Source organism: Cryptotermes secundus, unplaced genomic scaffold, assembly GCF_002891405.2.
Source record: "Cryptotermes secundus unplaced genomic scaffold, Csec_1.0 scaffold575, whole genome shotgun sequence".
Taxonomy (NCBI): domain Eukaryota; kingdom Metazoa; phylum Arthropoda; class Insecta; order Blattodea; family Kalotermitidae; genus Cryptotermes; species Cryptotermes secundus.
This window is the reverse complement of record NW_019731225.1, coordinates 319,819-574,268: the sequence shown is the minus strand read 5'-3', so window position 1 is coordinate 574,268 and position 254,450 is coordinate 319,819. Positions and strand designations below refer to the sequence as shown.

The following is a 254,450-nucleotide window of genomic DNA, read 5'->3' as shown; positions in this document are numbered from 1 at the left end:
ATAGTCACTTTCCAAATACAGAAGATCGCATTAAGTGGAGAAACTGAAACTGTTTTGGAAGAGACTGTGGACTTGTCGTCTGACAGATTACTGATGATGATGATGATGATGGTTCTCACAGTAAACAGCGATTATGTCTCTAAACAGCATTAACCGGTTGGGCGTTGTCATGGAGACGGAGTGTGTTTCCTGTGAGGTACGAACTTCAAGATACTAAAACTCTGCATTCTGCCCACGCAGTGTATTTATGTGTTCCGTATGGTTCTCACAGTAAACAGCGATTAGTTCCCTATACAGCATTAAACGGTTGGGCGTTGCTATGGAAATGGAGTGTGTTTCCTGTGACGTAGGAACTGAATTTTTAAATATAATTTAAATGGACATGGAACTTAAAATGGTTATTCTGCACTCGAATGTAATATTTTGAGTGTTGCATAACATGAACCGGAAACTCAGTCAGTGCAGTGACTGAGCTACTGTCTGACGGCCGAAGAATCAGATTCGAATTTGCAGCGGTTGTGGAAAATGTTTATTTCCACCGCCGCGTTTGTACTGACTCCGGGACCCACTGGCCTCCTACCCAATGTGCATGACCCGTGGGATAAAGTAGCTGGGGCGTGAAACTGGCCATGAATTTCCACCTAGCCCCATTCCCACATACTTCTTCATGAGATAGTACCAAAAAATCAACCCAGTTTCAACCTTGCGAATATGAATTTAAATTATAACCTGCTTTGCAACAAAGCAACATGACAGACGCCGCCACGAGTAAAAGCAATACACAGAGCATACTCTCACGATTTAGGGGTATGTGACTATAGACGGGGTATGGGTTTGATATGGGATCTATTGGCGCCACTCATACACACGACCCGGAACTGCAACTAATTACAGCGTCACCGTTCAAAACAGCACCCCCTAAACTGTTTCTATCCTGCTGTGTCTTAACCAGTCGTTCCTTGGTAACGGCTCCTAGCAGTGGAGATTCTTCATCCTCCCGCGCTCAGGTCCACCTGTCACAGCCACCCATGCAGAACTCTTCTCAGTTCCTCAACTCAACAATAGCGCCAGCTCTTCTTAGGTTCCCCTGCGGAGCTCAGCTGCACTGCCAACCCTCAGCTCTCTCTCAGTTGTCCCCTGAGCCGGCCTGGAGTCTCAGGGTGGACCCAACAGAAAACACAGTTTACAACAATTCCTCTATTGTTGCTTGTATGTTCGGTTCTGCGGTAACTTGTTTACTGAGCCGTTTCTAGGAAACGGCCTTTGTATATTCGCCTATTGCATAGCAACGGCTGTACGTGCTACAGTAGGCTGCATTTGCATGAGCGCATTCTACTTCCGGGGCAGCTGCAGTTCAGTTGCCCTCAAAGTGTTTGGTTGTGAACAGTGCTCGAAGAAATGAGGTTAGAGCAGAGGAGAAGGAGGTATGAAGGGGGAGCAAGGTGAAGAGGAAGAGGAAGGACGTACGGTGGAATGAAGGAAACGAAAAAGACAGGGAGAGCTGCCTACAAATGACAAATGACAGTCGAGTTCGGTGTGCAAGCCAGCTCGACTAGCGCTCCAAGAGGCTGATGGAAAAGCCAGGTTCAAGAGTTAACTGAATTAGGTGACGATAATTATAGCGCCCCGACGCTCGATCTCCGACGGTCCAAGTAAATGAGAATAAATTATGCTTCATTGATACCGTTGCAAGATGAGATTAGGCCGCGTCATAGCTCAGGCCGTTAGTTGCCGGGTTCCCAGCGCAGCGGCCCGGGTTCGAGCCCGGGTCAGATCATGTGGGATTTGTGGTGGATAAAGTGGCACTGGGGCAGGTTTTCTCCGAGTGCTTCGGTTTCCCCTGCCAATTCGCATTCCACTGATTTCTCCACAATCATCACCTATCATCTGGGGCTGGTTCAGTAGGGCAGGAGTGCCAAGTGGACTCAGCCTCAGCCCATGAGAAAGGCGAGAGAGCAGAAGACGATGCCCTAATGGAACTGATAGGGTGTTGAATGTGTCCCTGTGCGCCCCTCCATGAAGACGAGAAGGAGGTGTATGTCCACGAATTCTTAACCTGGGTACCAGATTGAGGTGAATGTTCAGCTCTACGCCTCAGACATTTTATCCACGGGAAAAGAGACGCCGTACCCGATGGATAGAAAAAAAAATGCATTCAGAGAGAGAGAGAGAGAGAGAGCGAAGAAGAAGTGGGGGGTGGTAGAGAGAGACACTACATTGGGGGTAAGAAACTATATCTCCGATATTTTGAAGGTTCCCAGGCAGTGCCCGCTTGTCCTTCTGGTAAAGATAGAGCATATGATCGGATTTTTTTGTTTGTTTCTTTTTGCTAAGGTTGGGAGGGCTATATTAAAGCGAAATTTTGATGTTAACAATGGGAGGGCATTCCCTCCTCTGAATAACATATACAAATCCAGTCCGTACCTCACAGGGAACACTCTGTCTCCATGACAACGCCCAACCGGTTAATTCTGTTTAGGGAAATAATCGCTGCTTACTGTGAGAACCACCAGGAACATGTAAATACACTGTGTGGGCAGAATGCAGAGTTATCTGATGTAGAAACAGGCGGTGTATATAGTTACCACAGTACTGAAATAGGTTGCATTTCAGCGGCAACAGTTAGCTTTGTGTTAGCCGTATTGCTGCTGCAGTTTCAGTGCCATTTGGCTGGTATAAAAGCATGATCCGCGTTCTCCTCAGAAGTTGCTTTTATCTTGCAGTGACCACTCCTCTGCACCGCCGAGATTAAAGCTCCGACAACTCTGTTCCCTTCAAAAACTATTTCCTGTGATCTCTCATCTCCTTCAGGTCCTGTTTCCGCGAGACCGAGCCGCAACAGAGGTTCCCTGAGGCACTGTGCCAGAGCTTTACGCAATACGAAGCATGTATGCTGCTTATTCCATTGTTACATTAACGGCAACACTCAGATGATTGCACTTGAAACTGGACTTCGCGGTCCAGAGATAAACATTCGTCTTTCATATCAGTTTTCTGACATCTTTGCGGCTGTAATTTTTAAGTTTTATGGTATTTTGGGTTGTTACATGGGGCAGTGTTGAAGATGGAAGCAGCATATTCCTCCGAAACGTCGACATTCGTCAAAAAACTACATGATGTAGAAAACCAGAACACCACACTGACTGCTCAATTGCTGCTGGCCCTCGCCAGCACAGTGATTCTTGCTTCAGAGTCCTACGGCCCTCATGACTACATTTTACCTTCTGACTTCTCTGGAAGCCACACCAGAGCACCGCAAGAGTGGAGCAGTATTTCTTATGGGAAAATTTTAAGTTCCAGCTACCCAGACTAAGACTTTCCGTGGTTTTTGTCATACGCCACAGCGGTCATGTAGCTATTGGGCTAGGGGCTGCACATCCGGTCAATCGGATTTTGTTTCTCATCAGAGAGAAGTAATTTCCTTTTCTCAACAGCGTTGGCCCACATTGGGACCCCTGAGTAAATCGGCCGGAGCTTGAATGTGCACATCCCTCCCCACATATGTCCACAGCGCTTCATGCTTAAATAAACGCAGGGACAATTTTAGGTTTCATTTATTTTTCCGGCAAAAATTCTGGGATAGTACCACAAATTGGGCCACGGTCACTTCCGACGCTACATTCGGTTCTACTGACAGCGCCTCTGTGAACGGAACAGGAAGTGAGAGTGGCCACTGCTGGCCGGCCATCTTGTAGTCTTGCTGGTAATAGCTGCGGGTGAGTGTGCAGACGGGCAGGGGAAAGGCACTTCATCTTGGGATGGCTTCTCGCGTTCACCCTTCTGATAGGGGCGTTAGGGTTTAGACAGGAGCCGCGGGGCTCTGATTCTAGCAAAATAAGCCTACAGTGACAGACACTACTTTTGGGGAGTGGGTAAAAAGTAAAGCTATCCCTGTAACAGGCCGTGGAGGCCCATAGGGTTGTGAGACGTCGAGGCTCCCACGTTTTCTCTAGACAAACTGCTCACAGATGGCGGTGAGGTTGTCAGCCCTACTCGCCGGCCGCCCTTTACCCCCAAGGATATTCCAAGAATATTCCTGGTACTCCTTTCTGTTAGAGGCTGAGTTGACCCCAGGGCCATAGTGTGGCTGGAAGGATTAAGTAAGTTGAAAAAATCCAATCATCTCATTTGGAATCGAACACCCCGACCTTCCGGCTTGTAGCATAATGCCCTCACCAACTACGTCACAACATGCCCCTAATGAAGCAAAAGCTTATATAGAAAAATTACAGAGGGCTGAATTTGTTATAAAAACAGTTTGTTTCCTACGGCGGCCCTGACAGAGAACACCTAAAAGTCGTAACAATTCAAATGCTTCTTTGTTATACAAATTAAATTTAATGTCTTACTTTGAGGGACGTTCTCCTGTAATGGTTTAGCTACTTTAAACTGCGATATTGACAAGAGAAGAAACCCTATTCCGGGGGGGGGGGCAAGAACGGATACTCCTGCTTGTCAAAGGAATCATTGTCCTCTCTGGACTCCTGCCACCAGAGTGGATTGCACAGACTTCAAATCTGAAGCTGTAGGCAGCTTGTTCCTCCGAAACATGGATGCCCACCTACCTGTCTACACGGAGTCACATCCGAGAGGATAGTTCTCTTCATAATGACCCCTGTGATAACCACAGATTCAACACATTTATAACGTGCTTACGTAAAACACAGAGGGAATTTCAAATGCATGTATTCTTTTATCTCTATGGTCGCCTCGAGCTTGTTTGAAAATATTGTCGGACCGAATTAGACCCAGGGGACAGCTATTGTTCACCCCTGTTTTAGGCAATAANGTTAGAAGCAAAATTATTTCAATTACGTCGAGCTATTTTTGAAATGTCACCCCAAATACAGCTTACTGTTACTGAGGTCCGTCGTTTGATTCCCAATGTAGGGCATGGATAAATTAGTGCTCAGTTCCTGTGATCTCTGCAGTAACTCAGTGAGGCTGTCGTAGTTATTTGCAGTTACGTTCTGTAAGTGTTCGGTAAGTCCGGTTACCAGTCGAAACCCCGTCTGTAGCCACTGTGTCACGTGACGATACTTTAATTTGAAATTTACTTTTGTCTTGGTGAGTGTGTTTAGTGTTATCTCTAGCTCATTTTCGTGAGGGGGAAGTGGGGTGAGGATGCAGTCAGCCTGTCTGTGCCCACTCTGCTTGCCCTGATTTCGCAAATATCGTTACGGACGTCATAAAGCGCAGTTTCAGTTTCCTAGTCAGTCGCAACAACATGGCTGACTCGCGAATTTACGAGGTGGAAGCTACCTAAAGAAAATCAATCCTGTTTTCTAGCGTACTTTCAAGAAACTTGCTTTAAGATATTTTTCGTGTATAACGCAAAACCAGACTGCGGTTCTGTGGGTTTATATTTCGCTGTCTATTCGAGTGGCTGGCTGTGTGTCTCAAGGTCAAGTACTGAAATATACAAGTACAAAAGCTAGGAAAATGCTATCCCTGTAACAGGCCATGGAGGCCCATAGGGTTATGAGACGTCGAGGCTCCCACATTTTCTAGACAGTCGGCTCACAGATGGCGGTAAAGTTGTCAGCCTTACGTGCAGGCCGCCCTTTACCCCCAGGAAGATTCCTGGTAGTCATTTCTGTTAGAGGCTGAGTCCACCCCAGGGCCATAGTGCGTCTGGGAGGATTAGGTCAATTGAAAAGAATCCACCTGATCTGGACTCGAACCCGCGACCTTCCGGCTTGTAGCATAGTGTCTCAACCAGCTATGTTTCCGAGTGTCCCTAAATGACACATGACCAGCTGTATAACGCTTATAAACAGGGCCCCACGTTTCATCAGATTGTGTAGTGTGATAATTCAGATGATTAATGTTTAAGTGTGTATACCACCTGAAGATTGCCCAGAAAAATAGTCGAAACATGTAATGGGTAAGGATAAACTTTATTAATTTACAAAATTGTGTTGATTGTGTTGTAAGTATTGAACACGTACTAGCTTTTTATTAATACAAATGTATCACTATTTGACAAATATAGGGATATTCTGGGTTCGTTTCCCGGCGGGGCAATATTCTTCTCTTCTCTGGGGCACACCCAGCCTCCTGTCCAAAGGGTACCGGAGACCGTTTCCTCCGAGGAAAAGCGGCCAAAGCGTGAAGCTCACAACTCATCTCCATCTAGTTCCGATCTATACCTCCACTCCCCCATACATCTTCATGACGTAGTTACTAATTAATTAAGGACGCGGGTAAATTAAAAAGTACACTCTGATTGTGGTAATGAATTCAGTGCCACTTCATACATTTCCCAGGACACCCCGGGGGCTGGCGCACTGAAAGATAGGCCGAGGTCTCGCGTGTGCGGGTCCCGTACTGCGAAGGAGCGCGTCTGACACGTCACGACAACTGGGCTTGTGCTTAGCGGGTGGCCTATTGATTCTGCTTCACGAAAAGCAACTTGGAGAGATTAAGATCTCCAAGGGCGTAATTAAACATCAGGTCACGAAAACGGATGTGGGATTGGAGATATAGCTCCACCCATTCGTAACCTCGGCACTGTATGGAGGTGAGTGGCCACCTTCACGCCCCCCGGAAACCCATTGTACAGACGGCTGGGTGGGCCCCAGAGCCGGTGTGCACTTTGTGGAGGGGAGTAAAGTCGTTAGTGGCCTCCGGAGAGGAAGTGTTGGTCCCTCAGATCTGCCAACCCGTAGCCCAGTTTCGATACCGACCGAGCCATCCGGGCTCCTGTCAAATGTGTCGCAACTTGTGCTTCCATGAAAAGCTGTGAATTTCTTAGATAGATCCGCGACTATCAGCTGCACATAGTTAGTTTGATAAAATATGTTGAATCTGTGTGAAGGATTGGTAATCATTTAATGGTCTTCAAATACAGATGTTCCTCGCAAGGGTACAGGCCCTTACGCACCCCTGTACACTCCCTGTATATGTATGTCTACCCCTGGTACATGCGGACACATCTCCATATCAGATGCTCGTTCGAGATGCTAAAAGCGGAACCTGCCAGACACCGCTCTCCGCTCCTTTCCATTGAGTCCTCTAAGAACTTGCCGGCTTCTCGCTAGAGCAAGTCCCTAAGGCAGCAGAAATATCCTTGTTTCTGTTTTTATTTTAGCTCCTCCCCCACACCCTCATGTATCAGCGTATTTTGGTCCAGGAGCCATCTGTTGCCTCCGCGCAGGCGCGGCATGATCCGCGGTTATTTGTGTGAAGATAAGAGTCGAGATGAGCACTTCTTGCTGAAGCCCGTGTAAAGTGGAACAAACTGAGGCCACTTGTCGGCCTGCCGCAAAGCCCGGTACACACGTAGCAGTGTAATGTAGCACGTGTGTACGGTGTCACGGTGCCACTCGCACCTGTTCCGTTCGCGAGAGTCAAAGGATGCCACATTGCTCGTGCACTGTCCAAGGGACTGGAACAGCAAAAGCTCGTTAACATTCACAGAACTGCACGACTCGAAACGTCTGCCCTGGGACCCAACGCGTCCAGAGTATTACATAAAGACAAATTAAATAGGAAAAATTGACATCCTCTGATATATAGCGCCATATAGTCCGTATATGAATGGACGTTTCGGAGGAACGTAACACTTCCATCTTCAGGGTCGAAAATCAGCCGACCAAGAAACCAGCGAGAGCAAGTGGCTGGGCAGAATACAATTGTTATCTCGACTTACAGCTCAATGTGCATAACCATTGTTCTCACTGGCTTCTTGCTCCTCTCATATTCCATCCCGAAGATGGAGGTGATACATTCCTCCGAAACGTCGCTTCATATATGGACTACACGGCGCTATATCGCAGAAGATGGCGATTTTCATAACTACCGCTGTGAGAACCTCAAATCTTACGCATTAGATGCGATTTGGAAGAAATTGAGGAAGGGTTGCGTTTCTGAAACGTCCTGGATGATTTCTCATTTGGAAATTTCTCAAAAGGCATCTCAGGCTGATGTGCGGGTTGCCCGTACTGGAACAGCTGCTCTGCGTGTGGTATGCTTCTTGGCGGCTTTCGGATGGGGCGGAGTTCGTTTTGTATTGGCAACTAATTTCTTGGAACTTGGGGTCCGCAAAGAAACTCGCACGGCCATGCGCAGTTCTGCCCCTACGTAACTGCGTCTGCCACTCACGTTTCTTCTTCGTGTCTTTGTTTTTTGACAAAAAGTGACGCCCTAGCTCTCTGTAAAGGCGACACGTTCCAGCCAACAGCTGCGAACGTCTGATGGATCATGAACGTGCAACCTGTTCGTCCGAATGTTCGCCAAACCGTACACACCTGAACGCCGGAACACACAAGCCGAAGTCACGTTGTGTTACAGCAGAATGCGCATGTGCGTATCCGGTGTAAAGTGGTCTGGTCCGCAGATAAATACCAGCGATAAATACTTGGCTGGAAACTTTGGCTAAAGCAGGCTGCATGTAGGACAGCGGCTCGGTCAGTTGAGTAAACATTCCTGGTACCGTAGACGGTTTGGGTTTGAGATTGTGAGGTTCGGTATTCAGATTATGAGGCGTTCTTTACAAAGTTAGAAGAACGCCTGAAGTGGAGTAAGGTCTCTCCGTCTGTCACTTAGTATCAATGCTTGAACTTTTGGGACATACTTTTTTTAGCTTATTTTCCTTATGATAAAGAAGAGAGGAGGCTCATGAGATCTCCTTGCCGTCTGTATATCTATGTCAGGCCTCCAAACGCTGCTAGGCAACGGCTCGGTAAACACGTTCCCTCGACAACGAATACGCTCAGAACAGTAGAAAAAATTGTTGGACGCGGTGCTTTCTATGCGGCCCGTGTCGTGTCAATGGAAAGTATGAAATTATTTCTTCCAAGATTTTTTTTTTAATTCCATATGGGAGACTAGCACAGAATATTGTCTTTCGGTTCCGCAGTAACGTCCATCTTACATGCGGCCCATAAATAGTACAAATTGGACTCAGTCTCACCCCCCCTCAATAAATTAACAAAACAGATTTAGACATTTGAAGCGCACTGTCGCCATATTTTATCGAAAACGGTTTTGTTGTGCTATGATTTGTGGCAATTTGCGATGAAATGTTGCATAATTACGTCACGTCTGCCTGTCCGCATATAACAACTTGAGAGGGAACAGCTGAACTTATTTTCATGAAACTTCATGTCCTGCATTTTTACAAAAATGTCCTGTTGTATTCCAGTTTGGTTAAAATCAGGCGACAAATCCGGACACTTCACATGAAGACGTACGCGCATTGCTTGCGCGCGCATCTCAAGCATAACCCGCTAAATGTTGGCAGGAGCGAAACATATCTGAACAGAAATTGTAAAGAGAAATGAAACAGACATTTTGTGTTCAGTGAATCTTCCCCACAAGTCCTACAGCATGGATAGAAATGTCTCGAATTGTTACGCTGTGCGTAGATTTCGTAACTTGTTTCTGTTATTGTAGAACGGAACTTGGGTATGAAGCTCCCTTACACACGCGCACAGCAAGTAAGAGGTGCGACGGTAACTCACCAAGTCCGACTCAGTGTTGTTGTGGTCCTGCTCCGCCAGCAAAAGGCAGTGTGGGCGGGCTTGCCTCATAGTGACCCTTATCGATCCAACAGCCGAATTCTTGTGCAGCTGAATTTTTCATGGGATGGCAACACTGGTTCCTCAGTTTCATGTGCGAAATTCCGTCACGTGACGTAATGAAACCGAAGAAATTAAGCGACAAAGCCGGACATTAGTCAACGAAAGTTACTGAGAGATTACTTAAGCTCATTCATCTATTTAGATGCCTACCAAAGTGTACGGCGTCACATCCCTTAAAAAATATTAATCTTAATTTTTGTCGTCATGAAAGAACCCCAAACCTCATAAAAATCCGAAATGAATTACAGAGTCTTTCATATTAAAGAGTATATGTTCTGGGATGCGACGCGGTACAGTTCAGACGTTTCGGAGGAACGTGTTGCTTTTATCTGCAAGAAGCTGGCAACAGTAGGAGCCATGCAGCAACGGAACACCTCGCTTTACTTCCTTCACTTACGTTTCTCCCCTCCTGCTATTCGTGAGGTCCTGGGTTCAGATCTCAGCTTGGTGACCGATGTCCTGACTGAGGTCTTTCGTGGTTTTCCTGAGTTGTTGCAGCAAAATTTCGTAGTTGTATCTGAAATTGCTCTACGTCCGCTTCCTTCCTCAGGGTTTCTATCTGATAAAGACGCCATTCAATGTTCTATAGCGTCCTTCCATAGCCATAAATCTGCAAATAGCGTTTCGTTAAATGTAAAGTGAAAAGTTTTCCCGGCGTTTGATTTAGTATTACGCCGTGAAAACTTACTGTTATGGGGAAGTGGAGGTATAGCTCCACCCACATTTAACTCACTGTGTGCGAGGGTGGGTGGACCCCAGAGCAGGGCCGGACAGTGCCCTCGCTGGAAGTTGTAACCCCGACCCGCCGGTCTCTGGAACATGGCGATATATTGCGATAAGGGATTTGTAATCCGCCCAACCCCAGAGATGGAGGGACACCCCTTGTCTGCCGTCTGCATCCTGAAGTCGCGCCATGGCGGGGTGACGAGTTCTGCCCCCTGTACGTCACACCGGAAGTAGGCAACCTGTGCAACAGTACCGTAGCGATGTTGGCTCCCTTCAAGTGCTGCAAGATGTTGTCAGGCTCGAGACTGTAGCCTCGGATAATTGATTACTTGGAAAGGATTTACAGTGGTCATGGTATATTCGATGTATTATCCCGACATTTGCCTGGAGGAAATGAAAAAAGAAACAGACGAAAACCTCTGAAAGCATAGCCAGTGTCCCGTCCGAGATTCGAACCCAGCAGCTGCCGAGTATAGTCTACTAACTTTGTAGCGGTGACGTGACAGTCCGATAATAAGGCATCCTGTAAGATGCATCAGGTGCAATTCACTAAACTTATGCCGTTAATGACTGAACCGACGCCTTCTTCAGGAGGCGGCGCACCAGTGTCAAGCCAGCTCGCCGACGTTCGGCTAGACAAGAGCGTCGCGATCGGTGCAGGGAGGGCGTAGCGGCCAACTGGCTTTCAGACCGCAGCAACAAGTTCACTCGTGTGAGGGCTCGTGAGTGTGCCGCTGGCTTCACGAGCTTCACGTCATGTGAAGGCATAGTGAGGTGAGTGGTCAGCATCACGTCCCGTCCGCTTTACCACCGAGAAATAAATGCCGGTAACCATTGGATAGGAGGTGGTACGGATCCCAGAGTTGGTCTGGAGAAATCTCTTGTCCCCGATGGTAATCGAAACTCAGTCCCTCGGCCTTGCAGCCTGTGTCCTAGTGACTATACCGAATGAGCTACTGAAAAAATAAAATTATTTATTGTTTATGTTTAAAATTCTTGGTTATGACACCATTTAGTGTGGCTTGTGGGTTTTCCAGTGTTTCGGTGGGACACACTGTTTTCTCCAGAAACGTCTGCGTTGCAAATTGAGACAGTCTTCCTCCATTGTTACCCACATACCAGATTACACGGAGTCATAACCCATATTACCACATTATGAATCTTCACCACTGCGAAAACCTCAGATCTTATACTACCTTATTTTCCACTTACTCTCGCAGTCGTGTGAATGTCTGCAACGTGGCTCTGTTCTGGACAGTGACAAAGCAACGTCATTTCTGAAACAAGACACGAAGACTAGTTCAACGCTGTTTACTGTGAGAACCATACGGAACACATAAATACACTGTGTGGGCAGAATGCAGAGTTTTCTTAATGCTGAAAGCTGTGGTGCATATAGTTACCACTGTTTTAAAAATTTAAGTATGCAAGTATGTGGGGTGAACTCTGGTCCTGGAAGTGGAATTTATATGCGGGCTGCGTTCAGTTCAAACAAATAACGAACATTTTTCTTTATTTTGACCCCCGCACTTGCTTCTGAAAGGAAAGCAAAGTAAGCAAGAAATATGTACCGAGACAAACCCTCGGGAATACGTCGGTTCCTGGATGAAGCGACGCGCTGTTGTTGCAGCTGCGCCCTTGAATCCCAGACGTCATTACGTGTTGCTACTTGCTGTTTGTTTTGAACGTGCGACGGCGGGGCCAGACTGTCTCCGGAACAGTTCAGCGGCGAGATCATAATTCCTGCAAAACTCTCTGATGCACAGTTATTAAAATGCACCCTGTTATTTTTCTTTTTTTCGTGTATTCATAAGCCGCGACTTTCTTTGCGTGCTTGTTAATACGTTTTTGCGCGCATTCAATTCGTGATGGGTCTGTCACATATTCTTATTGCACTGAGGCTTCCTGCTGTATCTTCAGGGTTATAATATCGTGCTCAAAGCACTGAAATAAATTCATGTAAAGTAACATTTAAAAATTGACATCCAGTTCACAGTTTTGAGTCGTTGTTTGCTTTCCATGCAATACGGACAATTCTTCTTAATGACGAGGCAGTATTACACAATTCATTAATTGCAACGCCATGGGCCTCTCTTAAAATCTTCTATATAAAGTAATATCGAATTTCCCTATTGTCTATGGAAACGCACACAAAGTAAATCCAACGACTGAGTTGATGTTTTGTAAACATCATTAATATTTATCTTGTTATATAATACTTCCAATTTTTAATTTTTATATAATCTGAAATTTGTATTTTTACATAAGCAATTTTAAACTTCTGCGATTAATAGTGCTATATCCATTTTATGATTGCAGTTAAATGGTAGATTTTTGTTGATATGTATTTGCCTGATGATGGCCGATAGTGGCCGAAACACGTAGCAAAGCCACAGCTGTACGCTGACTTTGATGTTTTACTATTTGCTGTGTTGTGACGATTCATTAAAGAGCTGTATATTGTGGCACAGCAGGACGCATGAAATTAAGATTATAAAGTTATTTGCTTAGTTCCGTTCCGTATGAGTTCAGAAATCACAGTTACCAATTCAACCCCCGTCTGTAGTCACTTTGTCACGTGACAATATCAGACATGTATAAGTGTTGAATTTGAGTCTGCAATATATATGTACAGTAATAATGTTATTAATGCAAGAGTATATTTAAGTAAATTGTTATTAAGGTCTGCAGGGCCTGTGCTGTGCTCATTAGCCTGGGCATCCGAGAAAATAATTTGCCAATTAGCGTTTTTTTTTGCTAGTGGGGCGGGACTAAGTCCCTGTACTGCGGCCACTTCTGGCCTGTTGTACCAGCCCCAGATGATAGGTGAGGGTGATTGTGGAGCAATTGGTGGAATGAAGATTGGCAGGGGAAGCCGAAGTACTCGGAGAAAACCTGCCCCAGCGCCGCTTTGTCCACCACAAATCCCAAATTCCCGCGGTGGGAAGCCGGCGAGTAACCGCTTGAGCTATGGCGGGGCCAATAATTTGTGTTTGTATATAAGAATGTAACTTTCCGGTTTCCGGTTTACTGCCGCGGACCCCAACACAGAACACCCAGAGATATTACGAAATTCACTCTGTACATTTACCAATATGTACGGCAGCTATGGCAGTTAAATCAGTGTGAAAGCATAGAATTTTTGGGGCAATTCTAACCTCCGTTCGCAGTTCTCTTTAATTACATGAGTGAACTTTAATGGTTTAATTTGATTGTCATCACTCCGTTACAGATATTAGCTGCTGTATAATGCGATACTGACAGGGACAGCGACTATAGCCCGGACGAAGAACGAGTAGTCCCAGCTTATGTTCAATATACGTCAGTACAGAGGTGACAGGAAACTGTTTTTTTGTACAGCCGGTGATCTTTCCGGCGAAATTTTTATGGAGCGCCATCTATCTGTGGTTGCAACATGTTTCATGTCTTGTGACCGAAAGCATCTCTTCTGGAATTTCTAGTGACTTTAAAAATCAATCAATCATTTCTGTATATAAAAATCTTAGCCAGTTCGGATATCAATCATGGCCATAAATCATTTTATTTCTTTTTACTGCGAATAAAAATAGAAAGCAGTACATTACAGTGTGAGTTGTTTGTGAACGTCCGTGCCTATCCTTCATTCTGTCATTTACACGTATCAGAAATATCACTTTCGTTAATTAAATGATGGATTGGACATTAAGAAACTGCAAATAAAGTTTGTTTTCAGTAATACTTCTATGATGGCTCAGTGATTACTGAATAATAAGGCTAAATTGAACGCTTGTTCGTTGTATTTGCCAATTCATTGGCCTGGAATCGAACTCAGTTACGTGTAGGACATTACTGCTGCGTACGCAATTACTGGAAGGTGACACAAGTAGATTAAAAATTTACCTCCATGTTGTCCGCCACGTGAGCGCTGCCAACATTATAATTTTATTTATATTTTTAAGATCCGAAATGTGGCCTTACAATTTGCCTCCAATAGGAATTCACAGGGTCAGTTTCTTTGTTTTATTTTGAAAATGTTAGGCGTTTTGGATTTTGTTTTAAAAATAAATATCTAAAAGCATTCTAACGTTAGGATTTGTGTTTCGCTTTTACAAATAAACTTCTACGATTGGCAGCGCTGATGTGGGGGACAAGATGGCCGTAGCTGCTACAGTTTCCTGTACCACTCTCCAATAAACAAGTGCCCAATGCTGTAGCGAGCAAGCCGCCATGTATCTCGGAAACATGGTCATTATGTGAGGTCCGGATATGTTAGGACTGACTGTCCTTGCATGTGACGCCGTGTAGTGTGATAGATAACTAGCAACGTTTCGGAAGAACCGTCTTCCTCCATCTTCCCTTCTCCGATCGTCAGAGAGGGCAAATCGGACCGCAGCGGGACCGAGTTCGTACGAAGAACGTGTTCATGACCTCACAAAGGGGTTCGAAACCAAGACCCGTTGATTGTCAGTTGTTAAGTGACCTGAACTTCATACCCTGCCATCGAGCAGGCTAGCGTAGCGGTAACGGTCTAGATACGTATTCGGGAAGTGCTCGGTTCAAATCTTGGCCGAAACATTGGTCGTTTCAGTGGTTTTCTTTAGTCCCTCCGCCAAAATTATGGAATAGTACCTTTATTAGGCCAGGATAATTTCGTTTGAAGCCCTTTCAAAATCATGCTACCATTTGAGCTATGTATAGCTACTGACAGCGCAGTAAGGTAACCCGCCAGCTAAATTGAAACACCCCCTGGAAAGATTTCAGCAGTGGTGGTGCCCGGTACAATGTCCGCCGTGTCCTCTCCAGCTGGTATTCCTCCTTGGAAAGAAGTTTGAAGGCCCGCTCCATCCCCTCTCCTACTTCCTCTTGTGGCCTGACGGATAACTGACGATCTATCGCCCGAATTCATTCAATTAGTTGCAATCAAATGAACGGCGTTGGTTAACTTTTAGTTTCGTGCAGGAATGTTTCTGATAAAGGTGGAACATAAAGGTGACCGAATGTGGAATTATGTATCCTTTCATGTGCGTGATATAAAGTACTGTTATTTGAAGTGAATCCGGTGCTACATTACCGTGGTATTAAGCTCCTTGTCTGCCGTGGAACCATCACGTGATGTCGGCTTCAAAGCGGAGGGAAGCGTTGCGATACAGTGGTGAACACAGTGGGCTGATGTAAGTAGACAGACACATCATATCCCTTATCGGATGTCTGTGGTACATTAAAGCTGTCCAGAGTTGTCTTTGCTGCATAAAGGACATACTTCTTAGTCTGTAACCTAACCTATGTTTGTTTCATTTGAGGTTATAAATCGGTTAAATTACATGCATACATATATGTCCTTTCGGTATGTGACGTCGTGTAGTCTGATACAAGTTCTCGGATGTTTCGAATAAGGGTGCCTCAGGCGTCATCAGGACCAGAGGCATGCTAAGTAAAGTAAAACAAAGAAACCGCGACAATTCAGCTTTCAAATTCTTTCTCATCATATCTACGATCCTGAAGATGGAGGCAGTGAACTCCAACCGGACTACACGGTCTCACAATAGACACTACTCTTTCACCTGTATTTAATTGTATCTGAATATAAGAAAAGGAAACACGTCCCTGTGCTTATTTAAGCAACACGCCATGAAGATGTGTAGGAAAATGGAAGTATAGCTCCTTGCATTCATAACCTCGGCATTTGATTAGGACATGCAAGGCATGCAATTTCTACAGTAGGTGAGCAACTATTAGCTTCTCAAACTGCGCTCAGCGCCAATGAATTACTCAGAACTACTGGATTTTTGTACTTTTTCCATCAGCCGGTATTCCGGGAACTATAAAACAACGTTCCGGAAACTGGATCTGCTTCCGTTATAAATTTCTGCCCCCCTCTCTGTCATAGTTCCACGAATGTGCATGCTCTATCACAATTTTTATTGCATATTTTCCTGTTATCTTCCTCCTAATTAGCCTGGTCTCAGGTAGTAAATAGCTGCAGTGAATTTGACAGGGGTTGTCCAGTGATTGAGGTTAGCTCTTTCTGAGGGACCCAACAGAGCAGGTGCCCTCCCCCCTAACCTGATGACGGAAACATATCCATTTTCCGAATCGTCGTTTTTTCTGGCCCCTAGAATACTTAACGATGGATAAAGTTCGAAAACGCAGCAACTCTTGAGTGTTATACACCATCGTCAGAAACCCTTTGAAATCTGTCTTTGAATTAAGATGGTAGGTTTTGAATTTTTCACGGCGGGGACTATGAAGAATGTCGTCTTCTGGTATGTGGTGCTGTGTAGATCTTGTGTGGACCGACGTTTCGGATGAACGTATCGCCTCCATCTTCAGGATAGAAAAATATATCCTGAAGATGGAAGCGGTACATTCCTCCGAAACGTCGTCTACACGATATATACACGGCGCCACATCCCAGAAGACGGCATTCTTCATAGTTGAGATGGGTTCTTGTGATTACGGTAATGATTTTTCGGGTTTCATATAAGATGGAGGAGTTTCTTGACCAGGTGAGCAACTATTAGCTGCTTAACAAGGCCTTCTGTCCCCACAGCTATTTATGAAGCAAATACCTTTCTTGGAGTTCAGTATTTCCCTATGATCTGTGAGAGCAGACCCTACGCAACTCTGTCCTGCTGTGTACGTGCTAGTGACGTCATCTGCACGGACGCAAGAGGCGGAGCGGTGACGCAAGGCTTTGCGTGCCCGTTTCAACAGCAAGCAGGCAACCATGAACTTCCATCGGACTGAATTCAAATCCGTTAAAATGTTCACTTTTTTTATACTGAAAGAACAGCGGGGAAAAATTGAGGTCTAGGTTGTTGCTGAGGCCGTCTTAAGCCAAGTTTTTCATGTTACTATTCCGGAAGAATGGACTAAGTCGATTCTTTGCTTAGTCAGCTGATTGGAACGGCCGTCACCATAGCAACAGGAGCGGCAGATGCCTTTATGCCACGGAGCCGTCTACACGTGAAGCGATATGACGCTCTGAAAGAATAATCGATAATTTAAAACTCGAATAAATCGATATTAGGTTGAATTCTCGACTGATTTCCCTCATTGAACGTCATGCTAAAATAGAGTTCTACATTCTAAGCGTTATTTACTATGTGAAATAGAACGCCTTATGTGGAAGTTATGTCTGTCGGTCCGTCTGTCTGTGGCCTAGTGTCAGCGCCCGAAATCTTCGACAGATTTATATCAAATTCGGTATGGTGACTTGCACTAAAACTTTCCGGGCAGTTCCGGTGCTCAGCCATATTGACCCACCACAAAGCCCACTTTACTTACGGACAGAAACGGATACACAGGGAGCACGGTCTTGTGGCCTGTGACGCCGTGTCACTCGGAGAGCCCGACGTTTCGGAGGAATGTGGACAGAATGCAGAGTTTTAGTTTGTTGAAGCAGGTTGTACGTATGGTTACGATTTTGCTTCCAACAATTCATGAAGTAATAGCTTTTTACGAGGACCGATACATCACTCCCGAATTTACGGCCTGTGTAAACCAATTTGGATACCCCTGTCGATTGCATTTTGGTGTGACATGGAGATTATATTTTCTGCTGGGGTGGGGTGGGGGAGGCTCTGGTACATGCAGCTCGCCATCCATTTTACTCCGTATCTCATTCGAGCAGAAATAAAACTGTTTGCTCCCCTTCTGCGCAGACAAGTTATCTGGCGAAACTGTACAAGCACCTTTCGAGATGGGTGGGACACATAGTACGCAGTGGATGGAACAGAAACACGTACGAAGTTTCTCTTAGGAAAGATACCACTCGGAAATACAGTATATAATTTTATATTCGAGGATAATATTAAAATGAATCTTAGGGAACTGAAATAGTGAAATAGTGACGGGCTTCGAGCTGGCCGACTGACTTTCGATTCCCGGCAAGGGGCAAGAGATTTATTCAGACCGGGTCCGGGAACCACCCAGCCTCAACCACCTGGAATAAAGCGGCCAGGGCGTGAAGCTGACCAGTCACCTTCACCTACTGTAGGGATCAAGACTGGTGGAGCTGTACCTCCACTCCATACGTCTTCTTGGCGTGGTGCTTAATTAAGCATAGGGACAACTTAACCTTTACCTTTATCTTAAGGAAAGAGGATTGATGGGTATGAATTGGATTCATCTGGCTTAGAATGTGGAAATGGACGGGCTCTTGGCAACACGTTAGGGAACCTTCGTGTTTCATCAACTGCTGGGAATTACTTGACTGGCTGAGCAACTGTTAGCTTGTGAAGAGGAAATCTATCCGTGGAGTTAGTTAAGTTAGACCGAAAAGAAATTGGGACAGGCAACGCTTTTGAGTTCTGTTGAGCAGGTACTGGGTTCAGAGCTCGGCCAAAGGACCGGGTATCCTGATTGAGGCTCTTGTGGTTCCCGTCAGTCCTGCCAGGGAAATCCCCGGGCGAGAGCCTGAAATTACCCTAGAACCACTTCCTGCCAAATTCGGTCCGTTTCGTAATCTTTTTACACAGTCCGTAGGACTCCTTGGGCGGGGGATCAGCCCGTAACAAGCCCTCTACCTACACACAGAACAAATGCACACAGACATCCATGCCTTGAGTGGGAGTCAAACCCACAATCCCAGCGTCCGAGCAAGCGAAGGGAGTTCATGCCTTAACCCGCACGGCCGCTGTGATCGGCCATTGCGGTACATAATTTCCGTTATTCACAGGGTCGTTAAACAAACAAGAACAAAAAATGCAATTAGTTAGTTGGTTGCCTAGTTATTAACGTGCCTGAGGCTGCTAATGTGAAGGGCGGTGCTTATGGTTCAGTTTGTTTCTTCTGACGCCGCTGAAAAGAGAGTGGCCACATTTGTCACGCTAATGAAGCGCGCTTTCTGAAGACACAGCACCACGAATGTCCCAGCTGGCCGAGCAGTACTGCTCCCACGGTCGTCTCGCGTCCTCACCTTCCGTTCTGGCGTGTCCGCAAAGGAACGCTGCCAAAACCCTCTGTCTCAATGGATTGCTATGACACTTGATATCCGGAAGGATTACTGTAGCCCGATGTTCTGAGATATAACACGATATAGTCCTTAAAAGACAAACCGACGTTTCGGAGGAACATGTTGCCTCCATCTTGCAGGGCCGAAAGGAAGCCAAATAAGGAACCAGCATGAAGCAGGTAGCAAGCAGACTGGTATAGTGCCTGGCTTATTCTTCGACCCTGAAAATGGAGGCGACATGTTCCGCCGAAACGTCGGTTGACTATCAAAAAATTACACGGCTTATATTCCAGAAGATATAATTAGTCTTAACCACTGTTGTCTGGACCTCAGATCCTACATTAGTAAAGTTGTCTGCATATTCCAACTGCTGTTAAAAATCGGACAGTACCGGACACCTCACATGAAGGCATGCGCGCATCTCGAGCATAACTCGCGAAATGTTTATCGGAGTGGAAACATGTCTCGGACATACGTCTTGAGTTCGATGCTCCTCTTGTGAAAACCTTACGGTTCCCGAAACAGTTAGAAGCTGGCTAACCACACGTGTTATGCCAGGCGTACATTTTCCAACTTCTTGAATTCTAAAGGAGGTGGTACGTATAGTTACCATTATAGCTCCATAATATGTTGTAACGACCCGTTACTAAGCAAAAATCTCGAAAGAAACGAGAGAACAACCATTGCTATGCAACGACCGTGAGATGGGCGGTTATATTATACCCATTTCTGGGCAACGGCTCGGTAAACACGTTCCCGCTGCAACGGTTACGCGTGAGATGGGGGAAACGGGGCGTTGCCTACGCGGTCCGCGCCGAGGAATTGTAAGGGAGAGAAATAGGGCAACCAGTTAAGTTCAGAAAGTTGGCAGGCAGTTCTGTACTGGAATCTTGAAGGTTGGACCTTAGAGCGGAAAGCTGAAAAATGTCTGCTATTAACATCCTTTACAAGGAAACGGCTGTCGAAAACACTGCAGGCTAGAGAGGAATTTGCGTATAGTGATTTGTGTGAAAATCAGCGATAGCACTGTAATGACTTGTAGTTCAGAGTGGTGTGTATAAGTGGCCAATAAAGACATACCCCGTCTATAGCCACACACCTAATTCGTGACAGTAAGTTTAATACTTCCCATACACATTTATCGTGTGATGGTTTGGCACGAGGCCAAATTTACCGTTTATCTGAAGAAAAGCTGATGCAGCTCTCTATAGTGACTGAACGACGGGGTTGTGGATGACCGAAGGATCGGGGTTTGGTTTCCGGCACGAAGAGATATGTTTTCTGTCTTCCACAGCGTCCAAACACTTGCTGGAGCCCACCCTAGGTAAGGAAGGGGCAAATTCCTCGGGCTTAAAGCGGCCGGGCCGTGAAGCTAACCACTCACCTCCGTTTAGTTCCAGTGGTAAGAATTCATGGAGCTACACCTTCACTTCCCCATATGCCTTCATGACATGATGGCTACCGTTAGCTTCCAAGGTGTAAACTGTGAATTTATTTTGTTTGTGTTTATTTAACGATGCTCTCAGCACCGGAAACTTAGGATAATTGTTGAGCAGTGAGTTGAAAGAATGTGACAAAATGTGGTCTTGGCGTAAGTACAGGTACTGTCTCAGAAATCGGATCTAAGGATGGAGGAAAGTCACGAAACAGCCCTGACCGGAGAGTTGTGTCTCGCCCGGGATTGGAATCGAGTATCTCACGAGTTGAGGCCAGAAGCCGTACCGCTTGAGCTAACCTGCCCGGTCGCAGTGTGAGGGGCGCCCTGACAACAAATATGCACAAAAATATGCTTCTGTTGGCATGCTTGCGGGAGTTTCGACTGAATCAAATCACGTCTGGACGAGAAAGCCGCCAGGTGGCGTCGGTCCGTCGTCGGACAGTGGCGATGTTAATTGCAAGGGGCACACAGCTCTGTCAGCGCGGAAATGAACTGGACATGGTTTTGTGACGTCACTTTGATTCAGTGGGCGTGTTCTGGAATCGGTAACAGCGCTTGGCCCGTCACGCAGACACATTCATATTTGGATATGAAAACTTTCCGTCACGAAGTGCGCAGCAAATTATATTCCGTAATAAGCAGTACACAATGTACAGAGACATGCATTCATTTCCGGACACAGAAGCAAGTAAATTCATTAAATTTATGTCATTTTGTTCTCGCCTCTACGCTTTCAATCCGTGGTGATTGGGTGATTGGCTTGTCATGTGTTATTAACGGCCCCTAAACGGTCAGGCGGACGGACAGAAATATATCCACATACATTGTTCGTAAAATATTGTCAGCGTTTCTCGGCTAACGAAATGTCACAGCATAAACATAATTTGTATTTACATGTCTCGAAGACCGGGAGACATGCCATCAAAATGTGTCTCATTTATCTCTTGTATCTCAGCTGGTACCTGCTGCTTGCAGACGCACAGCACCACAACTACTGGGTCAGTCCTTGGGCATGTAGCACGCGTGACAGCTATAAGAATCGCCTGCAAAATTCTGATGTGAAAACCTCAAGGGAAAAGGTTATAGATTGGATTCATATGGCTTAGAATATGATCCCGTGGAAAGGTTTTGTGAGGAGCATTCGGGTTCCCTAAAAGGGGGGATTTCTTGAATAGATCAGCAACTATTAGCTTCTCACGAAGAAATAAATTAGTTAGTGAGAGTGTAACCCAGTGTTCGCCTGAAGGAACTGGAGAAAACCAAGGAAATGTGAGTCGGTATATTGGGACCAGAGAGGCTCGTAAAGTTGGCTCAGGTGGTAACCCTTCGGTCTCTAATTCGGGAGGTGCGCTGTTCGATTCTCGTTCGGAGTACCGACTGTCTTGACTGAGAGCCATCAGCACCTAGAGGTATATGCCGAGATACGCCTCGAGTCAGGCCACGACCGCTTCCTTGCAAATCCTTCCCAAGTTATTATTCACTGACCATCCTGCCATCCGACACTATGCCTTCTGAGCTAGCGAGAGCATCGTTAAATAGAATATAGATAAGTTGCCTTAATGGCAGTCTACTTCGTGAGCATGTTTGTATGAAGGAAGCCGACTTCATAATGACCACTGCCAGGTTTCTTTGGGCGCCCACCAGATGTCTCTGGGCTAGTCCTTGTGTTGACGACAAAGATCCGGGGCTTATTGATCCCCCACACACAATATGCACCCCCCCCCCCAATGCCGCTGGTACTAGGCCCGGGGGCGCCCGTGTTTATTAGAGGTCAATTGTAGTTTCGTCACAAAAAGGGCCGTGGCGCCTGAATGGCATTGTTTGACTTACAGCATCGCCTGATTTCTCGTTCATCCATTCAACAATGGCTCTACAGCCCTTTGTTGGGCCCTGGTCGCTTTTTCAGTGTCGTAATGCCGGTAGGGCTCCTTGGACGGGGGATCAGCCCGTCGCAAAGCCGCTACCTGCACACAGAACAGCACAAACACGTAATAAACGCACACAGACTTTCATTCCGCGAGTGGGATTCGAACCCGCGATCCCAGCGTTCGAGCGGGTGAAGAGAGCTGATGCCCTACACCGCGCGGCGAGCGTGACGCAACCAGCATTACAGAATTTCCCCACTGTGGAGTGCTTCCAAACCCAGTTACAGAATTGTAGGCTGATGTAACTGGGGAAATCTTGGGGCTGCGCCCCGAGACACACAAATCACATACTTACGCTGTTAGTGCCCTACCTCGTCCATACATCGCCGTGTTCCCGAGCGGCAGTTTCCGGGGAAGCATTTACGGCAGCGCCCCGAACAGTTGAGTCTGCGTGGTGGGACCAGCAAATTGTTATGCATGTACAGTACACTGATCCAATTCTGTGTATACATTCGTGTTTGTAAGTCATAAATAAACAAGTTCTGGGAAGAATTAATCGCCCGTTTTCCGTATCGCATTGGAAGCGAAATAGAAACTAGTGGACATACACAGACAGCAAGGTTATCGCATAAGCCTCGTAACAGAAATTAGAAGGTGATACACAGACTGAAGGACGGACATAAAGGTGATTTTTCAAAATAAGAGAACTAGGTTAGGATGTGTATAGGATATTGGTGGAGAAATCAGAAGGAAAGAGACCACTGAGAAGACCAAGGCGTAGGTGATTGGACAATATTACAATGGATCTTAGCGAGATGGGATGGGATGGCATGTATTGGATTGATCTGGCTCAGGATAGAGACCAGTTGAGGGCTCTTGTGAACACGGTAATGAACCCTCGGGTTCCATAAAATGCTGGGAACATCTTGAGAAGCTGCAGAATTGGCGGCTCCTCCAGAAGGGCTCAGTTGCACGAGTAAGTAAGTTCATTCTTTTTTTTTTTTTCATCAGTAATCTGTCATTCGGTCTCTTCCAAAACGAAGGTCATCCAGCATCTTCTTACGTCTTTTTCCTCGTCTTCTGGTCGCATACATGGTATCTCTGTTTTTGGAAAGAGACTATCCAGGAGATGTCGAGAAAGTTTATCGTAGACAGAATCTGTACTGAAGTAATGAATTATTAACAATAATAATAGTAGTAATATAGTGCAGTATACCGCCCGTACTGAGCGGTGTCGGGGCGAAGCTTCAGCGCGAAACTTTAAATGAAACTGGTATTCTTGTAATTTTGCAGCCCCTAATATCAAAAAAATACGTGCGTGTGTTTTAAGGTACCAGACTGTGGTTGGTCAGGTTGAAGGGATGCTCATTAAATTAATATTCTCAGGTTCAAAGGAACGAGAAACAATACAGCATATTCACAGCGGAGCGTGAACTTTGCCCTCTGCGCATGCGAACCGCCGTGGGGAATGACAGAAACGTGTAGCGGCTTTGGGCGACATGATCAAAGTCGCGGTATGACGAGGGCGTACTGTGATACCAGACTGTACGGCCAGATATCTGTACTGTCACATGTAGGGTGGTACGCGTGACGAAAATAGCGGGTTCTAGATCAGATGATTGGATTTACTGGCACTTCGGGTACAGTCCCTCCTAATTACAATTAATGCAGCGCTGTCGCTGATTTACACGATTTTCAATTCACCGTTGTACACGCACTAGGATTCTCCGTCTTCACTAGTCGTATCCTGGCAACGGATCTCAACACAAACTAGCAATTCATATCCCTGTGAAGACGTTTTCAATCACTCTGGAACCTCAAAACTAAAAATTCTTCTGGACTTACTCCTCCAGCTAACGCTTTACTTGTAACTGCCCTTGAACTAACTCTCAAAGTCAAAGTCAAAGTCAAAGTCACATTGCGACTGACGGTCAGTCAGTCAGTCTGTCTGTCTTGGTGTCGAGCCCCGAGACGAGATTTTTCTTTCTTTATATGAAAGTTACTGTCCTGTTCATTTTGGGCGCCCTCTCTGACGAGAGGTCGGGTCTGTCATTTGTCAGTCATAGTCTGTGTTAGTAAGTCCATTGTCAGTATTTACATATATTTACAATCTAAACTTAATTCATATTTCTGTGTACAATATATACAAGGCCTCTGTCAATCCTAACTCTGTCACTGTATTAACTTCGCTTATAAACATGCTGCACAGACCCCACAGAAAACACCGGCCCTGTTATTGATGACGTCACCGCTTTCGTAGCAAGGTTCGATACACGGAAGTGTGTTTATCGAGCTGTTGCCTAGAAGCGAGTTGCATAACCTCGTTCCACCGCTGCTCAGGGCGGACGCCACAGAAAACACTGCCGCATCTATTGTTGCGTTTTGGACCGTGTTTACAGAGCTGTTGCATGGCAACGCGTTGATCAAATCAATTAGCAATACAATAAGCAGAACAGCTGCTTCGTTTCAAGCACAATACGATGTCTGTACTTATGTTTCGTCACGCGAAATGAAATTCAATAAGCATTGTTATATGCACCTTCCAGTTGACATAATGTTTGCGCCTCCAGGTACTTGACTGCACAAGGCGGTCAATAAGTGGGCTCACGTACGCGTTCCACGAGAAATTGCACTGCATGCTACATTTAGATTAGGCAGTGCGATAAGACCGGACAAGTATTTACTGGCAAGTATCGTGCCAGTCTCCAGAGGGCGCTGGAGTCACGAACAGAGGTGATCAGACCCCTGATTCCACCCCCAGATTTCTGCCCCCAGCCCTCAAACGTCGATCTGGGCTTTCTTGCCTGGCATTTGAACCATTTTAAGTTCAGAAGTCTCGGGACTTTCTTCTGGCAGCCGATGCTCTTTTGCTTGCAACTGCGCAGAAGCAAGAGGAGTCGCGTGACAAGTGGGCACTGACGCTGAATCGAAACCCGCCCAGAATTAAGTAGCACCACAATTAAAATCCTTACAATGGGGCAGAGTCCTTGACAAGACGATTTTTTTATTGCTAGTGGGGTGGGACTAAGTCCCTTGTACTGCGGCCACTTCTGGCCTATTTAACCAGCCCCAGATGATAGGTGAGGGTGATTGTGGAGCAATTGTTGGAATGAAGATTGGCAGGGGAAACCGAAGTACTCGGAGAAAACCTGCCCCAGCGCCACTTTGTCCACCACAAATCCCACTTGACCAGACCCGAGATCTAACCCCGGCCGCTGCGGTGGGAAGCCAGCGACTAACCGCTTGAGCTATGGCGCTGCCTTGACAAGATGATAGTCGCACAGATAGGCTAGAAATTGTGAACATTTCATACAGAATGGAAGTTCATTATTGTTTTCACAAAATCTCACCACTTTTCCCTATCTGGAGCCATATTAGTCCACTCACCATCCTGCCACTCTGTTTCATTAACATACAAATTAATATTGTCGCGTGTTGCCTATTTAACGCGACAAGTAAATTCGCGCCGGTCTCGGATTTGGCTAAGACGTTTATTGGAGTCTCTTACACTCGCAACTTCACTATCACAGTTACTCGTACTTGCACCGCTGATCTCGGTGAAGTGTCTTGATCCCTTTGTCGGATGCGAGCTGGCTTCTGCTCTAGTCGGAGCTGCACTAAGAACTGACTGGTCTCGTCGGAGCTGGGCTCTTATAACGTGCACTCGGACTGAATAGTGAATATCGTGTTCAAGGGTTCCGTTTTATCCGCTGGCAGTGTTCGTTTCCATGGATATCCTTCCATTTCCCGGGAAACGTATCTGTTGTTTACGCTATTCGTATGCAACGGTGTACTGGTATTGCGTTTCCACTGAAGTGTACATATTTATTGCAGCCGTTGCCTATCAATGGACGTGTCTTCTGTCCTTTTTGTTGGCACGCCACAATATTATCCTCCCATTATGCCAAGGTCTTCCAAGTGGTATCTTCCCTTCGGGTTTTCCTGTCTGTCTTCTCTCCCGTGCGTGCCATATGCACAGCCCCTCTCATAATTCTTGATTTGATCTTCCTGTTTATGTTTGGCGAGAAGCCTCTCAAGGTGATGTGTGTCAATATTACAGTCTTCAGGCTTGTGACCAAGGACGAACTGGCAGTGCCTAGGAACCTCCAGAGCCGGAATTTATTCGCGTCAATTTCCACTGAGTCTCTCATTACTCCCCCTCTCCCTATATTGGTACCATTTGTTGCACCCTCAGCTTGGTCTTCTTTCTTGAAGACGGAGTCAACAGATTACTGCGAAACGTCGGTAACGATCAACCGTAGTAAATGGCGCCGTATCGCAGGAAATAGCACAACTCAGAGTGGCTCAATTGTCTGCGTTGAGCTGCGTCACCTGTGTGCCAAGCCACGCCACCCTCTCTCCATGGAACTCGTCGATATACCGGGTGTCTCAGAAGGAACGTCTCAATTCAAATTATGAGATAGCGAAGCAATTATTGGATTTGCGATGTTCCCGCCGGTGATTATGAACGTTATCATCATCTGGGACATGACTGCGGATGGTCTGGTAGAATTTTCCGACAATTCGGAGGAACGTATTGCCTCCATCTTCAGGATCGAAAATTAAACAGTGCAAGCAACAAGCAGGCAGAATTTGTTGATGTAATACTTGATTAAAAACGTTTCAGACATAGTGGTAAGTATATACACCACCCGTTTTAACATTTCATACTCCGCATCTTGCACAGTGTATTTGTGTGTTCCGTATGGTTATCACAATAAACAGCGGCTATTTCCTTAAACAGCATTAACCGATTGATTGTTGCTGTGGAGACGAAGTGTGTTCCCTGTGAGGTAAGGACTCCAAGATACTAAAACTCTGCATTCTGCCAACACAGTGTATTTATGTGTTCCGTATGGTTCTCACAGTAAACAGCGATTATTTCCCTAAACAGCATTAACCGGTTGGGCGTTGTTATGGAGACGGAGTGTGTTCCCTCTGAGGTACGGACTTCAAGATACTAAAACTCTGCATTCTGCCCACACAGTGTATTTATGTGTTCCGTATGGTTCTCACAGTAAACAGCGATTATTTCCCTAAACAGCATTAACCGGTTGGGCGTTGTTATGGAGACGGAGTGTGTTCCCTGTGAGGTAAAAGTAAAGCTATCCCTATAACAGGCCGTGGGGGCCCATAGGGTTGTGAGACGTCGAGGCTCCAATATTTTGTATAAAATCGGCTCATGGATGGCAGTGAGGTCAGCCTAACGCGCCGGCCGCCCTTTACCCCCAGGAAGATTCCTGGTACTCTTTTCTGTTAGAGGTAGAGTCGACCCCAGGATCATGGTGTGGCTGGAAGGAATAGGTCAATTGAACAATTCAACTGCGCTATTGCGCGCCTCCGTTTTCAGTGAGATACGGACTGAACTGTTATATAAAGGAGCTTCAAGTTTGAGGTCTGAAGGTTCCCAGAGCCGTGAGAGTGTAAAACATGATCACGAGTCTGCTGCTACTCGGAACCAAGAATCACTCTGCTGACGAGGACCATCGGCTATTTAACAGTCAGTCAAAGGGTAACGGATGAAACTTGAGGAAAGACAACTGAAGAACACAGCGGAGTATAAATTCTGAAAACGAATTGGATTCAGCTGCCTTGATATGAGATCCAGTTGGTGATTTACCTCAGAGTGACGAAGGCAAGTGTCTGTTTTGAGGCACCGGGTGGAAATATCGACAGTCGAGTAGACTCAACAGTACAAATGAAAAACTTCTATAGGGAACGCTACACACTGCCGTGTTTTTATAGCAGCCAATTCGATATAAATAGCGCGCCTATCTGATGAACCCAACAGGGAAGACAGCACCACTACGCGGCTGCCACGAGAACTTCGCTTTGTGGCTGTGCAGTATATGCTTCAGGGGCACTGAATACCTCGATGGACTGACTCTCGGATTGAAGTGTGTACTGCTGTCTTCTGAGATGCGACGCAGAGCTCCGGTGGCTGCTGGTTGTATGCTTGGCTTACTTTCTGACGCTGAAGATGGAGTCAGTATTTTCCTCCGAAACATCACGGCTTCCGCTGTGGGAACCTCAAATCCAGTCTGTAGTTTATTTAACGACGATGATTTATGTACGAAGGATATATTCGGCCTTTATCACGCGGTATTAATGTTTTTTTCAAGTGAAGTCGTTACATTGGATTTAAAATAATTTGCCTTTAGCCGCTATTATGAAAATCTGTTGAAATGCCAGTAGCAGATCCTTGCGACTTGCAGCATCATTGCCGATTTCTGCCACCTGCAGCGTTGTTGCCCCTAAAACTAAACTTCGACGACAATACCAACCTTACAGAAAGAAAACATAATTCTTTATTGGTATGGTCAGTTGTTTAGACTTTATGCGGACGCAGAGCATGGACAGATAATGAAATCGAAAGCAACTTTCAGCGGTCATGACTTGATCGAGGTATTTATCCGGTATTTACCTTAAGGGACTGAGGAAAATCAGAAAAATTCTCAGCCCGGCCCAGATTCGAACTAAGGACCTCCCGAATACAAGTTTATAACGTTACCGCTATGCCATCGTGCTCGGGGACACACTTTATATCAAGCAGGGTTTTCGTACGTTGTACGGTTCGAAGTAAATGTGACAAAATGGAGCGAAATTGCCGGAATTTTCAGGGAATGCGTGCATTTCCTAACTTGTTTATGACGACACACAAACACTGCAAAGCCTCATCATAGTCGTAAGATTTCCCAAACGTAACTACGTAACAAAGGACCCGTCGTTGAATGTTTTCTCGAACTGCAGTTAGTAAAAACAATTCGAGTTCGAAGTTTCCGGTTTTTCTGAGTGACAGCGGAGAACCAAACCAAGCAGGATTAAGAATTTTGCTCTTTTTGACACATTTATCACGGATCCCACGTGTAGGTGTGGCAGAAACACGGTGACAGATTACCCTTTCCTCTGTCCTAATGGTTGCCATGGTTTCCCACTGTTGTGGCGCAGGCTTTTGTTTTAAAAATAGTGCGTCACACTCCCACGCGGCGGCACTGAGCATTAACAAGAGAAGAGCGACGGCCACGGGGCGCTTTGTCACTCCCCTGCCACAATGCCCTCTACCCGACACGTTAGAAACTATTGTCTCTGAAATATCTTCGAGGTGTGTCATCAAAGGAGAATGACGTAGTTCGTTACGTCACGAGCAGAAAGTCAGTGGGGTCTGTTTGCAACACGCGATGGAGAGCATACCACAACACGGCGTATTATTCCGCTGAGACTCCAAGGAGTAATTATCTCACGTTACATATTTAACCTTATCCTTACTCACAGGCATAACCTCCCGTTGTAGTGTAGCTAGGGCGACACCTGCCGGTCGCGGTGGCCGCGCGGTCGAACGCTGGGATCGTGGGTTCGAATCCCACTCTAGGCATGGTTGTCTGTGTGCTATATTTTGTGTTTGGGTTATCCTGTGTGCAGATAGCGGCCTTGTGACGGGCTAATCCCCCGTCCAAGGAGTCCTACCGACTGTTTAAAAGATCCAGAAGCTGGAAAAACGGCCAAGATCCAACAGAGAGCGGGAGAGCCATAGACAGATAGATACCCGTGAAAATTCAACGGGAGACTAAACTTTCGTACTAGCAACTTCCCCTACTTTCTTCTTTATTCCTTTCCATTCCTACATGTTATCCAATTCGAGGCCGAAGTTCAACTCAATCGCCCACCACTAACACGCACAAACAGGCGGTCTGAACCGTATCCTCCGTGCAGTATCGTTCACTTCAAAATCGTGTTGGTACTCGTGTGGAGGGGAGACGTGCCGGAGCTTGACAGTTCGTTGCTGTGGTAACCAGAAATCGCGTCATTTCAGAGCTTCCGTCTCACCTTTGTACATGGTAATGATTTAAGTGGTGACTGTACACGGGCAGTGGATTTTATATGGGATTTACTGACCACCTATACACACGACTCGGAAGTACAAGCAGTTACACTGCCGCTAATCTCCCTGTTCAAAAATTACCACAGCACCCGCTAAAACTGTTCGCAGCCTACTGTCTCTTCGTCAGCCGTACCCTAGTAACGGCTTTAACAGTGGAGATCCTTCAGCTGTACTCGCTCAGGTTCTTTCTCCACAGCCTCCTGTGTAGAACTCAACTATCACCTGATAACTGTCAACTAACTGAGTCGCCCCACTTGTCTTCAAGAATAACTCCTTTGCACGGACCGAGCAGAAAACATCGTTTCCAACAGTAACGCTGTTGTTGTGTTGCATAAGACCGTTATTTATTCGTCTGTTGCATAGCAACGGCTGTACACGCTACAGTATATGCACATTCATACCTGTGCCATTAGGGTACGTGTGTTGCAGATTTGTATAACCCGACGAATGTGGACGTTGTTACAAGTGTTCTCTCCGCGGTCCGCAACATGTAGGGAGAAGTCAGTATCAATTAATTTTGCCTAATGTAGCCCTCCGAACGTTGATATCAAGATTATTTCCTGTCATAAATATTGAAGCTCCGTCTGGATATTTTCCTCCGTTCATAACAAAGTCCACATCCTAAAACTTTACCCTTTTCAATTTTCTACCCTTTACCCTCTTTCAGACATACCCTTACCGGAAGGACGAGTATGCGCTGCATGGGAACTTTCCAATAAAATGACGCATTTCTCAGCTTACCCGCCCCCCTCCAATAAAGTACATTTTACTGCTCACACGACTTCCCACTTCCACCGACTCTTCTGCTATACTTTCATACCTCCCTCTCTCCATGACAGAAACAGAACGTATCTGGATGAAATCAGGACCGCCACGCGCAGGCGCTAATGAGCACGCCAACTGTTATAAATTAAACAAGTTCATTAACACGACGCACACGTGACGTCACGCACTGTGGATTGCGATGTTGCTGCAGCCTGAACAAGTTGGGAGATAAAGTTCTGTTGCGTTCGCCCGCTTCCTCTTGGGTTAGAAGTGTATTTCCCATAAACTGTGCTTCATTTGTTTGTTCAGAATGCCCTTGTGTCGGTAAATATGCCCCAGAAACACGTGGAGGTCTTCATGTTAAGTGTCCGGTATTTTTGTCCCATTTCAACGAGAATTTACTTGTTTCGGCAGATTTGAGTGGAATTGCCCAGTGATGTGCCCTCGAGGTGCATGCAGACNCCAGATATCGGTGACCTAGCTTCTCAAAGCGCAACAGTTTCTCGAAATGCTGTACAAGAGTTACAAGAATACATGCGAGTGTATGGCCAGACGAATGTGAGGTACAAGTATAATGCTGTCTTGTGGAAAGTGGTCGCGTATTCTGATAAAGTCCACCGACGTACTGTCTCCTTCTTCAGGGCGAAAGACGGAATCGGCAGGTACCTATCTGCGAAACACCAATGACCCAGTCCACAGCCCCTCCCCTCACCCACGCATCCATGACGACCTATGCAGAAGCGCAAAAGAAGCGCGACCTGAAAATGTGATGGGTGTTCTTGGTGCGTTTTAAGACGCCCGAATTTACGACGCTGTGTTCCCGTCGTCTGCACAAAAATATTCATAAGCAAAGTGTGCGCTCCAGCGTCGTGACCGCCCTGACCTCGCAGCGAAGGGGCCGCGATACGATTTAGTGGGGCAGTCACATTTTGCGCTACAGACTTTCAGATTGAAAATGCTACTTGTGGAAACTGGGGGCATTGCATGGAACTGGGGGCATTACTTGGAAACTGGGAGTATTGCAAGGAAACTGAAGGCATTACACAGGAACTGAGTGGATTACAGAAACAGAACATTGTGGAAACTGAGTGAACTACATAGAAACTGAGGGCGTTGCATAGAAACCGAAGGCATTGCGTAGAAACTAGAAAATCACGTCTTCTCTTCAGTTTTCTTTTGCTTTTCTCTTGTTTTCCTTTTCTTGTTCTTCCCAGGCGCACTAAGCCGAAGCGGTAACGCTTCTGATTTCTATTCGGGAGGATGCAGGTTCGAATCTCTACCTGCTTCCCAGGTCTCTTGACAGGCGTTTCTGTGGATTCCGCAGGCAGATTCGTCCGAGACAGCTTCCTTCCATATTGTTTCCAATTCGTTGCTCACATATGGCCCTATAATTCGGCACTGCACTACGTGAGCTGCCGGCTGCCTCGCGCAGATACTCAAACTAATTCCTGTTTTCCCATCCTTGTCCCTTGCTTTGTTTCTTTCTCCTTCATCTCGTCGTGTTTGTAATTTGTCTTATTATTGTTTCTTTGTGTCCCCTGTATTCTTCTCGATTCCCCCCACTTGTTCCTCCTAGTTGTCACTTTTATCCCACCACTTCACATTATCATCAGACATTATTCTTCTTATTGCTGTTCTTTGTCTTCTGCCTTATCCCTCTTGCTTCTTCCATAATCCTGTCCTCCCAACATCCCCTGCTCTGCATTCTTCGAAGAATGAAACGCGAACTTTCTGAGTTGCTGTTCAGCCTCTTAACCAGACGCTCCGTTTTACTGCTACATACTCCACGAGGGGGTAATTTATTATTAAAATCTGAATATCTCCCCGTCGCAGCGCAGGGTTGATGCTCCTCGGGCATTGTAGACCTGGAAGCAGGAGATAAAGGCGGTGTCAGGCTATCGGGAAGGCTACAGCGGCTTGCTCTTTAACGCCTTGAAGCCTGACATTCATCTGAATAATATATATATAAATCCAGTTCGTACCTCACAGGGAACACACTCCGTCTCCATAACAACGCCCAACCGATTAATGCTGTTAGGGAAATAATCGCTGTTTACTGTGAGAACCATACGGAACACATAAATACACTGTGTGGGCAGAATGCAGAGTTTTAGTATCTTGAAGTCCGTACCTTACAGGGAACACACTTCGTCTCCATAACAACGCCCAACCGGTTAATGCTGTTTAGGGAAATAATCGCTGTTTACTGTGAGGACCGTGCGGAACACGTAAATACACTGTGTGGACAGAATGCAGAGTTTTGGTATCTTGAAGTCCGTACCTCACAGGAAACACACTCCGTCTCCATAACAACGCCCAACCGGTTAATACTGTTTAGGGAAATAATCGCTGCTTACCGTGAGGACCGTGCGGAACACGTAAATACAGTGCGTGTGCGCGCTTTGTGAATGTTAAAGCATTTGGTATATAGTAGTTACCACTGTGTTTAAAGGCTTACTGAATCACATGATAGCACTGCCTCGTGCCTTTACCGAGGGATGAGCCAGCAAGTATCTGTGAACCATCGTGCAGCGGCCGTTAGGAACACCGCGCCGATCTGTGTCAGGGGGAACACTGAAGCCCCCCCCCCCTGCTAGCAGATCATCGCTCTGTTTACAGTCCCATAAATATGACGGCATTATGCGATAAGCAGTCACGTTATCAACGAGATTTATAGATACCATAAATCTGAACCACATTCTTAGACACGGAATATTTCATGCCTTTGTTTTAGTAGCGGATAAACGTCTTTAGAGGCTGACGTCGCATTCCTTGACGCGCTCACAACAAAAATAAAATGCCACTCTCCACTTTGTCATGTCTGTACATCTTCAGCTTTTGTCTGTTATGGAGCCACACTGTTCATTACAGTATTCACAGAAGCCCTAACTTGCGTGTAAAATCCGTTCCACACCATCCCGCTTCCCTTTGCTCACACCGTTCTGTCCGGCGAATATCTCACAACTCAACTCTTCTCAGCCTTCCTTGCAGAACTCAACTCTCAACTAACTGGGTCCCCCCATTTATCTTCCTTATAACCCTTTTGCATGGACAGAGTAGAAAACTCCATTTCCAACAGTAACTCTACATTTCTTGCGTATTCATTGGCGTGGGAACGTGTTTAACGATCCGCTACCTAGCAGCGGGTTGAATGACACCGTTGTTTGTTCGCCTATCTCGCGGTCATTGCATAGCAACGGCTTTACACCCTACAATATGTACCACCTCCTTGAACATACAGAATTCTCTTACATTTTGCCGATGTAGTGTATGTGTTCCCTATGATTCTCACAATAAACAGCGATTATTTTCCTAAACGGCATTAACCGGTTGGGCGATGTTATGGAGACGGAGTGTGTTTCGTGTGAGGTACGGACTTCAGGATACTAAAACTCTGCATTCTGCCCACACAGTGTATTTGTGTGTTCCGTATGGTTCTCACAGTAAATAGCGATTATTTCCCTAAACAGCATTAACCGGTTGGGCGTTGTTATGGAGACGGAGTGTGTTCCCTGTGAGGTACGGACTTCAGGATACTAAAACTCTGCATTCTGCCCGCACAGTGTATTTGTGTGTTCCGTATGGTTCTCACAGTAAACAGCGATTATTTCCCTAAACAGCATTAACCGGTTGGGCGTTGCTATGGAGACGGAGTGTGTTCCCTGTGAGGTACGGACTTCAAGATACTAAAACTCTGCATTCTGCCCACACAGTGTATTTATGTGTTCCGTGTGGTTCTCACAGTAAATAGCGATTATTTTCCTAAACGGCATTAACCGGTTGGGCGATGTTATGGAGACGGAGTGTGTTTCCTGTGAGGTACGGACTGGATTTGTATATATAAACTTCATACTTCAGAGGATTGCATCCGTAGAGAAATCTAATCAGCTTCAAGACTCGTACCAGCGAAATTCCTCGGCACGAACCTCCCGAACAATTTACCTCAACTCTTTTTGTGATCCTCCAATTCTTTCGTCCCCCTGTAGGGTATCACTCCTACGCACTGCGGATACCCCATCCCCACCTTCACCCTTTCCCACCCCTTGTAGAGTCAGTGGCAGGGTTGATTCAGAGCGCATGCTTCGAGTCCCAGTCTGCTTCGACGTTACACTAGCTGTCCGGTAAGCAAGGAAGACAACCGGACGCGTTTGCGAGTGCAAGGATCAGAGAATGGCATCGGTGGGAATCTGTCACCGTGCAGTAGACGCCAGGCGTCACAACGCTTCGTGCGGTGGACGCACGCATCGCTCACGTGTCTAGGGGTGAAAACTCTAATTGAAAATATTGTTAGCATCACTATGGTCAATTTAAAAGTGCAGTACAGCGTATAGTGTTGTGTGGACAGCGAGGAATGGAGTTGTGAATAATTCATAAGAACTTTATATGTAATTGCAAGTTTGAGACGCACGTAACACTTTGGGCAGTTGTGTCGGGTATCCCCCGCAACCATAACCACTACTCACCCTCAACACTCCATTCAGTTTGAGTTAATAAAAACATTTGAAGTTGACATTTAACTTTGCGATCATGCACAGTGATTAGTGTCAAACATGGGCAAGAAAAACTCGAAGTTGAAACAAGAGACTATCGACCGCCTCACCAAGGATACATACTGTGAGTACTTGACCTCTGGTTCATGCCCCGGGCACGTTACACGCTCCATCCTTGCTACTTCATACGATTTGTATGTATCTGACGCCCCTAACTTTAGTTACGGCGGTGAGTATGGTATTCTGGGCCGTGTCTCTCCGTGTAGTCTGGTCCAAACTTTTCGGAGGAACATATTGCCTCGGGGTTCAGGGCAGAAAACTGAGGCAACAGATTTCTAACAACAAATTATTGTTCCTTAATACCAATCTACAGGGCGTCACATATACTAGAACTTTTTAATAATCACTGCCGAGAACAACTCAGACCTCATAAAGTTTTGCATCTTGCAAGCTCATGAACACGGAGATTGCCCCATCTCACGAATGTATATACAAATACGCTATCTGGATATTTTGGTCGATTTTCTTGTTTAGCCCATAAACTATAGTGGATACTATGTATACTACATGCTGTAACATTAAAGAACTCTGCATTCTGCCCACGCAGTGTATTTATGTGTTCTGTATGATTCTCACAGTAAACAGCGATTATTTCCCTAAACAGCATTAACCGGTTGGGCGTTGTTATGGAGACGGAGTGTGTTTCCTGTGAGGTACGGACTTCAGGATACTAAAACTCTGCATTCTGCCCACACAGTGTATTTATGTGTTCCGTATGGTTCTCACAGTAAACAGCATTAACCGGTTGGACGTTGTTATGGAGACGGAGTGTGTGCCCTGTGAGGTACGGACTTCAAGATACTAAATCTCTGCATTCTGCCAACTCAGTGTATTTGTGTGTTCCGTATGGCTCTCACAGTAAACAGCGATTATTTCCCTAAACAGCATTAACCGGTTGGGCGTTGTTATGGAGACGGAGTGTGTTTCCTGTGAGGTACGGACTTCAATATACTAAAACTCTGCATTCTGCCCACTCAGTGTATTTATGTGTTCCATATGGTTCTCAAGCTGAAAAGGCTTAGGTGTCCTCGTGCAGACGGGGTACATCGTTAGAGTTGGTTTGACGCGTTCTCAAGCCTGAGAAAGAGAGAGAATAGTGGAAACGTCAATGAAAGGGGAAAGTCGTGAGAGAAAATTTATTGTCGCTGTAGAAAGAGCAACGTGCTGACCCATTCTGCAAGATATGAGAAATTAGCGTGAATATGCAGGAAGCGCCAGGATGTGCCAGGCTGCACGGCGTCATCGAGCTTACTGGCTTAGAGATGACTCAATTCGTATTTCAGAGGTACTCGCTTCGTGACATCGGCTGTCCTGACAGGTTTATCGTGGTTTTGCTCAGTTCTTCCAGACAAATGTCGGGATAGTTATCCGTTAGACCACTACCGCTCCCTTCCAGATCCTTTCCAATTCATGGTTCATTTATCATCTCACCACTCGATGTTACGTATTATAGCTACTGGCAAAGTCGTGATATAATCCTCCAAATAAAATGACGCGGTGTCAGAACCAAGAAAGCAGGCATATTTTAAGAACGGAAATTCTGGTCTCAGTGCCACCAGCAGAAATATTTTTCCACCCCTTGGCCTATATATTTGACATATTCAAATTTCGGGCGTCTGCAGTCACAGCTGCCTAAGACAGGACAACATCTACCCTGAACCGCAGCTGAACGAGACATATTTACGCTACAGTCAGAGCGTTCCTTGTTGTTCCGATTTACCCTATAGAGCTGTACTCTCCGGGAGATGTTGTGTGGCTAGGGAACTTAAAAGTAAAGATTTGCGCTTGCTTTTCAGCTGGCATGATGTTGCCATGGCAACGAGGAAAATAAATAATATTCTGTAATCAGCGTTAAATTCGGAATTATAACCCAATTAATTGCTCTTTGGCCGGAACTTCCATGTGAATGAACTTCAGGCTTCATCAGTTCGCTTCAGTTGTCAGTGGAGCGCTGTCTCCTGGCCTTTCAGCTGGTGAACAGTGTAAACCGTGTAAACTGTCTTCAGGGTTCCGTCATCACATGGTGACGGATATTGTTACGTCATCATTAGCATATTTCTGGATGCATGATGGGAGCCACATTGCTCTACCGGGCATCTCTTGGAACACAAGGGGAATTTCCTTCCGTAACGTTGCCTACACAATGTATAACGCAACCTCGAAGAAGTTATCAACAAAGTTTAACATTTTAAAGACCAAGAGAGAGTTACTTTACGGCTGGCGGTTACCGCCAATCAGTTCGTCTTGGCGCCAAGCCCCTTAAGTCCCACTACCAGAGTTCCTTTTTCGCAACTGAACCATTGTGGTCATAAGTCTAGGAGGATGTGATGGGTAGGGCATGTAGCACAAATGGGGCGAAAAGGAATGCACATAGGATATTGTGGGAGAGCCAGAAGGAAATAGACCACTAGGAAGACCAAGATACCTGTGGGTGAACAATACTAAATTGGATCTTAGAGAAATAGAATGGGATGGTACATACTGGATTGATCTGACTCAGGATAGGGACCAGTGGAGGGCTCTTGTGATACGGTAATGAACCTGTGATGTTGATGATGATGACGATGACGATGACGACGACCCTTGCGGTCATACTCCCTGTGTTGCACCCTATCTGACGACAGGGTGGATTTGTCTCTTATGATTTGCCTTTTGTCAAGTGCACGTATCGCAGTTATAGCAAGTTATTGAACATTTTTCAAATTTTCTGTCAGTACAGGCTTTGCAAAGCAGATCATGTCAGTATTACGTATCTTATGCTACAACGGCGGGTTAGTAATTTGAACGGTCGTAAGCTTGACCGCCGCCAAATTTAATCCTCTTATAGTTTATAACTCTATGATGTACAGTGGTAAATATTATATACGCCTTCCATCTGCTAAACGTTGGGGAACGGGGTTCATATCTCGTCTGTGAGTGTGTTTGTCAGTGGAATTGCTCTATGCATTCATTGCGCACGTGGCAAGACAGCCATCCGTGTCATGGCCTGTTGCAGTTTCCTGCACTCGGGAGCAGTGCAACTGTTCCAGATGGGCTCCTGCTTTTACGACACAATTTGCAGTTGAATTGGCATCGCTTCATTTCCAGTACACACCGCCAAATATGTCTCTGTAACTGTGTGCCAGTCCGCCTGTTCCAGCCTCCACTTTGCTCCTGTTGCTTTCTTTCCAGTCAGTATCTTCAGAACGTAATGCAGTAGTCACACGATCATATCCCAAACTATGACCGACCCAACAGGGTGTGTCGGAATTCTACATCCCTCTCAAAATCGAAGTCTTATAAAAACATTACATGGTCGACAAGCGAGCTTTGAGACGTCGAGGCTCCAACATTTTCTTGACAATCGGCTCACAGATGGCGGTGAGGTTGTCAGCCCTAAGCACCGGCCGCCATTTCCCCCCAGGAAGATTCCTGGTACTCATTTCTGTTAGAGGCTGAGTCGATCTCGGGGCCACAATGTGGCTGGAAGGATTAGGGCAATTGAAAAAAATTCAGTTACCTCATCGGGAATCGAACCCACGACTACCGGCTTGTTACATACTGCCTCAACCAACTACGCTACCTCGTGCCTCTCCTAAAGGGTACGTCGTGGAAAAAATGTAAAAAGGGAAATGTTCTTCTTGCTGTTATTCGCATGGGTTCGAGTCAGTGCCAGCTTTTTCTCCAATTATTTCTTCCATATTAACAGCATTTGGTCATAATGCGATGGATAACCTAAGTATGATTTATGGTAACCATGGCAACGCGATGTGTTTACGCTAGATTATGGATCGGTGTATTTTCAGTTCTGTTTGCTTTAAAGTAATTTAGTTGTGTGTTCGTGTACTTACAAATAGTGCATTACAGTTGAGGGCATGTGGCTCGTAAAGACAGTTGAGCCCTTATGCAGCCTGCCACACAGGTATTGTGTTCTGCAGGCGGCGTGTGTATGTGGGGGTATGGGGTTCCAAGACAGTAATTAAGTAGCCACCACGAATGGCAAGAATGTTTCCTTAAACTTTAATGCAGAGTTTTCTGCACGGTTGATCGGCTATATTGGTGATGGCCCTCGTCAGTACAGTCATTCTTGGTTTCTGATCCCACGAAATCTATGATCATGTTTTTCCGTCCATGTGCACGGTAATTAATATTTGAAAGCCTCAGTCCGTCTCCATAGCAACGCCCAACCGGTTAATGCTGTTTAGGGAAATAATCGCTGTTTACTGTGAGAGCCATACGGAACACACAAATACACTGTGTGGGCAGAATGAAGAGTTTTAGTATCCTGAAGCCCGTACCTCACAGGGAACACACCCCGTCTCCATAACAACGGCCAGCCGGTTAATGCTGTTTAGGGAAATAAACGCTGTTTACTGTGAGAACCATACGGAACACATAAATACACTGCGTGGGCAGAATGTACAGGTTTTGTATGTTAAAAAAAGTTGATGGTACATATAGTTACCAATGTGCTGCTTAGTGTCAAGACGACAATCTTAGGTATGCGACTCACTAGAATTTGGTAGGTACGCACAGACATCTCGACTGAACCTGCTGTCGGTATCTTCAGTGTTGAAGATGGATGCAGTTCTCAGAAATGTTAGTACCTGCTTACCAAAAGTGACGGCATCACACGCCATAAAATCGCAATCTTAACTGAGTATTCGCTGTGACGGGTGGCCCCTGACCGCCCCTGAAAATCTATTGGGGATAATCGCCATTGCCTCAGTAGCCCTTGGAGGGAGATCGGCCACACGATTGCCAAAATTACCCCCCCTCCAATGGCTGCAACTGAAGTACGCGTTCACTTTATCCCAGTGCCGGCGCGCTACCTAAACAGAGAAATAGGATCCATAGCAGAATGTCCACTGGAATGGGAAACAAAATGAGAGCGGATTGAAACCGAATGGAACGGAACGTTGGGCTCCGTTACTGGCAAGACAGGGAGTTTAAAAATATAGTTCATATCCAGTAACACGCTGCGATGACGTAACTGAGACGCAGGTTCCACAAGTGTGGTCTGTCTTACCGCAACCTGGAAAGTGACCTTTCATTTATTCGCCACATTATCTGAGATGCTGACAGCCTCATTAAATAATAGATCTATCGAAGAACAGAAATCCAAAAACTAATCGCTCGCCTTCCTCTCACGACTTATTGAGTATTTGATACGATTCGGACCGTATAGAAAACACCGCGTCCATCACTTCTTCTGAGTGTATATTCGTTGCCGCGGGGAAGTGTTTCCTCAGTCGTTGCTTAGCAAAGGCTTTCTCTTCTGGCTCCAGTATCCCGGATTTCAGGCGTTATGGGCGGAATGCGCAGGCACAAGGACAGGAAGGTTATGTCTAATTCTCTTTTACTTTTAAAGAAGGATAGCAGGCTCAAAAATTTAAGTTCTGAATGGGGAAAAAAGAATAAAAAAGTTTTTACATAAATTTACATAAATAGGTAGAAATATGCACAAAACAGACTAAAAAGATGATGTAGCGGTAGAAGGAGCAGGGCGGGTCCAGTTGTCGGATGCTGTGAATGCTTAATGCATCAAAACAGGGCATTTCATGATGCCCGGGTTTTAGTGTAGCTCCCTACATGTGTAAATTCTAACTTAGGTGAACTTCATGTCAACTCTCCGGTCACGGTAGCCCAGCGGTCTGAGGCATGAACTGTCTTCCCTCGCTAGCAAGCCGGGATCGTGGGTTCGAATTCCACACAAGGCATGGATGTTTGGTGTGTGTATGCGTTCGTTCTGTGTTTGTGTTGTCTTGTGTTTAGGTAGCGGCCTTGCGACGAGCTGATCACCCGTCCAAGGAGTCCTACCGTCTGTACGTCAGTCAGTCAACCCTGCGCCCAAAACGGGGGGCAAGAAGAAAGAGAGAGCAAACCGCAAACGGAACTTACGATATGCGGGCTTTCTTACGGGCCGCCCTGCATAAATTGTTAATAACACTTCAACGTGCGTGACGTCAGAAACATCCACGGTAATTTGATAGTCGTTTGTTTATTTGTCCTGTCACGAAAATTCAGATTAATTCTGAATACGTAAGCGGGTACAGTTTATTCATGTGTAAATCCTGGCTCATGTCCCAGCCTGAAAATGTCAAGGGCTTTGAGGTCTTTGACCCATTTTCCCTTTGATGCCTGCAGTTTATCTAAAAAGCATTTACGGTTTCAGCTTTTTCCCCCTCACACAAAACACACTGAGTGTCTCTATTTCCAGGGTTCATGACATTTCACAAAGTTGGTGGAACTGTGCAGCTGGAGTTGGCCAGACTGCGCGAGATAAATTTGAACTGTACTTGAGGGCCGCTTGTCCATTTTTGTATTATCATATTTCAAGTTCGGCCTATCTATGTATATCTACCTATCTACCTACCTACCTACCTACCTGTCTATATACCTACCTACCTACCTACCTATCTATCTGCCTCTCTATCTACCTATATACATATCTGTCTACGTATCTATCTATCTATATCTCTACAGCCCTTTGTAGGGCCTTGGCCGCTTTTTCAATTTCTTGATCTTCTACAGTCGGTAGGACACCTTCGACGGGGATCAGCTTGTAACAAGGCCGTTACCTACACAGAGGACAATACAAACAGAATAAACACACGCAGACATCAGTGCCACAAGTGGGATTCGAACCCATGATCCTAGTGTTTTAGCGGGCGAAGACGGTTCATGGCTTAGACCGCGCGGCCACTGTGATCGGCCAAGATAACCCACTTTACCCTTCTATAGGATCCTGTTGTAACACCCGCTGCAATTAGACGGAAATTGTAATGATTTGTTGCATTCAATTTCTCACGTATCAGTGACCAAGCTAGTGTCACGGTGACAATGAAGTCGATTGTTGTTGGGTACAGCATTGTTTGCAGCCGAATACCGAACAGTAATGAAATTCTTCCGACTGGTAAAGCCCAGTTTCGAGAACATCGGAATTTCGCTCTTAGGCCCATAGTGCGCCTACCGTTATTTTCCTCATGACACCACCCTAGCAGCTTTACTTATTGAGATGGTTTTCACAAATTAATTAAATTTATTTTCAGAAAATGACAGTTTTTCGTCGCAAAGCCCATGTTTTGGGGCATGGAATGTCCAGATTCACCGACTTATGATGAACAAACCGCTAGATCCGTTGAGACGCTAGGGAGGCGCACATGCATGCAGAAATAGAGACAGGCGACGTACCAAAAAACTTGTTCATATTCATGGGGCCGGAAGACGTGTTTTCTCCCTGCCTCGCGACACATTACCATGTGTGCCGCGTGTGTGGGAAAGTGCAGATGATACTGGAATTCGTAACAAGTTCGGTTCCGCAACAGCGCGCCTTGACTGACGGCCGGAGGGACCAGAACTGTGAGCGAGCAGGAAACAAACCGACGAGACGAAGCAGCGAGAATCCTGAGACCGGTACAGGCTTTACTTAACGACGTTGCCAGTCTCTGGCTCCCAAAGCACGTGATCGGACATTTTGGTAACGCTCTACACTTTTATTTTGGAGGTGCTGGTTTCGAGTCTCGACCAGGATACAGATTATCCCAAGTTTTTCCATGGGTTTCCTCAGTCTCTATAAGTAACTGCCCTGATAATGCCTCAACTACGACACCACCGCTTCCTTCCAAATCCTCTATCGTTCATCACCCAACATCCCACCATTCAAGGCTATATAGTCTAGTTACTGGGAACGTCGTTAAACAACCCACAAAGAAGATGAATAAGGAAGAGGCGTGGCCTGATTTAAGGTACAGTCTTGGTATTTGGGTGAAGGAGCTGAAGAAAGCCACGTAAAGCCTGAGTCAGTATGGTAGCTTCCCAAATTACCGTCTGAGGCACAGAGATCGGTCATGAGGTGATAAGACGGGCGTGAAGATACAGGATGAGTGAGAGCGGAACGTGACTGCGTTAGTGCCGTCACGTTCCTAGTCGTGACGCCCTGTGACGCATTTGGCCGCGATTATTGATCCCGTGCTTTGTTTTGCCACTTGGTTTGAACTTGACGGACGCATCGTCACGTCACAGGGAAGCTTATAGTTGCTGTCGTTCAACTGGAATATTCTCTGCTGTGTTTACAAAGTCCCGCAACTGTCCAGTTCGTGCTGAACTCGCGTGGTCCTACTCGTGGGTCAGTTTGCTGGTTCCCCGAACCTGTCTGCATACGGAAACCTGCTGTTGACGTCTTCCGGTTGCAACTTTATGTAGACTTTTTGTTATAAATATGAGTTCTGTGTGTTCCGTCCACTTTATTCCCCTCCCATTTGATGTCCCCACTATGTAATTAAGCACCACGTGTTGAAGGTGCATGAGGAAGTCGGAGGTATACCTCCACGCATTCTTAACCTCCATACAGCACAGAGGGCAGCCATAAGCACGTGCACTAAATGTCAGATCTTGCATTTTGGCAGAAATCTAGGATTTTACTATGAGCTCAGTGCGAGACACTAAGGTAGGCCGCACACCGACATGCATCAAGACATATAACAGTCAAGACACGATATCTGCGACATGACGCAAAGAAAGGAGCATAGTTGAAACGAATGATATAATGAAAACTGCCGCACACCGGTCTCAGTCATGATGCTGACGTCAGCTTCATGTTGACGAATCACGAATGAAGGAAAATTGCGTCTTTTGTCTGATGTGTTGATGCTTGTCTTGACGCAGTTGGTGTGCGGCCGCCCTAACAGTTCTCTTTGTTAGCTGTGGGAGTGGCGCGGCCCTGCGAGCTCAGAGAGACCAGCCCCTGATGATAGATAAATACGGGACATTTATGGGATGATAATTGGTAGGGGAATGCCTTAGTACTGGAAGAAAACCTGGCACGGTGCCGCTGTGTGGCTGCTCTGGGAATTAACTGGGATATCCTTGGAGGGAAGCCGGCCTGAGCTGCTGCACGCCCTTCTCGACACTCCAGCAGAAAATTAAGAACTGATAACGCAGTGTTTTTTTAACAATTTGCAACCCCGTCACAACCGGATTGAATTTTCTCACGGGCCGAACACAGTCCACGGACCTTTGTTTACGTACCCGTGATGTACAGGAACTTTCTCCAAGTCTGCTCGTGACGGAAACTAATTACTCTTCTTACAGTACTCCACGTGTTGCGAAGGTTCTGCAGTGTGAATGGAACGCAGCGCCCGGGTGGCTTCAGAAAACCTCCGCTCACAAGTCACCGAGCGTAAACTTGGGAAGCGAGGCGCGAACGTCATGGCCACTATTAGAGCGATCTCTGTTTTTAAAGCACGATACCTCTTGGCAGTTTGGGCCTCCAATTTTTAAGAGTCTTCAAAATTTGGTGTTCTATTTTTGTATTTATTTGTCCGTTTTATGCCTTCCTTTCGTAGAAGAAATAGACGTCTCGGTTTTGATGGATTGAAGATCATGAGGCACCATGAATACGGAGACTGATTATCGCTTATGCTGGCTTTGTGTGTGTATGTGTCCGGACGGACCTGGGCCTCGCTAGCGCCTCACTTGTTGGGCGAAATGTATTGGTGGTCGGCATTCAGCAGTTCATTTTTCACAGGTCGATGTCCGATTAATATGAACATTCTAGCCCCCAAAATTGGGCCCTTCAAACAGGCTGTAAGAAACATAATGGCGATTTTCTTGAAAACGGCTCTTAACTTGATCAAATTTCACAAAATCATAGAGACAGCGTCCCTAAATATAATTACGTGAGCAGTATCTATCATGAAAACGGCGGTCCAAACGCGAGATTGTAGTGCTGTATCGGTCGGACGGACTTCGTTGTTGTTCGGTATTCAGCTGGCAACAATGGTGTACCGAACAAAATCGATTTTCCCCAAGGTAACGCAGTGAAAGTCAGTCATAAGCGTGTAACGTCTGTGTTCCATTTGCATTTGTAAATTTTAATTTATCAGTTCGATTGTTGTTCTGTCCTTGAAGCTTTGGCAAGAAAGCATATCGCGTACAATGAACATGTACTCATGCTTGTATAGAATATTGATTTATGATTTGAAATTTAACTTTCTGTGTAGCTTGCAGGGGAAGATAAACTGTTTCTTAGATTTCTTGTGTAGTTTTGGGTATGGGAGTGAATAAACATGTTCCTTTGTATCCCCTCCTGTTTCCGCTGTTCATGACGTTCGCGACTCTGTGTGCTCTTGTCTCGCCCTCGATTTATCATATCGTCACCGAATTACTGCGCATTGGCGCAGCACAACAGAACATCTCGCCTTTGTCTGAGGCGCCTATCAGCCGTTTCCGTTTATAGTATGCTACATGATGTATGTGAAGGGCGTCTGTTTCGTGGTGTAGACAGAGAATCAAGCCTGTTCCGACCTCACATGTACATTTCTTCTTCTCTAGTCTCTTCCTCGGTGTCGGCGTCCTTTTGCTCTGTGTTGCAGAACTCGCATCCATGTACTTCTATCAGGCATTCTTTGCAGATAAAAGGTGACGCTGTCCCTGTAACAGGCCGTGGTGGCCCATGGGGGTGTGAGACGTCGAGGTTCCCACATTTTCTAGAAAATCGACTCACAGATAGCGGTAAGGCTGTCAGCCTTACGCGCCGACCGCCCTTTACCCCACAGGAAGATTCCTGATACTCATTTCTGTCTGAGACTGAGTCGACCCCAGGGCCATAATGCGGCTAGAAAGATTAGGTCAATTAAGGAAGATCCACCTCATCGGGACTCGAACGCGCAACCTTCCGGCTTGTAGCATAGTGCCTCAACCAAGTACGCTATCGTTTGTCCCCCGTTCTTTGTAGGTGATTCATCTGAATGTGTCTGTGTTCTCACATCTTTGTTCTGAGTGCATTCACCCTCACTCGCAGTTCGGTGTAACCTAGCTCAGCCCTCAGCTCCTGTTACGTGTATCTTCAGTTCACTACCATACAGAGATGTCAGTGCTGCAGCTTCGTGCCTGTTTTAGTCTGCAGTGTTCGCCCTTAGGCACACACTTTGTGTCTACCGCGTGCGTTATGCCACGTCCTGACCTCGAACTCAACATGTGATGTAACATTACGGCGCTGCAAGTTTCACCCTTCAGATACACCCGTCCCCCCAAAGTCTTGCAATAGTATAAAATCCGTTGCCTTGGTTACCCCTATTGGCGCCATTATTACTCCTTACTTCCGCCGGTGTCGCTGCTGTCGCACGGCCCGACTGAAGCCCGAAAGATCGCGATAAGTTGTGAGGGCCGTGTACCGGAGCAAGTTAGCGCGGCGGTCACTGAATAATACAGATTTTGTGTCGGCACGGCGGCAGGACCGTGGTTCTCAATAAGTGGCCGGTGAAACATTCATGGAGCGACATAGCCTCTGCGTGCAGCTGTTTGCATCACGCCATGGAGGCGTATACGCGCCATGGAGGAACGGCTGCTCTCACTTCCACAGCGTCCAGACCGGCTCACCCAGCTGCACTCTTTCTCTGAGGTTAAAACGGCCTGGGCGTGAAACCAGTCACTCAACTTTATGTGGTGCCAATATTAAGGATGCCTGAAGCCATACCTCCGTTCCACCATACATGTTAATGGCGTAGTGCTTTTTGTCATTTTATCTGTAATTTCGACTTGTTTGACGTAAACTGAGCCATTATCAGACAGTAGCAGTGGGAGCAGTAAGAAGCCGTGGTCTTGTCTTCTGAATCCTGCCTTCCTAACATTGTTATTATTTGGTATTTCAAAAGTTTTTATTGTTTCTTTCTACGTATTCGTGCGAAGTTTTAATTGGCCTCTTGGCTGTTAAGTTTACACGCAAACAAACAAGACTTGAATTGAATTGTTACTAGGAGGAGATGTAAATAAGAAAGAAGTCTTCTGGGATTTGGCACCGTGTATATGTGGTGTTAACCGACGTTTCGGAGGAACGTATCGCCTCCATCTTCAGNTATATTTTTTCTTCTACCCTGAAGATGGAGGCGATACGTTCCTCCGAAACGTCGGTTAACACCACATATACACGGTGCCAAATCCCAGAAGACTGCTTTCTTCATAGTCACCGCCGTGAAAGCCACAAATCTTACAGATGTAAATAAGTTAGGAAACGTCCGCATTTCTGCCCCGTCTGAGGAGTTCAGTTCAGTTAGCTCGGAACTGTGTGCCGCGCGTGAGGTGTGTTTTGCTCGGAACGTTTCTGTCCCGCTTAAGGCGAGAGTCGGTGGAGCTGCGAGATAGTTGCGCGCCAGATGTCGCCCTGTACAGTGCCCGCGGTAACAGAATGTGGACAGGACAGTAGACAGGCAGACAATGCAGTGGATTCCTCTTGATGACGTGGCTCTGTTAGCCTCGGCTCAAGATGGAGCAGGGTGGTCAGTTTCACGCCGCGGCCGGGGAAGTAACCCCAAGCAGGTTGGCCTTGTGGCTACTCTGGAAGATGTGGAGAAGGGAAAATGTCTTGCCCCTGACAAGAATTGAACTCCGATTCCTAGATACTCCAGCAAGCAGTCTAGTCACTGTACCAACTGAGCTATCCCAACTTCTGGCTTGAGACTTAAAATATAGAGCAGAGAAGTAGTTTGCTGCTGACCCTCGCCAGCAGAGTCATTCTTTATTTCGGGCTTCGTTGTGACTCAACCATATTTTTGTTCGTTCGAAAATTTCCACGTGTCTCGAAAGTGGTCTCGTGGTCAATAGTTCCTGGCTACAGATCCAGAGATCCCGGGTACGATTCCGGGCGCTGCCAGATTTTCTGGGAAGTAGTGGGTCTGGAACGGGGTCCACTCAGCCTCGTGATGATGATTGAGGAGCTGTTTCAAGGGAATAGCGGCTCCGGTCTAGAAAACCGACGTTAACGGCCTTGGGGATTCGTTGCGCTGACCACGCGACAGCCTCTATCCGCTAAAGTTGGCACTAACTTCGCCGACAAGCGGCGGTTGCTCGGTCGGCATAGTTCGATTGCGGGCTACAGACTACGGAGTTTTTTTTTAAGTGTGGCCCACTCTTCGACAAGAGGAGGGGGTCCTGCTGCCTCTGTCGACCATCGCTTAAGTTATGCAGTGACTAAGCATATAACCCCCTCTCGACATCGGTCGAACGAATTTCTCACTTAATTTGAAACCGCTGGCCGTGATACGTGTAGGACATGATTTGGAAACACTGACCGACAGCGGGTCGTTAGAATTATGGGTTGACGTGAAGTATTTTGTTTAATGAACCGCGAAGAGAAAATTAAATGAAAGTTTAGGCGTGTGTAGGGGGTGGGGGGGGCGATTGGCACCTGTTCATGGCCCGCTCTTGTCTGATTGATTCGTCAGGTCGTGACGTCAATCAGTTAATTGCTATCCTACAGATAAGTTCGATATTGACAGGTAAACTCGTCACTCACGCCTCCAGCGAGTGAAACATCAACTAGGAAAATCCTTGCATTAATTCGTGGGCTCTTCAGTGATGGCCAACATGGCGCTAACAATTTTATTTTCAGCCATCTACTCTCTGTTAAACTCCATCTGCTCCCCGAACCCGGTTACGTCATACGTGGCATAGGAAACTTTACGCTTTTCCTGTTTAAGTCTGTCGTTGGATCTGAGACACTCATGGAGCCCACTGCGGAGAGGACGGCAAGGTTCGTAGGAAGGCCTAATTTTCCACCCTGAAGATGGAGGCGATATGTTCCTCCAGCACTCCGGGATATCTCTAATCTACGCGGTGTTAAACCCTGAAAACAGTTTCTTCAATTGGGGGTTGAGTTTTCCACCGGCGCAGCAGTGTCAGAACTGAGCTGGAAACGTGATCTAGTAACTTTATAGTTATGACATAACGGTCTGCGTCATTATCTGACGATGACGTCACCTCGTTCCTGCAGCAGATGGAGTATATACACGGCCTACTAACATCTCTGGTTCTGTCTGTTACAAGATTCTGAGGAAACCTTGTCCAATGTAAGTTACAGGAAACCTTCTGTTACTCGAAGCTCCATTACAGTGATATTCTGCCCTCTGTGTCTAGATCTTGTGAGTGGCTTCTTTCTTCCCTTGAAGTTTTCCAAACAAATGCCTCTATGTATTTCTCAATCTCTCTCATGCGTGCTACATGTCCTGCCGCTATCGTCCTTTTTTCGTTCAGCCTAATAATGCGCTGTGAAGAACGCCAGTTACGAAGTGCCTCGTGTAGTTCTCTCCCCCCTCTTAGATGCAGATGTCGCCACCAGCGCCGGGTTCTCAGTCTACTCTAATCCAAGTTTCACACACATACAAAACGACGGGTAAGATTATGGTCCGTATATTTTAAACTGTTAAGTCTTTCAAGGAGCAGAAGGGAATACGAGACATCCGGAAGTCAGTCGCAGCGCTCCCGGAAGTTACATCTCCTTTTAATGTCTTCGTGAATGTGGTTCTGTTTTGTTGGTGCCGTTCCCAAATATTTCAAGTTTCAATATTTCGGAACCCCTAAAACTCTCAACCCCGAACTCCTGCAGTCAGAAGTTCTGCTCTTCCTCTCCCTGTGCGCTCGGGACAAAGAAGCGGCAAATCTTATTTCTTGCGGAGGGAATTTATTTTCACACATGAAGTCACTTGCAGTAGATGTCTCCACAGAATTTCGGCGACCGTCAAGGGGACGCCATACCAAGACGAGGGGAGGGGGAGGTGACGTAAACAAAACTTTCCCTCGGAATCCCCCGGCGGAACTAACTCGTGTCGAAGTACCGAACTCTTGGACTTAAAGTGGATTGAGAGCAGCCGAGACGAAGCGCCAGGGAGGATCCAACTGGAGCTGAAGTGAACATTCTTTCTCTGAAACTTGGATTATACAGGGTGATTCGTTCGGAGGGGGTCCCGAAATAATGATTACAAATCGCTCAATAGTTTACCGACGGAAACGAAACTTGGCGAGGACATTTCTTTGTACATGTGGAGATAATTGTGTTACAGAAAATGTTGAAATTGGTTTTCCTCCGCCTGGAGACGCAGGCCGTCACGACGCTCCATGTTCGTACACATTATTCCGCCGCATAAGACGTGCAATCACAAACCGGAGGAAATGTCGCTAGCCGGGCAATGAACCTCGCTGTTCCAAGAGGCGAGGGGGTTCCTTGAATACCTATGCAACTGTCAGTTGCTCAAAAACGATTTCTTGACATTATAGAGTTCACAACATCCAGCTACCCTCAGCAGATTAATCCAGTCAATACCATTCCAATCGGGGTACGCAGTAGTGCAGTGGTTAAGGTACTATGCTACAAGCCGGAAGGTCGCGGGTTCAAATACCGATGAGGTCATTGGATTTTTTTTTTCAATTGACCTAATCCTTCCGGCCGCACTAGGCCCTGGGGTTTACTCAGCCTCTAACAGAAATGAGTACCAGGAAGTAATTAAATGATTTTCCTGGGGAGTGAAGCGCGGCCGGCGCGTAAGGCTGATAACCTTACCGCCATCTTTGAGCCGATTGTTAAGGTAATGTGGGACCCTTAACGTCTCACAATCCTATGGGCCTTCACGGCCTGTTACAGGGATAGGTTTACTTTTTTTTACTTGACATTCCAATCAATTTTAATATTATCCTCTGATTTACGTCTAATTTTCCAGGGGGTTCTTAATTCAGGTCTTCCTACTGAAACCATATGCGCATTTATCTTGCTTCCCTTGCCTGCTACCTGCTCCGCCTATCTCCTATGAATGATTATTCTAATACGCTAGGAACTGTATCCGGCATTGTTCGGGCAGAACATGCATTCGCAATGGGAGGGGGAGGAACATCTACAGAAGGCAGGACTGTTGCCCCTGCTGCGGGGCGGGGGCGAGGATATTTGTGCTCTTTGGAGCATCATTTGTCCAGTAATTGTTAATTCACCCGCTCCATTAATCTCTGTGTAACTGCAGGAACGCAGCGATCCCTTGATGTGTTTTTATTTGAACTCCGTTTCTACCACAGAACTGCAGACAGGCGCGAGATGGAAAATGGCGGTCCTGTTGAATGCGTCCCTGTTTTCGTATTGGGAGGGTACGGGGTTCAGACGTCTCAGCCACATCAGGGAAGTGGACAGAGAGTACCTCGAATAGACCACGACCGCTTCCTTCCAAACCTTTTCCACTCATTGATCAGTCATGTCGGAATTTGACTGGCAGTCGTTAAATAAATCGCGAAAAAATGCAGTGTCTGAAGTAACTGAAGTTTCTTCTGACTGTATTTTGTAGAATGGATCAAAAATTGATCTTGTAAGTGAATAAAAATAATATTCTGATGAGAATCCGCGACGAGAGAAAGAAGAGTGCAGTCTGCTGGGCCGTAGCGCTGTGTAGTTTCAGAGATAGGCAGAAATTTGAGACGAACACTTCGCTTCTTCCCTCAGGATGGGTGAGTGAGCCACGAGGGGAACCAGCAGAAGCATGACTCTGCTAGTTCACCGAAAATTTGCACCATCTACAGGGTGTTGCGATTCGGAAGGTAGGAATATTCAAAATCGCCGACGTGACAACATCAGAACCAACAAGTAAAGGGAAAGTTGGGCGGGGAAGAAAAGGGAGGGAAATATCCAAAGCCGGGGAGGAAGGTCACGAGACTCGAGCAGTGAAGGGCTCCTGTTGCAGATGACGCCGACGGAGCCTGTAGTGGCAAACTGAGGGCGTACGGTTACAGCTAATGGCCCGCGCGTGACGTGGCGTGATACAGTTCCCATTCTCATCCTGCGTTTATAAACCCTCTCGAAAGTGTGATTCATAAACGCGCTGCCTCGAAACTCTGTGTTCGTGCTCCGCAGTGTGTTCTCATTACAGGGGCTGGAGGTCGGAGCAGTGAGCAAGAAACTTGAGTTGCCACGCGTTGAGATGTGGCGGCAGGACGAGGGTTTGTAATATCGTAGCGTCCAGACAGGCCATGGGGCCCACCCACCCTCCTACGCAGTGGGTACCGGGGCTGTTTACGCGGACTTGAAACTGACCGCTCGCCTCCATCTAGTGCCCATGTTAAGAATGGTGGTCGTAGTGCTTAATGAATTAAGTAAAGAANTACAGGGGCTGGAGGTCGGAGCAGTGAGCAAGAAACTTGAGTTGCCACGCGTTGAGATGTTGCGGCAGGACGAGGGTTTGTAATTAGTCCTCTTTATATAGCCCCGGCACGGACCGCACAGAAAATCTATCAATTATTGCGTGTCCTCTCGTTTCCGACGAAGCAACGTGACCACAAAGCTGTTCCCTAGCAACAGCTCTTGTACTGTCACCTGTGTACACAGCTGTTACTTGGCTCCAATCATATGTATTCTTTCTATAAACCATTGCTCTTCGTTCTTGAGTCCTCTGACCTCCAACAAGTATTTATAATTTAGGCGGAACTGTCGTTGCAGTTATAGAAGGCAAGACGCCTCAAGGGGCTTGACGCCAAGACTAATTGGCGGTAAACCGCCACTCGTAAAGTGACTCTGACTTTGATTTTGAGTTGTTGGTTGTGTTAGTTGAAAGTCGCAGTTATGAGACGTAATAAGCTGGTAGCTGAGGCCAAGGACAGTTCGGGAACTCAGAGGATGCGGAACGGCCGCTGTTGGAAGCCTCTACCAAGCAACGGCTAGTGAGGACTGTAGTTATATTAATCTTTGGAGTGTGTAACTCTGTGAGACTCTCAGTTATTTGTGGTTACAAGTTGTGTAATGTCCAGTAAACCGGATTACCAATCCAAACCCCATCTCTAGTCACACTTATCACGTGACAACATGAACGGGGATATGACAGGATAGTAAGAAGTCAAGAGAGCGAAATACAAATTTAAAAGACCACTGTGCAGTGTGAGCATTGTCTGGATATGTGTAATTAAAAGGTAATCCAAGCGGGCTCTTAGAATGTAGGAGCGGGAAGTCGAACTCCGGACCCCTGATATAAACACTCCGACGCACATAATAAGGCATTCATTATAATGAATGATGATAATTATCATCATGCCATTTGGTACTGTACAGTGCAGATATTGGCAGACCCTTAAGCTAACCTGCCAGTGAAGGCAGGCTCTACCCAAACGTTAGCAAGAATCTACCAGTTCACACGACGTCATATTCGAATACGCAGTGGTCTTCAAGCGTTATATTCCTTTGTCTGTGTCAGTTGAGAATTATTCGTATTTTCCCCTCTTTTTTTCCCGTTGTTTTCAACTGTTTCCATTTCGTTTCATGCTGTGCAGTGAATTTGCAGCGGTTAAGTTATTGCAGTCTGCGCTTGCTTTTGTTTCTCACAGACAGTTCAGTGCCTACGTCATTCTAATTACAGCGCCGCGCTGTGGCTGCGAGCGGAACTCGCTTCCTCTCTCTTCTTGATTTCCTGACTCTGTCCCGTTGTTTCCCCCGCAACGGAAACTCTTCCTCGGAGACGCCGCTGTGAGTTCAGAATGGCTAACTCCATGGTAAGAAGCTAACAGTCGCTCAGCTACTCAAGAAGTTGCTCACATTTTATTGAACGAATGTTCATTTTCGTGTTCACAAGAGTCAGTCATTGGTATCTGTCCTGAGTCAGATATATCCACTCTGCATCATGGACTCTACTAAGATATATATTTTTTTCCTTACCAAGGGGGATATTAATAAAATTTGATCCCAAGTTTAGTTTTAAGCCGCTGAATAATTTCACGGATCGGCCTGGGGCTGTTACTCACCTTAATATAATGTCTAAGTTAAGAATGGGTGGAGCTGTACTGCACTTTTCCCTATGTCTCTTCGAGTGACATAACTGAAGAGATAGCCGTTACTAGGTTACGACACAGTAACCAACTCGTCAGCTTAACAACGATTGCACATGCAACAGAAAGTGAAGTCACGAGTTGTGTGTTTAAGATCCCAATAAAATCAGATTACCAATCCAAATCACGTCTATAGTCACTCCATCACGTGACAACTGGTGTCAGAGGTAGGATTCGAACCCACGCCTACATGATGGAGTGACTATAGACGTGATTTGATTGGTAATCGGATTTTATTGGGCTCTTAAGCACACAACTCGTGACTACACTTCACACGCAGAGCAGTGTTCTGGGCCACGGTCTTCACTGCGCGGCTTGGTAACGGCTTCCAACAGTGCACGTTCCTCTGCTCCCGGGCTCACGTCCTCGCAGGCTGGCGTCCATCTCACACCAACCTCATACTCTTCTAACTTCCGTCTCAAAACCATGTCGTAATGTCAGCTGAGCCTTATTATATAGCCTCCGCACGGACCACACAGAAAACACCGCTTCCAACACTTCTCTCGTTAGGTGAAGCCACTACCTAGACGGATACCATAGAAAAACAGATTGCTGTGCAATCGTCGTGACGCTGTTGTTTAATGTGCCGTAACCTAGCAACGGCTGTCTCTTCAGCTATAATACCACAATATTTTTCTTAATTGAACACAAAGAAAACTTTTAAGTCAGGAAATATTACATATCTAATGCCGATGTTAAGAATGCATGACGTATTTGTCTCCATTTCCCCTATACGTGATCATGTTGTGGTTCGTGGGTAGGCACCACTTTGCTTTCCTTTGTTGTCGTGTTTGCTCACACTTCTTGGCCTCATGAAGTGAGCTGACGAGATGTTTTCCGCTCCTCTGGTTCCGTTGAGCCCTTCGTTGCTTTTGGTCATGCGATCATCAGCAGACAATATAGTTAGCTGGGACAACATCATTAAATATACAATGGCCCTCGTTTCATGGACCAAATCTCAGAGGGATAAGTTCCGCCTCTGTGATGCTTTTCAGTGACATCTATTGGAAACGTGAGAAGCCTCACAACTAATTTCGCTTCCCATAGACGTCGCGGGAATCGCTTCTAATGAAGACCGCTGGTTCCTATAGCGGAGATCGTCACGGATTACGCGAACTTGCGTGACGGGAACTTTTCTCAGTTCAGCTAAATCCATTTCCTACGTTCCGTGGCTGTAAAGAAAGTAAGTTTCGAGCTGGTTTTGAAAGCCGCCATTGTTCACAATACGAGCTTCCGGATTGTGGCGCAGTGCAGCCTTGGAGGAACATGTTGCCTCTATGTAAGATTTGAGGTCTTCACGGCGGTGACTATGAAGGATACCGTCTTCTGGGGTGTGGCGCCGTGTACATACTGTGTTAACCGACGTTTCAGAGGAAAATATCGCCTCCATCTTCAGGGTATAAGAAATTCATGAGGTGATACGTTCCTCCGAAACGTCGGTTAACGCAATATCTACACGGCGCGACATCCCAGAATACGGCATTCTTCATGTTGCCTCCATCTTCAGGTACTAAGAATAATCCAAGCATGAAACCAGCGTGAGCACAGGTTTCAGGCGAAATGTTCCTCCTAACTACACGGCGATATATCCCACAAGGCAAAAACTTTTTCGCTGAATAGATCTTCATGAAATTTTATGTTATGGAGTTCTGATACGATTCGTCTTGAACGCTTGCGGTTAACAGCGGACAACAATGAGGACCAGGGACCCACAGGCGTTTCCGCACGCATCTCGAAGTGTAACTTGGACAAAAACAAAAATGTTGCGGACAAAATGTGTGGAGAAAACTGGGGCACCCGTTTAATGTTCCCTGCACTCGTTCCAAAGTCTTGCGGATTTCGAGGTCCATAAACAGAAGTGTGACTCCGCGCTCGCGTTGTCCAACTTGTCCACTCGCGTGATATTACTAAAGTGGTGTCCGGTGAAGTCTCTAGTTCATTTTGAATCTCCCAGTTGACAGGGCTAATGCATTCCCCCCCCCCCGTGAAACAGTACGTTCTGCCCGAGCGGGGCAGAGCCCCCCAAGAGGGCTCATCGCATGCTGGGCACCCAGACGAGGTTCACACCCCGAACAACACTTACTCTGCACCAGTCGGTCCATCAGAGCTTGTGTCCTGTCTCACATGCAGACGGCTGGCTGACCAACCGAGCAGTTATGTTTCGACTCCCGGCAGCGGCGACAGATGTTTCTCTTCTTCACAGTGTCCACACCGCATCTGGGTCCCACCCAACCTCCAGTCCAGCTGAAGGACAAAGCGGCCGGGGCGTGAAGCTCACCACTCACCTCCATAAATTAGTTTGTGGATTATTTTACGAGTCTGTCAGTACACACAGACTGTGACGCGTCGAGTGGTAGAATTATTGGCGACGATCTGGAAGGAGACGGTAGTAGCCTATTCGAAATATTGCCGCGATATTTGCCTGGAGGGGCCTCAGTTACTCCCGCGACCGAACCTCCGTCGAGTTGGGAATACATGGAACTATACTTCCACCCGCCCATGCGTCTTTATGGCAAAAAATGTATCCCTGTAACAGGCCGTGGTGGCCCATAGGGTTGTGAGACGTCGAGGCTCCCACATTTTCTCTAGACATTCGGCCCACAGATGGCGGTAAGGTTGTCAGCCTTACGCGCCGGCCGCCCTTTACGCCCCAGGAAGATTCGTGGTACTCATTTCTGTTAGAGGCTAAGTCGACTCAGGGCCATAGTGCGGTTGGAAGGCTGCACTGACCTCATCGGCAATCGAACCCGCGACCTTCCGGCTTGTAACATAGTGCCTCAACCAGCTACGCTACCGGGTGCCTGCCAAAGGTTAAGGTAAATAGGCCGTGGAGGCCCATAGGGTTGTGAGCCGTCGAGGCTCCCACATGGCATGGTGCTTGAGTAAGCAAAGGGACAGACAACTTGACAAGAACTGTGGGGAGGCTTGGCCGTAGAGATGTGTGGCTGTGGAGATATCGCTGTCATTAGAGCCCACTCAAATTGGGGGGNGGGTGAGTGCAGCAGCATGCAGTGGGGAGCAGTGCGTTACGTAGTCTGCCTGTAGAACTGCTGACGTCGAGAGGCTGAATTGTGAGTCAATAGACAGCAAATGAACCTCAGCCCGGGCGGATTGTGGGGAAGAGATATAGCCGGAGGGAGGGGTTGCCAGGGATGGTGTGTGGCGCCGTGTAGTCTTGTTCAAGTTCATCTTCATTTCGCAGAAACGTGCAGCCTCTCGCTTCAGGGTTATCACAGAGGTCTTTGTGAAAATTCCGTCTTATTGGCTATAATCTTGTAGTCTGTTGAAAATAAACCGACGTTTCGAAGGAATACTTCGCCTCCAATTTCAGGATCGAAGAATAAACCAAACAGAGCTTGCTGCGTGCTTCATGCCGGTTTGTTTCTTGGCTTATCAGTCGACTCTGAAGATGGAATCGACATATTCCTTCGAAATTAACCTACGTTTCGGAAGAAAATGTCATCTCCATCCTCAGGGCCGAAGAATAAACCAAATAGAGTTTGCTGATTTCTTGATGCCGGTTTTAATCTTGATTTATCCTTCGACCCTGAAGATGGAGGCCACATGTTACTCCAAAACGTCGATTGGTTTTCAACAAACTACACGGCGGTACATCCCAGAATACAGATCTCTGCAACTTCTTGTTACTTTTTCGGGTTTCCTCCTCGACACTGAAGATGGTGACGGTATGTTTCTCCGAAACTACTGTGTATTTGTACCAGGCTACACGGCGTCCCTTATCCGTACACCGCACTCCTCATAGTCACCGCCGCGAGAGCCTCAAATCCTGTCGTCGCCACGCTTACGGAGTCACGTCAGTGAATGCTCGTTTGTTGATACTGTGTTGGCTGAGCGGGTTAGTTTAGCGGTAACTCTCTGCACTTGTATTCGGGAAGTCCACTGTTCGAATATCATCCGGAACTTCGGCTAGCCAAACTTCAGTCGTGAGGGCCCGGGGGAAATAAAAATTTGGAGGCCCTTATCAGTAAATACAAATTTGGGTCGTGGCAGATCTTTGTTGTTTTTATTTCTTATAATAATTGAAAATACAGAACAACCTATCCTGATTTTAGACAAGCAAATGCCTCAATAAAATCTTTGGTTTCTCTTCTGTGGAAGCCTCGTTTTGAGGTTTCTAACCTCACCCTACCTGACTGATATCTCTCTTAATTTTCGTCTGTCAGTCCAGACAGATTCCATTACAGTACTCAGCTCCTTGCAAGTAATTTTGACATAACTATTCCCCTTTGTGTGGTTGTGTAGCGTCAGTTTCATCATAAATAGACGTGTGGGTTGTGATCGGGATACGTCTAGCAGCATCGCAACGCATATCTCTGTCTCTCTCTGACCCATTGGCACAGTTGCTCGTGATTCTTGTCGGCTGTGAAGGGGGAGGACACAGCCTTTGCATGTGGATCTGAGCGACAGGCACTGAGGGGTGACAAATGAGCAAAAGCGTCTCATCAGATCAATCTCACGATACAGACTGATGAGACATGAGCGTAATGAAGACACATTAATAGAGCGATAGAAGTTGTCAAGCGAAATAGCTAGAACATAAGGGAAGAAACCGACACTATACACTCTGAGCTACCGACGGCGTCATTACATGAACCACAAATAAAAATAAATGAATTCAGGAAAAGACACTCTTTTAGGAAAGTACTGTTTCCCTAACACTTCTTGATAAGACACGGGCAGCTCAATGCGGTAACTAGGCTGGATTATCAAGGAATGTGGGTTCGATTTCCGAAAGGGACGAACAATCTTAGCGTCTAAGGAGCCAGATAGCTCAGTCGGTATAGCGACTGGCTACGGGTCCGTTGCCGGAAATGCAAGTTCTGTCTTTTTCCCCCAATGTCCAGACCGGCTCTGGGGCCCACTCAGCCTCCTATCCACTGGGTACTGGGGGCTCTTACCCCGGGGGTAAAACGGACAGAGGGTGAAGCTGACAACTCACCAACTAGTGCAGAGATTAAGAATACATGGATCTGTACTTCCACTCGCCCATACGTCTTTATGGCGTAGTGTTTAACTAATTAAGCATAGGGACAAATTTATCATAGCGCCTAGACCGGCCTTAAGGGGTGAAGCAGATCGCCCAACTCCTCTAGAGGAGGTGTTGGAATATGTGGTACCATAGCTCCACTCCTCCATACTTCATGGCGTGGTGCTTACTTAAGTACAAGTAGCTGGCTTCCCACCGCGGCGGCCCGTGTTCGATCCCGGGTCTCGTCAAGTTGGATTTGTGGTGGACAAAGTGGCGCTGGGGCAGGTTTTCTCCCAGTACTTCGGTTTCCCCTGCCAATCTTCATTCCACCAATTGCTCCACAATCACCCTCACCTATCATCTGGGGCTGGTACAATAGGCCAGAAGTGGCCGCAGTACAAGGGACTTAGTCCCACCCCACTAGCAATAAAAAAAATAAGTACAAGTCGACTTTGCCACTGACCTCACCTTGAATGGCCCAGCTGATGGTGGAACACAGTGTGTTTACCGGACTGTATGGTAAGGCGGCGCGAGCTGTAGGTCAGGTCTCGCGGGAAATGGCGACTGTGTGAGCAAATTGAATTTATTTCAAAGCAAAGCTCCGTATGAAACTGACAGCTTGACGCCCAGAACCATTTCCGGGGCAGTTTACGTGTAAAGTTTGTTGCTTCGTATTGTAGCCGCATTGAATAAGGGCAGTCGCTTCTGCTGTCGAGCATAAGGAGATGCGGTAAACCGTCGATAATCCAGGTTAGCTGGGGGAGGTCATCCGAATCAAGCCATAATCCGGATTAATGAAGCAAAAGGTATCCCTAAAAGACAAAAAAAAATAGGAAACAAATAAATGGAAAGTTTAATGATGCAAGTAGTGCCGGTGAGAAATATTGCTGAAACCCAGGGTCTCCTTCATCCAGCTTAAGCCAATCTTGGATATTTGCTTGCGCGGTTTCAGTCTCTCCAGCTGCCCTCAACACAGTCTGAGAGTTCTCGTACTCCTAAATCCCATGCAGCTTTTAAAATATATACTCAACTGTCAACGTTCTTCTTCTCGTGTGCTGTCCAAAAACATAAAAAATTTGAATATACAAAACTGTAATTTTGCCTGTGGTTCTGTATGAGTGTGAAACTTTGTCTCTGACATTAAGGGAGGAACATAGACTGAGGGTGTTTGAGCACATGGTGTTGAGAATATTTGGACCGAAGAGAGATGTAGTGACAGGAGGTTGGAGAAAACTGCATAATGAGGAGCTTCATAACTTGTACTCTTCTCCAAGTATAATTAGAATGATCAAGTCACAGAGGATGAGATGGGCAAGGCATGTAGCACGAATGGGGGAGAAGAGGAATGCATATAGGATATTCGTTGGAAAGCCAGATGGAAAGAGTCCACTGGGAAGACCAAGGGGTAAGTAGGAGTATAGCATTAAAGAGGATCTTAGAGAGACAGGATATGGTTTTATGGACTGGATTGATCTGGCTTAGGATAGGGACCAATGGAGGGCGCTTGTGAACATAGTAATGAACATTCGGGTTCCATGAAATGTTGGTATATTCTTAAATAGCTGAACAACTGGCGACTTCTCATTTCCATGGAGTTCTAGCCCTGTATGATTTGAGGTTCCCATAGCGGTGGTTATGAAGATTGAGGCAAAATGTTCCTCCGAAACGTCGATTGACTTTTATCGGTCTACATGGCGTTATATCCCCGGGTTTAGTTATGTGAGCAGAAGTACGATCCTCGTACAGCACTAGTAACAGAGTTTCACTTAGAACGCAGGAAAGTTTTTTGTAGGCAGATTTTGTGTGTGTACGTGAGACCCCGCGTCCCACCAGTTGAGAAACACTGGCCTAGAGGGGGTGGCAATGCCACAAGAAATACCCCTCACGAAACGGCAATAAAACCCGAGCGTTGCCAATTACCACGGACCTGCCACAGCTGCTCCGCTTCGATGTGGAGTGGCGATATGTGCAGGGTGACACCGGATTCTCCTGCCGCTCTGAAGAGTTTTCTGTTGACGTCAAGTGGGAAATGGAACATCTACGTCATATCCGGCAGCGGGATTCCTGAATACTAAGGTAAAGCTATCCCTGTAACAGGCTGTGGAAGCCCATAGGGTTGTGAGACGCCGAGGCTCCCACATTTTCTAGACAGTCGGCTCATAGAGGAAGGTGAGGTTGTCAGCCTTACGCGCCGGCCCCATTTTACCCCCCGGAAGATTCCTTTTTTTTTTTTTTTGAGATCCCCATTTATTTGCAATCTGTGTGAATACATTTAGCAAATTGTTGTGAGTTGTGTGAAATGACGTGTGGAGGGGAGCTCATTAGTTCCCCTCCGTATATCAATAGGTTGGGGCCTGGTGGGAGAAGGGGAGGAACTTAAGCTAAACTTAAAACTAAACTACTAACTAAGATTATATTTTGAATCTGGTGATCAGATCGATTGGCTGGTGTCGTTTGAGGCGCCTTAGGTCTGGTGGTTGAAGTAGTTGAGCTGCAAGTTCGTTGGGGTGTGTATGTAGTCGAACTCTATATTGGGAGCTCCATTGGCTGATCTCTTCCTTGATTGTGTTGATTTGAAGATCACGCCTGATGGTCGTATTTGGGACGTACCATGGCGCGTGGAAGATTCCTGGTATTCATTTCTGTTAGAGGCTGAGTTGACCCCAGGACCATAATGTGGCTGGAAACCTGAAAAATCCAGTGACCTTGTCGGCAATCGAACCCACTACCTTCCGATTTGTAATATAGTGCCTCAACCAACTACGCTACCGCGTGCCCCCCCCCTGCCGTCTGACGATGCCGCCGAATGTTCTGGTATGAATTTGCAAGACTAGAGGAAGATTTCTGCGTGCGTGTCCAGCAGAGTGGATGCAGACACTACGTTCCTTCAAAACGTCAGAGAACTTCTACCGGACTACACGTTGTCACATCCCGCTCTGAGAGCCTGAAATCCCGTCGCTGTTCTTATGTTTGGTGATCGTATGAGTGGCTTACACTCCTGCAATGAAGATGGAGGCAGTAGTTTCCTTCGAAACGTCGGTGAACCTGTACGAGACTACACGGCGTCGCAAGAGAAAGCACTTTTTCTAGTGAGCTCCGCAGACGCCCCAAGCCGTGGCAGCTCCTCTGTTTCCACGGCTGGCTCCGTGACTCTCGATATCGAGAAGGGATTACGCCGATAGATGGCTGTACCGTCTGGCTGGGTGCACTAATGTAGTCCGTTGTGATGGGGCTGTTTATAATTCAAGGCGCGCGATCCAATTTCCAGGGCTCGGCTAGACCCTCACCGTCGCTTGCAGGCGCTCCACTCTTACGGACCAGTCAGGTTTGTGCGGGGAAGAAGGGAATATGTCTCCAGATTGTTACCTTATGTATGCTGATTCTGCTCGCCTTTGGTTCCGCGGTTTGCTGTAAGATTTGAGGTTTTCACGGCGGTGACTAAGAAGAAGGCCGTCTTCTAGGATGTGACGCCGTGTAGATATTGTGTGTGCCTACATTTCGGAGGACCGTGTCGCCTCCATCTTCAGGGATGGAGGCGATACGATCCTCCGAAACGTCGGTTTGCACAAGATCTATACGGCGCCACATCCCAGAAGACGGCCTTCTTCTTGGGTAGTGTTGCCTACGTTTCGGAGGCAGATGCTGTCTCCAGCTTCAGGGTCGCCCTCACTTGCCCTACTCCCCTTAGATCCTCGCCAACTTTCTTTGCCTCTCTGTTATACTTTCACACGTATTTCATTTGTAATTTTCCAAAAAACGAGTAGCGAATTTTTTAAACCTCACAAGAAAGGGATGTACGTTGTAAGTCACTTTCTTTACAGTTCCGCCTCTGCGCGCTGCGTCACTTCCTCTGCTGTTATTGTTTAACGACGCTGCAGCGATGATAGGTTTATTACTGAATATTGAGAAGCTGACGGAATGAGAATTGGCAGGGGAAACCCAAGTACTCTTAAGAGAACCTGTCTCAGTACCATTTTGGCCGCCACATATCCAACATGACATGACGTGGGTTCGAACCCGGGCAGCCGCATTACAGTTCCTAATTACACTTTTGCATTACACACGGTGAAAGAGGCTGCAACCACAAAGCATTGCGCCACTTCTTGTTCTCTAAGTTGTCCCTGTATGGGGGAGTGGATGTATAGCTCCACCATTATTGACATCGGCTCTAGATGGAGGTCAGTGGTCAGCTTCACGCCCCGGCTGAGGTACCCAGTGGACAGGAGGCCGGAGGGGACCCAGAGCCTCCAGCCGGTCGTCATACCGACTGCCACACGATGACAGCTGTCGGAGACGGGATCAGAACCCAGGACCGTCAGATGCTCCCGCGAGCTGACCTGCCTCAGTAGGACAGGAGTCAATATTGACCCAGTGTGAGACAGCGCAAGGCTCCGAATTGTTTATGGAGGAAGCGACTAGAACAAATATTTGAGCCCATTCGTAGGTGTGTTACCCAGTAACGGAACGAAGCCATAAACCGGTGGGACGTCGCCGCGCCGCCTCGGGAATTGGGACGCTTTTTGCCGACGTCGCGCCCGACCGTAACGGGACGGTGTACCGCTGCGGGAGCGAGGCGAGACACCGCCCAGGGCCGATGAGGTCTGAAGTTCTGAATATGAAAGTTGACTTCTGGGATATGACGCCCTGAATTCTGTATTTTCTTTTGCGGGCTGTTTAACTACCCTTTCTACATGGAGACTATATCGTCAGATAATATGAAGGGATATGAATTGTGGATTGGAAAGGATTTGGAAGAAGTTGGTCGTGGATTTTCACAGTACTATCCTGAAATTTGCCCGGTTAGTCTGAGGAACCCCACGAAAATCCTCAGTATTCGAGCCTGACTCCGTGTGGACTGTAACAGATTTACCATCCATGTTCACTGTTATATTTTGAAGATGGAGGCAACAGGATCCTCCGAAACAATGGAAACTTCTAACTACATTATGCAGCGCCATAGCCAAGAATACATAATCTTCTGTGAGGATACCCACAGCCCGATATTCGAAGCGGATATTGAATTAACTAGCTGGTTATCACAGCGGTAACACTGAACTTGTATTGGGCACGTGCTCGGTTCGAACNGTATCCTGAAATTTGCCCGGTTAGTCTGAGGAACCCCACGAAAATCCTCAGTCAGAGAACAGATGTCAGTATTCGAGCCTGACTCCGTGTGGACTGTAACAAATTTACCATCCATATTCACTGTTATATTTTGAAGATGGAGGCAGCAGGATCCTCCGAAACAATGGAAACTTCTAACTACATTACGCAGCGCCATAGCCAAGAATACAATAATCTTCCGTGAGGATAGCCACAGGCCGATATTCGAAGCGGATATTGAATTAACTGGCTGGTTATCACAGCGGTAACACTGGGCTTGTATTCGGCACGTACTCGGTTCGAACCTGGGCCTGGACAAGCTATCCTGCCTGACTGACGTTTTCCTTTATTTTCCTCAGTTCATCCAGGCAAATACCGGTTTATCGCGGCCGTTTCCTTCTAAATCCTTACGAATTCACCGTCAATACTACCACGGCACGACGCTATATGGATCAGTTGCTGACAGCGTCGCAACCTCCCCTCCCTCCCCGCCGCCTTGCGTGCAGCAGGTATGTGAACCGCGACCTTGACGCGCTCCGACGCCCCGACGTTTCGCCTGCATTATGCATTGAGGGGTCAGACGCCAGGACATCGTTACGTCACTTTCCGAAACGACGGCACGCGATGTCGTGTAGCGTGTAGATGTACTGTTTGGATGAGGCCAGGCAACTCGTGGGGCAGAGACCCCCGGTATGTTGGTGCAGCAAACCCTCAGTGTCCCTAGAAGACAACAAAGCTTAGGAAACAGATAATAATGTAAGCAGTGCTGAGGAAAATACATGAAAAGTATGTCGATTTAGAAAACTACAGAGAGACAAGAAACTGAAATCCAGCTGAAGCCTATCTTGCATATTTTCTTGCGAGGTTTCAGTCTCTCCAGCTGCTCTCGGCTCAGTCTGAAAGTCCTCTTGCTCCTAAACTGCATATCTTTCGAAGTAGGTACTCAACTGCANGACAACAAAGCTTAGGAAACAAATAATAACGTAAGCAGTGCTGAGGAAAATACATGAAAAGTATGTCGATTTAGAAAACTACAGAGAGACAAGAAACTGAAATCCAGCTGAAGCCAATCTTGCATATTTTCTTGCGAGGTTTCAGTCTCTCCAGCTGCCCTCAGCTCAGTCTGAAAGTCCTCTTGCTCCTAAACTCGATATCTTTCGAAGTAGGTACTCAACTGCACAGAAAACTGCATAATGAGGAGCTTCATAACTTGTGCTCTTCTCCAAGTATAATTAGAATGATCAAGTCAAGGAGGATTAGGTGAGCAGGACATGTAGAACGAATGGGGGTGAAGGAGAATGCATATAGGATATTGGTGGGAAAGCCAGAAGGAAACAGACCACTGGGAAAACCAAGGCGTAGGTGGGTGGACAATATTAAAATGGATCTTAGAAAGATAGAATGGGATGGTATGGCTTTGACTGGTCTGTCTCAGGATAGGGAGCAGTGGTGGGCTCTTGTGAACACGGTGATGAACCTTCGAGTTCCATAAAATGCTGGGAAGTTCTTGAGNCTCTTCTCCAAGTATAATTAGAATGATCAAGTCAAGGAGGATTAGGTGAGCATGGCATGTAGAACGAATGGGGGTGAAGGGGAATGCATATAGGATATTGGTGGGAAAGCCAGAAGGAAACAGACCACTGGGAAGACCAAGGCGTAGGTGGGTGGACAATATTAAAATGGATCTTAGAAAGATAGAATGGGATGGTATGGCTTTGACTGGTCTGTCTCAGGATAGGGAGCAGTGGTGGGCTCTTGTGAACACGGTGATGAACCTTCGAGTTCCATAAAATGCTGGGAAGTTCTTGAGTAGCTGCAGAATTGGCGGCTCCTCAAGAAGGGCTCAGCTCCATAAGTAAGTAAGTACTGGACTGTAAACAGAATTTTTCATTTTTCATATTCCGAGCCGAATTGGCTGTAACCGGATTAGCGAGCGCTTACGATATGTAAAATGTTTAGTATCGACGGAGTTAAAACTCTGATTTGCAATTTCAGGTGACCATAGCAACGAATTGTTTTGGCATTAACACCTTCCATAAATATTAGTTACGTAGTAGTTCATGAATGAGCGAGCGGTCTTTTGTTTGAATGTATCGTGTGTATTATGTGAGTATGGTTATTATTTTGATGTGGGTCCGACAAGTGCAGGCAGTATTTATGTCTGAGTGTTGCTTACTTTATTGGCAGTTTTTCTTTTTACCTTTTCAAAACTTGCACAAAGAAACTGTCCGTTCGTACTGTTAAGAACTGCTTTTGCTGATATGGCCCCGAACATAGAATCTTTTTATTGCTTGGATGAGTAGAATCAAAGTTACACAGACACACACACACACACACACACATACTCATACTCATTCTCTCCTGACATTTCCTTATGCATCGACGTTTCGGAGGACTTTACTGATTCTTTCTTCAGGATCGAAGAGTAACCCAGCCAAGCAGCAAGACCTAGGCAGCAAGCAGAGCTCCTTTTCCCTGAAGATGGAGACAGTAGGTTTATCCGAAACGTCGGTGAATTTATATTGGATTACACGGCTTCACATCTGAAAAGATGTTACTATACTTTGTCAGTTCCCTTCACTAAAGTTCATTTTGTTTCTCTTTTTCCAGTTTCCGAGAAGGAGGTCCGGCAATGGTGAGTACAGTCAACAGCATTGCCAGTTGATACAGCTTTCTGCCGTTAGACTCAGAAGAAAAATAAATGCCATTGGGGTCAGCGTGAACAATAGGACGCTTTTCTTAATATAACCAAATTACGTTGCACATCGAGACAACCTCGAGCGACGTTTCGAACTGCGCAGAACACTGTTCGAAACCGAGAAACAGTTATTTAAGATCTGAGGTTCTCACAGCAGTGGACATATAGCGCCATTTTTGTAGTTCGTTGAAAGTCGACAGATGTTTCTGAGAAACGTGTCGCCTCCATCTTCAGGGTCGAAAAATAAGCCGAGTAAGAAACCAACATGAAAAGAGGTGACAGACTCTGTTTGCCACATGCTTTCACGCTGCTTTCTTTCTCGGTTTTTCGACCCTGAAGAAGGAGCCGACATGTTCTGCCGAAACGTCGGTTGAATTTCAAAGGATTATATGTCGCTGTATCCCACTTAATAGAACCCTAAAGACAGTGTGCTCTGGGTTTCCGTCTTCCTTTGGGGTTGCTTATTTTACGAATCTGAGTGGTGTCGAAAGGGTGATTAATGAGCGAGGGATTAAGTAGGCTCCGGAACGAAGCAGTCGTCGCCTTCCCGATGCGTACCGATAGTGTCGCTAAATAAGTTTGTGTAGGGAGGCACGCGGTAGCATTGTTAGCTGAGGCGCTGTGCTACAAGCTAGAAGGTCGCGGGTTCGAGTTCCGATGAAGTGAATTTTTTCAATTTACTTAATCCTTCCAGCCGCACTATGACCCTGGGGTCGATTCAACCGCAACAGACATGAGTACCAGGAATCTTCCTGGGGTTAAAGGGCGGTCGGCGCGTGAGGCTGACAACCTCACCGCCATCTGTGAGCCGATTGTCTAGAGAAAATATGGGAGCCTCGACGTCTCACAACCGTATGGGCCTCCACGGCCTGTTGCACGGATAGCTTTACCTTCTTGCCTAGTTTGTGTAGCGTCTCTAGACTAGAACGTCTTGACGCTGCAATCGAAATGATGACCCACGGAACAGCCCCTTGTGGGCCCATGGGATGTGTAACACAACGTAGGCAAGTCGGGAGCTGCAGGGAACAGGTACGCTACTTGCGCGACATGTGCGGTTGTGTAAGCACCAGCCCGCTCGGGGAAATCCCTTCTGAAATGCGGTTAGCAAAAATCAATACTGGGACACGCACCCCGAATTGGGAGAGTTGGCACCACTGCCTCGCTCACGTTTCTCGAGCACTTTCATCATATTGTATCGAGTACAGCCGTTACTACGCAGTACGAGAATCAGCAAACGGCCGTTTCTAGGCAACGGGTGGCTAACCACACAAAAATAGAGGTACATTTGAAAGCGGTGTTTTCTGTTGGGTTCGCTCCGAGAATAAATAACGAGGACACCAGGCCAGTTGAGGTGATAATTGGAAAATTGAGACTGAGTTGAGGGTTGGCAGTACAGATCAGAGAAAGGAAAATTAAGAAGAGATGACGTTATAGTTGAATTGACAGTTGACAAAGGGTTCTGCACGGGCGGCTGTGAGAAGAGGAACTGAGAGCGGGAAGCTGGAGAATCTCCACTGTTAAAAGTCGTTATCAGGATACGACTAATGAAGACTGTAATAGACTGAGGACACTAGTCTGTGTGTGTCAGTGATCTGTAGAGTGTAGTTCCGAGTGGTGTTTACAGGTGTGCCAATAAATCTTATATCAAATCCATACCCCGTCTATAGTCACGCCCCTAAATAGTGACAGTATTCTAATGCAAGCGGAAGTCGCCGTTCTTTGCCCTGGACATGTTTGCTTTGCCAGTCAGTGTCACGACGTCCAGTAACTAGGACTGAAACTCGCGTTAAGAAATGAAGGATTCCCCGTGTAGTTTAAGTGACAGGATAGGAATGGGGCACGAACCGCACCCAGAAACTACTGCAACACAAGCCATGCTACCGTGCATATTGGTAAGAGCACGAAGTGAATGTCACTCTGTGCGCAGCAGGAAACTTGGAGCTTGTATTTTTCTGTATGTGAATAACGAGTGTGAGGAGTGAGGAGTGACCAGTAGCAGTCAGACTCCCCCTCTCGTGGAACAGAGGGCCCCATTTCAAAACACGTAAATTTCTTCGAAAGAACAAAAATATGGTCTTGGGTTCCCAGATGGGATCAAAAACCAAGATCGACTGTGCTGGCGAATGCTGGCAGTAATTTAACTGACCGATCGAATAGGAGCCGCGTAATCTGTCCTGAAGCTGCAGACAAGTAGGTTCCTCCGAAACGCTGGCACCGTTGTGCAGGAAAGATTGAGGCGGCAGGTTTCTCCGAAACAGTGGTGCTTTCCTTGCACGCTAAGAGCAGATCCCACCGAGAATGCTTAGTCACTCGGAATGGAACACCCTGTACATGAACGTCGCTTGCCGTGCAGTTGGGCGCGTGATACCGTTCATTTGCCACTGAAATATTATTGTTGCATGTACTTTGTGTGGGCTCCAGTTAAATTAATTTGGAGCGCCTAAGAGCAGACACTCCGCTGCACACTTCACTTCACAGCAATGCAAATGAGCCCCGTGACGTCACTCTAGTGTCCTGACAAGTTGCTATGTGTAACAGAGTTTCTGAATCCATTAGTGAATTTTACAGACGTAATTATAGCATTTATATCCCCTAGAAGATCTTTTGTATCGTGACCCTTTAGCGTAGTATTGAGTGTACGTACCACATGCTTTAACTTTACAGAACTCTGCATTCTGTCCACACAGTGTATTTGTGTGTTCCTTATGGCTCACAATAAACAGCGATTGTTTCCCTAAACAGCATTAACCGGTTGGGCGTTGCTATGGAGACGTAGTGTGTTCCCTGTGAGGTACGGACTTCAACATACTGAAGCTCTGCATTCTGCCCACACAGTGTATTTATGTGTTCCGTATGGTTCTCACAATAAACAGCGATTGTTTCCCTAAACAGCATTAACCGGTTGGGCGTTGCTATGGAGACGTAGTGTGTTCCCTGTGAGGTACGGACTTCAACATACTGAAGCTCTGCATTCTGCCCACACAGTGTATTTATGTGTTCCGTATGGTTCTCACAATAAACAGCGATTGTTTCCCTAAACAGCATTAACCGGTTGGGCGTTGCTATGGAGACGTAGTGTGTTCCCTGTGAGGTACGGACTTCAACATACTGAAGCTCTGCATTCTGCCCACACAGTGTATTTATGTGTTCCGTATGGTTCTCACAATAAACAGCGATTGTTTCCCTAAACAGCATTAACCGGTTGGGCGTTGCTATGGAGACGTAGTGTGTTCCCTGTGAGGTACGGACTTCAACATACTGAAACTCTGCATTCTGCCCACACAGTGTGTTTATGTGCTCCGTATGGGTCTCACAATAAACAGCGATTATTTCCCTAAACAGCATTAACCGGTTGGGCGTTGCTATGGAGACGTAGTGTGTTCCCTGTGAGGTACGGACTTCAAGATACTAAAACTCTGCATTCTGCCCACACAGTGTATTTGTGTGTTCCGTATGGTTCTCACAGTAAACAGCGATTGTTTCCCTAAACAGCATTAACCGGTTGGGCGTTGCTATGGAGACGTAGTGTGTTCCCTGTGAGGTACGGACTTCAAGATACTAAAACTCTGCATTCTGCCCACACAGTGTATTTATGTGTTCCGTATGGTTCTCACAGTAAACAGCGATTATTTCCCTAAACAGGATTAACCGGTTGGGGTTTGCTATGGAGACGGAGTGTGTCATTTCATTATGGCGGCAGACACAGGATTTCTGTGAAACCGTTCCATCTGCAGATCGGGCGGAAATATTGGACACGATAAATTCTGTCTCGTGCTTTTCTTGTTTCGCTACAAAAGGGAATTTAAATTCGAGAGAAATGAAGATTTCTTTTTCATAAATTTAATTTATGGATGGAAGTGGATCCATATCTCTTGTCTGCACTCACTTGAGATCGTTTCATCGTTTTGTTCGGCGCTTCTCNCAATTGAAATTGATTCTGCATGAGCTGGGAGACTGAAGAGGGCTTCCGTAATTTCGCGAGAGACGTGCAAATGCCTCCCCTCCCCCCCCAAAGCCTGCAAACAGAACTGCGCTTTGCTTTTGAGTAAGGAGAATTCTGTAAGAAAGCATTGGCTTGCATCGGATCACGTGGCGTGAGATACAATCGAGAAATTAGTTCGTCTCCTCCAAATAAAAGCTGAGGTACGTATGCACACGTACTTCGGTATAAGGCCTTGTAGTCCTGTGAAAGTTAGCTGACGTTTCTAACGGCCATATCGCCTCCATCTTCAGGTTTGAAGGGTGAGCCAAGCATGAAGCACACAGCAAGCAGAAATGTGCTTGCAGCCTGCATCTTGCTAGATATGGAGGTGTTATGTTCTATCCGAAACGTCGGTTGACTTCAATCGGACCATGTTCCACTATACAGAGGCCTTCGCTGTTTCCATAGCTACGCCCAACCGCTTAACGCTGTTTTCTGCGAGAACTATATCTCCATGGAGCTGGACACTTCTTGAGAAGCCGCCAAACACTCAGCTACTCACAAATTTCTAAACATTTTATGGAACCCGAAGGTTCATTACAGTGTTTACGAGAGCCCGCCGCTAGTCCATACCGTCCCATCATATCACTCTAAGATCCATTTTAATATTATCCTCCTATCTACGTCTAAGTCTTCCTAACGGTATATTTTCTTATTTCCTTGCCACCGAAACCTGATATATATTTCTAACACCAATGCGTGCTACATGCGTTGCCAATCGTATCTTCTTGCGCGTTTCTTAAGGACGAAAGGACTAAATGCAAAGGATATTCATAAGGAAATTTTTCCTGCTTATTGTGGGAAGTGTTTGTCGCGTAAAGCGTTTCATAGCCGAGATGATAAACGTGGCAAACGCTTCGCTGATGACGAAGAAGTTGAAACGGAGGCGCGTAAGTGGAGACAACAGTCAAAAGACTTCTATGCTGCGGGTTTCAACGCAAAGGTAAAGCGATGGGACAAATATATCGATGTTGGTGGAGGATATGTCGAGAAATATATGTTTTTCCCCGGGTTCGAATGCCACATGTTTTACGTTCTATATCAATTCGTGACCCATTTACTAACTCTCACCCTTAAAAATTATAAGAATATTGTCTTACAGGATGTTATGCCGTATAGTCTGGTAGAAAGGTAAGAACGTACTTCTTCCGCTTTCATGTTAGAAGAAATTCCTTTGAGATGGAGGTATGAAAGCCTCCGAAACGTTGATAATTGTGTGTTCCTCCAAAATATTAGTAAACCTCTGCCAGACTACACGGCGTCACGTTCCATAAGGCTGTAATCTTAATACCGACCGCCGTGAGACACTTCCATAATGGGCATTTAGCGAACTGTTTCCGACTAACTGTCGTGATTCGCTATGGAACACATTTGATATGAAATTCCACAGGCGCGCCGTGCTATAGCGGCAACTTCTCCGGCGCATCTGATTTGCGTGTAGTATAATCCTAACATTGCAGGCGTTATCTACAGCAACAGAGAAATTACGAATCTTGAGGACATTAAGTTTATAGAAGGACGATTCGGATGTTTGATTAGTGAGGATGCGATGGGTACGACATGTAACAAGGATAGGGATAATAATAATAATAACAACAATAGGCCTACAATATTTCTGACGATAAAGTCTGAAGGAAAATATCAAACGAATCTGTTTCAGGTTTTGAATAGAATCACTGAAAAAGTAGGCTCAAGAAGCAAGTGGGATATGACTTTCATTCCAGAGGTCACCAGTTCGAGTATCAGTCGAACACCGACTATCCTGACAGTTCTTGAAGGCCTGAATCGTGCCTCAAATTAGGACAAGACCGCCTCTCTCCTATGCAATGGAAACCGGGGACCCTTTCCCCGAGGATAAAGTGGGAGGGGCGTGAAGCTGATCACTCAACTCTATCCAGTACCACGGTCAAGAATGGTGGAGCTATACCTCCAGTCCCATTACATCTTCACGGCTTGGTGCTTAATTAAGTGTAAGGACAACTTTACCTTGCAGTTCTGCTACACTTAGACTGGCAGATCTAACTTAACCTTTTTCTTTTATTGCTAGTGGGGTGGGACTAAGTCCCTTGTACTGCGGCCACCAGCCCCAGATGATAGGTGAGGGTGACTGTGGTGCAATTGATGGAATGAAGATTGGCAGGGGAAACCGAAGTACTCGGAGAAAACCTGCTCCAGCGCCACTTTGTCCACCACAAATCCCACTTGACCAGACCCGGGATCGGGAAGCCAGCGACTAACCGCTTGAGCCATGGCGCTGCCTTTACCTTTGTCTAACCAGACCTAACGGTACTAAAGGCTGCTTTTCGATTTGGCTTCTTGAAACGTGCCAGACATTAGCATGTCTTAGCCTGGTGTTGGGTGCACACTTCACTGAAGTTCCCTTTCAACTGGCCTGGATCCAGAATAGATCAGAAGGCGATTTCCGAACGAGCTTCTTAACTGCCTCTCCGCTCTGCACGGCGCATGAGTGTCGGCTCTTTGTTGCGTATTTCCGGTTTTTGTCCGCTGGTGCTTACAAGTAGAAATGTCAGCCGCACGGGCTGGAGGGGGAGGTGAGGGCGCAGTGCAAAGGGACAGCTTGCGTCGCAGCTCTGGGGGCAGGCACCCTCTTATTATCTGCATTCCATTTTTCATTCAGAATTCCTCTTAGGGTTTTTATTGTGTGTCACGTCATCTTCTTTGACTGTGTCCCACTTCACGAAACGTCTCTGTTGAGTGGGTAGCGCTCTGGACTTGTACTACGGAGGTACTTTGTTCGAAGCTGAACCGAGACACCGGATTTCTTGACTGAGGCCTTTCGTCATTTCTTGCGGTGCTCCCGGACAAGTACAAGGTAGTACGCCGATGAGGCCAAGACCAATTCCTTCCCAGTCCTTGCAGATTCACTACTCCTCTAATGATCTGCTGCACCTTGTGCAGTCTTCTTGCTGACAGCGTAGACAAGATGCCCGAAGGTTTCACATTTCGGCCCGGAGACCGAATACACTGACGGAGATCTTTCGTAATATAGCGCGCAGAGCCGTTGCCGAGTAGCGACCTCGAAACACAACGAAACAACATTCGCTGCTAGGCAACAGATTTTTAATAAGCACGTACGTATACGCGGCTGTTGCTGGGTGACACCTCGGACAGGCACGTTCCCATGGAGATGATTGGGGCAACAATGGGAGTGCTGTGTTTTTGCGTGGTCCGTGCCTAGGGGTTATTAGTGAGACGAGCTTTAGACCTTGGTCAGTTGTTAGTCTGTGAAGAGAAGGCGAGGAGTTTGGTGTGAGATAGCCGCCAGCCTGGGAGTTATTCAGAGAACTGTGGTTCTGGTAGCTGAGGCATGGGGACAGTTCGGGAACCCAGAGTAAGGAAATGGCCGCCGTTGAAGACCGTTACCAGGCAACAGCTAGTGGAGACTATAATTGACTAAAGACAGTAGTCAGTGTGTGACAGTGACCTGTAAAGTGTAGTCACGAGTTGTGAGTCTATAATTGGTCAATAAATCGAGTCACCAATCCAAACCCCGTCTCTAGTCACTCATGCACGTGACAGTAATATCCTCAGTTTCACCAGGTGGATATCTATATATGTGTTTCAGGGGCTCATTCCCGTTGGGCAAAGCGTCCGGACACACGTCTCCATCCAATGCCGAGATGAGTAATGCTTGGAGCTGTGCCTCCACTCCTCCATGCGTTTTCATGGCGTGGTGCTTCATTAAGCAGAGGCAGCCGTCGCACTGCGAGTCCGTTGAACCGAGTCCCCGGTATAGGGGGCGGGGCGGGGGCGGGGGCTGGCGAAGCGCACGCATGGTCAGCTTGCTATGTCCGTTACCTGTCGCTTTGATGTGGAGCGCGCGTTGCTGACATCTGCAGACAAGACGGGTTTATTCTGAGAGAGTTGTGAGGGCTGCGTCAGCGGGGTAGCAGGGGAAGTGATGATAGCAGTAAAATGTAAATTTGCACCGTGCCATGAATACGTGTGGGGGAGTGGAAGTATAGCTCCAGAATTTTTGACCTCAGCACTGGATGGAGGTGAGTGGTCAGTTTAACGCCCTGGCCGCTTTACCCCCGAGGAAAGGCGCCCGGTACCCATGCGATAGGAGTCTGGGTGGTCCTCACAGCCGGCCTTCCAGCCTATAGCCCGTGACTGTATTGGTTGAGCTGTACAGGAAGGAGAAGGGAAGAGAAGAAGAAAGAAGAGACGGGGTGAGGAAGGGAGGAGAGGAGAGAGAACTGGAAACTTGTGTAGGAACTAAGAGACGGGAGATGTGAGAGTGCTTGATGAAGGGGAACACGTGTAGGAGACTCCAAATCTCGTAGAGACGGCGACTGGTGGATGCAGAAGTTAGGGAGAGACTGACAGTGAATAAACGAACAGTGGGAAAGTACCATTGGCAGAACATCGGGATATTCTGACTCATGTCCTTTCGTAGTTTCCCACTGTCCCCCTAAGCAAATGCTGAGATAGTATCTCGATCAGACCGTGACCGTTTCCTTCCAGATATTCTTCAATTTCGTAGTTCCTGCACTGTCCTACCAGTTGACAGCTCGGTAAAGTAGCCAACAGGACATGCTGTAGTAATCATGTGTTGTCTCTCCTTGCAGGCACAAAGGCTTCCTGAAGGACTGCCCCAACGGTCTGCTCACAGAACAGGTAAGTGTTTATGAAAGTGCGCCCGATTTACCCGGTTCTGGCCGTTGAGGAACAGAAGGCTGTGAACTTGTGTCTTCTCGAGCCCCCCCGCCTCACCCCTGTCCTGCGCGGAGAGCCGACTTTTCTGCCTTATCGAATTACTTTTAACTGTTGACATCTCAGCATGAACAAACGGCACCCTGCCTAATGGAGAAGTCAGAACCTCCAGACACATTTCTCTTCCAGCGTATCTTTGGTCCGTCCGCAACGAAAAGTTCTAAAGACGTGACTATTAACTTCACCGTGTTCGCCGCAACTACAGAACTGCTGTACGGATTCTGATTAATTTATAAGTGCCGGAAATCCCTGAAGATAGTGGCAGCAGGTTGCACCGAAACGGTAGCATTCTGTGAAGTATCATATCTTCTAGAGGCACACCCGTTTTCACGGCCGACTCTGGACTAATATTCTCTGCAATGTGACGTCATTCGTTTACCCTGAAGGTGAAGTCAGCCATGTTCCTCAGAAACGTCGGTTTACCAGACTACACGGAGTCATATCCCACAACACCTAAACCTTAGAAGTATGTGAGGTTTGAGGTTCTCACAGAGAGGTAACTGAAGATGCTTTCCTTCTGGAATGTGACGCCGTGTAGTCTGGTAAACCGACGTTTCTGAGGAACATGGCTGACTTCACCTTCAGGGTGGACGAATGACGTCACATTGCAGAGAATTTTAGTCCAGAGTCGGTCGTGAAAACGGGTGTGCCTCTAGAAGATATGATACTTCACAGAATGCTGCTCCAATTTTTAAGTTTTCTCATTTAATGTCTTTAGAGTTGGTTGTTTAACGACGCTGTCAGTACCGACACTTCGTGGCGTCCAATGCTAGGATGACAAATGAGTGTGGAGCAGTCGGTGGGATGAGAATTGACAGGGGAAACCGAAATACTCGAATATAACCTGCTCCAATGTCACTTCGTCCACTACAAATCCCGTATGACTTGACTTGGGCTCGAACCCGGGTCTTCTGCGGTTGGAAGCCGACGACTAATCGCCTGTGATGTGACACGGTCGCTACCATACTGTCACGTACTCACGTGACAAATTTCCTGTTGGAAGCCTTGTCAGATTTTATAAACACATTCTGAAGTTAGTCTTTACTTCTGAGAGCATCAAACTGCAAACTTCTCTAATGAACTCCTCGACTAAGAGCTAAGGACAAGTTAAAAATATCTTTAAAACGCCGTTAAGTTTTAACTGACTGCGAGCAACAAAATTAAACAGATGGGTCGAACGGTTCGGTGGGTCCGTACTGTGAGCCGGTAATCGCTGCCTATGCTACAGTGCGCTTTCCGAATGCATCCTCCCCGTTGCCTTGACAACCAGAAAATTCTAAGCGGCTGTAAGAGACGGTCGCTTTCAGAACGTTCCTTACAACACTTTACCCGACGCCGTATTGCAGACAGATGTTCCATTTACAGCGGGGTTCGAACACTGGGGTACGCGAGGCGATAGCGAATTCCTGTTTTAGCTCACCGTTACAATTTCTTAGCCTAATTTCCGTATTTAAAAAAAATAAAAGGAAGCTTAGTTGCTGCCCGTGTGTCTGTTTATCTCTACCCTAATTTTTTTTTTTTCGTTTTCTGTGGTGTTCGTGTCGTACGAAAGGCGAAACCATGCCATTAGTTCCTTCAAGAAACCTTTATTTTTGCGTCTCATTTTCTCATGGTTGTGACTGAAGAGTTATCGTTCGTAGTGTGACTCCGTATCGTCTGGTAAAGATTATCTGCGCAGAGAATTCTTCTCTTTCAAAAGTGTTTCAGGAGAGGTGATTCTCCTGACACCTCTGGCGCTTTTTTCTCGTATGTGCTTGCATAAGGCAGCTAGTGGAGGCAGTGATTATAGATCACTAACCGCAAATTAGCGATCTCTTTCTATGCGTAATTTGTGCCATTATACATCTCCATGTAACGATAGTTATCGGGAACATTCTCAAAAATTCGCATCGTCTCCATGTTTAATACTTTCAATCTCCAGACATTCAGTTCTTTATTGCAAAATTAGTAGGTATATATTTATGATCTAGCTACCCAATTTATAGGTAAATCTCTAGTCTTGTGTTCGGCAAGTGCTCGGTTCGATTCCCTATAGTGACATCGGCTGTAATAACTGAGGGTCTCGGTGGTTTTCCTCAGTTTCTGTCTGCAAATGCCGGCAGAACACGCCTGTCTCTATTATGTCACTTTCTCTTCGCTCCATGTCCTTTACAGTTCCTGAAACATCCTGACATCTGGCGGTGTACAGTATAAATTCTGGCCACATCATAATGGTCCGTTATTTTTATTATTATCAAATGGGAACGTAAATAGGCGTGGCCGCCATTTTCTTGCTTCGCATTACTAAAAACATTAGCAACAGAAAGCTGCCTCACTCCGCAAGATGTCGTGGCTATGTCTCACCTTATATGCTCCACAGAATGAGACGATAAGATAAATGCTTCCGTTACGTTACTGAACAAGTTAGTGAAACTGTCAGCTGGCAAGACGACACAGCATCTGTAATCTCAATCATTGCTTTCCTTTTCATAAATCTGTTGCAACCCTTCAGAAATTGCAGTCGTACCTTCGTAATGTTACTTGTCCCATCTCTTGATGAAGGTTTTAGCAAACAGGCGAAACACTTGGTTGCGCCACAAAACGAAACTGAATCCCGTTGGCTGTTAATTTCGTATTTGTGTCGTAAAGTTCTGATGAGTGTCTTTTCTTGCAGGGCTTCATCAAGATCTACAAGCAGTTCTTCCCGCAGGGGGACCCGTCCAAGTTTGCGTCCCTGGTGTTCAGGGTCTTCGACGAGAACAATGTGAGTGCTGACGTCACGTGACTCGCTCCCTAGGGACGAAGATTTTGCACGTTTCCACGGAAATCTGCCCCATCCTACTCGTATTTCATGTTTCGACACTTTGAAGTGGCCCATAAATTGAGTGCATGTTGCGCAGTGGAGCCATCTGTGGAGAGCTTTTTTTTTATTGCTAGTGGGGTGGGACTAAGTCCCTTGTACTGTGGCCACTTCTGGCTTATTGTACCAGCCCCAGATGATAGGTGAGGGTGGTTGTGGAGCAATTGGTGGAATGAAGATTGGCAGCGGAAACCGAAGTACTCGGAGAAAACCTGCCCCGGCGCCATTTTGTGCACCATAGATCCCACTTGACCAGACCCGGGATCGAACCCGGGCCGGGAAGCCAGCGACTAACCGCATGAGCTATGGCGCGGCCTGTGGAGAAGTTGCAACCAGCTTTGGAACACAGACTAGGACACCCGTAATGCGGACTGATGCTTCACTCCCTCCAGCCGAACGGCAGGACAGTACGTGTAATTGGGCTACTAGTGTCTCCTTCCACATCCTTACCAATTCATTGTTCAGTAGTCATCCTGCCGTCCGACGTTATATAGCCTCGGCCCTGACAGCCGCCTCTGTAATTCGAACCCACGTACATCCGAACTGACGTACGGTGCCACGAAAAATGTCGGCATCTCCAAATATTACTGGTTTACTCCAGTTCTACTTCCACCCAGTGAGAATGAATTCTTGTGAAACCTGGGCCGCCTCTCTGGGCGGTGGGACATGTGACCCGAGCCCGGCGTGTAGCCGAACGTCCGGGGGTTCCGGTCAGTGTTTATATACAAAAGTACCCCAAATCTTTTGAATAAATTACTTACTTACTCATGGAGCCGAGCCCTTCTTGAGGAGAAACCAAATCTGCAGCTACTCAAGAATTTCCCAGCATTTTATGGAACCAGAAGGTTCATTACCGTGTTCACAAGAGCCCTTCACTGGTCCCTATCCTGAACCAATCCAATCCACACCATCCCAATCTGTCTCTCTAAGATCCATTTCAATATTGTCCACCCACCTACGCCTTGGTCTTCCCAGTGGTCTCTTTCCTTCTGGCTTTCCCACCAATTTCCTATATGCATTCCTCTTCTCCCCCATTCGTGCTACATGCCCTGCCAACTTCATCCACCTTGACTTGATCATTCTAGTTATACTTGGAGAAGGGTACAAGTTATGAATTTGAATAAATAATGTTTACTAAAAATTATAATTTTTTCATTTGAAGTCCAGTAATCCGAACGGTGTGATGCTCTGAACGCTCCAGTGCTTTCATTGCGTCGGATTATCGAAGTTCCTCTGTTTTAGTTTCGTGAGGTGTGGGGCGAGACAGAGCAGTTAGTACTGCGGCCAGTAACTGGCCTGTTGTACAAGCCCAGGCTGAAGATGATAATGATTGTGGAGCAGTCAGTGGAATGAGAATTGGCAGGGGAAACTGAAATACTCGAAGGAAACCTGCCCCAGTGCCACTAAGTCCACCAAAAATCCTGACCTGGGCTCGAACCCAGGCCGCCGTGGCGGCAAGCCGGCAACTAACCGCCTGAGCTGCTGGAACAAGTAACTAATTTAAATAGTAGACCCATCACTCTGTGTCTATGCCCCAGACACTGGACGCAGGTCCTCGCATGTGTTTGTGTTGTGGCCGAGGCCGTGTGTGCTGCCCCCAAATATTATGCAAATCTGCACGTCTGGAAGTTTCCAAATCGATAATTCCCCCTCCCCCCACATGCCGATAAGCTGTCTCGGCCCGGAATCAGCGGCAGTTCCACTCTGACGTGGTTTGTGCGCTGGGAAACGCTGACCGCTCGCTGATTGACGTAAGATTAGAAACACGAACTGACCCCTTGGATCTCCTGTGCGCTTTGTGACGACGCTCTCAGTAGTTATACTGCGTGCATCGCCGTTGCATAATCGGGACAGAGTAAAATCATGAAAACCCCCGGTCAGGATACCGGGTGTTTCTGCTGATATTCGAACCGGAACCAGAATATAAGCACAAAGCACAATGTTTCGGGAAGTGGATGTGATGCCATCTTCAGGGCAGAGCTACCTACTCAGTTGCATCCGTTAGAAAGAGCTGATCCCCGTCTGTGGGTCCGGTGTCACCAGTCGACATTTCAGAATATCGGACAATGGACCAAGCGCTTCTAAGTACGAATATACGAGAGTTACACCAACATCAGGGAGGCTGGCAGTGCTTGCCGAGTGTAAATATTTCCCAACACTTTATGGAAACCGAAGCTTCATTACCGTGTTCACAGGTGCCCAGTCACTGGTCCCTATCCTGAGCCAGATGAATCCAATCCACACCACCTCATTTTATTTATATATTATCCGTTTTAATGCCATCCTCCCATCATGCATAGGCCGTCTAACTGTTTTTTTTTTCTTTCTGGTTTTCCTAATAAAATTTTGTATCAATTTCTTTTCTCTTCCAGTCATGCTACGTTACTTGCCGATATCACCCACCTTAATTTGAGCATCTTAACACACTCTGTCGAGTACAAGTTACGGAGATCTTCATTGTGCAGCTGCCTCAGTCCTCATGTCGCTTCATGTTCAGGCCCCAGTTCTCAAACACCCTCAGGCTGCATAACTGTATGTACCGCCGCCTTCAACCCACACAGCGTATTTATGTGTTCCGTATGGTTCTCACAGTAAACAGCGACTGTTTCCCTAAACAGCATTAACCGGTTGGGCGTTGCTATGGAGACGGAGTGTGTTCCCTGTGAGGTATGGACTTCAAGATACTAAAACTCTGCATTCTGCCCACACAGTGTATTTATGTGTTCCGTATGGTTCTCACAGTAAACAGCGATTATTTCCCTAAACAGCATTAACCGGTTCGGCGTTGCTATGGAGACGGAGTGTGTTTCTGTGAGGTACGGACTGAATGAATATTAGACATTATTTATATGATTTTTATGATTCAGAATATTGGTTTAGTATCCGTAGTTATAAGCATTTGAGTGACCTTTCATGTCTCCGCGCAATTTTGTCTTGTAATTTTCGTAGTATTGGTGGGATATAGGAACAAATATTTTTGTGCAACACCAAACTCTCCACACTCAGTCTTTTTACTGCTATTAGGCCTTGTTAATCGTCTCAGTTCTTTTTTACCCTCACGTTTCGGAAACTGGTTCCGTTTCCTTCTTCAGGTGACAGGCTGAAATAAGGAATCACGTTCATTACGTCTGTTGGCATGGCTATACGTGACGCACTAGAAGTAATCAGCAAACTGACTGACCCACTCTCCGAGTCTGTGACAGTAGACTCCAGTANCCCCCCCCCCCCCAGTGTGTTGCAGCTGCTTCAGAATCTACTTCCGTTCCCTTTCTTCTCACTTTGTGTGGGTCGCCCACAGACCAAGCCTCTTCATCTGTCTACTCAAATTCCTCCCACGCTATTCCTTCCATTCGTGTGACGTCTCTCATCCGCAACTTCCTACTGGACATTTCTCTTTTGGTTTCGTGTTCAAAATTCTTTGGCATTATATCTTTTGTATTGCTAGTGGGGTGGGACTGAGGCCACTTCTGGCCTGGTGTACCAGCCCCAGATGATAGGTGAGGGTGATTGTGGAATGAAGATTGGCAGGGGAAACCGAAGTACTCGGAGAAAACCTGCCCCAGCGCCAATTTGTCCACCACAAATCCCACTTGATCAGACCCGGGATCGAACCCGGGCCACCGCGGTGGGAAGCCAGCAACTAACCGCTTGAGCTGTAGCGCGGCCTTTGGCATTATACCTTTGTTCATTCCTCACCAGCTGGTTTACTGTCTAATCTTTTGTATTCATAATACTGTCACGTGATTGAACACCTATAGGCGGTGTTTGGCTTGGCAATCGGATTAATTGAACGTTACGACAATCTCACTGAGTTACATATCCCAGAGATCACTGTAGCTACAGTACACCTGAAGTCTTCTCGGTCTTCGCTAGCCGTTGCTTGGTAGCGGCTTTCAAGTCGGACGTTGCCCTTTTTCTGGATCCCAGAACTGTCCCCGACCTCAGCTGCCAGCTTGTCATTTCTCACAACTGAAACTGCACGGACCGCAGAGAAAACGTCTCTACCATTATTGTGTGTTTTCTCGTCATCGGGGAAGCAACGTGCCCAGAGAGCTGTTCCCTAGCAACGGATGTTATACTGTCGCCTGTTTACAAAGCGGTTACTTGGAAGTGGGTCTACATGTTACAATACCTAGATAAATGGAATTCAAAATTTCAAAGTAAATGCCTAAACGCCATCAACGACTTCTGCTCTCGCAAGCTACATCTACTGGCCAGTGTGTAAACTACCTTCGGTTTGCTCGGAGCCGTCTTTCGCCGCGGACGTCTGGCAGCCGTCAAAGTAAGCTAATGGGATAGAACGTACTGATACCAGTTTATCCATTTCACTTCAAGGCATTTATCTTGAAACGTTCTCTGACTTGTCTGGTTTATCCCACTGCATTTGTTGGAAATCCCTCCCCACTCCCTGCACAGGCTGGGTGCAGCGACGTGCTCTCAGTTGGCCGGCCGACGAATTGGGGCTCGATTCCCCAGCAGGAACAAGAGATTTTTCTCATCTCTGTAGCCTCAAACCGCTTGAGGCCTCAACCAACCTCCTATCCAGCGTGCACCAGGTCTACATCCCGGGCTGCAATGCAGCCGAAGTCTGAATATGATCGCTTACCTCCATCTACTGCCGAGACTTAGAATGCGTGGAGTTGTACCTCCACTTCTCCACACGTCTATATATACAGACCACAGTGCCACGTCACCACGTCGGCTCTCCACTGCGGGTTCATTACACGTAACACCCGGCTGCTCGCCTAAATGCCGAGATTAACCCACGGCACGGAATTGTAATTTGGTTTCGGGTAACTGGGAGAGCGCAAGTAGAGGAAGAATGAAAGTGTACCAGGCGAGTATAAAGTTAAAGGTAAAGTTGTCCCTGTGCTCAACGAGTTAAGCACCACGCCATGAAGGCGTATGGGGGAGTGGATGTATAGATCCACATTTTCTTGACCTCGGCACTAGCTGGAAGTGAGTGGTCAGCTTTTCTCCCGCAACACATTGGATAGGAGGTTGGGTGGACCCCTGAGCCAGTCTTGACGACGTGGAGAAGAGAAAATTCTTGACCCTACCGGGACTCGAACTCCGACTCCTCAGTCGTGCAGCCCGTAGCCAGTCGCTATCCCGGCTCCTGCGAGTATAAAGGACAGCCCGAAATTATACAAGACCTGAACCGCACACGTCACGGATATGCAGTGGACGCAGGAAGGCGCGGTGTGACTGGCGTCCGGCCTGGCTTTCTTCCTTTTACGTTTAATATATTCCCTTAACAGTTGCCTTACAGTGGGCGTTTTTAAATGTTTTTCTTTGTATTCCATCTGATGGTGACTTTCACCATCGAAACCTGTCATATGTGATTAGGAATAAAAGTCTCACTCACTCATGGAGCTGAGCCCTTCTTGTGAAGCCGGCAGTCGCTCAGCTACTCAAGAACTTCCCAGCATTTTATGGAACCCGAAGGTTCATTAGCATATTCACAAGAGCCATCCACTAGTCCCTATCCTGAGCCAGACCAGTCCAATCCTTACTATCCCATCCCACCTCTCTAATATTGAAGAAAGCAGTCTTCTGGGATTTGGTACCGTGTATATGTGGTGTTAACCGACGTTTCGGAGGAACGTATCGCCTCCATCTTCAGGGTAGAAGAAAAAGTATAAGAAATCTGCAAGCGACAAGACCGTGAGAACGGTGAAAGCAGACCGTTCTCACGGTCTTGTCACTTGCAGATTTCTTATACTTTTTCTTCTACCCTGAAGATGGAGGCGATACGTTCCTCCGAAACGTCGGTTAACACCACATATACACGGTGCCAAATCCCAGAAGACTGCTTTCTTCATAGTCACCGCCGTGAAAGCCTCAAATCTCTCTAATATTGTCCACCCACCTACGTCTTTGTCTTCCCGGTAATCTCTTTCCTTCTGGCTTTCCCACCAATATTCTATATGTATTCCCCTTCTTTCCATTCGTGCTACATGCCCTGCTCACCTCATCCTCCTTGACTTGATCATTCTAATTATACTTGGAGAAGAGTACAAGTTATGAAGCTCCTCATTATGCAGTTTCCTCCAACCTCCTGTCACTTCATCCCTCTTCGGTCCAAATATTCTCCTCAGCACCCTGTTCTCAAACACCCCCAGTTTAGGAAAAACGGACAGAGATTTCAAATATGAGCTCGTGTCACCCTTAACTTCGAACCTGAGAGGGGTGATGGCTCGATACGCCCGTACTTGTCGGGCTCATGTTCACACTTTGCCTGAGGCGTTCGGGCATTCTGAACGTCGCTTGCTTTCGCACCAAATCCATTGACAGATGTACCAGTAACGTAACATGCTCTTGTGTCGCTCTTGTTCCCAGGACGGCTCCATTGAGTTTGAAGAGTTCATCCGAGCTCTTTCGATTACGTCACGAGGGAACCTGGACGAGAAGTTGCATTGTGAGTAGCCTGACTTCAAGGCGCAAGGCTTACCGACCCGCTATTACGTCATGAATTTTTTTATGTTATGTAGAATCCATATTTTACGCATTAAAACTTTATGCTGTGTAGTTTGGTAGATAAGTACGGACGTTACGGAGAAAAAGGTTCTTCCTTAGAGGAATAAAGTTTACCAATGTTTCGAAGGAGAATAATGCTTCCATATTAAATATTTAAAATGTAGTTTTGAACATAGATACCAGCGTTTCAGAGTAAAATGGCGCATCTGTTCTCAGGATGGAAGAATGTAATTTGGTATATATGTAAAAACTTTTCGGAGGAAAATGGTACCTCCATCTTCAGGGTTGAAGAAAGTAGTTTGGTAAGTAGGCACAAATATTTCCCCGTTCCTAGCGAGTACAGCGGTGTGTGTTGTTTCAGGGGCGTTTCGGCTGTATGATGTTGACAATGATGGCTTCATCACCCGAGACGAGATGTACAACATAGTGGATGCCATATACCAGATGGTGGTATGTAGATCAGTGTTGGCTGCTGAACAGTATGGTGTTATAGGTTGATTGTCAGTAGCACCACAACACAGGCAGAAACATTAGTTTGCTCAACAGGTGTTGATTAATAATAATTTCTTACTAGTATACTGCTTTGTGGCTGAGATATTGTAATTACTTTCATGTTACTTAAAGTAAAAGTAAAGCTATCCCTGTAACAGGCCGTGGAGACCCATAGGGTTGTGAGATGTCGAGGCTCCCACATTTTCTAGCCATTTGGCTCACAGATGGCAGTAAGATTGTCAGCCCTACATGCTGGCTACCCTTTACCCCCAAGAAGATTCCTGGTACTCATTTCTGTCAGATGCCGACTTGAGCCCAGGCCCACAGTATGGCTGGAAGGATTGAAAAATCCAGTTACCTCATTTGGAATAAATCATGCGATCTTCCCGTATGTACATAAAATGTGTTCCAACATTCACCAGCATGGAAACCTCAAGTCTTACATAAAAAATAAGTGAGTGAAGAGTGAAGAAAGTGGATAACAGCACGAATTCTGCAGCTGGCAGTATTATCAGTTGCAGGATAAGGTAAACCTGCCCAGCTGCAAGACATGCCATGTTTCATGGCACAAGATCAGGCATGCTTGTTCCGCAGCCACTTCCAGCAGTTCTTCATAGACGGTTTCATTCATTGTGTATTTCTCATCTTGCGTGCATGTGCAGATTGATATTGTGTTCTTCTGGATTGGGACTAGGTGATGGTACCCAAATATATTGCTCCCCTCTTTAGTTTAACAGTCTTCACCTCGCTGTGCTGTGTCACTGCAGTGTGGGAAGGGTTCACTGTTACTTATGCAAGGTCATTGCCTCGCCACAGGGCCAGCAGCCTACATCAGAAGATGATAACACGCCACAGAAGCGAGTGGACAAGATCTTCGACCAGATGGATAAGAACCACGATGATCGCCTTACCCTGGAAGAATTTCGTGAAGGCAGCAAGGCGGATCCACGAATTGTTCAGGCCCTATCGCTAGGAGATGGCGGCCAGCAGCAGCAGCAGCCTGCGGCCACCTCATCCACCAGAACTTCGCCCTCCCCTGGGTAGAAACACTGTACCCATAAGCACAAATGGGGGTCCAAGTTGCTTGTGTTGTCTTTGTTTTGTGTAATGTTGCATTAATTTACAAGATAATTTGAAAGTAGCGGACAGTTTGTTGGGTTCTTACAGTTTTGGCATCACTAGATTGCGCTTGAAGTCACCAATATGGCCAGCATGTTTGGCTGTCCAATGTTGCGCTACACGGTAGCATGCCTTTATATGCGAAGGACATTTCTGTTTCCTATTATCTAAGAGCTTCCAAAGGCATTCAACTGCCCTTATAGTCACCAGATGATAGTGTCTGTGTTGGGGCAGTGAATTCATTCATGTTGTTGCTTTGCTTGATATTGCTACAGCCATGACTGCTATAACCCACAGTGATTGATGAACACTGTTGATGTTTCAGCATATTGAGTTTTGTCTGTCAGGAATCGTTGAATGCTATGGAGTGTTTTAAATTGACAGTTAACTCATGTCTCTCCATCAACTTACCTTTCAGTATTAAACTACTATATAACTCTTAAAACACAATATTGAATTCATTTTATATAAACCACAGGTGTGCAACACATCTGCCATGTTCTTTTTTTGTGGATTCCTTATCCCACTACACAATTTCACACCCATCAAGGGTCATCAAATGGTCACAGCATTAGGTAGTACAGGGCACTGTTAAGTTTTATAGTGTGTCATCTGTTTTTATAAAGGGCCTTCATGAAGGTTACATATTCATCAATGAAGTTGCTGTTAACAATAATTATACTCAAGCTGTCTTCTGTGTTATTTGGCTGTGTAGTCTGGTGGAAGTTTGTCAACATTTCAGGGAAACATAGTGCTTCAGAAAGGTGAGTGAACTTCACCAGACTACACAGCGTCACGTCCGTGCACAGTCAGTGCTATGAGAACCTCAAATTACAATGATCGATCTACCAATGCTGTTGGATCCATTAGCTTTTCAGCCTTCAGTCATTCATGATAATCATGGTTAATAAATTTAGTCATGAATTTCTCAGTCGTCAAAAAGGATCTCTTATGAACACAGCTGATGCATTGTAAGTGTAATACTGAGCTTGAGGTCTAGACTGATAATAGCCTGATAATGGCCCATGCTGGAGTTCTGATACGTAGTGACAGAAGTGGCTGAAAAGAAACAACAAATTGGTTTCTATAAAATAACTCCTGTACTGCATGTCGAATATGGCGGGATGTTAGAGCTCATGGTTGCCTGGAGAGAGAGTTCCTTTGTATGTTGGTGGGCACATTTTGTTGATGTCAAGTGATATAATATACAAGCAATACTTGAAGTCTCTGGTGTGTGTTTTGTTCAGAACAGGATCTGTCAGTATTATAAAATGTACTCTGTTACAACACAGCTGATCTACGCCTGCAATTTGGCCCCCACTGAACTTTTATACCACGTTTGTGAGTTCATTACCACGAAGACATGAATCTGCTGTTGAAGACGCTTTGCTTGGGAATATAACACAAGCAAATAAATGAATCTCACTGGATAAGGTGGCAGTGACATCATACACACTGAAGAGAAATATATGTGTATAGATCTGTGAATCATTTTAGTGCAGTGTATTATATCTTTTTTTTAACTTTTTTGTATGTGGTTGCGTTTTGTAATCGATTTGCCACACTCTTTTGTTTTTAAAATGCAATCTGTCCGTCCTAAAGCATCTCCCACTGCACGAACATAGCAGCAAGCCTTTACACACAATGGGTGCAATTACATGGGAATTATTGAATGGTGGATGCCACATCCTGTCATGACCTACATAAATGAGCATAAGCGAAATGGAATTAGAGCGAAAGTTAGAACTAAGATCTTACATAGCACAGTGTCTGGAACTGTCATGCTGTGGATTGCAGTATTAATCCTTGCATTTATTCCCACTTAGATGTGAAATGTTTGGAATGTGTAGTGAAGAGTTTTAAATTTGTGTGCAGGCTTAGCAATGTCTGAAGTACATCAGGACAATCAGATTGCAAATTGCTTAAATACACAACTATCATTCATGCTTTTTGCTGATGTGTGTGTATGTAAACGTGATTATTGCATGCAGATACAATTACTGTCCTGTAAAACTCAGATAATAGAGAATAAGAATAGCTTACAATATCAAAAATGTCTAATATGTCCATTTTTTAACATTTTAAAAGTAATAATATCTACTTCAGATAATAGTTAGCGATTAATTTCAATAATGGTGTACAGAGTATATTCAAACACCTCTTGTAGAAAAATTTCATGTTTTGGGAGGAAATGTTCTCATGTGAATATCTATAGACTTAACTAACTCCATTATAAAGACATCTACAGGTAGTACTCTTTGTAGCTCTTGTAGTCTTCTCTCTATAATGCCACAGTATCAGTATACATTTAGGTGACACTAATACACATGTCATTCACTAAAATGTTTGTAAAAATGTTCAGATTTTCACTAAAATATATATACATTCTGTGTCTGTACTCTACATGTTTCAGCCACCCAGGGGCATCTTCTGGCAACATATTTTAAGGAATCCACTGCACTGTACACTTTGTCAAATGATACTCTTTAAAGTATCCCATTTTTGTTATTATTACTATTAATTTTGGTGTTATATATTTTGTAGTGCAGCTGTTCTGTTCCACTTCCTTGGTTGTATATATCTTGCGTTGATTTGTTCCTTGTATCTTGCACAATAGCACTACTACTAGCTGTGCCACTACTGGAATAGTTTTCTTTCAATTCGGTGCCATCTAAATCTTCACCTTTCACAAAAAAAAATACTTGAAAATGGTTCATCTTCATCTGCATTCTCTGAAACCTGCATAACATCCTTCAGGAACAGCATGTGTGGAAAATATATCCATCTTGACTTGTAGGAGATGGTCTGCCCATGAGGACCTCCAGGTATGCCACAAAGATGCTTCTTCAGCTCCCTCCTAAATACGTCCCTCAATATGGCCCATTTCTGCTTCACAACATGGCCTGCAACATCACACATTCAACATAATGATCTTCTGCCTAATGCAGCAAAAATTGTTAAGTTTTACTTTGAATGCAAAAAGGTAAAAATGGTAAAGCTGTCACTGTCCTTAATTAATTAAGCACCACATCTTGAAATCATGTTGGAAAGTGGAGGTATAGCTCCACCATTCTTGGCCTTGGAACTAGAGGTCAGCTTCACACCCCAGCCCAATCGGGAAAGAGCCTCTGGTGTCCGTTTGACTGGAGAAAAAGAAGGGAAAAAAACTGTTCTATATTTAGATTGTGGTTATGTGTAGTCAGTTCAGTTGTTACATCATTTTGGAGAAACATTCTCTCCTGAAGATGGAAGCAGCAGGTTCCTCCACAATGTCTGTACCCACATACTGGACCACACAGCACCACTTCACAACTACACTCCACATCACTAGAAACGCCTGGGTATGATGAACACATACCGGACCACACAGCACCACTTCACAACTACACTCCACATCACTAGAAACGCCTGGGTATGATGAACACATACCGGACCACACAGCACCACTTCACAACTACACTCCACATCACTAGAAACGCCTGGGTATGATGAACACATACCGGACCACACAGCACCACTTCACAACTACACTCCACATCACTAGAAACGCCTGGGTATGATGAACACATACCGGACCACACAGCACCACTTCACAACTACACTCCACATCACTAGAAACGCCTGGGTATGATGAACACATACCGGACCACACAGCACCACTTCACAACTACACTCCACATCACTAGAAACGCCTGGGTATGATGAACACATACCGGACCACACAGCACCACTTCACAACTACACTCCACATCACTAGAAACGCCTGGGTATGATGAACACATACAAGGAACACAAATCAACTCAAGATACACATGACCAAGGGAGTGGTGCACACAATGGGGCACGGAACAACCACAATACAAAAGATAGGAAGAACAAACATCCTGTAACACCAAAATTAATAATAATAACAACAATAACATACTTTAAGAGTACTGTTGACGAAATGCACAGTGCAGTGGATACCTGAAGATGACCGTGTGTGGGCGAAATATATAGTGCAACGAACATTTTAGTGCATTAGTGTCACCTAAATGTATATTGATATTGTATGATTTGAGGTTTTCATGGCGGTGACTATGAAGAAAGCAGTCTTTTGGGATGTGACACCGTGTAGATGTGGTGTTAACCGACGTTTCGGAGGAACTTATCGCCTCCATCTTCAGGGTAGAAGGAAAAATAAGAAATCTGTAAGCGAAGAGGCCGTGAGAACCAGTACAAGCAGAGTGCTTGTTCTCACAGCCTCTTCGCTTACAGATTTCTTATTGATGTCGCATTATACTCCTAGACAGAAGAAGACTACAAGAGATGCTGAAATATAGTATTACTCGCTGTACTTTAATTTCTAACAGAGAAGAAGATTGCTTAGAGGAAACCAGATTGCACAGATGAGTATCCAACTTTCTCATGAATACACATCAAGCTAAGAAACATCAGTAAGAACTGCAACCTGTGACTGTCATGGTTTAGATTCACAGATGGACTTTCTGATGTACACACTATATCTGGCAGAGGCAGGATGGCTCAGTTAGTGTAGAGATTATGTTGCAGGTTGTGCAATGAGGGGACTGAACTTTGATTCTGAGTGGACATAGAAATTTTTCCCTTCTCCACAGTATCCAGACTGGTCCTGGGACCCACCCATCCTATTAATAGGTAAAATGGGCTCTTTTGCCCCAGGGATAAATCACTGGGGCATGAACCCAATGACTCTCTCCATCTAATGGCAAGGTTAAGAATCTGTCTTCATGGTGTGGTGCTTGATGAAACCAGGAAGGAAAATTTGCACTGTTCTGCCATGTGTCCTGTTCAGTTAGTTTTATCTGGTCATCGTAATCTGTTGGCTTAAATGGAGTCATGGCAACTCACGTTATTGATGTTTTATATTATTTTATATTATGAACGAGACCCTCATGGAATAGCGAACTGTATGCAGATATCCAAGCTTGAGATACAGAGATGCAATAAGTACAATAAAAAGACTGTTTTTAGTATTCTCTGACAAACATTTTAATTAGTGTGCAACATATATTAAAACTATAAATATATATGTAATATCATGGATCCTACATTACTACAGAAGGAGGATGTGGATTTTATTGATCTGACTCAGGATAGGACCCATTGGAAGTCTCTTATGAACACAGTAATAAATCTTTGGGTTCCATAAAAGGTGGGGAATTTCTTGAGCAGCTGTTTGACTATTAGCTTCTCAAGAAAAAATATAACACCATGGAGTTGTTTCTCTTTTATCTGTGCAATCTTTGTTCCTCAATATTGTACAATTTTGCAGAGAGAAAGTCACATGCTTAGAAGATACAAACATGGCCAATAGATGGAATTGATATTTCAAGTCCCGGGTAGATAATATATTTCCAAAACATCTCTCAAATTTAGGTACGTTTTTCTTTCATTAATAAATTTCCAGATGATTCTTTATGTAATCGTATTGAAATATGTCTCAAATTCAGAAATGATACTTCTGTTTTATCTGAAAACTGTTTCCATGCCTTTTACCAAGAGGACACAGCTTTCAGGATACAGTTAAGTTCAACATGATTGGCAGGGTTAAGTAAAAGTTTGGTGTGAAACAAAGATTTGCCACATTGATAGTTCTGATAATAAAATTCGATCTTAAGAGAGACCTTTTTAGACATCCACTCTTTATTCCTGTGTGTCGTTTCATAGAAAATTTTGTTGGTTGTGTATGAGTGTGTCTGTAAAATGTTAAAGTAAAACTCAGTTCCCTACCATCACTGAACTGAGCTGATATCTGTGATGATGGCATCCACCAATGTGTTCCATATTTAAAGCTCCCATTTTTGAATAAAGCCTCTGTGAGCTCCATCCAGCTTTCTGCGTGCCCTATTTAATGACAAAGAAGTGATATTTTAAAAACAAAAGCTTGTTTAGATCATTATTTTATTTGTCATGTGTATCAATTTAATGTTTGTATACATTGCCCTACATGAGTTATCTTTTTAGTTACAATTGGTTATAATCCCTGCGATGTGCTTGTTCCTTGTGAGAATGTTTAGCTACATAATTTTTTGTAACACATTGCTTAAAAAGAAAATACCAATATGTTGTAGAAATCAACAGCTGTGGAAAATATTAACAATGATACAGTATTTCTGAACCTCTAAAATTCTGCTCCTTTCTGGAGAAGAAATTTCTGAACGAAGAACAGTTCACAAATGGAAACCCCCTATTATAAAGTAAGTACTGTTACAATATTTATTTTGCCAAAATGTATCACTTCAGTGTACAGCAAAGCTGAAACCAAATTCAGTATGTGATACATATCTTCCCATTATATTAAAAACTAAACGAAACCATAAAATTTATGTATTTACTTACTGCATTTAATTTAAAGTTTATTTAAGCCAAAGAAGATATTAGAGTTACAGCCTTTAACCCTTTAAAGCTTGGTAGTAAGAATACGTCTTATATATCTCCAGCTTTGACATTAAAATGCTCCGTATTTTACGCACAGTGGATGTATGTATTTCATACAATTGTCACAATTAAAAGTAGTCCTATAACATGTTCCAGATACAAAAATGTAACCAGAAAATGAACAAATCTGAATTGTGCCACATTTAATTAAAAGAATTTACAAAATTTAAGTTAATATTGCTCTTAAATAATTTCTGGTGCATTTACCCCATAAATTCTTACATTGAACATTGCTGTTCTTTCCAAATACTTAAAAGTAAAGAAAATCAATTCTTGAGGACATAAAATGTGCGATAGTGTTACAATTGAAGTTATAGAATTTACTAAGCTTTCATCAAACTTCCCTACTAGTTAATCCATTGGCTTACCCAGTTGAATTTCTGCCTGCATGCAGACTTTATTTAGTCTGTTGAATAATGCAGAGGAATGATAATAGATGTCATGATGTACTTTATAAGGGAGTGGGGTTAGCTCAGTCAGTATGATGACTGGATCACAGACTGGACAGTTGGGGAATCAGCGTTCCATTTTCAACAAGGATGAAAGATAGTTTTCTTTTTCACAGAGTCCAGACCAGCTCTGAGGCCCACCCAGCCTCCTAGCCAATGACTTGAGGGGGCTCTCTTCCCAAGAGTAATGTGGCAGAGGCGTGAAACTGACTACTCAGCTCCATTCAGTGTCAAAATTAAGAATGTTTGGAGTTGCACTTCCATGCCTCACTAGCCCTTCAGTGCATGGTGCTTAATTAAGCACATGGGCAACTTCACCTTTTACTTAATGGGAAATAGCAAGTTTCCCTCTCAGAGCAAACACCGTTTTCATGTTGCTCTTAGAGAAAACACATTCATAATGTCTGCAAAATAAGTAGAAATTCTGAAGAAGCAATGCACAGAATAGTAAGCCAGTGGCTTAATTTGTTCACCAGGGATACACCTAGCGCCATTATAACAGGCTGTAATCTACCCATCTCTACATGACACATAATTTGAATTCTTCTTTATCTAGTGTTATTATTCAAGTCACATAGACTGTGCAGTTGAGATCAAGTAGACAGATGTAGTCTTGTATATGTGTCTACACTGTACATACTTCTGCCAAAGAGACAGTTGAGTGCCCCAGTTCGTCTACTGTGTAGTGATAAACTCGTTCGTGTTCCTAATGCTTGGTTTTTGTGTTACCTAAAAAAGACTGGCATCGAACCCAAGTTTTACCACACACTAATTTGTGAATTTCAGACAGGAACCAGATATACCTCCTGCTCGATCATTTATCTCATCTGAGAGCCAGAGTATTCCTGAAGCTTATACTGTAATGGCATCACACACTTCAACAAATTATTCAAGGCTAAATGTAGTGTTTTAAATGCCTTAAGTGTTACATTATACTGAGACTGAACATTTTAGTAAAAGTTTGTTACACTTTATGGTTTCCGTGTTTTTAACAATCCAAATTGCTTCTTGTAAATTGCATAAAAATTGTGCTCATAAACTTATAGACAAAGCTGAAGATAACTTAGTAATGCCTTATGTGACATGATACCATATAGTTTGATCAATAATAACGAAAATTTTTTAGGAACATGCTGCTGCACGTTCATCTGGAACGCTTGTACTAATCTACCAAGCTGCATGGTATCACATCGCAGAAGAGCACCATCTTAACACTCATTATTGTGAGAGTTTTAATCTTAAAATCAGGCTTTCAAACCTGTCAGGTGCAAACTTCTAGTTCCATGAAGTTGAGGTTAAGAGGTGATTTCATTCAGCTGTTCATTGGCATTCCTAATAGTATGACAGAATTATTTTGAGGCTGATTTCATGTATAGAATACATCAAGAACATCATTCAGATGTTCTTGAGTGACTGATATTGTCCATTGCCCTCCCAGTTGTTCCTGAAGAAGGAAACAGAATTAGCTTTTGAAAAAAAAGAATGCTATGGTTTGAAAAGGGGACTGAGATGATGGGGGATGTCCGAAGCATCAATCAAGAAGAAAAGAAGCTTTCAGATTTTCTTTCTAAGCACAGGGACATGTCAAATTACTTATACTCCATGACTCTAGGGCCCTCTAAGAACCTTGGCCTCTCTTACAACAGATGGCCATTCTTCTTTGTTATTTGTAATTTGCTTCTATCTATCCACTCTCAGCTCTTCAGAATCATTCTCTGCACCTACCTGCCACCTCAGTCTGCACCTTCCCATTATTCTTCTACCTTCTGGCTTACTTTGAAAAATATCCTTAGCCACCATCTTTGTCTGGTCCATTCCAGCCTCCTCCTTTCAATAGCTGCTACCAGTTCAGGGAGATTTATGTAGTTCCCTCAGTTCTTGGTTGGTTCTGCTTCTCCAAACCCATTGCTCAGTTAAACTACTGGTCCATACACATTTTTCAGCATTTTCTCCCCCACATATTCATTATAACTTTGTGCTTTTCAGTCATGACTCATGTTTCACATATATGCTTCAGAACCGCTTGTCGCATTATATTCTGTATTTTAATTTTTTATATTTCTCTTGTTGTTTGTCCTTAAAATATCTTCTGAAGCAGGGACTTCATCTAACATTTTAGTAGTTGTGCTGTTAAATCAAAAAGCAAATTATATAAATACCATAAAACTCTTTATTCTGTGTTAGGTTAGAAGTAGTGGGATTAGATTCAGTAAAAGCTCCATTAGGAAGTAGACCTCTGCGATATCACACACAAGTGGCACATGACCTTGTCACTGAGCCGGATGAACAAATTACACCCTTGTGTCATCTTGGCTGAGAAATCTTAAATCTGCAAGTTTCAGACTAGCCCAAGGTTAACCATCTAACAAACATGCTACATTTTGCCCACAGGGCTTATTCATGTGTTCCATATGATTCTCACAATAACAACATTAAGTGGTTGGCTTTCTAAATTTTATTTAGATAAATTTCATGCTCCAAAGGGACAAACAACAAGGAATATGATTTGACTGAAGTATAACAAAATTGTAATTGTAAAACTACTGGGTTCGATGTCCCGACTGCACAATTCTCGTTTCAACCCAGGTTACATTTCTATGTGTAAATATGTCTTTATAATTTTCCTGATACTGAACTTGACAACATACAATCGGCCTATTTGCGTGACTTATTGTTTCTTATTTATGTTGAGAAGTATTCTGTGATAATTACATCATAATGCAATAATGAACTGTTTTATTGGAGATGTATTTTAATGACATAAGTTCAGATAGTTTGTTACGTTTTTGTAAAACATAATTGAATAATTAATTCATGTTGTTATTGCATGCAAGTGCAAGTGCATGTACGATAATGATTGTCATGTTAATCCATTGGCTTACACATCATCAGATCACCGGCTGTATGCAGATTTATGACAGAGGAATTACAATATTTTGCACTGTGTACTTCAATCTACAGAATGTCATTAAATTCCCTATGTTATAAAGGTAGTTCAATAGGTCCTGGAAGTGTGTTCAGTAATTCAGCAGAAATATCTGTTCTATGCAGATACATTGAAGGTTCTTATGTATAATCCAGTCCTCAAGCTTCATGAATCCTACAAGTGCCAAGTATTAAAAAATTTGATGTTTACAAAAATTTTTATATTTGACAGGATGTAACAGCTTCTGATATTTTATCTTAACCACACAGTCAAAAACACTGAGAGATATTTTCCATGCATTTGAAGTTTTTATGGAATTTGTAGTATATGTCTATCATTAATCTATATCTGAAAACCTAAAACAGAGTTTTGGAAATGCATGAATTTAAACTGACATTCTTAGGGATAAGAAATGTACTTCTGTCCATAATACTACAAGTGCTTTCATTTAAACAAAATGGACATTCTGTAGACATTGCAAATATGGAATAATAAGTTTTCCTCATAAGGATAGATACAATTTTAAGATTCATGCTTTCAGTCTGTGCAGTAAAAGCCAACCATGTTTAAAACGTTTACAAAATAAATAGAAATTTCAGTGATGAAAAACATAAAAGAGTAAGCCAATGGGTTAGTATACAAATGTAAGGTGAGCTTCATGGTCATTGCTATAGAGTGGTGTTTCCCAAAATTGGGAGCCATGGCCCCCCAGAGTTCATGAGGGTATCTTCCAGAAGCTGTAAGAATTTTTAATGGTCTAATTATCATGTGGATAAATTGATAAGAAAAGGCCATATTAAATTGTAAGCTTACAGTATAATAAAGGAAGTACTCAATAGATATAATTAACATTGATCTGTAACTATATTTCAAAATTATTAAATAGCATTTTAAGCTACTTGTATAGTTTGAGGAGACTCAAACGGTATTTACATCAAGGGGGCCTCAGACTAAAAGAGTTTGGGAACCACTGCTACAGAGGGATGTGCATATGTTGCATTCCCAAGGTATGATAACAGTGGAGTGTCTGTACAATGTACCATGGAAATATGTTGTAGAATGCATAAACATCTAGCATTTAGCTTGATGTAATTATGCAGCACCAGTTGTTATGAACCAGCATGAACACAAGTGCAGTAATGTAGGGTAAACCTACCCAGTTTCGTGACATGCCTTATTTTGTGTTATGACATTAATTTTGTCACGAAATTGGGCGTGTTCTACGATTTTAATGGTTCTCCATAGATGACTCCCGTAATGTAGTACCCTGATTTAATCTCACCAATAATATTAAGTGAAGAGTACAAATTTTGAAGCTTGTCATTAAGTAATTTTCTCCATTCTTCTGCTGCTTCCTCTTTGTTTGGTGCAATTATTACATATTATTCCAATACCCTTTCCTCATGTACCTTTAATCTGTGTTATTTTTGTAGAGTGATTGATCAACTTTCATACCCACGTAGGAAAAAACATAAAATTGTAGTTTTGTATATTTTAATCTCTAAATCACTGATCACCTTTGTGGAGATCAGCAATCTGGCTTCCTATTTTGGAGTTGCCAGACTTGACCTGGAGACAAGTTAGCCTGACTGAAGAATTTCATGGCTTAACAAGAGCCTGGGAAGCTCAATCATTAAGGTGACTTGATTACATACTGGACAATCAGTGGCTCAAGTTTCCGTTTCCAGCAGATTCAGAGATTGTTCTCCTCTCCACAGCATCCAGACCCACCTTGAGGCCCATCCAGCCTCCTGTCCGATGAATATCCTGGCATCTTTCTCGAAGGTAAAGTGGTTGGAGCATCAAGCTGACCACTTGCCTCTATCTGTTGCCAGAGTTAAGAATGAACTATACTTCTGCATATGTACTTATGTTGTGGTGCTTAATTAAGCCCAGGGACAGCAATACCTTGCCTAAGCCCCTACAGGCAAAGGCCAGGATAATATCCACCTCCTTCCAAATCCTTGCCTATGCATTATCACTAATTTATCCTGTCACTAGACACTGTTTTTTGTGTTGTTTTATGACGTTGGTATCGAGATTATATAGCGCTGAACTGCACATTGACAGATGACTGATGAATTGGAAGCAGCCATGAGCTGCAGCATTCTTCACCAGTGAGTCTACCTTCAGCGTTGCATAGTCTGAGATACAGATGGCACTGAAAAATTAACCACAGACTGGTAGGTGGTTACCAGTGTTTCCCAGGAATACATTAAAATATGCTGAGTTATAGAGGAGTATCCTGAAGATGGAGGCAGTGTGTTCCTCTGAAAGAGTTGGTACCCACCTACCAGAATACACGGTGGCATAACCTGGAAGATCACAATATGTATTTTCACCACTGTGAAAACCTCAAAAAATGTATATTACTCATAATGAACTAACTGCATGGAGCCGAGCCCTTCATGAGAAGCTAATTGTTGCTCAGCTACTCAAGAAGTTCCCTGCCTTTTATGAAACCTGAAAGTTCATTAATGTGTTCATATATAATTCATTCACTATTATAATTCTTACAATTGATTTATTGTATTCAGTACATTAATTTAATATTACTTTCAGTCACGCCTCCTAATTAGATACACATGAATTAACGTAATTTAAATCATGTTTAGAACACTAATGCCCTTGATGTACGTACGTCACGTGACTTAACAATCATGCATGTTCAAAATGTTTTGTGATAGAATGACTATTGTTGCCTGTATTATTGTTAATCTAGAAATATAGATTCAATTGTAAATGGTGTGTAAATAACTTCCTATAATATATACTTTATTTTTTCTCTTTTTAAAATGACACATTATAAATATTAACATGCTCACTCTGCATCCTTGCATATGGCTGCATTCTCTGTGTATTTCCATTCATTGCTATGTAATCCTGTGATCCCCGCCATGTCATATAATAAAATAATTTAAATATATGCTTAACAATGGAGTAAATTTTATGCCTTAAAATATACTAAATACTGTAATATAACACAGGCACCTGCATGCTACCTCTGTAGTATAAAAATTCAGATAGCTTTATTTTTACTTTCTTTATAAAATTATATTAATTTTAAACTGAATTCTAATTTTTAATATATATGATTCGTTAAAGCAGAGTTTCTCAACCTTTTTCAACTCACCCCAACCTAACAATGCACAACAAATTGCCAGGGCACATCAACTCTTTAAGGAGAGATTTTATCATTAAAAATGAGCAATAATATTGTTTAAAAGTTCAATTGCAAAAATTCTAATCAGTTTTATTTTTAAATATAATGTTGGTCATAGATTTTGATTATTTTTTTAATTCCTTAATTTTTTCTCGCTTCTTTTTGACCTTCCTCCAAACTCCTGTGGCACACCAGTTGAAAAATCGCTGCATTATGGGGTAAACCTTCCCAATTCCTTGGTGTGCCCTATTGTGAAAACATTATAAATTCTCCACAAAATAGCTGTGTGTACCGCAGTTTTAATATATCTTTTTACTCGTATATTGCTCTGTTTTCGAGCAACTTCATGGGGTACTGATAAACTGTGGAACACTGACACATGTAATTTTGCAGCGAATTTATAGTATCGCACCAAGAAATAAGGTACATCATGAGACTGGGTAGAGTTATCCTGTCATGAGGACCTATTTCTTTCCTGATATAATTTCTTGTTATATTTCAACAGTTACACTAATTTAATATAAAGTAAATTTAAAGTGCAATTCTGGACATTGTTGAAAGCCCCTGTCAGGTTGTACAATGTCGGCAGAACCTAGATAGCTTTGCAGCCTCTTCATTTTCAGATAGCAATAGAATATTGCTGTACTGTCATGAAAAAATCGCAGAATGTTTCATGGGCCGCAGCTAAACTTTCTGAAATCAAAAATAGTAAATCTTGTTTACTAATTTGACAGAATTGTACAAAATTATTTTTAATAATTCTTAGAGTGGGTCACAACCAAAAGTTACATATGCAGCAGCTGAAATTGTTCCTGTCATTCTTTTTCTTGTGTTGACTCATGAAAGGAAAGCACACAGTGGGGCTCATTGGCTGTGCCATAGCTAAGCCAGTCAGGCACTGGCTTCTCACCACGAGGCCTCGGTTCAGTTCAGTTCCTGGTGACTGCATGTGAGATTCGTGGTGGATGAAATGTCAGTGGAGCAGATGTGTTTCTTGAGTTTATTTGTGTTTCCCCTGCTAATCATCATTCCATCATTGCTCCATACTCTTCTATCAGCGCCATTTGGTATGTGTGTTAGCCCTGATCAGGCAGCACATTATCACATCCTCGGTCTTTAGGTTTGGGGCTCCATCTCTGCACCTGGCACTTCGCTGGTTACAGATCAAGGAATAATTCATGTCAGTAAAACGTCCACCACCGCTTCCTTTAGATAGGTTAAAGAATACTGTTAATAAATATATGGCCGACATATGAACATAGACTTACGACTTGTCAGAACGGAAGTGGGTCGTAAGTTGATGACCAAGTGTATAGCAGATGGTATATTCAGTTACCACTGTGCTTCAGATGACTAATACAGCACTTGCGTTCGATATGGATTGTACTGTATAGAGAATAAGTGACTTCTTTACGTGTAAATGTTAATTCGAATTTGAAATAATTTTACAGTGATGCCATAATATGAAACGTAACTGGAAGTTACAGGATGTTAATATAAGGCTATCCATGAATGCATCGACTATGAAGAAAGCAGTATTCTGGGATTTGGCACCGTGTATATGTGGTGTTAACCGACGTTTCGGAGGAACGTATCGTGAATGCCTCAAATCTTACATAATGCAGCGACTGTTTGTTTTATTTACATATTTAAAGGCTGATTTGCTATGAATAAGACAAGAGATGATATATGTGGACCGTAAGGCTGGGCTATGGTGTAAAAATCTCTTCGTCTTACTTCTGAAACAGCGGTTACCAGTTTCCTTGGTGTGCCCTCGCCCTAAAGATTTCAATTTAACCCCATAAGCTGAACTCTGAATATGTTAGGAAGATGGCCCTCAACTACCACGGATCACTACCTCCGTCGTCCCCATTCTACCCAACGTAATTAGCAATATTTCCCATCGTTACGAGTAAAAACTGTTGCGAGGATTAAACCGACCATCCATTTTGGAGTTGGACATGTTTTCAAGTGGGCGGATACGATATCTCGTATGAAGCTTGGTGTATGGTAACCTATGAGAAACAAGCTTGGAAATTCTGATAAAAATTCATATCTGACTATTCTTTATAGATGTTATCCTTATCAGTACGACAGGTACTATTAATTAATTACGTAATGTACTGCAGTCATACATTCTTTATAACCTTACGTGATAAATGTACTTCCTCCTGGTTTGATAGGTTAGGACAGTATTTGATATGAGATTGAATTTTAGGAGTGAAATTTCATCCATTTGTGAATTTAACAGACATTTCATAGCAGGGAGTTTTAATTATGAACTGTAAGTGGAACTAACCGTAATAGAGTGCAACATATTGTTAGACTGTGAGTGAGTAATTTGTAATAAATCTCACTGATTCTTCTACTTCGCAACTATATCGCAGGATCTTGCGCGTATTAAAAGTGGTGTACTTCCACAGGACATGCACTTCCAAGGTTATTGCTAAATGTTCATGTTCATGTTCATTTATTTCAAATTCAAGCAGATCCAGATGCAGGTTGAAAAGTATATTCACAAACCATTTGTAATGATTATTGTTTATACTACACATAACCTTAAGTAGTAGGGCACCTAATCATTCTCCTTTCAATGAACTTTCAGATTAGTAGAAAGCTTCAAGATGGTGTCATTGTTCCATCAGATGTTTGTACAGCTTGCCTGTACCAGGCTGAAAAGTTGAAGAAATTAAATATCTTTGTCAGATTGACAAAGGAAGTGGCAGAGCATCAAGCCAAAGAGTCGGATGTCAGGTATACAAATGGTAATAAATGCGTCATACATGACTGAATTTATAATGTATAATACGCCCATGTCTTCATGGGGGGACCTAATGATGTGATTTATCCAAAGGTAACGTCAGGAGTTTGTTAGATGGCATTCCAGTGGCAGTGAAGGACAATTACTGTACACGCAATATTGAGACTACATGTAGCTCACGGATGCTGGAAAGCTTTAAACCTCCATACAATGCAACAGTTGTCCAAAAACTGCAGGATGCAGGTGCAGTTCTTCTTGGGAAATGTAACATGGATGAATTTGCAATGGGGTAAGTAATATTAGAGACATCTTAATGAAAAATCATGTGATCACTACTTTTTAGAACTACAGCATATAGCAGATAAGTACCAAACACTGCAAATGTTATCCTACTATCAACAGAATACGTATAATAATGATAATTGAGAATAGTTTTGAAAAAAAGAGATGTTTATTTTGAGGTTCATGTAAAGCAGGTATATAATCGAGAATTTGCTTGCTTGACATACTCTTCTACCCTAAAGATGGACCACGTTTATTCCTCTGAAATGCTTGTGACTTCTACCAGAGTAGACAGCATCACATCCCAGAAGACAGTACTATTCTGTTTCTTCATCTGCACTCACCAAGCAAGTTGCCTCAAGCAGTAAGGCATCTGACTTGTGCTTGGGAGGTGCCCAGTTTGAGACTCAGGTGGCACAGTATCTTCACTGGGGATTTCAGGCAGATAGCTAAATAGTATATCAGGTCACAACCACTTACTTCCATATTCTTTCCAATTTGTTATTCACACCTCTTACCATTCTGCACTGTATAGGCTGAGCTGCTGACAGCATCATTGACTACACCACAAAAAATAAAAATTATATAAAAAATAGACGATAGATGTTATACTGGGCTTCAAACTTATTTCATATATGTGTAATTAGACATTCAGTTCATTTGTTTATCAACAAAATGTCTGTTATTACAGGTCAGGCACTGTGGATTCAATTCATGGTCCAACTAAGAATATTTGGCAATCAGGAGAAAAATATACGTTATTAAGAAATGTCGGAGAAAGGGCAACATCCGTAGAGCAAGTTCAGGGATGTAATTCCACCCATGGTTCTAAGATGGTGTACCAGGAACTTCATCACCTTTCTTCGCACAGCAATAAAGAAGGAAGTAGCAGCCCCTCAGAAGAAGGTGACTGGTTCATCGCTGGCGGAAGTTCTGGAGGCAGTGCTGTCGCAGTAGCTTCAGGCGCTGTGTTTGCGTGAGTGATGCATATTTGAGAGAAACAGGGTATATTAATGTGGTAACATGTGCCTTAACACAATGAGAACTGCTCAAGCAATGAAGCAAGCCACTCTTGTCATCATAACATGTGTTCTGACATGGTCTTATAAGTGTTATGTTAGCACAGAAGTGTGAGAGTTGACCTGAATCAACCTGAATTCAACTTAATTCTAAGATGGGAGGGTAGAAAGTAAGCATATAAGATGAAATTACTGTAGAGCTGTGAGAAATGTGCACTCTTTACACAGGATATTATTTTACTTTAATATCAGACTATAGTTGTAGATGAACTCTAATAACCAAATGTAACCTAACCTAAACATAAAATATTGTCATGTGTATTAGTGACTGTAGACAGGGTTTGGGTTAGTGAATAGATTATTGACCACTTACACGTCATAACTACAAATAACTATAACACTATCTTTGATTTCCACACCACAAATTACTCTACACAGTCTTCTGAGTCTACTTTAAGTAGTGTTAACTTGGTAACAGCTCTCCACAATGGCTATTACCCTGCAATGTTTTCACTAGACGTTTCCCGGTAACAAATCTTAGTGATGGAAATTCTTCAGCTTCCGTTGCCTGCTGGTTAACACTCCACAAGTGCACCCTCAACTGTACTGTATCACTCGCTCAACGGAACATGTTCGGTCGAGTCATATAGTTTTGGAGTGGACCCACAGAGGATGCCACCTGCATCACCTCTTCTAGTGTTGCGTGATGTCACCACACACGAAATGTTACAGGCGCTACATAGCAACAGCTGTATACATCACATATCATGACACCTCCTTTCTTGTTGCATACGGGCATTTCTCTGCCTCCAAAGTCCTTGCTTTGAGCATATAAGCTGCAGCATAATACATGTCATACACAGTGATGTCTTGCTCTGTTCACATTAAGGGGTAAGGAAACTGGAAACATTCCACTTCTCAGCTGCGCTATATACACCAATGATTATATGGATGGGAGGTTAACAGTATGAAATTTCACTTTGTTACCATGTTGAGGTACTGGAAACTGTTAAATTGCTTCAGGTGTGTTCATAACTAAACTAATGGTTGTGAGAGGTCAGAGCTGGTAATGCAGATCATGGAAAGGGAGGGGACAGCCACAAGTAAGCATGCTGGCTGCTGAGCTGGTGATGAGGCTGCACTGAGTGCAACATCTTAGCTTACTGATAAGTACTGCAGGTCACCTTCTCACTACAGAAGGAGCATGCTGCAGAAACTGTGTCCATGTCATGAAATTCTGTAACTCAAACTTTGTTTCCATGTTATGTGGAAAACTTCTTACAGAATTTGCTTCCATCAACAATTGTAATGCACATGCACTTCGGTAACCATCAGAAATGACGTCGAGTACTTGGACATTTTAACCAGAATAACCCTGTACACTCTAAGATGGAAGTGGCAGCTACACTGCAAAACATCCCCTTACAAGTGTGTGCATCTCTGACCCAAATTTCTTCATAAATAATCATTTATTAAGAGAAATTATTTTTGACTGAATTTGTTGGTGTTTTTGCATTTTGTATGTTAAAAAATCTTTTGATATCTTTCCAAAATGTCTGTAAGGGTAAATTTGTAGTCCATGTCTTGAGTTCTAAGTTTATGTTTTTATAGTATCCATAACAGAAAAAGTCCATAACTTGAATGTCTGAATTGGGAGAACACATTTGACTGTATTGTTACTTGTATAGTGCATTTGTATGTCAGGGCCCTTGGTTCGGATACTGGAGGTTCAACAAGGAACCCAGCTGCATATTGTGGTGTCGTGGGTTTGAAACCGAGCTATGGTCTGCTCTCTCGCCATGGTCTCATACCGCTAGTCAATTCCATGGACGTTCCAGGAATCCTGACAAGGACAGTGGATGATGCTGCTACGCTACTAAGTATGTGTGAGAGGGAATTATAAGAACTTAAAATGCTTACTCTCCTTTGATTGATTCTATGATAAATCTCCCAAAGAAATAAAATAAAGCATATATGAATTTGTAAATTAATTTTATGCAAAATATTTGGTTGTATAAATTTCAGTACTTGAAACTTGCTGAACAGAACAAAAGATATATATTGTTATCTTATGGGTTACGATTCCATGAAGATGGAACCAGTATTTTCCTCTGAAATGTTGGTATCCCACTAGTGGACTACACGTTGTAACCCTCAGGACCAAAATATGAATTGCCATTACCATGAAAAATTTGAATTTCATATTGTGTCTGTTCACAATGAATTAGTGTTTGTGCCACAGGATCACAGATCATAATATTACCGGCTTTTTGGTCTGCATCTGTCGCTGATATTCAGAATGCAACACAGTGCTTTGGCAGCTGGATCTGTTTCTGTCTGGTGAAGAGGCAGGGAGGCACCTACTCAGCTGGGTCCAGTACAGAAAGCTAATGTGCCTCTCCAACCGAGGACAGAAACGGATCCAGTTTCCAGAATGTCATGTTTTGGAATAGGAGATGATGGTCCAAGCGCAGAAACCAAGTAAATCTAAGTGTAATATACCACCTTCAGAACCCTTCACATATTGTTTGTATTTGATAAACTTCTGTCAGATATTCTCGCCGGCCACGATCTGCTGGACTCGACTACAGTGCAAGACAGTTTCATTCCATTGGATCTGAGTCAAGATATAGACATCAGTAGGATAAGAATTGGAATACCGAAGGAGTATAACTGTCCAGGGATGTCTGATGAAGTGATGGAGACATGGAGTGGGGTTGCAGATATTCTGGAGAGAGCAGGAGCAGAAGTAGTGCAGGTAGAGAAGGAACACAGTCATGGGCAAGTGTAACATGCATTTCACACTGGCAGTTGCTCATATATGCATTATGTTCGGTTCCACTTGGTATTTGGCCGGCTTCATTTAATGTCCATATTTTCTTTCTCTGTGCAAAAGGATTTCAGTTCTGATGTCTCTGGATCTGATTATGTATTAGGGAACCTTGTAGGTTTTGCATTGCACACAGTCCGGCTGGCTGAGTGTAAATATGTGAACTGGTTGCCAGACACTGCACTCTGGCGATAGCAATGTAATGTTTCGGCTTCTTCTAGGTTTCCATGCCACACACCCCATCATCAATAGCATGTTACTCTGTGCTGAATCAGTGCGAAGTTGCGAGTAATATGGCACGGTATGACGGAATTGAATTTGGACTGCGCACAGCAGAGAACAGGTCCACAGAGGAGCTGTATGCATCAACACGCAGTCAGGGATTCAATGAAACAGTTCGAGGTCGCATCCTAGCAGGAAACTACTTCTTGCTACAAAGGTAATACAGTAATATACCATTCTGCTGATAGTAATTTTTCTGCCCCTTTTACACTTCTTTTTACGTTAAAAGAAGGGTATGACAATTATTTCATTTTCATCTTGCTGTAACAAAAGAAATGGTTAAGAGAATATAGAAGATAAATAATAGAATGTGTTGATGTGGACATGATCTAAGACTGAATGCGGAGAGAATGTCAGTGCAGGTTTCTAGCGTGGTGTATGTGTACCTTTCCACATGTATGCACATGTGTTTAATATCCCCATTTAAGGTCACAGAACCGAGGGACTCAGCCTCACCCCACTACAGGAAAAAACTAAAAAGGCATCTCAAGTAATCTTAATTTTGCAGTTCAGGTTATCATGTGGGGGGGGGGCATGCTATGTTGCTTTCAGTGTCTAGGCCATATAGCATTGAAATCTAGGGTGATAAGTAAATAATGAACCAAAGATGATTCAGAAGGAAGCAGTTATGGCATAATTGAAACATTATTCTGGCATTTCCCTGGAAAGACTGAGGAAACCCATGAAATATATCAGCATAGTCAATGTCCTGGACAAGATTTGAACTGAGCACCTGTCGAATACAAGCGTGGAACATTACCGCTAGACTATCATGTTTGTTTATGAAATGGAAAATGTATTCTTTTATCTTGATCTTTGCAGAAACTACCCTCATTATTTTTTGCAAGCTTTGAAGGTACGTCGACTGATTGCCCAAGACTTCACTCATGCTTGGTCATCAGGTATTGATGTTCTGTTGACACCCACAACACTGACGGACGCTCCCCGGTATTCCCAGTTTATATCACGGGACAACAGAGAACAGTGTGCATCACAGGATTACTGTACACAGCCCGCAAATATGGCAGGTAACAACTGAGAAGGTCTGACAGGATTACGGTCTTCTGGACTATGTCACAATATAGTTTTATAGACAGATATCATCAAGAAAGTCATTACATCAACACCCCACATTCTGTATGCATTTCAGGATGTCCTGCAGTTACCCTGCCCATCAAACTCTCTAAACAAGGACTGCCACTCAGCTTGCAACTTATGGGCCAGAGTTACAGGGAAGATGTGTTGCTGGCAGTTGCAAAATGGATTGAGACTGCAGTTGATTTCCCGCGTCTGCAGTTAGAGACATAAGACTCTTTCCCTCATGTGTTTATGTGTGTGTATCGTAAGTAAATTATAATTAACATGAAGTTTTCTTAATAAATTCCTCTTCATTATATCAAAGTAGTCAGGCTTTGAATTGCACTCAGAAAAGGATCAGAAGAGGTGGGCATTAAACAGATCTTGTGCCAGGACTGATTTTAATTTATTGTTTCTTAACCCTTCAGTCCATACCTCACAGGAAACACACTCCGTCTCCATAACAGCACCCAACTGGTTAATGCTGTTTAGGGAAATAATCACTGGTTATTGTGAGAATCGCACGGAACACATAAATATACTGAGTGGGCAGAATGCAGAGTTGTAACATTAATGTACGTGGTACATATACTAACCACCATGCTTGAAAGGGACAATACACATTAAATCTCCATTCTTTTCCTTTCTGAAGCTCCCCCAGTTGTGTTTTAGACTTGCATTTGCAAGGCAGAGAAACAAAAAGATGTCGTAATGCTTTCTTCTCAGTGTATGCCAGTTGAGCTCATACAGTGTCAATTTCATGCCCGCAGAACAACCTGAGAGGCACAGCCTGTAACTGCGGTTGAATTAAATCTGTACTACACTTCCATTGTTGTCTGGAATATGTACAGGTATCGTCCATTTAATGTTCCATGATTTAAGGTTTTCCCTCATTTTATGTTAAATTTTAGGGATTCCAAGCCAGTGGCTACAATATCGAGTTCACTCCATCTAGGATTTCCCTCAGTTCAGCGTTCACATCCACTGATCCCGAATGAAACCTTAAATGAAGGTGTCACTGTAACTTCCCTAATGTATCCATGCTGTCAGGTCAGCAGCTGCATGCTTAATTGTGCTTCCCCCTTTGCCGTGACCTTCAGCTGTCAGTTCAGTTACAAACATGGCTGATGCAAGTCAATGCAATTCCATGCATTTCAAACACAGTGAAGTCCTGAGGTTTCACAGTTCTGACAGTATGTCTACTTTGGTGCTGAAGAAAGTTCTTCCCTCTGTCACCTGTTCATTCACTCTGCCCTTCATAAATGGCCCTTTAAAGGGCCAAAAAAATTTGCAGTGTTCTTACTCCAATTGGCTTTCCCAGGGTCCTGCATTGATCTTCCCCTCCATATCTGTACCATTCGTTGCACACTGATTATTCTTCTACCCTGAAGGTGGAGGGTGCACATTCCTCTGAAATGCTGTTAATGACCTACCAGACTACATGGTGTCATGGTGTGATATCCCAGAAGAGAAATGATATTCATAGCCACTCCTGAGAGAACCTCAGATCTTTTAATATAACTCTAAATTTTAAAATATCCATTGTTGCTCGAGTACTTTGCCAAAGTAAATCTTATTTGCTACAGTTCAGACTCTTTCCCTGGCAAGTTAAAATCCAAGTTAAGAATTTTCCTAAGTAAAAAGTAAAGTAAGGCACAGTAGATCACTGTGGTTGCAGTGGAAGGGCCAAGAAGGCCCACCCCTTATACATTCATTCATTCATTCAAGTAAAGTAAAGCCATCACTGTAACAGGCCTTGGAAGCCCATAGTGTTGTGAGATGTTGAGGTTCCCAAATTTTCTAGACAGTCAGCTCATAGATGGCCGTAAGGTTGTCAGCCCTATGCGCCAGTCGCCCATTACCCCCAAGAATATTCTAAGAATATTCCTGGTACTCATTTCTGTTAGAGATTGAGTCGCCCACAGCGCCATACTGCGGCTGGAAGGATTAGGTCAATTGAAAACATCCAATGACCTCAGGATATTCCTAATGCCTCTACAAATCTGACCACCAAGAAGACAACAAAATGTGGCTGGGAAATGCCTGCACATACACAAAGGGAATATGATATTGCATTACAGCCCTTTATTCACCATAGCTTCATACAATTTAAAAATACTGCAGTGATATAAATTAAAACAAAAGTATTTACAAAGAGAACTTTTTGTCTTTATTTTAAACTCTTAAGTGATGCGGTGGCCATTCTTGCAGCAGTTCCAGCAATAACTATCCATACTGTAATGCTTATTCCTCCAGCTGTATCTGTGGGCCAGCTGATGATGCTGCCGAAAGGAAGAAGCCATTTTTCAGGTACGACTATCACTGGAGTGTACTTGTAGTTCCATATCAGAAATAGCATTAACAGTCCCTGGAATAGAAATTGTGATTTGTTACTTTAACCGTACATAAACATAGTAACTAACAATTGGCAGATAAAGGTTAATCTATGGTTTCATGTTGCAGCTTGCCCTAAGCAGGTTGCTGAGCTCTCAATAATTATTTAAAATACAGTGCAGTTTTCAAAGTTAGCAAGAAGATAGGTGCTTTTGGAAGATGTAGCTGCACCCAATGAAACATTTTATTAAATTTTCACTGACTGGAAGAAATATGAGTAGTGTAAATTTATTTATTATTTTAGGGGATTGCTGATTTGCACAATTTACAATCACTCCACACTCATCTTCTCAGTCTATTTCCACTAGTCTTCGCTATCAATTTCCTGGCAACGGACTTATAGCACAAGAACTGTAAAAGCCTCAGTAAATTACACACTCCCAATTCCAGTTAGCTCTTTCTAATGGACTCAACAGTGTCTTCCTACCCTCATCTGACGATGGAAACAGATTCAGTCTGAAAACCCAGTAATTCTGAGTTCAGATCTAATGTTTGAAAATATAACTAGGCAATTAATGTCATACAACATGGCTTACAGTACATACCATGAGTACCTGTGCCCCGTACGTGATTACGAGATTCAGCTTCACATTTTGTGACAATCTTGCGTTTACTGGAGAAAAAAGACAAGCATTTTATAAAATCAGTCTCTACTCACATTCAGAAGAAAATTGCATTATGTAATTTAAAAATAAAGTTACCCCTAGACTGTAATTCTTCTTGTACTTTATTCAGTCTGCGCTGAAGTCTGGCATGTTTAGCAAATTCATCTATCGCTGAAGTGCAGCTCATTTCTCTCTGAATGGCCAAAATCTCATTTTGTAATACTGACTCCTGTTTCGATTTCATACATAGGAGTGACAGTACCTGAAATGTTGAACACAAAATGATCATTACTTTATGCGGTAGATTTCTATATCTGAACTGGTCTGGATGTAGACTTGCCCTGAAGTACAGTGCTTGTTGTGTAACAACCCCATTTAATTCACTCTGCAGTTGATATATCAAGCTAATCACTAGGTGGACACTCTTATCGCTGTTAAACTAGGCAATGCTGGCACAGTTCTGACACTCTGGATTCATAATGGGAGGTGTTTGGTTTAAAGCTCACTGAGGACACTCGCTATCCTGGCTGGTTTTTCATGGCTTCTCTCAGTCCTTACAGCCTAGTGCCGGGATAGTTCCTTCCAATTCATCAGTTACCTCACCATTCAGTGCTATATAGTCCAGCACCATAAAACAGCCCATCAAAAATAATTACCTTATTCTGAGCCTAACCCATATAAATGGCATATGAGGAGTGAACTTAACCAAGAAAGTGGTGGATTTAATGCTCCAGCCAAAGTATGTAGCGGATGGGTGTAGGAGAAACATTCTTACGACTTCAGTCTCAAAAATAGCAGTTCAAATCTTGGACAGGTTACCAACCATTTTAGATTTTACGTAGTCTGTCATGGTAAATAGCAGGAGAGATCTTCAACTAGGCTTAAATTCTCTACAGTTGAACCACATTGTTAAATTGCATTATAATTCAAAGAGCCAGGTGCTTACAACCAGACATACAAAAACACATGAAAAGTTAACATACCACATGAAACTACTAACACCATTGTGGCATATTTATTATTATTTACTATACCAGACTCCACGGACTTTTATAAATAATAATAATAAAATGAATGAATGAAATGATCAGTTTACATCAGTCATGGCCTACTGTCATGATTTATGTAACATCAAGGGAAATAACTTCAAAATTAATTTCTGAAAAAACTAACCCATAAAAAAATGAAACAGAAATTGGCACTTTTAGGCACACTGGAGATAAAAATTAAAAATATAAACCGCCATTTTTCCGCGCTTTAATGCCGTTTTCTTCCCGCCTAACCTAATTTTAGAGTATAATCTTTACAGGTGCTTACAGGTTTAATGATTATGGGTATAAATGCTCCAAAAAAGCTAAGAGCAGTCGTTAATATTAAGAGAAACATAATAACACCACAAAAATCACGAAAATGTTCTCAGGTGGATAATTCCTGTATGTTCTGTCACACGGCTTCCCCTAGGAGCCCCAGAACGCCCTGAAACACGTTCCTTCTTACTCGGTATTGTTATGTCCGTATCGTAGCTACAGTAAATACATGATGGAAATGATCGAAATGGCGATGTGTCATCCGTTTCTACTAATTACATAGCTACACGATCAACGAGGCGGTGAATTTCATTCATAGAACTCGGTAGCAGAAAATGGCGTATGTGAATGTAGCAGAATGGAAACCAGAGCAAGTTACTGAATGGCTAAAAGGTAACATAGTTTTTTCATATCAGTTACAGTGAATATGTGATATTTGTCGCTGAGTATTTCTTCGTGCAAGGTATATTATATTGTAATTATAGCTTATTATTTGGAATGTAAAATCGTGGTTTCCTGTCACACCCTAATCCGGGATAAAATTGACTTGACAGGTAATTAAATGTTGAGGTAATGAGGCCTAGAAGCATAAAAATCAATGCTAACAGCAAATAGGCCGAAATACACAGGCGAAACTTTCATTGTAATGCAATATACTATATTTCAAAATTTCTCTTTAGCCTATTTTTACACTTTTGTTTAGTTTTTCATAGACGTGTTATAATTTAGAAAGAGATTGGCTGTTATATTACGAAACTCTTTTGCCTTCCTAGTCTGTAAACGTTCCTGTTTTGTCTCCTTCACCCACATAATCGTGTAATTATCTGCCAGATCACATGACATCACAGTCTTTATATTGACCACCATTGGAAACTCAGATCATACACACTGTGTATGTTCTTCCGATTTCAGACTTTTCCTTCTGCTGCTTATCTCTGTTATTGCCAGTTAATTCATGACCTCTGCTGCCATCACCGTTACTGTTGCTGTTATTCATTATGTTCTCGGTTTGATGGGATGGTTATTTCTGTGAGCAAGGGAAATACGTAGTGCTTGGATGAATAGACTGTTATTACTGCAATCAAGGGCTCCATTTTGTGTACTCAGTCCAATCATAATATCCAGTTTTGAAAAATATGCTATATACTGTTAGATTTGAGGTGCTCAGAATGGTGACTGTGAAGAATATGGTGCTGTGTGCTGTAACATCGTGTAATCTGGTGGGAGTTCACCGGCGTACCAGAGGAACATATCTGCTGCCCCTATCTACAGAGTTGGGGAGTAAACCAAACTGAGTTCAGCTTTCCAGCCCCTTCTGCTTGTTTCCTGCTTGAGTTACTCCCCTTACCCTGATGTTGGAGATGATATAAAACCTGAAATCCTACAAACTCCCTGTGCATAGCTAATCACCGAACCATTAAGATGTGTGGGGGAAATGAGATGTGGCTCCATGCATTCTGAACCTCAGCACCAGATGGGGTGAGTGGTGAGCTTCATGCCTTGACTGTTTTCCTCCCAACAGAAGAGAAGAGGTGGCCAAGAGCTCTCCTGGCATGGTGGACAAGAGAAGAATCTATTGTCTCTGCTGGGAATTGAACCCCAGTTCCCCAAAGTACATCAATAAATCCGCCAAATACTTCAGTTCTTGTTTTGGCCTAGTTGCCTGTTCTGAACTTTGTAATGTCCCACTTCCTCTGAACACCTGAAGATCACATTTATTTCCTTCCAGGCTTTACGGTTAAGATCTGCACTTATCACACCACTTGTGTACATAAACTGCACAGAGATGAAGAGCTTCTATTGTGCCACAGTAAAATTTGTCTTCGTTTCTTTGCTTATGTGCAGGTTTAGACAATGCGATTCTTCTGTACGTACATTCATTTCTAAATAATGAAGTTAACGGCCAGCAGCTTCTGAACCTTCGCCCGGACGATCTTGATCACTTGGGTGTCCACAAATTAGGGCATCAGGAATTAATATTGGAAGCCGTTGAACATCTGAGGAACTTTGTGAGTACAGACTTAACATTAATCCAATTAAGTTACTTTCTCCAAATTTTGGTAACTTTCTACCAGACTTCACGTCATCACATCTCAGAAGACAGTTATGTTTGTATTTACCGCTGTGAGAATCACCAATTACATAAATCATGGAATCTCTATTTATGTAATTATGTCTGTTCCAGCACTATGAACTAGATCGAGAAAACCTTCAACTGCTAGCCCTGAGATTATCTTGCCGAGCACACAGTCTGCACAATGAACTCCGACAGGAAACTGACTCACGGCCTGTCAGTACACAAACATTAGCAGATGTTGCAACTGTTATAACAGCTGTGAAACCTCTTGTCTGCTGGCTAGACAGGTGAAGTGTTACCAGTTTTACTAATACAACAGGTGCTGGATGCACCTTACAGTATGTACTGTCCTTTAACCATCTGTGCTGACTTTTATTTACAAGACAAATTGTATTTTGCTTGTATACTTGACGCTAGTTTAGTTTACTGGAATCAGAAGCCACAGGTAAAGTAAAGTAAAGTAAGGTAAAGCTATCCCTGTAACAGGCCTTGGAAGCCCATAGGGTTGTGAGATGCTGAGGTTCCCACATTTTCTAGACAATTGGCTCATAGATGGTGGTAACGTCAGCGTTACGCACCGGCCGCTCTTTACCCTCAAGAATATTCCTGGTACTCATTTCTGTTAGTGGCTGAGTCAACCCCAGGGCCATAGTGCAGCTGGAAGGATTAGGTAAATTGAAAAAAATCCAAGGACCTCATCAGGATTCGATCCCGCGACCTTCCGGTTTGTAGCATAGTGCCTCAAACCAACTCTGCTACCGCGTGCCCCAGGTATGTCAGAAAATAGCAAGGGAGCCTATTTTTGCTGGTAGTGTTAATAAACGTCATTAGGTTTGAAAGTTATTAGAAGTAGAGATACAGCTATGGAAACATCATAAACCTACCTTACTTTAGGAAGACAAGTAGATTAAGAATTAATAATTGTACCATGAAGATATTATGAAAAACAAATGTTTTATCTGGTGTTAGGTCGCCTTTCACTGGACAACTCGATTATCAGGACAGAAAGACCGAGCTCTTGAAACTAAGTTTGGCAATAGCAACATGTGCGCAGAGAGATCGCTTTGCAGAGCGTCCAGTGGAAGAGATCCGGAGCAGTTGCAAAGAGCTTGCTCGAATGGCCGACAGTATTATCCAGGATATAGTGGATCCATTGATACTGCAGCCAGCATCATTGGATCTTGCAACGCTGAAGAAACGAGCAGGAGATGATTTGGTTAGTAGCACTGGTGTTGACTTTTCCAGTGTTACCAAGTTCTGCGGACTTCATCTGTTGTCTCGTATTCTGAACGAAACTTTTCAGAAACTGGATGTATTTCCATTCTGAGGTGAAAAATTGGGGACATGCTTAGAGAGAGATACAGATCCAGTTTCAAAAATGTTAACATTCTGTTCTGAATACCAGACGATGGATAAATTGCGTGAACAGGTTTGTGAAACTCCCAGTACAATATTCCATAAGCTGTGGCCATGCCAAGTGAGTCGAGTCCAGTCCAGTTAAGTCAAGGTTCTCACAGAGATGCTGTGGTGTGGTTAACATGGCACACAGTGTGACTGAGTTAGATGGGTGAATGAGATGCAATTTGACTCGCATGGACTTGATGCAATTCATTTGCCAGAAGCTGTCACGCTGATGATGACATCTGTGTTCAGTAACCATCATCTTCTTTACCTTACATATGTGAAGCCACTGTGGAAGCATCATTTGGTCTGCTTACATATCATTTTCTCTTTTATTCTAGGGTTTTTTCATTTTACCATCTTTCCAAGGTCTGCACCAAATTAGTGAGATAAAGTTTAGCTCGCCTGCACACCAGTGTGGGAAAATTGAGGAAGGAGATGAAGTGGTGCAGGTTAACTACCAGACCGTGGTAAGTGGGTCTGACTTGGTTTGGCTGTTTTGTGTGATTATCTAGTTCAGTGTAGAGGCCACCTTGTTACCTCCATAATAGGCAGTGTTGAGGAAAGTACTCTCCTGTTGCGTAATGCAGCAATAGAGATACATAAGGCATATCACGGACACATACACAGCTCAATAACTTACAGGCACTCCCAACATTGACACTAATAATGGAGACAGAGCAGGTCTAGAAAAATTAGGTTGTCACCTGGATCCTGACATGGCCAATTTGACCAAAACTTCAGTATAGTTCATTTTCTCCTGTCTGTAATAATTACCTTCTTAATTATGCAATTTTTTGGAATCCGTAATTACTTAACTCTTTGACTGGCGCGAAGGGTATTTAAATCCCACCCCTGTCCTGGTAGGCCCTTTAAACCTTATGTCGCTAAAATGCATGTAGTTACTTTTTCCTAAACAACTTCAACAAAAATTGGTTTTTAAAAACGAAATTTTCAGGAACTAATTAAAATACAATATTTTATGCAATAAATGCCTTTCCATACCTCTTTATTAGTTTTTCTTCCTGTGATAAACATTGAAACATGAAAGTTTGCAGAGAGCCACACCACAGCCTGCACACATGATACTTGTTTCTTTTCTAATCTTGTGCTTAGCACTCACGCGACACTTTCTCAGGGCACCATTCTTCTTGTTACTGGGAGGAACATGGACCATTTTGTGAATTTTCAAGCCACCCTCTAGACGATTTACTGGCTCTTTCACTGGTGGTTTTTTCAAGGTCGAGGGCGGAGGCGTGACTGCACTCGAGTCTGACGCAATAGATTCGTCATCCACTTCATTCCTTGACTCTTCTCCCTCTCCACCCTCTTTGTTTGGTTCAGTCATTTTTCTACACAGTCCAATAAAAAATCTTTGAATCTGTAATTTCTCTTCTTGTATTTTTCGTTTGTTGTGTTCTTTTTGAATAGAATGAAACTATTCAACCGCAAAGACATGTTTTGTCCATACCATGGGTGTGAAATAGGAGCCTAGTGGACAAATATTCTTCAATTTCAGGGCGTTTGTCGATTCCTGTCATGAACACAATTCCTAAGTATGTCCAGATTTCATCTGATGTGACATAATTGTAATTGTGTTTTCGAGAGTGAGGAGCTAACTCATGTGTGTTGAAGTGCTGGTGAGCATATCAATTGGTTTCAGTTGTGATGTGATTTACCAAGTCGTCATCCAGGAAAAATTTTAATCCATGAAAAGGGATGCATTTTATGTGTTATATCAATTTTGGTCCCGAAACTATTAGCAAATGGAAATATTGGGGGTACAATGTCTCCGTACGTTCATGAGATGGGCGCGTCAGGCACTGCACTCGTGGTAGGTAAATGTTCATGATTACTGTCTTGTGGATCATTGTCTATCACTGTATTATTGTCACTATCAACTTCATCCAATTCAGGAATCATTAATTCATCGCCACTATCATCATCAGAACAAATCTCGTTAACAGCATTTTCCAGCTGGTCTGTAGGAACACGAAGACACTTGCTGCAAGAAGCCATGGTGAAACTGAATGAATGTGATATATTTTCTGACCTTTTCCTTCTCAGAGGGTTGTGACAGTAATATAGACCCCCACAAAGTTTACAAGGGTTCTTTACAAACATGCACAAAAACAAAACATATATATGTCTTTGGTTGATGAGTGCCAAGAGAGCAAAGAAGGGAAGAGATTGTGAAAGCATTAAAACACGCCAACGCCAGGGAACAGCTGGCATCGTCCGGGCGTTAAAACACGCCCACGCCAGTCAAAGAGTTAAGAAGTTACTAGTTGCCAGCTAATCAAATTCCCTACCTCATGTGGAACACAAAGGTTCGTCACTGTGTTCACAAGAGTCTGCCATTGGTCCCCTTGAGCCAGATAAATATAAACACCTTCCCATCCTACATTTTAAGATTCATTTTAATATCCCATTTTTGCCTAGCATCTTCCACGTGGTCTCATCCTCTTGGATCTTCTGTCCAAGTTCCATTTACTTGTCCTATCTCTCCCATGCATGCTACATGCCTTGCCTGTATCATGTTTCATGTCATCAAGCTAACAGTATTTAGTGAAGGGTAAAAATTGTGGATCTCCTTGTTACGCAGCTTTCTCCAGCGTGCTGTTAGTTTCTGCCTCAGCACCCATCCTATTCTCAAACACCTACAATCTTCTTTCTTCCCTTAATATCAGAGGCCAAGTTCAAACCATGTATTTTTTTCATTATTCTTCCCTGTCTGAAAAGTGAAAACTGTACATGTGAGGGCTGGCACTTCCCTTTACAGGTGGGTTGGCAAACAAAAAGGGTCATGGCTCTATTTGAGGAGTCTCCCACTGACGTTTTCCTGACACTGAAAAAACGCCCACGTCACACCAAAGTCTATGGTCAGATCTACATGAAACCGTACAGATTGCCCAGTAAGAAGAGAGCGGCCCCGTACTCTCGATGGCACGACAATCTTCCATCGCCCAGGCCTGAATTGCTTACCATTCCTGACTTTGAGATGCCCCTGCCAAGGTAAAATGGTTCTTGCACTTTTGTAGTAGTGACGGGATATGCACCAGTTGATTCAGCCAAGCAGAATGCGCACTACATTACTGGAGGCTCCAATGTTACAAAGAACAAACAATCAGATTGGGCAACAAATAGCGTTTTGTTATATCAGCAGATTAAAGCAGAAATATTGCACATACACTAGACCAGTTTTGCTTTAATGTGTGCCCATGATTGCTGAATGTTGCTACCTGTAGTCTACATACATGTTGCTGCTGCTGCAAGTTTCTGTACAGAAATGTGTAAATCATACTTTCGGTGACCTGTTTAACTTGGGAACATTACTGTCTTCTGGTATCTGATGCAGCACTGTGTGGTAGAGTTTTATCGATGTTTCAGGAGAACTTGCTGCATCCATCTTCAGAGATTTCATTCCTTTCTGCCTCTCACCTAGTCGTTTTCTGCACCTCCTCCCACCATGGCCTTTCCGTTCAGTTTGATTTTTATATTGTTATAGTGACTTTGTTTTATTTTATGGTAACATTTTAATTTTGTTTTTATCGTTTCTTTCGACTCTGCCATCTTCACTGTTAATTTTTAGTATTGTTTTACTTTGTTATATGAGTATTACCTTTTATTTTCTTTAATGTATTGTCTGTTTACTTTCTTCACTTCTTTCACATATTACCCTTTTCAGTGCCATGGGCTCACACCGTAACGTAGTTGGTTGAGGCACTATGCTACAAGCTGGAAGGTTGCGGGTTTAAGCCCCTTTGAGGTCATTGGGTTTTTTCAATTGACCTAATCCTTCCAGCCGCACTGCCGCACTATGGCCCTGGGGTTGACTCAGCTTCTAAGAGAAATGAGTTCCAGGAATATTCTTGGGGGTAAAGGGCAGCCGGCACGTAGGGCTGACAACCTTGCCACCATCTGTGAGCCGATTGTCTAGAGAAAATGTGGGAATCTCAACATCTCATAACCCTGTGGGCCTCCACAGCCTGTTAACAGGGATACCTTTACTGTACTTTAGGGCTTCCATTCAGTTTACAGCGCTCTCATTGGTTGGCTTTGTGCTGCCTTCCATATAACACTGACCATTTCTTCCCATGTGGCTTACTCTTGTACACTGAAGGTGGAAGCACTAGGTGTCTCAGAAATGTTAATAAATATATACCAAATTACACAGGAGGCAGCAATCCCTATGATTAACAAACACACGGAGAACCCCAAATTCCACCCTATGAACACTGTGTTGCAACTAGTCACAGTAACACTGCTACTGTTTCCATTCGCAGAGCCTTGCCCAAGCAGACATTGCCACAGCCAGAGTTGGGGTGTGAACCCCTTGCTAGTAACTCCAGTTCAGATGATGATGATGATTCATTCCTACCTGGCGCACAAGATGAGGGGCAGACATCCCCAACTAGCATGAGGCTGTATCTGCCAAAGCCACGTGTCACAGTTCAGCGCAGAGCAACAGTTACAGGCGCTAGCCCAACCAACAAACGGCCGCCCGTCAATATTGAACAGGTAGCCAGATATACCCCATTTTGCACATACTAGAACGTTTGATTCTGAATCATACTTGGATGTTACCTGTCATGCTTACCACATCAAGATAAAGTGCACGTGGAACATAGAAATTATCTTGTCTCGTATTTCTTTATGTCTGACTATGTAATGTTGAATGGTGAATAATGAATTGGCAAGAGTGTGGAAGGAGGTGGATGTAGCAAAATTTGAGGCAGTACCCTGGAATTTTCCTGGAGAGACTGAGGCAAATGACAAGAAACTGCAGGATAGCTGGTTGCATGGCAGAAATTCGAATCAGCCGTCTCAGTGCTTAAAAAGACCCTAATCAGCCTAGTCACTGCCATGGGAACTGCACATCTCACAGTTTGTGCCTACAGTGCAACCCCCTTGTACTGTTCCTCAGTTTAATGTTTTCCCTCTTGTAACTTTCTGTATCAGTGACTCAAAAGACAGTAATCTTTTTGACAAATTTCCTGTGATCACCATTAAAATCACCTTTACATGAGCAATTTCACTGTAGACCACAGTATACTAATTGAACCTGTTGCTTTCCACCTCGGCTTCCTGGGTTCGATCCCGGGTCTGGTCAAGTGGGATTTGTGGTGGACAAAGTGGCACTGGGGAAGGTTTTCTCTGAGTACTTCAGTTTCCCCTGCCAATCTTCATTCCACCAATTGCTCCACAATCACCCTCATCTGTCATCTGGGGCTAGTACAATAGGCCAGAAGTGGCTGCAGTACAAGGGACTTAGTCCCACCCCACTAGCAATAAAAAAAAGAAAGTGCACCTGTCCATAAAATTCAACCTTGGTTTCAGTTTTGGCGTGAACTGCGCCTGGAGCGACAGTGGAAAGATGGTGGCCCTTTTGCTGGCGGAGAATTGGAGGGGAGGAAGGATGAACTTTATCAGTTACGAGATAAGTCCGCAAGTTTCGGAAACGATTTATCAGTTTCGCCCCCTACAAGGCCAACGACTTGTTTGGGTATCGAGAACTCCTGTAACAGACTGAAGACAGGGAAGACGTTAAGAATAACAGAGAGTCGTGATGACATGCACGCAGTTGAAGATTGTGAGGAAACCCCACACAATAGCATGGAAAGCATGAAAGAAAATATTGTTTACGGGAAAGAGACATCTGAAAGAGAGGAAGATTGTAGAGAAACCGGAAATGAGGTTCAGAAGAAAAGACTGTCAAACCAGAATCAAGAGAATGTGCATTTCGAAGGGCGGAATGACAATGAGGATAATGACACTTCACAACGTGGCATCAGTGTTTTGTGTGTAAGCAATAATGGAGTTAATTCCATACCTAAGAATGAAGAAAGTGAAAGACAAGGGGATGAGCATAGTGAGAGGTGGGATGAAGAAACAGGAAGAACAGGGTATGGTAACAAAGCCTGTGCAAAACAGGGGTCACAAGAAAACGATGGTCCTGAAAGTTCTAGCCGAGAGATATTGCCACACAAACCATACTCTGATGATACAAGTGACAGGAGGGACCAGCACCTTACTCAAGATAATGTAAAGTGCGACGCCAGAACTGGAGACAGTATTTTGAGAGTTAAAGGCGGAGGTTATGGTTTGCCTAGTGACGATTTGACTGATGTGTTCGATGGTGTAGAAGAGATTGACAAGGTTCACAGACATAAGAATTCTGTTACTTCTATCGAAAGCACAGTTTTGGTTCAGAGAGAACGTGGGCGGTTGGATAAGAGCTACAGTACTCCAGCATATGACCTTACAGATTGTGATCAAGTACAGGACAGGTCTGGTAAGATATACCTCGTGGAAGACTGGACAAATTGTCATGTGCCAGAAAACAGCTGTTCCCTTCTGAGTCCTGCGTCTGAAATTTCCCCACATTCAGTCTTCCAAGTAGAGAAAGAGATTCACGCAGTATCAAAGAGTGAAGCATCGTTGAAGACTGCCAGTAAGAGAAATAGTGAATCTTCAGATGCCAGTATTCAGGATGGTGATTCATTTGGCCTGGAAGATAAACAGACTCAAAGAATTGGTGAAATACTGGAGACAATAAATGTTGCTTTGCTTCAGCATCGGCTTAAAGAACACAATAACGACAATAAAGCGAGTAATTCAAATAATGCTGCCGAACATACAGATTTGTTGTCTCACAGGACTGATGATGTACCATTAGGCAAAGAGGACAGTGAAACTGATGCACGGCTGTATGTTCCTAGTAACGAATGTATAGGCTCACAGCATGTTGCATGTTCTGCATTGCTTCAAGAGAAAAGCAATAAAGACTCTGAGGTTTTGTCGGAGAGCAACGTAGCAGACTCACATCAAGACCAAGACCTGCCACATTCGGCACCGGATCTTAGTACAGCTCAGAGAGAATCAGAGGTTTGGCAGAAGATGACTGTGCCAGAAGTAAGTGTTAAACATCCACACACTGACGAAAAGCAAGAGTCGGTGGTCCTCGTTTCCCAGACAGGTGTCTCACACATAACGATTTGTGTCACCCCACCTGAACCACCCCCTAGACCTGATCATGCCAAAGGGGGCGGGAGCATGGGCTATCGAGCAATTATGGCAGCCCGGTCACTCGGCAGGAACACCGGTAACAAGAGTTTGGTTGGTGGGGGACACGCAACGTTCCCCAGTCCTCGGAGTTTGAGGAAGAGGAACCCGTTGCTCACCAGTAAGTTGTAGAAAGTATTCTGAAGATCCAGTGTTGGATGTAAGTACAGTGGATTTCAGATTTCATATTGTTGAAAATGACTAGCAGATCCTGCACATTATAATTCCATGCATAAATAATTATGTTTATGAGATTAATACATTTTTATGTATTCATTGTGATGTCCCCCAAGAACTTGGGTGCTCTCCCCATGTTCTGTCAGTGAAACATTGCATGCAGAACAACACTTTCCAGTACACTCATTCCCTGACTAACGTAAAAAAATTTAAAAATTTCATGTAAGGTGTAATGTAAGTCATACATGATTAATGTAATATAATGAAATGGAGAAATGATGCAGAAGTCATGTTAAATTGAAAAACAGCCCTGTTAGCTGAAAAGTAGCCCTGTTTAAAAACCATCTTAAACCCAGTTTGTGTTGGTAGAACTCATGTTAATTGGTGGCTGGGTGTATGCCATGAGATGTGTAATCTTATTGTAGAATATTTGGAATTTTCTACTATGATGTTAGTCCACCAGGAGTATACATAGAAACATGGATATCCACACTGTGTGCTTCTGATTTCTGTACATTGAGACCTTTGTCATCTGGGAGCAGACACTTTCAAATCTCTCAGTATGGGGGTGGCAACCAGATTATATTCAGATACCGAAGCCATCAGCACAACAACAGAGTAAATTACATTTTGATAAAAATGTATTAAAATCAATAAAAAAAACTGGTTTTGAACTTGGGATGATAGTATTAATTGAAGAATTCACTGCCAGACAGCTGGACCATGCATATACTCTAGCGCCGTCATGCAAATGCACGATAAAGGTGAAATGGTCACAAGAGACAACTGAAGACCACTCATATTCTTTACAGAAAAGCGCAACGTAAGTGTCCGAGATTTGGGGGTTGGAGACCGTGAGGGGTGGTTGCTTCATCGGTGTCGGTCTGGAGGGGCTGGAGCTGTGTGGCTGAGGGCATGGTTTGTTCTCAAGAGTACAATATTCTATGGCTTCAAGACACCACAGTCTACAAAGGCAGACATAATGATCTCCCTTCCAGGCTTCACAGCTTCGTTAGCAGACGAAGTAAAGTCCAGAAAGTTTGCTTTCAAGGTGTATCATACAGGTAGGAGCAAGTTGTAGTTGCGTTCTGTTGTGGATCTGGAGTGGCAGATGGAATGTCCATTATATACTTTTCATTTGATTGCAGGAACAGCATTCTACTTTGCTGTTGAGTCCGAGGACGAGCTGCCTCTCTGGATGGAAAGCATAACACTGGCTACTTTGAAGCAGGACTTTTCCGAAACAGGACAAGAATCTGAAGGTGCTGTGTTTCTCTCTTGCTGTCAGTGTCTCTTTCTCAAGGCTGTTGTTAGTAAATATTGTCTAGGATTTGCTAGCCAAGTGTTTTATTTGTGTGTTAGATTCCAACTTGTAACCAATAAGATTTGAGGCTTTCACGGCGGTGACTATGAAGAAAGCAGTCTTCTGGGATTTGGCACCGTGTATATGTGGTGTTAACCGACATTTCGGAGGAACGTATCGCCTCCATCTTCAGGGTAGAAGGAAAAATATAAGAAATCTGCAAGCGAAGAGACCGTGAGAACCGGACTGTGTATATTTCCAACACAAGTCTGCTTTTACCGGTTCTCACAGTCTCTTCACTTGTGGATTTCTTATATTTTTCCTTCTACCCTGAAGATGGAGGTGATACATTCCTCCAAAACGTCGGTTAACACTACATATACACGGTGCCAGATCCCGTAAGACTGCTTTCTTCATTGTAACTAATATCCCAAAACAGGCACTTCATTAACAGGTAGGTTGATTGAATGTCCTGATCAAAATTTGAAGTAACCTTCGTACTAGTCAAAGTTGTAAGTCATGGGACTTGTTTCTGTGGTTCCATTAAGTGACCCTATGGTTGGCATCTTTATGTCCTGATATAGTAAGATTATTTTTTAAGATTACTGTCTCCTGGGATTTGATGACATATAGTTTGGTAGATGGGTGCCAGTGCTTTGGAAGAAAATGCTGCTTCCAAACCAGAGGATGTTCTTAGACCTGGCTCTTCTCAGGGGAAAACACATTGAGTTTGGTTGAGCCTGCTAACAGATAACAATTGTATAGAGTGTGTTTGGGTTATAGCAGGGCTTCAGTTACAGTGCATCACCCTCCCACAAGGTAGCTGCAGCCACTGTCCAGCCACTTCATGCTGTTCTCCTCATGCACAAGCCAGAGCCTAGGTCTGGAAACGTGATCTATACACAGCGTCACATTAATGGTCACTGCTATTACAGACTCAGATCTGAAAATGTGATTTATGCTTCCATGTTGATTCTCACTGTGTGTTTGTTGCAGCTGTGTTTTTCAGTGAAACAGATGAAGAACCAGAAAGTGATATGGATACAGAGACATGTTTCCCAAGCCCCAAGATGAGTAAATTTGTTGGTTTCCTGAGCAGCAACAATTCACAACAACATGAAAAGCAGTCTTTCAGATCTCATCAGAACTTGGCAACAGAATCTAAAAGGTTATATTAGCTTCTGCTGTTTTTATGCTTTCAAAAGAACAGGTTCCTATCATTAAAATTCTGTTACTTTGTGGCACACACTAAATTTTCTGTCACCTGATTGGATAACAGGCATGAGGTTTGAATATAGTCAGTGGTTTCAGTTCTCTGTATTCTTCTCGATTTATACAGCAAACCTGTAGGCTAAAATACAGAATTATCTGGGATTATTGTTGTCCATGCATCTCGTTACTGTGGTTCAGCAGATGTACAGTGTATTTTGCCATTCATCACATTTTCTGAGTACTAATACTGTTATCTGAAACTGAAGTATGAGGGCCGTTCTATAATAGTTGGAAATTTAAAATCCATATTCCTAGACAACTTACTCATGGATCTGAGCCCTTGTTGAGGAGCATTTAATGGAACCTGAAGGTTCATTACCATGTTCACAAGAGCCCTCCACTGGTCATATCCTGAGCCAGATCAATCAAATCCATACCATCCCATTCTGTGTCTCTTTAAGATCCATTTTAATATTGTCCACCAACCTACGCCTTTGTCTTCCCGGTGGTCTCTTTCCTTCTGGCTTTCCCACCAATATCCTATGTGCATTCCTCGTCTCCCCCGTTCGTGCTACATGCCCTGACCACATCATCCTCTTTGACTTGATCATTCTAATTACACTTGGAGAAGAGTACAAGTTATGAAGCTCCTCATTATGCACTTTTCTCCAACCTCCTGTCACTTCATCCCTCTTCGGTCCAAATATTCTCCTCAGCACCCTGTTTATTCCTAGACAACAGTGGTTCATAATTAATACTAATATAATAATCTTTTAGAATTCTGTGGGAAGTCTGTACACTCGCTACATGAACTTCCATGTCTTTATTTATCACCACTCTTCTCCAGCAGCCTTCCAGATCCTTTACTTTATCCATATCATCATTCCTCTCTGTTCTCTTCCCTCCCCCTCTTTTAAGTTGAAACATTTTTGTAAATATAATTTACGCTTGCTTCAACCATATTTTGTCAGAATCATATTTTGGTGCAGTACTTTCTCTTGTATTATGGGAATTGTTCCAGTAAAAGCCTGGAACTTCTCACTGTACTAACATAAATTACTCATTAAATGATTGAATGCGGTTCATATATTTCCCATGTTACAGTTTTGGTTTATAGGATGTAAAATGACAGGTGTGGATCTCTGTTGCTGACATTTTATTCTAACTCACTGTTTCAGTCAAGAGTCACAAAAAAAATTTGGTTCGCTTCGGAAGCTTGGTCGAAAAACAAACGAGCAGAACTCATCGTCGTCAAACCAGGAAACGTCTGGAACAGTGACAGTGGGTTCAAGTCTAGATAGAAAGTATTTACGATTTCTTGGGGGTAGGAACAATATAGTTCCTGTTCCGACTTCACAGTTCCGCAGTTATCGGAGGGTTCCAAATGGACCTGCCCCCACTCCACAGAGTAAAGCAGTACGAGTTGGACAGAAGGAACAAAATATCTCAAGAGGGGGAGGGTGTGAACAGGAGATTGATAACTTAAAGACATCTGCTCAAGATCCATCAGTTAATATGCCACTACAGCAGAAGTCACCAGCAGCATCAGAAACAGCGCCATCAAGTGCCAATAATGCATCAGCTCTAAACTCATCGTCACAGAAGGAGAGTCACATTTCACATGACACGAGACCACTGTTAAATAGTTTGAATGAAATGGGCCCAGCAGTATCACAAGAAATGAGTATAGGTGTCAGAGGCGAAAGAATGTTCAAGCCACAAGATAGAGTGCTTCCTCTTCCAGTTAAGAGACATCTGAAGGTTGATTTCCGAGATCGTCAGATTCACTCGTCAAATCCATCTTTGCAGTTTCCGTCAGATATGGCCGATTATCGGCTAGCAGCTGAAAGACTCAGACAGTTTGGAATCCGCAGAAACGAGCAGAGAGAGGACACGTCTGGATTTGTTACACTGAAGCAGTTTATGTTGTCAAGACAAGAGGAAGAGAGGAGGCAGTGCAGGAGAGCCGTGCAGAGACCAGTGGGGAGCAGTGAAGGTGTGTTCACAAAGCCATACTCTTAATCTCTAGTACACGCACACTTCAGACATCAAGGGCAGAACTGGAAGACTAAAGTGAGTTAATAAATAAAGATCAGACGATTACAGGGAGCCAAGATGGCTCTTGATAGAGTGACTAGGTTAGAGGCTAGACAGCCGAGGAATTAGGGTTCAATTCCCAGTACAGGAAACAGACTTTTCTCTTATGCACACTGTCCAGACTGGCTCTAGTGCCCACCCAGCCTCCTTTTGGATGGGTACTGGGGCCTTTGTTACTGTGGATAAGGCGGCTGGAGCGTGAAGCTGACCCCCCCCCCCATGCATGGAGCTGTACATCTGCTTCCCATATGTCTTTGTGCTGTGGTGCTAAGTTAAGCACAGGGACAACTTTCCTTTCCATAGACAGTCAGAGGATGCCCTGTAGTTATGACATGATTGCGTTCCAGAAGTGTGTCTGTGAAGCCTAAGTTCAGCACTTGATTTCAGATAGGCAAATATCCTGAATAGTGGTTTAGGTTCCAGCCCACAGTGGCCCGTGTAACCCATAACTTAAGCAAAAATGTAGCGCTTGCGGAGTGAATAGCGTAAGGTAGAAACAATGTACACACAGCAGAGCAGTTCTTGACGTTCATTTCCTTTTATTTATTTTCTAACTTTGAGCAAGAACTTACCTATGTCACCCAATTTGCAATACAACCAATGATTTATATACATGTAAATATATCATTGCAAAAAATCATAATATTGCAAGGATATACAAAAACGAGGATAATGTAGCGTATTACAGTTAGAGGTGTCAGGTCAATGCATACCTGGGATTGTGGATTCATATTGTAACATATTTCATTACTGAATACGCCATAGAGATTGTTAATTGGTTTATTTAACAACCTACAAATCTCGGCTACAATTAATTATAACAAAGTTGCAGGGTTTCACACATTATAACCCTAGTCACAATATTCAATTCACTCTATTGTCAGTAGTCTACATGTTTCACAGTACGGAAGCTATACAAGTGTCACTGTATCCCACACTCCCAATTATTACCCTGTTATCACGAACTAGCACTTATTCTCACTCACGCATCAATAACTCGTAACTGCTGCCTTGAGAACTGTCTTCGTTCGCTGATACACTTTTACTGTCTTCGGTGGCTGTGTAGTTCCCTTATAAACCCTCGTTCCAGATAACACAGAAAACAGCCACGTGATAGGCACCACTGTTGTCTGGCGCCGTGTTGCTAGCAACGCTGATGGGAGTTGTTTACGGGTACGTAGCAATTGCGGCGTTGCGTGTTACGTCACAGTAGGGAGCGGTGCCACGCTGCCCAGGTGGGGAGGCTACGTCACCGTGGTCAGAGCTGCCACGTTACTGCTGGGGGAGGGAGGGGTTGTCTATTGTGCAACATGTCACAATATTGTGGTTTTCTGGGTTGCCACACCATGCGGTCAGGACCGTGCTTCTTCAGACAGTGTCTTAATTCAGAGGGTCATCATACAAATCTTCACCTCTGTGTGGACTTCAGATCTTTTATATATAGGGCTGGAAATTGGAGTAGATGGTATTTACTTAATTCCAGAATGCGTCACATTAGGGAAGGTATTTCCATTGCCTCAAGACAGTCTCCTGTGCACCTGCCTAGTTCTGACAAGCCACCTCCATCTCTACATATGCATATGAATGCAATGCTTAACAGGGACAACTTTTCTCAGTATACACAGGGTACACAGAAGATCCCCTTTGCACGACCGAAGCTGCTGGACCTTCTCGGAACAATTCCTGGTCTTCCAGCAAGACGAGACATGGAGGCCCAGCAGCGGGCCCATCTGTGGCCAGACAGGGAAGTTTCAATGGCTCCAAAATCCGCAGAAACAACAGCAGTGACTTAACACAAGAGAGTCAGGGTAGACAATACAGGTAATGTACTAACAGACAAATTTCTGTGGTAAAATGGTTAGCACTTTATTTATTGCAGTATTTTCATCTTTTACTCACAAAGAAAGAAATTTTTTGAAGCTCACAGTCATTTAAAAAAAAAAAAACAGATGTAGGGCAGATGAGATGGTACATTAGTCTAGCATTGAGAACCTTCAATTCTATGACAAGAGTGTATGCTTTGAAAGTGATGTTATTTGTTTTTATTATCTATTTTGTTGTATTTGTAGGAACTTTGTCACTATATGCCATTATGTTCGTTTTAGGGGGGGCTCACCAGAGAAACTTTGGATCAATTCATTGCGTCGGAATGATATGACCAGAAAACCATCTGAGGGCTCCTGCAAAAACTCTACGCCCGATCATGGCTTGTGGAATCCAAGCTCTCTGAAAAGAGCAGCACAGTATCAGCCTCCACCAGTGTCGCAGAGCATGGCAAGTTCAAGAAATGTTCACACCAGTGAAGAAGCTCCACGCATGAAATTTGCCTTTGAGATGCACCTTGGTAACAACAGGAGTCCAACAAGTTCCGACAAGGAAAAGGATTCTCCGCCATCAAAATCTTCCAAATTCCGAAACCTGTTTTCCTCAAAGCAATCTCATCACCAAAAACAAAACTTTTTGGAACTTTCTGGCTCTCATAATTCTCACAGAAATCAACACAAAGCAATACTTGGGTCCCCACGACTACACAGAGCCATCTTCAGGGATAAGAAAAACCATGGCACCAAAAGTAGCAGTACAAGTGACTCAAGTAGCAGTTCAGTAAATTCACCAACATCAGCTGTTCTGTGTGACTGGTCAACAGGAGATTATGGCAGTCAGACCAATCCCAATATGGCCCAGTTCAAGGTAAGAAACAGTACACTTGACCACAAATTTGTGATTTTAAAGCAAAGATTTCAAAAAGTAAAAATCTCTTATTGTGACATTAGATTGATGGTTACGGTGAAATTAGACGTCTGACAAATGTATATATTGACTGGGCAAGATTCACAATAATCAGAAGCACCCAGAACCCAAAATTTGTGGAGCGGACTAACAAAATATTATGTGGAAAATCGTCCACTAACTTGATGGTCTCGTGTTTGATTCATGGTAGGACACAAGCATTTTTCCTTTCACCACATCCAGAATTGCCCTGAGTCCCAATTTTCATCCATTGCTAACCAGAGGATATGGAAAAAGATGGCCATAGTGTGAAGCTAACTGCCAAATGATGAATGTATGGAGATTTGCTCCTACTGTCGAGATGCATTAACCTTTTCCCATCAAGCTTCACTACAATTAGCTGCAAATTATAAAAGGTAAAAAGGTAAAGTTGTCCCTGTGCTTAACTAATGAAACACTATGCAATGAAGGCATATGGGGGAGTGGATGTATAGATCCACATTTTCTTGTCCTCTGCACTAGTTGGAGGTGAGTGGTCAGTTTCATGCCCCAGCCACTTTACCCCTGGAGAAAGAGCTCCCGGCTGCCCATTGGATAGGAGGTTTGGGGGACCTCAGAGACAGTCTGGATGACATGGAGAAGAGAAAATTCTTGACCTTACGGGGACGTGAACTCTGACCCCTCATTCATCCAGCCCATAGCCAGTCACTATACCGACTGAGCTATCCCAGCTCATAGCTACAAATTGTTGTGTGTGAAAATTAAGAAAGGACTACTTCAATATGGGAAAACATGAAACTTTTCCCATTAAGACAAAAACTTGATCTCTCGACAGTCCTGATGTGGCTGTAAGTTCACTGGTGGTGGTGACAGAAGGTTTCTGACAGTGAACCTGTATGCTGGAAGCTTTGTGACAGAGAATAAGGGTTAATGGCATCGTGCTTAGACACAAGGATAACTTTACTCTTACCTAAGCTAATGTAAACCTTTCACAAGAGTGAATATCAGAAATTCCTGTATATTTTGCGCAAGTGTGTACTAACGACTATGCACAGTCTCCAGTTACCTGTCACCACTGTAGCATTTCTATCAAACAGTATTAATTTTTGTAGAGTTGTCTCTGTCTCATGTGTTAATGACCTTTATTATTGTTGTTATTGTGTTCTATTTTCAGCCAACAATGGGAATTTCGATGCTTGGCAAAAAACCAAGCCGTCACATTCTGTCTTCTTCCCCCTGCCCGGCTAGCTCTCCTCCCGATTATCCTGGATTAGAGTACCCACCAGTTTTTGAACCTGAAACATACACTCTCTCTGATGCAAGTAGCCTGTTACGATCTCGACAGCAATCGCACGCAAATAGCAAACAACACACTACGCAGTCTCACAACAGCACTACTCAAAATTGAGTTTCACACTATTGAAGTAATTGGTTTGTTTTATTTTGATCATAGCATATATTTCTCTGACACTGCTTTGAGTAGAAAAATATCTCTTGCCCCTGCTGGAAATCGAACCATGATTCTGTGCTTTTCCAGCCCATAGCTTAGTCACTATATTGAATGAGCTATTGCAGCTCCTACACATGTTTGTTAAGTGATGAAAGGTGTCACATTGTAGTTACACATTGACTTGATCTTCCATCAGGTGCCAGAGTGTGTATCAGTGGTGAATATAATATTTCACATGGTAAAACATCTTTTAAAGCACAACTTTCAAACTTCTGTACAAACTTAATTAACAGTTTAATGTACATATTAATGGTAAATATCATCCATTTAATTTAAAACATTTTTATTTGAGAATGGTGGTTGATTCGTATGATAGGAGGTTGCATGGAACACTTCCTGTTACTTTCATACGCTGCATCACTTTCATGATTACAGTCTCGTGGGATCTGACACTTGCAGTTTTGTAGGCAGGTACCAGAGTTTCTTAGTTAGTGATGCTGTTGGTATTTAGACTATACAGTGTCAGTCTTAAAGAGGAAATAGTAGACTACATTGTGTCATAGCTCAGAAGACCACAAAATGATATTATGCATTTGCTACAGGTTACATGTCACACTGCTTCCTTCCATGTTGGTGCTTTGAGCTGTCTGCAGTTTGCTAGATGGATGATGTTTTCTATTTTAACCCTTTTAAGCATGTAAATCATCTAAATAACATCTAAAAATTAAATTCATATGTCACAGAAGAAACAGTATCACAATTACAAAGTCAAATCACTTGATGTTATTAAGGGGGAAAATTGCTGTTTATTCTGAGAATTATATGAAACAGATGAACATACTGTGAAAAAGACTTTCTTAATGTTAAAGCATGTGGTATATGTGGTTACCACTGTCCTTTAAAGGGTGTACAGTGTGTTGTAAGTGTTGAGTTCACTTTATAAACAAGAGATACTGTTTACCATTCAATTAGACGAGACCTTGCTCACAAACATAGAATTGGAAAGGACTGAAGAGAAAATGGTTATGGTGCATTTCAAGGTATCAGATGGCCAGTCAAGACCTGAACCAGATACCTCCAGTATATGGTATATCTGTACCATGTTCGCGGATGATGTGACTTAAAATCTGTTCCTCGTGGCAACTTTCAATGGAGTTATATGTTGAGTGTCCAGTGAAAATATTCATATTATCGCCTTGTTGGGTATGACGCCATGTAATCTGGTAGGTTGATACTAATGTTTCTGAAGACCATACTACCCTGAAGATGGAGGCGGTATGTTCCTCCAAAACACGTGTACTCACTCACCTACCAGATTACATGGTATCTGTTTTGTTCATTTGTAGTTTATGTATTATTATTATAATTATTATTGGAGGGGGTGGGTTTCCCCATGCACCGCAACTAATAGTCTATTGTATGTTCCCCTTTGATATTCTACCAGTCACTATACCTTACCGGTACTGGTGCATGCTATCAGCCCCGTTCAGCCAATGAGGTCGGCCCTCGGTACCCGATATTTCCCCCATCTACCAGAGGCAGTGGAAACTACTTGGGCGGTAAACTTGCCTAATTTTGCTCAAAGGTCTCCTAGAGACATGAGGATCTTTTACGTGCCGTAAATCTACGATGTAATTGTAACAATTCTGTCAGTAACACAGACTATATGGCAATATGCGAATGGATGAATTGGAAAGGATGTGGAAGGAAGTGGCCATTGCCTGACTTAAAGTACACTCCCACATTTTCATGGATGGACAGAGGAGAACCATCAGCACTCTCAGGATAACGGGTGTCCTGACTGGGATTTAAGTTGGGAATCTCACAGATTAAAGTCAGAAGGATTTCTGCTGGAGCCAGCTTACTGGGTTACACAGTGTAAATCATCAGATCTTACCTGGGTGTGGTTTAGTTTGCATTGAATTGCTTCTGTTGTTGGATGATGATGATGATGATGATGATGATAACGATGATGAAAGAGCAGGTGAAGTTGTTCTCTTGCTTAAGCATGAAAAAGCTATAGAAATTGTAGTATGCAGGTTCCACACGATCAGAATTTTACTGTTTGTGAGTTTTGTAGACAGTGCTCCTGTGAGACATTGCTCCTATGGGTTAGCCCAACTTTATGGCAAGTGGCCAATGTTTCTACCTGAATCTGTGTTTCCACAAAACCCGCAGTAGTAGGACCATCCTTTCATACTGGAACATAGTTTTCCTGTTGCCAGTATGCTCCAAAGTACCATGCTCACAAGTCCGGACAACTGTCAGTGTGGCTAGGCTACAGGTTGGACAACTGAGGAACTGGGATTCAATGCCCAGCAGGGACGAGATTTTTCTCTTCCCTATGGTATGCAGCATGGCTCTGGGCCCACTCTCCCGCCCATCCAGCAGGTGACAGAGCTCAGTTCCCATGGGTAAAGCAGCAGAGGCGTGAAGCTGTTCACTCACCTGCACCTAGTACTGAGCTTAAGATGTGAGGAGCTATACCTCCACTCCCCCATGTCTTCATGGCGTGGTGCTTAATTAAGCATCCTCTTTATATTGGGACTCTTCCTTCTATATTGTATTGGACACTGTCAATAATAAAATATTGCTAGAAGTTAAAACTTGTATGTAAGTAGTTTTGTGTTAGTGATAGATTCTCTCTCATTACACTGAAACTGTTGAATATCTTCGTCAGCAAGCTAAAACAATACCAGATGCTCACAAATTTTTACACCATGAAAATACCCACATACTTTTACCCTGCATGTTTTGGAGACCAGAATTAGAGAAAATTGCACTAATAAATAAATATATTTGCATTTAAGCATGAAATTAATATATTAAAAGTGGCTCAAATTGCATCAAGTGTATGAACTTAACATAATTGCAATCTGTGATAATATAATTACATTGCATCTTGTTTCTTTCTTGTTTGTTGAGGCTGCAGATGTTAGTTTATTCTGAGAACAGCAGATGTTATGTTGTTAAGTTCTGTGAAGTTCGTGTCAGAAATGTCAGATGCTACCAACTTTTTTGACAGTGAAAACGAATTCCCTGTACAAAATACAAACCTAATACTCATAGGTAATATATCTTTGTTATCCTTATATATTTACTGTAAATATTGCATGATATACTAGGAGTATCATTATACATATTTTATTTTTGCATGTGTATATAATGTACATTAACACTGCTTTCCTTTCTTCATTTTGCTTATTTTATTTGCAGAATATTGCATGCTGTAATATTGATAACCCTACTACTGCATGTAACTGTGGGCTTTTGGAATATTCCCTCCTACAACCATCCTCAAGTGATGACCATCGGCCAAATTTGGAACAAGACACTTCAGTGGGCTCTCAGTAAGCACGTTGTTAAGAAATAAGGATTGCCATTTGTTGTTAATACATCAAGCTTATTTGAAGAGCTTTCCAAAAATTATTCAGCCAGTCCAGTGGTAGAGAGATGTGCTTCTGACATCAACACTTTTCCCATGTCTTCAGATCCACATTAGTCACCAAACCCAGCAGGTCCTGGGAGTAGTCCCTGTCGTTATGCGTTCCTTGCAACATCATAAAACATTCACATTCACACATTGAAGTTCCTGTTTGGAAATGGAGAAAGCCCGAAACTAAACCCCAGTCTCTGTGCGGGATGTGTAAGGGATTTTCAAGGGGAATGTTCAGCTTAGTGCTGATTTCTCCCAGTTTCTCTTCAGTGAGCATTCAGTCATTCACTTCTCTTTTGCCCATTATTCACCCAGTTTGTATATGAAACTGCCATCATCCTGAAATTTATGCTGGAATTTTTCTCCTAACTCTTCATATGGCCGGTGTGTGTGAGCACTTGTTTGAATGTGTAACTTTCATATGCCACTGTGATTCAGGACACAGTGTGACTGAGGCTTGGGATTGTGGTCAGCAGACACATAAGCTCACTTTACAGCCTGTTTTGAAGATTTACTGGGGCAATACGGAAGAGAAATTGTAATCTATGGTAGGCTCTTGACCCCAAATGCTTGGAGTGTGAGTTGATGTGAGCAGCATGTCCCTCTTCTCGGACTGGCCAAAGAATATGTGGCAGGCTCAGGTATTCACCCTGTAGTTATCCAAGTGACACATTTGTTATTGTACTGCTTAACTGGTTATGTCAATAAAATTGTATTATAATTTTAATTTGTTATTAAGGGTTCACTCATTTTTCTTTTCAGGATTCTACAGTTTTCCACTTGTGCCTTATGACCTAACCGCCATCTTTATCCTGTTTCTCTTTGCCGATTCCACTTTATGTGAGTGACCTAATATGTATAGAGGATTCTGTATATCCTAGCAAGCAGTGGAAAGATATTTTAGCAGTAAGTACCGTCATATGTAGTCTGCTGATACGACATTTTGATAACACGCATTATGTATTTTTATTCATGGACTACTTTATTTTTACATTTTTAACATAAAACTTAATTTTCTCTGTGTTCACAGATTTGGTATAAAATTTTAAATTGTGTGATTGTGGCACAGAAAAAGTTTGATCTGTGCATAACCCACACACACACACACACAAATTGCAATAGTCGAAACTACAAACCAGTGTAGCACTATAATTCACCTGTAAGATTATGCTATAAAAAACATGTCTCTGAGCCCTTGCAGATATGATCAAATAGAAGTTCCCATTTTCAGTGTTGAGAATTCAGTAATTAAATTATTTTCAATGTCTGTTTTTCCACCCTTTCAGTTGAAGTGTTTACAGTTAATAATGGTGACAGGCAGTTGTTCATTTAAAATTTTGTTTTGTGAGTTGATGGAAACTGGAACTGTGGCAGACATGTAGACCACGTTAGTATGAACCCAAAATATATTTGAATATGTTACTGCATATGAACTTGTGCCATAATTTTAAAATGCACTGGACATTGTTTGTACAAGCAGGCTTCAGTTGGATTAGGTCTTCATTAGATGCTTCTCTGCGTTATCAAGTCAGACACCTTTACCTTGCCACTAATGCTCATTTCATGTAGACAGAGAACACTTATATACATTCATAGCCAGAAAATGAACAAGCTTATTTACCCTCGTTCACCGTCACATTAAGTACAATGTTTTTTTAAATATGGCGTGAAAAGTGTACAAGCCATGAAATGGCCAAAGGACACATTAACTGATGCATTAGTGTGTGAAATGTGTGTCGACGTTTTGGAGAAAGAAAATTATGTTAACAATAGAAAAGTTAACCATTACCAAAGGGTAATAAAGTTCTTGCACTGTTTAAGGAACAGGGCCCATATGATATGGAAGAGCTTTAAGCTCAAAACTGTTACTTTGCAAGTGTCTGCTCTCCACAACTTGCAATGTTTATTGACTTTCATTCCTTGGTATGACGGTGCCTTTGTAATTAAGAAAAAGTTATAAAACCGTGTATGTTTATTCAAGTACACTCTCTTTGCTTCTTAGGCGCCACCTGCGATAACTGAGAAGCTCACAATATGCCCAAATTAAATTTATCATGCAAGATTTGAGGTTTTCACGGCGGTGACTATGAAGAAAGCAGTCTTCTGGCACAGTGTATATGTGGTGTTAACCGACGTTTCGGAGGAACGTATCGCCTCCATCTTGAGGGTAGAAGGAAAAATATAAGAAATCCGCAGGCGAACAGACCGTGAGAACCGGTAAAATTTATCATATTCGGTACAGGAGGAGATGGTTTTGGGCATCTTTATCCACATATAACCGTAGTACAGTTATCTCCTGGAATCTTCAAAATGTGCGAGTGTTTTTTGATGACACTTAGGTCGGTAATTCGTCTCCTTATCCATGGATCACCTTTGATACGTGTAGATGGCAGTAGTAGCAGTATTCTGAGCGTTCTGAGCCGAGTTCTCGAGATGCGATGTGGGCGGATATGAAACAACTATCGATTTGTTCTACCGGTGCTTCCTGTGTATCTGATCACAGCGGCCGATAGAGTTACATGGTTACGTGTTTCTTGTCATGGCGTCGCTAAAGGAGCTCGTTGATGCATTAGTATGTGATTATCTGATTAAACAGGACCCTCATCTTGGAAAGATATTTAAGAAGAAGACATTGGCGGTATGTGACGACTAAAGGTGTAATACGTATTACTTAGTCACGTAGTTGTAGCTTAGTAACTACTTGAGAAAGAGTTTAGCATACCACGTGGTACGCTGGCAATTTTTCAACATTTATTCCTTAACTTTACAAAGGAACGATTAGTTGACTAGTGTGTGATTATGTTGAAAAGGAATGCTTGTATGGCAGTATTTATGTATACGTACGTATATTACGCATTTTTTAACCACGTAGAAGTTTGAAGGTACCACGTGGTTATTGAATGTTTTGTTTTCCCGCAACTTTACAAAGAAACGAAAGGTGTAATGATGTGTTTTCGGTGGCCAAAGTAGTACTAAAATTATTAGCGTTGCAGCCTGTAGTTTGTTTTTTGTGAATAGTTCTATTTTTCGTGTCTCATAAACCTTAAGGTATAAAATTTTATTTATGATTTTGGATATTAACATGCTAAAGCAAATAGGTGGTCATCAAGGGCATGTAAACACTGTTAGTGTTGCTATCGTATGTACTTTTTTATATAATTGTTAATATTTCAGAGGCCATTAAAGAAAGGTTCACCAAGTATATTTGAGGTCGTCAAATGGTATGAAAAGACGAGACCAAGAGAAAAGTCGTCGGATTCTGGTTCAGGTACATAACGTGTTTTTTTTTTAATTTATGTTATACGCAATCTAGTGCACAATACCACAGGTACAGGCTGTTCAATGGGATGTGAACTGTGCCGTTAAGTTGTGTAGGAGCCATTCTTGTGCCGTATCCACACAAGATGGCAGACACACTCCAGCCATCTCCCTGTATCACCTACTCATGTAGAAGTGTGATCAGAATTTTTTCACAGATCATTTCTTTGAGAAAAGTAGTTTTGGCTGAATTTGTTGTTGTACACTTTGTGATTTCCATAAAGGTGAATTCATGGCAGTCTTATGATTTCTGTAAGTGTGAAATTCTGTAACTTGATTGTGCATAATGCTGTCTTGACTGAGTATTGTATGTTGTGTGCATGACATCTGTCTTTTTCCTTAGACGCTGATGAAGACGTCCTTGTTGATGGATCAGCAGCAGAGGCAGATCCTGAAGCATCACAGTCAAGCTCAGAAGATGGGTCAGATAATGACGATGCAGAAGGTACGTACTTTCTGTTATATGTTAGGAAAGTAAAAGTAAATACCTTACTCATGTTTGGCATCAGCACTACAATGAAATTCCTATGTAGTAAATCTCTGGAGAAATTACATCAGGTTTTCACAAATGGTTATGCATAATTACATCAGGAAAGTGCTCATCATCATCATATAAAACTTTACATATGTAAACATGATAAAGTAATTTATTCACATAAATAGGTAAGAGAAATTGTTTCTACACAAATAAATATATTTATGTAGTAATACCGAACTCCATAACAATTTCCAGTAGAGAGAAAACATGAATCTCATTTGTTTTGGTGAGTCACACTGAAACGAGTTCTCAGAGGCAAAGCATTTCTTCATGGGGATTGTTTAACAAATGTGATTTGATTAAATATGGTTGAATGACACACAGTTTACTTTAATTGTACCAGAAGAAATGTTGTATTCAGTATTTATTATATATTTATACAAATGTAAATTGATCTCTTGCATGGCAGGTGCTTTGAATCAAATGTTTGTTGTGATGGTGGCGAGATTCTTTTGTGTTCTGTGTGTGTAATATTTGTCTGGCTCATTATCCTGTAGTTAATTGTATCTAACGAAGACTTGCGAATTGTATGGTTTTGTAAGGGAAATTCATTAAATACTTCATTCAAGTGGGCCCCATATTCGTAAATTATGGCTTGAAGACCAGCTAGCCAGACAGTTCTTTCATGATTTTCCTCAATCCTTCCAGACAAATGCCAGTATAGACCTGAAATTGGCCATGAGCACTTCCTTCCATATACTTTCTGCACAATTAATTGTTACAGTCAAGGCGTTCACTGCTACGTGGTACAAGCTGCTGATACTACGTCATTAACCCCCTGAAGCTGGTTTCTGTATCAGCACTACACTGCACTACATTCTCAAGCAGTATTTAATTTTCTGTGTAGCATAGTGTGCATGTGGTATTCAAGTGTTCTCCCATGTTTAATTAACAGTTGTATAAGCTTCAGCTTACATTCTTTTTCTTATCAGCTGATCTGAAACACATACATGAATTCGTAGATAAAGTGATAGATGGTAAGAAGCATCACCAAATAGAACGTGTTGCATTTAAAATAGTTTCAGTATCTGCAATGGAGAGCAGCTAATAAAGACATTCTTAAGATTCTGCAGACATGCAGCCGCTATAGCTGCACGTTACAGAGCAGTGTACAATGGTACATGGACCCAGCTGCAGGGACATTTGTCATGAGCCTAGCGTAACACTGTGTATGTGTTGCACATCATGTAAGGTGCCCTTAGTCAGAACTGAGATGCATACAACAGGTTATGTGAAACGAAAATAAATTATTTGTACCTCCAAATTTGAGAATTAATGCAGGAGACTTTATTCCTCCTTGTTTGCAGAAGTACCAGAGAAAGAAGAGGGTTCGGACAGTGATGCTTCAGATGCTTCTGATGTGACTGATGAGGACGAAGGTGGCTCCTCTTTGTCTGAAGAGTTAGAAGCAGAGAAACCAGCTGCTCAAAAGAGAAAGAATGAGTACCATGAAGAGGAAGAAAAGGATGTTAAAAGCAAAAAGGCAAGTGTATCCATTTTATTTTTGCTCACCAGAAGTTAGTGGCAGTCCAGATAAAAGTTTTCAAGATTTTTGAAGTGTTAAACCATTAATATACAAATGATCATTGTGCCACTACTGTGTGTACCTACAGTACAGATGGAGTGTGTATCATGAAGTTCTTTAAAAGAACCCTATTTTTCCAGTACACTTTTAGGTGCAATAGTTACAACCTCTTTTGAGACGTCTTTAAAATGGCGTAGTACACTGCACAATCTCAAATGACATGGGAATAACAACATTGCATTTGCATTGAGTGCTTCTGTGTAACGCCACTTTCTGTCTTCTTGCAGAAAAAGAGAGCTTCGGAGCCATCTGCAGACTCTGCAAATGGGACAGAACAGGTGAGCTCTAATGCAGTGTTGTCACTTCAGTTCACTGCTCTTGGCTTTATTGTAGTTACTCTTTTCATTTTGCTTTTAAACATTTTGGAAACATTAGACTTGTGGTTTTGTTTCTAAAAATAAATACATCTAAAATTTTTCTAAGGCGAGGCTTTGGATTCTGTTTTTTTAAATAAATATCTAAGACTGGTGACAGACAAACGTGGGAAGTTCTAAATTTACTTCAATTGCTAAATAGTACAAAAGCACCATTCAAAGATAGTGATCAAAATATACAAAGAAAATTGAGCAGGGTAAAGTTTGTGTTTAAGGAGGTGCTTAAAATTTCCTGCACTAAGTGTGGGTTATTCACAAAATTAAAATTGACTGTATGAGAGTTCACTGTGCCTCAGCGTATTCTAGAAACAGTAACCAGCTTGATTTAACAGCGATGAGTACCACGCCTTCATTGCATGTGAGGAAAACTTGACAGTCATTCAGACTCCTACAAATTCTAGAGAACATGTCCGAATTTCTCAACAGTGGGCATGAGCATGAATGTGGTTCCAGTTCCCTGCTGTGTGCTTTCGTGCCTTGTGGCAGGGCTTATTAACACTTGTTTCTGGTATTTAGGATGAAGAAGGAGGAGGCAAAAAGGGAAAGAACTTCTGGGAGGATAGGAGAGGTTCCTCTAGCGGTAGAGATGATAGAGGCGGATTCAGAGGTCGGGGTGGCTTCCGTGGAGGCCGGGGAGGCTTCCGTGGTGGTCGGGGAGGCTTCCGCGGTGGCCACGGGGGTTTCCGTGGTGGCTTCCGAGGGGGCTTCAGGCATAGTGATGGTGGGGATGGCTTTAGAGGGAGAAGGGGGGGAGGTTTCAGGGGTAGTGGTGGTCGAGGAGACAGGGGAGGATTTAGGAAAAGTTTTGACGGCACAGCTGGCCAGAGAGATTTTAGAGGTAAAGAGATTGGAGGATTCCAGAAGGAGGAGTCTCAGTAGCAGTGAAGAGAAGAGAAGTTGACATTTTAAAGGTAAGCATACATACCATCATAACTGTGTAATATATCCATTTACTGTTGGTATGACTGGTGCCTCAAGTTATGGTGTGTTCAATGTTCCTAGTTTGCCCATTCTGCAGTGGTGAAGGAGTCCATTTTGGAGGTGATGGCACCGGTGAGACAGTGTCTGCTACCAAGTGGTATGGTGATCATATTTCATCTTACAATCCACTATGCATGTAGATTCAGATGAAATTTGGTACCATAGGTCTGCACTGAATTTATTGAGTAAAATTTGTATCTTGTTAAAATTAAAACATGTAAATGTAAAAATATATGGTTATCCCTGTACTTAGTTGAGCACCATGCCATGAACATATGTGGAGGAGTGGCAGTAAAGCTCCATACATTCTTAATCTCAGCACTAGACAGAAGCGAATAGTCAGCTATGTGTCCCAGTTGCTTTACTTTCAGGGTCAGAGCCCACAGTACCCACTGGATGGGCCCCAGAGCTAGTGTGGATGCTGTGGAGTAGAGAAAAATTTGTTGCCTCTGCCAGGAATTGAACAGTGACTTGTCCATTCAGACCGTCAACTATATTTACTGAGGTCGTACTTTAAGAATTCTTTGAAATCATGATTTAGATGAATGTGCACACTGTGGGCTTCAGAATTTCTTGAAAGGCAACTTGATAGAATCATGATGATAGCAGCAGTAGAGAGTTTGGGGCAGAGGAACACAGGTGAACACTAATATCAGCTGAAACACTGCAGTTTATTGCTGATATGTCCTGGTTGTCATAACCAATGGAGACAGGTTTGCATTTGACTCCCTTGTAAATGCCTAACCAACAAGCATTGCCACCAGCTTGTGTTACGGATAACGTGTACGGTGCACTGTTTAAGTTTTTGTTTTTGCAGTTGTTTTCTGTGCTTGATCAGTGTGCACATATTTTGTTGCAGTGAGGTGCTTGAGGGTCATAGGAAGAACATGTTGGCCAAGTTCATGGGAGAGAAAACGTTTTTGCCACAAGAAACAAGAAGTAAATGTGACTGCTATAGTGGAGATTTCATGAAGTCAATAAAACTAAAATCTCATTAAATGCATATACAAAAATGGGACTACATGTGTATGTATGTGTGGCAGATCATAACTAAAATCATCTTATCAGAGGTTAAACAGTTCCTTCCACACTGGACAGAACTGTTTAACCTCTTATGATATTGTTAGTGTGATGGACCAGAATGAAACAAATCAAATTTGAAATCATCTTAATAAGATCTAAAAGTTTGTGATGATGGTATATTAATACAGTTATTGTGTTTTTGAACATTATCCATCATCCTATTTCTTATTTGAAATGCAATATTTCAGGGACTGGATTCTGTTTCTGTCTTTAGGTGGAAACCTACCCAGTTGGGCCCTGTCAATAGAGCTGGTCCCTATCTGTGGACACCAGCACCAACACAGGATATATGAATGTAGCATAACCTTTAACCACCCATGAGAGTTAAAAGAAACATAAATATTTAAAGAACTCCATACACTTGCGTGAGGGCTGTTTTAAATAAAATAAGACAGTGGATAATGTCCAATAACACAATAATTGTATAAGTGTAAAATCATCTTGTGTTAGTGGCAGGTGTGGAATGCCTTCAGTGAACAAATGACTAATGTTTCATCATCGTTATATTCTGTCATCTGCTGCAATGTCATTATTCACTTATGACAGAAAGTTTATAATGCTGGCTAGAAATTATGTATTTGGAATTAAACATACAACATACTGGTGCTTAACTGTCTTGGTTTTTTATCTTTCATGTACCCTTAATCATAACTTTAATGATTAAGTGATATAAGTAGAATTTTAAGCTCCATATTGGATTTGTGTATATTTTGTCACCATACTGTTTTCTAGGTTTCAGCAAGTTGATCAGATATATACATTCTGATGCTTTATAAGTGCTAATGATTGTATCATAACTTGTATCCCCAGCTGGGGTATGCATGATGTCTTCAATGACCTGTCAGTATTATATAAGGCCAATAAACTCTGCCCGTGCAACTGCATAGCAGATTGGAATTCTTTTTTGCATGTAAAAATATGTGCTCTTTTTCATTGCAACCTTCACCCCAACTGACCTTTGTGATAATTATCACACCATGAAGATGGATGTAAAATGGAGGTAATGGGTTCATGACTTATTAGTGACCTTCCTACCCCACCTATTTTATCCCCTATAGCAATCGGGTAAGTTCTCCCTCCACCCCACAATCATTTTAATTAGGCCAGCCTGGATGTTGTATGCTAGGATAAGGTGTTATCCTCACCTGTGAGGACTCTTTGATTCCTCTATTTCCCAGTCACTCATCTCATCTGTCATGCAGAGTATGAATATTTGTTGCGGCTTTCAGGGAATATTCTATTTGGAGAGACTGATATAGCAAGTTGCAAATGCCATATCCGTTGTTAAGTATGTGTAGAAGCTCGAGGTTCGTCCAATATATAGTATGTATATATTACTATCTACAGTCAGGGTATGACTGCTAGGTGCATATTCAATGCTCATAGCTGTGGCTCTTAGTATTTACGGTGGGGTGCTTTCATGTGATTCACAAAATAATCAGTATTATCAAATTGGTCTTCGAAGATGAGGTGTGCTTTCTGTGCTACAGAGACTTAAAATTATTTACAACAATTTTGTGTGTGAAGGTTAAGTTATGGCGAGGGTAGAAAAAGGAAACTAGCAACCGCAACGCAACTGCAATTTCCAAGAACTTTTATCAACCGAAATGAACACGTGTAGCTCTGCTCCAGTCAGTAACATGTGTTCAACTGTTGCTGATAGCAATACTCAGAAATTGCGGTTGCCAGTTTCCTTGGTATGTCCTCGCCCTTAAGCACAACTATCTCTTTACACACAACAGAAAAACTATTGCATTGTCACCGATGAGAGAAAAGCTATTCTGTTGTCACCGACCGAACATGACAGAATTCATGTTCTCTTTGCCTTGACGTCACCTCAAGCCACCATGTTCTACGCGCCGTGTGTGTGTGTGGTACTAGCAGTGCTAGCCGCTTGATGTAATAGCCTACACGGCCTACACAGTTCTTTCGTGGTTTATACAACATGGCGGCAGGTGATGAAGTTTGTGTTGCTGCATTAGTATATGATTATTTATTGAAGAAGGACACTTCACTTGCACAAATATTTCAGAAGAAGACAAAGGCAGTAAGTATGCATAACCATGTGTACTGTATGTTTTTTTTTGTACTTAATGACTAACTAGGTTCGACTGTTGTATATTTATGGACCACGTGAGTGTCTAGCACGCAGTCGTAACCTTAGAAAAGAACGAAAAATATAGTATCTGATTTTGAATCCCGTTTAAACCACACTAAGATACGTTCTTAACTGAGGTATGCGTGTATTCAGTAGTAGTTTTAAGTATTGATATATTCATATTTATTTGACACGCACATGAAGAGGTAAATTTATGCAGGTGGTCACCATATTTCTCGGTTTAGAAAGTAATTTTTGTTATCGAATTATGTTCCTTGCTGTTCCACGAACATATGATAGCTAGCCATTCAAATGTACGATTTTCTACAGCAAGTCATATTTAATGTTAGCTCATTAAAATAATATCGCCACTGTATACACAGTTCTAGTTATGCATACTTTGCATGAAATGAAAGAAACCCGGAATGCGGACTTTGCTTTCTCCAATTTATATGCCCAATTTTCGAAACTACTGAACAGATTTAATTGATACTAGAGTCTGCCAGAAGTTGAAATTAATTTTTTTACACATTGTTTGGTTCACCATTTGTGTTACAAAGTTTTTAGTGCCTGAAGTTTCAAACTCAAAACAGGATAGTCAGCAAAGTACACAGAAATTTGAATGTATAAGGGGTGGGCCTTCTTGGCCCTTGCACCGTGACCACAGTGATCTATTATGCCTACACAGAAGTTTAGCTGGCTAGCCATCTCAGATATGCATTTACAAAAGTACAGTGTGTCACATATGTATGGAACCATGGTCAGTAGCATCTTCGGAAGCAAATCGTCACTGCATACAGTGAGACCACATGACAGATCATGTCATTCTTTTGGATCGACAGAAGTGTTTGTATCAATGTCTGAGATTCATATAATTTCCTGTGAATTAAATTTAGGTCTAGGAAGTCTGATGTGTAACAGATTCGTGACTTATTGAACGTACACAGAAAAAGATTGATGATCCGTGAATCAAAATGATAAAAATGGGAATTTATCACAGGTGCCGAAATAAAGGATAAATTTCCGCGTTTCTTTGTCCAGTTACTGAAGATGAAATAGAACGTGTAACAAAAAGTTTAAAAGGCAAACTTTCAGCAGGTTGTGATGGAATTCAAGAATATCTAGTGAAACAGTGTATAAAATATATTAAAAAAACACTTGTTCATATTTAGAATGCCTCGTTAAGTCGAGGCACTTTCCCAGACAGATTGAAAATAGCAAAATTAATACCTATGTATAAAAGGGGGGGCATTCATGATGTAAAAAATTATAGACCTATATCCATTCTATCAGTATTTTCCAAAATGCTAGAAAAAATAATGTATAATAGGTTAATGCCTTTTTTGGTGGAAAATAATGTATTAACAGAAGCCCAGAATGACTAGGAAAAATAAATCAACAGACACAGCAAGTCAGACTTAAGTATGCAGGAGGTATTAGGTAAAGGAATTTTTGCCATAGGATTATTCTTTGATTTAACAAAAGCATATGATGTGATAAATCATGATATATTATTAGATAAATCATATTCATATGGCATAAACCTGTGGTTTAAATTTTATTTGTGAAATCGATTGCAGTTTGTTGAGGTTGAGGACACAGATTGTAGAAAACCCCATAGACAAAGTTACACTTCTTCATGCATGAAAGTGGAGCACAGCATGCCGCAAGGATCAGTTCTGGGGCCGCTTTTATTTTTGCTGCATATAAATGTTCGAGGGGAAAAATTGATCTTATTTTGCAGGTGATACTAATTTGTTGATTACTGGATCAGATGAAGTTGACCTTCAGCATAAAGTAAAAAACGTGATGAGAGAGTTAAATATATGGTTCGAGAAAAATAATCTTATAATCAATTTTGAAAAAAACATTTGTTATTTCATGTCATCCAGAACAAATGAGATTTCCATTAAGACCACAAATAAATTTGAAAACTTTAAAAATTACCTATAAATCAGAACTGAGATTTTTAGGTATTTACATCACAGAGAATTTAAAATGGAGTGCCCATGCTCGATTTTAAGAGCTAAGTTATGCAAAGTAGTTTATGTGATAAAGAAACTAAAAGAAACGTTGAGCCCATGTATGATAAATATCTACTTTTCAAATTTTGAGTTCTGTCTTGCGTTACAGTAATATATTATGCAGAGGGGATAACGAATGTGTCAAACAAACTCTTTAAACTGCAAAAAAGGTCACTTGAATTATCAGTGGGGTTAATAATCGAATGTCATGCTGACAAATTTTTAAAGATTATAATATTTTAACATTGGCAGTGTTATACATTTTTGAAGTGATATGTTTTATTAAAAAATATAAAGAATGTATGACAAAAAATGTGGACATCCATAATTACAACACACAAAGAAAACTAAATTTACGTGTAAATCATTGCATTACAGTTATTTTTAAGAAAAGCGTTATAAATATGTATATTGCCTTCTATAATAAGGTCCCTGAGCAGATAAAATTAAAAAAATATTAACTCTTAAGATTAAAATCCTTGCTGTTGAAACATTCCATTTTTTCTGTTGATGAATTTATGTCCCAAAAATTCTGAAGTGAGTGTGTTATGGTTTTAAGTTATGACAAATATCTTGTCCTCACTAAATCAATAAAAGAAGATGTTGGATGAAGAAAGCAGTCTTCTGGGATTTGGCACCGTATATATGTGGTGTTAACCGACGTTTCGGAGGAACGTATCGCCTCCATCTTCAGGGTAGAAGAAAAATATAAGAATTCTGCAAGCGAAGAGACCGTGAGAACCGGTAAAAGCAGAATGTGTGGAAATATACACAGCTGTGTGAGAGCAGTGAGGGAAGGGGGGAAGGGCAAGTATACAAGTGAAAGCAGTAGTGTGGGAGGGGTAGGGGAAGGGAGCTGGGACAAGCGTGTTTTTGTGTAGGGGAGAGAAAGGCAAGGTTAAAGGCTGGGCACTAATCCGTAAGCTGAGGGGGGTGGGGGATCCCGGGATCCGGGATATGGCGCCAGATCCAGAAGGCCACACAGGCCATGACCAACCAACATAACAACCACCCCCACCCCCCTCAGCTTACGGATTAGTGCCCAGCCTTTAACCTTGCCTTTCTCTCCCCTACACAAAAACACGCTTGTCCCAGCTCCCTTCCCCTACCCCTCCCACACTACTGCTTTCACTTGTGTACTTGCCCTTCCCCCCTACCATCTCTGCTCTCACATAGCTGTGTATATTTCCACACAGTCTGCTTTTACCGGTTCTCACGGTCTCTTCGCTTGCAGAATTCTTATATTTTTCTTCTACCCTGAAGATGGAGGCGATACGTTCCTCCGAAACGTCGGTTAACACCACATATACACGGTGCCAAATCCCAGAAGACTGCTTTCTTCATAGTCACCGCCGTGAAAGCCTCAAATCTTACAAGATGTTGGATGTTGGGTTTCTTTTCGTATTGAATTGCTGAAAGTGGGAGGATGTATTGTATGACAGATTTGTATGAAATCTGTAGGTAATTATGTTTCATAGTATTGCTGACTCATGTATGATATGTATGTTATTTTAATATGTAGTAATTGACTTGTTCTATACCCGGAGGTTGTATCTCCAAGGATGGATTCTCAGAACAAATAAACTGATTGATTGATTCTCATTCAATTAAGCTAAGACTTGTAATTGTTTAATTATTATTTCAGAGCCCCCTGGCAAAAGGCTCACCTACTATATTAGATGTGTATAAGCAGTATCAAACAAACTCTTTACCAAAGAAGAAGGTTCAAGTACAGGGCCATGTGGCTCCACAGGAATCAGAGTCATCTGACTCCAGTTCAGGTAGGTTGTCTTTCATTTTATTCGTGCCTTCCGTATGTAAAGCGTTAGCCTGCAATATGACGTGACATATCATTGCTCCACAAAGGGCTGCGATTGGACCCTGTTCTCAGTCAATACTTTTAACTTCATTTCATGTCTTGCCTTCTTTCAAAGTGTCCTCCATCATGATCTTGGTCTTCTGCTTCCACTCCTGTGAGAATTGCAGGCCTGTCCATATCTTACTACCCACCCTCTTCGCTCCCTGAGGATATATTGAAACCATTTTATTTTCTTCTTTCAGTTTCCTCTGTAATTTCTTTCTTCCCGGTTTTCCTTCAAAGCTCTTGGTTGGAAACCACTTCTGGACATTTTGCCTTAAGTTTGTAATTATGGGCAAAAGTTTGACTTCTTGTTCGCAGCTAACCTACATATTGCTGTCAAAGATACTTAAATGAAATTACTTGCTCACCACACTGAGAATGGTCATGGCTTTGTTGCTTCTGTGAGAATTTGGCACCAACATAAGTGTCTTCACCTTTTTTCTTAGCCACACTCCCCAAATATGTAAATATATTCATTGCAAAATGAAGTTTGTTTGCTTAATGCCCTCCAACTGTGTGTGATATTGTATAGTCTCTTAATTGAAGGCGGAGACAGTATGTTCCCATGAAAGTGTCCAACCCATGGTAACATAAGCCAGAAGACCATAGTAGCCATCAGTGGGAGACCAAAAGTTTTGTCCCAATGAACATGTCATTCAAAGATTGTGGAAAGTGAGAGCCATCCCTGGAATGCAATTTGCCGCCTTGTATGTTCCTTAAATGTCAGCTAATTGCCATTTAAATAGTTTAAGATCTTATGCTGTTGGGCTGTAATTTTGGTCCCAGGCTGCAGTGGGCCTAATTTTGTCTACATTTTCGAATAATAGTGCTCAGATAAAAAGATTTGGGTACATCTGAGAATGACACTTGGCATAGAAGTGACAGAGGAATGGGTTAAGCTTACTGGAATCCCACAGATACTTGTTCTTGGATGGATTTGGCTTGAGGCTTTACACGGTTTGCATCATTTTTCTTGAGCTCTGGCAGAAGTTGCAGGGAGATGAGTGACAGCTGCTGGGGCATTTTGCTCGTGTGCCACTCTGTCGATTTTCTGAAAGGAAGTCTGTAGCAAGAGTAGGGGCTTATGGTCAGTGTTTGCTCTTAGGTGAATACATGTTGCATCATACTGAGCTAACTTGCTGGCCTCTACAGGGATCCTTTCTACACCAGAGATGGGNGGGGGGGGGGGACTGACACGGACTGTAATGCCGCTGAAGAAACCGCGTTAAACAGATGAATACAGGATTGTGCCAGTTTTATCATGTTAATACTGTCACGTGTTGGGTATGTAACGTGAAAAATAACTTAACGCCATTTTGGATGTAGCGAATACATTGAACACTCGCTCTTACACTCACACAGTTCACAGTTTCCCAATTACTGCAAGCTGCAGTATCACAGTTACTTCTGATGTAGTCCTTTCCATTCACTTGATGCAACTCGACTCGTAGCTGCTGGACTTCACTGGACTCATCTCTTCGAAGGCAAACTGGCTTCGGCAGCTGTACCATCCACACTGTCTGGGCACCACGCGCACACTATCTCACACACTGCTCAGCCGGCCTTTTATACCGTTCCCTGTTGCCCCGTGTTAACAGCGGTGTGCCTGTTACATCACCGTGGGGGGGTGGAGTGGAGTGTTTACTGGCCTGTTACCATAGCAGCAGCTCCTATGCTGTTACATCACTGCTGGTGGAGGGGGGTGTGTGCCCTGCATCATGCAACGTCACACTGCTCCCTCCTTAAGGCCGTTCTTCCCGAACAGGCTAATGGTGCATCCCCGTTCCTCTTCTTTGGAGTCTGTTCTTGCAACGTCTTCTTTTTGTCCGGCTACTCCTCTTGCAGTGACTATTTTCCGGCTGTTACAGAATCTGAAGAAGATGATCCTAAGAAGCCAGTTGCTCCAGTTAATGGCAAAGTAGCAAAGAAGCCACCAGCAAAGTAAGTAAAGTGTTTTATTTCTGGCTTCTGGAATGTTGTCAAAGCCATCTTGACCCACTTGTTTCTTGCACGATGCGTTAACCCCACAGTCGCTACACCATGGAAGTGTAGTAAGACTACTGGGAAAGTCAAGTTCCAAACAGAAATATTTTGGTTCTTTATGCTGATCTGTGTGCCAGAATTTTTGTCTACTGCAGCATCACTATTTAGCTGTATTGGGTTCCTTCACAGAGATTGTAGCTCAGAAGAGAGCAGTAGTGATGATTCTGAGGAGCCCCCAGTGATAGCTCCCCACAAGCCCCAGCAAGTGAAATCTCCCCCAAAACCACCTCCAGTTCCGAAGAAGCAGCCAAAGAAGAAACCGGAGAGCAGTAGTGATGACAGTAGTAGTGAAGAGGAAGCACCCACAGGTAGCAAATATGAGTTGATATTTTCCTGTAGCATATTAACTCTCTCCCCTAAGCGAACTGAAGGTTCAGTGTTGATGCTGCCAACACCAAAACCAGCCAGTGGATGTAGTCTCTGAACAAAGATATAAGATTCATAATGCTCTCATAATCAGTGTGGTGGTAAATTAATAAAGTTGTTTGTAGGAAATACATGAGAGGATAGAAAAGGGCTTAACTTTAACATGCAAGAAGTTTCTTCTTCTTCTATAGTGCCAGTCAAGACTTCACCTGTGAAATCTCCTGGCCAGAAACCTCCTAAGAATGCACCTGTAGTTCGGAAGAAACAAGAATCGTCATCTGACGAGGATAAACCAAAAGCAAAAGCTGTGTCCAAGCCTTCTCCACCGAAGTCTCCAGTCAAGACACCAGCAAAACCTACATTATTAAAAAAGAAGCAGGAGTCCAGCTCAGAAGATTCCGATGACAGTAAGTACAGAGGTTCCGCTTGTGAATGCACAATCCTCAACTTTTTGGTCCTCTGAGAACATCAGTTCTTTGTTTTTTGCCTCCATGTCATCACTTTCAGCTCTCCTCAATCACTCTCTCCATCTGCAAGCCTTCTCAGTAACCACATTTCAGTCTTCCTTGTGTGGCATTTCAGTCAAGACATTTAGTGGTTAGATCTTGTAATCAGATATGAGCCCAATTTGATATTTGTACACTGCAGCTCCTGTTTAATTTAATGTTTACCCTCATTTAATGCCCCTTGTTAGTGGTCCCAATCAATAATCCTAGTGTTAAGATTTCCCCATTTAAGGCTTCCTCCTGTTTGGTATTCATATCTTAGCTTCCTGAAGAAATCTTACACTTGAACCCCATTGCCTCAGCAAGAGATAATTTAAACAATTATTTTGGATATTGTCCAGCATCTTGAGTCTTGGACATTCTCCAGAGTAATTGTGTTTATTGTTAGAAACATTGAGAGAAGGTAATTTGTTCTAAATGGTGAACTTTGCTTTGAGAAAGCTGTGTGCAAAATGAACTTCCTCAGAGAACTTAGGTGGCAGTGCAGTGGATCCACCTGAATTGAGGTATACTGTCACGTATTTGTGAACAAGGCACTCAGTTTGAGATTTGCGTCTAAGTTTAAATATTTCAGTATATGCACAACCAAAGTCTGTAAGGTTGATGCCTTTGTCCACAAGAGTCTGCTGCTGGTTCCTAACCAGATGCAAATCCACACTGCCCCCATGAAGATCCATTTTAATGTTATCTTTGCACCTGTGTCTGGGTCTTCCACTCCTGCCCTTCAGATTTTGCAATGAGAACTTTGCTTCTGTTTGTCATATTTTTCCATGTATGTTACATTCCCCACCCATCTCATCCTTGTTTAGAGGGGGTTTGAGATAAAATGGGGCCAGGTAATAGCGTAGTTGGTTGAGGCACTGCTACAAGCTGGAAGGTCGTGGGTAGAAGCCCAGATGACGTACATTTTTTTCAGTTTATCTAATCCTTCCAGCCACACTATGGCCCCGGGGTCAACTCAGCCTCTAACAGAAATGAGTACCGGGAATCTTACTGGGGGTAAAGGGCTGCCGGTGCATAAGACTGACACCCTCACCACCATCCATGAGCCGACTGCCTAGAAAATGTGGGAGCCTCAACGTCTCACAACACAATTGGCCTCTGCAGCCTGTTACAGGGATGGCTTTACCTTTGTTTCTTCTCTTTCTTTCTCCAACCCCCCCCCACGATAAAATAACATCATGGGATTTGTGGTATTTCACGATTTTTCTGTAGGCTCTGACGAGGACGCACCAGCTGTTACAGTTCCACTGAAGGCGAAGGTAACTCACCCCATAGCTGCACCAGTTCGTACAAAACCAGAGTCCAGCTCAGAGGACGATAGCAGTTCAGATGATGAGGCAACACGTATGTAGTTTGCATTATCTGTAAATGGTTCAGCTATTCCTGTGTATTAGTGAACGGACAGTACGTACCCCATGCATTCTGAGCATCAGTACTATATGGAAGTCATTATTTAGTGTTTCCCACAGGAAAACTCTCTGATACCTGTTGTGATGTGTCCAGGGGAAGGAAGTGAGCAGAATAATTCTGATGTCATTGACAGAATTTGAAGCCCAAATCAACTGGTTTCATAGTCCACCGCTTCGTTCCTAGCTATCACAGCTAATGTTCATGAATTAATTAAACATCTATGTATTAAGTCCATCAATAATGCAACAATCATTAAAATATACACCAACACTAACCCGACATATTTTGGCCACAGACAGCCATCCTCAGGTGTTCCAATGCATCCAAACTGTTAGACTGCTTTGATGCATGCTAAAATTGCATGTTGCTGTCCACTTAAAATAATATAAATAATTACAATAATAATTGCAACGCACAATTTTGGCGCGCATCAAGGCAGTCTTAACAGTTTGGGCATATCGAAACACCTGAGGATGGCCATCTGTTGCCGAAACATGTCGTGTTAGTGTTGAATGGTGAATATTTTAATGATCGTTGCATTATTGGCGGACTTAATACACAGACGTTTAATTAAAGATGTGCAACAGGATGCTGAAATCATAAGTCATGAACTACCCTCTTATTTAACAAAATTTTTGGGATCCAAATATAGGATAAATTAAAATGGGCCATGGAAGATTGTTTTTGAGGGTGTGAACTGAATTGGGTCCCAGCTGGAATGGGGGGGGCAGTGAGTCTGCTTTTGGTGAAACTGGATTCTGCTTTGAGACTTCAAAGTTTATGTTAGGCTGTAAGTTTAAGCCATTTATTTCCTCGTACTTACATGTTATGACTGCTATTCGTGCACTGTGTTGGATCACAAGTGTTTTATGGAGTTGTGTTCATGGTCTAGTTCTAAATGAAGATTGTCTTCTGGCATGTGATGCCATGCAGTCTAATATATGATTACCATTGTTTCAAAGGAGTGTACAGATCCTCCATCTTCAAGGTAGAAGAAATTTTCTTACTCTTTCACCCTGAGGATATAAGCAGCACATTCGCTTGAAGTGTCAGTAAATACGTGCCAAACTACACTGTCATATTTCAGTCACTGCCATGAGAGCCTCATATGTATGTTCTGCATGATTGATTTTCAGCTCCAAAGCAACCAGTAACCACTCCAGTCACATTGAAGAAGTCAAACAAACCAGTATCAACCCCATACCCTACAAAGAAGCCGGTGGAAGAGTCGAGTTCAGAGGAATCAAGCTCAGAAGAGGATGCACCAGCAAAACCACCTGTGAAAGGTTGGAAGCCCCTCCCACTTTAGACAGATACGTGTGCCTTATCTTTTAACGAGTTCTGTAAATGGTAGCTGTCCCGTGCTGTTGTAGCATCAATTTTTGGATTCGTGGTGCATAATCGATAAATAGAATGCATTCCATGGTCAGGGAAAGACAGCCAAAAAGCATGAGGGAGCTGTGTTCTGGTGACGTGACAAAATAGTAGCACTTTAGATTGTGCAGCTGTTTCATAGAATAGCCAACTGTGTTCCACAGCTGTTGGCAGTTGGTTAAACCCATAATGCATTTTTTTAATTTTGATGAATTGGGTTGGGAGGTGTTTACTGAATGTTACATGGTAGATATTAAGTAGGGGTCTGTGGGCCAGAATGAACTGTTGTGTCGCAGTAATCCCCTTTTTGACATGAAGAAAAAAATAAATTAACGATGAGATGAAAACTCTGGAATTAACACAGTTTTGGGTTACAGTAGCAACAAATTCTTGATCAAACATGTTATATGAACAGGAATTTTGTAGTTGGTCATGAACCAGCTAGGGAGCAGTCATTTGTTTTGATATGCCACATCTGTTCTTCTGAATTAATTGATAATCTTTGTTTTTATTTCAGTACCAGCAAAGCAGACACCAGCCAAGAAAGCAGAGTCAAGTTCTGATGATTCTGATGATACTTCAGATGATGACGAACAGAAACCTCCTACATCAGCAGCCAAGAAACCAGTTGTACCAACCGCTGCTGCTCAGAAGAGACAGCGTGAAGATTCTAGTGAAGACAGCAGTGATGATGATGATGATGACGACGATGATACAAAGAAGGCAGATGCAAAGCAGAAGAGTGTGAGTGGATCCATTTAATTTTTTTTTGTATTAGTCAGAAGAAAAGGGGGGTGGGGTCAGATTGGGTCGCCCTTAGGCCTTAAGCTATGCTAAATGTGGCCTATAATTTTGTAAATGATACTACTAAGTATTATAAAGAATGTTATTTGAATAATTGCATGGCTGAGCTGTTATAACGATAGAAGAAGTAAAATTGTCCATGTGTTTAATTAGACACTGTGCTGTGACAAAGTGGAGGTTTAGATTGATGTATTCTTGACTGGTCAGCTTCATGCCTTGGCTGCTGTACCCCTGAAGAAAGAATCACAGGAATCCACTGTACAGGAGGCTGGTTGAGCCTCAGAGCTGGTCTGGACACTGGAGAAGAGAGAAATCTCTTTCTGATCTTTGGCCAGCCTGTCTGTAGCCCAGTTTTCAGTTTCCAGAGCTGTAGCTCTATCTTAGCAGATGTAATCAGCTGTTTACGAGGGAATGTTGTGCTCGCCATGTGGGTAATATTTCCTGCCTTGTTTGGAATCCGTAAGCTGTAAATCGGATTTGGGATTGGGAAGTGACCAGAGCAGTTGCCCTGGCTAATTCACAAAACAGAAATAGAATCCCTGAGACTTTTTCTTCTCAAAATTCACAAAACGTTACTTTGTAACTAACTTCATGGAGCTGAGCCCTTCTTGACAAACTGCCAGTTTTGAAACTGATCAAGAGCTTCCCAGCATTTTATGGAACCTGAAGGTACAGTACTATGTTCAGAAGAGCCCTCCCTCCGCTGGTCTTTATCCTGAGCTAGATAAATACAGTCCATACCACCTCATTCTATCTGTATAAGTTCCATTTTAATATTATCCACCCACCTATGTCTTGGTCTTAGTAGTGGTCTCTCTCCTTCTTGCTTTCCTACCACCAATATCCTATATACATTCCTTTCCCCCAATTCATGCTAAATGCCCAGCCCATCTCATCCTTCGTGACATGTTCATTCTAATTATACTTGGCAAATAGTACAAGTTATGAATCTCCTCAGTGAAAGTTATTTTGTATTTTTGTTATAAGACTAAGAACACAAAAAGAATTATTATGACCTATATTAATAGTTACTGATAGGGGCCGCCATATTTTGATTGCCCCAGAGCCCCCACAACCATAAATGCATCCCTGTATATCTTGTTCAGCTTATGTGTAAATCCGACCTTGAAGCAGTTGTTAAGGTATGTAAGATTGGGTTGACTTCTCAGTTTATAACACCACTTCCTGTCTTATTGCAGAAAAAACAAGCACTCGAACCGTATTCCAACTTTGTTAAAAGTCGTAATTCCTTCGGCGGACCGGAAAAGGTAAGCTGTGTGTTTGCCGTACTGCTATCGGCGTCATTTATACGTATAGTCATATTGTCAGCTATTCCTCTGATGAATGTTTGGGGCACTTTTTCTGGTACTTCATTATGAATTTCTAAGAATTTTCTTCCAGTCATACCTTGGACGAGTTCGTCATTATAACGTGCGAACTTCTACACTGTCTTGGTCTGTGTTAAAACCACATGCTGTAGTCCTCTTTTCAAGGCAAAACCAGATAAAATTCTTTAAAGTTTCTATTATACCCACGTTATTTTGGTGCATATTATTTCACCTGACACGGGTTGTCGTCCATTGTTCATAAATGTATATCTGTCCTGGGTGTTTTGTCTCCGCAGCTTCCCCTCATGTTCGTAGCCTACTTTTCAGTTATGAAATTGCCCCTGGTTTGTGTGTTTCCTCCACAGCGTGTTGTGTTGCCCTAGTAAAGTATATTCTACTAGTTTATAATGTTAAACTAAAAAGTTGAGTGGTGAATGGAAGAGTGCTGCATTATTGACAGACGATAAATAATGAACATTAAGTTGAACAATTGCAACGGGATGCTGAAATACAGAATCTTGAGTCATCTATCTGATAACTTGATTCATAAGGCTAATGAGTGGTGTTTGTAAGTCAAGTCGGCTGCATTGCATGAAAATTAATCAGTTGTTGAAACATGCAGACATTGTCTTTTAAAATCCCTAGTATGCATTTTACTTCTGTTTAATGGCACAAAATTTTACATTTAACATATACAGAGTAATTACTGGATTTCCATATGCCGCACCATTATGGCGCCGATGAAAACTCTCCCAAGCAGGATTCAGCTTCACAGGGAACCCCCTGCTTAACGTTTTCATTTCAAGGCTTTTCCCTTGTTTAATGCTCAATTTCGGTGACCTAGAGTCAGTAATCTCAGTGTTTGATTTCCATTGTTTTAAGATATTTCTAAGCATAGTGTTTGAATGTGTGTCCCAAAGAAACTTTAAGTACAGATCTTGTTGTAGCATGTTTTAATTCATTTTAATGTATATATTTAGCTCCTCAGAACAGCACCCAAAGTCCTCAGGAATGGCCGTTTCATTTGGTCACTCAGCAGACCCATTATTTGTTTAAATCCTGTCCTTGAAATGTTTTGAATTATTACGCATATATTTTTTGACATTAATTTACTCTACACTCAGGCAAAGAACACACCATTCCGAAGAGTGCGTGAGGAGGAGGTACAGATTGACCCTCGACTTTTGAACAATTCATTTGAATCAAAGGTAAACCATAACCTCAGGATTTATAACTAGCAGACCAAAGCAACGCATGAAAGTGTCACATTCGAGCAGTAAGTCGGGTTTGAGTTTCTCACGGCAGTAACTTTGAAGAGTCTGGTGTTCGGGTTGTAATGCCTTGTAATTCAGAGAGAGACCAATATGCCATGCTTACCACCTGCTTCTGCTGGTTTCTTGTTTGGCTTTCTCTTCATCCCTGAAGACGGAGGTAGCCTGTTCCGCCAAGATGTTGCGCTCTCTCCACACTGCATGGTGTTAAACCCAAGTGACTGTACTCTTCAGTTTTTATGTAAGTTTAGTTCTGTGTCATTAAATTATCCAGGTACAGTGAAAGTCCATGGACAGGAGTAGCACATAAGAAGGAGAGGCCTGCCATCTCCAGATTTAACCCTTCTTTGCCTGTGGTTTGGGGCCAAAGTCAGAGGCGTATTGTAGAAACATTCCTAAGCAGAGACTGATGTGGGACATGTGGATAGTAATAAATAACGTTTTGAGGTGTGTGTGTGTGTTTTTTTTTTTGTGCTATGTTTTGTAGAAAAATGTACACACTATCATGTGATTAAGAAATTTATTTGAATTTGACCCCCTTTCATAAAAATATACAAGTACTTTCAGGACACTGTGTGTTATATCTTACAGAATACCTGTCAAGTGGCATTTGACTGGTATACTCGTATATACAGGGGTCAAGATTTCGGTCACATGAAACTGGTAGAGGAAACTCAAAACCCATGCATGAAGGATGTTGCATAGTTGCAGAATTTAAACAGTTTGAGTATAGAGGTGGAAAGTCTTGGAATGTGAAACTGGTTGCGCTGAAAACATGTTCACAACGTGCAGTTTGTCAGACTGAAAGTGCATATGGCAGGATAGTGGGTTCTGTGAGGAATGCCTCGTTGGTTTAACAGTCCTGAGAATGATAATGTTTGCTTAAAATTGGCATGATTCTGTGTGACGCATAATGCAGGGAATGTCGATGTTAACCAAAAGAGTAAAAGTAACACAACACAGTATGGTACTACGATCTGATATCTCTTGTAATGTACCAAAGAGTAACTGTTATTCATTAACTGTTGTACTTCTAGATGTTATAAAGTGGATGTAATGAGTTTCTTTTGTATTGGTTTTTTTTAACAACTGTTGCAGTAGTGGACTTTCACTGTACATTTTATTTAATTTATTTTAATTGTACCTGTTCTTTGATGTAATTATCTTACATTACTGTTGCTTTTTGAACTTTACGAAACTGATACATACTCGTGAGTTGCGACGTCTGCATAAGTGGGGGTTATGGTGTGCCTGATCATGAATGTTACTGCACCCATTGCTGCAATACCCTGTTGTGTGCTTTCATGCCTTGCGGCAAGTCTTATTAACACTTCTTTTTGGGGTTTAGGATGGTGACCAGGATGAAGAAGGAGGAAACAGAGAGGGAGGCAGGAAGAACTTCTGGGAGGATAGGAGAGGTTCCTTTGGTGGTAGAGATAATAGAGGCGGATTCAGAGGAGGTCGGGGTGGTTTCCATGGTCAGGATAGAGGAGGCAGAGGTGGTGGTGGCGGAAATTTCCGAGGTGGCAGAGGAGGCTTCCATGGTGGCCGAGGGGGCTTCAGGCATAGTGACGGTGGAGATAATTTCCGAGGCGGTAGAGGAGGAGGTTCCTGGGGTAGGGGTGGTCGAGGAGGAGATAGGGGAGGATTTAGAAAAAGTTTTGGTGAAGGTGGCCGCGGAGGTTTCAGAGGTGATAATGCTGGAGGATTCCAGAAGAGGGACTCGTTTGGTGGCAGTGAGAACAAGAAAATTAAGTTTGATGATTGAATTTGAAGGTAAGTTAACAGAAATGTTATCTTAATTGTACATTGTTTCTAGACTTTGTGTACAAACGTTATTCGGAAAGTAAAGATACAACGTCCAGAAAATATTTGTAAAGCATTTTTTTATTCACTTGTAGCACTTTTGCCAAACCTTTATTTACTTTTCAACATTATCACCATGGATCGCAATGCACTTTGTGAGCCTGGGAATGAGTTTTTTTATTCCATTGTCATAGAAATCTCCCACCTGCTCTCTTAGCCATGTTATCACCACTTCCAGCCAGACTTTCCTTCAATTTAGAAAACAAGTGACAGTCACTTGGTGCAAGTTCTGGTCTGTATGGTGGATGGGCCAATACTTCATACTTGAAGGACTGTAACAACTCCTCTGTGGCTGAAGCAGTGTGCAAATGGGCATTATCATGCAATAAACATACTCCTCACATCAGCATTCCTCTCCCGCTTCTTTGAATAGCCTGATAACAGTTTTTTCAGCATCTCACAGTAAGTAGCAACATTGATGGTGTCTCCTCAAGGCAAAAGATTGATGAGAAGTGGCTCCTTCCTGTTCTAGAAGATGGTTGCCGTGATTTTTCGGTTTGATGGTGAGGTTTTAAATTTTTTTGCTGTTTGTGAGAATGTGTGGCGCCATTGCACTGATTGTCACTTATTCTTAGGTGTGTGATGAGATACCCAAGTTTCATCTCCCGTTACAATACAGTCCAGAAAGTCATCATCTTGATCCTCATAACATGTGAGGAATGCTTCCACCACAGCCACTTGATTTTCCTTGTGATTGTCAACATTTCTGGCACCCAATTTGTGCAGTTTCATGGAGAATAGGTCTTGACACTTGAATATTGTTGATGAAGTTCATTGATGGTTAAATGTCTGTCAGCATGAATGTTTTTATCAGTTTTCATATTACTTCATCAGTGATATTGGATGGCCTCCCACTCCTTATTTCATCATGAACCTCACTTCCTCATGCTTCATATTTCTGACACCATTTTGCCTCTTCATAATATCTTCACCGTAAACGGAAACAAGTTGGCAGTGAATCCCAGTAGCAGTTTCTCCTGTTGCGTGAAGAAATCAAATTACTGCACGAACCTCTGAATTGACACGGCCATTTTAAACACTGCGAGCGCCATCGTTGATGTTACTGTGGCTGGTGAACTCTGCCTTGTCATATGGTTCCTATCTCATATGGCAACACTGCCATTTCTGAAAAAAAAAATACATAAAAATATCCTTACATTTTTTACTGGGCATGTAGTTGTGGCTAATTCTGCTAGCTATAAACTGTTTTCCTCACCTCTCCACTCTGTGGCAGTAGTGAAGCCATAATCTGAGATGGAGATGCTTATGAGGACTCTGTTTACTGCCCTGAATGTCACTTTTTCCCAGTAATACTTCTGCATTACATGGATGATATTAACAGTGTCTGGTTCCAAATCAGATATGAGTTCAGAGTGAAAGGTAATTGCCAGCGTGTATTTCATATTTTGAATTTTTATTTCAGGAACCAGCAGATCCATATATGTGTTTGCATGCATGCGTGTCTCTCTCTGTTTGTCTATATTGTGTGTCTAATACATCTTCGAGGGTACATCATCATCAGAAAGTTACTGGATTCTGTTTTGAACATACAATGTGTACAAAAATTTCTATACTGGAGGTCTTGTGCAATGCATAGGACTTTTCCTCCATAAGATTGTCTACTCAAAGTACAGGGTGATTCATATAGAACTGGCCTGACGAAATGAGGTGTAATATAAAATATTAAAGTAATTTACACATATCTTATCTTGGATTGTGTGACGTGATCAGAGCAGGTGTTGAAAGTGTCCGCTGTTTTCAAGTAGGCATTAGAAACACTCGCTGTTCAACAGTGTATTCCACGACTGTCTACTGCCCACTGCAGACACGTTTTGGCATAGTCCTTGACCTTGCAGCATAAGGGCTGCCACTTGCCAGATCATGTGCACACCATTCGACTCAGCACAGCCCACGGATTGTTATGTCGTAATTGTGAGCGGTTATATGCATCACCTGGGGAATTATTAGCAAATTCATCAGGCCGGTTCTATACGATTCACCCTGTATAATGTACCCATAGAGATGCTTTAGACAGTGTTTACTTTGAACAGGGATAGGATGTGTAGGACTGATGTTTTATTTCTCTCTCTCCCGCTCTCTTTGGGATAAGTTCTTTTTTCGCTTCATGTACATGTATCTTTGTTTGCAGAAGGGTGCTAGGGGTTCATGGGGAGAACGTGCCAACCGGGATCTGAAGTTCGCTCGAGGAAAGAGCTTCCGACATGAAAAGACAAAAAAGAAACGTGGGAGCTATCGTGGGGGTCAGATCTCCATGGAAGTCCATTCAATTAAATTTGATGATTAAGATGATTGTACAATAGGGTGACTGCATCTGTGAGAACACGTGTGACACTTAATAGCTTAAATCATCTTGTGTTAGTGACCTGTGAACAGCCTTCAATGCGTAGAACAGTACAGTCATGTTTTATTGGTATTAAAGTGTACTTCACAGCCTTCTCAGAAGTGATCCATTCTTTTGTTATATAGAAACATGAACTGTTGCAGTCTCACTGGTATTTGATAATGAACTGAGTCCCCTAACACTGTTTACGAACTGTGTATTGGAAATAAAGGTATGCTTGTTATATATTGTGTATATTTTATATACCCTTGATCACAGCTTCAATAAATAAATGGTGTGTCTGAAACTTGAGCTTATTCTTGGATTTGAATAAAAGATAACACCTTCGAGTGTGATTGATAAATGTTGTAGTTTTACAACACAGCATTGCCTGAACAGCTGGACAACACTAAAAGAGTCCTATTTTTCAAACAACAGAACCACGACGTGACATACATTCATCTTCCTTTAAAGAGAAGTATAAAGACCTGAACCAAATTGGTTCTAGTTTTTAACAAAGTTTTTAAACACTACTTTGTAAATAGAATGTCCTGAAGATGGTCGCTCTTACCTAAACATGTAAAGGATGAAAGATTAAAAACTTTGTCAGTCACACTGAATTGCATTAATCATCTTGTACTATTGTTAGTGTGACAGACTAGGATTAACAAAGTCAAATTTATTCTTGAATTTATTTGATGACCATACTTACCTCTGAGAGTTGAGGTTCCCACTTCAGTGACGGGTTCAATGCTACAAGCCAGAAGGTCATAGGGTTGATTCCTGATCAAGTCATTGTATTTTTCAATTTACCAAATCCTTCCAGGTGCACTATGACCTTGGGGTTGACTCATCCACTAACAGAAATGAGTACCAGGAATCATCCAGGCTATAAATGGCAGCCAGCATGTAAGGCTCAACCTCACCATGTATGAGCCAATTTTCTAGAAAATGTGGGAGTCTCAGTGTCTTACAACTCTATGGACCTCTGCATATTGTTAACAGGGTTAGGTTTACCCTTCCCCCCGTGGTATCAAGATCATGGTCTTGTTGGATGCAATACCATGTAAATGATAGATGGGTTCCACTCTTTTGCATAAAGTTGATGCCTCCCCTGAAAAATAATATCTTGTTCACCTAGAAATTGGATGTCATTCCATAATTTTGTAAATTAATGTTTATATATTCATTTTTTTATTATATCTTGGGATGGGGTGAGACTTTAGTACATCAGCCACTAACTGGGCTATTGTACCAGTCCCCAATGATGGATAATGAGTGTGGAACAGTCAGAATGAGAAATGGCAGGGGAAACTGAAGTACTTGGAGAAAAACTGCCCAGTGCCACTTTGTCCATCCCAGATCCCACATAATCTGACTTGGTACTGAACCCCAGCCACTGCAATAGGAAGCCAGTGACTCCCTGAGCTATGTCAGGGCCACAATGTCTGTATAACAAATTACTTCTGTCTGTTGCCTCTTGGCTCTATGGACTTGTAACAGCCTTGACCTCCTTTATGGCAGATGCTGTCTTTTGTATCTTTTGCCTCCAACTCTTCACTTTTATCTCTTTCAGATCATTTTTATAAGTATTCATTATAACTTTTCATTAATTATTTCCCCAAATTTTCTGTTGTTGGGTTTTATATCATCTAGAAGTAAACACAAAGAAAACTTCAGTATGTTGCTGTCTCATCACCAGGATACACGGCCAAAAATCATGACATATAAAGACAGCTAAAAGATGTTTTGAAAGTGTGTCACACTCCAAATATTTGGGAACGACAGTACCAAATCAAAACTTAAATTAAGAGGAGATTGAACAAAATGCATGTACTATATGTTGGTAGCTCAGAAATCTTCATAGCATTAGGATATATCACAGTATTAGAGCAATCATAGCTACTAAGCAGTTGAACTTCCCTGGAATTTCCTAAATATAAACGCCATTAACAAAACGAAATTCCCCGATTATGTTGGCATTCCTGTGAACGGATTCAGCCGTTGACGGAAGACAGTTCCCGAAAGTGATATGATTTAATGAACACGATTATACTGTTGGTTACACTTGAAATCATCGTTGAACGTAGCGTGGTAACGATTTATATAGAACGTAGCCTGTGGTTAGGTCAATTGAGCTCGGAATGCACATACTTTTTACGTTAGATTGTTCTGTGGAGTGTTTCTGAATTACTGGATGGCGTTTCATAAAATAAAATGGCGTCTTGAGGGCCACGAAAATTTGAAAAGGTGTGGGAATTTTGTTTTGCTCTCTTATAAATTTTTCATGAGATTTTGCATCACAGGAAGGTAATATTGACCTGCAGTTTCCACTTATACGTTCACGTTCATGAGTGAACTGCTTAAAATAACGAGTTAATTTGCATTGAGAACAATGCTCGGGGCTGTCGAAGGAATATGACCACATATCGTGTAGATGTGTTTTAGAATTGTGTCAGAATTAGTATGGTGGAAGTTATTGCAGGTTATGTGGTTGTTAGTATATCAGAATTATATTTGTTCAACGGGGAATGTAATGTTTACATATATATATTGCAAAGTAAGATTGTTAGTATGGTAAATTATAATAGGCCTGCTAACTTCCGTGATGACAGGTTAATTGTACAGTTGTGGAATAGCGTAGTTGTGTTTTATTCAAAGGGTCATTTACTCCGGAATGTGTGTGGTCCGTAGGATACGGGCTAACCAGACATCTGTATTAATTATAGTTTTCTTTTGAGGTAGCATGCAGAAGATATCAGACTTTTCGGTGATACTTTTTCCTTTTCGGTGGTACTTTTTCATTTATTGCATTGCATGTGAACAGAATAATAATTAGGTGCTGGGAAATGTATGTACATAATATGGAACAATTGTTTTGTTATGTAGGATTTGAAGTTCTCACAACAGTGGTTATGAAGAGTGCCATCTTCTGGGATATAACACTGTGTAGTCCCCTGAAAGTCGACCGATGTTTTTGAGGAAAATATCGCCTCCATCTTCAGGGTAGAATAAGCCGGGTAAGATACCTCTCAACTTTCCAATTGCTCCCAAGGTGGTGTATTGATCAGCCTATTTGAACCTGAAGATGGAGGTGACATGATTTTCAATGGACTACTCGGTGTTATATTCCAGAATACAGCACTTTTCAATTGTTTTGTTGTTTATGATAATTTGTTTAATTGGTATAGATATAGTTAAGCTGGGCTTCATGTGATCATAAACTTTCAAGTGGACATGTTGTAAACATTTAATTTCAGACAGTAGTTGCTTTTTTCACCAATTAAAAATACACTCCAGAATCGTGTTTTATATATTTTGTAGAATTATTGAGTGGCAACATAGTAAGAATTTAAAGATTTCATAATTCTAGATGCTGTAGGTATTAAGTTGTTAGTACTTTAAATGAGTGTTTTTCCTACATTATGGAAATTCATAGATTACAGTAATGTGCTTTCATGTTTTTGTAAACTTTAAATGTCTCAAGATTTCTGTGTTTATTGGAAACAAATGTTGTATTAGGCTTTGAGAAATGAGATTTGGTCATTTCCAAATAAAATCATTCAAAAGCTGTGTGATTACATAAAGTATAAATGCCTAAATAGCCCTACCTAAAGTAACAGTACCATCAGATTCACAGTAATTGTGATCAGAATGCCATATGGAAACCCAGTATCAATTTTTTCCTATAATATGTGTGTTCGAAGTAATCAGAAGAAGTATAAGAGACTGGTATTACCTAAGATGATACTTAGATGCTAGTAAGAAATTACAGTAGTTTCACAGCCGAAAAAGATGATGGTTTTCAGTTTCATTTCACTGACTGTAATTTTTACATTAATGTCAACAAAACAGTTATCTGTAGTGAGTTGAATGCCAACCTAATTTTTATAGAAATGGCCACCAGAGAAGGCTTCATTGCATGTAGTCACTGTGGAAGCTTAAAATCCTATAAACTAATTAAATGTCTGGCACTAGAATCAAAAATCCAATTCTGCCAATACAGAGTTTGTCATCAGATGTTATTTTGTTGTACATGACCCAGAAATTTATTCCTGAATCAGTCTGAAGTAACGTACTCACTTTTGAAATGCTGTGCATGTTGAAGAGAATTTATAAACCGTCAGGTTTATTGACATAAGTTTGTCTTTAGATCTGTCACTCCATTTGAAATATTGCCTGAGTTTGGAAAATCGTAGAATCTCAGTGTAGAACTGGACAGAAGTTATTGTGATGTGGTCCATTCATATTTAGGACTTCTGACAAGGCAGAATGTAACATATTGTAAAAGAGACTGCTGTCCTGAGGTATTGAAAAGTGATCCTGTATTGAGAGTCTTCTAGAGAATAGCCATATTAGTTAAGCCATACGTAGGAATTGACAAATGCACTGGTCTGTTCATGCTCAACAAGGAAGAGATCTATGCTGGTAAGCAGATAATTACATATTTTGTATTAAGTTCATGTATTCTAGACAAATATTCAACATCTGACGAGTGTAATTGTTATGTGAATAGTGAAGTAAGGTGACATTTAATGATAATTGACATTTTTAACATGAGAGTTAATACAGGAGTCATCTAGGTTATGGCAGTGGAGTTTTGTATGTGGTTATGAGCATTTTGGGGGGTCCTACAGCTTTTATCTCCATTGCACTTGATATGGAGGCAGTGTGTTCCTCTTAAATGTTGGCACTTACCCATGACACTACGTGGTATTACAACACATAAGACTGCAGACTTAGTGTAACATTTATTGGTCTACCATTAAATCAGTTTCATTGAGGCTAGCAACCAAACTTTAACTTGATTTTAGTGTTAGGTTATTGAATTAGAGATTTTGAACATCTTTGTATTTAGTCCGTCATTAATGCAACAATCATTAAAATATTCACCATTCAACACCAACACGACATGTTTCTGCCACAGACGGCCATCCTCAGGTGTTTTGACGCGTGTAAACTGTTACACTGTTTGGATGCGTGCTGAAATTGAGTGTTGCAGTCTACTTAAATTAAAATCTTTCGTAAAATCCTATCCACCTCGTAAGGGGTGTTGTCCACTTGTTTAAAGCTGTGTGATGCTTGTATTCCAAGCAGTTTGTTTCAGCAGCTACGCCTGTGATCTGCAATCTACAAATTGCGACATATTATTGTTTTCTGATTGTTATTATTTATGTTATGTTATGTTGACTTGCTTTATACTCACTAAGTACATAGACGTTTAATAAAGATGTGCAACAGGATGCTTAAATACAGAATTACAGATTTTGAAGTTTAGAGTAGTTAACCCTTTAAAGTATAGTGGTAACTATATGTGCCACCTGCTCTAACATTCAGAACTCCGCATTTTTCATTCACATTGTATTTATTTGTTTCACATAATCCTCACAATAAGTGATTGTTTCCCAAAAGAACACCAACCATATGATGTTAGTAATGGAGACAGTGTATTTCCAGTACTTAAGTGACTTACTCTGATATATTATTTAGATCAGGCATGTCCAAAGTGTTGATTGCGATCAACCGGTTGATTTCATAGGCCTATAAGGAAATTATGCGTGAAAAGCATGTAAATTCACTTGTAATATAATATCATTATATTCAGATTTTGAAGGGAAAATACGTATTAGTCATTCCTATTTTTCTGTTCTTAACGAACAAGGTAAGTCTGTACTTTCAATGTCTGTTGCTTTTACAACAAACACCATGTGTCGTGTTATTTTTACCAGTATTTTTGCTTAAAGCAAGGTACTATGATAGGAGGGGGTGGTAGATCACTGGCACTTTTGACACTAAAAAGTCGATCACAACCTGTTTGAAGTTGGACATGCCTGATTAAGATGAACTGTGTACTTATGAGTGTTGATGTTCGGTCTGTACAGTGTGACTGCTTTGGGAAAGTTGTATAGATATATCGGCTGCAAGATCATAGGTATGGGGAGATAGTGCACAGGTAAAAACACTTAATATCAGCCAAGGTTTTGGTGTAGGAGATCTGAGGATATCGCTGTATCTGAATTGTGTTATAACTCTTCATGCACTGTTCGCATTGCCACTACTGCTCCAACTGTAAAAGTAAAGGTATCCCTGTAACAGGCTGTGGAGGCTCATAAGGTTGTTAGACGTCAAGACTCCCCCATTTTGTAGACAGTCGGCTCACAGATGACAGTGAAATGTGTAACTATGTTATCCCAAACCTTGAGGTCATTGGTGTATGATGTAATTCATGAAGTGAATTCTCTTATTTTAAGAAGACTGTTGTAGCTGATATGTAAATACAAATTTGAGGCTTACTGGTGTGAAATGGCTGTGAAGTTTAATGCCACATGCGCAAGGGAGCTCGTGATTTCAATACACACTGTTAAATTTAAATGTTGTCAGTCTCTCATAAACGGCATGTTGGGTGGCAAGGCTGCATGCCTTGAGTTGTCTGTTTCCATGGGTGAAAATAGACTTGAGTACAGCTGTGCTAATGTGTGACTAAGGTAATCGCTTAACGAAAGTTGCTTATTTTTCAAATGTCTGTTATATTGGGTAGCATACCTGCTTTGTATCTGCGAGGTCCTTGGTTTACATCTCAGCCCAATGACCAACCATTTTCTGTCATATATATTTTTGTGGCTTGCCATGTTCCCTTCATTCAAATGCTGGTATTGCATCTGAAATTAAGCCATGATTTCTTCTGTTTCAGTTCATCACTTATTAACCATCCTGTTATTTGATGTCACGTCATCTATCCTGTTCAAAACGTTACTTGAACGTAGATGAAGAAGTATAAAGGATACCTTTGTTATGCTGTTAATATTGTAATAGAACTTTCATTAAGACTGCTTGATGTTCTAGACACTGAGTGTTACAGTTTGACATTTTAGAGGTGGGGGGGATGAGCATCAAGGGGTCTCTGTGCCCATAAGCTCTTTTGACAGAATGTTGATTTGGGGTAATTCAATTCTTGTGTTTTAAATTAAGCAAACAAATTCTGAGAAGAACCAGTCGCCTAATTTCCTCTGATATGACACAGACCATGTAGAAAACAACGGGTCCAACTATTATTTTATTGTTACCTGCATATCCATTGCCATGGTAACGTTCTCACCGAGCTCTTGCCCAGTGACAGGGGCACACACAGACTGATGGGAGGGATTTATGAAGTACACAACTGAGATGGGCCCAAGTGCAATGATGTACATACAAATTTTCATAAAGACTGGTTCAACCATTCAAAAGTTGATAAGGGGGATACATAAACAGACAGCATGGTGATCTCATAAGCCTACTTATTTTTCAGAGTGAGGAAAGTAAGCTAAAAATAAATATATAACTAAGTAGGGCCAAATTATAAAATTAAACCCATTTCTATAGATCACTTACCATTTTTTTCCTTCAATTATAATAATAGTTTCCCCCCCCTCAAAGGGGCCATGCCATAGCTCAAGCGGTTAGTCGCTGGCTTCCCCCCGCGGCAGCCCGGGTTCGATCCCGGGTCTGGTCAAGTGGGATTTGTGGTGAACAAAGTGGTGCTGGGGCAGGTTTTCTCCGAGTACTTCGGTTTCCCCTGTCAATCTTCATTCCACCAAATGCTCCTCAATCACCCTCACCTATCATCTGGGGCTGGTACAATAGGCCAGAAGTGGCCGCAGTACAAGGGACTTAGTCCCGCCCCACTAGCAATAAAAAAAAAGTTTTATTAATTTCAAAATGTTGCATATTCTTGTTCTTGCTGAAAGGAGTGGTATGCATACATGCATGTGTGGTGCACAGTGTGCTCTGTGATCAGTCTTTAGTACTTACTTCACTATTCACATTGGTTAAATTACCCATATTTATATAACCAGCCAGTGTGGCTGAGTCAGCATGCTAGTAAGGCTATGGGCTGTGGAGAATTAGAGTTTGTTTCCTAGGAAGGGCAAGGATTTTTCTCTTCACTGGCTGTGGCGTCTGCACAACCTTATATTGAGTGAGTGCAACGGTCTCTTAAAGCAGCTGCAGCTTAAAGCTGACCTCTCACCACCATCTAGTTCCTAGGTTAAAATTGCATGAAATTATACCTCCACTCCCCCACACTTTCTTTACTGTATGGTGCCTAACTAAACACAAAGACAACTGTACGAGTACATTTCTGTTGCGTTCATCACTGTAGGCCTTCAGAAATTTGGTTCGTCAGATTAATGTGACACCTAAAATTTTCATGAGAGGACTAGAATCTCTCTCTGCTACATTACTAGTAGCTCATGACATGTCAGACATAACAGTGGTCAATGTTAAGAAAGGGCCAAATATAATTTTTGGTTGCAGCATCTAGCCCGTCTTCTTGTGCATTCATAGAGTTCATCAAGTCGAGAGACAGACTGGGCTCTTACGAAACAGTGAATCTGAACCAGGGTCCTGTTCGTCGGCTACGTTGAAGTTCAAATTCAGATGTGATTTCTGGTGCTTGTGTAAACTTGCTATGCAAAAATGTCACAATATTACCAAGTGGTGAATGGGCCCACCACAGTTGAGGAACTGCAGCAGTTGTGCCCAAATTTGCGTGTGGATGGTGGGAACATTCAGTATATCATCAACCAGGATGAAACTGCCAGTGTCCAGTACCAGCATCAGAATCATCAGGTCATAGGCATTGATCAACAGACAGGAGCAGCAATTCAACTGAGTGGCTATCAACATCAATCGCTTGTGGTTGATAATCAGCAGCAACAGTAAGTAGGATGGTGTTAACTTCTTCAGTCAGCAATATGTTTTACTGAAGTTCATTAAATTTCTCAGAAGTTTGCTGGGTCTTTCATTGAATGCTTTGGTGAGGTTGTTAACACTGCTTGTGCAGGATGTCACAGGGACAGCTCTCAGTCTGGAGACCAACCCCTTCAGGTCGACGCTGGCTTAGTACCTGAAGTATTTCTTTCCAATTCATTATTCACCTGTCATCATACCAGTAAATGTTACATAATCTGATCTACTGGGAGTGCCATTCATGAAACCATTAAACGAAATAAATAGATGCCAGTTTGAACAATGTAGTCAGTGAATTTTCAAGAAAATGCTGTTAACACACAAAACATCCCGTAATGTAAATATTTCTGATGGTGTCTTACAGTAAACGGAAGGGCCACGCCATAGCTCAAGAGGTTAGTCGCTGGCTTCCCACCACGGTGGCCCGGGTTCGATCCTGGGTCTGGTCAAGTGGGATTTGTGGTGGACAAAGTGGCACTGAGGCAGGTTTTCTCCGAGTAATTTGGTTTCCCCTGCCAATGTTCATTCCACAATCACCCTCACCTATCGTCTGGGGCAGGTACAATAGGCCAGAAGTGGCCACAGTACAAGGGACTTAGTCCCACCCCACTAGCAATAAAAAGAATACAATAAACGGAACTGATATTTTGGACATTGTCTTCATTTTTTTAAGGCAGTGTTTTTGAAATTAGATCCGTTTCCATCATCAGGTGGAAGAGAAGAATGATTCCTGCATAGTTGGACCCACTAAAAGAGCTAGTTTCTGTCACTGGAGCAAAGTCCGTTTAAATAAGAATCTGTATGTGATGATGGAAACACATGGAACTTTTGAAACATAGTGTTTGAAGAACCGCAGGACGTTAAATAGGCTCCAAAATAACAGTTTTCAGTGATTGACTCTGCTAAAGGTAATGTAACAATTAGTACTCATGAGTGCGATCTTGTGGAGTGTGACACATCGTCTAGTCCTGTAGAAGTGATCTACATTTCAGAGGATTGTACTGACTTCACAGCTGAAGACTAAGCCAAGCATGTAACTTGTTTCTTGCTTCACTTACTCGTCAACCCTGTGCGATCCTCTGAAACATTTGTGAACTAACACCAGACTGCATGGGGTCACATCCCAGAGGATAGTGCTGTTCACAGGCACCATGATGAGAACGTCAGATCCAATTGGTGCTCTTTAGTTGCGCTGTTTTCCTCTGTATTTATTTTCATATAATATTTTTTTTCTTCTCTCAGGGGTGTGTATGTTCTGGAAACTGCTGAACACAATGCACAGACTGCTATTGCAGTGGCCGATATTCAGCAGCAACAACAACAACAACAACAGCAACAGCAACTTCAGCGCCAAGTGCAACAGGTTCCTGCTTCTCACTTTCATCCTCAGGCACATCCGCAGCAGCAGCAGCGGCTGCACCATCATCACCATCATCAGGCACAGGCTCAAACACAGGCTCAGCAGACGTACTACAACAATGTGCCTGTACCTTCACAGGCGCAGGGAAATGCATTGGCTCTAGTAGATGCTGCTGTCCATATGTCTCAGGGGCAGAATATGCAAATTACAGGTAATCCTCTGGTTGTGTGGCCTGCCGTGATTTTGGGGTCCCTGGCTGCATCTGCCGTTCGGGTAGCAAGCCAAAATTTGTGCAGAAGAATGTAACGCTGTTGTCAAGGGATCAAAAAATTGTGGCGGCACTGTAGGTGGAAGTTGACAGATCTCCAGAACAAAAAGAAAACTGCATCTATGCTTTGTCTCTATGCTTGATGGGATTGTATAAATGTAGCAGTGTTGAACATGTCTTGTGCTGTCTTCTTGCAGTTGAAAATAATGTCACAGAACAACATGCACAGCATGTTGCATATGGGCAGCCCACAAAAGTCCCAGTGAGGTTTCCCAATAGACTGTCACAGTTACTAGAACAGCAACTGCAGCAACAACAGCAGCAGCAACTGCAACAACAACAACAGCAGCAACTGCAGCAGCAGCAGCAACAACAACAACAGCAGCAGCAACAACAACAACAGCAACAGCAACAGTTGCAGCATCTGCAGCAACAACAGCAACAGCAACACATATTAAATCAAGTTGTGCAAGCATCGAATAATATTGTGACATTGTCAGACGGTAGAAAGGTGAATACGATTCTAATTCTCTTGAGGTATGCAAGCTTTATTGTTTGGATGTAAAAATTTTCTAGTTCCCAGGATATAATTTTTATGTATAACAAACAAACTCCATGGCCTGTAGTCCTCAAGCAAACTATACTGACCGAGCAACCACCGCTTGTAGGTGAAGTTAGTGCCAACTTCTGATGGCAGAGGGTGTCACGTGGTCAGCGCAATGAATCCCCATGGCCGTTAATTTCGGTTTTCTAGACAGGAGCTGCTATTACCTTGAAATAGCTTCTCGGTTATCCTCACAAGGCTGAGTGGACCCTGTTCCTGACCCACTACTTCTCAGAAAATCTGGTAGCGCAGGGAATCGAACCCAGGTCCTGTGGATCTGTAGGCAGGAACTCTGACTACTAGACCACAGAGGCGGTCCAATTTTAATGTATTTACTATGAAATTTTGAAAACAAATGTGTTTTTTATCTGTCTTGTCTGTCCACATGTAACGCCTTTAAGAATTTATGAATGAATTTTCGTGAATTTCATTAAAAATTTATCAAGACATTTAAATTTTGATTGAAATGAAGAAAGAATAATGGTCACTTCACATCACGACCTGATTGGCTGGTAACACAGAGATGTGTATTCTGTCACTTGTTTTATATTAAGGACCTTCTATACAAAGTTTCATTAAAATGTCACGAAGTGGATAGCAATTGAAAGCTGCAAGAAGACATGGTTCTTCATGAACCCCACTGACCAGTTATGGCTGCCATGAAATTAATTTTGGAGAATGTGTATTTTACGGATCATCTGGTCATATGGCCTCCCCCACCCCCCAGCAGGGAGGCTGCTGAGGGGACAACCTTGCATGGAGACCTAATGTCAGATGTTCAAGTCCCTCCTTATTGTGCTAATTTCTTTTCCCGGCACGACAAATGGACCATTGCACAGGATGACAAATTGTGGGCTGTACCAGCCCTCCTTCAGCTCCAATGAGAAGAAGGAAGTCCTGCTTACATGCGTTTGGATTGGGCACACTCTTATTCGACACATGGCCTTTTGTTGTCAGGTGACCCGTGGAATGTCCATATTATGACGAAGAGCACTAAACTGTCCGTCTTCACGGCACACCACATGACATGTTGTCGTGATGTGTCTGTTACAGCATTTTTTTTTGTATAAAGATAGAAAAAATTTGTTTTGCTCAGTTTCATTCTCATGTTTGAGTCATTTCATCTTCATTGTTGTTTTAAGATTTCATTGTCCCATACACACTCAGATTTACTGTTTTTTTGGACTTTGTCCCTTTGTTCTGAAGAATGCAACATTTAGGAAACAGGATTTGTCCCCATCCTCAGTTAAGGGGTTGAGAGACACCTACTCTGTTGAGTCCCTTAGAAAGAGCTAACCTCAGTCCCCCTCACCTGAGGATGGAAACAGATCCAGTATCCAAAACATTGTGCTATGTAGTTTTTAGAATACAGAACGATGGACAAAGTCCAAAATCCCAGTCATTCTGAGTGTTATACACCGTCATCAGAACCCGTTAGAATCTACCCATACATAGCCCATTGTATTGTCAGTTCTAACCCAGTGTTATCTTTGGTTCGTGTTACAATTTTATGCACTGCTAGTGAAACCACTCAACCATTTGATGAGTGTAGAGTTTTATTTAATTTTATATTGGGTTTAGGAAAGGTGGAGTCAGGATAGCATAGTTGGTATAGTGACTGGCTATGGGCTGGAGTGAGGTTGGAGTTAGAGTCCTGATAGGATCAAGAATTTTCTCTTCCCCAGGTCACCCAACCTCCTATCCAATGAGTACCGGGGGCACTTTCTCTGGGGGTAAAGCGGCTGGGGTGTGAAGCTGACCACTCACCTTTAACTAGTGCTGAGGTCAACAAAATATGAACCTTTACATCCACTCTCCCATACACCTTCATGATGTAATGCTTAATTAGTTAAGCACAGGGACAACTTTACCCTTTTTAAGAAAGGTTAACATGACTTCAATCCAGGCGTACATAGCCATGAGTACTGGTGCACCAGTAAACTCTCACACACTAACACTAATGACTGTGTTTCTTTCCTGTCTTCTTGTGTGCTAAATTCAACAGAGTATTGGTAGTATTCTCCTTCAGTAAGCCATGTCATAGCTCAGGCAGTTAGACCCTGGCTTCCGACTTTCAGGATTCAGTCTTGGGGTAACTTAGTGTGAGATCTGTATGGTTGAAGTGTTTCCCCATGCTAATCATCTTTCCACCATTGCTCCCCACACATGTGATGTGTGATAGTTCTCATCAGATATCGTGTTATCACATCCTTCGTATTTAAGTGAGGGAGTTCATCGATGACCCACATTTCTTGGCTTTTTACTGAGTGAGGAGGTTCCTCACTTGGTTTCATATATTCAAGGTTGCTAATGTTACAACTTCTTTTAATGTGTTCAAGATCACTATGGAGGATTGGCAGCGCATGCAAGAACAGCAGATGGCAGCAGTCGCTGCGGCAGCCAAGCGGAATGAGAGGTCAGAGGTCATCACCTTGACTAGACAAAATGCAGATGTTGGGTCACCTATGATGGCTCCTTTAATGGAACAGCACAGGTATGTATTGGAAATTTGAAATGTACACCCTTTTTGGCTGGAGGAGCTCTTGTTGAGAAACCACCAGTTGTGCAGATGGTCAAGAACTTCATGGCATTTTACGGAACTTGCAGTTTCCTTACCGTATTCACAAGAGCCCGCCACTGGTCTCTATCCTGAGCCACATCATTCCAGTTCATACCACTCCATCCTATCTCTCTGTTTAAGGTCCATTTTAATATTATACACCTACCTATGTCTTGGTCTTTCCAGTGGTCTCTTTTCTTCTGGCTTCCCCACCAATATCCTATATGCATTCCTCTTCACCCCCATTCGTGCTGCATGCCCTTCCCACCCTATCCTCCTTGACTTGATCATTCTAATTATACTTGGAGAAGAGTGCAAGTTATGAAGCTCCTCATTGTTCAGTTTTCTCCAACCTCCTGTCACTTCATCCCTCTTCAGTCCAAATATTCTCCTCAACACCCTGTTCTCAAACACCCTCAGTCTGTGTTCCTCCCTTAATGTCAGAGACCAAGTTTCACACCCATACAGAACCATGCACAAAATTATAGTTTTGTATGTTTTAATTTTTATGTTTTTGCATTTTGTAATGTAATGTATTTTCACCCTTCAGTGTGCAACAGTTTTTAGAGTTTTACATGGGGTAATCTAAATTTATACTTATTATTAATATAAAAGGACGGACAGATCATGAAACTTGTTCATAGATGTTACATATAGTGGTTAGTGTAGGAGGGAGCATTCATGAAACCTTTGGGTTAATTACATCCCGCAGATATTTTATCTACACATCTCAGTAAATAGGGTTTGAGATTAAAGGAAATGTAGTGAAGAGGCTTTTCCTCCTCGGTGTGTACCCGTTGGTATGTCTGTTTTGTGTCCAACAAATGTACAGAAACACTGAGCTAATTGTATCAAGCAGTAATGCTTATTACTTGTATTTAAGAGTGCCCAGTTTGAGTCTCATCCAAGACACTGCCATAACTGAGGTTTTTCATTGTTTTCCTTGACTTTGTCGACAGATGTCAAGAATGTACATGTTAAAAACAAACTACAACATCTTTCTCCCCCACTCCTTTGACATTCTCCACGTCTGACAATCCACGCATTCCATTTGACATGAATAACTGTTGCATTCAGTACAGTGTCGTTAAATGACCTATGATCCCATACAGATCTCTAAAGAATGTATTTCATACAGGGCAGCACAAGTGCAACGCCAAGAATACGCTGGTCCGAGGAGAAGTTATGGAAAGGCTCGGATAAGAACGCAGAATGCTTTGGTGACAAACAATACAATTCAAGCCATTGCATCACCAACTGTTGATCACCATCGTAATCTCCTGCAGCAACATGAGTAAGCAGTGTTGTAATAATTCTACTTAATTAAGTTGTTGTGTCTCAGCATGTGTTATGAACGGTTTAGAATATTGCGTCCGTTGTGTCTCCATCCATACACATTTCATTTCCAAAATTACCGAACAAATGTCAATGAAATATATTACTGGTTGGTTGTGCAAAACATTTTTTGGTCCATGCGGTCCAGTACAATGCTTCCTTCACATGAAGCTGAAATGAAATTAACGCATACAAAAGACTGATACAAGACATAAAACATGGGTAATAGGCCTTTAACCTTGAAGCAGAAGAACAGGAAGTCATGTCAGTTTGGGTAGTCTTATGAGGTAGTTGCATTCCCAAGGTGTGGTAGCATGACTGGAAGTATTTTATTTCCTTTTGGTTTCACTGCCTCTGACTTTCATTGAAAAATACTTAATTCCATTACCTTTAATAATATCATCCATTGTAGCGGTTTACAAATTCGAATTCTTTTCTTCTGGGCAATAATTGCATCTTTTGTCTTAACTAAAGAATATGAAACTGAAAAATTATGTTAACCCCAAATTTATGCCAGTTAGAATTGTTTGATTCAGGAATGCTTCTCCTGGCATTTAAGGCATCCTTGTGTTGTTCAGGTTTTGAGGTAAATGAATACTGAAACAGTAAAATATAAAAGTTGGGTTTTTTTTTGTGCAATTTCAGTAATGTGATATCTGTGGGGGATCGGATGGCCACTGTGCCCCCACAACATACTCGAGAAGAACCCCTTCAAGAACAACGTCAGCAGACTGCAAGCAGTACTCAGATATTGATTCTTCTGCCAGACGGCAACCAGCGGCTGGTGAACTTGAATGTACCTCAAGGAACCTGTTCCCTAGAGGAAATATTTGAACAGGTGAGAAAGAGCAGATTTGCCCACATCTGACGTGTTTTCAGAATTTTGGCTGGGAAACTAGCTGTCTTGGTCAAGGTTTTTTGTGGGTTTCCTTGGTCCCTCCAGGCAGGCAACCCATTGTCACATTGCAGTCTGTGAGTTGGCTGTTTCATATCTCTGATTCAGCACTTGGCTGGCTGCAGAGTAAGGGAGGTGGTATTAGCTCTTGCTAGCTGCTGGTCATTCTGTATACATAAAAAAGAGTAATGTAGTGAAGAGATGGAAGTTGCTAAGACAGTGAATTTCCAAGCATTAACATATCACATGAAACATTATGTAATAAGTCACAATTGAGCAAGCAGTCTTTTGTTTTTAATGTATCTCGTATATTCCATGAATATTTATAATATTTTGGAAATGGATGTGTGAAGTTTCATGTACTGTATAAAGGTGATGATTTTTATTGACTATTTATGCATGTTATTCATGGGAGATGGCATTAAACATTGACCTTGATGTATCATTTAGTAACACATAGACTGGGGCCATGCCATAGCTCAAGCGGTTAGTCACTGGCTTCCCATTGCGGCGGCCCGAGTTCGATCCCGGGTCTGGTCAAGTGGGATTTGTGGTGGACAAAGTGGCGCTGGGGCAGGTTTTCACTGAGTACTTTGGTTTCCCCTGCCAATCTTCATCCCACCAATTGCTCCAGATTCACCCTCACCTATCATCTAGGGCTGGTACAATAGACCAGAAGTGGCCACAGTACAAGGGACTTAGTCCCACCCCACTAGCAATAAAAAGAAAAACATAGACTGGGAAGCAGTAGAGGGGAGGGCAAGGGGATGTTAACAGTACAAAAGTGTGCGTAAGACCTTGTTGAATTCTCAGTGGCTGTTACACTATGTATGTGTGTTCATAACCCAGGTTGCTCTACGCATGGACGGAAATGTGATAATAAACAGCTCGGAGACAGCAGGCGAGCTTTCTTTGGAACAGGCTGCAATAGCTACAATCAAAACTGAGGAAATTCCAGCTGTGGGCCAGGTACTGCAGCAACCAGACACCAAGCCGCCAAGCGAAGACGTCCACCAAGTAAGTATATAATGAGATATCTCTAAGGTTTGTGACATTGGTTTATTTCTTTGGTATGGGCTAAATAATCTGGGAATGAGTTTGATTCTAGCAGGGCAGAGACTTGTTCCTCACCACAATGTCCCAGGGCGTCACCCTATTAGTTGGAGGCAAAGTGACGAGGACATGAAACTAACCATTCACTTTCATGTAGTGCCACGGAAGAGAATTTGTGGAGCTGTACCTCCACTCCCATGGTGTGGTGCATAGTTAAATGTAGGGATAACTTTACCCTACTTTCAGCAATATGAGCATGGTACTTGTGAATTTCTGAGGTGTAAACAGCACTAGGTCTACATAATGGAGGGTTCTGAAAGATGAGATGTGAGCTGTTGACAGCCGTGAGTGTTCAGATACTGTTGTGGGTTGTGACATTATGTAGTCTTGTAAGTGGATACCCAGGGCCGCGCCATAGCTCAAGCTATGGCTTCGCACCGCGGCGGCCCAGGTTCGATCCAGGGGTCTGATCAAATGGGATTTGTGGTGGGCAAAGTGGCCCTGGAGCGGATTTTCTCAGAGTACTTCGGTTTCCCCTGCCAATCTTCATTCTACCAAATTCTCCATCATAATCATCCGGGCAGGCTACAGTAGGCCAATCAGTGGCCGCCACGCTGAGTGGACCCAGTTGGGCTCCACTCCCCATTAAGTGAAGTGGATACCCACATACTTCGGTTTCCCCTGCCATTCTTCATTCTCCCAATTGCTCCACAATCACCCTCACCTATCATCTGGGGCTGGTACAATAGGCCAGAAGTGGCCGCAGTACAAGGGACTTAGTCCCACGCCACTAGCAATAAAAAAAGTAATGCAGGTGGTATAGTGGTCAGAGTTCCTGGCTACAGATCCAGAGGTCCCTGGTTCAATTCCCAGCGCTACCAGATTTTGTGAGAAGTAGTGGGTCTGGAGTGGGGTCCACTCAGCCTCGTGAGGATTGAAGAGCTACTTGAATGGAAAAGTAGCAGCTCTGGTCTGGCAGTGTTGCAGAATTTTGGGCTTATATCTGGGAAATTTAGTTACTGGGGACCTTTATAGTTAGTATCAAGTTGTGCGTTGTCCATTGGAGGCTATAATTGATGTAAATAACTTTTCCAGCTCTGCTCACAGGGTGATAAGTGACATCTAGCGAACAGTGTACTAGATGAGTATTAAGACCATCCTATTCCAACTGTCGTTGCTAATCTCAGAATAAAGACATAATAGCGAATATCTCGGTATGACAGCCGAATCCCTGGAAGAAAGGAGTACAGCCAGCTCCCACAACTTTATGTCAACTGTACCTCAGAAGACTGACAGTGTCCAACATAACTTTAGTAGACTGAATAACTATTGTCACAGACCATTAAAGAATTGGTGGTGGGAATCTGTACTAGTACGTATCATATATGGTACACTAAACTTGGTTAATTGTTAAATTTCTGATTGCTTTGGGCCTCTGTCTGGATACTTTTGAAAGCAAGCAGTTGTTCATTCTTCCCAGAACTCCTTGTTATATTTCTAGAATGGTTATGGTTTCTGTTCTCAGGAGAATGCTGTGTCCTCCAGTGGTCTCCTTATACAGTCGGCGCAGAGCAGTTTGTGTTTACTGAAAGCTGAAGAAACCATGTAAGTAGTGTAAACCTCTGTTAGCTCTTTCTTTCATTTAACTGCATGATACAAGGGTTGGATAAAAAGTAGTGGCAGTACCGCTGTAACATGAAAGATGTGCATCAGGTGGCACTAGCGCCATCTGTAGTTGATAGCAGAAGTTCAGTTGAAGTAATGCAGTGAATGGCTCTGGTTGTGTTTCATTGAGTTGCATTGTGCATCATCTTGAAGTGCAGGAGCCCAGTTCAAGCACCTTAACAACATGTTTACAAAATGAGAACAACGCTCCTGGATAAAAATTGAACTTGCACGAGGTTGTAGTGCACAAAACTGTTATCAGGGACTGCGAGAAGCACGTGGTGATGCTGCTTTGCCGTATCGCACAGTGGCACGGTGTGTGTGAAATTGTTCTGTGAAGGGAGGGATGCCATTCAGGCCAGCCATCATTCAGGATGACCCCATGTTGATAGCCACAAAATTCAGCTTCTTGCTTCTTTGCTGGATGCCGATCGTCAGTGGGCTGCGCAGGATTTAGCTGCTGGGGTAGGCATATGTCACAAAACCGTGCTCCACATTCTGCATGATATTCTTGGATACTACAAAATTGCAGCGCATTGGGTACCCCATACAGTGTTCGAGGTGCAACAATGGCAACTTTATGTAATTGCATAGGACTTGTTGGACCAGTATCAGAGGGAAGGTGACGATTTCCTTGGAAGGATTGTCACTCTGGACAAAAGTTGGGCTCGCTCATACGAACCGCACTTGAAGCGACAATCAAATGAATGGAAGCATCCTGGCTATCCTTGTCCAAAGAAATCGCGCCCTACACAGAGTAATGTGAAGGTGATGTTCATTGTGGCAAATTACATTGACGGAGTGATACTGCACCACACTGTACCTCAACGACAGACACTAAACGCTGCCTACTACTGCAGTTTCCTGCATAATCATCTTTGTTCAGCACTCAGGAGAAAGCGACGACACTTGTTGGGAACAAACCCCATCATCCTTCATGACAATGCAAGGGCTCATACTGCTGACTCTCTCAAGGATCTCCTTTGCCACTGGCGATGGGAGATACTGCAACATCCGCCATACTCATCCAATATGAGTCCGTGCAATTATGATCTCTTTGCCAAAATGAAAGAACCACTGCGAGAGGAGATTATTCGTGCTGTATGGCGGTCACTGCTGGACATTAACAGAAATGGACGCACTGATGGTGTATGATGCCTTCCACAAATTTGGCAGAAGGTGGTACACATGGGGGGGCGATTATACTGAAGGAATGTAAATGTGTTTACCTCTGGTAATAAAGTCATTTCAGAACTATAGTCGTGTTGCCAGTACTTTTTATCTGACCTTTGTATTGCATGTTGAATCGTTCAGTATTTAGGTGTGGTCCAGTGGATACTGTGAGATTTTAGGTTCTCACAGTGGTCAGTATTGAGATAATAGTCTTCTGGGATGTGATGCTGTTTAGTAAGGCTCACAGATACCAGCATTTTGGAGAAACCTGCCTCTGTCCTATATCGGCAGGTTCCTACATGATGTCACATCCTGGAAGACTGTAGCCTTAGCAATGGATACTGTTTGTGGGATATCAAAATATTTTCTTTGGTCGTGACTTGAGAATTTAAATACTGACATAAGTTTTAAAAATGCATTCATCATTGGTGTGGCATTATTAGGTTTCTGAAGGATTTGTTTTCGTGGTAGTTTCTTTTTTGACTTCTTATTAGCATAACAACTCTTCTAGAGCTAAAATGAAATTTACTTTATAAACAGCATTCATTTAAAAAATGTACCATGCATAAAACCGTTATTTTTTAAATAACACACATCTGTTTTTATCAGTAAGCAGGAAGAGTGTGCAGGCCATAAAATATGTGCTTCATTTTTTTCTGCTTCGTTTGAAACATTTTTTGCCCTGATGAGTATTTTGCAAGTTACACTCGGTATGTTCAGAATCGCGTGTAAGTCTTCTTGCGGGTTGTCTGTTATTGACGAGTTTGAATCAAAATTGCTGTGTGTCAGCAGTTGCTATGAAACTCTGTAACATGAAATACCATGAAAGTCCCTTGAGTTCTTGAGTTATACCTGGGACTCTGAGACAGGCATGGCACACTTTTGCAAATTTTCAGTGTCGATGTGCTGGAAATCTGTGAAAATTGAAGTGGAAAAATTACCAGTGTTGGTAATAACAGTCACCAGATTTTAAAGTTGTTCTCAATACAAAAGCAACCCTTGTGAGTGATGTCCATTGTTGAGTTGAAACAGAAGGTCACCTGAGCTTCAGTGATGTGATTGAAGGTCCTTTTAAACCATAAACATTACTCCATTTAAATCCAGCGTAACCGTCGCTGTGAGTAATGAAGAATGAAGCACAAATTGAATTTATGGATAGAGAGGAGTTTGCGAAGAAACATATTTGAAGCTGAGGTGGAGGAAATGACAGGAGGTTGGAAAGAACTGCTTTATGAGGAGCTTCATAATTTGTTCTCTCTGCTAAGTGTTGCTACAGTGATCAAATCAAAAAGCATTAGGTCAGTAGGACATGTACTTATGTGTGGTTAATGTTCTTCCTCTGTTTCGTTAATTGTCATGCCATGGGCAAGCCAGTCCAGACACCATGAATGATAGCTAGGTCTCTCCCGTGGCTGAGTCGAACCCTAAGTGCCCAATTGTTGTGCATGTAGTGTAGTCACTGTATTGACTGAGCTTTCCCAGATCTGTGTCGTGCGTGGGAAAGATGCGAAACGCTTCAGAATGTTAGTCAGAAAACCTGAAGGGAAGATTTGAGGTTTTCACGGCGGTGACTATGAAGAAAGCAGTCTTCAGAAGAGAAGTTTGTGAAGCTGTGGACTGGATTTGTTTGACCTAGGATAGGAACCAGTGACGGACTTTTCTGAATACAGTCAAGAATCTCTGGATTCTGGAAAAGATCATGAATTTCTTGTCTTACTGAGTGAGCAACTGTTAGCTTCTCAAGAAGAGCTCAGTGCTGTGGAGTTCATTAGATGTACTGGAAATAATGATGTTCGTAACTGTTGACTGTGGCTGCACTGTGTGCAAGAACGGATCTAAGGATTTTGTATATGTTTTGACTTCTTAAGGATGTGTTTGAAGCAAGGGTGGCAACATAATATATATTCTAAAGCAGGGATTCCCAACGTTGTTAGGAAGACGGGCAACTTGGAGAACCATATCGTTTCTAGCAGGCATCATATGAATCTAAAAAGAAAGTTGCATATACTTTGTCATCATCAGAAAGCAATAGGAAATTCTGATGAATGTTTTAAATTATTGTGAAAACCCAGTAACACATCCAGGGGCTTGAAGATGCCCATGGGTACATGGCTGGCAATCCTTGCTCTAGGTATGAATGTCATAGGAAAGAAGAAAGATCTAATGGTACAGAGAAACAGAAAAGGTAAGTAGTCTGACCTTTAAACGTTAAATCCTTTGTAATATGATTCCTGTTCTCTTCAGTGACTTCTCACAGATTCTTTTCCAGTTAGTGCATGAAATTCATTTTGATGTTCATGTTTGTAAGTTAGCCTTGTATCACTTGAAACCATTGCATCCGGATGACGATTTACTGGAACATTTAAATGTCCGCAGGTTTCAGTATATTAACTGCAATACGGGACGTCTAATTTTAATATACTGTACTTCCACAGGAGGTTATAGTGAAACAATAATATTCTGGGATGTGATGTGCAAGTAGTTTGGTACCAACATTTTGGAGGAATGTCCTTCTGCAATCTTCAGGGTAGGCAACACTATGCTGTAGGCAGCATATTTCTCTGAAAAGCTGGTACCGGTTTTAAACTACACAGTTTCATGACCCAGGAGACTGTAATCTTAATATTTATTGCCACAGTGATCCCAAACCTTGCAGAAAACTGTTCTCTTAATTCACTTAGTTCAGTCCCCTTTTTAAATTTGTCACAATTGTTAGAAACCATTCATTTAATTCCAGTAATTTAAACTTCATTTTGAATCCTAGAAATTTGTTGTCAGAAGTAAAAGGAAAGTGTCAAACATGGCCAACTTTTAGTCCAGAACTGTCAGATAAAATGAATGCAATAAATAGGTTGGATGACGGATTGAAAGACATATCACGTGCAGCATTACATTCATTGTCTGTTTGTTATGAAAAACTGCTGATCATGTGATTGTATATTTATGAATTGTTCTGTGGAGATCATTCATTACAGTGAACACTTTTTTTTTTTGCTCGCCATTAGTATTCAGAATATATATAGCATTGGATGATGTGATTGATGAATTGGAAACTATTTGGAAGGAAGTAGTCATAGCCTAATGAAGGTGAGGTACTATCCCAGCATCTGTCTGGATGGATCGATGGAGGAAAACCATGAAGAACCTCAGTCAGGACAGCCAGCGTCCCAGCTGAGATCTGAAATAGTGCTTCGCAAATAGAAGTCTAGAGCTTTATTCCTACATCAACCCACTGGGCCCCAACTGTGTACTGTAAATGGCTTTTGTGGGGACTGATTAACCATGGTGTTCTGTAGAGTACTTCTTGTAATGTAAATGTAAACAAGTTAGGAAATATGCATGTAGTGTAACAGTTCTACCACATTTGTCAGCACATGCCTGTCTCAAAAACTTTAGAAAAGTTTACTAGACATATGTGTTTCCTTTTTCTTATAATTCCTATCGAAACATTTTTTACTCTGAATTGTGCAGCAAGTTACAGGTGAAATGTGTGTAGAAATGTATAGGTCTTTCTGTGAAGTATCCTTCATTCTTTCCTGGTTTTACCAAAAATTGAATATTCTGACACTTTTGTTAGAACTCTGCAATGTAGAATTTCCCACAAATCCATGGTCAATCTTGATTTATATGCAGAGGGCAGGAGGGCATACTTCTGCAACTCTTTTGTTTTGAATGCACTAAGAAAGAAAGAAAGAATGAAATATAGGGTTGAAATGTCTGGCACATTTCGTGAAAACTGGTGGGAATGAACATCATTTGACTGCATTAGTATTGTACCGTTGGTCACGCTTCACTTCTTGGTGAGCCACTATAGAAATACAAAGATGGGAAGTAGTAGGTAGGCCTTTAATATCTGTAGCGATGAGACAGACCTGTTAACACCCAGTTTAGCCTCTTACTCTCAGCACTGACTTGCATGAAGATAAACTGCACAGGGAAGCCCAAGTTTAATTTTTCCTTGGGGAACAGTGGATTTGAACACTTAAACTAAGGAAAATCTTAAATGGAGAAGATGTAACACTGAGACCATTGACTAAAAATTAGTAGAAGTGAACACACAATAAGGGGAAGCATGTTATACTGTATTGGTGTTCTGATTGGCCTGTGACTTAAAAGAAAAATATGACATATCTTCTGCATATTAGAAATATATCTCTTTATGTGCTGTATTTGAAGATGCACAAAAGTTTGTATGATATTCTGCACGCTCTTGACACAGTTAAACAAGGAAGTTATACATGATGGCACAAGTACAAATCTTTGCTTTTGGCAGGAATTAGAAATCCTTCCCTGACACTACAAACCCCAGGTGCCACTTTTTATAGTAAGATATAGGTTTTGTTTGATGACACCATCAGTCACTCAGTTTACATTACTGACAGTGGGATGATTACTGAATAATGAATCAGAATGAATGTGGAAGGAAGCAATTGTGCCCTCATTTGAGGCACTGTCTGAAAATTTGCCTGGAGTTAATGAGAAAACCCAAGAAAATGACACAACCAGGATAGTCACTTTTTGGGCTGAGATGTGAAGCTTGGATATCCTGAGTATAAAGCAGGAGTGCTTGCTACAGTGATCAGTCCCTTGTGTAGTGTCTTGAATTTAAATGACTGAAAACAAGTGAACAAACACCGTGGAATGAATATCTTACATTATGTGACTGTTGAAGAACATCTGCTTACAATTTTTAATATATATTTGAGCTGTTACTCCTTTGATTCAGAATTTTGTGTGCTATATGCAGTGTTTATTTTGAAGATTGATTGGTTTCACTTCTAACTCAGCAGCTCTGTAAATAAAACTGTGGGTTGAACACATGATGTAAGCAGGGAAGGGTTAACAGCTCCAAGTTGTCTGAGCGGTAACTAACTTCATGGAGTCCAGTCCTTTTCGAGAAGCCAACAGTCCATTTATGGACTTTGAAGGTTCATTACTGTACTCACAAGAGTGTGCCACTGGTCTCTATCCTGAGCCAGATGAATCCAGTCCATGGCACCCTATCCTGTTTCTCTAAGATCAGTTTTAATATTGTCTTGCCAAAAGTTTGTATGCATTCCTCTTGTCTCATGCATGCTACATGTCCTGCCTATCTCATCCTTCTTGACATGATCATTGTAAATGCATTTGTTGAGGGCTACAAATTATGAAGCTCCTCAGTATGCTGTTTTCTGCAGCCTCCTATTATTTCATACCTCTTGGGTCCACATATTTTCTCAGCACCCTGTTCTCAAACATCCTCATCTGTGGTCTGAACCTTAAAATTAAAAGAGAGAACAAATATTTACCTGTGGACTTCAGTATAGCACCTGATTTTGTTGTCTTTGTTTCTTGGTCAGTGTGTATTCTGTGGGCAGAGCTGTGCAAATTAACCTTCAGGTTCCATAAAATGTTGGGAATTTTCTGAGTGTGTGAGGAGTTGTTATCTTCCCCAGAAGGCCTTGGCTCCAAGGACCGAGGAGCAAGTTAGTTAGTGTACAGACTGTTTCTCCCTTTAACTTCTGTGTACGGCATTCAACCCACTTAGTGTGTGTTTAATGCCGTGCCATAATTCAGGTAGCTTCTCACTGTGGAAGCCCATGATCAAGCCGAAGGCTGTCCATGTGAGATATGTGATGGACAGAGTGGCAATAAGCATGTATCTTTTTTCCATGCTCTACTCTTGCCAGTTATTGTTCTATCAGAGCTCCATATTCATCATCTGGGACTGGTATAATGGGGCCATATGAGGCTTCACCTCCCTGCTACAGCTAAAAAGTATGAGGTTAGGTGTGTCCTTCATTATTGCTGCACGCCACATCTGCAAGTTGCTGATGGGTGAAACACCCTCAAGATGTACAGGGTAGCTGCAAGTAAGCAGTCATAGACAGCTGACAGACGGTGGCTCTCCAGCTTGGGGATTGGGTGGGAAACTAACAACTCCCCTGCCCAGACAGCATATAGCATGTTACAACACATTACTCGGGCCTTGGACTCGGACACATTCTTTGGAACAACCTAAGCATCAAAAATTGTTGTCAGATTTGGAGCTTAGATGAGTTATTTTTGAACAGTGAGAAAAAATTAGCAAAGTGTAAGGTACATTTAGTGGTGTAGAGGAGGTCAGACAGGACAAGGGTGGCAGTGACTCAGCAGACAGAGCCTAAACTGACATTTCACTTGACAGTCAGCACCAAGAAAGAGGTTTTGTAGATGAGACTTCAGGTGGGTTGCTAGGACAATTTCTTTTATTAACAGTCCATCACAACACAACAATATAAAGGTCAAGGCTAAAATTAGCTCTGCTACATGTTTCGGCTATTAAAGCCATCGTCATGGAAACACATTATCATATTCACACACTACTGAACTGCAATTGTGATGGATACTTGATAATACATTATAAAATACATGGGATAAAAGTACAGTGAACTATAAACTTGTTAAAATGAAAGTTATGACATAAAATAAGGTTGAAACTCTTCATGTGATAGTCTTTATCATCAAGTCAGTTTCTTGCAATTTTGTTATGTTCCCACGGACATAATGGTATATTCAGAGTCGTATATGTGTAATAAACTGCTTGGAGGCCCAGGGTATAGATGTAATATAGTTTTGACGTTAATTGTTTAGCTGGTGCCTCATCTTAGACTGTATTTGTCCGTTCTGTAGGGAATATAGATTGCAATTTGAGTCGCTCTATTCAGTAACGTGTCCAACTCAGGTTGATAACAGTTCTCGGAAATTGCGGTTGTCTTGCAGTCGCTTTGTGATTGCCAATTTCCTTGGTGTGCCCTCGCCCTAACAGTACAAGAACTGATTTACAGAACATCAGGGTTAATCACAGTTTCCACAAAAGCCATTTACATTATACAGCTGGGACTGGTGGGTTTATGTAGGAATGATGCTCCTAAGTACACAAACACTTGCTCAGCATTAAATGTATAAACAGCCAAAATTGTTTCATAATAAACAGACAATGAATTGAATGCTGCATGTGATGTCTTTCAATCCATCTGGCAGCCATTTTATTTGATGCTTTAATTTCATCTGATCTGTTGGCCATGTCTGACAAAAAATCTCTAGGATTCAAAATGAATTTTAAATTACTGGAATTAAATTAATGGTTTCTAACAATTCTGGCAACTTTAAAAAGGGGTCTGAACTGAGTGAATTAAGAGAATAGTTTTCTGCAAGGTTTGAGAATATTGTGGTAATAAATATTAAGGTTACAGCATCCTGGGTCATAAAGCCATGTAGTTTAAAACAGATACCAGCTTTTCAGAGAAATATGCTGCCTGCAGCATAGTGTTGTCTACCTTGAAGATGGCAGAAGTACATTCCTCCTAAACGTTGGTACCAAAGTACATTTACATCACATCCCAGAATATTCTTGTTTCACTGTAACCACCTGAAGCGGTACAGTGTATTGAAATTGAATGTCCCCTACTACAGTTAACATACTGAAACCTACGGACCTCGAAATATACGAGTATGTCATCAAGATGCAATGATTTCAAGTGATGAGAGACTAACTTACAAACATGAACCTCAAAATGAAATTCATTAGAGCCACAAGAAATATCACCACAAAAACAAACCAAAAACCGTGAAGAGGCTATGTGCAGTGAAATGCGGTATTAATCCAGTTCACAGAAAAATCTGCAGCGTGAGTGAATATTACTTCACAGCAATATTTTCAGATTGCCCAACCACACAGCACAGTAGACCACAAAATCTAAGTATTAAATTACAGATCTACATTAGTATACGTAACAAATTAAACTTGACCCATGAAGATTACCAATATCAAGAAATCAGAAGGACACAAAGATACACAGGTATGCCAACAGCGTAGCAATTATAGCAACTGTGCACTTTATTTAAACTAAAATTTAAAATCACATTCCCCCAAAAAGGGGGAAAAACACAGCATAGTACACTATGACCACCTTCAAGGCTATTTTGTTTAATATACTAACACTGGTAGCGTAGTTGGTTGAGGCACTATGCTACAAGCTGGAAGGTTGCAGGATCAGATCCTGATGGGGGCATTGGGGTTTTTTTTTTTTTCAATTTACCTAATTTTTCCAGCTGCACTATGGCCCTGGGGTCGACTCAGTCTCTTAACAGAAATGCATACCAGGAATATTCTTGGAATGTTCTTGAGGGTAAAGGGTGGTGGGCGCTTAAAGTTGACAACCTTACCGCCGTCTATGAGCCGACTGTCTAGAGAAAATGTGGGAGCCTCAACGTCTCACAACCCTATGGGCCTCCACGGCCTGTTACAGGGATACCTTGACTTTACTTGCTTTACTTACTAACATATACACAACTTTTAGCTTTATGACGCCGGATACAATTCAGCATAAATGTTCTGTATTTAGTGTTTTTATTCTTACACAACTGATGATGGCCAGAACAGAATGAAACATTTAACTAACTAACTTCCTGGAGCTGAGCCCTTCAGAAGCTGCCAGTTGTGCAGCCACTCAAGAACTTCCAGCATTTTATGGAACCTGAAGGTCCATTACCATCTTCACAGTAGCTTGCCACTGGTCCTTATCCTGAGCCAGATCAATACAGTCTACACCATCCAATCCTAACTCTCTAAGATCCATTTTAATATTATCCACCCACCTACATCTTGGTTTTCCTAGTGCACTCTTTCCCACCAGAACCCTACATGCCTTCCTCTTCTCCCCATGCATGCTACATGCCCTGCTCGTCTCATGCTCTCTGACTTGATTATTCTAATTATTCTGCAAGCAGATCACCATTCTCATCCTTCAGTGAGTTACTTCTATGTTGGTAACCCCTTTTAAATTTATTTATTCCTCTATACATATCTCTAATGTTCTTGTTCTCATTGTTTGTTGCAAGCACATTAATTTTGTCTTTCAGACATTCCCTCTTTTTATGCCTGAAATACCAGCTGGCTTCACATCTTATATTCAGAGTATCTCCATTTATTTCGCTTGGCTCCAGTAACTACTGCAGTTTGGCTTTTTTCCTTTGATGTAATAATTTTGAGCATCCTTCATTGAACCATGGGTTATACTTGTTCAATTTATAATAACCTAGACTTTCTTTGGCTGAAATGTTCGTATTTGCTAATAGTTTTGCTAGCTAGTATTAATATCCACCACAGTGTCAAAGTGTGATTAAAGTAATTAACTGACTTATTTGTTTCACATAATATTAGTTGTTTTATTATACTACGTACAGTAATCAAAACTTTGTTGTGTGATAGTACTAGAAAACCATAATATCATGTATACACAACAGGATGCATAAAATAAAAATTGTTAAATTATTTTGTACCATCAACTGTTGCAGAACTTTTATCGGTATGACAATGAATCTAAAGATTTTGTAAAATCAGGAACCATCTGGGACAGTTCTGTAGTTGCTCAAGGAAGACCAGGGTAATTAGTACTGGAATTTAAGTAAATCAAAGTATTCAACTTACCCATCATCTGCATGAGATTTTCATATTTGGTGCGCATTTTGCTTCGGCCATGTTGGCATGCATGTAATTTTTCGGAGTTAACGATAGGTAATATGGTGGTTTATATTTGCTGTTAATAGTATATAGCTTGACATACTTTTCTTCATTTATTTACAGAGTTACTAAAACAGAGGAACCCGCAGATATTAAACCCGTTATTAAAGATGTAAGTATCCACATAACTGGTCGTAAAGGAATTGTGTGTAGCGTTATTGCTGAACGTGCTTCCCGAAACGTACGTTGACATTGAAGCCGATGGCTGGGCAGAACCTAGTTGAGTTACGTTGTGCAAAAGTTCCGTTTACAAATTCTGTATCTAAGTAGAATTTTGGAGAGAGAAATGGTGTTATGTCTCAGTGTAGTGTAATATTTTGGAAATTATTTACCAATTTGTGTAAATTTTGTTTAGGCTACATTCGATTTATCGAAAATTATGGATATAACCAAGCTACGGTATGGCATTACCAATCGTTATTTACAGAAGATAATGTATGTTTTGTAGCTTTGGTTCGTAAAACCAACAGATACGTGAGTTAATTTTTAATTTTATGAAATCGACCTAGGTATATATGGCAAGAGCATAATGTATCTTTTTTCTTTTGTTGAGTTCCCATTCTGTATATTATGCATATGTATTACTACAAAGTTTTTAAAAGGGTGTGGCGTTTAGATTTATTCAAAAGTCATTGCCCAAGTTAGTAGCCACACCGCAACTTTTCATCAAAAACCTGTGAAACATTCATCTCTAATCCATGTGACTGCTGCTAAAACCACCCAGTTTTTGATCTTGCACATAGCTTGAAATAGCCATAAATGTGTTTCAGTATGCAGTATGATCTCGTAAGAGCCTATCTATGGCCACGAGAATGTGCAGATTTGATAGAACATTTAGAGAAAACACTGAAAAATGATCAAAGAAGAGAATGGATTTTTTAGATTCTGCCTATAGGAGGAAGAAGGTAAAATTAACAGTCTTTTTATTATAAGAGGTTATTGTAGTGTTTTGATTGCTTGATTCCATGATTGGTTATGGGGCTGGACTGTTGAGAATTAGGAAATTGCATATGAAAAGGTTTTGTGCTCACAAATCACAGTACTTTTGTAATTCGTTGTAATATTGGCTGTGAGATATATAGATATGCGACAAATTATGGTATGGATGGACATACGTTAGCTGTCTTATGGTAGTTTAATTTAAAACTCTAGCAGTGGGCTGGACCCATTACAATAATTTAACTTGTAAAATGCATGGGTAGTTAACTGGTGACCCAAATAACTTTAAAATTGACCTCCATGTTGTCCATCATAGCACTGACAGTTTTTGAAGTGTGCTTGTAAAACCAAAACCAGAACCTTGTGGACTTAACTGGTGACTTAATGGGAGGTTAGGCTTGAGGTCTTGTTTTTACAAACAAACTCCCAAGATTTGCAGCAGTAATAATGTGCCAGGCAGTGTAGCAGTAACTTCTAAAGTTACTTGGAGTCACCCACTAATCTGCAAGTAGTTATATACATTTAAGGTTATTCACAGTTAATCATTTTAAATTTGTAACAGGCAGTTACAGCATACTCAAAACTTATGTTAAGGTTGTATATTTTTTCTTGCCCCAACTGTGGTTGATTTTGGTTATGTAGACTATATGTACTTTGTTAAAACAGAAATAAACACATTCTCATATTGCATATTTAGGAGAAGTCTGCAAAAGTTTTGGATATATTAATTGAGTGATTTTGAGTACAAATGAAAATAATTAACAGGTGCTCAATATGTAAGGTTTAAAGTGTCAGTAGTTGAACATAAGATAAATATCTACAAAAAATGAGATTTTGAGAAAATATTTTAGAGTAACATCCTCTGTGTGTTAGTGTGAAATTTTGAAGCGTTATTTCAGGAATCATAAATTATCTTAAATTCATATTTTTTCTGTTGACAGGAACCGAAGTTAGTGCCTGGGAAACTGGCAGTTTGTCATTTCTGCGGATACACATCATTAGATTTCTTTCGCTGCCAGCGTTGTAGAAGGAGATTACCAGAAAACTGCAAATCAATACCAGTTCAAGACGGGCTGAAGAAAAAACTTGTGAAAGAAGGCACCACACCTGAGGTATAATTCCTTACTCCATTGATGACCAGTAATCAGGAGCCATTCTAAGAGATTTGTAGCAGTGGTTTAGAACTGCCATCAGTTGTTACTCTTTATCATTATCACTAAATTAAAGATTGCTGAAAATTTCAGTGAGTAATTGTTTGTTATGTTGGCAACTCTCTAATGTTAAAATATAATGCAAGAGTTGGCAACATCGTAGTAAATAATTTTCAATAATAGACCGTTACATGCCCTGTTCCTAATTTCTGTATTGTTATGTGTTGCTATGGTTATGTGTGTGTAAAAACAGAATATCTCTATTGTGTGTTACCATGGTAATGTGTGTGAATATATATAAAACGCCTTTGTGTATCAAAGTTAGTCTTAATAAAGCAGGGTTAGATTGAACACTGATTCTTACATATAATTTGATCCACGTAGAAGTAACAAAAGTAACATTGTTGTGATTGTCAGTGTCAACTCTCATATATTTCCATATACATACATAAGCTTACAAACTGAGCCGTTACCCTGAAATAAATGTCTTTGCAGTGGCCCACCAGACTCGTCTATATTTTTACCACAGATTTGAATGATAAATTTGATTTAGGTGCGTAACTATGTGGTCTTACTTGTATACTTACAGAAATTTTTCTCTAAGACGCCTGTAAAAGGTGAGAGTAGTGTGGAGGTGCCAAAAGGCAGAGTGAGAGGCCGTACAGGTAGAAGAACAAAGAGCAAACTGGTTGAGGAACCCGGTAAGTGACGCGGAACATTTTGTGTTTAACTATGTTCTTTGTGAGTTTTGTAATTTTGAAGTGCCAATATAATTTTCTTTCTGAAAATGTGCTGTTTCAGACTCTTCCAGGCTAGTACCCAAAATTAGCTGGGACACTGACTACCCTGATTGGAGTTTGTTGTGGTTTTCCTGAGTCCCTCCAGAGAAATTCCAGGCTATGACCAAAAATAATCTGGAATACTGACTATCCTGACTAAAGATTTTGTGGTTTTCCTTAGGCCCCCCTTCCCCCCACACACAAATTGTAGGATAGTGTCCCTGTTAGGCCATAGTTGCCGCATTCCAGATCCTTTCCAATTCATTATTTGCTAATCACCGAACCATTGGATGCTATATAATGTAGATATTGACAAAATCATGAAATAAGCCACGCCAAAAATGTTCATGAAGTGTTTATTTTGGTCTTCGAACATAACTAAGAGCTTCGTGATTGTGCTTTTTGGCAAACAGTAGGTTTATCAGGTCACTGGGTATGTACGCACACGTGACACAAGGAAGAAGTGCATGGTATGGAAATGTGAAGGAAAGAGAGAAGTCGGTATACATAGACATAGATGGAACCACAGGGTGAAGGAAGATCTCCATATCTTTTAGGATCTTTATGAATTTTACTGTTACAACTCCTGTGTGAGACACGGCTGTGGATATCTTGACTTATCCAACTGCTTTGGTTTTGGCATTCTTTCCAGTTTGTTTGACTTTGTCTTCGGACGACGAAGAGAGTGCCCAGTCCGATTTAGATTCAGCAGTGACTGCTGAGAGGGCCCTGAATAATGGTCAGCGATTATCCACAGATGACATCCCGTATACTTCCCCCGATCCAGAGGTGACTTCATCAGCTAGGGGTAAAGAGCCCATTATCCCCGAGGAAGACGACACGGGTTCAGATACAGGAGAGAATCAACATACTCAAGGTGTCAGAGGTTGGTGTGTTCAAAAAGTTCCCATAGGCACCAGAAGACTGTGCCTATATTTTTTCTGTTCACGTTTACCAAAATTTAATAAATGTTAAGTATTAGTTGAAGCTACCGTTTCTGACATCTCCATCCGTACATTGCTACAGGTTGAACTTGGGGTACTATGAAAGCCAGTCTTTAATTTAATAGTGGAATGCTTATTCACTAACTCAGGGAGCTGAGCCCTTATTGAGAAGCCGCCAGTTGTGCAGCTACTCAAGAATTTCCCAAAATTTATGGAACCCGAAGGTTCACTGTGATGTTCACAAGAGCCCTCCACCGATCCCTATCCTGAGCCAGATCAGTGAATGTTGTGTGCTATAATTTTATCACATTTTGTTTTATGCTGCAGTCTCAGTAAATCCAACTGAGCATCTTGGATTTGTCGTCAGTGCTTTCCTGAAGGTCCACGGTAAAGGGTGGGATTTGAGGTTCTCATGACAGTGAGTTGTAACACTGTGCCGTTTTGGGGGGCCTAGCGCTTCCATCTTCTGGGTAGACGGGTAAGCTCTGCAGGGAGAAAAGGTATGGGTATATTGACAGGAGGATTAGGACTGCTGTTATGAGCAAGCCAGTAGGCACCACTTGCCCATAAAAGAGCTGTTTTTTTTAAGGATAGATGACATGAAAAAACATAGGAGAAAGGAAAGTGGGGAACAGAGGCAGAGATAAGAAAACAAAATAAGGAAATAAAGGGGAAATGTGTAAGGAGTAGTTAGTAGTGGGGGGAGACAGAGTAGTGAGTCTAAATTCTCTTTCACATTTATGAGGTTTCACATTGTCAGAGCAGTATTACATTATTTTGTTCTATGATGTTACACCGTGTAGTTTTGTAAGTGGGTACTGCCATTTCAGGGGGACCAGATGCATCCATATCGTTCATGGAGATGGAAGCCGTAAGCTCCTCTGGAACTTTAGTATGTATCTACCAGGCTACACAGTGTCACACCGAAGATCATAATCGTAAGAAGCATAAACAGAGAGGACGTTTTAGCAGGAAGACGTCATGCTTCTCGTTATAAGCAGAAAACTGGGAGTTTGATGGATAATTGTCCTGACATACTTACATTGAACATTATCCAGTGTTTCGTTACCTTACATCTTAATGTGATTGTTATTATTTTATGTATGTCTCCGTTCTTTCAATTATTGTCACTGCCTCACTTAAGATGGGCGTGTCTCAGCACAGACGCACCTTTATACAGCATTCTGGATTGCAGGTAGATGCCAGCATTTAAGTGGAATTTAAAATTGATTTGTGTGTTAGTATTGTGTTGGACATGACCCAAGGTGCGCCCAGTATGTGCGCTGTTTTGAGAGTTGGCTGTACTCTCATCGTCCAATGACAGAGGAGTGTTCTTAGTCATGCAGTGATGCATGCAGGACCCGACATATTCGCTAATTGGACCTGAGTAGTTTATAGGAGTGCTGTCATTTCTGGTTTCCCAACACACAGTTTGTTTTGTCGGTTGTTGATGACATGACATAGTGCCCTCAACATTATCCGTCATACTAAAAGCGTAACATTTTGGGACATACTCAGCTTGTAGTGTCAGTCGGAATGGGAGACATATTCTGATGGGTCTGTTGCAGACTGTAGCAGTGAACCCATAAAATTAAGTTCCGCCTTTTTGCATAAGCTGATAATGTCATGATTTAGAGGATGGATAATGTCCAAGGTATCAGAACATGCTGATCGCATTGCGGCTTCCTTTTGTCAATTCAGTGGCATCTGTTCATTGTTTCCAAGACACATTCTGTAGTTAAAAAATTTGCAGGTGGAGGAAGAGAGCTGGACATGGACGGCATCGTGGATGGTTCAATTCCTGGTTGTTTTACCCTATTGCAGTGCCGGACAGTTAGAATAGGGTCTTACAAAGTGGTTCCTAAGGATCGTGTGCTACTTTCTTCTGTTGGCATCAGAATAGCGGTCCCAGCCATTGAAGATGGTGAGTGTATGAGAACTATATTTATGTCACTGATTTTAGGCTTTAGCAGGGACCAATTGTTGATGTTAATCCCATTCTTGCATGTGTATCCTCCCACATGACAGACCCCAACCTACCTACCGCCTTTATGTAGGACCATCTGCTCACATGCTTTGTTCCTGAAGCTGGAGGCAGCACATAACTCTGGAATAACAGGAGTAGCAACCCAGGAATGGAATTAACATCCACGCTGTATTTATATTAACTTTTCACCCTTTCCTGTCCTCTGCAAGACATATGGTGGTATACACTTCCCATGCATGTCTGCTGCAGGAAGCCTTCTGTCAGCATGTGCCAGTGTACTGTCATGCCACGATTGCAATGTGAATACAGTACACATTCTTTGATGTATCGTTTAGTAGTCAGCATTTGTAGGAACATCAGTGGGCCGAAGCTGTACATTCTTGTACCCAGAACGTCTTTTTCTAAAGGTTTTCTTTTCACTGCCACCTGCCTACTCGCTTGAAAACTGAAGAATGATGTAGTTACCTTAAAACTACAAACTTTGGGTAAAGTAAATAGTATCAGATTTAACCGTGTAATAAGTCACTTGGTAAGATGTAAGCATACAACAATATACCATCTACATTATGGACGCTTCCATAAAAGCATTAATAGAACAAATGTTGATACAGTACTATCTTCTTTGTTTTAAATACAGAGTGGTGTTGTGTAGACGGTGTATTGTTGTATGCTTTGTATATTATGAGAGCAATAAATATTTGTAGCCTAGTGGTGTAGATATAGTTTGAACATCTTAACCCAGAAGCTCCATGTTTCCATTTACAGTCCCGTGGCAAAGGTTTAGGTCTCCACATGTGTAATATATGTCATGTTTCTTTTCATGAAAGATTCAAAATGCGTGACACTATCAGTGGACATCGGGGAAATTGTAAAGGTCCTAATCCACTTCGGGCGAGGAATGCCTGTCTTGTTTCTGTACACTGTCCCCACAGCCGCAGCAAGAGTAAGGGCAGCTTTAAGTATGGAATCCAAGCTGGGCCCTTACTATGACCCAACCAGTCCAGGTAACATTGACACCACTGCATGTCCACATGCATGGGTAGAAAAGTAAGATGCATTTTAACTTCTCAGGGTTTTCATGCAGAATTGGTAACACTGTCTGATATCACAGCCGTGTGGTTGCCATTTGTACTTTATATTCAGGAGATCCTGGTTTCAGATTTTGGCCCCAAGACCAACTGTCATGAATGAGGATTTTTTTATGGTTTTCCTCAGACCTCAGGCATCATTAAATAAACCATAAATAAAATAAAGTTGATGATATTGAATCTTAAATATTTAAAATTTCAGCAGAACATGTAGCCTAGGAACTTGCACTGATTGTGTTTCAGATGAGACTCAGCGAAGAATAACATTGCTTCCAGAGAGGTTACATGAAGACAGTAAAGTAGCATTAAAGAATATTTTTGGCCCTTTGTCAAATGTTTTGGAAGAACTCAGCAACAAGGAAGCGAATGATATTCTGGTCAGGGCCTCACCTAAAGAGGTGAGTGATTTTCAGCCTAATGTCGTGTGTGGTTAACAGTGGAAAAGGGTCACTGTGTCACAGTGGTTGAAACCCATGGAGCAGGTGAGAGCTGTTTTTTCTGTAACTATGTTTTATGAAAGTATTTAAACTGATATTAATATTTTTCAGGTCCAGAATATGATGAAAAAAGCAATTGGTATGTCTCCGTTGAAATCCAAGGATGAAATTCAGACGTAAGTTTCTTGGAAATTGCATAGAAATAGGATATAACTTAGAGATGAAAATTTGTAAGTCTGAAGGTTTTGCGAGGAAGGCATATTATTCAACTGGCACACATGTTGGATATTTTCTATATATTATTTCTGGTTAACAGAACGTGACTTTTCCAAAATTGGCTCTGTTCAGTCATCAGATAAGTGTGAAAGATACGTTTTTGGATCCACTCGATGGAACTGGGTCCAGAAATGGAGATCATCTTCATGTGATGAACCCAAGAGAGTAGGTTTCTTACTTTCACCTGATGATGGAAGCAGAGCAATCTTCTGAAAAGTGTTTATTTAATTGAAACAAGACAGTGGAAAATGCCCATAATGCTTGTATGTGTCACTTGCATTAACATGCATTTCAGGCAGTTCCTCATTTTGTACATAGGCAGTTCATGCAAAGCTTTTGTTTTCTTGCATTTCTTGTGTTGGCGCCACACATTGTACTGCATGTTGCTTAAACAGTTGATCATGTGCAACCTGTCTGGCAGGTTTCATCCATATTTATTGATCCCTCAGGAGGAAGCAGTATGTCATGATTAATATAAAGGAATCAGGTTTTATGCTGTCACGTATGCACATTTCCTCTTCGAGATTACATGAGATGTACTTTTTACTTAATGGTTCAGTTTGGAAGTATTGAAGAGAACATGTGTGATCAGTGCGTGGAACATTGTATCTCTGCAGTTCAGTCTCTTGTCACAGATATGAATCTTACTCTGCCCTGTTTGTTGTATATGTTTAGAATCCTGGTTTATCCACCGCCACCTTGCAAGGGAGGAATTCCTATAAATACTGAAGACTACGCCTGCCTAGGTGAAGACCAATTCCTTAATGATGTCATTATAGACTTTTATTTAAAGTGAGTATTTTAATTATCATCTGATCATGAGCTAATGCAAAAGAAATCAAGACATTTTTAATACTATATAGCTTTTGTATTGACTGTTTAGCTCACCCCCCTAGTGGAGTGCCTTGTATATGAATAATGCATGTTTATCACATAGAAATATATTTCTGTGCATTTGAACTTACTTGTTTGTGGCTTTACGACAGTTGAGATTATATGTTAATGCAGAGAAGAAGATTTCTGCGCATAAAATCAGTATCAGGTGTGTTGAAAACAGTTCTGTGAATGGACGTGTTCTGTCGGAAGTGTTATAACTGTAATTAATTTTTTTAAGGTACCTGACCCTTTCAGTGCTGAGTGAAGAAGATCAGTCTCGTACCCACGTTTTTAGTTCATTTTTCTATAAACGACTGACAACTCGCCCCGCAAAATCACTCAGGAGATCACATCCTGTCGAAGATGACCCGAAGTTATCACCAGCAGAGAAAAGACACAGTAGAGTTAAGAGTTGGACAAAGAATATTAATATCTTTCAGAAGGACTTCATTATAATACCCATAAATGAACAGTAAGTAACTCCTTTATGCATTATGCGAGATGTTAAGTTCCCACAGTGGTGAGTGATGATTACTGTTTCCTGAGATCTGACCACAGTGTAGTCTCGTATAAATCTGGCAACATTGTAGAGGAGTGTAATACCTCCATTTTCAGAATAGACAAGCAAGCATGCATGTGTGGATGAAAATGTCGCATATATTGGGAGAGGGAGGACTTGGGCACTGGGTGAACTGATAGGATTAAGGAGAAACAGTGTCACATGTAAGGGCCAGTATTCCTTACCCTGCTGTTTCTACTCCCCCCCCCCGTATCCAAACCATTTTTGCTACGCAGTGGACTGTGCTGCCCTGGAGGTGTAAGCAGATAGTACCTGCAAACTGTTTATAACAGCCTGCAGTCTGTATGTAAACTAATGATATGCTTGTAACATTGCTTGCCAAAGGTAGATTGGTTTGTTCTTTATGACTGCAGTGTGATATATCCAAGCATGTAATACACAGATGAGAATTGAATACTTAATTTTAGTAGGTAAGCCTGAAAGAAAAAGACCACTTTGGAATGCCTGGTTATAGATGGAAAGATATGCTGATAAAGAGGGGAATGACCAGCTTCACGTACTGGTCTCTCTGCCCCTGGGGAAGAACGTGATACCACTGAATAATGGGCTAGGGGTGTGTCAGATGGTAAAGAAGGATTTTTGCTCCTGCGGAAATAAAACTGGGCCATCTGGACTGCAACAAGTGAGCTGTCATGTATCTGGAGGTTGCATTTTCCTAAAATTGAGTGGCTGTTCGTATGATGCTTCAGTACTTGAATCTGTGAAGTGTTACAGAAGTGTTAATTTTCTTGTTCAAGCTGCCATTGGTTCCTCGCAATCATATGTTTCCCTGGCCTGAAAGGGAGTGTGCGGTTTTCTGATGATACACCCATTGTTGTGCCACCTGTCACTAAAACCAAGAAGGTGGTTCAAAAAAAGAATGCAGGTAAATTTCAGAAGGAATATGCATGTCTTTAATCAGTTGGTTTAACTGCTGATTAACTGTTTCTACACGAATAAATGCAGTTGATCCAGTAACATAAAATTAGTTTCTAAAATGTATGAAGTAAACGGAATGGTTATGAGGGAGCAGTTGCTGGTGGAGAGAAAAGATTAATTTTGATCATAGTTTCAACCACAGTTGCAGTAAATTTAAGTACAGTAGAATGCCGATTATCCGAATTGTCAATTGACTGAATCGCTGCAACCAAGGAATGTGTTGGCTAAACAATTGCTGTTGGACTATTTCAAATAAAGTGTTTGAAAATGTTAATTTATAATTACATTAATTTTTTTATTTCTCCTGTTTTGTAAGTTTCTGTGTGTGTGTGTGTGTGTGGATAAGAATTGCATCCAATTATCCTAATCTTCAATTAACCGAGCCACTTTTGTCACTGATTTCATAGTCTGCATTTTTTACTGTTTCAGAATTCATTGCACAAAATCAAAATTATCAAATATGGGTATGCAGTATATTTTTGTATGGATCTTTGGCTAGGACCACACAGTGTTTTCCACAAAATATGGGAGGATTTCAGGATGAGTGGGAATACTCTTTAATTTTTCTGATTATGTGGGGCTCATCTCGAGACACCTTGTATATAAGCCAGGCAGTATGTGAAAAATGTTAAATATGTATGAAATCCCCAGTGCATTTTTCCTGTATTTTATGCAGTGTTTGATCGTGTGATTTGTGTACAGCGGCTGTTGAGGAGTGTGTGAAGGGCACCACACTGCAGATTGGGTCCACCACAATCACGCCTGTTAAGCCAACAGCGACAATAACACTGGACACCTGCGGAGAAGAAGGTTCAGACAGGGATGAAGCAGAAGCAGACGATGACGAGATGGAGCAGGGAACCAGCGAAGAAGAAGTAATTATATTAAATGGATTGCAGGATAATATTTGGGGGGGGGATAATCCTTTCACTACTACTAGAATTATTTCTGTTGATGGACAAAATGTCTCCAGTCTTTTCTATCTTCCGACAGTCTTTTCACTTTCTTACCATCATCTTTCCTCTTTTGCAGCCTTCCAGTACGCGACTGAGGCTTTCATGGTATCCTTGTTCTTAATAAATTCTGAACAACTTCCTCTCTAAAAATTTTTTTCTCAGTATGTTACTGCTGTCCCTTGGTGCGTCTCATAAATTTCATGCCCGTTGCTTGGATTTCCTTCCCTTTATAATTATCATGTTTCACCTTCGATTTAAACTTTAGATACATTGTTTTGTGGTCTGTTCCTCATTTTTGTCCATGACTCTAATTCACTGCTGTTGATCATGTAGAATTTTGTTTTCTTGTGCATTTCCTAGGCAGTCAGTTTTGGTCAGTAATGTCTGAGACTTGTATCGGGAGGCACTTGAGAGAAATCACAGTTTAATTGGCAACTGTACATATTTAACATTTGCGTGCATCATAAGTGCTGGGATACATGCACAGGAGACTGCGACTGAGTGAGATCTCGGGTGTGGGTACTTGGGTTCCCAGCCTATGTGGGAAATAGAATCTAGTAACGTCATGAAGATGACAGTGGTACATGTCACTGATGGTGATGTGCCCTCAGAGATGTTTAAACACAGATTACCTGCCCACTGTCCATTATGTTATCCTTTTCTTATTTGCCGCTGTTAATTTCTGCAGTTAGAGCAGCATAGTTAAATAATCTAAACTTATTCAGATTTCCTTTCCTCCTCTTCGTCCGCATGCTTTTTATTCTACTCGTCAGCTTGCCTACTTTTCATATGTTTAATGAACAGTTTTAGGTAAGATCTGAGTTTTTTATTGCAGTGAAGGTCATCTTCTGATGGATGTACTCTTTCCTATTAAATCTTAGTGCCCATCTACTGGACCGCATTATATCGTAATCAAGCAGTGTGAAGAAATTTAAACATTTGAATTGATTTGCAGGATAATGTGTCAGCCAGTCAGCCTGAAACTCCACCTGCTGAGAAACATCAGTTGTTTTCTGACCCTGCCTTTGAGGAAATACCCGCGACACCAGTGAAACCAGTCCCTGCACCGAGGGGGAGGGGGTCAAAGCCACCGCGAGAACCTATCAAGCAGTAAGTCTTTCTCTCTCTCATTTATGATAGTCATATTCTGGGAATGGTCGTTTGTCTGGATATTGGGGTTGTATGTCCTCACGTCTCTCCCACTCCAGTTCACTTTGGTCTGTATCAACCAACCCAAAACACTTATTGCTGCTAAAAATGATAAGTCGCAACATTTTGTGTGAACAGAATGGCTGGAGGGGAATTTGGGTCAGTAGAATGGAGGGGGAAGTATCATGATTCATTGGGGGTGTGGAGGGTATCAATCCATGTTACTTCTTTCAGCGGCCTCAGTATAGTCGAATAACCAGTTTGATTAGTATGACAGTCCTCTATATAACATTATNTAATTAATTGTAGCCGTTAGTTGTAGATCGTTAAATAAACCAATTAAACATCTCTACGGCGTCTTCGGTAACGCAAAACACGTTACATTATATACAGGGTGTATCGGAAAGTTTCAGGACTGTTATTGTTGTAACTTCCTTGGTCAAAGATGTGAGAGGTGATGCTTCCACAAGCCTATTGCATCAGTCTGCCACATGACACCGCACCGTAAACATGCATTGTTTTTACATGAGTGCTTTTTCAACTTTGTGTTTCATTTTGTCTGCGATGAATGGCAAAATTGAGCAATATATCTGCATAAAGCTCAGTAAATCCACTACTGAAACCCTTGAAATGGTTCATGAGGCTTTTGGAGAACATTCTTTATGCTGGACAATGGTTTTTGAATAGCATTCACCTGTCAAGGCTGGTTGAATGTCAGTTGAGGATGATGAATATTCAGGGTGACCAGGCACCAGCAAAATGACAGAAAATGTTGAAAAATTTTTAGAACTCTTCCATGAAGACCATCACCATACAATCCATGAGTTCACTGACACCGTTGGGATCAGTTGTTGAGTTTGCCAGGAGATCTTACAGAAAATCTGAACGTGCGCTGCATTACCACAAAGTTTGTTTCCCAAATATTGACAAATGATCAAAAGCAGCAGTGGGTAAACATGTGTGTTGAGCTACAAGAGGAGGGTAAAGAGGACCTGACTTTTATCTCTAGGATCATAACAGATGATGAAAGTTGGATTTACAGTCATGATCCAGAAACAAAGGAGCATTCGTTGCAGTGGAAGAGTCCAAAATCACCAAGAGCAAAAAAGGTGCAGCAAGTCTGGAGTTCAACAAAGAGCGTGCTCATTGTTCTGTTCGACATGAAGGGGGATTGTTCACCGTGAATTTGTTCCTCCTAACAATGCAGTCAACTCTGACTTTTGCTCATACTAAGACATTTTGAGACCTGTGATTTCGCTTTGTTTCCCCAACTGAAGGGACGATGTTTTGAAAGAGCGTCTGACATGCAAAGAGAATGACTTCCACGTTGCTTCTGAAGCGTGGAAAAAATAATGGGATCACTGTATATGTTCCCAAGGAGGCTATTGTGAGGGAGATGTAAGCCAAAATTGAGTAAGTTAAGCCAGCATTTCTTTTTTGATCTAGTCCAGGAACTTTCTGATAGCAGCTCTTATTTGGGTGCAAAATAANAACAGATGATGAAAGTTGGATTTACAGTCATGATCCAGAAACAAAGCAGCAATCGTTGCAATGGAAGAGTCCAAAATCACCAAGAGCAAAAAAGGTGCAGCAGGTCTGGAGTTCAACAAAGAGCGTGCTCATTGTTCTGTTCGACATGAAGGGGGATTGTTCACCGTGAATTTGTTCCTCCTAACAATGCAGTCAACTCTGACTTTTGCTCATACTAAGACATTTTGAGACCTGTGATTTCGCTTTGTTTCCCCAACTGAAGGGACGATGTTTTGAAAGAGCGTCTGACATGCAAAGAGAATGACTTCCACGTTGCTTCTGAAGCGTGGAAAAAATAATGGGATCACTGTATATGTTCCCAAGGAGGCTATTGTGAGGGAGATGTAAGCCAAAATTGAGTAAGTTAAGCCAGCATTTCTTTTTTGATCTAGTCCAGGAACTTTCTGATAGCAGCTCTTATTTGGGTGCAAAATAAGTTTGGGGACAAAGTCTGGTCCTGTTGTCTGTCTGAAATATCTTCGAGGGTGTGAAGCCTTGAGTAGGCAACCTTACAGCAGAAGAGGCTGCATGTTCAAGATATCGAACTTGATGATTTTGGTTCCCATTGTATGTAGAAAACAACCTGCCAACTCACTTGTGGTGACATAGCAAGTTACATCACCGTCTAATGGTGGGACACCCTCAGAGATGTTCTAGACAGAGGTTACTTGCGAGTTATCAGTGAAATAATTTGTAGGTTCAGATACCATATGAGAACTTAAGACAGCTGCTAAAACGTTTACGCGTAAGAAATGATAAGTTGTTTAAGCCTCTTAAATTTGTCTCATTTAAGAATATGAGCAGCATGAAATGGTCTTGTCACTTGAGTGCTATATATATTTTTGTCCCTTTCATTTCAGGCCTTGCATTCTGATCTTTGACTCACTGGCAGGGGCGAGTAGGTCTCGTGTGGTGGCCACCTTGCGGGACTACTTGCGCATTGAATACAAAGTGAAAGAAGGAAAGGACAGAGAATTCAATAAAGATACTATAAAAGGCAGCACTCCCAGGGTGCCCCAGCAGACCAATTTCACAGATTGCGGGGTCTATGTTTTGCAGTATGTGGAAAGTTTCTTTCAGGTAATGTTACACAAGTTTTGTATTTATTGGCTGTCTTTCTGGCGTATATAGAAATAAATTTTCATGCTTCATACTGTGAACCTGATAGAGAATAGAAAAAGATTCAAAATTTACTGATAATCTTATCGATATGAGTGGAAGCTGCAGCTTTTACAAACAAAGGTGGGCGTCGTGCTGAGAGCTTTTGGATCTGGTTCAAATAATTTCTTAATTTGAGCGTCATACATCCTTCAAGTTTTAGTCATTGTATATTGCGATATACACAGGGACAGCAAGTGTATCCCAGGCAAAGGGTAGACTTTATTCTAGCCATGCTGTTTTATTTCTTCGAAAGAAAATAGCTTTCAGTGATAAGTGAGGAGGCTGTGGTCACAGCACAACATATATATACACACACACATGGAAATTAAAAGTACCTTGAGCATGTGTTATTGCTATGCTCTGTTTTGACAGATTTTATTTATTGATACACGTGTGTGTGTGTGTATATATATATATATATATATACACACACACGCGCGTATATAGTATGGGGTTTTCACATCGATGAATGTGAAGTGTGGCACTGTAGGACCCATGTGTATCCTGAAGATAGAGGGAACAGGTTCCCCTGAAATGCTGGTACCAACCTAATGAACTATACTTCATCTCATCCCAGAAGACTAATTGCTGCATGTTGTATTATAAATTTGCATGTACAGTGTACTAAAGGTTTGTGCAGAAATCCCCCCAAAGAGAAAGCAAGTTAATGAATAAAATCACAGAATTTCTCTTTCTTCTCATTTTCCATAATTTTCAATTTTTTAAGTGCTGCACTTTTCTGATGGTATTTATAAAAAGCAGCTTAACTTTCCAAGGTTACTGTTTTCTAGGAGGTGATGCTATGTAGTCCAGTAGATATTTGCCAATATTTTGGAGGAACATGCTACCTCCATCTTTATGTTCTTGAGTCAATGATAAATATCTACCAGACTACATGGTGTCAGATCCCAGAAGACCGTAATCTTCGACCACTACAGTGAGAACGTCAACTCAGACCTCAAGTTTTCTCAGTGAGAGTAAGTTTAGGGGGTGGGGCCACGCCATAGCTCAAGTGATTAGTCACTTGCTTCCCACTGCGGCAGCCTGGGTTCGATCCTGGTTCTGGTCAAGTGGGATTTGTGGTGGACAAAGTGGTGCTGGGGTGGGTTTTCTCCGAATACTTCGGTTTCCCCTGCTAATCTTCATTCCACCAAATACTCCATCATCATAATCACCCGGGGCAGGTACTATAGGCCAATCTGTGGCTGCTGTGCTGAGTGGACCGAGCTGGACTTCACCCCCCCCACAAAGCGAATTAAAAGAAATTAAAGAAAAAAGTTTAGGCAGCACTAGGATGTCAGCGTACAGAGCAGAAGTAGTAGTCCTTGTTTTGAACCTCCAATTCAGATTTGTAAAGGCTGATCTTTGTTTTTAGGATCCCATTAAGGATTACTACTTGCCGATGAAGAATCTCGTCGAGTGGTTTTCGGAAGATGTGGTGAGCAGGAAACGGGAAGAGATACAGAAACTGTTGCTCAGACTCTTGGAGAGGAATAATGTGAATATCGAGAGTTTGAACTTGCCAAAATTGTCTTTCTCTTGTGGCCAGACTGTATCTGAGACACAGGTATGTAGCGTCACACGTCTGTTCAGAACATTCCTGCCTGGTAAAGATTAATGTGTAAAGTTACATGAAGATTAAAGTATGTATTGTCATGCCTACTGCATGATTTTATACGATTTATACTGAAGATCAAGTTCAGAGTGACAAACTGAAGTATATCATGAAGATAGTAAGTTACTGTGCATGTGTACTGCTGAATGAACCACAGCCGTCCTCTCTCTGTTCACCCTTCGCCTCAAGTTCAGCAAGGTAACTGCGATTATGAAATTGTCTTTAGAACCACGTACTAATGTATCCTAATCTTCCTTTAAGGAAGCTGTTGCAGTCATTGGGTTTGAAACTTAAAAATTTTGAACATATGAGTGTGCGCACATGACACATGTGCAGTACATTTATATTTTGAGCAGAAACTCACATTGTGTATAGATATATATCACACTGTATTTTAATGAAGTAGTTCTTGTGTGTGTTCAGTGCTTCATATTTCTTTGAACTCTGCAGTAGCATTTATATGGCTTTTTAATCCGGCTATTAAATTCATGTTGGCGGCATGCTACTGTTAATCCCTTGCATTAAAATAAAGAGTGTGACTCATCGGGCTAGATGGCATCCATTCTGAAGATCTTGACTTATGAACGTTTTGAAATAAGCTAGCCTGTTACCAACAGAGGCCATGAAAATGTTAATCCCTGAACTGAGTACCATGTGCATCCCACAACTTATATCGTGGACAGATACAGATAATCACAGACGTGAACATAGCTGGGAAAATCATACATTGCAAATGTAAATGGCTGGTGTACACAGAACAGCGGGCCAACCAAATACCAACACAAGGGCTTAAAGTCACATGAAGAACTATATGCACGCATCATATGTTACACGGGATACTTTGTGCGATTCAGTTGATGTGCTGATTGAACCTTGGGGCGGAACACACGGGTTATTGTATAAAGGAATCTGCAGGGCAGTTCCTGTTTAACCCTGGAAACGTCTGGTTTGATCCCTACGGTGCTAGAGCACTACAGCCAACACACACATGCGCATGAGGCTTCATATTCTATCTTCGTTGTCATGATATAGAAGTTGTCAGTAATTACATAGNTAATCCCTATGATGCCATATAAAGGAATCTGCAGGGCAGTTCCTGTTTAACCCTGGAAACGTCTGGTTTAATCCCTGTGGTGCCATATAAAGGAATCTGCAGGGCAGTTCCTGTTTAACCCTGGAAACGTCTGGTTTAATCCCTATGATGCCANTGCAAATGTAAATGGCTGGTGTACACAGAACAGCGGGCCAACCAAATACCAACACAAGGGCTTAAAGTCACATGAAGAACTATATGCACGCATCATATGTTACACGGGATACTTTGTGCGATTCAGTTGATGTGCTGATTGAACCTTGGGGCGGAACACACGGGTTATTGTATAAAGGAATCTGCAGGGCAGTTCCTGTTTAACCCTGGAAACGTCTGGTTTGATCCCTACGGTGCTAGAGCACTACAGCCAACACACACATGCGCATGAGGCTTCATATTCTATCTTCGTTGTCATGATATAGAAGTTGTCAGTAATTACATAGAAGACGCTCAGATGGTAGCGAGATCTGCAGCCTTGACCTTCGCTGAAGACTGATTTCCATAGCTGGTAGCGCGCGTGTTGAGGAAAGGATGATTGAATTTTAAGAATGGATCAGTGGAGGGGTTGTCCATTGATACTGTAGCAGACAACGGGAGTTTTTTTTTATTTTAAAGGTTCCCTTCATTTCTTGCATTTGATATTCATAATAATGTACATCTGCGTATTAAGGGAAGATAGCAAAATGTACATGGGCAGAAATGCAAGTGTGCAGTGGTAATGTTGAAATAAGAGCTGTTTGTGAAATCCATGTGTGTATCGGTGTTCGTTTTGTATCTGAGGGACAGCTCAGCAAACCACTGAATGCTGTAATTGGTCAAGTTGTGAGTTCAAAGAACTGTATCGCTGTTGTTTAGTTGTGAACTAGACGGTGGCCATTATGGTGATCTGTTACAGGTTGAAAGAAAAAGTTAGGGGTTAGACATTTTTATTATGTTTATTTTTATATCTAACTTTTGCCAAAAAATATTCTCTAGAATGCAACACCATTTAGTGTATATTGTTATTCAGTCAGTTTTGGTGTCTTACAGAACTTCACAAGGTACTGGGGTTAGGTATCTTTGGTGAAGTTTGCTTTTAATAATTTTCTGTTGGCATTTCAGTAGACTTTATCTGATCCTTCCATAAGAAAGGCTGATGCATGCCGTTCTCTTGTAATGTGTTATAGCCAGAGTTGATTGTAGTTACATATAGGAGCAGAAGTTGGCAGCAGTAGGTGTAGTTTTTTCCAAAAAATAGTTTGTCATAGATGGCAGCACTGCTTAGTGCATATTACAATTCTGTCAGGTTTAATATCTTAGTGTAAATGTAAATATGAGTGCAGAACTTCTCAAGTGATTGGCGTTAGATGTTTTGGAGACGTTTGTTTTTATAAATTTGCCATAGAAATTTCAACAGGCTTCATGCTGGTACAGATAAAAATCTCACTAAGAACTTTGAAATGTAGGCAGTTGCCTTCAAATGTATCTTGACTGTGTAGTTAAAGTACCAATAGATGTCACATGCTCTTGGGTGTATCAGTTTCTGTAAAAGTTTCTGCACTTGGCAGTTGTGTTGTGCTTGAAATTCACATACCTAAATTCTGTATATAATGTGTGGTGGCAAGATGATGAGACATTGGAACTGTCTTCAGTTACAAGGGACAGGTAAAATTAATGTGGAAGGTATCCTAACATGCAAGAGGGTCTGCAAAATGGCCTGACAGCTTGATCTGGGACATCATACTATTGCCAGACATGCTGGATGCTACTAAGAAGTAAGTTGTAAAGGTCATGTGGTGATTAAATGGTTCTGAAAAGGTAACAGGACAGGTCAGTCATATGTTGTGAAGTCTAGACTTCCATAAGGGTCTGTTATTTATTTATACTGTAGCCACCCAGAAAAAAAATAGCAACAGCAAAATTATATGGTCTTGAAATGAAAAAAACATTTTATACACTTAACATCATTACGCCCAACAGTAAGGCTGATAACCCACTGACGTGACTAGTCACAAGCAGCTAGCCCCTCTTTGTTGCACGCGTCCGTTAGTTGTATTAGTGTATGTCGCACATAACCCACTCATGCTGCGCAGCTGCCGAGTCGCAGCCAATTATTCAAATGCAAATTAGGCTGATAACCCACAGACGTGGCTAGCTGCTTGCAACTAGTCGCTTCAATGGGTTAGAGGGCTACTTAAAACATGTTAATTTAAATTTGGGGACTGGTGAGGAGTTTTAATAATATCAAAAAGTAGGTACGTTTCATTAGGACTGTACTCATGGTAATATCTCTTTGAATTGAATTCACATGAATGGACTGTGTCCCATACTGGATGTAGACAATACAGCGACATTTCTTTTTCTTTAAGAATCACTTACAAGCTGCACTCTTTAATTGTAAGAGCTTCTGTTTGGGTGGGTGGTTGAATGCTAATTATATGCATTAATGGTACGCCATTCTTTTCTCAGTTCCAGCAGATGTCATGGTATGATAAGTAGTACTTGTGCTTACTTTGAAGTTTTGAATCCCTGGGAAGTCCTTGCTTTTGCACTGTTGCGTTTCCATCCTGTGACAGAGCAGTGAGAGTTGCCTTTTGTACACCTGGTCCCGTTAGCTTAACTAAAGTTTCTTTCTTCTTACTTTCTTTCTTTGTGTCCCATGACCACTTTAATTTCAGTTACACTTGTAAAAGAACCTATTCCTGAATTTACATGCTTAAGACCTGAATATGGCAGCAGTATGTGTGTCTGAAGTGTTTTTATTCAACAAATCTATACGTCAGAATCCAGAAGGCCACGATGTTAATATCCACCACTGTAGAAACCTGAAAACTTATATATCTTACTTATTATTGTTAAATGGAATGGTGAGAAGGACATGTTTTTGACAGATAACTCTTATTAAATTTAAAAAAAAAATGTTTCAAATTTCATGTGAAAGTCGCCAAAATACCTGTCTTGGCTAAATTTTTTTAATTTAAATTAATGCATAACAAATTATTCCAATATCTCTTATTTACTCTTAGCAGTAGCTTTTTGAATGCACAAACAAGAAAATATGTCGCAGTGAAGTACTGATGTGTACCGCTAGAAAGAAAACATCATTTGTATGAATACTTGAAACTTATAAGATCAATCATGTTGTCTGGAAATATACTATTGTTGAATTGTTGTATAAATCTGAAACATAGTGAGTAAGCCATCAGCATGAGCGGGACAGTTACGGAATGAATTCCAGTGTTCTCATACCACTGATCTAGTGCTTTAGTTTGTGGTGTAATGGTGCTCCAGCAGGCAACATATAATCTCCAGAACATGAAAATTATTGACCGTAGCACCATCAAGAAGAGGACAAAGAACAACACTCATACAGGGGTGAAGATTAATGTATTGTTGTCTTATGGGTTATGACACCATGTAGTCTGGTAGGTGATTACCAGCATAGTCTGAAGATGGAGACTTGCTTCAAAATGATACTTTGTTACCAGACTCTATGGTATAATAAACCAGAACACAGTATGAAAATTCTCAGGTATCTGACATTTCAGGTTTGCACCTGAAATATAGGAATTAGTAATGAAAATTAAAAGTAAGAACATTGACCTGAAATGTGGAAGAATGGTGAAAAATGCTGCTTGTACATCATATTTGTTTATAGGCCAGATTTTACAGTCTTGCAGAATATTTATTCTACTGAAGTAAATTTTGTTTGACCTTCATTATTTGAGGGCGTATCAGAAATTGATAATTAATGTATACTCAATGAAAATGAACAAAGCATTGATTATCTTAGACCCATGACTACAGGACAAAAACATTTCGTTGTATTGTAATTTCTGGGCTGCCAAGATCTCCAGTGTGTATGTTATCTCTAGAATTCATTTTGGTATACAAGTTGGTTGAATCTTTGTGGTTCATTATTCATACCCCATTTAGAGAATGATATTAATTTAACACTAGATTGGAATAGGTCAAGATAATTAATACGTTCTTTTTGACAGACGATGATGTACTACTGTTATCTTTCTTGTCCAAACAAAATAAATTCACTTTCTGCTGTTATGAATGCAGAATTTTCAGCTCTGAAAACTATTTTCTGCATATTAAAATACAGATATATTCGCTTAATGCACATGATAAAGTTGTTACTAGTTTTTCAGTGGCAGAATAATTAATTCGCTGGTCACAGTGTGTGTGCAGTCTTAAGCTCGGTTCTGTGTTTGACCTCTTGAACACGAGAACCCACTCAGATCATGGATGTAGGTCCACAGTTTTTCTCTTTGTGTTCTTTGTAGGAAGGGGCCTTGCAGTGGGGTGCCCCTGTTCAGGGGTCTTACCAAAAATCTATAGAGGATTCACAGTTCAAGAAGTTAATTCTGAATTGGGATAGGCTCTAGTGCCATATCCATAAATGCAGAAGAAATTTTTATTCATTAGGCCTTATTAATTCAGTAATAACCACTTACGTTATTTCATCTATTAATTGCTTAAGATAAGATCTGAAAGTATGTGACAGTGACACATTAGCAAAAGGAGAGTGGATAATGTGTGGCAGATTAATCATAATTGCTTGAAGTGCTTGGCTACAACTTCTAGACTTCAGAATCCAGAATTTAGCTCAAATTGTATGCATTAACTGGCCTAGCTGTTCTCCCTGTTAGTGCAGCTTAAATCATGTACTGGAGGTGCATTGTGATGCCTGCAAAATGTACTGTCCTCCAACAAAGAGAGGGCAGAGCAGCCTATGTGAAAACATGTTGGGTCTTGTCGACGGCTCTTACTGTTGCTATCACTGCACTGTAGCTTGTGTCCTGACATTATCAGTAGAAGGATGAGTTACAATTCTACATGCCACATGTCTGATGGTGAAGTAATAAAAACCATCAACTGTAACACATAGTAGTTAGAAACTTTATTTATTGGCTAAAAACATGCCTTAAATGCTTGTCCTGTAGGGCCAGCATCAGAGGCTTATGTGGTAAACATATCACCTAGTGTACATCAATTTGTAGCAGCAATATTTGCATTCCTGTACAGTTAAGAGTGTAGAGAGTTCTTATCTATAAATAGCCGTAATTTATAAATAAATGAAGTGTATATGGCAATGTATACATAAGAACTCTGAAAACATACATTTGTAAATGTTACTGCTAGGAATTGATGTATGTTGAACAGCATATGTAACTCGTGTACACCTGATAATGGCCCTATAGGACTGAAACATTTAAGGTATAGTTCATCTAATAAAGTTTCTAACTACCACATGTTATACTTGATAGTTTTTGTTGCTTCATTATCAATATAAAGTGCATAGCTGAAATGTCATATATGAAAACCACTGGTCTTTGTTGAAGGGTAATATATTTTTTGACTTGCAACTGAGATACAGAAAAGATTAAGAACGTTACATTTTCTCCCATTTAGTTACTTAAAAACAGTAAATTGGTATTACACATTATTTATTGAATTACATTGAAAAATTGGCATAAAATATTACACACGAGTGAGGAAAGTTTGCCATTTTGATTATAATGTATACAGTTAAGTTATTTCCAGCTGCAATTGCACAACTTGTGGTATGCAGTTGAAAATTTGTGGCGTTATAGTTTGTACATTTTTGTAGGAGGTTTTAGAAAGCATAGCATGAAAAAAAAAACCCCCGTGACTAGAAGGTTTTCCTGGCCACACATTGCTAGGGTACCTGCATGAACATTATTCTCCTATCCAGATCTTCAGAAAGGATGAAGGCTTCTAGAATACTGCAGATGAGGTCACTTGGTTGTGTGCTTGAATATCCTTCTCATACAGGTCTTTTTCTAAACTCTCAGGTCAAGTTGCTAAGGCGTGGCTGTAACTGTGCAGGCACCACTTAAAAGCTGCTATCTTTACATGCTGTTTAACTCTCCTAGGCCCTTCCATTCCATTTAGTAATGTTTTTTTCTGATTCAGATTGTAACTTCATTTTCTAGGAGGATGGTATGTGCGATGTGGCTGCAGATGTCAATACTTCATCCTTGGAAATACAGTCACAAGAAGAAACAGTTGAAGGAGGCCTGGTTTTTACATGTACAGAGGAAGATGATTATGGAGAGGAGGAGTCTGACATGGCAGCAGAATCTAATAATGTTGGAAATAGCAGTGGTCATAGTTCACCAGAGACAAATTTAAGCCCAGACAAAGTAGGTGGAGGTGGTAAAAGAAGTCTAGTGGACTATCCAGCAAGTGATGAGGGGGAGGAACATGATCAGGGACAAGGACAAAGCCCTATGGATGTGGAGAATGCTACCACACCTGTGAGTTGTTCAGATGATGGGAAAAGAAACAACACAATGTTGTTCCTTAAGACAAAAAGAATTGAAAGACATAGCACTCGGGGAATAGACTCAACTCCATTAAAGAAGATGCGAACAAGAGGACATACACAATCCACTGACAGATAATTCGTGTTTGAAATGTGAATTCAAAAGACATAACAGTGAAATAAAGGCAGACTGAGGTGTGCTTAGCATGAAATTGTATACAATGCAGACTTACTGCAACTGATTTCTTTCTATTGACACAAAGTTTTGGGAAGATGATACTTGCTCTTATCAGAAATGTACACTGCAGATAATATAGCAAGTATCACAGAACTTTGTATCAATGGAAACAAATTCGTTACAGTGAAGAGTCTGCATTGTATACAATTTCATGCTAACCAGAACTCAAATTCCTTTGAGTTTGCCTCTTAGTGTTCATTTTTAGATGTACGTTTCATGTTTCCATCTTTCACCTTCCAATTTTCCAAATATGGTGAAGGTGGGAAAGAATATTTGCAAGTTGCTTTGTTTTACTGTGGCTATTTCTGATTTTTATGTTTAATTTTGTTATGACTTCTCCCCATTTTCGTGAGTTGTAGGAAGTGCATCGTATTTACAAGTTGTAAAAATTCATGTATGGATGTTTACTAACCTATACTGTAGTAAATGCTGGACAAGTTTTTGTAATAGCTCTTTTGTTTTTGCAATATCCTTGAAATTTGCCAAGCTGGAGGTAAAATTTTCATTTGCCTGTACTCCCGGCCTCCTAAATCATACATGAAAAATTTCTCTATGACTGTGTGTGCAAATTTGACGTCCAAGTTGCAGTGATATTCAAATTTGTAGAGTTTCTGAAAGCACACAATGGGATGGTTTCCTTTTACGTTTGTAATTGTGTCCTGCAGACAGTGTATGATGCATATTAAGTTGGCGTTACCGCTGGATTTTAACCATGTAGATATTTCACGTGATTCTAAACGTGCTTAGTATCAGCTGTTCAAGTTGTATATTATCCGTATAGCAATATCTTTACGGAAGAGGTTGAGGATTGTAGTTCTTAAGAAATATACACTTCAAGGAGAGAAATTGTAAGTTTAAATTTTAAAGTGTATGTTAGAAATATTTGAGGTTAAATAAAGTATTAATGGAAAAAAGTAACAATTGGGTTATTTGTGGTTCGCGTTTACTTATAAAATGTCAGTTTGTAGAATGTGCTTTGTGCTTTGAATTTGCGACGTAAATTAAATATATGAAAATGATAAAATATGAATTTCCATAATTTGTATTTCCCTCTCGCCCACGCTCCTACTTTGTTATATTTTCGTGAACTTAGGGTGTATGGGAATCATACTACTGATTTGTCGTCATTACTAATTTGGATTGAAGCAGGAAAAGTATAAGCAATGCACATATTTAATTACCCATATGGTTAACTGTGGTGTTTATTAGTTCCTTCAGAGGTTCGGAAAGTGAACTTTCTCCAGAGACAATTGCTGGTCTTACAGTGTTCCCAGAGGTTGTACATTATGAAGGAATGAAATTGTGTAACAAGCTCCCAGTAGGAATTAAAGGGCTACCCACGGGCAAGACAGTTTCAGTTGGCATTAAAAGAATTCCTTTTTGTTGCACATATTGTTGATGAATCTGTAAACCTATATATAATAGCTTGTTAGTTATATTTGGTATAATTAAAAGGAATTTGCCATTTGTGTAAAATTTATTAAAACGCATGTTTTATGCTTATTCTAGCAGGACTTCTGTTTATCTGTACACTTACTTGTTCCATATTTTAAGTAACAAGAATCTGTAGGATGCATATGACCTGTCTCCCCCTAGGGATGCAGGCTCTGAATCCAAATGTTCTCGTTTTGGAAAATGCTTGACCAAATGCATTATTTCCCATGTATAATGTAGTTTATTCTCGTAAGTAGTGAAGAGGGTGGAATACCCTTAGGCTTGTTATTTTGGGACCTGAAGTCAGTATCTTTCTTTTCTTTTTTTGTATTGCTTATTTGAGGGTGATATATGTTGACCTGATCAGAATTTATGTATGGACACCACCAGGGTCCCATCCCTAAGGTGAACAGCCAGAAAATTTTCTTACAAATTTGTGTATTAGTTTTTTTAGGATTATTCTTACCCATTCCTCTAGAGCTTTCAGGACAGAAAAATAAACTTGAAAAAACAATTTCGGTGTTTATATGTTTTGTGTGTATATATACAGGGTGTCCCAGGAGGAATGTGCCAGACTTCAGGAGGGTGTTCCTTATGTTAAACTATGCCAATAAAATCCAAAACACCTATGTCCAAAGTTGAACGGTTACGGAGATAATGGCTCGAGAAGTGTGAAACTTTGACAGGTGTTACACACAAGTTGATTACCAAATACATATTAAAACTGGCAGGAATATGTGGTTTCTGTAATGTTAATAATGCACATAACATCAAACTAACTTGTGAGTGACATGAAGCCATTAAATTGAACTACAAAAAACTCGCACGCTATGTCAAAGTTGTTGTTAAGAGTTCCAAGCGCTATACATGACACAAGAATGGAAAGCGCTGATGTAACATTGCTGACTGCGCGTTCTGGTGTGCCAGTGTATGCAGTTAGTGTCACTCATCATCACCACACTCAAGGACAAACTTTGATAAGACTTGTCAGCTGACTGGTACAGTGTGTGGACCCGCCAGAAGACCACACTTTTCTTGGGCCATTAGCTTCGTAACCGTTCAACTTTGGACATAGGTGTTTTGGGTTATATCGGCATGCTTTAACATAAGGAACACCCTTCTGAAGTTTGGCACATTCCTCCTGGGACACCCTGTATATATTTTCTTTTGCTTCCTGATTTCCTACCCCTTCATGCTTATCTGGCACCCCATCCTGCCTGCCTGCATCCATGATCATATTTTTTCTCTCAAAGGGAAAATTGTGTAGCAGTCTTACCTGCTGTATTTATAAAAAGATGTGATGAAATAATTATATCAGGAAGAGGTAACCAGATCACTGACCTGTGTCAGGATCTCTGGTCCAGTCTTCTTATACGCGTTCTGGCCAGTCGGCCAGTGTGGTTCATATGCTGATTTTTATTGCTACTAAAACAGTAACTTAGAACTGCACAGTTTCCCTATCTTACCAGGGAGAAATTGAGGTTAGGATTCAAAACTGTAGGCATAGCATCCAGTGGAGAAATGTGGTAAGTATATTAAATGAGTCAGTTACAGCCTTGTTTTGTTCACTGATCTACTTTAGATAATTTTGGAACTCTTTTTGCGGTACATCAGTCATGGGTCACCCTAATATTGCATGCTGTGTAATAGTTCCCTTGCAGACTAAAATCATGGAGTTTGTTTTGTTTTGTATAATCTAGATAGTGACAGCAATGTAAAATAACCCCCCACCCCAATCCAACTTACCATAATCAATTACAGTTCATTTGTTATTGAATTTATCAAAATTTGGCAATGTATTATTGTAGTCTTTGCTACATTTCAGACCAGGTACATTATAAATGTTCTTACTGATGTGTCCTAGAGGATTTCCCATATTGATTTGTTATTACTTTATTTAATAATTCTGCTGATAACTGAGATTAGTTTGCATCGATCGATCCTCATTGCCTGACATCCAACTGAAGAGTGCATCTTATGGACTGACTAGCCATATTTCTGTTATAAGATCAAGTTTCAACTTGCAGCAGTGGTTATGTAAAATCAGTTGCAAAGGAACATTTGAATAATTCTTTATACACTGATACTGTCCCATCTCTTGTAACAATGCACAGGTTGCAGTAATCATTTGAAGCCTGAAATTTATCTCAGTATAAGAAAAGAAGTAAATTAATCCCTTTGTGTAACTGATCGAGTCCTGTGGTATGAAGGCATTAGGAAGTAGATGTATAGATCATGTATTCTTGACTTTAGCACTAGTTGGATGTGAGTGGTCAGCTTCACGTCCTGGCCACTTTATCCCCGAGGAAAGAGCCCATGGTACCCAGTGGATAGGAGGCTAGATGAACCCCAGAACTGGACTGGATGATGAGAGGAGAAAATCTTGCCCCTACTGGGACTCAAACTGTGACCCCTCAACCATCCATCTTGTAGCTAGTCACAATGCTGACTGTGCTGTAAAATGCACCTCAATTTTGTAATTTCTGGAGGTTCACCATTTCTCAGTTGCAGTGATCAGTTGGGTCATGCTGTTATGGAAACTTTGTGACGGTCAATAAACAAATTACACTGTGAGGGAAAAATGCAGGGTTTCTTAATGTTTTAGCAGGTGATGCATATTGTAGTGTGTACAGCCATTGCTATGCAAAGACTGCCAGACAGGCATATAAACAACGTCCGTTTCTAGGCAACGGGTCGGTAAATATAGTCCTCCTGGAATGAATATACACAGAACAATATAGTTACTGTTGGAAACTGTGTTTTCTACTAAGTCTATGCATAGGGGTTCTAAGGAACACAATTTGAGTGACTGACTGATTGTCAGTCGCAATGTGACTTTGAGTTTGACTTTGAACCAGTTAGTTGAGAATTGAGTTCTGCAAGGGAGGCTGAGAAGATATGGTGCTGTAGTTAAGTTGTGGGTTATTCACCAGACAGTAATGACATGAGGCCACAAGTTGAAGAATCTCCACTGTTGAGAACTGTTACTAAGCAATGACTACTGATGACACAGGCTGGAGAAGGGTTAGCGTGTAGTGATTTATGAAGTGTGGAAATCAGGGATAGCGCTGTGATTACACGTAGTTCCGAGTTGTGTGTATAAGTGGTCAGTAAATCCATTCACCAATCTGTACCCCATCTATAGTCACAGCCCTAAATCGTGGCAGTATACTTACCACTTTGATTTAAAAGGTTAACAGTCAGCCACAGAATATTGATCACCAGTACTTTGAATAACTTTAATATGATTTATAATGAACAAGGTACACATAAAAATGACCTGTTTGCACTCTCATGTCTTTACTATTGATTTTGGAGGAACATGTCACCTCCATCGTCAAGGTGAAAGAGAGAACTGACCTGAGTTCAGTTTTGTTGTTTGCTTCTTCTGGTTACTTGCTTCATGTAATCTTCAGTCCTAATGATACAGATGATATGTTTCTTCAAAACATCAGGCTGTCTCTGAACTATGGAGTGTTATGAATCAGAAAATCTTGCTCCTCATGATATAGACATTTAAAGCCATTTTGTTGATTATCTGATTTACTTTTCTTTACTTTGAGACCTCAGAGATGGCTGCCGATGAACCTCTGGAGGTTGAAAACTGGGTGAGGGAGAGAGTCCTTGGAAGTGGTGGCTTTGGACAAGTCACCCTTTGGCGGCACAAGACGAAGGATGAAATGATTGGTGAGGTACAACTTGTGTCAGACAGTTTGAGTCACATCAGACACTTAGACACTCATTACACAGCTTGATTTATGTTTTCACTTTTTTATTTAATGCTAGTGGGGTGGGGCTAAGTCCCTTGTACTGCGGCCACTTCTGGCCTATTGTACCAGCCCCAGATGATAGGTGAGGGTGATTGTGGAGCAGTTGGTGGAATGAAAATTGGCAAGGGAAGCCAAAGTACTTGGAGAAAACCTGCCCCAGTGCCACTTTGTCCACCACAAATCCCACTTGACCAGACCCAGGATCAAACCCGGGCCGCCACAGTGGAAAGCCAGCAACTAATTGCTTGAGCTATGGCACGGCCTTATGTGTTCACTTTGCAGTCTTATTGAACCCAGTGTGAGCTTGTGAAGTGGATTAATCTGGCTGAGGAAGGAGACTGATAGCTGGCTCTTGTGAATGAGGTAATGAAGCCTCAGGTTTCATAAGAGACAGGGAATTTCTGAACCAGGTGAATGACTCTTAACTTTGATAAGTTAATTTTGGTTAATTAATAATAATTGGTCTTTGGTCTGTGTAGTTAGTTGTGGAGGTAAAGTTATCCCTGGGTGTGCACATGTACGTTGCTTTAACAGCCATGCCTACCATACATCTTGGCAAGAGTATGCAGTGAATAAATTTCATAATATCTTCAGGAGTTCTCCAGTATGTCTGTGGTAGGAAATGGGAAACTAACAGGATAGTTATGTTTTTGCATGTATTATAACCTCACCGTTATCTGTGAACCGATTGTCTAGAGATAATGAGGGACCCTCGATGTCTCACAACCCTATGGGTCTCCATGGCCTGTTACAGGGATAGCTTTACCTTTTCTATATTAAATGCAAGGCTTCATTTTGTATCATAATTTGGTTCTGGAATAATATATATGGTTGTTCAGCATAGTCACTGGAAGAAAACTGAATAATTTATTGATTAATCAGACTGATTAATGTGATCATTCTGTAAGGACTTATTCTAGAGTACATTTCATATTACATTATATTTATTTTATTTATGTTTTTCACCATTTTCAGCACTGAAGAAATGTAGGACAGGCACAGATGCACTTTTAACTGAGAAGCACAAAGAAAGATGGTCAAAAGAAGTAGAAATTATGCAACGTTTAGATCATCCGAACGTGGTGAAAGCAATCGCAGTGCCGCCAGATCTTGCAGTATTACGCTCAAAGCTTCCGTTAATGTGCATGGAGTTTTGTTCAAAAGGTGATCTCAGACAGGTAAGCTTTGAAGTTACGGGGATATCACTGTGCATACATATGCGTACATGATGTTGATAAGCCCCCCCCCCACGCTAGCCGGAATGGCCATACAGCAATATATGTGACAATGTAAACGAGAAGGTTTACCATAATGAAATGTGTATTTGAGTTATCCCTGGACGAATACTGATTGTCCAGTAATATACTGCTCACGAAGTTATGTTTTAGTGTATACAAATTTTATTATAGTTGATGAATAATGTACTTTCTAAATAATTTTATGAAAGACACAAGATGGCAAACAATGTAATAGCTTAGTGTAAATAACAAACCTGAAGATGACACTATGTTGCCGAAACATGTAGTAAGAAGTGACATATGAAATTGGGTGCACTACAAGATGGCCATTACATGCATATCATGGATGAAAATCAGTGCAACGGGACGCTAAAATACTACATTATGAAGTTATGTTTTGTAACATTTTGCTATATCTACTATTCCCAAACTGTTTTTTTCAGGTTTTAAACCGTAGTGAAAATTGTTGCGGCCTGTGTGAAGCAGAAGTCAGGTTGCTGATATCAGATGTGAAAAGTGCGGTTCAGTATTTGCACTCCATGAAAATCACCCACAGAGATCTCAAGCCAGAAAACATAGTTCTGCAACAAGTGAAGGATAAGGTACACATCATCAGATTTTAGTTCTTCTTGATTATGAATTGATGATCAGTTTAAATCCGCATGTATTGATGCGTGTATCAGAGATGAATGGAATATTCGCCAAGCAGATTGGAGCCCGGCTGCCATTACCAGTTTTATTACTCTCAGTTTTAGTGCCAAGAATTATAATGAGACACATGACCAAGAGAGTGAAAGCATTATCACACCAACCAGAACAAAAAATTCAGTGCCACTCAGTCTGGTTCAAAAGTCCGAAGGGTGACGGTTGTTTCTTGTATTGTCACTGGATGATTTGACTTTTTGCTGCATTTGTGATAATGTATTTATGTTTCAGATTGTGTACAAGTTGATCGACCTTGGATACGCCAAGGAACTCGATCAGAGCAGTATTTGCACTTCATTTGTTGGCACCCTGCAGTATTTGGCCCCAGAACTGTTTATGAGCAAAACGTACGTTACTTTGTGTTACCTGAGGAAGAAAGAACTAACGTATCTTGTAACATCTTGCAGATTGTTACTATTGCTTTCAGGTATAATTACTCAGTGGACTATTGGAGCCTTGGTTTGGTATCACATGAAGTTATAACTGGTGTTCGTCCATTCTTGCCCAACATGGCTCCTGTTTCATGGTATGTACAGGGAAGAATGTACATTTCTATCTTCTAATAATGTGAAAATGGGTCAGAAGTAAGCTGTTGCATTATTCCACTCTTACACTGATGGAACCTCCCCCTTTGTAGACTATTTAATGAGTATTGTCTGATGGGATGTTATTTTCATGTTTGTTATTTAGACTTGAATGTCCAAAACAACAAGCTTGACTGACTGAGGTCCTAGCCATATGCTGCCCGTTTTGTTACCACAGAGAAGAAACACGTGCTCAGTGTTTGCACCCGCCGGTGAACTGTGTCTTTCATCTGGTCATGTCAGAACTGTTTTCCTTTGAACTTCTTCCATAGCGCTTCACAGAACTAGAAATCGCTAGGCTCAGGGTACAGGCTGAATGGTGAATGTGCAGGAAATTCTCACCAGTCTCTGGAGAAGTTGTTGACATGAGGACATTCTCCATTATCAGTTCATAGACCACAGTGCAATGGAATGTGTACCACTGCGACACTTGGAAGGAGCAAACGTTAAGCCCTGATTTCTTCTCTGCTGGACGAGAACAATTTGTATGTCGCTGGGACTAACACTTCAGTTGTTCTGGGAATTATGTGGGGAAATAGAGAATTTGTCTATTGTTCCTTATTCTGTTGGATGTTGGTATTGAAATAATAAATACATGTTTAACGCCCTCATATGTTACTTGATCGACCCCTCTTGTATATTTAGAATAGTTACCTTAAAAATTATTTAATACATGAAATATTGCATTTGACTCACATGTTGTGCTTTCTTGATTAATATGAGAAGTTCCCTCAACACGACTGTTGTATACAGTTATTTTATTATGCAGTGTTTTGGCCCATAGGCTATCATTTCAACTTTGAAGGTTTAACACCACACAGTAAAATCAGATAGTCTTTATAGTCTCTACAGTGCACCCAATAATTGCATCATACATAGAGGCTCAAATTGTTAACACTGGCCAATGTAGTTAATAACAGTTAAATGACAGTGTAAGTGAGGTAGCCAGATGTTGGACGATAGACCAGAGTATAAGTGAGGTGGCCAGATGTTGGACGAGAGACCAGAGTATGTTGCATAATAAAGGAACTGTGCATAATTCAGTTGTATATTAAAGTTGCATTGATGTAATGCCACATAATTATTGCTAATACTAACATTGATCACAGCAAATTTCAATAGCTGTAAGGGCATGTTAAAATGACAGGAATTATTTCAGGATGACCCACGTGAGGGAGAAGTCCTCGGATGACATCTGTGCATATCAGGCTCAAGATGGCAGTATTGTATTCAGCAAGGAACTTTTTCATCAGAATCATATTTCAAGGTGAATATTTTTACAGAATTCTGTCATCGTTTATGGAGATATCTGAAATCCTATTTATGGGGTCATCATACAGAATTTGGTGTCATAGAATGTATGATAGTTTGGGAGTTACATGCCCTAGCTAGCAGAAGTCTTTGCTGATGTCTGAAGCAGTGCCAAAGAAAAGTTGCATAACAAATTCAAAACATGTTCTGTAAGTGGTATCATATGCTTAGTGAACTTGTGTCAAATATGTTTTTACAAGCTTTATTACTGTTTTGATTTCAGAAACAGTGCATTATATTAAGGGTTCTTCCATATTGACAGTTGGCCTATGTAAGTTCAAAATTTATTGCTGTATTGAAGAATTACGTCTTCTGGGATATAACGCCACGTAGTCTGTTGAAAGTCAGCCGAGTTTCAGAGGAACCAGCATAAAATCAGATGGCAAGCTGCTTCCACACAGGTTTCTTGCTTGGCCTGTTCTTCAACCCTGAAAATGGAGGCAGCATGTTCCTCCGAAACACACGTTGACTTTCGGTGGACTACACAGCATTATATACCAAAAGACAGAACTCTTCTTAACCACTGCTGTGAGGACCTCAAATCATGTTTGTCACCATATTGTCACCATATTAGTGCCACAAATATAAGAACTTTACTTGTGAAAACAAAACCCCAAGTCTGACCATAGAATTTTCCTCCAGTGGTAAGCCCACAAGGTTAGACTTGTGGTTTTGTTTTCGAAAGGTTAGGCCTTAAGTTCTTTTGGTAAAGATTAGGTTTTCAGTAAAAATATCCTAAATTCTTATAAGGTTAGGCTCTTTTGTTTGTGTTTACAAGTAAATTTCTATGGTTTGCAGCTCTGATATGAGAGATGTCATGATGATAAAGTTTAAAGTTAATTGTATCACCCATTAATATGTTAGTACCAAATATAGGCATTTGAAACCACTGCTTCTTTTTAATGTCTATGCATGACAACTGCATCCATCATCTCTAAGTTGTAGCCGAGAAACACAGGCAGACTAATGAAGCAGTGTCCGTTAGAGACGAGGATGGAATTGTAGGTCCAGTAAGTGCTTCTTGTAACAGGACAAGTTGTCCAGTATGGCCAGTGCCTGCTATAACTGAGTGAAGGGGTATCGCAGAAGTGCATTATTGGATACATAACTAATACCTGTAATAAACACAGAAATACAGTTTGATTGCATAAAGGATTTTTATATTGAGGGTTCTTTTTTATTTGGAGAAGTTCTCCAAATATGAAACCTTTTTAGTGCCTCAGTATATCTAAAAATTATCGGTTGTGCACAGCCATATTTTGTCTGTAATATCCGGGTCTGTTATGACAAGGGTTTACTGTACTTAGAGTCCAGTGTTAAGCAGACTTTGTTAAGCTTGTGAGCTTTCAGGTTCCCATGTTGTTGACTGTGTACTGAGATGTGGTGCCTCATAAGCTGACAGGTAGATGCCAGCATTTCGGAGGAGCATGCTGGACCGCACAGCGTCACATGTAGTTATTGTAATCTGCACCGTGAGAACCTCATCTCTATCTCTCTTCTCTTTGTGTCTGTTGGCAGCTCTCTCAAGTATCATATGGAGAAATGGCTTACATCGTTATTAGAGTGGGACGCGGCAAAACGAGGACGTGCCATTAACAAAAACAAGGAACTAGAAATTGTTGTATTTGATATGATAGAAGACATTCTGAGTAAAAAGGTTTGTAATTTCAGTTTATTTGGAAATTACTCTGTCATATTCTCAAGATTTTAATGTTTCTTTTTAATAAGTGGACTTGTCTTTAATTTTAGATTGTAAACATCTTCTCTGTGCCAACGTACCAGCATTTGAGTTATGAAGTTGATGATTCGACCGCGATCAGTACACTTCAGCTGTGGATGAAACGTGACACGGGGGTTCCCGTCGAGCAACAGGAGCTCCTGCTCCCTTCAGGCCAGCCATTTGACATGACCAAGGAAGCATGCCAGTGTTGGGTGCCCCCAGATCCTCATAATCAGGTCAGTGTGTGTCGTAATGCTAGTATCGAGCCCGCAGTCATGTCAGCAGGAAATTGTTGAGTGAAAAATCAGTTCAGAAAAATTTCTGTGTACATGCAGTAGCATGGTTGAGGCGTTATGCTACAAGCCAGAAGGTCATGGGGTCAAGTCCCAATGAGGTCATTGAATTTTTTTTTTCAATTGACCTAATCCTTCCAGCTGCTCTATGGCCCTGGGATCGACTCAGCCTCTAACAGAAATGAGTACCAGGAATCTTCCTGAAGGTAAAGGGTGGCCAGCGCGTAAGGCTGACACCTTTGCCACCATCTGTGAGCCGATTGTCTAGAAAATGTGGGAACCTCAACATCTCACAACCCTATGGGACTTCATGGCCTATTACAGGGATACCTTTACTTTTACTTTTACATGCGACATCCATTCCCTTCTCCCCCAGAAATATTTATCCCCAGTAAAGCAATTTATAATTCACTCTAATACCAAATATAAGAATTTATACCAAGATTCTAAATATACTGCATTGTCAATGACTCACACATGTCTTCAAGTGACATTTAGTGCTGCAATCTGCTGTTCCTCTTCATAAATGTTACTAATTTTTCTGCCTGTTGCTACCAGCTCATAAGTGACGTACATAATTGCGGAGTAGTAAATCTGAGCCTTATATATATGCTTTCCTCTCCCCCTCCCTCACTAACTCCATCTGGTAGCCCTGCAAGTCATAGAAGTCAAGGAGAAGGGAACACAATGCCTGGGGGTATAAGTACAGGGACCTGGTCCTCCAGGTTGGAGGTTGGATGCAAGACTGACCACCTTGCTCTGTAAAAGAATTATTTTCACAAAATCCAAAGAAGTAGAAACCAGATGCAATGTTACAGAGTCTTCTAGAGAGGCTATGGTTCAAAAATTGCTGTTTTGCCAATGGTGATGTATATATATGACGTGGTTCGAGGAAAAATATTACTGGGGTTTTTCATTGTTTTCGTCCCCCCTCCATGCAAGTGCTGGGCTAATATCCTCATTATACCATGAGCTCTTTCCTCAGTGATTAATCTTACCATTTGATGCTATGTAGTCTTAACTACGAGAAGAAAAGTCATATTCCTGTCAGGCACATGCTGGGATAGTACCCCCAATTAGGCCACAGTCGCTTCATTACACACCCTTTCCTACCGCTTGACACCGTACAGTCTGAGTTACCAACTGTGCCACTACTTCAACCATAAACAAATTGGATGGTGTCCCTCGGGGGGACAAATATTTTGTCTTTGCAGAGCTCGAAACCTATGGTTTATTTGTTCCTTCATGGGTCACTGGCAATAGGAAAGGTAACACCGTCCATACCTGTGACCGTGGGCAAGATGATGGAGGATCCTCGCCATAGAGTAGAGTACATTCACCAGAAGAGAGCGTGGGCCCACGCTGTGTTCTTCCTGCGGCAAGAAATGGAACTCTACCAGACATTCATGGAAGCATACAGAGTCAAGATGTGAGTAGCAGTAACACAGCATGGCCAACTGTGCGGGCCCAATGGATGCCATTGTTTATGCAAGGTTGTGACATCATCCAGAAGTGGCATAAATCATACCATTATTACAAAGTTACTACACTCTTTTTTCAACAATGGAAAATAAAGTTTCCATGCCAGAGATCTCATTGAATGCAGAGAAATGTTCTTTCATAAGGTTGCCTACCAAAAAAGGTATGACTTACCTTCAGAAACGTTTTAGACAAAGGATATTTTGTTAGTTAGTTAGTTAGTTACTCTTTGAAGTAAGAAGCCAGATGAAGACGCTTTATCTCTTATTATATTAATGTGAAATAAAAATGTAGAATTGCAGTAAGTTGCCTTGGTAAATATACATACCATTAATACAAAAATGTCATCAATGACCTCTTCATTCCATATCATATCTGATTCATCCTTCCATTTTACGCTGTGTAGTCTTAGCTACCAACAGATTCATTGAATATCCCACTGACACAATAATGTGATGTTCCTTGCTGGTTGCATCTTGCAGGCTCCATATCATCTTGAACAATGCCAGGCTGAACGAACAAGCACAGGCAGTGGTCAGTCGGCTCCAGCAGGTTGAGGCACAGTTCCACCTATTCATAGATTCCCTGCATTTTGATGAAGACGAGGCAAAGAGAATTGACTTTTGTAAGTCTTGTTCAGTTTTGAACACATTGGCTACAGCAAGAGTAATATTGAAAGTGAAATGTACATAGAATGACCTAGTGCACTGCAGACTGGCAGGCACTGTTTGCAGCTGTTATTTCTGTGCTTTGGAAGTTGGAACCGATAAGGAGACTTACACCATTTTGTTTTGTGACAGTCCCTGAGCACATTGTGCATTCATGGACTACAGTGAGTTCTGCTCTTAGCGTGAGGATGGCCAAACTGAAGGAAGTCGTCAGTCAGCTTCAAAGTAAATGTGATGTAGTCAATAGCAGGACCATAGATCTTCAGAGAAACACCTGCATAAAGAGGGACCATGAAGTTCTTGTGTCACTGTAAGTATCAAAATGTTTTCCATTGTTTCTGCAGCAGCATGTGAACAGTCGCATCTCCTGATATACAAACAGATAATTGCCACAGGGAAGTTAATAAGAATCACTATTAACTAAAACACCATCTTCTTCCTTAAATGTTACCATTTCCTGTGAGTCATCCGGAGTAATGCCTCTCGATCAACCTGTTTCCCCGAACTTCCTCATCATTAATTTCCTCTGCAGTGATAATCTGTTTTCAAAAACTTACTGTGGACGTCTTTTAATATTGTCACATGTAGAGGTATGATAATTGACAGGGTAAGGATTGGATGAGCTGGATTTATTAACCGCTTTAGCGCATAACTCTTAACTACGATAATTATAACACTGTTGCTGATTTCCGCGCTACAGATCAGCAGGACACACTAAGTCTTCTCAGTCTTCACTAGCCGTATACTGGCAACAGTCTGAGTATAACTACAGCAAACATAAAGTCTTCAAATCTTATCTTAACAGGCTGACTTTCAAGTCTCAACTAACTCATCATCTCTTCTCAATCGTCTTTGACTGTCATCTCAAGAGACTCCTTCAGTTATTTTTTCAGCTGGCCTCAGAGCGTCATTATATAACCTCGGGGCAGACCCAACAGTATGGCAATTGTTGCTTGCTTATTCATTGCTGCAGGAACCTGTCATTAATGTCTGCTCTGGCTTTCAGTTTTCATGTCACGATGTTTTATAAAAAATTTTCGCTACTAGACCATTTTTTTCCCACTGTAATCACAATTTGTAGCACTGGTCACTTTTTCGCAGTTGCTTAAATGTACTGGGTGTACCTTCTCATATCAGATTCATTTCCAGTCAGAATTTTTCATGAATGATTCTACATGAAAAAAGGTTCAGTTCTAATTTTGTTGACAAGTTGATTTATGATAGCATTGTCAACAGTTAGTGAAGGCTCAGGTAGTTTATAGGCTGCTGTGCAAGTCAAAAGCAATTATCTGAAAATTTGTAAAGTTTGAGATTGAATATTCAATGTTCGAATGGAGATCAAGAAATATTGCTCTCAGCTCACTCTTGAAAATCTGGGATTCATATGTGTTGACTAAATAGCCAACTGTGAAAGTGTTAAGCAGTTAAATAATCCTCATACAATTATTGTGTGTCTGGGCATTATCCTTTGTCTTGTTTTCATTTAAAACAAAACGTTTTGGAGACCAGATTCTGTCTGACTTCAGGTAAAACCTATTCAATTGGGGCCAGTTGATAGAACTAGTCCCTATCTCTGGTGTTTTGAATAAAAATAGAACAGTGGATAATGTCCAGAAACATGGTATTTGTATTAATGTACCATCATCACAAAGTTTTAGACGATATATATTCCTGGTTAGATTAGTTGGAGTGACTGGTTATGAGCCGGGTAACTGTGGCTTGATCCCCAGACCACATCCATACTAATTCCAGGGTCCATCTAGTTTAATCTGATAAAAGACATGGTACTCTTTCTCCAAGGGTAAAGCAATCAAAATGTGAAACTGAACCCCCTCCATCGCTAATGCTGAATTTGGAATGTGTGGAGCTTTCCCCCCCCCCAAGTCCCCTTTATGCCTCTGTGGCACAAGGGAAGAGTCACTTTTTCTTTTCATATGTAAAAATTATGTGATGCATAAGTTCCCTTCTCCCTGTCCAGTAAAATTAAAAGGCCTTGAGGTTCTTCCCTGTGCTTATCCCCTGTGTCTTAGCTGCCATGTGCTTTATCCGGTTTTTCGTCCTTTTTATTTTGAACCACACTCGTACCAGCTCCAAATTAATTTTCACAAAAAAGAAATTACAGTTTGGTGTGGAAAAATACAAAACTCCTGTCATCTGTTGTTCCTGTATGCAGAGTACTAGATGAGATGTCAAGGAATATAAGTAATAAAGATACAACACTCAGCAGCTGATCATTATGTGCCACTAATTTCACAGGTGATGGAAATCTTGGAGTTTTAAATCTCCGTGGTAAAATTATGATATTGGAAGCCTTATGACAGGATATATGAAGGGGTTAACATAAAAGTAAATTTGTTTTTAAACGATTTTCTTTCTGTTGTTATTTGTTTCAGTCTTGAAACAGGCCAAAAACGCTATGATAATTTACGTCGACGACCAAAGGAAAGTCGGCAGGAACGAACAGACAACGTTGAAATGGTGAAAGTTGTGTACAACTGTCTCAAACATCGGGACAAACTCCTGAATGACAATGCATTTGACACCCATCTTCAGTAAGTACAGCTGTAACATCCGCTGTGAGTGGGGGGGGATGCCATTGGCTAGTCCCATTTGCCTAAGGCTTAACAGTGAAATGATTTTATTACTGTCTAAAGAACATGCCAAGTTTCTATGCTGTACTGCTCAGTTAGTTAAGCTTATAGGCACAGTGGCAGCACCCTCAGATCTCATTTATATGACCTTGAATTTAAACCCGTGAATGAATCCTGTGACATACGAGTATGAGATGTTATTATGAAGCAGCCAAATTGACTTTTAGACAGTTTTTGTTCTGATGTGATGTATGAGGTCACCAGTGCACCCTTGTGTGTCTTGACACCCCCTTTCAACTTTTGAACCACTGGGCTAATTTTCACACAACTTCATGTGAACATCTTGCTGTGACGGATTATCATTGCCAGTTGATATGTTTGACACGTGAACTCACATGACAGGAACTACACTACTGAGGCTTAATGTAGGGTCCAAATTGTTGACAACATATTTTAATATCCTTCTTGACTGAACGTCTGATGTTCGAAGGTCATTCAGCCCTCATAGCAGTGACATCAAGCAGGCTGAACAGCTTGGCTCTGTTCAGGAGATACTTGGTTTGAATCTCAACTGGGACACTAGCTATCCTGACTGGTCTTACTCACTCCTTACAGGCAAATGTCCTTGATAGTACCTCAATTAGGCTGTGACTGCCACCTCAAATGCTTTCTGTGTCATCTCTCCTCCCACCATTTGACACTATAATAGCGTAGGCAATAAAATACGCACAAAAATATGGGTGCAGCAAATTCCCCTGAAATGTTGATATCCACCTGCCAGAGTACATGTTCAAAGCCAGAGGACCACAGTTTTCATTCCTATATAGCCAGAAGTGTTACGTTATTTATTTAAAGGCATCATCTGTATTGTGTTATTGGTATGTTGCAGACAAGTGGTAGATGTTCAAGCAGAGATAGAACAGCTGTGGAACCCCCTGCGCTCGTCACTCCAGGTGATGAACAAGGTGCAAATGGAACTGAGGCAGATGCAGCTGGATAGGCAGCGTGATATCTGGGTGCAGATGGTGAGCTTGCTGGTCATACGCTATATGTCTCGCCATCTTGTTACATTCTGGCCTTGTCCTGGCATCTACAATTTACCAGAGTCCCACTTGTGATGCATCCAGTATTAACCCGGTTCAGGGTTGGTGAAGTGTATTGTTGAGAGACCGGATTTGGAGTTGCAGGTGTTCTGTTGAGACAGAAGGAAGTTGGTGCAGAATAGCGATGAAGGTGGTAAAGTTTTACATGCCTGTTGTTCTCCAGATCTGTTCCTGAATATGCTATAATTCAGTGATATAGCACGTTTCAGGAACAGGGTTGAACATAAACAATGGAATGAATTCTTACTGCTGCAAAAATTGTCTGAAACAATTTCTTATTTTCATATATCATCTTGACACTACCATTAGAATCTCCCTGTTGCTAATCTGTCCACGGTTGGCTGTTTACTAGTGCTTTGTCCAGACTGGTCTCACATAACAGAAGCAGAGATTTCTGTTCGAGCACATTCTTTCAGCTGTTGTTAAATGGTACCCTTTGCAGTTTCATGGACATGTGTAGATCGTTGATGTTCAGTTGTTTACATTGAAATACAGGGTGATTCATATAGAACCGGCCTGACGAAATGAGCTGTAATATAAAATATACCATACAGATATTAAAGTAATTTACATATATCTTATCTTGTATTGCGTGCCGCGATCAGAGCAGGTGTTGAAAGTGTCCGCCGTTTTCAAGTAGGCACTAGCAACACTCGCTGTTCAACAGTGTACTCCACGACTGTCGCCTGTGCACTGCAGACACGTTTTGGGATTGTCCTTGACCTTGCAGCATAAGGGCTGCAACTTGCCGGATCATGCGCACACCATTCGACTCAGCATGGCCCACGGATTATTGTGTTGTAATTGTGAGCATCACCTGCGGAATTGTTAGAAAATTCATCGGGCCGATTCTATAGGATTCACCCTGTACTACAGACTTCTAGTGTACTACTGAAAGTGGGTGGGCTGGTAGGTAAGCTAGCAGCAGAACTGCAGGGAGTAAAACTGTTGACCTGCTCTTCCTAAAGGGTCTGGGAAGTATGGCAAAAATTGGCAATCGGTCAGCAAGTTCACAGAGCATTAGTTTAGTCTGTTAGAATGTTAAATAAGATACGTGTTATTAATCATTGCTGATTCTTCTGTTCTTTTCTAGACGCCAGATCGATGTAATGGATTCACCAGACCAACGAACGTTACAGAATCTCGTCTGACAGATCAACCAGTTGTAATTACCACATCAAAGCCTTTGTCTACAAGTATGAGTGTTAGTAATGGTGAAGACGAAGTGCCAACAGTTGTGCCGGCTTGTGAACACAGTTCCACAGAACATTTTCCATCTTGTGTACAGCCATCACGGGTGCCTAATAATCAAAGCTTTCAAGAACCAGCCAACCAGCTGGCGGCATCATTGTTGAGTTGCAGTGTCTTAGATTCACACTGTGATGCTTCAGTAATGATCAACGACAACATTGCGCTGAGATATGCGTAAGTAGAGAGTTTTCATAAGCATCTTCCCAATAATGTCATATCAACTTTGTCAAGGATGTTTCTCCCAACTTTCTGCTGCCTCCTGTGAGTTCACAGCGTTTATACCTTTCTCTCTGCTGTTGGAAAACAGGTCGAGGTGTGAGAGTGCCTGTTTCCCCTTAGCGAAGCACATGTGAAGCTCGGGAACTCTGTGCCATGTAGGCTGCACAGTGCAAAACCTTTTACTTATTGGATGCATAAGAGACTGCACTTTCTTTTTTTATGTTCCCCAATTTTTAATGATCTGGTGGCATTTGCTACTGGTAATTGTATAATCTAACTTCTTGTAAATCCAGTTCAGAAAACTGAGATTAATGGCTGTGGGGATCCGTTGCGCTGACCATGCGACACCCTATATCCTCAAAAGTTGACGCTAACTTCGCCAAGAAGCGGTGGTCGCTCAGTTGGTATACTTCACATGCGGACTACAGGCCACGGAGTTTGTACTTCTTATTCATCAGTAGCTACCTTCTGCATCTGAAGTGATGTCACTACATAAGACAGCATGTTGCCTGCCTGATGATGGAGGTTGCAGGTTTCTCTGAAGTGTTGGTACGCATCTGCCATATTACCTGGCATCACATGGCACATGTCTGCAGTCTTAAGGACTTCATGTTGTTTGTTTCAGGACTCAAGATTTGATGAACGAGAGTTTCCAGCACTACCGTAGGGTCTTAAGTGAAGATCAGTCCCTGGATTGGACATTCCTCGAAAAGCGGGATTAATGCAACACTCAGGTAGCGCTCCACCATAGTGGGTATATAGAATCCAGCAATTTGGATGTTTTGTGGGGAAAGGGAAGGGTATTGAATCAGCTTCATGCAAATTGTTAAAATGAAGTCACATAAATTGAACCTTATTTTCACTTTGCTCCACCTCTCAATTTGCCATCAAGTAGTTTGCATTAAAGCTCTTGAAATTCATCAAAGTCAGATGAGTGTGTTAAAATGAAACTGCCTCCCCCCTCCACACCAACAAATTTGTATATAATGAGGAGCATCTATATATACCACAGTTTTAATTCTGACAGTATGATCGTGCTTCTTGCTTGCTGGGTCTTTTTATTGCTAGTGGGGTGGGACTAAGTTGCTAGTACTGCGGCCACTTCTGGCCTATTGAACCAGCCCCAGATGATAGGTGAGGGTGATTGTGGAGCAATTGGTGGAATGAAGATTGGCAGGGGAAACCGAAGTACTCTGAGAAAACCTGACCCAGTGCCCCTTTGTCCACCACAAATCCCACTTGACCAGACCCGGGATCAAACTCGGGCTGCCACGGTGGGAAGCCAGCAACTAACTGCTTGAGCTATGATGCAGTCCCTCCTTGCTTGGGTTACTTTTCAATCCTGATGAAGACTTTCAGACTGCATGGTGTCACAATCCAGAAGATAGCACTGGTGAAGATGTGTAGTGTTTTCTTATAAATGGGCTTCCCTCTTATATAGAATGACTTAACACTGGAACAGGGATAGCCCGGTTGGTATAGCAGCTGTGCCAGGGCTGGACCACCAGTTAGTCACAGTATGATTCCTGACATGGACAAGAGTTGTTCTCTTGTCCACAGCTCCCAGACTGGCTCTGCTTTTCCTGGAGGTAAAGTGACTGGGGCATCAAGCTGACCACTCTTATCCACCTGGTAACAAGGTCTTTATATTGTGGTGCTTAATAGAACATGGGCAGATTTATTCTTTATAGAAGCTTGCAACAGGAAAGCAGAGCTTCAACTCTTGTTTGGTTGTATAACTTGACTTTTTACACACAAAATGGAAGCTGTTTTCACACTCTGTTTCAGATCCGCTTATCGCTCTGTGTCTCGACACCTCTGATGAATAGACACGTAAGTGCGATGCCAGGAAGTGAGTGATGATGGAGCAAATTGTATGCATCAAACAGATACAGTCATAGAACCGATACCACTTGTTAGCTGCCGTCCACAGGCTTATGGAATTCATGATTCACTTACTGTGATTTTGTAAGCAGTAGATGAAGAGCAGTTCTGTGTTAACCATCCTTTTTATTTGTAACAACAGTTATGTCAGCTTGGGCACACAGTAATGTAGATGGTTGTGGCACTATGCTACAAGCTGGAAGGTCACAGGTTCAATGAGGTCATTGGATTTTTCAGTTGAGCTAACCCTTCCAGCAACACTGTGGCCCTGGGGTCGACTCAGCCTCTAACAGAAATGAATACCAGGAATATTCATGGGGGTAAAGGTCAGCCATTGTGTAAGGCTGACAAACCTCACCATCATCTGTGAGCCGGTTGTCTAGTGAATGTGGGAGCCTCGACATCTCACAACCCTATGAGCTTTGATGGCCTGTTACAGGGATAGCTTGACCTTTACCTTACCTTCCACCATCTAGAAATTAGCTTGATGGAAACTGGAATAAAAAGGGAGACAGGTAGGGGAACATAAAACTCCAGTGAACTTATGTGCTTACACACTCATACACCCAAAGGATGTAAAGAGTATAATTGATAACACATGGCATGTGTTCATATTTTGGCAATATATTTGTAAAGGTGATGGTGAATGGGTTACCTATAAGGTTTTTAATTTTGTGCTCTTCAACCTGTCTTTATACTTCCTTGATATAATTTAATGACCCTCAAGTCTTAAGAATTTATTTTTAGTTTTTCTCAGCAGCTTCAATAAATAGGGGGCTGCAATAGCTCAGTCATGATAGCTACAGGCTGGATGGACAGTGTTTGATTCCTGGTAGGGACGAGGTTTCGTTTCTCCACAGTACAGGGACTTTATCTTTGCCTTTTATCTCCAGTAACTGCATGTCGAATTTGTTAACATGGTCAACTGCTTCATCTGCCTGCCAGTCACAATATAAGTTCTGATATCACTGAACATGTTGCATATAACAAGAATTGTTTTTAAGGATGTGTATTGAAAGGATTAAGTTCCCCTTATGAGGGGTAAGTGATGGTCGTACTCAATGAGATGATGATGTCGGCCAGTATAGTGCAATTAAACAGTTGGTGCCAACTGTCAGTGCCTTCTATGCAATGTTCCTGTTGTCTTTTAGTTTTTGTAGCCTCTGTTGAATGTTTAATATTGGCTTTCAGGATTTAGCCACATTGTGTGTTGAAGTTGTTCCAGTGGCCATGAGTGAGAGGGAGGATGCAACCGGAGTGCCAGAGTGGAGGCACGGGATGTTGTCATGCTCCACACTGCATCCATACTTCCATTGTGAAGCCTCTATATTTTGGGCTGCATCATCCCTGTCTCATTCACCCTGAATGTGGCAACTGGAACAACTTCAGCACATGATACAACTAAACCTTAAAAGCCAAAATTACACATTATTTGTATATAGTTTTACCTTTTTTATTTTCTGCTTTTTGTGTCCTTTATGATTATATATATTTTATCTTTGTTACTTTTGTATTTTGAATATTTTACTACGTACAGTTGAAAGGATTGTTAATGTGAAGTTATGTATGTTGTATGTTAGCTGTTTAAACTGAATTTACTGTTTTAAACACATTCGCTGCCATGTGTGGACCACAGCAAGATCTATGCTGGGTCGCACCTGTAGAGCGTATATCAAAGAACAGGCTCAGAGGTGTTTCTTTTTTTGCCCCCGTGTCCACACCAATGCTAGAATGCAACCTGCCTCATATGCAGCACATAAGGAGCCAGAGCATAAAGCTCACCTCTCGCCTGCAACTCCTTCTGAGTTTTTATGTACTGAGTTGTACTTTCACTGTCCCGTACACCTTGATGATGTTCTTAAGTAAATGCAGTGACATTTTTACCTACGTAAAATAAACAGCACACCCCATATTACAGAAGGGCTGTTTTTTGCAAATTTATCTATATTGTGAATTTGCATAATGAAAACCATATTTTCTTTTTGGCTCCCATATTACAAGAGGAGACAAATTTTTATTGTGATGTTTCTGTCCACAGTTTTGATAGGAACATGTGAGTTTACTTAAATAAGGGTATTATATTGTGCAATCTAAAGAAAGATTTGGTCTGAATTTGTTGTTATAGTTTATGTTTAAGAAAAATTAATAGTTATCCAAAGTTTCTGTAAGGGCAAACTTATGGTCTGTATCATGAATCTTATGATTGTGTTATGTAATTTCCATATAGGTAACGTTACATAATGCAGGATCATTAACTGGTTATTTACGGTGCCTATTCTCCGTCACGTGTGTCACTTCATATTGTGAAGCAAGTAAATTTTGGCCTGACATGAGAAACACAGAAATATCTTTGGAAGATCGGAAAGGAAGAAACTGAATTAGGCATAAATAGGAGGATAGTATGAAGGCATATCTTCATGAAATGGGGTGTGGGCTAATTTCAGCTGTCTCAGGACAGGCTCCAGTGGGGAGTTCTTTTGAACACAGTAATGAATCTTAAGATGTAATGCGAGAAGATAAATTTTTTGCCTCGTTGAATGACCACCAGCCGCTGAAGAAATCTGCTTCGTGGAGTTACTCCTTTGTGGTCCAGATCTCGTTTCCTGGATGGGTTAGTATATAATTTGCCCTCTAAAATTGTAGTACAGCGAGTTGAAGGTGTGATAATTTAACTTTTAATCACGATATGTGAGAGCAGAAGTGGATGGTCCATGTGACAGAATGTGTTCAGTCAGTGCCTGGTACTTATATCAATTTTCAGACCATTATTTAATGTGACTTTTACTTTTTTTATTTTATAGATTTGAGTATAAATCTCTAAATCAGGGGTGGAGGAACTGCCCTCCAGGCTAGCTGTGTTCCCAGAGACAGGTATATATGAAAGAAGTTGAGACTCAGCATTGATACTAGAAGTCACTGAAAGATATATCTGGCATCTTTCACTGGATTGAGACATTTCTGGTGTCTGTGAACTCTCAAACTGCACGTTTCTCCACCCCTGGTATAGCTGAAAGTAGATAAATGAACCTCATTTTAATTTTTCCAAACAACTCAACAATATAATCAGTATTTACTATTTTATACTTATTCACATACATGAAATAGATGGTTACATATCCACAGTTGCCACATGGGATCAAAGTGACAGACATGTTTTTGCTCATCCTTCAGCTTTATGGATTAGGGCCTCTGGCCTGTTTCAGTTGAGAAGTATTTGCGAAACTGTGATAGACATAGATAACACTCCTTGGAAGTGAGACCTCTGGTTACACAGGACAGCACAAATGTAAAAATATGTGCACTCGTGTCCATGCACCAAGTGGGATATTCAGACTCAGTCACAGCTTTTAAGCAGAGAATAGTATGTGCCCTAGACTGACTACATGACAACTTTGATTTGCCATTGTGGTCTCATATTCATTTATTTATGGTGTCTAATTGAAAGGATAAGACAAAGAAAAAACTCACCTTCCATGACATTGTTTGCCTGTAAGTAAACCATTTCTTACTGCTGCAATAACTTTGAAATTTAATTTGGACACAAAAGGAAGTAGGTGATTTAGGCAAGGGCATGCTAAGAGAAAATTACATTCACCCATTAACTCCTTGAGAGTTTCTTAAAATGGCACTGGAAAAGGTTGACAGATGCATGAGGTAATTCTGGTCTTTCTGTAAGTTATCAAGTCAGGCATGTTTTTAGCGCAGTGAGTTAAAGTGAACTCCATTTTCCCCTCCTTACTCAGGTACAGTTCTCCAAAATTATCAGTTCATTTGCAGTAGTCCACTGTCTTCATCCCTGTGAAGTAATTTCATTTTGAGAGAAACATGTAAAAGGTTTTTGGTGCTTGACAGAAACTGTAATGTTAACAGTGCAACCAACTTCCAAGTCAGTGCTGACCCCATGTGTGATTTTATATTTAAACCAGAATTTATTCATAGTTCTCTTTGTTAAAAATACAGATGTTCTGACATAAATAAAAGTAGACTGTGTAAAACATCTTTGAGGGTGCTGCATCATTAGTAGAAAGTTCAGTAACATGGTGGGAACCAAAATCCAGATTCCAGGGATCTGATTGAATACACGACTTTTCTTCCATAAGGTATGACACACCCCCATGGATGTTTTAGACATGTCTGTATTTTGAAATGTGTATATTGTGCTTTCATGAGTTATAGCACTGTGTAGTCAGTAGGTGAGTACCAGTGTTTTGAGGATCTGGCCTCCATCTTCTCAGAAGACTGAGACAGTATGTTCCATTTTCATGGGCATACCTCAAGCACTTGTTCGTCTTACTTGCGTTTGAGAAGTACCTAATTCCAGTCCCAGCAATATCAACTGAGGTTATTCATGATTCCTTTATTGCTGTTTTGTGAATGCAGCGTCTTTAATATGTGGCAGCTGCTTCCTACCACACCCCTCCTTGTTCGTGTGTAATCCTCTGATGTGAAGTATGGATTCTGGTAAGCTTAGACCCTGACACACAATTTTTAGACTCCTGTCCTGATTGAATACATACACAGGACTGCAGGATATTTATATATGGATGGGACAGAGGAAGATCCAGAAATTGAAATCAACTTTAGACATGGGTTCAACACATTTTTTTTATAAACTAGCATAAAGAGTAGCTGTTCTTTGACTGGGGATGTTGGCCTTTCATTTTATCACAGCGCACAGTAGCAGAAAACTTGAAGTAACACTCAAATTAACTCATGTAATTAGAGAAAATGGTTATGTATGAGGATTTGAGTTGCATCCAGGATCCCTACTGCTGTACTTAACAGTTATGATAAAGGTGAATTTTTACATATGGTAGGTGCCCCATACATCACCTTAAAAGTCTGTACACAAGAGCAGTCTCACTTCATACAAATATTCCTTTGCAGTGGCCTCACCATAGCTCAAGCAGTTAGTCACAGGCTACCCACCGTGGCGGCCCGGGTTCAATCCTGGGTCTGGTCAAGTGGGATTTGTGATGGACAAAGTGGAGCTGGGGTGGGCTTTCTCAGAGTACTTCAGTTTCCCTTGCCAATCTTCATTCCACCAAATTCGCCATCATCATAATCACCCGGGGAAGGTACAATAGGCCAATCAGTGGCAGTTGTGCTGATTGGGCCCATCTGGACTCCACCCCCAACTAAGTGAAATTTCCTTTACAGTGCTGTGTCTGTCGTATTATGTTCATAACATGTCCAACTTGCATGACATGGCAACTTACACACTTACCTTATGTTAGGTGAGAAGTTTGCACTGGGGCCCTTCCACAGCGAAACAGCTGAAACTGTAAGTCCTCATGGTTGCAGGCTTGAGTGAACAGATTCTGAGTCAGTGAAAATGCAAAATGAGTGACTCATCTGTATCTTTTGGTGTGCTACATATTTATATTAAATGAGTAACATGTCTGTGAATGAGATTTTATTATTTCTGTCAAATATGAATGTACAAATCTTTGCCCACCAAAAGATGGAACTGGTGAAAACTGTCAAATCAAATACAATTTATTCACTTTTCTTAGACCCTGAAGATAGAGGTGATATCTTTCTCTAAAACATTGGGCTCTCTCTGAACTACAGACCATTACGACTCGGAAGACCATACTTCTTATCCCCTTCAAGCCTCCGCATGTATCGCAGTTACTCAGTTAAGGTGAAGGATAACATAAAACACTCTTCCATGTCAGTAGTCACTTCCACGGTACATAATGTAATGAGTGATTTGGTTGGGACATAACTAACCTTATGGAGCTGAGCCCTTCTTGAGAAGGTGCCAGTTGCTTAGCCATTCAAGAATTTCCCAACATTCCATGGAACATAAAGATTCAGCCCATAGCCAGTTGCTCTACTGACTGGGCTATCCTGGCTCTTGTTCTGAATATGAAGCTAAAATAAGATTCCCAACAGAAAGATCAAGATAGGAACAAATTAGGAAAGATATCGTGTAGAAGAAAGGAAGGGCATGGGAGGAAAACGAGCATCAGCTTTGAGAAGGCAGAGAAAAAGAGGTCTCAATGCTAGATGACCCACATAGAATAGGAACATCTGAGGAGGAAAACTGTTCTCTTTTTGACATCAATTTATGCTTCACTTTGAGTTTGCTATCAGTATATCCGTGGCACATGCATCACTTGACTCTTTCTTGAAGGATTTACACACACACAATAGTCTGAAAAGCATCTCACATTTCATATTACTGGCTCATGAATAAGACCTTGGAAACTCTCCCATCAGTCATCAAACAGGGGTTAAAAATGAGACTTAAGTTCAGGCATTGCTATAAGATGTACAAATTGACTTACAATATATTAAAATGAATCCATCTCTTCAATTTTGAAATGACATTTCTGCTGCAAGAGAGAAATTCTGCCACTGGTATGGAAATCTGTTGTTGTAGTTATATATATATATATATCTTGGAAAAAGCATATAGATTCAATTATAGGTAAATTAAATAAAGCCTGTTACATAATTAGGAAAACCAAACAGTATTTAAATATTGATGCCCTTAAAATGGTGTATTACGCCTTTTTCCACTCAGTGATGTCTTACGGTTTGATTTTTTGGGGACATAGAACTCTCAGTATGTGCATTTTTAAATTGCAGAAGAGAGCTGTTCGAATAATGGTGGGAGCTGGAAACAGAGATTCATGTAAAAAAATCTTTAGACAATTGAAAATATTACCACTGCCCTCTCAATATATATATTCTTTGATGATGTTTGTAGTTAATAATATGGATTTATTTGCAGAAAATTCAGATATATATACAACTGTAACAAGAAATAGTTCAAATTTGCATCTCCCCTCGTCAAATCTAACAGCATTTCAGAAAGGTCCACAGTATTTTGGAATCAAAATTTATAATAGTCTTCCACGCAAAATAAAACAGTTATCCAAAAACAAAAATCGATTCAAGAAAGCACTATTACAATTTCTCCATTTACATTCATTTTATTGTATTGATGAATTTTTTGATTACACAGTTAAGAAGATTGATAATTGATTTCATTGGGATTAAATACTTAATTAATGAAAAGTTAAATTACAAGTTTTATAATTTTAAAATTATGTTTACATAAATATTTTAACATGTATTATTATTTTTTGTAATTATTATATTTAATTGTTATATTGGACTATTGTCTATATCCTGAGTCTTATGACCTTGTAAAGGATTTCTGACATGTAAATAAATGAAATGAAATGAAATATATATGTATGTAAAATTACAAGTTTAAAATGCAATACTGTTTATCATATAACCAAGTTAGAATTAAGGCATGACAAAAGAAACTGGAGTTCACATCAGTTACCTTATGGAGTGACAATTGAGATAGTCATGACACATACTTCATTTCAGCTGACTGATTTTTCAGTTACAAATACACAGAAGTCATACATGCAACAGTTCATCTATTTTTCTCTGTTGTTCACAATCCAAGGGTGTTTCATGACATCTGGCAATGGCAGGCGCTCACTGGGGCATCGACGAAGTAACTTGCTGATTAAGTCTTTTGCTCCTTCTGCCACACAGTTAGGGAAGTTTAGGTCCACATTTTGTATACGGGAGTATGTTTTATTTGTATCGCTGGATTCAAATGGTGGTCTCCCAACCAGAAACTCGTAACACAGCACGCCAACACACCAATGATCCACATACTCATTATATGTTCTGCCTTCTATCATCTCAGGAGGCAAGTAATCCAAAGTTCCACACATGGTTTTGCGTCTGGAAGATGGGGCATGAACAGACCAGCCAAAATCTGCAAGAACGATGTCACCAGTTGACATGAGCAAGAGATTTTCTGGTTTGATATCTCGATGAATTACTTTGTTCAGATGACAATAATTCAGAGCATCTGCAACCTGATAAATATATTTTGCTGCCCTCCTCTCAGAAAATCTATGATTTTGTGAGTTCTGCAAACATCTGTACAGCTCTCCTTCTTCTGCATAATCCAGCACCAGATATATCCGTTTTTCATCATCGAAGTAGGTTCTCAGGCGTAAGATATTGGGGTGCTTCAGATGAGTTTGAATCTCGATTTCTCTCAGCACCTGATGTTCAACTCTATGCTCCCTTATTTCTGACTTGTATAACACTTTGATGGCCACAATTAAATGACAATATTTATCACGGGCCAAATACACTCTGCCAAATTTACCTCTGCCTAGCGGACATCCTATCTCGAAGTCTTCAATAGTCCACTTCTTAGGCTTTCCATTTCGGGCAGCAATGTGCTCAAGCATGCGTCTAGATAAATTTTCAACAGCACTTTGATATTCTCTTGGGCATCCCGGGCGGACCAAACACACATCTTCTGGCAGTTCATCATTCTGAGCAGACGACATCGCTTTTCTTATGAAATCAAATACCGACGCCAAACAGAACAGTGTATGCAAACACGTAAATCAGGTCAGCTTCCTAACGTTCAAAATTCAAATTTTACGTCCATCACTGACGATCGCTGACATCAAAGTAAGTTGCATCGACGAAAGCTATGCTGAGCAGAGAATACCAAACAATTTACAGAGGTCACTTGTGGTTACTTGTGCGATAGTGCACGGATTCCATTTGAAATGCACGATCTTTTTATGCACTCAATAAAAAAACGGATACTGACGCTGGTGTGCCCTGTGATCTGACGCGCAAAATGGTAGATGCCTAACGGATAACTAAATCATTGATCATATATGCTGAAGAAGATAAATGCACAATTCAGTGCTTTACCTTAAGTTCGGAAACCTACAGATATTTCGTCGTGGAGCTGCAAGTGTGAAGGGAAGTTTGCAAAAGTGTGTGGCTGTCAAAAGTCAATTGTTTTTATTGGCTTCGTGTTTAATTATAGTTTATGAAGTGTGGGGGCTAGTGGCCAGTTGTGAAGATTTTAAGGTTGGAGAAATAATTTCATAATGTCTGTTTTTGTTTTTGAATGGACTCGAACTGTTATATCTCAGCAGTATCTGGATTCCATGTCCCTTGATTCTCATGCAGATAGGAATAACGTAATAAAAGAAATGGCTTTGACAGCAAAGGTTAAAGTTGAATGGAATAGTAACGGCCAGGTTTTCTTGGAAGGAACCTGGCAACACATAATGAAAATACACGTAAGTCAGTACAGAGGCCATCAGTATTATATCAGAATTATCCGAGTATTTTGAATGTTAGTCAAAAATACGTATATTTACAGATCCGTGACACTAAGCAACCCGTTTTCACCATGTATGTGCCTTTCTGGGCATAAATTAGAACAAGTATTCTGCTAATAAGCATCTAATTAAATGAATATATTATAGAAATTGTGGTACATCTTTATCAGTTAGAGTAAACAGTATTGAGCAGCAGTATGTTTAGTAACATCAGAGGTTATTTTTACCTGGCAAGATAGGAATTAAAAAATATATACAGTGAGAGGTACGGTGCTGCATTCATCATATGACATAGAAATGAAGACCTAGTAGCAAAATAGCAGGGAAAGTGTAACATTAATGGGAATGAAGTGAAAATGGTATCGATATTTACTGACTTCAGAAGGTCACAGAAATGTTTCTAGTTGTTGGAAGTATTTCAGAACCGTGAGATGTGGGAGGCACTCTCTGATAAATAATTGAAAATAAAATGTAAAGGGAGGAGATGTGGTCAACACTGTGTTACACATATTTATTTTGTCCATACTGTAGCATGCAGACCCATAACTGGGTAATGACCTCAAAACAAACAATGAAACAACATCTGCTGCAAGGCAATAGATTCTTAATAAGCAAGTATACACAGCCATTACTTACTGACGCCTTCACAAACAAACATGTTCCCATAGAAACGATTGTACTACAACAGCTGTCCGCACCAAGATGTTTAAGGACAATTTGAGCAAGGGTTCAGAGAGAGTTGTAAGGAAGTCTGTGAAGAGAAGACTTAGTTGGTGCAGTTGATAGCCAAGAGACAACAAAGTGAGCACAGAAGCTGAAGAATCTCCACTGTTAGAAGCCATTACCAGGGAACAACTGGTGAAGACACAGCAGACTGAAAAGGCTGTAATGATTGGTAAAGTGTGGAGATCAGTGATGACACTATAATTAAGTGCAGTCACAAGTTGTGTGTGTTAAAGTTGTCAGTAATTCCAATCTCCAATCCATACCTCAAGTTGTTTGTGCTCCTCATGTTCCCTTGTTAAGCTCTTATCTTATCATATTGTCACTTGAACTTATATATATATATATATATTGAATCTTTTCAGTCATAATTTCTTTTTTCTTTCTTTCTTTCTTCTTTTTTTTTATGAACGTTTCAGAAACTGGCTCTGCTTCCTTCATCAAGTAAAATCTTGAAACCTTCTCTTTTGGGTCCATTAGACAGCTGAACTCTTTCCCTGTATCAATGACATGACAATCTGGATGCTGGACAGTACACGTTTATCACAGACCTTTATACCACGGATTGTTAGGGCATTCTGATGGGTCATGAACTCCAAAAATAATCAAGAAAACTTTGTATGAAAAAATCATATTTGTAGAAATTGAACAGTTGTGTTTACAGTTTTTCTTTGGGTGCTCTGTTAATATTGTGTTATAAATCCACATTGATTTGCTGGAGTTGCTAAGTCAGTAGCGGTACCGCTCGGATTGCAAGGCAGATATGACTTCAAATTTTGGGTTGTGGACAAAAATGTCTGGGAACCACTGCCTTAGATTATCATATTTCCTGTTGGAGCTGCCTTTGTATTCTTTATAAACCAAATATTTATTTATAGATTATTTAATTGTGTGATTATTGCAGAGGTAAGCTCAACATTACAGTTTCATTGTGTGAACTCAAGTTTCATAATTTCTTTTTGTCAGATTATGCTAGCGAAGTATTTAAAACTCCCAGGAGAGGTCAATGACGAAGATGAAAGTGATGAAGCTGCATCACCACCCTGTGGCAAGTCCATGTCGACTTCCATGCCCAGTTCTCCAGTTCCAAAGGTAGATGCCAAAACAGTCCTACGCTACATCAGACAGAAGTATTTAAATGCAAGTCGTCGGAAGAACGAACAGTTTCACCAAAGAAATTTGCCAGTACAAAGCAAGAAAGTGGTACCTGAGGTACGTCAAAATCATTTAGAAATAAGCGTCTGATTGTGAGCTACGGTCTAGTTAATACAATGTATTATTTTACTAGCATAAAGTTACAGTCATATCTGTGCTTAACTGAGCATCATGCGGTGAAGGCATGGTGGTCTCCTTCCGTGCATTCTAAGCTTCAGCATTAAATCGCAGTGAGTAATCAGCTCCACACCCCAGGCACTTCACCGTGGAGAAAGAACCCCAGGTACTCACTGAAGAAGAAGATAGTTGTGCTTCAGAATCTTATTGGACATTGTGGAAAGGGATAATGTTTTGCCCTCCTGGGAATTGAATACCAATTCATTGGGCATCCAGCCCATAGCCCAGTCTCTTTATCAGCTGATCCTTCACAGAACAGGTTGTAAGTAGAAAATGGAGACAGCAAGTTCCTCCAAAATGTTGCTACCTCTCTGTCACATCACACAAAACCATAATTTTAATAACCACTACTGTGAGAATCTCAAATTTCTTTACTGATATAGATGGTATGACATTTGTAGGTTCTTATTTGCCTCAAAATCAAAGTCAGGCGATATGAACTAAGATGCAGACATGCAATAGATGGTACTGTGTTTCTATCCATCAATATAAATGGATATGAGCATGCAAACATACATCTGCAAGCACTCTGTTTAACTTTGTGTAGACCCCCCCTCCCTCTTTTTTTTAGGATTTAAAAATATTCAGATTTGAAACCAAAGATGCCCTATGGGCAGTGGCCCCTGCAGAAGTTCCCAGGTTTCAAGATCAGTTTTGTCAGCAGAAAATTACGCTCGTGTTTAACTAAACTTATGGTACAGAACAAGTGTGTTCAAATCATAACACTTGTGATTTATATTTGGAATGTGCCCATTTCAAATCCTATCCAGGATACCAGTTATCCTGACTGGGAATTTTGTGTGGTTTTCCTTGGTCCCTAAAATTAAATGCCAGGATAGTACCTTGGTAGGCCAGGGTCACTTCCTGCCACACCTCCCAACAGTTTATTATTTATTATAACCAAACAGGATGGTCTACAGGTAGTATTCTAGACACATGGTTAGAGTCTTGATTGGGACACTGGCATCCTGACTGAGGTCCCTCCAACCAATTGCTGAGTTAGGACTCAGTTCCCTCCAAATCATTTCCAGTTCATTGTTCATCCTACCATCCAACACTCTGCAGTCTGAGTCACTGACAGCATCAAGAAGTTGCCGGATTTAATGTGCAGTGAATACTTCTGTTTTAGGTCGAACAGACTGATGTTGCAGGGAACAGCGACAGAGAAGTGAAACAAGAGAATGAAGTTTATGTAAACATCACCATGAGTGGCAGCCTTGACAACTTACCAGGACTGCTGTTGCCAGTCGCTAGTTCCGGACATGATCTCGAACAGTTGCCGTACGAGGGCTCACTGCCTGAATCTGACCAGCTCCTGAATACAGGTGACCTGCTGGTTCAGCATAAAGGAACTCTCATTAACAAGAATATTCTAGTGGATGACATTAAGAGCGAGAGTCATATTACAGTAGTTGATAATAGTTCTGGGCAAACAGTGTGTCATTATGAATTGCCTGATAATTCCATTATAGAAACGTGTCAACGATCAAACGCCATTGACATGGGACGAGAGTTTCTAGAGGAAAATGTTGATGGCATGAAGAATCTTGTGGCGCATACAGTGCATGGCAGTGCAGATGTTGGTAGAATTGTTTGGCATAGTGATGACATTCACTCTTTTCAAAATCAAGTGGCTAATAGAAATGAAAGTACAAAATCTTCGGACAATGTCTATCCTCTTAGCTGTGAGCCTGCAGATTGCACTAATGGGGTAAAAGAAGAAATTGATATCCAGAATGTCAGCAGATCGTGCGGGAAGAAGAAAGATTATGAGAAGCTGGCACCATTCAAATTTTTCTGCACTCTTTGTTCTTTTAAATCAAAGCGTGAAAGTCATTACCAGCGTCATCTGGAATTGCATTCAAAAGTAAGTAATGCTTTCAGTTTAAAATCAGTGACGCTCTCTGTTTAAAAAAATAAAAGGTAAAACTATCCCTGTAACAGGCTGTGAAAGCCTGTAGAGTTGTGAGACATCAAGGCTCCCACATTTTCTAGACAGATGGTGATTAGGTTGTCGGCGTTACATTCTGGGCACCATTCACCCCAGGAAGATTCCTGTCACTCATCCCTTTTAGAGGCTGAGTCGACCCCAGGGTCATAGTGTTGCTCGAAGGATTAGGAATCCTAACTCATGACCTTCCAGCTTGTAGCAGAGTGTCTCCACCAACTACGCTACTGTATACCCCAATAAAGCTTTTCTATAATAAATAAAATTGTCTAATATTAGTGACTATATATAGGAGCTTATCACCTGGCTTAGAATGGTACCCCTTTCAAGAGGCAGGTCCTGACTTGGCTTTCCTCTGTCTGTGGCCTTGAAAGGGCTTCTTTTCCTGTTCTTTCCTTTGCCCTGAAATGGTCTCTGAAAGGGCAACTGGTAACCTTCTGTACTAGGGTAGTTACCCTATCCTTGGCCTGCAGTTCCCATTTGCCTGTCAGCTTTATTGATAGGTGTGACTAGCCACTAGCCACTCCTGTCCTCCATGATCCGCTTCTTGTCCCTCTGCTTGTCTGTAGGAGCTCAGTTGGCATAGCAACAGGCTACAGACTGGACAGCTGGAAGGGATTGCCACCAGGACCGTCCCAGCCTCCTATCCAACAGGTACCAGGGGGAACAACTTTGCCTTTACTTACTTCTCTAGAACCTGCCACTTTCCAGACTTCACTCACTTAAGCCCTGAAGACAAGGGTAGTATGACCTCCAGTACCAGAATGTATGGTGTCATAATACAGGCACAGTATGTTGAGTTAAAGTGGTTCAGATGACAGCCTGATTACTCCATCTTCTAATAAATATTAGTGATTTTTGATGAAATGTAAGGTATTTGAGGCTCTCCCCCTATTTGTAAATCTTAATAAAAACGTTTACATAGGAATTGATTATTTCTTATGGTTTTTATTATATTTCTAAGGTTTCCGAACTATTCTCATGCAAGAAGTGTGACTTCACAACAATCAGACTAGGACATCTACGGCGACATGAGATGAGTCACAGCGATACAAAGTTTGCATGTGACATGTGCCACTATCATACTGACCATCACAAATTTCTGTTGAGACATCAGCGCATTAAGCATGCCAATGTGCAGGTTCGTATTTGTATGTGATTGTACCTTGCTTTTATAAGGCACTCCTTCGAAGTCATGATAGCAAAGTCAAGGAATGTACGCGAGACTGAAGTACAGATTTCACCACAGAGTTGCTGAATGCTCTTCCAGGGACATGAGAACATAGCACGGAAAGAATTGCTGAGGTGTGTCGAGTGTGCCTATAGCACGACCCGCCCATTCTTCTACAAGCGACATCTGCAGGCTCATACGAGTGCAGACAGTTCTCTGCTTAGGGAAGAGCACAGGTTCCAATGCCAGCAAGTGAGTGTTCAGGCCCACAGTTCAGCAGGAATAGATTTATATAAACTGTACATATACATACCGTACATCAAAATTCAGCATACTTTCAGGAAAACCCAGATGTACCTGAAACTTTAATGTTAACCTCATTGCACCAGAATATTAAATGGCATATCAAAGTATAGTCTATGTACAGTACTAAGTTTTGTCATAATTAATGTCATAGTTTGGCTCATATGGACAGACATATATTTGAAAGATATTTCATTACATATTTGAATTCAAGTATTCTGACACTGCTTTCTTTATAAGTGTTCATATAAGACAGGACGCAAGGAGCACTATATCCGCCACGTCAACAACGTTCACAACAACAAGCGTCCTTACTTGTGCGACCACTGTGGTAAAGCATTCAAGCGGCCAGATGCCCTCAAGCAGCACCGTGTGACGCACGTTGAGCTGGACCCCAGTCTGGGGGCATTCTGTTGCCCTGCCTGTGGCAAGTGTTGTCGTGCCCAGGCTCAGCTCACCCAGCATTTGGTGAGTATCAGCAACTCTGTCTGGACCAGGTACAGGGCTGCATGCTTTTAAGACAGAATTCATTTTGGCCAGAAATATTCTGCACTTCCCTTGGAATCCTCGTATGGGTGTGTGCCACATGTTATGATTCAAAATACGTAAAACTACCCCACATTCTGGATATTTTCCATAGTCCAATTTTGGTTAAATACAGTGTTTCAGAAGTTAGTTCTGTTTCCATCATCAGGTAAAATTATGAAACCTGATCTGTTTGTCTCATAAGTACATAAGCAGAGCCAGCTTCTGGAACATGTTCTAACCAAAAGCAAGAAGATGTAACATGTCCAACATATGTTTCAGTTTAATTGGCACTCCTTCATAACAGATTTTTTTTTATTGGTAGTGGGGAGGGACTAAGTCCCTTGTACTGTGGCCACTTCTGGCCCCAGATGATAGGTGAGGGTGATTGTGGAGCAGTTGGTGGAATGAAGATTGGCAGGGGAAACCGAAGTACTAGGAGAAAACCTGCCTCAGCACCACTTTGTCCACCACAAATCCAACTTGACAAGACCCAGGATCGAACCCAGGCCGCTGTGGTGGGAAGCCAGCGACTAACCACTTGAGCTATGGCCTTAACAATAAATAACTTAACGCATGTTTTCGTGTTTATTAAATTTGTGTTTATTGTAGCCATGTTGCATTTTTATAGGCTGTCCATTCTAATGTTCGTTCCTTCTTGTGTGAGATTTGTGGATCAGCCTTCAAAACTCGTGCAGTGCAACGCAAACACGTCCTCACGATTCACAAGAACCCAAAAGCTTTCTCCTGTTCACAGTGCTCTCGAAAATTCAACACCAAATATGCCCTTAGACGACACATGAAGCAACACAGGTAAGAAAATGTCATTGTAGTATGCAATGAGTGAAGGTAAAAAGATAAATTTGCCCTTCTGCTTATGTAAGCATCATGCCATAAACAAGTAGAGGGGAATGGTGGTATAGCTCCACATATCCCTAACCAAAATGCTAGATGGAGGTAAGAGGTCTTTGGCCATTTTATTCTTTGGGAAAGAGCTCCCTATACCAAAGAGGTTGGATCATCCACAGAGCTTGTCTGGATGCTGTAGAGAAGAGAAAATCTCTGCCCCTGTTGGGAGTGAAGCCCAAAAGATCCAGCCCATAGCCAGTCACTGTAGTGAGTGATCTGTGTCACAATGAGAGTAGATCATGTGGCGGTGTTGTGGAATATATGAGAATTATTCTGAATATATCAAATGTTTTATTGTGGTCTTCTGTGTTGTGGTAAATTGTGCTATCTAGTAGGTGTGAGCTGACATTTTGGAGGGACATGTGCCTATATTCAGATTCGAAGGGGTGGCATGTCTTTCTGGAACATCAGTAATGATCTACCAGGCTACACAACATCACATCCCAGAACACAGCAATGTTCAGCATAGAGGCACTAGACAAACAAAAGAGGGGTTAAGGAGGATCTTAGAATTGTAATAATGCATGATTCCAGTGATGTTATATTTTGTTTTATGGTTCACGTTAATTCCACTGGGGCTGTTGCAGTTTGGACAAGAAGCGCAAAGTATGTGGCAATACAGATGAACATGCCGTTGACGTTCCAGCAAGCAAAACACTCTCACTACAAACAGATCCTGAGGAAAGCTTGCGTGTGCTGAAGAGTGAACCGATCTTAATTCAAGAAGCACCTGGAGCCCAGGTGCATGATAGTCAGACTGCTATAACTGTGCAAGTCATTGGATTCATGCCTTATTGGGATACTTAGATACAGCATGTGTTCTCGCAACATTCCTCAACAAGAAAGGTCCATAGAAGCCAGGAGTTACTCGGTTGAATGGAATACATCAACTTTGATCTGTGGTGACTGTTGGTTTATTGGATTAAAACTAAAATACGATAAAGGAGAACAGAAACTATCTTAGACGCTAGTATCCTGCGTCTGAAACATGAACACGGGTGTGTCATACGTTCTGTAGGCAACCTTATGGGACAGAAGTACAGGATGTTCAGCAAGATCTCATACTACAGTGTTCCTCGGCATCATTTATAGGTTGCACAATTTGGAATCAACCTCCATGAAAACTGTAACATATTTATGTCTCTTAAATAATATTGTCTTACACTGCCTTACAACAAAGAAACTGCCAGAGGAGTACATCTCCCTTATAAATTCACACAAAAGTGTGTGTTATTTCTTTTCATTTCATGTAAATATAACACTCTTACTCGTCTTAATGTGGCTACACCGGAACAGTTGTTTGGTGTGACCTCGTAGTAGGTGGCGGTGCCATCTGAAGCAGAAGCTATGTAGCTATAATGGTGCACAGAGGGCGTATAGATCACAAACCTGGTATATGATATGCAGTATACGCCCAGTTATCTGGTTTCCAAGCATACAGATTCTCATCCAACCAACTAAGATTTTAACAAAAATTTACCACCTTTATTAAATTATTCAGAAACAGATTCGCAGTGAGCATGTTCTAGCTCGCCAGCGGCCATTAGCATTGCTTCCCGTCCATCCTTACACAGGTATCATGGCAGTACACGTTGGTTGAATGTGTGATCTTGTCACAATAGACATATGCATAGTATTCCACGCAGGAATCTGCTTTTTCCTAGGAAGACTCCTGTGCAGAAACTGAAGTGGAAACACATCTTCACTTTGTGATGATTTTCTTTAAGAGTTCTTCTCATGTAACAGACAGACGCCATTGCTCCTGCATGCCAATTAATGGGGAGTTTGCTGTAATTTCATGTACCATACATACATAACAGGATTGCAGAGTCCGTTTATATAATTGTCTGCCATCTCAGGAAAGAAGTATTAAAATAGTATATTTGAATTTCCCACTAGCATGAACATGATGAAAACAGAATCCAGTAACTTTATATCGATGTAATGATTTGCATCGCTAACTGATGATCACACTTCCAGGTTCAGGTTCTGACACAGAATAGGGAAGTTGGCCTCGAAGTAAACTTGCACATTGTCTTCGGCTCCGTATGATGGATAATAGAAGAGAGCAAGCGTGAAGGTTTTGATTGAATCCCTGCTCAAGTTTGGATATATATAGCAGAGAAAATTAAATGACTATTATTATAAATTTGTAATATAAACCAACTTCCTTACTCAAGGGCCATGCCATAGCTCAAGCGGTTAGTTGCTGGCTTCCCACCACGGCGGCCCGGGTCTGGTCATGTGGGATTTGTCGTGGACAAATTGGCGCTGGGGCAGGTTTTCTCTGAGTACTTCAGTTTCCCTGGCAATCTTCATTCCAATTGCTCCACAATCACCTCACCTATCATCTGGGGCTGGTACAATGGGCCAGAAGTGGCTGCAGTACAAGGAACTTAGTCCCACCCCACTGTCTTTAAAAAAAACTGTCTTACTCTGTAACCAGCCAAGTGCCAGGCTGGAAATGAAGCCACCGAATTTAAAGTCCAAGGATGTGATTA

General features: G+C 42.0%; 10 protein-coding genes across 17 annotated transcripts; 8 read left to right on the top strand and 2 right to left on the bottom strand.

Moving 5' to 3' along the window:
• Positions 1-35,276: 35,276 nt before the first annotated feature.
• Positions 35,277-89,835, top strand: LOC111866571 (frequenin-1). The gene is made up of 7 exons (XM_023855639.2): positions 35,277-35,809; positions 67,049-67,073; positions 75,711-75,759; positions 78,509-78,598; positions 85,037-85,115; positions 85,536-85,624; positions 86,483-89,835. Exons 1-7 carry the CDS (start codon positions 35,746-35,748, stop codon positions 86,708-86,710), a joined length of 624 nt encoding a protein of 207 aa, XP_023711407.1. The 5' UTR covers positions 35,277-35,745; the 3' UTR covers positions 86,711-89,835.
• An 11,908-nt stretch (positions 89,836-101,743) lies between these two features.
• On the top strand, positions 101,744-108,421 carry LOC111866567 (glutamyl-tRNA(Gln) amidotransferase subunit A, mitochondrial). Of its 2 annotated transcripts, XM_023855634.2 has the most exons (9): positions 101,744-101,879; positions 102,388-102,547; positions 102,637-102,832; positions 103,517-103,801; positions 105,549-105,724; positions 106,397-106,602; positions 106,896-107,113; positions 107,779-107,984; positions 108,107-108,421. In XM_023855634.2, the coding sequence occupies exons 1-9, from the start codon at positions 101,856-101,858 to the stop codon at positions 108,262-108,264; spliced, it is 1,629 nt and encodes a 542-aa protein (XP_023711402.1). In that variant the 5' UTR covers positions 101,744-101,855; the 3' UTR covers positions 108,265-108,421. The 2 variants fall into 2 exon arrangements, with proteins under 2 accessions (XP_023711402.1, XP_023711403.1); XM_023855635.2 differs by lacking the exon at positions 101,744-101,879 and having other exon boundaries at positions 102,447-102,536.
• A 1,675-nt stretch (positions 108,422-110,096) lies between these two features.
• Positions 110,097-112,608, bottom strand: LOC111866551 (tail-anchored protein insertion receptor WRB). Of its 2 annotated transcripts, none has more exons than XM_023855607.1 (4): positions 112,530-112,608; positions 111,129-111,294; positions 110,973-111,040; positions 110,097-110,401 (listed from the first exon to the last, which is right to left on the bottom strand). In XM_023855607.1, the coding sequence occupies exons 2-4, from the start codon at positions 111,274-111,276 to the stop codon at positions 110,204-110,206; spliced, it is 414 nt and encodes a 137-aa protein (XP_023711375.1). In that variant the 5' UTR covers positions 111,277-111,294; positions 112,530-112,608; the 3' UTR covers positions 110,097-110,203. The 2 variants fall into 2 exon arrangements, with proteins under 2 accessions (XP_023711375.1, XP_023711374.1); XM_023855606.1 differs by having other exon boundaries at positions 112,350-112,553.
• Positions 112,609-112,645: 37 nt separating this feature from the next.
• LOC111866550 lies at positions 112,646-137,310 on the top strand. 3 transcript variants are annotated; one of them, XM_023855604.2, is made up of 15 exons: positions 112,646-112,732; positions 114,185-114,348; positions 114,525-114,703; positions 115,386-115,632; positions 116,159-116,287; positions 118,600-118,832; positions 120,104-120,338; positions 121,158-123,003; positions 123,872-124,123; positions 124,208-124,321; positions 125,359-125,530; positions 126,753-127,570; positions 129,288-129,492; positions 129,777-130,362; positions 136,050-137,310. In XM_023855604.2, exons 1-15 carry the CDS (start codon positions 112,675-112,677, stop codon positions 136,083-136,085), a joined length of 5,274 nt encoding a protein of 1,757 aa, XP_023711372.1. In that variant the 5' UTR covers positions 112,646-112,674; the 3' UTR covers positions 136,086-137,310. The 3 variants fall into 3 exon arrangements, with proteins under 3 accessions (XP_023711372.1, XP_023711371.1, XP_023711370.1); XM_023855603.1 differs by lacking the exon at positions 136,050-137,310 and adding an exon at positions 135,068-136,014; XM_023855602.2 differs by lacking the exon at positions 136,050-137,310 and adding an exon at positions 131,576-133,181.
• A 452-nt stretch (positions 137,311-137,762) lies between these two features.
• LOC111866568 (RNA-binding protein FUS) lies at positions 137,763-143,079 on the top strand. 2 transcript variants are annotated; one of them, XR_002843171.2, is made up of 8 exons: positions 137,763-137,925; positions 138,462-138,555; positions 138,949-139,050; positions 140,451-140,626; positions 140,956-141,006; positions 141,619-142,013; positions 142,105-142,180; positions 142,943-143,079. XR_002843171.2 is itself a non-coding variant. In XM_023855636.2 (7 exons), exons 1-6 carry the CDS (start codon positions 137,827-137,829, stop codon positions 141,979-141,981), a joined length of 885 nt encoding a protein of 294 aa, XP_023711404.1. In that variant the 5' UTR covers positions 137,763-137,826; the 3' UTR covers positions 141,982-142,013; positions 142,943-143,079. The 2 variants fall into 2 exon arrangements, 1 of the variants encoding a protein (XP_023711404.1); XM_023855636.2 differs by lacking the exon at positions 142,105-142,180.
• Positions 143,080-145,041: 1,962 nt separating this feature from the next.
• Positions 145,042-162,707, top strand: LOC111866561 (nucleolar and coiled-body phosphoprotein 1). Of its 2 annotated transcripts, none has more exons than XM_023855626.1 (11): positions 145,042-145,213; positions 148,934-149,069; positions 151,018-151,090; positions 151,322-151,500; positions 151,750-151,965; positions 153,280-153,411; positions 154,614-154,763; positions 155,369-155,595; positions 156,855-156,923; positions 158,108-158,191; positions 162,270-162,707. In XM_023855626.1, the coding sequence occupies exons 1-11, from the start codon at positions 145,112-145,114 to the stop codon at positions 162,423-162,425; spliced, it is 1,524 nt and encodes a 507-aa protein (XP_023711394.1). In that variant the 5' UTR covers positions 145,042-145,111; the 3' UTR covers positions 162,426-162,707. The 2 variants fall into 2 exon arrangements, with proteins under 2 accessions (XP_023711394.1, XP_023711392.1); XM_023855624.2 differs by lacking the exon at positions 158,108-158,191 and adding an exon at positions 159,603-160,030 and having other exon boundaries at positions 145,044-145,213; positions 162,270-162,353.
• Positions 162,708-173,193: 10,486 nt separating this feature from the next.
• On the top strand, positions 173,194-216,089 carry LOC111866548. The gene is made up of 22 exons (XM_023855599.2): positions 173,194-173,330; positions 175,763-175,917; positions 177,122-177,277; positions 177,964-178,156; positions 179,063-179,230; positions 180,792-180,871; positions 191,712-191,760; positions 193,529-193,699; positions 194,328-194,439; positions 195,170-195,403; positions 197,215-197,385; positions 198,276-198,452; positions 198,780-198,934; positions 199,085-199,149; positions 199,925-200,041; positions 200,364-200,597; positions 201,443-201,570; positions 202,326-202,498; positions 203,535-203,689; positions 206,119-206,338; positions 207,795-207,986; positions 215,073-216,089. The coding sequence occupies exons 2-22, from the start codon at positions 175,769-175,771 to the stop codon at positions 215,541-215,543; spliced, it is 3,570 nt and encodes a 1,189-aa protein (XP_023711367.1). The 5' UTR covers positions 173,194-173,330; positions 175,763-175,768; the 3' UTR covers positions 215,544-216,089.
• Positions 216,090-216,192: 103 nt separating this feature from the next.
• Positions 216,193-236,137, top strand: LOC111866549 (inhibitor of nuclear factor kappa-B kinase subunit alpha). 2 transcript variants are annotated; one of them, XM_023855601.2, is made up of 17 exons: positions 216,193-216,490; positions 220,647-220,763; positions 221,822-222,024; positions 222,528-222,686; positions 223,021-223,136; positions 223,217-223,315; positions 224,533-224,640; positions 226,203-226,341; positions 226,434-226,640; positions 227,912-228,126; positions 228,659-228,801; positions 228,977-229,154; positions 231,238-231,396; positions 232,325-232,460; positions 233,632-233,963; positions 234,634-234,742; positions 235,797-236,137. In XM_023855601.2, exons 2-16 carry the CDS (start codon positions 220,649-220,651, stop codon positions 234,728-234,730), a joined length of 2,406 nt encoding a protein of 801 aa, XP_023711369.1. In that variant the 5' UTR covers positions 216,193-216,490; positions 220,647-220,648; the 3' UTR covers positions 234,731-234,742; positions 235,797-236,137. The 2 variants fall into 2 exon arrangements, with proteins under 2 accessions (XP_023711369.1, XP_023711368.1); XM_023855600.2 differs by having other exon boundaries at positions 220,640-220,763.
• Positions 236,138-241,291: 5,154 nt separating this feature from the next.
• LOC111866569 (aurora kinase C) lies at positions 241,292-244,549 on the bottom strand. The gene has a single exon (XM_023855637.2). The coding sequence runs from the start codon at positions 244,238-244,240 to the stop codon at positions 243,302-243,304; it is 939 nt and encodes a 312-aa protein (XP_023711405.1). The 5' UTR covers positions 244,241-244,549; the 3' UTR covers positions 241,292-243,301.
• A 27-nt stretch (positions 244,550-244,576) lies between these two features.
• LOC111866570 (zinc finger protein 480) lies at positions 244,577-254,137 on the top strand. Its single transcript, XM_023855638.2, has 8 exons — positions 244,577-244,996; positions 246,728-246,973; positions 248,223-248,960; positions 250,006-250,182; positions 250,312-250,464; positions 250,756-250,983; positions 251,672-251,853; positions 252,537-254,137. The coding sequence occupies exons 1-8, from the start codon at positions 244,802-244,804 to the stop codon at positions 252,754-252,756; spliced, it is 2,139 nt and encodes a 712-aa protein (XP_023711406.1). The 5' UTR covers positions 244,577-244,801; the 3' UTR covers positions 252,757-254,137.
• Positions 254,138-254,450: the final 313 nt, after the last annotated feature.

What these genes read in the sequence shown, in the direction of transcription:
- LOC111866550 (XM_023855602.2), top strand. Translation starts at nt 112,675, where the DNA reads ATGGCGTATGTGAATGTAGCAGAATGGAAACCAGAGCAAGTTACTGAA. An exon ending in AGTTACTGAATGGCTAAAAG is followed by an intron (nt 112,733 to 114,184) that starts GTAACATAGTTT and finishes GCTTATGTGCAG; the next exon opens with GTTTAGACAATGCGATTCTT. An exon ending in AACGAGCAGGAGATGATTTG is followed by an intron (nt 115,633 to 116,158) that starts GTTAGTAGCACT and finishes CTTTTATTCTAG; the next exon opens with GGTTTTTTCATTTTACCATC.
- LOC111866569 (XM_023855637.2), bottom strand. Translation starts at nt 244,240, where the DNA reads ATGTCGTCTGCTCAGAATGATGAACTGCCAGAAGATGTGTGTTTGGTC.
- LOC111866570 (XM_023855638.2), top strand. Translation starts at nt 244,802, where the DNA reads ATGTCTGTTTTTGTTTTTGAATGGACTCGAACTGTTATATCTCAGCAG. An exon ending in AACACATAATGAAAATACAC is followed by an intron (nt 244,997 to 246,727) that starts GTAAGTCAGTAC and finishes TCTTTTTGTCAG; the next exon opens with ATTATGCTAGCGAAGTATTT. An exon ending in CTCAGCTCACCCAGCATTTG is followed by an intron (nt 250,984 to 251,671) that starts GTGAGTATCAGC and finishes GCATTTTTATAG; the next exon opens with GCTGTCCATTCTAATGTTCG.
- LOC111866571 (XM_023855639.2), top strand. Translation starts at nt 35,746, where the DNA reads ATGGGCAAGAAAAACTCGAAGTTGAAACAAGAGACTATCGACCGCCTC. An exon ending in ACGGTCTGCTCACAGAACAG is followed by an intron (nt 75,760 to 78,508) that starts GTAAGTGTTTAT and finishes CTTTTCTTGCAG; the next exon opens with GGCTTCATCAAGATCTACAA. An exon ending in ATGCCATATACCAGATGGTG is followed by an intron (nt 85,625 to 86,482) that starts GTATGTAGATCA and finishes GCCTCGCCACAG; the next exon opens with GGCCAGCAGCCTACATCAGA.
- LOC111866551 (XM_023855606.1), bottom strand. Translation starts at nt 112,418, where the DNA reads ATGTTTCTCTTAATATTAACGACTGCTCTTAGCTTTTTTGGAGCATTT. An exon ending in TACCCATAATCATTAAACCT is followed by an intron (nt 111,295 to 112,349) that starts GTAAGCACCTGT and finishes TCAACATTTCAG; the next exon opens with GTACTGTCACTCCTATGTAT. An exon ending in ACGGGGCACAGGTACTCATG is followed by an intron (nt 110,402 to 110,972) that starts GTATGTACTGTA and finishes TTTCTATTCCAG; the next exon opens with GGACTGTTAATGCTATTTCT.
- LOC111866561 (XM_023855624.2), top strand. Translation starts at nt 145,112, where the DNA reads ATGGCGGCAGGTGATGAAGTTTGTGTTGCTGCATTAGTATATGATTAT. An exon ending in TGAAGAGGAAGCACCCACAG is followed by an intron (nt 151,501 to 151,749) that starts GTAGCAAATATG and finishes CTTCTTCTATAG; the next exon opens with TGCCAGTCAAGACTTCACCT. An exon ending in CCTTCGGCGGACCGGAAAAG is followed by an intron (nt 156,924 to 159,602) that starts GTAAGCTGTGTG and finishes TTTGGGGTTTAG; the next exon opens with GATGGTGACCAGGATGAAGA.
- LOC111866568 (XM_023855636.2), top strand. Translation starts at nt 137,827, where the DNA reads ATGGCGTCGCTAAAGGAGCTCGTTGATGCATTAGTATGTGATTATCTG. An exon ending in AGATAATGACGATGCAGAAG is followed by an intron (nt 139,051 to 140,450) that starts GTACGTACTTTC and finishes CCTTGTTTGCAG; the next exon opens with AAGTACCAGAGAAAGAAGAG. An exon ending in AGGATGTTAAAAGCAAAAAG is followed by an intron (nt 140,627 to 140,955) that starts GCAAGTGTATCC and finishes GTCTTCTTGCAG; the next exon opens with AAAAAGAGAGCTTCGGAGCC.
- LOC111866548 (XM_023855599.2), top strand. Translation starts at nt 175,769, where the DNA reads ATGGAGGATTGGCAGCGCATGCAAGAACAGCAGATGGCAGCAGTCGCT. An exon ending in CAAGCGAAGACGTCCACCAA is followed by an intron (nt 179,231 to 180,791) that starts GTAAGTATATAA and finishes TTCTGTTCTCAG; the next exon opens with GAGAATGCTGTGTCCTCCAG. An exon ending in CTGAAAGCTGAAGAAACCAT is followed by an intron (nt 180,872 to 191,711) that starts GTAAGTAGTGTA and finishes ATTTATTTACAG; the next exon opens with AGTTACTAAAACAGAGGAAC.
- LOC111866567 (XM_023855634.2), top strand. Translation starts at nt 101,856, where the DNA reads ATGTTATCCTTATCAGTACGACAG. An exon ending in GCTTCAGGCGCTGTGTTTGC is followed by an intron (nt 103,802 to 105,548) that starts GTGAGTGATGCA and finishes TTTGTATGTCAG; the next exon opens with GGCCCTTGGTTCGGATACTG. An exon ending in TGATGCTGCTACGCTACTAA is followed by an intron (nt 105,725 to 106,396) that starts GTATGTGTGAGA and finishes AACTTCTGTCAG; the next exon opens with ATATTCTCGCCGGCCACGAT.
- LOC111866549 (XM_023855601.2), top strand. Translation starts at nt 220,649, where the DNA reads ATGGCTGCCGATGAACCTCTGGAGGTTGAAAACTGGGTGAGGGAGAGA. An exon ending in GACGAAGGATGAAATGATTG is followed by an intron (nt 220,764 to 221,821) that starts GTGAGGTACAAC and finishes CACCATTTTCAG; the next exon opens with CACTGAAGAAATGTAGGACA. An exon ending in AACATGGCTCCTGTTTCATG is followed by an intron (nt 223,316 to 224,532) that starts GTATGTACAGGG and finishes GAATTATTTCAG; the next exon opens with GATGACCCACGTGAGGGAGA.